The 246,139-nt window shown below is 39.3% G+C and overlaps 5 long non-coding RNA genes across 6 annotated transcripts; 4 read left to right on the top strand and 1 right to left on the bottom strand.

Annotated features, from left to right (window-relative positions):
• Window positions 1-31,836: 31,836 nt before the first annotated feature.
• Window positions 31,837-33,250, top strand: LOC147652190 (uncharacterized). Its single transcript, XR_015289404.1, has 3 exons — window positions 31,837-32,109; window positions 32,914-33,033; window positions 33,164-33,250. It is a non-coding gene; the product is annotated as an uncharacterized LOC147652190 (long non-coding RNA).
• A 20,127-nt stretch (window positions 33,251-53,377) lies between these two features.
• On the top strand, window positions 53,378-200,624 carry LOC147652189 (uncharacterized). Of its 2 annotated transcripts, none has more exons than XR_015289399.1 (2): window positions 53,378-53,517; window positions 198,411-200,624. It is a non-coding gene; the product is annotated as an uncharacterized LOC147652189 (long non-coding RNA). The 2 variants fall into 2 exon arrangements; XR_015289400.1 differs by lacking the exon at window positions 198,411-200,624 and adding an exon at window positions 175,202-175,914 and having other exon boundaries at window positions 53,391-53,517.
• LOC111931940 (uncharacterized) lies at window positions 199,816-213,838 on the bottom strand. Its single transcript, XR_002865838.2, has 4 exons — window positions 213,269-213,838; window positions 211,130-211,338; window positions 203,431-203,545; window positions 199,816-200,023 (listed from the first exon to the last, which is right to left on the bottom strand). It is a non-coding gene; the product is annotated as an uncharacterized LOC111931940 (long non-coding RNA).
• Window positions 213,839-220,193: 6,355 nt separating this feature from the next.
• Window positions 220,194-222,797, top strand: LOC111931941 (uncharacterized). The gene is made up of 4 exons (XR_002865839.2): window positions 220,194-220,351; window positions 220,438-220,490; window positions 221,112-221,158; window positions 222,643-222,797. It is a non-coding gene; the product is annotated as an uncharacterized LOC111931941 (long non-coding RNA).
• A 9,867-nt stretch (window positions 222,798-232,664) lies between these two features.
• Window positions 232,665-238,171, top strand: LOC147652188 (uncharacterized). The gene is made up of 2 exons (XR_015289402.1): window positions 232,665-232,799; window positions 235,756-238,171. It is a non-coding gene; the product is annotated as an uncharacterized LOC147652188 (long non-coding RNA).
• Window positions 238,172-246,139: the final 7,968 nt, after the last annotated feature.

Below are 246,139 nucleotides of genomic sequence, written 5' to 3'. Positions count from 1 at the left end.
TTAAGAATTGAGAAATGAATAACAAGCCGCAATTAGTTGTGCAACAGTGAAGTATTGCAGAGATTTCACTTTGCACTAGAAGGATCAGGTCTTGAAAAACATCCTGGAGAATAAGATCCTTTAAGAAAACAAACATGCATTATTGAGCTGCATGGACTAGGAAATCACAAGAGATTTCTCTCTCTGCCATTCAATTTAAAAGACCTTTGAATCTTGGTTTGCTCTTATCTCAGTGGCAACCAATAAGTGTTTTAGTTATTATCAGAAAGGGTTTCTACTAAGTCCAGAGCTCTTTCTAGAAACATTTCTCTATTTGTGAATCTCTCTCCCTTTCAGACTTCCCTGGCTTTAAAAAAAAAATAATTCAACTTTAAATCTCGTCTGGTAATGGAATATGTTATTAACATGACAAAAGAAAACTTCATTTGTTATAAAATTATGCTTCACTGCAATTACTTAGAAATGCAATATGCCTATAAGTGCATTTAAATTACGGTAAGCAAAACAGCACTTTATGAAGAGTTGGGTACTGTTGGGTTTGGGGTGATTTTTCTTTTTAATGGACTGTACCACCCACTAAAAGATTTCTGGTTTCTTGGATGATTCATTAATGCTTCCTTCATTTTCCAATTTCTATGGGACCATCTGGCCCATCTTTGTAGAAAGGCATTTAGCTGTAAATATATTTTACAGTCTTTCTCAATTTAAAAGTAGTTGCCCAGCTGCTTCACAGAAACTGTCAGCAATTGGTAAACTCCTCAGAATTGCCAGCCTTCATTAGTAATCCAATCAGGATGTAGTTTAAAATACTGCAAATCAGATTATGCTTCATTGGACAGGAATTGGAGTGACATGATGTGCTGGGTTATCTTATTTTGCATCTGTGATTGCCTTTAATCCGGGAGATGCATCCACTTTCTTTTGAGGGGAATGCACTTAGGCTGGAACCGGCTGTCCCTATGCATGGATCCTGGTGTTCCCACAAAAAGACCTGCTCAGGTTTTGTCATTCTCCTGGAGTTGAAGTCACAGTCAGACATCAGCAGCCTGAGTTGTATGCAGCATCTGCTCTCTGAGTTCCTGTGTTACATGATTTAGGTTAACTAGAACTGTGCATTTGTGTTTTCTGATTTCTGTGAATTTTTACTGGTCCTGTTCTCTCTCACTATTATCTTCTGTATTATAAAACCCACATTTCTTTACAGCTGGAAGTGCTTGCTGTTAATAAGGTAAGAATGTGGAGGCAAGGCAGTGAGGTTGGCACTGGGCTACATTAATCAGTTATCTCAGTACATCATTTCTGTCATTGAGAGAGTCTCTGGTACAATATGCAGATGGGAATATTTATCAGAAAGGTCTAATTAATATAAATTTCTATGCATGGAGAATCTTGTGTTGCAGACCAAACTGCACAAAGAATTGAATGGATACAGAATTCTGTATTTATTTATAAGGCACCTGTACTACTCAAACAATGTGTGCATAGAAAATCTGCCACTTTGCACTGTAAAGTACATTCTGGACTATATCTTCTGTAGTATTAGATTCTCTGATGAGACAACTCATTTAGGTCAGTGAGAGAGTCAAGTTTGCCTCATTTAGCCAGCTGGTGTTTCCTAGGACATTTCACTAAGTTACATTCAAAAGTAATTCTGAACTTTGTGCTTTAGATACATATTAGATACTTGATGTGCTTTTAGATACGTATTCTGAGTTACTGATTGCTAAAGTAAAAGAAAGCGGGTCACCCACTCACTACCTGCTGCTCAGCTCTAGAAATTCTCTCTCTTGTTAAAGGCTGAAAAGTCTGTTCATTGTTATCAGTTGGATGCAGAGTTGCATGATAGAGCTTTTATCAATTGTGCTTGATACGCCTCTAATTAGATGAGCCCTCAGGAACAGCCTTGAAAATATGAAGAGGACATGAGCAATTTATGTAAGAGATTCTGTGAGACATTAATATACTACTTCCAGTTGAACAGAAGGTTTCCAAGGTGTGAGATATAAAGGGACATATTAACAGGATAATGTGATGTCAAAGAAGTTTGTCTAGTCATTATTTTCATGAGAAATTTAGACATAGGTAATAGTGTGGAGATAAATTCTGACAGGTCTATCCAGAGTAGATAAAAGAAGATAAATTTCTAGATAATCGTGTCTTTGGGATCTATTTAGTTAACAGTACGGAGGGAGAATATTTAGGTGAGTGGAGTAGAAGAGACATTCTACTGGGGATTGAAATCCTTAAAAGGAAATTTCACTAGTTTTATCGAATCTGTAGTTGAATTGTAATAGTTGAATAGTAATAAAAAATACTAAAACTACATGTCTTAGTGCTATGAAAAGTTTAACGTTTAATGAGTAACTTTGAAAATACTGTAGCGATACCTACTCTCTGGCACACAAGGAAATCATCTTACAGTGCATTGTGTACTACATTTTCACCCTCCAAGCAATACTTTTGGTTAGCCTTGGGGAGGAAATTAGGGAGTGCTAGAGGTGACAAGCATCCATTTTCACATGTTTGGTAGGGGTAATTTTCGTTAATTAAATCTGTTGTTTATGGAGTCATTGGCACTCAGCTAGGAGAAAGTTTCAAGATAACTACTTTTTTCAAAGGCAGTTGCCTGGAATTATTTGAGTGTGTATGCTTACTTTATTAAATTCAGAGAGCTCTGCTGACCCTGATTTTCATGTATCTTTCCATTTTTGTCTACTGTCAATGTGATCTGTGAAGAGTTTGGCTTTTCAACTAAATCCCCCCGTTCAGTTCATTCCAGGCATAGTTTGAAGACCCATCCTAGTGGATAATTGCACATTTCATGGCATTTTTATGAGCCTTTGCTTCATAGCTTGTGGATGTCTGTATTTCCTAAGCTTTATAGCCCATGAAATAAAGGGGTTGTGTTGCAGTACATTCAACAGCTTATACAAAGAACCTGAATGCTAATTTTTAGGAACCAAGAATTGAGACAAGTGACATCATTTTCCTCTTGCAGTGTGGAGCCAGGAATGACTCCACTCTACTTTTAGCAACTGGATGAAGCTAGGCTAGTAAAAAACCTTTGCAAATTCTGTTTGTTCCTAAATACAGTATGGCTCCCAGTGGAATTTCCCCCATCTCCAAGTAGTTAGGAAGGAATTCTGTTTATCTTTTTTTTGTTGACTGTGAGACAGCCAGGCACAGGTTGTTCAAGCAAAATAAACAGCAATGTACAACACCATTTCCACAACTGAAAAACTAATATGTGAACTAGTGATTGTATCAATACACACTCAGCTATCAGAAAAGTAAGCAAAAGGGAAATGAAACATAGTACATGAAGGGAAGAACAGGAAAAGGAGAAAATTGTGATCAAGCTGCCATCTCCAAAAAATTATCCAAAAGAGCAGCTCCTGTCAATCCTCAAGTGTGACAAAACAATTCCCATGTTCGTATGAAGACTTCTATCCTTCTATCCTTGCCATGTTCAAATATTAGGCTTACTTTTGTTTAACTATTCAGTAAAGAGCAGTTATGAAATTTCTTTCCTACTGGATTTGGTGATTGATCCTTTATTCAGATCTTCATAAAATATCCACCAAGATTTACCAGTGGTTTGGCTCTTTTGACTGGTAATACTGATGATTTTATTAATACTAGGGCAAAAGGGATTGAATACGTATATCTAGAAATCCATACTTTTAGCCCCTTATTTTATATGTTGTTAAATGACACTGCTATGGATAAACAGTGGATGCATTAAGTACACAGGATATGTACCATAGCTGTGGCTTAGACTTCCTCTGTGATTTTATTGCCATAAATGATTGCACAGCAAAACAGGGTAATTCACAGAGACTTCGTAACTTCTTCCCTTTTTTCTCTCTTTGTCTATTGCTTGTGCCTCTTCTTGCTTTTTCTCCTTTACACTATCAGTAAGAAAATGAAATAAAAAGATCAATGATGTGATACTTGCGCTTCCACATTTCAGCCACCAATACATTTTATTTATTGGTAAGGTGTTATTTAGCCTTAAGAGTTTTCTATACTATTTAAGTGCAAAATAAGTGAAGGGAAATAAACATGCACATATTTACATATATTTATAGATTTATATCCAATTTATATAACACTTAATTTTCAGCAAGGATTTTATGGTTATATAAAAATCCAAGGACTTTTATTTGAAAAAAATAAAGAAAGGGAAAGCTGATAAAATATGAAAAATATAATTCTCTGAAAGGAATCTGGAGGAAGATATGAGCTCTCTGTCTTGACCATTATTTGTTCAGTTGAGGACCTGAAATACTATTTTCACCTCCTTTGATTATGGGTCATTTACTTAGGGGTTCTAATCTCAGGTGATTCCCAGAGATTAAAAAAAATGTATCAAAGAAAATGAAAGGGACCTGTGCTATATCACTTACAACTGCGAAGGTCTCGGGACCTTTATTTCTGAGAAATAAAAGCAGTTCTCCAGTGACTGAAAGTGTCAGTGCATACAACAGTGACTTTGATCCTGGTGTATCAACAGGAAAAAACAAAGTAGCTTAAGAATTTTGGACATGAGCGTTATAATTTTGGCTGATAAATAAATTAATAATAAATGAAATAATAAACTAGAAACCAGGATCATCATGGTTTTCTCCAACTTAGCCCTTGATTTGCTTTTGAATGGTTTGTTTTGCATTTACAAATAGCATTTATGAGCTATTCCTTTTAAACAAAAATACATTAGAAGTGGATATAGAAAATATACAGGAAAAACATATATTATAAGTAAACTAAACATCTAAAGTTAATTTAGTATTCAAGGTTTGATTTGAACCTGTGACACTATGAAGAAAAAGTCTGCATCTAAACCATACGCAACAGGACATGAATTGATTTTTGTGTTTTCCATTTTACATAGTGGACATTGATTTGCATTCCTAATAAGGCCATTAATAATGGAGTGAAAGGAAGGGTAATAGTCATCCGGTGTATCTGTAACAAGTTGGAATATTAGTCATTAGCTACTATGCCTGTAGTCACTTAGTTCAAATCTGTGTCTAGGTGCCCTTTTGCTTTGTACAAACTGTAGGACAAAGAGAGATTGCTGTAGGAGAGAGATTGCAGAGACAAAAGAGATTGCAGTGAAGTTTTAACTGGTCTAAATAAAAACATTTTCTTCAGATATTATCATGTATTAGTGTCCAAAGATGAAGATCAATAAACTAGAAAGGAAGCATTTTTATTTAGGAGCTGCTTCACTGGGGGAAGAGGAAAAGATTTAAACACGGTGTAAACTCAGTGAAGAAGTGCATTGCAATTTTATTGTCATGAGTAAGCACGTGAGGCAGCAGATGTGAGTTACAAAAGCAGAAAATATCTGGGCAGAACCTCTATCTACTCAATGTACTTTAATCCAAATAGTAATAGTGACACTGCCAGCTGGAGGGCAGGAAGAATTCACCTGAATGATATTTTGAGCTTTGGGATTCTAGGGAGTTTCAGAGAAGTGGATGAGCAGATGGAAACAAATGAAGATGAAAACTTTTATGGTATGAAATTGTATGAAAATGTATGTTGTATGATTACTGTTGCAACATAGCGGGGAACATAATCTAGCTGCAGAAAGCACAACTGCTAATGATGAAATGGTAGTGATCATAAAAATTAACACATTCAGATTCATTAACAAGTAACGCATATGTTCCTGTTTTAATTTTTCAGGACACAAAGATAAGCCTAAGAAACACTAAAATGTAGTAAATGCTGTAAACAGTACTTCAATAAATGCAGAATAATGGAATTCCATACCTACCTGTTTTACACAAATACTAGATAGATGAAATGTTAAGTAAATGAAATCACAAATCTCCCCTAATATTATTATTAATATGTATAGACCCCATAACTCCACTGGTTTATCCAAGAACTTTGTTCTTTACTGTTTTTATCTGTGTTGGATACATGACTGACACTGGCTGGCTTACAATGCCACAAACCCCCATCAGTTTCTTGATGGTTTCTCTCCAGTTTATTTCTTATGGTTCCTTAACTAGTGCTTTCTTTATGGTTATTTAACTGGTGCTATCATTCTATGCTGCACAGGCCACTTCATCTCTTCTGGAAAGCTCTGACAGGGTGCACTGGGAAAACAGTAACTCTTCTTCCATTGTGAACAGTGCTGCCTTGTACTTCCCAACCCCCTCAATCCTTTCCTTTCCAGGTGGTTCAAGTGCTCCCTTTTACGTACTTTCATAATTATTTGAAACCACAGTATTGCTGCCTTCAATCAGTGCTGATGATACTCTGTATCCTGTGAGTCTCACAGCCACATGAGAACACTCAGGTCTGTTTTGCCCATCATCTTCCTCCAGTCATTGAACACTTCCCGTCAGCAAGTATGGAAGATCATATAATAAGGTGCTTTCATAAAATAATAACCACAGGATAAAGCGCAGTCTGCGCTTTATCTGCCTATTGAACTAGTTACCTATCTGTTTAAATGTCAGAAACAATTCCAGACATTAGCTAATATATCTGTAATATACGATGATATGCTGCCACAAAGGCAGCAATTTTCTAGCACTCATAGACTTCCTCAGGACCCTCACAATGAGATGAACAGAAGCAGACAATAAATTCCACTTCTTGCATAGACTCTCCCTGTCACTACAGGAAGTTAATCTTTGCTTAAGGTCTAACAAAGTTAGTACCATTTTGCTGTTGAAGCAAAAATAAAATACATGGGTAGACAGTTGCCATGTTCCCACCCCCTAGTCCTTCACGAAGAGAAAAGAATTTTAGACAGTTTTGTCAGCTAGCTGAGCTTTCTGTTCATTCCTCCTAGGCCTTTTCACAGTTTGGACAACTTCCGAGTAATTCAATGTCAAGGACATTGCTTCTGAAAACGTCACATCTGCCATTTTCAGAGTGCATGGAGCTGTCTCCTGCCAGCTGCAGTACATTAATTTTGAAGGCATCAAAAAAGGCCACCATAATTGATTGTTTAAACAGAAGTACCTCTTTTCCACACTTGCAAATAGAAGTGCAGACCTTCCTTGTCCTGTCACATCTGACAGCTACCATCTCCTTCCCCGAGTGTCTCACCTTCTCACCAGCATTTTAAAATCCCTTTTAATAAGAATTATTTATGAGAGTTGTACCCTAAACACACTTTGCAACAAAATAAAATGCTACATTAGTAACAAAGCTGGTAGGCATTACCCTAAAGTGTTGATTGATCCAGGGCTAACATTTGTGCTAAGCTTCATCTCAGGTCTTAACTCTAAGCTTGACAAGAATGGTCCAAAAATATTGTTGAATATCCTGTGGCAGCTCGATATTTTATTAGTTTCTGGACAGCTACTGGTGAAAGTGCAAAGTAAGGGCAGGAGGGATGATCTGTGTGACTGGGGACTTGTTTTACTCCAGGGAAAGTACAGAGAGCAAAGTTTGGTATCTTCCTGGACCAACCACCCCCGTCTGCTGACCAAGGAAACTGTGGAATGGTTTTCTTCCCTGTTTTCTCATAAATACAATGATCCTTCTTTGTTTTCAGTCATTGAGTGTGACAAGAATGTCACCAGATATGGCAAGAAAGGCAAAGGTCCTTTCCCTGTATCTGCTCCTAATTCCCCTTTTCAGGGAACACATTGTGTCTCCAGTCTTCCTTGGTTTTTCTCTCCTAAGATTTTTGTTTTGATTTCTCATCAGTAATTCCCCTCCATGGATCTCTTGTCAATTAAGCACAGTGAGTAAACCATTTTTGTACAGGATTATTGGTGTAATTTGAGTAATATTTGTCTCTATTATTAGTTTGATGCAATTTACTGAGATGGGATCTGCATATACTCAAACATAACAAAAAACCCCTGACTCTTGCATTTCACTGATAGTTTCATCTTTGTGGATATTGGTAAAAATCACATAATTAGGGTATATCTGTGGATATGGAACTTATGTTATTTGTACCCTAAGAATTTCAATTAAATAATTTTATTTTTGCTTCCATGTTTTAAAAGCTTGCATGTTATACTGGCATATTTGCTTGGGAAAATAACTCACTCTTGAGGTAAGTGTCCAGGCATAAATCAGTTTGACATATTCTGTCTCCATGGTTAGGAATGGCATTGAAAAGAAGGTAACATAATTTTGAAGTTGAACAATATGGGCCCCATCAACTGAGACAGTAATGAGTCAAAATTGCTATTCATTGTGCAAACTTGAATATGAAAGAAGCCATATCTGGGAGAAGAATCTGAGAAAAAAAAAGAGATAAAATCCAACATCAGTTCTTATTTGCTCTTTGAAGTCTGATTTTGCCCACAGAAAAAGCATAAAAGAAATTTTGAATGCATTTTTCTGATGATCAGACTTTTCAGCTGTTGACAATTCCAGGTTTTTGCCTGTTAATACACTGTGTCAAGTGTATATTTAAATATACATAATTGGAGATCAGGAAGATTCCTTCTAATCTTTCTTAACTTCATTGCCAAGCATAGTGTTGAAATGGCATGCATATCATTGTTGAAATCAGTAGGGCAGAAAAAATCAGACTAAGGAGACACCATTCTTCATATCCCAGGATGCTTCATAAAAAAAAGAGTCTTAGAGGAGCAGATTTGCATAAGAATTAACAATTCTGTAGAAAAACCAGCAAGATTTCAGTTTCAAACAACATTTAACAAGAACTTTTTAACCATGTGGTAGAGGAGTAGATATCTGATATCAAATAATTCCGCAGCTTCATATTTATATGAAATAAATTTATTTCATTTTCAGGTCATCATGCTTTCATGGTAAGATCACCTTCTCTCATCCTGAGTCCAGTGCCCTCTGACCATGTTCTTTTAGATATTTTCCATGAGGAGGGTTAAATGTATAATGCAAAATACACTTACTCCTTCCTTTTTCAGTTTTCATACCCTTACACTGAACTCCTTCTCAATATTGGTGTGGCTATCTCAGGAAGAGAGTATTTACATTCCTTTGATTAATTCTGTGACAAACAATTACAGAGCCTGTTGATCCTCTCAGCTGATGTAGCTGTTTATCAATAATAAAGACTGCCCTTATTGTTGAGCACAGTTCAGCTTCCTTTGTTCTGGCTGTCCTCCATCACGGTGATGATCTTACCTAAAACTGATGAGAGCATTGCCCTCACCCATCACCTGAGAATCACCTTCAGCTGTAGGAGTTTGTTGGTTCAGCATGCTCTTTCTCAGAAAATTTCCCAGCATGGTATTATGGGTATTAATTCCTTCATTTTCAAGAAACAGATTTCCATCCAGAGCTGTGGTCTACTATCAGGTCATGAATACCTGTTACAGTGGTTTAGTTGAGTATGAAATAAGTCAGTTCTCACTGTGAGTGGGTGAAGCAGAGAACCAGATCTAGGACTGAAGTTAATACAGTTAGATTGTCTCTGTTCTTGGATCTCTATTAAACAGCATTTAGCACAATGCAGTTGCTAATGACTGAAATATGTGGGTTGTTCTTTAATCAAAAATACCAATGGGATCATCAAGTTTAAAAACAAAAACAGTAAAGCATTTTTCTCTTATAAATATTGACTGGATTAAGAATTTGCAGGAGTGCAAAGCAGTTGGGGAAAACTTTTTACTTCAGAAGTTACAGCTGTTTGCCCAGTGATCCAACAGTTTCCTGCAAACTCATAGCTGGGAAAAGGCAGTGGCAAATGTTAGGTGATCCAGGAGCTGCTGTACACGTTTCAAAGGCCTCATAGGACACATCATCTGCATGAGCTGTGTTCTTGCTCCAGGATCATGTACAGGCCAGGAATTGAGTTTGCCTCTAGCCTCTCCTCCAGGATGAAGGCAGGAGGTTCAGAATCCGTGCTTTTGTCTGGTTTAATGGCTAGGTGTCATGGAATATGCTGGCTGCTGTTACCAAGGAAACTTGTCATAAAGACTTTAGAAACTGTCTGGGAAAGAATTAATGAGCAGTTAACTTGGTTTCAGATCTAGCTGAACAAAATTGTTTGTGTGAAAAATGAGGGTTCATCCACACCAAAAACCTTTGCTGAAAGCTTGATTAGGGTTCTTTTATGTGGCTATCTGACTGATTATTTTGAAATCTGTCTAAAAAAAATAAAATGTTTTATTTCATATTTTTCTAACACATTGAACCTAACAAATGTTCAAATGAAAATATTTTGATTTCAGGAAGACTGTAAAAGAGAGAGTGAGGCTGAAATGCACCCTATCTTGTCTTTTACTGTATTTCACTTACAACAAGAGCAGTTATAGCTGAACAATTTTTGGCTGATATTAGCCTAAAAATATTAGCCTTAAAAATCTGGATTCCTCCACTTCGTTAATTTCTTCTCTATTCTCTCAGTGCTAAGTGTCTCATAACATCTAGGTTAAAACCCCATTGCTGTATTTTATGCACATCACTTTCACTTTATTCCCCAGTGGTTATAGGAGGTAATTTATTACCAGCTTTGTTTGAGTAACCTTTTATGGGTGTGATTATATACGTGTCTTCATTTTTCCTTTCAAGACTGAACAAACCAATTTTCCAAATTTCCTTTCATTCAACTCAAACCTCTCCTCACTGACAAAAAATGCTGTAAGCAAAGACCTGCTAACAAAGAGAATATTCCTCTGCCTCACTGCATTCCTGGAGCAAGCATCTTTGGTAAGAGCTGAGGCAATGTTCCAAATGCCTTACTGTTGAAAAGAAAAGCCAAACATCCAGTCTAACAGGGTGCATTGCAAACAAAATGAAAATGTGAGTAAATTCTTTAACAGAGCAATTTAATGGAGAGCACATTTCAAACATCATGAAGAAAAGTAATCTATAATAGAGGCAAATGTAAATATTTCTGATTCTTGCATCTATGTTCACTGCATTATTTTTATTCACTCATTTTTCGAACAAATTGCTTTCATTCTAATTGTTATCTGCTTAAGGTTCGAATCAGATTTTCATCATTTATGTTTGTACATCAGGGGGTATGGTGGGCACATCCCTCCACAATTACAGCTCAATTATAAATAGTGTGTTTGTTCTTGAACAAGTGAGACTGAAGAAAATATTACTAGAAATTAAATCATGTAACCAGGTGTATTTGCACTTGAGTTACATTCCTAATTTTTTTACAGATTAAAGATGGCCTACTTTTTCCAGTGTTAGTATTAAAAATAATCTTCAGAAGTTGCCATTAAAAATTATTTTGCAAACTTCTTTGCAGGAAGGAGTTTATAGCAAATTAAGCAAACCCCAGGAGAAGTAATTTATTTAATTCCAGCAATATGTGAAACAGTGACAAGTTTGCAAGCCAGAACTTTGTTTTCCCAAGTAGTTTCTGGAGCACACGTCGTGTTGAATGCACAGGTAGAAGACTCTTGCCATGCAGTTTATAGCTGGGGATGCCAGAAGCCATCAGTCTAATCAGGAACTAAGATCCATAAATAGATTATAGATGCAGATCCACAGAGATTCTCCAAATATCTCTCCCTATTCCCAAAACCTAAGGAAATGTGTCAATTACTTCTGAGAGCTAATCCTTAACCATCATAGAACTTCAGGTCTAGAAGCATCTTTTCTTCACTTGGTCCATTTAATAAAGAAAAAAAAATTGTTCATCTCTTGCCAGGGAAACCTCATCAGAAGGAGAAACATTTTGATATGTGCCAACTTTGGTACTCACAAAACAGACCATCCTAGTTCCAGAGAGGCAAAAGGCATTTCCTCTCCTTCTCATGCCCAGTATCACTGTTTTCACCCAAAAGGAGTGTGGTCTGCTCCTCAAGGATGCACAAGTGCATGCAGGTTTCAACCTGGTTCTCAAATACAGGGAACAGAGCCTAGATCTTCAGGGTAGCAGGAATGTGGTGCTTTTCTTGAATTCTCCCCACTCTTTGTTCTACATTATGGCTTACTAGGAGAAAAATGAGCAAGGCTCTCGGAAGTCTTTGAATTACTTTAGAATGTTCTGGTATCTGTTTGAGCTGTACTGGCACTCAAGGACAGTTTTAATAATCTAAACAAAATTATAATTTTTAGTTACTGTATTAAAAGGAGAAGTGGATCATTTTCTGAAAAACAGAAGCAAAAAAGTTTTGGAAAACATCTTTAAACTCAAGAAACCTTTCCTTTTGTTTGGCACAGCTTATGTGACTGGAGTTTGTTACTCATGTTCTTGAATGTCTGCAATGCCCAGGGATTTTTGGTTCACTTGCTTCTTCTTGAACTGACACACATCACCTGCTTGAAGCAGATATCTTAAAGCAGACAAACTCTGTAACATTTAAAACCAATGAGAATTTATTCTCAGGGTGAGGAAGTAGGCAAAAAATGTCACTTCTTTACTCAGTCACAAGAGAACCTCACCCTTTCCAACTGATAAGACAGAGAGCACTTTTTTGTTCTCATTTTAACTAAATTCCTTTTCAATATAATAGCAGGAAAAATGAAAAAGGGTTTGATATGAAAGTGAGAAACATAATTTTCACATGTCAGTGCCACTGTGCATTGTTGGCTATTAAGTATCACTTTAATTTTGATTGGTCAGTGAAGCTGTGAGACTAAAATAAATTAAATTATCTGTCTATATTCTTGTACTGACATCCTTTTACTTTATACTTCTATGCACTGAGCCAGAATGCTAGTTCATGCTGTGTAAATATTTATCTCACTCATTTAGTGGCCTAATCTATAAATTAGAGTAAATCTGTCTTTTCACTGCTTTATTGTAGTCAATTTGTATGTACTGTTCTGTACTGTGGACATAGTCCATTGGTCATTTTTCAAATGAATTTAGATGAAAATAATGAAAAAAAAATACTAAAAGTCTGTGATCAAAATGTGCAATCAGGTATCCTCATAGCCGGCTGCTTGTACTTGACACATCCATCTGACCCATTCAAGGGAAAGAGCAGCAAAGCTTTCTCACCAAATCCAGGTCACTTCTGACAGGATCCTCTGCAGCCTGCCTGCAATTTGGGTTCACTTTAAAGCATGGAAGTCTGGTAGAGTTCTATGATAGCATCCACTGCTGCTTAAATTTTATCCATTAAATGAGGTTTTATCCATTTTGTGAGCTGCTGTTATTTCTTATTCTTGGGTGGTTTTTTTTCACATTGTTCCCCTGCCTATGAAGAAAGGATGAGGTGGTATCATTAGTGATCATACACATGTACTTATGGTTTTGTGGAGAGCCCTCTTTTATCATTTCTTTCAGTAGCCTAATAATATAAGTATCTGTATATTAGAGTGAAATATTCCAGGTGAATACGGAATTGAAATAGAAGGAGCAAGAATTATGTAATGCTCTCCCAAATGAAAGGGTCCATCCTCTATAGACCCCAGAGATGTTCTCTGTGCAGAACCAAAGTCTTTGCCTCTGAACTTGAGATAGAACCTTTCCTCATTTTTGGAAGCTGAACAATGGTTTCTGCCATAGGGCTCTGAGACAAATACATGCATACTGTTAATATGCTGTGGCTAGATTACATCTTTAGTGCAACTTTAACAGTGCATTCTACTTTATTGCTCATAAATTTAAGCCAAACTAATCTGTCTAGAACCTACAGTGCAATAATTACATAATTATTTGCATTCCTCTTTTGCATTCATTGTTGACAGCCCCCCTGTCCTTGCAAGTATCAGATGATGCTAATGACATAACTAGCTAGGTATATAATAGTGTATATCTTGTTAGAGACAACACTTTAGCCTCATAGAATAATATTTTTCATTGTTCTCCTTATAAATTCTTAAGTTGTTATAAAAATATTACCCTGGAATGGTTTATCCATAGTTGTTATGATTATGTATTTATTTATGTGTTTCTTTTGTCCATATCTAATATAGAAACACAAATTATAAGTAAAGAAGGAATTAAAAAAGGTAGCCTTTCAATAGCTCCAAAGTATAAAACTCTTCCCAAAAATCAACAAACCAAACAAAAAAGGTAGTAAAAGTATTTTCACATTTTCTCCCTTTTGTAAGTACAAAGAAAAGCAAATTCAAAAGTTGTATTTAGTGGCTTATATCTGCACCTGCAGTGTGCATTATGGAGAAACTAATGACTTTTACAAGCATTATTTAAGAGCTGAAAGCATTAAAAAGTCTTGAAAAATCAACAGAAATCTGACAATCAGTCACTATGTCTCTTGACATCAGATTGAAAGGATTATTTTCTCCTGACTTAAAAGACAGTTTCAGTATTCACTTTCCATACATAAAGTAAACCACTTTAAAATTTCATCATGACTATCAAGAATGACTGCTAGCAAGAAGACACAAAAAATTCACACACACACAAAAAAAAAATAAAAAAGAAACAAGCCAGATAAGTGTGGAACATAGTAGTGTCAGAGAGATCCAAGTCTCATTCCTTTTAGTAAATATTTATCCTTGAGCAGATTTTTACAACAGGCAAAAAAGAAGCAGGCAAGTTTTCTGGCTATAATAACCTTAAACTTCATACAGAAGCAGAAGGAAAACAAAGGAATCAAGTGACTCTGAAAAAGTCAGTCTTAGAAACCAAGTTACAGTGCATGGCATCAGAAGTAATGGCAGCAAAATCTCATGTCTGTTCTTTTTCTAGGAATTCCATGAAACACTAGCCAAGCACTCAACTGTCCAGTTGGAGTGCCCAGTGCTGTAGAAGAGACTGCACTTGTGTTTTTCTCAGCTTTGTGTTTATCTTGTACCAAGATATGGGTTGTCAAAGCCAGCAAAACTGTAAGGCTCTTCTGGAAGACACTTGCTCCAGAAGAGAGAGGAAGAGAAAGAACAAAGCCAAATTAGGCTTTGGAGGTTTATTCTGTCAGTGGTCTGTGACACTGTATGACTTTAATAAGAGCTTAACTGAATCCTTCTCAGAGAAAGGGAATTCTGTTGAAAGCACAGGATTTTAAGAGGTTATCAAGGGACACAGATTTAGTTGATGAAATGTCATGTCATGAACCTTGCTCATTGTTAACAGCATGAAACAAAGAATATGCTGTAGGACCAACCAAAGAAGTCTTCTTGTTACTGATTTTATTTTGACTGAAGGGCTGCATAGCTATCAATTGCAAAGAGCTGATCCCTTCTAAATTAAACCTGTCATTGGTGGTGTGTGCTGTTCATAGGATACCGTGGACAAAGAACATTGGGAAAAGAAATATGCTCCCAGTAGTCAGGAGGTTATCTGTACACTAATTTTCTTAACAGTAATGATATCCATAGGACTGAGAGTCATTTATTGTCCTAAAATCCAGAGATTATCAGTACTTCTGAAGCAAGAAAGCTCCTTGACCAGACAGGCATGCAGATACAGGAGAGGCATAATAACAGGGTGATAAGAATCTTGAAGACAGTGCAATGAAGAAGTTAGAACAGTTTGTCTTAGTTCTGTCATCCAACAATACTTCGTAACCCAAAGGACATGGTTTAATCAGGGGGTCTGAAATGTAAATGAAGCAAATTCTGACAGCCTTTGATCAAAGGCAGAGAAGGATGGAAAGTTTCTCAGATAAGTCTCTAAGGGAGAAGTCAGAGTTATTCAGATAAACAGAACAAAAGTAAAGTATATTCACATCCCAAATTTTGCTAAATTTAGCTTTGACAAAAGAATCAAGAGGTAGCCTTAAGCCAGTGTAATTAAGTGGTTAAGAACGTAGGGTTAACACATTTTGGTGGCAGAGTGTGTGCCCACTGCAAACCTGTCTGATAAAGGTGCGGGCTGCAGAGATGACACCATCAAAGCGACTTTGAACCCTTTGATGAGTGCCAAGAGACACAGCGGCTAAATGGGTATTCAGTCACTTACTGATTGGTAATTCAGGAGAATCAGGTTAATACTTCCAGCTCTAATAACACTGAATTAGAGATGGCTGACTTAGGATTCATTAAAAAAGCAGTCTGCTGGAGACAGAATTTAGAGCACTTTGGTTACTGTGGAGAGGAAGAAAAGGCCTGTTGGGGTGTAGGGCCCATTGCAATTTTCATTTCAGCAATGGACACCAATTCATTATTATCATGTCAGATCAAACAAGTAAGGACCTTACAGAGGGTATCCCAGAAAATTTTCTGTTTCTTATGTTTGAAAAAAAGAAAGTAAGCACCGAATCTTAATTTATATCACCAAGAAGCCAAGCTGTATTATATATAATTTTTAATCAATAGTTGACATGACAGGGGTCTACCATCTTTCAGGCAGACTGGTAGTTACATATATGATTTTGGTGAGTTTAAATTTCAGTATTTCTCAGTCATTTTCATTAAGATTTGTAGGAATTTAGATATTTGAGACAGGACTTATTTATTTCTGTTGTTTTTGTGAGAATAGTTTATTGTATGGTTGCTATTGATTGCTACTTTTAAATTTAAACACAAGTGCTTAACATTTGAACCCATTGTTCAAGTGTGATATCATTCCTAGGAATGTTCATAAACTAGACATGTCCAAATTCTGTTTGATGGCAGGCTTCCTCATTGGCCTTAGCATGTAGAATCAAGGTCTGTGATTCAAAGAATGAATGTTCTTTTATTACCCTGCATTCCCAGTGGGATTGTTCCACTCCATGAGGGTTTTCAGGTGCCCATAAGAAACTCTGAAAAGGAGTTGCACTCATAAACCACCCCTGGATGGTGGACAAATCCCTCCCTTAGCACAGTGCTCAAGGCATTCACGAGAACATCCTTAACACAGATCTTGGTTTTTTGGGTCTTTTTGTTTGGTTGGTTCATTTTTTTTTTTTTCTTTTACACAGTACTGTTAGTCTTTGAAAATGCAGTAAATCCCAAATTATTTTGATAGAATTTTGGAGAATATATGGTGGCTTATATAGCTAATTAGGAAATTCTTTCCATATAAAAGAGGTATGGAAGATACATTATTAACATTTCTCAAATATTCATTAATGAATCTTCCAGTGTGCATTTAATAATAAATGGGCATTTACTAAGAAAAGTTCCTTTCTTTTTTTTGAAGAAATGCTCTCAAGAGAATGTGTAACAACACTGAAATTCAGTGTTCAATAGTTAACTGAACTAACATCTACTCACATCGTTTTCTTTGTGCTGAAAAAATGCTTTTACATCATTTCTCAGTATCAGAACAGAAGATATTTAAAAAGTGAGAATATCTGTGAAAGAAACCAAGTAGTGTACTATTAACATTAGTAAAGGCTATTGATCTGCAGACAAACTGAAAGACTTGTTCCTGTGTTCTGAATTTTGTGTCCAATCCTGAGGACAGTAGAAAGACCCCCACTGAATTCAGTAATTATTTGATTTTGACTGTATGTCCCCTAAGAGGATTTGAACAATTTGAAGTTGTCAGAGTATAGACATAAAACATATGTACTTGCACAATATAATTTTATTGATTTGAAAATTATTTAAGGTGGACCAATATTTTCAGTTTAGAATACTTCCCACTGAAGACAAAGTCACAGGAACCTCTCACCTAAATGTACATGTAGAGCCTGTCCTGCAAACAGTAAAATTATTCAACTGCACTAAAAATATATAGTTTTGCAGGTTTATAAATTTGTCCAAGGTCAAGTACAACATTTTAGTCATTAAATAAATATAAGTCCTGAACATATTTCTAAATCCTGCATTAAAGGGGAATAAGAAAAAAGGGAATAAATTTTAAGGGAGCAAGTGTGATGTGATTTAAACTATTGGGCTCAGAGTCTTCAGATTACCTTTCTTTTAGTCTGGACAAAATAATTTTTCCATGTCATCTGGATCATAAACTACATGTATTTTCCTTTTAGAATGTTACTCTCCATTAACTTGAGTGTACCCAGTCCCTGATTCTATATTTGTCTTGTGGAAAGCACATCATCAGCATGTGAAAGCTCACACTTGGGAATACTGCATGCCTATTTCATGTGGCTGTCTAAAGTTCCCAACTCCACATCTCTGTTTTTTCCCTTAGTTGATAAATTCAGTAATCCTCTGTAAATTGTTTTGCCAACTACAAATACACTGGAGTTTTTTTTTTAGACATACTACTATGTGCTGTCTCTTTAGAGAGTATCTTCATAATTCCTTCAGGCTTCAACAAAAAAAATCAGTATTTTTAAGAAAGACCTTTTGTAGAACAGAACTTTTAAAAAAAAAATCAAAATAATTAGATTATGAGTTTTAAAATAATTATCCATCTTGATTATAGAAAAAAAAAAGGCATACTCAAGAACTTGTGTAGCAATTTTGGATCCAGGTGTTTTAAGGAGAAGGAGCTCCATGTTGACATGGGCTTTCCTGAACAGAAACGGGCAAAGCAAACTGATGAAAATTGGGGTTTAAGTTGTGGAATCGTTAGTAAGACATATCACAAAAATGTCAGTCCTTAGGATCAGACTGACTGTCCAGGCTGTGTGCAGCTTTACCTTCCAAGGACAAGGGCTCAGAGACCTCTGTTTCAGAGGGATAAAGATGCAGCCAGGCAGGACATTCCTTCCTGTGAAACAGAAAATCTTTTGGAGAAAATGAGAGTCTGTCTTGAAAGAGATAATCCTGTATGAATGCTCAAGGGCAGCTGGGTAACCTGCCTTGCCTGGTTTCCAGAAACATGAGCAAACAATTTGGCATGAGCAGAGACTCCACCTACAGCTTTGTAGCCCTTTGCCTTTGAAGAACCCAGTATATATGTTAGGATCATTTATCACCCCTTCCTACAGGCAGTATATTGCTTGATTGCAGTTTTATCTTAATTTACAATACATTTGCTTTAGATTGTTTAGTACTAAACATTAGAGCTAAAAACAATAAAGAAAAAAAATAAGCTAAGATTAAATAGCAGGATTTATTCCCTGATCTTATGTCACATAGAGTTTAGAGCAATAAACAGAAGTGAGTTAAAAACAATAATAAAAAAATCTCAACCATAAAACGTATTTGCTGCTTTTTACCATTTAAGAACATCTTTTTGATTGGTTCATAAAACTAAAGTGGTCAAGAACTATGCAATATCTAATTAGTGGGAATGAAGGATGCAACTGATTCTTTTTGGCTCTTACTTTCATCGAACTTCATATTCAATTACATGATAAGAATATCAAGCTCCATTCCAAAACATCCTTGGTGGAGGGTAGGTCCTGCAGATACTTTCTAGAGGGCCACAAAATAGAAGCAAGGTTATTATTATTAACTTTAAATTCCTTATATGCTATCATATCTGTAGGAGAAAATTGTCAGGGTGACACCTCAAATAGAGTCGATAATCTCCATTATGATATCAGGAACACAGAAGTTTTAGATCATGAAAAATTTGAGTGTGGAAATTATTTTTTCCCCTCGTAGTCTCAGAGTGTGCTTTAATTTTTAATTGAGTGCAATTTCCAGCTGTCATCCCCAGCATTCCTCCATTCTCAGCTGTTGTCTCATAAATGGCTAGAGAATGCTCTTTCACTATTTAGCACTAATTAATTTTGTTAATTAAATGTCACCCTGCTTTTTCCTTATTAGAGTTTTTGTACCAAAATGGTTCCCAGGACATTGCTGCTAAAATCACTAAAGATTAAAAAGAAAGGATGGAAATTGAATGTGCAAGCACTAGAGAATTCATTAAATGCATTGTAAGACTTGCAAATGCCTCTTGACAAGCGGGATGGGAAGTGTGAGACACTTCCCTCCAAGGGTGAGTTAATAGGCCAGCCATTTCTGTCAAACCTTTGTATATTGGTGAGCAAGAGTATCACAAACTGGTGAATTCAAGAACCAATGTCAACATGTAATCCTGTTCTGATATTTCTCATTATAACAGTTACATTGTCAGGGAATTTCCCTGTATTAATTATATAATGCCAGTAGATAAACATCTTGTTATTGCTCATTTCCTTTTTGAATCTAAAGTAACAAGTGCATGTGGGAAGAAAATGAGAAAGGCAGATTGTCTTCCTCCAATTTATTGGTGGTGAATCCATCCATTAAAAAAATAAAATTAGAAAGGGGAAAGAAGTATGGGATTGCTTTCTGGGGCATGCATGTGTGTATGTGGGAGCTGGCAAGGGGGTCACATAAAGATGAAAGCTGCTTTTTCAACCCCTCTAGGTTATGGCAGAGCATGATGCATCTGTTCTTTTGTAGTGGTGAAGGGTTTTGCTGGGTTTTGCTGGCACGGTACCCAAGCAGAGGCCAGTTGTATTGAGTAACATGTAAAACTGCCAGTGAGGAATGTAGTCCAGGATATCACCGGGTGAAACATGCAATCTTCATTGATTTCCTGACACTGCCATTAATAACAAAGCCACGGTTTCCCATAAGCCCCTGAAGTTTCTAGTCAGCACATTCAGCTAGTTCTAATTGTCATACATCTTTCTCTGAGGGCTTCTTGGGGAGCAGGGAGAGAGAGAAAGGGCTTATGCACCTCTCTATGTTTCAATGGACCAGTTCTGCTCAACCCTTCTCAGCTGCACGGGCACATCAGTGGAAAGTGCTGAGTGCTGAGACCAGGGAGAAACCTCTGCTGGATTTCCTGTCAAGGTTCAGATTATACCAGAATTTAGCTTGGTATTTCTGTCAGCTATAAGGAAAATTGGGTGGGAGCATCCATGAAGGATATTTTGCTCGGTCCCCTTTGGTTATATCTGTGCTTGAAATGCACAAGGATGGCCCAGATTGTCAAAGGGAGCATGGCAAGGAGTGATCATGATAATTTATCACAGATAAATTAAACCAAGTCTACTTGTCTAAATGCCACGTTCAGCCTAATTATTCCCAAACAGCATCTGGAAATCTTTAGAAAGGATTACATATGCAATTGGAGTTTATGAAATTTAGTTCTCTAAAACACTGCTACTCGATGTAGAACCTCTCTTTCTCTATGGACTCTTTCCCCACACACCCCCAACAGATGTTGATATTAGGTAAAAAGACACAATTTGGGGACTATAATAGATTCACAAATGAAATTCTTTTGTCTGTTGGTGCATATTTAGTTCTTTTAACTATTAGCTATCGGGGATCTGCTGTTCTTGAAGCTGTTTTTGTTGCCCACATGCACATTTACATAGGGCTGTCTGAAATGTTCTTCACAGTTTAAAGAAGCATAAGTGCAGGGCAGCCACTGCTAAGTGGTTATGTGCTGCCCATGCTGACACAGCATGGAATGCATTTGCTTTGCAGCTTCTTGTGGACACCTTAGAGAGCTGAAGCCGGTGTCTCTCAATGTCCAAACTCAGCAAGGTCCCTCCCTAGCTTTCCTCTTATGTTCTATAAAATCCTCTCTTGGCAATGATCTCTTCTTTTGGTAAAGTCTTAAGAAATAGATGCAGCTTGTAACCAAAAATACATTGAGCTGATCTATTTTCTAAACATTTCAAAATAATGAATGCATTCCAAGAATTCTGGCCAGATTATCCACAAACAAGCAAACATAGAAAGACAAACTCTTTTTTTCCAAACTAGTTCTTTGCAACTTATACTTCAGTTGGTTCTGGAAATGTGACAACATTATAAGAGTGATCAGAACAATAAAAATAATTGAGAGGAGAAACTTTAAGAAGAGGGAAACATTGCCTGACTTAGATAAAAGAAAAATGAAAAAGAAAGGGCAAAATTATGGAACAGATTTTTTAAAAGCAGTAAGGACTATGTATACTGGCATCCCTAAAAGAAATGAGATAAAAATGTCCAACTAAATCATTATACATCTGGCTAATGTATAAGTTACTGGATCTCAGTCATGCATAATATCAGGAAAAAAAGTGAATTTATTTTTCATATCCTAAACTTATAACTGACTTAGAGTTACAGCATTATTGGAAAATTGCTGAGAAATAAACTAAAGAAGGGGGACTATTGAGATAATCTGCCTGCACTGCCAAATCTGTACAGTCAATAGTGTAATAATAATAATAGTAATAATACCCTTTATCGTAGATTTTGACGTGCTAGGAGTATCGAACAACATTGTATCCAAAAAGCCCACATGCAACACTAATCTGTGAACCCAGCTGTTTGAGGCGAGCTGTTTTCTAGACACAGGAGAAAATTGGGCTGCCTGTGTGGCTGGACAAGAGGAGTATGATAACCTGCCCTTGGTAACAGGCTGTCATCAATTACCTCTCTCCTGCGCGGGTCACCGGGGTCTGGGGAAGTCAAAGGCAGCGCTGCAGCAGCAAGATCTAAACCTCGATCCCGTCATTGATCCACCCCAAATGCCCTCCCCCGGGACTGCCTCGTGCCCAGGTAAACACAGTTATTTGTGTGACTTCTCCCTGTTAGATCTTGCAAGTGGCCTGTCAGGCACAGAGGCAGCATCTCTGGTGCTGTGGCTGCTATTAACTGAGCTTCAGCAAGTTTAACTCAATTGCAATCGTGTCCTGGCTTAAGTGCCAGGGAGCCTTCCGTGACTTACAGCATAATGCCAGTCTGAAGAGGGCTGTGATGGGAGATTGTAGCAGCAGCATATTGACAGAGACAGAGCACAAAAAAAAGAGTGGAAGCAAGCAAGATCGGAGATTAAACTCTAAACACCAGTAGATATTTTTATAGATTACCTGAGACTGGCCAAAGAGAAGAAATATGAAACAGACTATAAAAAAAAAATTCTGAGGTTGTAGGAAAGGAAGTGAGAACTTATTACACACATGGTGGTCATGTCTGAAAATGCAGTCCTTGTGTCTGAGGAGATATGAGGGAAGAAAGGCAAGATGAACTCCATGGGTTGTGACATTTCTCTACATCCAAAATTTGGGAGATTTGAAGGATCTCATAAACTGAGCAGGGTACTGAAAAATCATTTTAACAGCTTCTGTAAATAGCAACATTTTTAAATTAAAACTGGGACTTGGCTATAAAATTCTTATATCTAAATATGAGCTATACTGAGAGGAAAAGGTTAGTGAATCTAAGAAGACAATAAAAGAAAAAGAAAAATGTAGGGTTCAATGGGAAGAGAAAAATCTTTAAATTTTCAGGAGATCAATAACATGGATTAACCAGGAAATTTAGTTATTCAATCTCTGTCCATGTTCTTGTTGGTACCATAAGAGCCTTTTAGCCCTGCAAGCCCGAAGATTTGTGGAGGTACTGCTGCAGAGGAGTCAGATGATGATACACTCAGGCCTGTGTGCAGTACAGGAGCAAAAATATCTGCTGCCAATTACATGTGGGACTGAGGCTCTGAGTGTTCGGCTCCACACATGAACATCTCGGGCGCAGAGAGATTTGCAGCCTTTGAAAACCAGTTTTCTCTTTAAAAACAGGCACAGAGAGATTTTTAGCCACTGAAAACTGGTCTTTAAAAACCTTAGTAATAACAGGAGTTGAAGCAATTCCTTGTGGGAGCTGCCTCATTGACTTCTGTTTCACCCGTGTATATGGAACTATTGCTGTTTTCTGGTGTAGTGGCTTTTGTGTGGCTAACACATCTAAATAGTCATAAGAATCCAAGAATTTATGTTAGCTGATAACACGATTTGCAATCAGAACTTGATTTATTCTCTAAGAAATTAAAAATGGTGAAACAAAAGAGAATTTAAGAAAAAATTATTTGCAATCAGAAATTCCTAAGAAATTAAAGGACTTGCTGAAAAGAAACTCAGAATTTAAAAATAAATTAAAATATGGGATAATTCATTCCCTTCAGGCATTTCACAATTCTGAGTTACAGATACCTTGTCTGAATAGCTTCGGGTGACCTTCAAAGTCATGGGTGCTGGACACAAGATCCTTTCACTGACTTGTGTGCAATGTCTATCCTTGAAAGGCACACTAAACTAATCTTTTTGAAATACTTTAGTGGTTTAGATTATCTTCTATTTAAATCTCCAAGTTTCTTGTGATCCTGGTGAAATTTTTGTATCATTTGTTTTCTCAGAGATAAGGTCCCCTTTTCTCTACTGGTGACAAAATATCCTCTCACCATACTTGTCATTGCACGGCATAACTGTCTGGGAATGAAGTTACAAAACAAAAAAAGCATTGAAACGGTATTTTTCCTCCTTATTATTTTGTGCTATTGTGCTGAAATAGTAATGCATTACTTTTCACCCATACATTTAATGTTTCCTCTATTTTATTTATTTTGGCATATGTCATCTGTTGCTTCTGCAAATATATATATGAATATAAGATCATTGGTAAAATCCGTGTACATTAAGTGAGTCATATGCAGTAATTTTGGCATTGAAGCCTGTATTTAGAAATCTAGAAAAGAAAAAATATTTTTGTTGAGAAACAAGCTGAGACAGTGTTATTCATGGTGAAAGCTATTGGTTTGAAATGTAGGGGTTTTTTTTAATAAAACTTATTTAATGGTGTGTGTGTCTCTAAGAGCCAAGGAGAGTGGTGCAGCACAGCTCTGTAGGGAAAACAGGTAAACTGTGCAATGAGGATAAAAAATAAACTCATGAAAAATGACACAGTTGAGCTGTGCCATGTTTTGTACAACTTGCAATCCGTCATCCTTGGTTTTAACATATTCAGAACAGTTTGCTTAATGCTTTTTCAGGAGGGAAGGAAAACTAAGATGTTGACATAGTTGCTGAAATATTCACATAAAGATATAAAAGTAGAGACTAATACAGTTACAGGCTGCAGGCTGTTTTTATGTTCTCATATTCACTCACAGAATTAAGGCCTTCACTAAGTCTGCATTTCCTGTACTCATGTGGTCTATATTTCTTATCACCCATAAATGAATATCTATCTATGCAAATATAAAATCTATCATTTTGTTCTTCCTCCTCGTGATTGTCAGTAAAATGTTTTTAAATATACTGTTAGATCCTGTTACTTTCAGTGAAATAATCTTATTGTGTAATAAAAATTAATTCTTTATTAATCTGACTGCAATTATTATCTGTTTTAATATCTAGCAACAGAAAACCAAGGAGAAGCTCAGATGGGCTGTGATTTAAATATTTTGAAATCATGCATTTTGAAAGAATGAAACAATGGAACCCTGTGCAGAGTATGCCACATACCTGCCAAAAGGGCCCAAATTGTGCTTTCTTGTGGGAAATATAAAATACCTGTATTAATAACAGCAGGAGGCAAAGATTTAGACTACAAGAATGAACATTTATTTTTTTTTTCAAGAAGAAAACATACAATAGCTATTGATGGGCTGAAACACGTGTGCCTTCCCAAAATACCTCATAAATACACACAAAACTCTTCATCATTATCAGAATAATGATGAATACTGACATGGTCATTGTTATATTTTACAGACAATCAATGAGAGGTTTAGAAACTCTTAGGAACTGAAAGGAAAGCAAAATGCAATTTCTCATTTCCTATTGAGCTACTTTTGCATCAACAAAGATAAAGTTCATAACAGCCATATGGTTTTCCAGTGTTTTGTTTTCTCAGTTCTCTGCCAACTTCATTTGTCAAAGAAATGTCAAATATACAAACCAAAAGTCACAAAATCTTTGACCTAAGGAAACTGTAAGCCAGTTTCAGAAAAAAATTTAGACCATAAGATTGTGGCAGATTTTTGTCCAAGTCCTTTTTTGGCCACTGCGTATGAAAACATTTTAGTTTTTCATTGAGCAGTGCTTCTTGTTAGCTGTACTACAACACTGTCACACAAGTCAGAATAAGGTACAAATTCAAAGCACAAGAACAAAGATAGTTACCAGCAAACAGTATCCTTTCTGGATAACAAAGAAAATAATAGCTGACAGACTCCACAAAAATCTGAGAAAAAAATCCATAAATCAAGGATGTTAATTGTTATTTCCACTACTTGTTAAGATGAAAGATGACACTATGTAGGCATTTTCTCAGCGTGATCTCTCATAAACAGATGTCCAATGCCTTGGGTAAACCTGTACAAACTGAGAAGTATCTACTGACTGCATCATTAGTCTTCTTCTGATTTCAAGCCAGGGATGCTGGAGAACAAATTAGTCAACTGATCCTTGCCAAAGTCAAGTTTTATTAAGGAAAAGCATTTGTTGCAGGGTAGAAAGGAATGCTGCCTTTACGCTGAAATTTATATAACAAAGTCCCAGTGAAAAGATAATTTTTTAATTTCACATTTGAGTAATTAATTGCAAACTTTACATTCTTCTTCCTTTGTCCAATTTATGATGTACATTCATCATTTCTCTAATGGATGCGCTCTTAATTCGTTAAAAAATATGAACATGCTTGAGGATACAACACTTGACATTCAAGTAAAATACCACATTTTCCCAGCATCATTATTCACATGTACTCTATTCAGCACTGCTTCCTTGCCTTTTCTACACCTAATAGAAGAAGTGAAGTGAATCACCAGGTCACCCATATGTGAGTTGTCAGCTCTAATAAGCCTGTAGGTAGCAGCAAGCAACAAAACCACTTCTGATTATGCAAGGCAATATTACCTAGAAAGAGAATGATGCAAATCTTGACGGTTTTCCTCTTTAAATTATGTGTAGAATTAATATGTTTTTCAGTGTGTTTTATTTTAAATGAAACTAATTTTTTGTAATATTTGAAAAGTGACATTTAAATATCAGAAAGAAAAAATTATATTTTTTGAGGGATGATAGAATGAAATCAAGAAAAGAATAATTTACATTTATACTGGGAAAAAAATGTTGGCAGTGAATGATTAGCTCATGGAAAAATACTGCAAAATCCTTAATGGAAAATGGGCATTTGTATCTCTTATCTGTGTATTTCTAATAAAAATATTATCTTGAAAAGTACATTCAAGAAATGGATTAGATAAACTTAGCATTTCTTACCATCTCTGCTATCTATACATTTGTGCTTTCTCTGTGTGAAAACAAACAACAATGAATTGTCAGAAACTAATTATCAAGGAAGTAAGTGGCCTTAAGAGAAAAAATTACAGTAATATTGAAACCAAGTTTAAAATAAGGCTGGTTATTGTTTTATTGTCAGCGCTTAGCTCTTTTTGTTAGATGAGACAATATGTATAATTAGAGACTAAAACAGAAAGCCCTGAGAATTTCTCTCAGAAAAATATTTCCTTACTGCAAATTGGGCAAAGTGAGCAAATCAGTCCCTTTGGTAGAACTGCAGCACCTTTTTACCCCTGCGTCAGAAATTAAACTAAATGGGAGCTGGGGATACCTACGGAGATCTGACCTTAATGGCTTTAATAGCCTATTAGAGCACAGCTTAAAATCAGACCAGAGCCAGGAATGCAGCCCTTTAATGATGGCTGTGCTCGTGATGGACAAAGATTGTAGTGCTGTAAGGCTCCAGGGAGAGGGAGGGAGCACCCTGCACAGGCAGCTCAGAGCCTCATCACTCATCCCTGCTCTCCCTCCCCAGAGCCTGCTCCTTGGGGGCTGCTCTGGCATCACTTTCTGCTCCAAAATTCCTGTTTTCCCACCCACACTGCCTGCTGAACACTTTGCTTTGCACTGGAGATAGCACTGCAGTAAGCAAGCTCAGTGCACACAACAATAATATACCAAATATTATACTGGACTATGAAGTCTATTGATCTTGTCTGTGTTATTGTTTCAGTGGTATTTTGATTTCTCCAAGGAGAAGTTCCTTCCTAAACTTACTGTCATCACAAATATTGATGGTGCGTGTTTAGCTGCAGGTTTGATTAACAATTGCCCTAGCTTTGAGTAGACAGCAGAATAGGTGTCAGCATTTGTCTCAGATTTATGATATGATAATTAAATTTATGTTTATGATAGTTAAAAATAACATTTAAAAATTAATTAGAAAAAAACCTAACGCTTATTAACAGAAAATAAAAAGCACTGGTTGTTTCCATCTCTTTGGCCTATTTCACACTGTGTTGTAACAAATTAATATTAATTGGATAACAAGACCAAAATACTTTCTGGAAGTATTTGGAAAATTCAGTAGGATTTTGAAATTGCTATATTTAAATTCAAGGAGATGCAAGTAAAATATGAGAAATCCACAGAAGCATGTCATCTCGAGAATTTTACAATTTAAAATGCATATTTTTTGTAGTCTTCATCATATCTGTTCATTGATTTGAATGCATCCATCAAATATTATTGGTGATATGATAAATCATAAAGAAAGATATACAGAGCTACCATCAGCATTAGGATGTCTCTGGTTAATATTGTCAAGGTGAGGCACCACTGGAAGCTTTTATCTACCACCAGTCCCTATTTGTTGTTGTTGTTGTTGTTGTTGTTGTTATATGAAAACTAACTCCTTTAAAGTTACATTTTCTTCCAACACCAAGTAATAAGTGTAGACAAGTTGAATCTAAGCTTATCTGAATTTGTGAATACAATTTGTCTACAGAGGCTGTAACTGTATGCATTATGGCTCTATAGGATCTAAAATACAATAACCAGATACACTATGAGTATAACCCAGCATAAAATGTGTTAAAATTTGCCATCAAAGGATCTTGAGAATCTGAATGTTTTGCTAAATACAAAAACCTACAGATTGCCAAATGGAGATTAAGATATACAAATGTTCACGTACAAGGCATTTCTTTAGTATTTTAGTTATTACTATTATTATTATCTGCAAGATTTGGATGATTCCTGCTTCTATCTCAATTATGTTTTTCAAAGTGCTAGAAAAGAATTATTTCAAATTAAGCTGCATATTGCTGAACAAACAGGAGTTGAATAAACAGCACATTTAGATAGAGGTATAAATTTAGTAATTCCAAATTTTATATTATTCTAACTCCAATTCCCAATCAGAACTATGCTTGAGGGTCTCTTCTGAAAATATTACCCTCCCAAGAGTAATGGGAATGTCTGATGCCAAAAAATCTGCACACAGAAATGCAAGGAGAGCTTGAATGTTTAATTTCATATGCAAGTTCTCGCTGCTCATGAAAGTACCTGGTTACCATGGCTCTGGGCAGCACAACAAACCTCTCAGCACAGTACTGTGCTGGAAATGACTCTCACAGTAACTTTATTAAATATTTAACTTCAGAAAAACTTAACAGAGGCCCCACAACCCTCATTTTCCAGGGATTTCCACGTGCTGTGTGTTCACACTGGTGGCTGCTATGTGACCAGGCATTCCACCACAGGACCCAGAGGAGAAATCTCCTGACCTCTCCAGTGGCTGAGCAGTGCCTTGCTGGGGTGTCTTTGTTGGGATGAGCATGCTGAGTCTGACAAATTCAGCTGAGGGACTCCAACCTCAGCCTGGCCATCACCTCTCTGGGGAGGGGTTTAATTGCAATCCTAGGCATTAAATTGTTTGGGAGGAACGAAGATGGCTGAGACTCCTTTCTCTGTCTCTTTCTTCCTCAGTTGTGCGCTCTGGACAAGACTTATTTTTTAAAATACTAATATTAAAAATGTTATTATCAGAAAAGGGATATTGACTATAAGTCAGTGATGCAGATATTTGCTTCAGCTGGACAAAGCTGAGGTTAAATCCTTAGGTTTATGGGCATGTTCCTCTTAAGCAGTTTTATTGTTCACCTTTTTTCATGAGCCACAGGTAAAACATAGCTAATTATACCAGGAGTGTCCGCCATATGTTAAGAGCAGTTTAAAAGTCCCCAGTTTCAAAAAGCAATATAAAAGCTCTAGGTTTTGTGTACTTTCACACTACACTAGGGGAAAGCTGAAAAGAAAAAGTACAGAAAAATAATTTTAAAACCCCAGGAAAACAGAAGACATTAGGTAGAAGAACCTGAAAGTTATGAGGGTGCAAATCTTGTAAACTCGCCCACGTTCCTCCTTATTGCTTACAAAGCTGGGAGGAACATATGACAGCTGCTTAGAGGCAGGGTGGAAAATGATGAGTCGGGGAGAAAAGAAAAGGAAGTAGTAAAAGCCATCTTCTTCTCAAAGTACCTACCAAAATGCGGAGGAGTCTGTCATCTGGCACCCATCAGGATACAAACCCTGGAACAGACACAAATAAATCCCAGAGGAAAGTTATCAATACTTCAAAGACACCAAAGTTCACAGTTAGCTAGCAGCAGGCAGACCTCAAAAGTTTATCATTATAGAAATATGAAATATACTTCCCATGAATGAACAGTCCCAAGATTTAACTCTTTTTCTGCTGCTTCTTAGAATGGTTAATTTGTTCTTAGTTAGCATTTAATTAAAACCTTGTGCTAATAAACTTTAACCCATGTGATATCCACAAAACATTCATTATTTCCTATTTGCCACTCAAACCATGTGGTTTTATTTTTGCTTTCCAGTTGGACAAGTAAAATATTTACCAAAAAATCCTATCACTACACCAAATGCTTATAAATTTTATTTTTCTGTGAATGCTTAACTCTTCATGAGAGGTATACAGGTATTAATATAGGGAACAGCAATTCTTCAGCCATTTATGCAAACAGAATCTTAATAGTCCAGATGTTCATGAATAGTAAATAAAAAGCAGCAAAAACATGAATGAATGGAGCAGCTGCTCAGAATGCTGAAGAATGTTTGCAAACACCATTTTGAAGTATGCAATCAGCCCTGGTTCAGAGGGAAAACTTGGATAACCAACAAAAAGTTTGAATAAGCAACTGAACATATCAACAATATTATCTAGTCTATCCAAACTTTGAAACTATTCAGCTGAAACACAACTTTCCTGTACTTTAATGATAATTTTTTTCTCACAAATAGATCAAAACTAGAGCAAGAAAAATGCTAACGTGTTTGTGTTGATGTGTCTGTGTGAGGGTGCACAGCTCCTCAGCCACACACACATTTTAGCATGGCTGCCTTACTTTGTGATGTTTTAGGTATGCAGGTCCTAAATTTCTAATTAATGAACCATCAGCTGTCAGAAATTAGGCTTAACTGGTGTACAAAAGATCAGGATATTCCACCTGTTCCTCTCTTCTGAAATTCTTCAAAATAAGGGGTTTACAGATTTGGTGAGTGTAAAAGAATAAATTTTGCTCCGTTAATTATAAATTTTATACAAATGAATTTTATATAAATTATAAATTTTGCCCTGATGAAGGCTGGCCATAGAGCCTGTGTTTGTGGCTGCTCCAGGAGCACATCCTGCCTGGAGGAGGCCAGGACCAGCTGTGTGTGCCCACAGGTGCGGCTGGGATTGCGCTCATCTTGAAACCCCAGGGCAGATTCTTCTCCCGTGTCTGTCTGTCCCCAGCAGTGAGATTGGAAGGAGGATCTGGAAACATGAGCTATACTTTCTGTCTTTCCAAATTTGCTATTCTTTTCATTTTTAGTGTGACTTCAAGCTGACAAGCAACTGCTCCAGCCCAAATCATTGGAATTTTTCAACTTTCCCTCTCCAAATCCATTGCTGCTGAATGAAGCATGTGATAAGTTCCATTTTCAAAATCCTAAGAGTTGAGTTTTTGTAGAAAGTGTCGTATAGAAAGAGTCACATTAACACCTGGGACTGTCTGATGTTGAGTACACTTCTTGTTTTCTTGTGTGCCAGGTGCAACTTCGAAGCTTGCAGGAATAAGCAGGAAAACAAAGAGCAGCTAAAGGACAGTGAAAAGTGACAAGGAGACCACTGAGAAAAACAAGGCACAGGCAGTTAGCTGGCCTCAGAGGTGGCAGAAAAAATAAAACCCCTCTTATGGACCCGGAGGGGATTTTGCAGAACCTATTGAAATCCAGGAAGTCAATCTAATATGCTGAATTAAAAACAGAGTATCAGGGATGTGCCATGTAAACCACATCAGGGCAAAGAATTTTTTTCAACACTTTTATCTTAATTTACCTCACTCCATTCTTTTCCTGTTTCTGTGTTGTAATTTGTGCTTTGATAAAATACTGATGTAGAATTTAAAGTCCCCTTGGGTTTTTGCTCTGCTTACTGTAAAAGAAACAGTACAGCAAGATGCACCCAAAATCTCTGAATATGGTCAATGCTGTCTGGCCCATTTATCCATCAAAATAAACTCAGTGTTGGTTCTAAGTTGAGTACCTTCAAACCACAGTAGATAATGAATTTCCTCTCTTCTTTTCCTTTACATCCCATCTGCAGGATTGTGCTCTGCTGCCGTAGGAACAACTGATATTAACAAACCAATGGTTCAGAATGAAGTAGATTTTGGAAAGAAGAGTAAGAAAATTTAGCAGAAAGAATACTGGATGATTGATATTATTTTTCATTAATAATTTTTGAAATGTTCCCTTTTACATCAATTATTTCTTTAAAATATTAAATCTAGCAACATTAATGCAAGAAAACAAAAAAAAAAACTTCTTTGTGTATACACACAAGCTGGTTTCAGCAATCAAGTATCAGAAATTGAAGGTAAGAGATGTTGAGAAGATCAGCCAAACTGTTTTGACTGCACACAGGCAGTACATAGAAATTTTTATCTCCAAACAGCCAAAAACCAGTTTTTTGGTCTTTGTTCAATTCTGTTGCTGACTCAGATTTCCTATTTAATGTGCCTTGTCCAAAGTGCAATGGAGCCAGTGCAGAGGTCCCATTAAGCTTTAATAAGCCCCAGTTTAGGCCCATAGCAGAATGGACATACAGTCACAGAGGCATAGCAAAATTACAGCTTCACTGGGCTACCAATGTCTAACAGACCAAGTAACTACCAGGATAAGTGTATGGATTTGTGTCAGTAATTTTCTAGTTCCATCATTTTAAATTCATATTGCCAGACTAAAATCAACTCCCATTAAACCTACAAGCAAAACTCATACTGATGTAGCCTGGAGTTCATCCTCATGGCTTTTATGTTTTATGGAAATCCCTTGAGCTCAGAATATCAAGGACATTATTCCATGTTGGCATAGAAATATCATCACACTTGCCGTCATTTTTTATTAGTTTTAAGATATATGTTCCTATTCCTGCTTTGACTAAGTATGCTCTAAAATTTCCAGTAATCTGTGGAAAAGAAGCTGACTTGCATGCCAAGTCAGCTTATTTTTTTCATTAGCCTTTGCTACCCTTCTAAATTTTCTCTGTCAAAATATAAATATACAAAATGTTCATTTTGGCTCTATGTCATCAGCATCTCCTAGTGTAAGGTGTTCCAGCTGATGCCTCATTTGTTTATGGTGATCTCACATCATCTATGTCGTTCATCTTCTCTTTCAGATTTGGCTGACCACCTTTGGCTCTCCACCTTTCATCAGGAGAGAGGAATAACAAAAAGAACCTCTTGCAAACTGTTTTGAAACCATTTCCCAGCATTATTGCAATGAAATGAATGGGAAGGTAAGGTGCTATGCTCACAAAAGTAGCAGCATCCTGGAGACAGGTGGAAGTTCCTCTGGCATCTCGAGTTTGGGCTGCTGATAGAATGATTTGAGACCTCCTGCATGGCAAGGTAACTTTGCCTTCACAGGCTTGCAGAGAGGAACAGGATTTGCCTCTGCAGCATCAGGGAGAGAAAGGATGGGACCAGATCCAAACCACAGCACTGATGATCAAGGTACACAGGTTTAATTGCAGAATATTCAGTTAGGTTAGTCTCGGAGTTTCCAGGTGGAGGTGAAATACTGAGCAGAGCTGTCTTTGATGATTCTACCTTAGTTCTCTGTAAGGGCAGGAAGCTTTGCTAATGATGATAAAGGCTTATTTGGATATATTCACACAGATAACACAGAAGAAGTTGGTTATTAAGTAATGTAATACTCATAATAGGGTAACATCTGCAGAATCTGGGTGATGGTATAAAGCTGATGATGCATATTTGGGCTGGGTGGAGTTGTGTGCATAACCCAAAATTTTAATTTTTAGTGAATAAGCTTTATTTATTTATGTACGTTTAAAAACAGTTAACACAGAAAGATAAACCCAGAGCTTCACTTAAAGCAGCTTACACTTTTTCAGCTGTTCCCTTTGATTTCCTGTTTGGTACATCTAATGCTTGGCCACTATAACTTAATTAGAAAATGCTGCGTATTATATCGACGAATGGTCAGAAAACTTGTAATTTTTTATCCTTCTCCCTCATTTGAAATCCCACACAGTGTATTTTTAAATGGAAATGAATTATTGCAGTATGACTAGTCATAAAGCATTTTTTTCCCAGAGAACCATGTCATGAAAGGGCATATGCACTGAGCTAAGTGTCTAAAATGAGATCTTTATAGCCAGCTGAGACACTGAGAACAATGGACTGAGAGTGGTCACTAATGACATTGTTAATGATAGATACCATTACCTTAGAACAGATGTCAAAGTGAAATAGCATTATAGCCTTCAAGATGGACTGCCTTGTCCTTCTCAGTAAATCTATTAAGGTAGCTTGCAAGAACAAAAGAGGAGGGTGTTTATTTTCTCTTCTTTTCCTGAAATGCAAAGTATTCTGTGCATTTGTAACATATTCCTGCAAAAAGCTCAAGTGAAAAACAAACAAACAAACAAACTTCATGGGCAAAACATTCATGTGGGGGAGTATATATAAAATATTAGAGAAAATCATATGTATTTTAAAAATAATTATTTTGATTAGACCAACCTAGAACTAATCTACACTGAAATCAAAGACAAAAATGGTGTCAGCATGAACTAGTGAAAACAGGAACCTTGGGTTGTTGTAGCTGTACCTAAAGACTGCAGAGAAATCTGCATGGTGGTAGGTTTAGGGCTTAATTTTAAGAACTATATTTCTAATCTAATTCTTATATCTGCTTGCCTACAAATCTCTGTGAGTGTGATTGCATGGGTATAGGCAGAAATACAACTATGAAAACCCTTATTTAGCTAGGAATATGCAACAGTGCATGAGTAAAAATATTAGAACAAGTTACCTGTGATTCTCATTTTAATTCATTATGTCTTTTTAGACATGTGAACACATCTAAATTTGATTTCAAAGTTGTAAATTGCATAAGTGAAGCCAATTAAGCATATAAAGTAAAAAAAAAAAAGCATTTTGAAATGTATCTGAGAAAACTGACAGATGAAAAGCCATTTTGTTTTTTTTCTTTTTTGAGTTTTAGATTTTGTATTTTATTTACTTTCCATTCAGTAACAGATCCATAAACACTTGTATCAAATTAAACACATGACTACGATATGAACTGTACTTTTAAAGTACAATAAATATAGATTGTATGAAGTCACTTCAGATGATTTATTTCAAACTTCAGATTGAGTATTGGTTGCAAATACTTTTCATACAAGTAGTATGGAAAGTTTATTTTCTAGAGTGTCTCAGTATCTGTAGGTTTCCTCTACTACAGTATGTACTCCTATATGTGTTTATATCTCTGGTTTAATAATGAAAAAAAGAACATACACAGTATTTTGGCTAGAACTGTAGCTTAAATTATCATATCTGACAGCTAAATTGAGATATCCATCAAGCATACAAATGAATACCCAAAATACTTATGCATTATTCACCAGTTTTATCTCGATGATGTGCAGGGCCCCGGGATTATCATCTGCTATTGTGGCTCCACGAAGTGCTTTGCAAGGTACTAAGTGTGGTACCTACATTAGAAGGATGGCTCAGGCAAAGGTGGATGCTTTTATGCTCTCAGAATTGCTCAGTCAAATTAAATCTGCAGTTTTAATGGGATTTGAAGCATGTCCTGGAACAGGGGTCATTTTGACTTTGTAGGGAGAAGAATAGTAGAGGAGAGAGAATATGGATCATAAAACCTTGGTCCAAAGTTCAGTGAGTGCCACAGGATTGTTTCCATTTCTACTGATTTCAGAGTGCTGTGGATCAAGCTCAATGCATTGGTCTCAGATCAAATTTCAACATACTTAAAAATACATTTCCTCACACAGACAGGAAATTTCGGTCCAAATTTTGCAGGATTCTTGCCATACAAATCAAGGGAACTCGTTATTGCTTCTGGTTATTTCATATCCTGAGTAATAAACAGGGAAAGTGCCTCACTTCACATTTTGCTTCATGTACTGGTTCGTTATCTTTGAAGCAGAATTTTTATCATTTTGCTGCTGCACTGAACCTTGCCAAAAGAATCAGCAGAGGAGAGGTAAATGGAAATCCCTGTCCTTGCACTCCAAAGTGCCTGTTCTGCAATAGCACTGGGGCCAGCTGGGGGAATATGAAAAATTTATACAGACACACCCTTCTTAGTGTGAGCTTTCAAGTCCCCAAATCTGCTTTCAAGACAGGCAGCAGTGCTTGGAACAGAAGGAGGATCGACAGCCTTTGCAGCTTCATGGGGAGAGGAGCTGTTCTGCAAAGTGACAAGGAGCCTGAGCAAGCTGAGGATGAGCCTAATGAGCAAATGGAGGCAGAAGACAGTGATTTCCATGAGGCCCGGTGGGGTCTGTTTATTTGAGTCAGGATCTTTAATGAGCAGCTTGCTGCAGCTATGGTTATTGTCAGCACCTGTATCTGTCGCTGCTTATTTGGGATTTCAGTTCAAACTGCTCCTGGAAATAGGATTTGGCTTTACAGTCAGGGTTTGAAATTACTCTTACATATTACAACCTTGTACCATCTTTTCAGATCCTCAGCAAGAGTTAGGGGTTGTAGTGACAAAGGACTTTTATGAGCTCAAACATGCTTGTGGCCATCAGACACACAGCAAATCATAGAACAGGCCAGCAGCCTCTATTATTTCTTCAAATTAAAAAAAAAATAAAAATTTTAAAAAATCCACACATTTTCATGAAAAGCCTCTGTGCTAGAGAGCAACAAAATTTCAAGCATTTCTGCTTTGGGGCTCTAAATGAGTGAACCAGCTGAATACTTACCTCCTTCTATAAAGAGGAATGTGAACATAACAAAAGCAAGGGTTTTTTCAGTTTTCCTGAATTTGAGAGAGATATTCAGAGATAACAGCCACGCTGGTTACACACATGTGCAAGCAGGAAAAAGAGACTTTTAAAGAAGAGCCTCCACATCAGGAGTTCCTTTGGTAATTCTTTACCTAATGCTTCATTCTCTCAATACTTTTTTCCTGATTTCCACAATGAATTTCTCCTCTCTTCCAAAATCAGCTGTGCCTCAGGCATGCTCTGCTGCTGATTCTGAGAAGGTTGTCTGAGCATGTAAGGGTGGGTGCTCTCTCTGAGCTATTTCATGAAGTAGGGTTTTAAAGAAACCTGAGGATATCACTGATGGAGGGCACTGTGCGTGAGAAAACATAGAATTGAAATATTTTATCTTTCATAACACTCCATGGAAGAAACATTGTTTAATTTCTGTCTCTCTGTAAATTGTTGGTATAAAAGTGGGAGGAGGCCTATTATTAACCCACAAATTCCTAGGAGGGATAAAAAAAAAAAAATAAATCTGATTTTCCTGGCTAAAAAATACAAGTACAGTGGCATTAAGCTGATCCAGGTTCTGGGACAGTGGTTCTGAATCAGTTTTATGTCTCGTATGTTTTATAACTTCACTTTGAGAAAGATGAATTTTTTTTCTTGGTCATTGGAAAATAAAACAAATGGTTGACATTTGATCTGTTTGAGTACCTAACCACATTCTACTAGTCTTGTAAAACAGACTGTCATAATCATGAATGGAACTGTTAATTTCATCTCACTCTGAGGTATGGAAGCTTGCAAACTCCTTTTCTAATGCTGATAAACCCTGCTCCTTCCAGGAAAGGGCTCTTCCACACCACATCCTCTGGAAGAACAACTCTCATTGCTGAGTTGTTTATGGACCAAACTGTCTCCCCCTGATTTATTTCTCAGGAAGACCACTTTATCTAAGCAATTGCACTGTTGAAAATTATATGCCCTTCTGAGCTGCTTTGAACAGGCAGGGATTCAACACATTTGCCTTCTTAGAGGATTGCAAGGCATCACAACCAAGTAACAAATCAAATTCTCTTCTCCAAATATTCATAAATGTGTGCATGCTTTTATCTCTCTCTGCTGAAGGAAGAATAAAGGAAGGTGTTAACCTCAAGTCTCTGAGATTTCTTGAGTTCTTAAAAAATAATTGGAAAGTCCAAGGTCAACAACCTTATTTCCTTTTTCTCTTGTTCTCCTCTTTTTCTTAAATGTAATGAGAAGAAATATTTTAACAAAGAAAAGGCACTCCTTTCCTAATACTGAAGAGAAATAGAGGTCTTCCCCTATGACTCTGACCTGTAACTCCAAGAGCTTGCCTAGGAAGGGAGGCTGTCTGTTGTTCAAGTTAGATCATTCCTTCTGACCAGTCGTTTATTTATATTTCCTCATGACCATGCTATGTCAGTTTAATGTTCCAAATGCATGTGTTCTAAAAGCATCACACTCAATGCCTGTCTCTGACAGATTTATGAGAGACAAAAAGAGGCCCACAAGTACAAACAGGTGTGAGTGAACTTGGATGAAAAGCTGGATTTGTCCTGATTCAGTTTAATCTCCAATACTATATCATCAGTCTTTTAAGTCTGAGAACTTAATGTGCCCAGAAATCTTTCATATATTGGAATGTATCAGTTCCAGCTTTTTATTGTAGGTAAAATATGCTTTTCTTACTCCTATTGAAATAATCCAATGAGCTTATTGTTTCCAAAGATATCTTTTCTTCCTCTTCACATCTGGAAAAACAATCCATATCTTTTATCTGAAACCATGCTGTTGTAAAAATGAGATAAAACAGAAGAAAGAAGAATCCTCTGACCTGTGGTGGTCTTCAGATATTGAACAAAGCCAACTATTTTCTCCAAATGAATAAAAGCCCTTTTTTTCTGGTTTGGGTTTTTCTGCGTTTTTGGGGCTTTTTTCCCCTTCATTTGGCAGTTTAGGTACTCAGACTCGAAAAGCTTTAGATTCAATAGAAGTGTCAGTAAGAAGCTGTCAGAATGTGGGGGATATTGACATTTTCAGTCAAGCTATGGATGAAAACAGAAAAGATAAAACTGACACTGTAAAACAAGGTGTAGAATCCTGTTCACATTGCAGTCAATAACAGAGTTACTAAGATTTCACCCAAGGGATTTTTAAAAGCATGTGGATGACCTGGGAGCCCTTATAATGGGGTTTTATGGTGCAAAGACACACAAACGCTTTTTGAAGTTTCTGACTTTGACCCAAATTGAAGTATTAGCTGGAATGGTATATTGTGCTTTTCTCTTCTTGATGTCTACACTGGAACAAGGAAACAATTCAAACAACCCACAGCACTGTGGTTTGATATCTCTGACATTATTTAGATGAGGGAGGTGGGACAATGAACAAGTGTAAAAGGTTTTGTGCTTCTTTATTAACAGTTCTCAGTTCTTGCTTGTGACATGCTCTTCTAAAACTTTGGGAAATTCAGTCTCTTCACTGAATTACTGCAAATTGTGGTGTGGTGTTTTCAGTCCTTCCTTATGATCCAGGCTTCCCTGCTATACACCATCCTTAAACCCAAGAGAAGCTTGGGTTTGGGTGCAAAGTCTTTACAGCATTTTCTTCCTTCCTGTTACAGTAGTAACAATAAATTACAAATGGTCACTGTTGTTTTCCATATACATTCATAAAACCAATACCATATTCATACAGAATATACAAGAAACAGTTAAAAGGAAAAATATATATATATATTCATAGCAGGCTTCTATAGCTGAAGTTTTTCCTGTCTCTAAAATAGCCACATTTTATGTGTATGGCCAAAATTCATCTATATTGCAGTAAGCAAGGCTGAATTGGTGATTCATCGAGTTCCCTTTGTGAAGCTCCAGTCTGTTAGTATTTTATGCAGTCTGACCAAAGCACAGAGAGATTTAGTCAGTTAATTAACTTGAAGAAATTAAATAACAAACAGCATATATAATGTTCTTGAAAAATAAAGATAACAGGAGTGTGCAATATACACGTCTTACAGATTTAAGCATATGATTTGATTTTATTTTTGGTTTTAGTAATTCCTCAATAATAATGGTAATAGCACTCAGTTTATTTAGGATAAGCAATTTTGGGGAAAGTTTTCTTTGAGCATAATGAGGACATTTCCAATGACATTTTTTTTCATTTATAAAGGAAGAAATTATGTTTGTATTGTATGTCTGTTTTTTTTAAGTTCAGACAGTCCGTCCTATGGATTCAGACTCTGCTTTCCAAAGCTGAGAATAATTCTAAGTGCTCTAAGTATTACTTGTGGCTTTCTTTTGTATTGTGTTGAAAATAATAACCCTCAACACCACTGCCTTTCTTCCCTCATGTAATTTTGAGCTTGGCTACAAGATAGGCCACTGGATGCAAAGGTTCCTTCATATTGTCTTATGTCTTTTCTTTCAAACCTCACATTTTCTGGTTTCGTTGACTTTGCAATCTCTTTTTTTCACTACTGATGAAATTTTTTTCCCAGTTTCTTTCTACTGTGCTTCTGATGCAGTGCAGGGAGTGCTAAACACTGTGTGCTGCTCAGCCCAGTGCAGGGCCTGTACCTATCTTTAACAATTAGCTGCTTTTAATGACCTTCACCATCTTCAGCTAAAACGAATGCCTAACAGGAAGAAAAAGAGATAATCATTATTTAGCCAGACACACTGGGAACAATTAAAGGCAACGTTTTCCCCTTGCATAAATTTGCAAACCCAAATTTCAATGCACTAATAGTGTCCATAGGCTCCAGATCATCTTCGAGTCCCTGGGTAGGAGCAGCTCTCTCAGGGGTATGGGTTTTGTGTAGCAGAAGCCACAGGTGAGCCCAGTGCAGCTGTGACAGAGGTGCTGATCCCATCCTGGGTTGGGTTGGGTTGGGCTGTACCTGGATGTTGGATAGGTCAGGATGTGCACCAGTGTACGAGCATCTCATTTGTGAGATGCTGAACACATTTAAAGGCTCATGAAGGACAACTTTAAATTGTAAGGATGTAATGTAAAGGAGATAGTGCTCCTTTAATCCCACAAGTAAAAATTTTATTTTGCCAAGAGGAAAGCTTAATAAAATCATTTGAAGCTTAAGGGTGACAGTAAGTGAGCCTTAAATGTGCCTACATTGTAAATGACATCTCTTCCTTGCCTCTTAATCATGGAAGGCGGTGTCAGTGCCTGCCCTGCCTGAGTGCTTCACACACCCAGCACTGAGGCACACCACGCTTTCAGAGACTGCTGCACAGACACTAATATTTCCTGCTTGTAAATAATAGCAACAAACTGAAGACCTTAAGCTTTGGCTACAGGATACCTAGGATGTGTGAGGTCATATAATGGATCATAAGCATCAAAATGACCAGGCCATTCATTGTTAATTCATTTGAATAGTGCATATTTGTGCTGGGACAAATTAAGGGAAGCTTTTTTTCTCTTTATCCTGTCTGTTTTGCAAACTAATACTTTTATTGAAGTGTCAGTGGTTTGTATGTGCACTGTCAGCTTGCTACAGGCTCCACAGTGGTGTAAATATTCTCTCGATGTGTTCTGTGCATGTAGGATGTGCAGGAACCATTCAGAAGATCACTAAAATTAAAGGTGAAATTGACCTTCCAGTGTAATTGTGCCAAGGAAGCACAAATTAGATCAGCATGCTTTTCTTTATTTTTTTTCCTTCAGATCCAAGTATTGTTTTCTTAGAAAGAAAAGGAATATTTTAATAGAGTGTCTACAGTGGCTACAAATCTAAAGCAGTGGCAGGACAGAGGGTGCCAGCAGTGGGTGTTGGAGGTTGCTTACCCACTTGACATCCTTTGGACATCCCCATGACTGAAAGAGTGAGATAAACACAGTGCAAATTATGTCTACTGCCACACCTGCTGGAGAGAGGAGCAGGTGTTATTCCCACATTGCTGCGCATTGCAGCACTCGGTGTGTTTTCATGGGAAAAAAAAAACACAGTTTGTAACTGAGCCCTCCCCAGGAAAAGACAGAGGAGCATTTAGCAGAAGGGTTATTCAGGAAGGAAGAGATGCAGTGGTCACCTTACCTAGCCTCCTTCTCAAAGCTTTTGATTTGCCTGCTGCTGCTCAGTCATGGTGATCTGGCCTCTCCTCAGCTACCACCCATTTCACTGACCTGAGAGTTTGGGGAGCAGAATTAAATGCTTTCTTCCTGTGTTTAAACTTCTTGTTTCCTACAAAGTGAGTCTGACTGGGAGCCCTCCTTTCTCTGCTCACATCTCATCCCACTCCTGTGTGAGTGGCAGGCAGAATCTGGCTCTCAGTGAGTTGAATGAACAATTGGATTGGGAGCAGTAGCAATTCCCACCATCCCACTGCAGCTATGAGCTTTTAGTAAATAAATGGGAAACATTTCACATAATTAAATACCATTTTAGGAAACTGGGGAAAAAAATGCCCTAATTTAGAAAAGCATTCAGAATTGCATATAAAACATGCTGCTTAAATGTATTTTATAGTGAATTTGCAGCAGAAGCAAACGTCTGAATGCATTCATGAAAGATCACAATCAGCATACGATCTTTCAATCTGTCAGGTTTTTTGTGGGGCATGCTGTTGCTAACACTGCTTTAATAGCTTTGCCACATCCAAACTTCACCTGCCTACCCCCCTGCCCCTAAAAACTCCCATTTAACTAGGGTTCTCATTTTATAAATCACATTTTGTAATAGAAGTCAGTTTTGTGTGCCCCAAGTGGGTAAGCATTTCCATCCTTATATCAAGAATTAAGCATCTCCTGAGAAGGAAGAGAGGTCAAGTGCTGTAATAAACCAGATTCCATCAAGAATGTGAAAAAATGCTGCTCTGTCCAAAGCTAAATGGAAGTATATCTGGATTGGGATGTGATATGAAAGAGTAATGAATAAGCTGAAGCTATTTCTAGAGTTTATGCCCACTGTGGCTGATTCCTTCTCATTCTTTCTGACACTGTTATTTACTTTGAATTACAGTGAAAGCTCTTAATACATACATGATGTATTCAAAAGGCCAGGCCCACAGCCAGTTCCAAGTACCTTAATTTCACAACACATATCTTTGCCTTTTGACTACATACCTTAAAAACATATTGAACTCTTGGAAATGAAATCTGACTGGGGAGTAAGCACAAACTAAGTACACGCAGGCAGGTACTGAATAAAAAAATAGTTTCACTGGACTTGTGGACCAGAAAGAAAAGTGACTCTGAGAAATCTGTCAGCGTCTCCCTGTAGCTGAGTAGGTTACTTTGCCACATTCATTACACTGGAAAATCTCTTCTTGATTTCAGTGGAAATGCTACTTCTTATTGAAATTTTCTACTTGGTAGCATACCACAATATTATTTTTATTTCATCTATTAAATTACCAAAAAAATAAAATATAAATTCTAGTATTTAGCAGAAACACAAGGCTTTATTTTTTAGCTTGCTGTAGTATTTCTTTTGGGCAATTAATCTAGTAATTTTCCTTTTTTAATGAAAAAAAACCCAAAAAATCCCTGTCCCTTTCCTTTTCCTTGGACATTCTGAATATCCAACTGACAGAGATGAAATACATTTTTAATATTTATTATGAACAGAACACATATTCCTTGAAATAAAACATAGCTTTTATTCTAATGAAATATAATACATTATTTAAAATATATTTTATCCCTTTGTTTTCATTTCTGATGGAATAATGTTGAATATCACCATTAAAGTCTAATCTTAAAAAATTACTTCAAATGCAAACTGCAATGGATATGGCTGAGAAGAACAGAGGCTTTAATCAATAATGTTCAAACTCTTGGTAGTTGGTAAAAGATGACATCTGGAAATCTCTGGGGCATATCAGTCATAAATGATGATGAGAAGTTTCTTCAGTTTCTGAAGAATTACTTGAAAAAATATAATTCCTACTGTTTATTTTTAAGGCTATGTCTGAAGAAATCTTTTTGGACAATCAGTGATTACTTCTAATTTACTTTTCTGTAATACTGGGTTATTTTTGTATTGGATGAAAATTCACCTTTTATTTTACAGTTATACAACCTAATACTATAAGGCATATTATCTATACCTACAAGTTTTGTCTTTACTATGTTATATAGCTACAAAACAAAGACAATTCAGGACATTACTATAATTGCCATCCACCTTATATTTTCAAAAGCACTGAAGATCATTGCTGGGTATTACTGTACAGGGACATTTTGTCCTCTCAAAATCATAGTGATCAGCAGACCAAGAGCTTTTGCAAGTAGCCACCAGCTTTCTGCTCAGTGCAGTGCTCTGCCTGCCTGCGTTATTAAGTGCAAATAATTATTTTGAAATTTCCATTTTTAGAAGAAGACATCCTTCCTCACCTCTTACTCAGCTAAACCACCTCATATATCTGTGCACAAGAGAAAAATGGGCAGCAGTCTGGATAATTCCCTGTGCTGTGTGTTGAGTTCCCTGAATCAGGTCAGCTGGAGCTTCAATGCTTATATTTTGAGGCTGATTATGGATACCAGTTTCTCAAAATGCTTCATCACTGCTGAAATTAACATTTTATAGGAAAAAATATTCTCATTTCTTTTCATATCTTTCAGCCAACATGGTTTCATCACTATTACTGCTTGCTTTTTATGCAAAAAATATTGAATCTTAGTCTCAGTTTTTACTTTTTTTCATCCTGAACACACTAGATGAAACTTCTCAGGAATAATACTCTAGCCTTAAAGATGAATCAGCTTACATTGTTATTAGAAAGAATGCCAGGACAGAAGGAACTTGATTTTCATAATATTTCCATTGAAGAGGATAAGGAGATTTTTCAGCTCTTCTGGGTTTTGACAATTTGAAAAAAGGAAACATGTAGTTGTAAAAGGTATATTTAAGGATTTCTGGACAGATTTAAACCTGAAAAGTAAAATTCCATATCATGACTATTTGGCTGTTCTCTGCAGGCACGTTTTTATTTTCATTACTTGAGGGCTATTGTCTACTTAAGAGTATATATGTGTGTTATTAATTCCAAGTGTGAATAACCATAATAAATCCAAATGAAATGGCTTGAGAAAATTAACAACTCTGAATGTTTTTCTCAAAAAAATAATTTTAAGAAATTAAGTATCGTGATGTCATCAAATTTCCCCTAAACTCAGGACAAATAACTAGCATTGTTTCTCTCTGGAAAAAAAGTTTTATTTTGTGTATTGCCCCACTTCCAAGCAGATCAGGGCTAGTGTATGCCAGCAAATTCACAGACTCCATGTCTGGGGGAACCCTTGCAGGCCATCCTGTCACTAGGCACAGGTGGAAAGCTAAGGTCAGTGCTCCACAGCCTGGCTTGCCCATGGCAGCCTCACCAGAGTGCACAGGGGCATCTTCTTTTCTGTTCTTTAAAATACTTCTGGTGTAAACATACATAAAAATAAGACTTAAGCTTAGTTTTCATAATTAAAAAAGAAACTCACTAAGAAGGAAATGGAAACATTCTTCAGGAGACTTGTGGCATTCAGTCTCCCAGAAAGCTTCAGGAACTGCATCCCTAGAAAGTTTTTTTCCTGTTTACCTTATTTTTGAGCAAAGATAACTCTCTTGCCTTGCCTACAGCCACTCTCATATTTCTTCTAAGACTAATGAGTCAGCCCCATGTGCATAGTATTAATTCACAGGTCTTAAGTCACCTCACAAGAAAGATCAATGTCGTTCCAGAAAGGGACAGTGTCAGAAAGTGACTTATAAAAGATCACAAATGTGAAGTCATTAAGATGGGTTCATGAGTTTTTAAATCCATGTTTTTCATGTGGTGTAAAATGATATGGGACAGAAGGATTTGATATGTGATGGAGACACCTGACACAAGTACAGAGATCTCACTATGGGCTGGCCTTCACAAAACTGCCATTGAGAGGGAAAATATTCATGGTGGGGAGGGCTTTTCATAGTCTTAGCTCCAGGCTATGTGGATTATGTGAATTATCTTCTCTAAAACAGTGAGGAAAACACTGAAACACAAAACATAATGCTCTGTGTAGGTTTTGGAGCTATATGGGTGTTCTCAGTACAGCTTTATGATTTACATAAAGGCTTGGGGAGAAAGGCAGGTGTAGGTCAGAATTAGTCTGTACACCTGTGAAGAGTCAGCGTTGTGAGCTCTCCTCCCCACTCACTGGGCAATCCTTAGGGGTTTGTGGTGAGGGACAGGTCTCAGGTGTGGTGAGGAACAGTCTCCTCAGGGCTGAGTCTCCTTTTGTACCTCCAAAGCTCAAGAACAGGGAGGGAGAAAGAGCCACAGCAGCCGTGAGGACACGTGGGGTGGGGACCAGCAGTGACTCTGTGTGAGCATCCATGGAGTGGGAGAAGCGAGGATAGGGCAGAGAGGAACGTGCCACAGCTCTCAGTGTGTGTGTGCACACCTCAGACACCAGAGAATCTCCCCATGCAATTTGCTGCCACATGATTTAGATGTTTGTCCTTGGACAGGTTCCTGTCGTTATTAACTGGAAGTACAACCGGCTTCTCAGAATTTTCCTCAGGCTTCCTTTAATGTCCAAGTGATGTAATGAAGATGTAAAGTAAGCCTCAAATGCAGGTTTTGTGGCATTTAAAAATTTCTGAAATCCCTTTTTAGTGTTGTAAAACTAATCTCCCCATTGTGAACTCATGCAGGCATGATCTCACCTTTGGCTTAAAAATCATTGCATCTCGCCAAAGACTGCTGCTATTCCTCACCTTTTGAGTATAATTTGATCTTCTCATGCAGCTCTAACAATAAGATTTTTTGATGGGCTGGAGACAATTGCAGAAAATAACAAGTTGGCACATGGGAATGTAAAATGACTGATAATTTTGCAGAAAAAAATACGAGCACATGACCTCTGAGGCTGTAGGCCAGCAAATGTCCTTGCCTAAAGCCTATAAGAAAAACTGAGACTTTCTGAAACATTTTTTTTTTTCCCTTCCTGGTGTTAATCTTCCAAAGTGCATTCTCATTTTTGCCTTTGCTAATAATTTTATCTTCATTAAAGGATATAATTTCCATCAGAGATTTTTCATGTGGCAGACCTGCTTCCAACTATTTGTTGAAGGGATACACAAATGCCTTCTAGACCTCTCCCTTGTTTGACTAATGCTTCCCTGCACAGCTGAGAACCCAGGAGCTCCCCCAAATGCCAGCTCCATTACCATATCCCCAGCCAGTTTAAGCCTAACTCAGCAGCATCATTACATGGCACTGCAGTCTACAATTCAGATACAAGTCCTTAGCCCTTGGCATATCTCTGTTAGTAAGATCATCCCTTTCAAGGTAAAAAATAAAGCACTAAAGAGGCATTGTAAATTTTTTAGGACGTTATTTGTATCACAAAGGAATCGCTGTCACTTAGCAACTGCTGCTGGCAATTGTATTTTATGATCACAGAGTTTTAGCACTGTGGCTGGTACTTGTCTATACACTCCTGCTCCAAAAGTATCTTTGGGCACCTTGGTTTTGGGTATAAAAGCCACATTATTGCAGTGACAGAGATTGCTTAGCTCACCATGTCAGCACTGGATAGAGGGTGTAAGGCCGTGATAAACTGAATAATACATCAGAGTTTGGAAGGAAAGGATATTGTATTAGAGCTATAAGTGCTATTTATAAATATGTGATGGTCTACTGTGGTCATTACAATTCATGCTCCAAGTAAAGGTAAAAGATGCAGTGCAAAACCAGACAAAAAATCCTTCTGCTCTTCCCCAGGAAGCCTCTCTTGTTTATCAACATATATTTCCCAGTGAAGGGCATAAGTTTGTCTTGATTATACTGATCATATTGATTGTATTTAAACCAACTGCTTTGGATATCTCAGTTTTAAGAAATATCACTTTAAAAAGTATTAAGTCAATTCAGAATTTGCCTCCGCAATCTGGAGCCCAGGATGGAATTTATAATGTTCCAGCTTCCAGCCTGCTGGACTATTAGCATTAATTACTTCCTGAGAATACTACAAACCAAGCATGTGAAGATTTCTTTTCTCCTTAGTACAACCCTAACACCATCATTATGGATAGTTGATATAAATTTTGTTGTTCTGTAGTCAGAATTGTAAAACAATTGAATTTGAATAATTGTATTGCAAGCAGCGTTCAGACTTCTAAACACCTTTAATATTCCACACATATACAAATAATTTTCCACTTTCTTTTTTCTGGTATTATAAAGCCTAAAACCAATATGTAAGATAAAAATTGTCGTGTAATTCTTCCACACCGACACTAACTTTACAGAATTGTGAGGATATGCTTAAATTTTCATCTAAAGTTGTTACATAAACCAGAATCAAAACGTTATCACCCAAGCAAAATGTCTTTCCTATTACATTGTACAGATATGGCTGAGAAGATAGGAAGAAAATGTCATTGTTTTGAGCAAAATAAAAGAAATGGCTATTGTAGTGCTAAAGCATTTTATATAGATCAGTTTCTGTTTGGCTTTTCTTCCCTTAAATATCCATGTTTCCATCCATACGGGAGATGAGGTGGAACTTGTGTCTCAAAACTGACATTCCCTTTAGTGAGGAAATCACTTTTTGTTCCATCTAGACTCTCAGTAAGAAATGACTGAAAGCTCAGACATAGAAATGCACCATGTAGGGTCTGGAGTTCAATGATGATGATAACAAAGGTAATTAACAGTACTACTGTAATCATTGCAATGTCAGATTTTTACAAATTCACTTGTGACTTTAATAAACTTGAAGGTATTACAGGCACTTTTATGTAAATATGATGATTTGGTTCTTGTTTTACTAAATGAAAATCTGGTCTGATTAAAGAAATTTCTAAGAATTTCTGCTTCCCTTTAAGAAGAATTCAGGACAAAAACCTGGGGTTTATCCCCAAACTCTATACTTAGCATTTCCATACCAAAACTCTGGAATTTCAGAGTTGCTTTATTGTTTTTCTACTCAGTGTGCTGTAAGCCACTTAATTAGGAGACAATGGAAATGTTAGTAACCATGACTGAGATGTTGATTTGCAAGTATGGCAGGAGTTTTAGTTGTGTGCTGTTGTATATCTGTATATCTGCTCTAGATGGTACTGTTCAGGAAATGAATTAATAGATAATATTTTTTTATTGCTATTATAGTTAGTTTCTGGAAGCTAACTGCAGGTACAGGAGGAGCCATCCTGGGCAGATGGAGCAGTAGCAGGTAACACTGAATGCAGTCACTTCCCTAAACATCAATCTATTATATCTTCAATTCCCTGCAATGTCCAGTGCAGCTGGTATTGAGCACAGCAGGGGACAATCCAAACAGAAATATTTCAGCACCTCATTAGGAAGGGATGGATCCTCAGTGCCTGCTTTCTCCTGATCTGCTCTCTCAGTGTTTATGTCCCAAACCTGGTTTATTTGGTTTCTAGCACTGTTGAGTGCTGAGGGGGCAGAGGCAGCTGGGTGTTTCACAAAAGTAGTCCCTTGCTCTCTTTTAGAAAGTCTTTCAAAATTTCATTAACTCCCCTAAAATTAAAACAAATCTACCGGAGCAGGTATCTGGAGGTGTCTTAGTTCAGCCCTCTGAATTGTGAGATCCCCATTTTTTTGTGTTAAATTTATTGGATAGGTTAAGAGTACAGACTGGTCAGTCTATCTACTATCAATTTATCCTATAAATCTAAATCTCCTCCTAATTGGACTGAAGTGAACTGGTGCAAGTGCTCTGCTGCAGTGAGAATAGATATTTCAATAACCTGCAACATTTTGTTTCCAGCTGAAGCTCCAATTGTCACATATTCCCTGTGGAGTATGTTTGCATTTTCCAAACATTTGTATAGTATCCAAACATATTTTGTATTCTGAGATTTGTCCAATATCATTATTTATTGTTAACAGGTTAGGAACAAAATCTTATATTTCCATATAAAAAAGGAAACAACCTTTTTTGAGAAGTAAAGTATTGTATGGGGAAAAGAGGAGCCTTTGATTTGTTTATTTTAGCATTGTTAGATAACCTTCTGTAAATAAACTAAGTCAAACTTGAGAACACAGATTGAGAACAGGATGCTCTTAATCCAATTGTAAAAAGGCTTTAGCTAATAATACTTTGACATTATTTTAACAGGGGAATCTAGAGTGAATCCCTTCTAGCTTTGGGATTGATTGAAATAGTTTCCCCTGAAGCATAAAGCATGCTTCAAGTCACTTTAGAAGAGTTCTGAATTCTGAACATAAAATACTCTTTATCAAAACAAAAGTCAGTGGCAAATCCGTGGTACTTTTCCAGCTTTAACTTCTGCTACAGTTGTATTAACTTTTTTGCCTTGCAAGGATTTTTTTTTCTACTAAAAATAAGAAAAGGACAATAATATCAAAACATCTGCACTGATTCAGCTGAGTGAGACATAAAACTTCTGAAGTCAGTCACTGATTGTCAATTGCAGTGTTACTTCTATCAAAATAGCAGTTTTTATTAAGTACTTTCTTTGGATACGCACACAAAACAGCAACTTGGTAGGCCCGAGACCACCCTCCCTCCAAAACTCTGAGGAAAACTAGGGCAAATTTTGGTCTTTCATGCCTGCATTAACAAAAGTCCACAGTTCCTACAAAGAAAAGACCAATCTATATCATAATCAAAAGCTTTGATTCCTATTACTTTAGCATTCTATTATTATTTTATTATTATTTTTATTTTTTTACTGCAACAAATAGATGTATGCAAAAGGTACCCACCATTTCAAAACTGTGTTGCTTGCCTACAAAATATCAAGGAAGGGTCTGTCGAAGTGCTAGTTAATAAAACTTCTGAAATTCTAGGTGATTGCTACAAATGCACCAGGCTCTGGTATCTTGTGGGAATTCAGCAATCCCCTTGCCTGGGCATGAGACACACCTGTGCCACAGCTCCAGCCCCAGCCCCTTTGCATCTGTGTCCCTCACTCCTAACTTCTGAAGCACAGATGTTTCAAACATGACCAATTTTATTTTCCCACTGCATGGGATTATTTGGATTTTTTCCATCCCTGTGAGCATACTGAATTGGTGGGATCATTGACCATTAACTAAGGAATGGGGCAGCATCTTGTAACATATTTAAAATTGAGCTTGCACAGAGGAGACAAAAATAGTTAAAAGGAAATCTGGAAAGATAATATAAAATATAAAAAAGGTAAATAAAATGGAATAACCCCAGAAAAAGGGGCAGACTAGTCAGAATCAGGCTGCTCCACTAGACACAGCTGAGTCTTGAGTGAGGCTGCAATATATTACAGGGTCCATAATAAATCCATTAACACAGAGGGCTCAGAGGAGGAATGTATTGGGTTACTCACAGGAAGGGAGAGAACTCCATTTACCCCCTCACCTCAGAGCAAGAACATGATCAGGTGCAAACCATTCCAGTAACTGGGCTCCAGCCCACCAGCAGAATGCCTTTTACATTCCTGCATACAGGACAAGGGGCAATGTTTTCAAAAAAACATTTTCATGCAGCCTTGAGTTAAAAACAAGTCATCTTGGCAATATCAGGGTTGGCCATTTAGAGCTTATTCCAAGCAATATTCATTCAGGACAGGAGAGAGCTAAGTCTATTAGGAGACTGTTAGTGATTTATTTGCTTTTTTTACAGTCATGTAGTGGGGAAAGGCAACTAATCTTGTTTGACTCCATTAAGAAAGTCTCTTCAGGCTTCAGCCAGCCTGGCATCCCCACCTGGCCTTTGCAAGCAGCATGACTGGAAATTTCTTGTAATGTCCCAAGCCTATTTGCATAAGCATGGAAGAAGACTTGCATTAATAATCACTGTATTAAGGGCCTAAAAATCCTGATCACATCATTAGACATATTCCCTGGGCATTTTTTGTACATCATAAATATCTCCTCATCACTTCCTTTATTTCTGTCACATCCATGATAGTTTTAATAACAGTTTTACACTACAGCTGAAGTCAGAGTGAAAAGATTTTTCTTTTAATTGACTCTATTTTCATTTTTTCAAGAAGAGAAGGAAGAGTTTTAAAAGCAGAAAGATATAATAGTATATGACTTACAGAAATATTACCCTTAAACCTTTAGGGTTTAAGATACATAAAGGAAACTGGGAAGATCATAGGCAGGATTTGCATAGGAGAGGTAGGGAAGTGTGGCTACATTTTGTCATCTACTTAAGGAGACCTGGAATGATATTTCTGTACTTCTCACAACCCAGGATTACAGTTGAAAGTGTTTTATATATCCAAAAATTTGCACCACCAAACTAGGAAGCAGAAGTAATTGAGTTGCAGGCCAGGCGTGCCCCCAGCACAAGTGGGAGGTTGGTCTTCTGAGAGCTGTGGGGTTTCTGGGTTTGCTTTTGTTTTCCCAGCCCAGAGAAAGCCAGGTTCAGACTGTGAAAATACACTGGGAGATTTTCCTAGGGGAGGATAGCAGCAGATAGGAGCATATCTCCCTTGTGAAAGAGAACAGTGGGGCTCCCTGGCTGGCTGAGCTGCTCTGAAAGGAAAAGAAGCCACTTGAATGCAAGAGCTGATTTCTGCCACCCTGTGATGACACCAGTGAGGCCCTGTGAGCCCCCTCACCAAGGTCACAAAGGTGGGCCACTCTGCTCCAGTACAGAGCTAGTCCCAGCCAGGCTGAGGGACACTATTGAACTTCCCCCATCATAAAAAGCTGATAAAGACTCTTATCAATAAGATGCCAGTAAGAAATCAACATTCACTAGTAGTTAAGGTGCACTAGATTAAAAACTACATCAGTTTTCTCTTTGTAGTTTTCAGTCAGATCCCAGTTAATTTTTGATTCCAGCAGCTTCTCACTGAAACCCAGACATCCCAACAGTACTTGTGAGCCAGAAGTGCATAAGCAGCCTCACAGGACCTCACTTCCCCTTAAAGTCTGCATGAACAACAGGAAATAAAAAAAAAAAGTCTGGAAACATTCAAGCAATACATTCATGAAATCCTTTAAAAGGAGAGTTCCAGCATAATTCAGCATGATTGTAAATGCTGTAAAATGTGTAAGCCTAAATGGCAAAGGGAATTGTATACTGTAGTTAGTGATAAATGTTCCATGCAATATACAGGGTTTAGCTGCCCCACTTACCCAATGCTCAGTGGAATTAAGTAGTTAAATTTATGTGCATAGTAGTGAAATTGTAATGCTGAGTGTCAACCTCAGACCTGTTTTTCTCCTAAAGCATAATAAAAATACCAGTGGAAAAATTGTCCCAAGCCTTAGTCTGGTTAAAGGACTGCAAGTCAAGCAGAAAATGTAAAACATCTCTGGTTTCCTGACCAACCTGTCACAGCCCAATCTGCTGTGAGAGTGCAGGAGGCACAGCCTGAAAGCACCTTGGGAAAGGGGTCAGGGCTTAGGCTGCTCACTTTTTGACAGAGGTGAAAGTCTCAGCACACAGTGCCTGCCTGCCTGTGCTAACAAGGTGGCTTTTCTGAGCAAGCCATCAAAGGCAGAGGTGGGACACCGTGGATTTTCTGTCTCCTGGGAGGTTCCAAGTTGGCCACTGTTCTTCTTTGTGGTCTGGCAGTTCTCTTGATTTCCCATGAAAGCTCTGAGAGTTCTTGTTTGTCCTTCCTGTGAAAAGGACATTACAGTGCTCACTGTAATGATCAGCTCTTCTTCACCTCTCAGTTTATATTTCTGAAGCCATGAGCCAGCTCATTACAACCACTGGTGGAAAGGAGAGAGTGAAGAAGGCTGTGCCACAGCCCTTCCTGTGGGCAGGGCAGTGGGAATTGGCCTCACCTGTCCAGCCAAAGCCCGGGGATTTGCTGCAGCTGAGTGGGCCTTGGAAGAGAAGAGGGAATGAGCTTCACCTGTGTGTAGTTAACCCTGGGGCCATCCCAGCTGCTCCCAATCTCTGCTGATGAGGCAGGCTGGGGACACTTTCCTTTCTGCCTTCCCTCAGAAGGGTGCTAGCTCAGGGAGAAGGAGTTACACACAAAGCTGGAGCCCTCCTTTGTGGAGCTCCATCCCCCAGGCAGAGGCTGTGAGGGTGAGTCACTGCTTATGGAATTATGTGTCTTTTTCTGTAATGTATATTAGATCAAGAGACTCTGACGCTCCTGAGTCAGGGACTTAAGGAGATGAAAGATTGGAAAATGCAAAGATGACGTGAGTTTTTCTGGCTGGTTTAGGGTTTCTGGAACATGAGGTGTTGAGAAGGTAGAATTGCTGATTATGTAAGATGGGCATGTACATACAGTCTTTGAGAGGGTTGGTCTTCTTAGGATATACCCAATTTCTCTGCCTCTGTGTTTGAAGAGTGAATTTGAAGTGACTGTACCTGAAAAAGTCTAGCTCTCTGTAAAGCCTGACCAAATAAATACAGGCATAATGTATCTTGAAGCATATCTGGGGTGCCAATAACTCACTGTGTGCAGGGCCAGTGGTGCCTTGTGAAACCTGTTTATTTGGCATTGCCCTAAGTTTGCTGCTGTACCTGAGGAACTTGCCTGAGCTCCAAGTTAATGCTGAACAAGTCTAGTTCAACAGGGACAGACCTTGGTTATCTTGGGAACAGAATTGTAAAAATTAGCCCTTTTGTAATGATTGCTGTAAGACTTCATACAAAATGTGTATGGGGCTGGGGAGATACTTGCATTGCTTAACTGAAGCTCTCTGTAGCAGGGTCTCCTGAGTGGGTTTGGGTGGGCCCTGGGGATGCCTGTAGCCTCTGGCAAGGAGCCTGAGAGATGCCAACATCAAAATGGAGAACATGTTTCCCTTTCCCTGCTGACTCCCTCTCTTCGCTTCTCTCAGAAGCAATGTCTTCTTAGATCTGCTATTGCTGCATTCTGCGCTTTGCTTTTACTTCTGCAGCTGGGTCAGAGGGAGCTCCTTGGATCTCCTTTTTGTTGCTGTTGTTTTTGTTTAAAAAAGACCTCTCATAGTATCCTGAAATTATTGACAAATGTTTTTGTTCTCAACTAGGGCAGTCTGTCTTTAGTTTGCATCCTTAGCTCATATATGTGATGCAGAATGTTTGACTTTGTATTCTTCCTCAGCCTGAAACTGAAGTTTGTGTTGAAGTTCTTGAAAAGTATAAACAACTTGTTTTCTGTTTGAAAATAAGCTAAATGAGGACTTAATTCAAAATATGTATCAAGAGGTACTGGTTCAAGTAGGCCCTGAATTTCTGTGGAAGTACATTAAAATCTTTTTATAGTGTCTCAGGAAATAAATAGATTTGAAATGTAAGAATTATTGGTATTTTAATGTGGGGTTTTTTGCCCCCTAGATTTGGAGAAGTTGTTGAAACTTCAAGTCTACTGAAAAGATTCCCTAGTACTTAAAACTGAGGATATTTATTTTTGGATTTTGAAAGCTTGATAGAAACAGAAATACTTTGTTTTGATTTTACATGGTCTTTATCTCCAACCTGAGGAAAAAAAAAAATTAATTGTATGTCTGTGTTAACTCATTCATTGTCAAGTTTACTGCAAGGGTTTGAATTCCTTTAATTTAAATGTGAGGTTTCTGGGGGTTTGTGGCCAAACAGAGAATGGGGGAATTCTGAACAAAATAAAAAAAATGTTTTGGGCTGCTAGAGGCCAAATACTTACACTTTGAGATAGCATGAGAATTTATATGATAGTGAATGTGTAATAATCAACAAGAAAAAAACTAAATAGCTTGAAAAAAGAGGGGGCAGCTTTAACTGTAGCAATATTGGGGGTAGGAACAGAGGAGTCTGTCATGTATAGGAGCAGAGCGATGGATTCTGAAAGGCATCAGAAGTGCAAAGCATCTCCAGGAAGGCAAGTTTTTCTCATTCCTTGTCACTTACCCCTAGTTTTTGTTTCTTGCCAAGTTTCTGCAGGGAGGTTTCAGAGTAGCTGTGCATACTTGAAAAGATTAGAAAAAACTGAGGCAAATTCTGCACTGACATGCACCTCCACTGACATCAAAGCAATGACATACCTGTGTCTCTCCTGTTCCAAGCTTGTTTAAAGAAACCCCAAACAAACAAAATCCCCATAAAATGAAGATGTCTGTGACTTAAAGAATTGCTGCAATTGATGCCAAAGGGAGAAGGCAGTCTCTATCCACAGGAAAAATAAAAGAAAATATTAATTTAAAAGACAGGTGTGGTCTCTTTTGCGTTGACCTATCTGAAGGTGGTTCTGACCTACCAAACCAGGAGCTGGCTGCAGTCTGCCAGCTGCAGCTTTTGTCCTGCACCACCTTCCTACACCCTTTATTCAAAACCTTTGCCTAGGGGAGGTCCTTATGCAGCAAAGCTTCTGGGATCCCTTAGCAAATCCACCAGTCTCATTGCATTAATTTGTTCAAATCAAACCTTTGGGATTATTCTGGTGCACCAGGATTACAGAAATTAACAGAGTTCTAACAGGAAGTACAGCCTCTCCTTCAAAATGAAAATATTTTAGTGAACAAACCTCCTTTGCATTTCACATTTGATAATATTCCTGAATACTAGGAATGTGGGTGGTACTTTTACAGCAGCTATCTCAAGGAAAGTAAATATGTAAGTTAAAGACCATATGCCATTGAGATTTTCTGCCCTATCCCCCCCCAAATTTTGGAGATAGTTACCTAACAAACTGTTCTGGTTTGATCAGAATAATTTTCTAAATCATGATTATGGGGTTTTTTTTCTGTTTTGTCCTTAATAAAATTCTTGTTGACATGAATACCCACATACTGCAGTAGGTAATGGCATTAGATGCAGCAGTGACAAGTTAGCAAACATGTAATATCCCAAAGTAAAGAGATTTGTGTGTTCTCCTTCAGACTGGATGATTGTGTTGCACTCTCTAAAGACACTTTAGACCAGTAAGAATGTCTCCTCAAGGAATCATAGTGTAACTACTTTGGGCAAGTAGTAACAGCAGAAGTTTGGTCCAAGCGTGCGATGGAGGACTCAAGCTGAAGTTGGGATTACTACTAGTGGACTGCAGGGGCACTGTAATCACACATTGCTTGTTTTAGTGATGGCATGTCTGCCTCCACTCCATCTGGACTTGTGAATTCAGAAATGCCTGTTCCATCATATCAAGCAAAAAGCTTAATATTGATTCAAAGGGATCGATGGTAAGAAGCATTGTTTTAACTTACTAGCAGGCAATATCAATTCCTTCCACAGGAAACCACTGTGTTTTAATCTGCAGTCCCAAATACAGGGAAAAGTCCCAAATTCTGTGTGACTTTATTGATTAACAGCACTCTTGGCTAACACAATTTATCAATCCTTTCAATAGCTCATTTAGGTGACAAGCTCCCCAGGTATGTGTATCGTGATACTTCTGAGGGAACATTTGCAGTGATCATGACGACTCCTCCTTCATTCTTCCTTGATGCTGTTGCTTTACTGAGCCATCAAAGGCAGCTGTTATTGCACATTGACACAGTGCTGCACAATGGTTGATAAATCTATATTCAAGTGGTGTTTCAAATCAATATTATAGCAGTTACCATGCCAAATCAATATTTGCCAAGTTGCCAGCTCCCACTGCCTGATGCACTGCAATAATTCCTCTTCTCCCATGGAACATGGGGACCTAATCCAACACTCACTGAAGTCAAGACAGATTCTCATTGACCTCAAGCTTTGGATCAACCCATGCCTGATTTTATTTACTCCTGCTTGTCGTGGGGTTGTACAAGAGCTCACTCACAGCAGAAATCCTGCTCACCTGATTTCTCCATCTGATCACAATGATCACAGTTTGAGCTCTGCTGTTATCAACAGGCAAGGTGTTACCTTGCCGCTGCTGGATTGTTGGGCTGTTCTGGTTCTGTTGTACAGACAGTGCCTGATAAATGCAGATAAAAAGCCTTTGCTCAAAAGTAATCCATAAGTTTGATGATGCAGCAGTTCAGAAACAACACGTTTGAGACAGATCACATAAGACTAATTATCAAAATAGACTTGTGTAATCATCTATGCTTCCATGTTTTAATTGAACAGTGGGATATTTCTTTCGAAAAAGTGTGTTAATTGGGGTCTGCTCATGGGAAGGAGTGACTAATTGAACTGGCATGAGCCTGATAGCAGCTTTTTTCATTAAAATGTTAACTTTTAAAATCAGTGTTACATTGCAAATATTGTCTTTCTTTCACTTGGACTAGTCTATCTGGCACATGCCAGCTCAATTAGCAGCTTGCTTTCATGAGCAGACCCCAATTAACACAGACTTCTCTTAAAGAAGTATTCCACAATTTAAATTAGCACATTTGCATTAGAAGTAATTATACTGGTTTTGGTTGTTAGTTGTTCTTAATTTTTGTGATGATTAAATATGCTTTAATGGAAAATGACATTTGTTGATTAATTACTGAAGTTGTAATGCATGTTTTTAGAAAATATTCAAATATGGGAAAGACTAAGCTAAGACCAAAATATATCAATGGATATCAAAGGTGGAATTTGTCATTGCTTACATGTAATTTCAACATGAATGACACCCTCTCTAGCTATAACAGCACTGAATTTAACTTATCATTTAATGAATTGTTTCTGCATATTTGGCCTGAGCTTGTGTGACCTTTGAGTGCAAGACCATGTGAGGTAACAACCGATTAGGACACTTCAGCTCTAAGACACGTGAGCCCATTGTGTTTTCAGAGTGGGAATACCTCAAAGGCACCAGAGAGGTGTGATGATGGAGGGCTAATGCAGAACTTCATATTCAGAGCAAAAACAGGAAAGCAGTGACCTGGAACTAACAGAAGCCTCTAAGCTCAGTGCTCCTGCTCTTGGAGGAGACTGTTCTTGGGGGCTCCTCAGGGGACTGGGAAAGGGCCTTCAAGCTCTCTGTTCAGGTACTTCTTCAAGATATGCTAAATCTGTAGTACAGGCTCTGTGCTGTCATTGGTTTACTTCATGTCATTTTAAAATTTTGATCTATGTGAGCAATATTGTCCTGTGCATAACAGAGCCTTTTTTATTATTATTCTTTAGAGTTATAAATATTTCAGGTGAAAATGGCTGTGTTACCATAAGTTATATAAACTGTATGAAGGGTTTTTAACAGTTTGCATTTAAACTTGGAAAGGATCATTAATTTTACACCAGTACCTGTATGATGAGATCCATTGAGTATTTGTACATCTACGTAACTTTTCTTTAAGGCAGAACTCGTGGTTAGCTAGAGCATTCCTACCTGAAAGGCATCCAGTCATCCAGGTATATTATCAACCATTTTGCTTAAGAGTGTGTTGTGATGATTGTGTGATTAATTGTGATTATTAATTGTTCTCATTGATAAGAAATCATCATCTTATCCACCTGAACTTTTTGTGACTTGAGTTTCTGGCTTCTAAACCTTGCTAATCTTTATTATTTTTTAAATGCACATCCTCTCACAAGCTATTATTAAATAACAGCAACAAAAAAATCCCAGCCCACAGACCAAAAAGACCAAAACCAATGACAAACTCCAAAAAATCAAAAATACACAAACCATCCAAAATCCCCCAATAATTTTGCTTTTCATTATTGGAATTTTTTTCCCTTTTGAAGAGGTGATGCACTCTCCATGTTTTAAAAATGTAGTCAGTGTTGTCCTGGTGTCCCTCTGCTCAGCTAACAAGGATTCTAAAGCAGACAGAAGATAAACATTGTCCCTCTGGGAGCCCCTTCTGCTGCAGTTTGACATCTTCAGCCACCAAGGTGTTCTTACACCGAGTGCATTTATGCAATGTAATCATAGTCCTGTACAAATCAGGGTTCCCAATATATATGCTATTTAGTTTGGGGTTATTTGTTGTTTTTATTATCTGTGCAATTAAAGTTGGCCAGCATTCGTAAACCGTGGGATTTGCAGAAAAAAAAAGAAAAAATAGTGGGGGGAGATTTGGTGGGAGCAAGCACAATCAGGTTATGCTTAAAAGCAGATTTTAAAGCAGGTTTTCTTTTTCTTAGCTCTCCTCTATGCAATGGATATGAAAAACAAGAGAATGCTTTTTCCAAGGGAGGTGTTTGCTAGGAACAGGCATCTGTGCTGTTTATTACAGCATCTGACAGGAAGCTTTGCTTCAGAAATAATGCAATCCTCTGGAGCCTTGTCCAGCAAATGTATCATCCAAGGTCACTGTGATTCCACCTGCATGGCAAAGCACAGGGACCAGGATCTGCCTGGCACTGAGCCTTTGGAGGAAGGCTGGAGGCTCACAGGAGAGCTGTGGTGCTTGTAAAAAGCAGGATAACATCTCTCTTGGAACAACAGGAAAAAAAACCTAGCACAGGGTAAATGTACGTAACAGCAGTGGAGAAATTAAAAGCCAAATAAAAAATCCCTTCCCAAAGAAGTATCATCCTGCTCCTTAAAATAAAGAGAAATTGTTCTATGCTATTTCAGAGAGAATCATGAAACTGGAACAGGCTATTTAAGGGAATAAATTCCATTTGGAGCAGGTTGTCTGGAGAATCTGTGGATGCCCCATCCTTGTTGGTACTTGAGGACAGGTTGGATGGGGCTTTAAGGAACCTGGTGTAGTGGAAGGTGATGGAGAGTCAAGCAGAGAGAGCTTACAGAGCCACAGGCACATCTGAGTCAAATTATTATCCATGAAATGGTAGTAGGGAAAACATTAATGTTGTGCCAGAAGTGTGTTAAGTCCTTTAGAGCCAACAAATAAACCACAAAGCCCATGCTTAAAGGCTCTGTGGGGTTGAGCCCAGGTGAGCATTTAAAATGAAGTAGCCTCTTGAGAGAGAGGGGAGAAGCAGGAATTATGAGTGGCAGGGAGGCCTATTTTGAAGAGTGCTTTTTCTTTTGAGGAAGTACCCAGACATTTCAGTGACTGTAGGCTCACCTGCTGTTCAGGACAGACTTGCTCCTGTGTTTACTCAGCCAGCAGCTGAGTGTGCTCGGGGGGTAGTGTTAGAGAGCTCATTTTTGTGCCATCATGGGTAAGAACAGAGTACACACAGAAAAAGAGGGAAAATGATAGTTAAAAACAGTGTTCCTGAAGGAAGTGGCTGTGTGTGTTGTCAAGGGGAGGTTCTGGCTCTCAGCAAAGTGATAAAGTGTGCCACTGCAGGGGAAGTGGTGCTGATCACAGAGCTCTGTGCTCCTGGGACACACTGGCAGAAGTTTTGTGTAGTGTTACCCCATTTTCTTAAATTCCCTGCTTGCATTTCCCTTGTGTGCTTTTTGCTGCCTATTAACAGCAGATACAATCTTGCACTTTGAGAAATGGCAAAATTAAAACTTCCACCCTGCCTTCTGTTTTTCTAGGAACAGTTCCTGGGTTTTTCAAGTGTAATTATTTTCCTATTTTTTTAAGATGTAGATTATTCTACTGAAAAATAAGCATACTATCACCCTAAGCAAAACAAAAAAAGATTTAAACTGAGTTGGCAATATGAGAATTTTATATGTGATTGTGTGTATTGGCAAGAAGCTCTATTGTTACAGTGCTGAAGGTGAGTTTCTGACTGCAAAAAGACCAGGCATGATCTACTACTCTGTAGCAGGCTTTAACAAGGACACAGCTTAGATGATTGATGAGATCTTTATTTATTGATGAGATGACCTGTATAATCTGGCATTCTGTGAAAATAATTCCTTTGTTCAATTAGATGATAAACTACAAAATAAATGTGAATTCCATCTTTTAAAGACCATAAACTGAGAAAAAAATAAGAGTGGTTATGACATTAACAAAGACCTGAATTATGTTTTGCTCAGGTATTAAATATTTTAGTCTCTCAGCTTAATTGGTTGATTAAGATTCACTCCATATCAGAGTAATTGAAAAGTTTTACTGAGAAAGAAAAAGTAAAACTAAAAAAGTGGAAGCCTTGTGCTTTTAAAGACTTCCTGTGGTGGGCAAAGAATGTTGAAACATAGCTTTTTCCAACTCTGTAAAAACTGTGCTGCTGTTTGGACCTATCTAAACTACAAGAAAGCTGAAGGTGGGAGAGAGTTCTTCCAAAAAGCCTGTCAAATTTTTTTTATGTTTTTTTTGTGTGTGTCTCTGATCAATAGGTACTGTTAGAATCTTGGGTTATCTTAAGGCACCTGGTGAGCAGCAAAAAGGTGAAATGTAACCACATTGTCCTCAGAGACAAGGCCTAATAACCTCCTGTGATCTGGTTCAAGGGACATTTCCATGTTTGTTTTCCAGTTTAAGCTGTGTCTCTTCAAAGAACATGACTTGTAATCCCCCAAAGTCACAACGGTGTAAGACATCTACCCTGAGTAGGGAGCAATATTTTGTCTTAATGATGTCAACAGCTGCCATCTAACATTTAACCATGTAATAAGGGCAAAAATAGGCTCTTTGACATCCACAGGCAAGAAGTGCTGTGTGTCCATCAGGCAATCCATTAGATAGCCAGGATGCTCACAGCTGGAAGCCTTTGTGAGATGGCATTTGATATCATCATTGTTAGCCTTCACATAATGCAATATTTATTACAGTAAGGGAAGAAGGGAGTATTTTTAGCTGCATCTTGAGTAACTTATCTCCATGGCAACCCTTTACTTGCCTGCCCTGTTGCTGCTATATAGAATGTTGTCACATTAATAATAAATGGAACACATCTAACACATTTGGCTGCCGATTGGCTTCCAGCCACATATTCCTCTTGTTCTAGTTGAAGGGCTTGCAAAGCTTAGGGGTCCATAAGCAAATTTCATTCATTTTGTTTCTTGGAGAAAATTGCCTTGGATTATGTTAAAGCACTCAGGAGGTTTCATCAATGTATGCATTGTGTTTGTTGGGTTGTTTTTTTTTTTGTTTGCTTTTGTTTCTAGTTCCACTTTGAAATGCCAAGGAAATCCATGAATAAATACAATTAGAAAAGCTAGAAACCCAGCAGCTGTGGAGTAATTTTATTTGACTTACATTTGTACGGATAAGAAAATGACATTTTTTAAAATTGCTTATGAGGAACCCCTGTGACGTGTTTTTGAAGAACAATGCCTCTGTTTCATTGAAACTTAAAATCAGCAGGTCTCCAAGTGTGATTCTAGAATTGCTGATCACTTCCCTGTGCATACAAAAAAAGCAGTTGCAAGCACTCAGCCCTCATTTTGTTGTCTAAATATATAAATGGCAAATTTGGTAAATGCTTGTTAGAATGGTGAAGAAATAGGTGAAAGAACATTAGAATTCAGTTTATATTGGCCATGACTTTTTCTAGATATTATAACACTCGTGAAGAATACAGTGCAACTGGCTTTGAAGTTTTATGTTAAGACTCAAATAGTCCCTGCTTGGCCTGAGGAACCATTTGGAGCCTATTTAAAAGGTATTACACAAGTATTCATATCTGGGTGACTTAGCCCTATTTCTTTTCTCCCTTTTCTTCCTTGTCAACTCTTATTTCCAAATCTGCAAAAAAGAGGAGCAAAAAACTTAAAACTATTTTATGGCTTTATTACATGATCTTTCTACAGTCTACCATTAGTCTATTTAACATATCCAGTGAGGCATGTATGTGCACAGAAGTAATTCCCATAGGAATCTTTATGAAACACCTCTTACATTTTGGTTTATATTATGTTACCACTGATACCTGATGGGTCAAGGAGCATGTACTATTGCTGTATCTTCCAAATATCTTCCTTTCCCAATCCAAGACATAAAAAAAAAGCCTGCTCTTGTACCAGCTTGTTTAGCTTTTCAAAACAAATACTCTACTTGAAGTTCATGAAATAATATTTAAAAAAGGAGAGAACTTTGTTTAACAATTCTTAGTCTCTTGTATGCGAATTTCAATTACATGCATGATGTTGTTTCCCCCAGAATTTATAAATAGGAGAAGATAATAGCTCGTGTGAGTTTTTGACTGCCACTCAGGAACTAAGAGTTTCTAAAAGCCTGATTCAAAATACTCAGTAGCACTCCCTGTGAATGCTGTTACTGACCTCTGAGCCTTGAGTTAATCTCTGCCTCATGATGTCAAACTTTGTAAAAGGTTTTTTACTCAGAAGGTGTTTTAGTTTTCTGTGGTTTCCTGAGGTTTTTTTACTGTAAAATGTTGAAACCTGGCAGCATTTCCTGCATTACTTGTTTCTAGACAGCCATAGTTTCCTTAAGGAAAGTAGCTGGTAGCACTTTCTTCTAATGACATTAAACAGCCCTGAAACTCAAAGTCAGTAAATAATCTTGCATTGCTGCTATTTTTGTGTGCAGTCCTGCTTTTGACAAGTAATAGCTAATTGAGGCTGAATTGTATTGAGCTGGAAGTGCTGCTGGCCAAGGTGAGAGAAACACTTTCTGCTGTGCAGGACCTGCTGCTTCTCAATTGTGTGGGGGCCCTCCTTAATATAAAGCCCCACTCCTGGGGTGTCAGACACTCCTGCATGTTTATCTTGAACTGGAGCTCACTTGGCATCTCTTGGAAGGCCAAGAAATGCACAGACATGGGAAAGGATGATCCCCCTGCTGCAGCAGGTCACTTTACAGGCTAAGGTGTGCTTCTGGACTCTAAATGAGAGACTTTGGGCCAGGCACTGTGGTGGGTGTGACAGGCAAAAGTCTTGCAGGATGTTCATCTCTCCCAAGCAGCTGGAATCCAGACTTCTGCATTGCTACATTTAGCATAGCAGAAAGACATGTCATTAATTAAGAAAATTTTCAAAGTGCAATGGAGGTGAAACTTACATATATAATTGCTATCAAGGTGATTACACTTCAATTCATGGCTCATCTCTGCTTGAGACAAATCTACAGTAAGGAAAAAAAAGGTTTCTCTAATTAATCTATAAGGGGTTGATTTCAAGAAAAGAAAAATGTAAGACAACTGCTGTGCTTAAGGTCTGTATTTGTGGTACTTATTGGAAAGCACAGGAATTTTAAGGAGAGCAGCCTGTTGCTGAGGACTCGCCCTGTAAGAGGTTTGCACCTGACTTCAGTGAAGTGGGAAGGCAGTCTGACCTCAGTGAGCAATTTTTGATGCAGGCTGCATTTCTATCTCATGCTACCTCTTTCTCTCAGCTTGCACACTCTTGATATGTGGCTCAAAGCTGATTGCAGTGACTGCCTGTGTTGTGGAGTTCACTGTTTGCCTACACTGAATGTAGGAAAAAATTACATGTCTTATTTTGACTGTTTTAGGGAATATTTTGTATTCAACTCTACCCTTTCTGAGAATTTTAGATGTTGAAAGAGCTTGGAGTGTAGCTGTTCCTTTCAACTGTGATGCTACATACTGTCCTGATTTTACTTGCTGCTTCTTTTCTTTTGTTCTTTCCTCTCCAAAATGTGACAGCTAAAAATGCTGACTGAAAGCACAGGAGCTATGAAACCCAAATTACTTGCTCCTTTGTGTTCAGCAAGTCCTCTGTTTGTGTAATACTGCGGGTTTGGAGAAATTATGTCAGAGATTGCCCCTGTGACGTGTGCATTCAATATGTTCCTAGAGGTGGGAACACAATCCTAGAGCAAACAAACCCCTGATGACCACCCTGGGGTTTCCAGGCTCTGATTCTCCCTTACTGGCTCAGGTCAGAATGAGCAGCATCTTTATTTTAACACGGTATCACTAAATATGGTTTTCCTCTGTCTCAAGGGCACAATTTTTACTCTTTTTAATTTTACTTTCAGAGGTACTTTTGATCAGAAAACTAATGAACTACTTTAGCTCATTAGAAAGGAGGGGACAGCTCTGCCTTAGAAATAGTTATTAATCTGAAAATTTGGGGAGGGTTCCAAGCCTGCTTTTGTGATCTCCCATTTTCCTGCGGCGTCTTCCAGAGCAGAAACACAGTCCCCCTAGAAGCAGACAGTAAAAAACCAAACGAGTACCAGAGACAGATGCGTTCTTTGTGGTGAGATAAGCATCCTTGAGCTTCCCACAATGGGATTTATCTTCCACCTGCTTGCTTACTGTACACCTGTCCCAGATTGGCACCGCTTTTGGCTGCAGTACAGTTGATTCTCAGTTTTGAAGCCAGATTTGTTCTTACAGTTATTTCCCTGGCACGTAATAAAAACTGTTTCCTGTGCTCAGCTAAATAAGGAGCCCAGGTGTGCCATGTTTGTCAGCCTTTCTGTGGTGTAATGCTAATCTTTACTCCACATAAAAAGCTTTAACAGACTGTATAATGACCCCGTGGCTACCTGCCCCTAGTAAGGAACAAAGGATAGTCCAGGCCTCTGGACACAGGTTTCACACTGGATTTAGCTGAAGCTTGTGGCCCAGGTGTCAATGTAATTGGAATAATGATAGGTGAGGGGTACCCAGACAAATGTTTCTGCTCATGGCAGCCTGTCATTAGGTCATAGGTGGGGGTCCAGCCTGACCCATGGGAGATGGGGTTCAGGCTGTGCTCAAAACAATAATAAAAACTAAAATAAAAAAACTTAAAAATAAAAAAAAAGGGAAAAAACTTTTCCCCCACCCACACCCCTGAAAAAAAACCCACCAACCGCCCCACATCCAAGCTTTGCAGCTCCTAATACAGCAAGGGGTACTTTTTTGCCATGTTATATCTGTGTATTTGGACTGAACTGATCATTGCAGTACTTCATCTTGCTCCTTCTGGATATATTTTGACATGTCTGTGTATACCTTTATGTATATTACACTTCATAAAAATATGAGTGATTATGAATTGATTCACAGTCAATTATTTTTTTCAACAAAGAGTTGCAAATCCACATAAATATGGATTTTAAATATTAAATTCTAGCATGTACTCATGCATCTAGACCTTTTAAAACTAGAATGCCTGATACATGCACAATAGCTTTAAACACAAACATGAGAGGTACAGATGTGTCCCCTTGACAGATGAAAAGAGGCGCATCTGCAATGTCTTAACAGAGACAAAGGGTTGTGTCCTTATGAATTCTGCACGAAGCCACTGGTTTAGGGTCTGAGCTGGGAAGAGCACTTAGCTAAGTGATGAACTGTAAGGATGTGGTTACAGCTTTTGTGGGGCTAATCACATTACTAAAATGATACTTTTGCATTTTTCTGTGATAGTCATACACTGACTGGGAGTTTACATCCTCTGTCAGTGAAGGACAGTTACATTGAAGGAGTGAACTGGTGTTTTCCTGCAGTGATTTAGGCAGACAGTGTGACAAAACAAGATTAAGTCAGACTTCAATCTTCATTCATTCCAAGTGTTTGTTTCCTCAGTTTTTGCAAGATTTTTTGTTTGTCTGTAGAATATACAAACAGGTACTGCATGCCTTGAGTAATCTTTAGCTACTCTAAAGAACACAAAAATTAAATAAGTTTGTACTCATCTGAATGAATACTGGCTCATTTGAAAATGTACAATAACCAATTAACCAATGACCAACAAGTGATCTACTTGCTAATTACCTTTTGCTTTGTCTTGAATGTGTGACTAAGAGGAAGACCAAGCACCATCTCAGAGTTTTATTACTTGCTTTCCCAAAGGCTCAGCTCATGAAGCTGATCCTTCATGCTTCAATATGATTTTAAAAATCCAAATGTTTCCTAGTGCTCGCCTTTAAGTCTGATTTTCAATAGCCTTTCAAACAGGTTCTTTTTCTGAACTTATTTCCTCATTTTGATCTTGAATTATGAGCATTTAACGTACTCATTTTGTCTGCTGTATCCTGTATGCTTGCTTGAAATTGTTCTAACTACTCTGATATATTCAGAACAAAGAATTCATTGCAGATGGAAATGTTCCCAGTGTCATTCACATCTTTTCTGCAAGAAATGGAAGTGGAGGAGCACCTCAATAGAATCTCATCTCTATTATCTTAGAAACATTTTGTGATGTGATGAGGTTTCCTGTTGAGCAGTGGGTGTGTGCACTCTTGTCCTGTCTTTTCTAAATCTAACCAGAATTTAGGTTTTCTTGCTCTTGGATCAATAGTTTAATACTTAGACACCACCAAAAGCTTGGTGAGCTCAGTTTTCTTAGTGGGCATGTCTGTTCTTTCAACTCTGACCTTCCCTCTATAGAGCCCCACATTGGTCAGCATCTGGATTCCTGAAGGGTCTGGGGCATGCTGCTTGGGATGATGGTGTTATGACCTCTGAGGTGTCATAACTGAGGTTCTGGTTAATAAATCCCATGGGGTGAATTAAATAAAGTGAGACGGCAGTGAATAACTGGTGTGTACATGAGGCAGATTTATTTTAAAAATTTTAATCACAGTGGACAGGAGGTATGGCCACAGAGTTGCTCTGTTGGGGTGGGAGCCCACGAAACAAAGAGTTTGTCAGGTTATATTCCAGTTATCATGGCAATGCCTAAATCCCTCCTCAGAAGAGAACAGATTTCTAATTCACCATCATAAATCCTATGGAAAAATTTTATTGCCAAAATTAATTATCCAAACTTCCTGATAAGAACTATAAATTCTCTATGTGTGAATGTGTTTGTCTGGTAGAGACATGGAGAAAAGTCAGCCAATTCTGTAAATGACTTTATGTAATCTTAGCTTGACCTGGTGTAGATCAGTGAGGTCTGTATGAGCTCTCCCACCTTTCAAGAGTGAATAAATCTGTTCTGTGGAAATCTTTATTGAACTTTCCGCTGTCAGTGGTTTTACGTGTCTGGCATGACCCCCTGTGACATTGGAGGGCACAAATTGCGTCATTGAGGATGCAGCAGTACAGAAGCAATTAAAAGAACAAACATGGACTAATTGGACAACTTAATTCACATTCTTTAAAGGCTACAAATGAAACAACTGTGATGCACAATCAAAGAACCTCTATGTATAAACATTCATAGGCTATTTCCATGGTTACGTTACTATCACATAGATGCTGGAAAAGTAAATTCCTACCTAAACAGCATTCAGGAGGAGGTGATTCATTCCTGCTTTTGCTTTATTCTTGCTTAGCACACCTTTGTTATGGTTGTTCTTCTATTGAATTCTGCTGTATCTGCTCCTTATATGAACAGGTGTTCTGTGTGGCCTCAGCAGAACATAACAGCCCCGTGTTTGATACTCTTGGCCACGTACATACTCTCAACACCACACTTGTCCTTTGTCATGATCCATTCTCATGCTGCAACCCTCGGGATGTTGAGTGTGGTTACAGATTTCTCCAACACACTTGAGGCTGTGAAAGGGAAATACATCTGTGACTCATTGGTTAAGTACTCTAAGACCTTGGGCTGTTTTTCAGATGACACTGTGTAATTACAATCACATCAGTAAAAGGAGGTCAGATCTATCTTTCTGCCAGGCTTTATCGTGATGAAAAGACTTTGGAACACCATTCATGTGGATTCAACACCCAGTTACTGGTTATTGTTTCTGCATTGTTTCATAGCAAATCACAGCCTGATTGTTTGTATCACCATATATGTTAACACCAGAATTTACATCTCTGTTAACATTTCTTTCATTCTATAAATGTTAAAGAGGAGCAGAAAGTATATTCTCTCATCTCTGAATGCACACATCAAGTGTTTTCTCTGTGTTTCTACCACTCCTAAAGATACAAGAAGCATTTTTGTGGTTGTTAGTATTTACTTGAGTTTTATTGCAACTGACACCTAATGGCTAAGTTTTTCAGAAGTTTTTACTGTTTTTAGAGGATGTAGCTTGGCAAAACTTATAAATGGCTCATCTCCAAACAGACCAAGTTTCCTAAAAAGCTTAACTTTCAAGGCATCTTATTTCTGACATTCCAAATGCAGCCAAAATAGATCAAAAATGCTGGTATTCTCTGTTTCCATGTGAATGTATTGTTAGTGTAGTTACAACACTCCAGTTTTCTTGAAGTATAAACTTGCATAAACTTTCCAGAAAATTCAGTGTAAAGAACTCCAAATGGTAGCAGTATTTTGTTTCTTATGTGGGCTGTCTTATCATATTATTCTGGAAGTAGTTCCATGGGTGGTGGGGTAGGAGGATGTTTGGGAAAGAAAGAGCTGAGAGTTTTCACCCATCTATTTATAGTATTCATTAATTGATTTTATCCTTGTGGTTACCCTCCCATTAAAACCCATTTGAAGCTAGAGTGCTCTTGTCTATTAAGGTACTCACTAAGGCTTTTAAATTGCTTTGATAGTTTAAGAGAAAAATTACACTTATTTCTTAGTATGCCTTACTGTTGTGAAATATAGCACTTTTTGCTCGCTCTGTAATAGTCTTTCTAGAGTTGCTGAGATTCTGAACTAATTCTGAAGAGGACAAGGAGGTTAAAAATCAAAATGAGTTCTTGCTGTCAGTCTCGAGCAGATTTTGGCACCCTAAGGAAACCACCCGTGCTTATTTTGTATCCTGCTCAGTGTACAAGTTCATGATTGCTTTATAAAGAAGACAGGACAAGTGGAGATGAACAAGGAGTATAAATTGTACAAAACCCAGGGATGGATAGTGTTAGACATGCCTGTGTTCTGTGTCCAAGCACATGGAAACACAGAGGTGCCAGGTTATGGTGCTTGTCCTGTTTTCTCAAACTGCTGTGGCCCTGCTGCCAAATTGCAGCTCTGACAGCTCTGCTTGCTGGTGGATATCCCAGCCCAGAGGATGGGCTCTCATCTCCCAGACTCCACTTAACAGCATCCTATCCCAGTGTTGCACACAATTTACCTTCAGTCCTGCTGCTTGGAACAGCTCACAACAAAATCCGTATTCTACTTTGCAGCTGAGTTTGAATTGGGAAAATATCTTCCGTGTCCTGCAATGAAATATCCTTTTATGAAGATGTCAAGGGAGAGAAGTAGTTATGAGCACTTTTCATGATGGCATAAATTCACACATTATTCATGCTTCATTGGCCTTATTCTGCCAGATCAGCATAAAGCCATCTAGAAGAATATGTACCTTTAGCACACCAATAACACTCGACAACGAGGTAATAACACCGGTGACATTTGCGAAGCCCGACACACTTGGGCCTCTCTGCGTTGACATTAATAGAAATGAGACATCTCTTTCTTAGGCAGTAGTGGTTCAATGACCTTTTTCTTGTTTCTCAGACTTCTGTTATTTTTGCATGCTCTTTGTTGCCATTGTAAGGAAACAGGAAAATGCTTCCTTTTCCTGCTCTTCTGATTACCTTAAAATAGTCTTCCCCTTTAAAATGGCTGTCAAAAAGGGCTTCTTCACAGACTTTTCTTGTGGGCACCCTAAACAATTTGGGCCATGGAGAGCTGATTTTTCATTAGTGCTGACTGAAGAAGCACCAGTGGCATCTGAAAGCAGCAGCGTTGTGATAATTATTTATCCCTGCCTTGCAAAATGAAGTACAGGACATTGCAGTGCTCATGAAGTCAGCAGAATTGGCCTTGGACTTCACTACAAACTCTCCCCTTAATCGAGGAGTACTCCAACCCACTGCCAAAGGCTATTTATATTTCATTTCTCACTATAAAGGAAGGTAGAAGATTGACAGCAGTGCACTACAATTTTGTAGTAATTGATCTTTTTCAAAGCACTTTGGCTTTCTCTGAAGAACTGTCATGTGGCTCTGTACCTAGTTATTGCTATAGGTACATTTTACTGTTGTTTTCAGAAAGTGGGCATCAAGATATCGCGGGTTTTAACCACAGAATTGCCTTTATTCTGCATTTATTCTGATACTAGATATAATATTAATGGAAGTACCCTTCTGGCAGGGTAAGGCACGTTATCAGTAAATGTGTAATTGACTTCTGTACGGAGTCTGAGGGAACAAAGGGAGCTTGGAGATCAAGAGCCCTGTGCCTGGCTGCCAGAGCAGTGTGATTGTTCTGGCCGCAGCCTGTGATCCTTGCTTACGCAGAGCAGTGCTCCGAGTTATCACTCAAGGGCTGCTGGTAGTGATTGTGGTTTGATCAGTGTAAGTGGCAAATGGCACTGCAATTGTATCTCCTGCTGTTCATCAGCCTACCTGCATATCTCCTGAAAAAGGAGCAGGGAGAGGTGCTCTAGTACTCGGTATTAAGGATGTGCCTAAGCACGGACCTGAAGGGAATGGGCAAAAAAAAAGGGGAATGGTGAAAATTTAGTACACTGCAACCAGTGCTAGGTACTTGCACTGAGGAAGGACTGGGGAATCAAGATTAAAGTGTTTGAAGTTTTGTGTTTAGTAATTTTTCATTTGTTGAGGGGAAAATGTTTCTTGCTGTGAAGGAAAAATGCTTTGTTTCTTTTTAAACTGTATTTGTAAGTCAGATCATGAGAGCTTTGTATGAATATAGGGAATCCAAAAGGGTGTTTTTGACACTGTAAATATGAAGCGCTCAATTGTTCAGGTATTTTAAAGATTTAAAGTACCCAGACCTCTTAACATTAGATTCATGTTATGATCTCTCATATTACGACTCAAAAGACAGAAGGGAAAAATACAACTTTTACATAATGCTATTCATCATGACAAATGTTCTGTATCAAAGAACATAACATCCTGGCAAAGCTTCAAGATTACCCAGAGGAGAGGCAATGGACAGACTGTTGAGCCAAAGTAATTTCAGAAACAATTCCACACCTTATTTATCCCTCGTGTGGAGCAGAAAGGCTATAAAACCCTCTAACACAGTCACTTTGTGCATTTGTTTAACCTACTGACCTTAACTCTCACCTACCTGACAGCCTCATGTTCCTGAGCATGGATTTCTGTGCAACTCAAAACATCATGGTTTCGAGTCTCTCTATGAGAGATGATTCTTTCCCAGCTCTTGAGCCAAACTCATTCCAGACACCTTCACTGGGCAGCCTCATAGCATCAGAAGCTGCTCTCCCTTCACATTTATGTACCTTTAAATAAATTTGAAACTATACTGCATCTAAACTTCTGGCTCAAAATTGAGTAAATGAAAACAATTTGTTTTCATGAACCTCAAATTTAATCCTCAGTGAGTGGGGGCTTTTTGTTTGGTTGGGGTTTTTTTATTGAAGTTTCAGATATTAAATCAATTTATTCAGTATTATTAGCACTAGTTGATGCAACTTATCTGTCATAATACTGAAAACTAGAAATCTTGTTTATGCAAGTCAGTGTAGCACAGATGGAATCATCTATGTAATTTATCAAAATTACATATATTTACTTGTTGGTAACAGAATTTGGCACCGAGGGCTGCAGAAGAAGACCTCATGCTCTTATATTATTGTCTGTCCACACAACAACCACAGTATCTAAATGAACTAGCACTGTTTTGTTTAAAAGATGACAAAAATGTGTCCTAAATATATTAAATTAGCTCTTTGTTCAAGTACATGGTCAAGAAATACAAATCTGACCAGAAAGGAAAGAATTGTTTTTTTAGAAAAACCAAAAAGCCATAGCCAAGCCCAATAGCATCCCAGCCCTGTTAACCCTTAGTTTGGATGCCTGAGGATGAGAGCTGAGTTTTTGGTGGACATTGTACTTTACTGTGTAGGAATACAACATATTTTAGGTTTCCTTGCAACACAAAGTCCCTGCCAGTTCTTGTGTTAAAAGCAAGTCTTGATGTGCTTTAAAAGGGCATGGAGGGCAAAGGCAGGATTTGTGTTGGCATCCTTTGTCACATGCTGCCCATCAATTTCCCTTTGTTTTTTTCAAGTTGAACATCTTCTGTTCTAACAAAAGCCAGCTTTAGAAAATTAAATTCACAGTCACCTCTGCCATGCTTAATTTTTCAAAATCGCCTTCCTGAGTCTCATATCTCAACCATTTAATTTTAATATAACAATAAGCCTAACATCTTCCAGGGAACCACTGTAAACTTTTAGGTCATTCTTGACATTTAAACTCTGGGAGAAAACAGGCTTTGTATTTGCATTTCAGATTGCATCCTGTCATGGGTATTTTTTAAAGTTCACCTTATTACTAAGACCGTAACTTTTTTTTTTTCCTTGTGAAATATAAAGCCTCTTGAGCTTATTTGCATTTCACTGCAAACTGCAGTTCACTCAGTTCATGGAGTTCAAAAGGGGTCCTGTGAGGCCTCATCCTAGTCCAGCTGGCACTGATATAAGTCATTGATGCAATGATAATGTCTCAAGTGTTGTTTTGGGATGTTGGGCTTGCTCAACCTGAAGCTCTTAAGGTGCAAGACCATGTGACTAAAATCCAGGAAATGGCTCACCTACCCATTCTTATGGGGTATGCAGCTCCTGTAAAAGTTCAGAAAATAATAACACTGATCTATTATTGTTGTGATGAAAATAGTGAGGCTGTCCTTCTTTTGGAATGTTTTAATGGAAGATGAATCTATTAAAGGAAACCACACTGAGAGCAACATCTGACATAGCTGGGATCTTAAGTGGGCAGGGAAGGTCCTGCTTCATCTCTGGGGGTTGCAAAACTGCCTTCCTGCTTTGCATGATGACCCTGAGCCCTTAAAATGTGCCAGGACACACCAAAACTTCTAATGATTTTCCCAAGTCAGGGCAGAAAACTTTTTTAAACCCAGAATACCCAAGATGTGTTCCTTGTGCCTTTAGAACAGAAATGCTTTTTCTTTACTTTTCAGCTGCTGATAGTGTTCTCTGGGAAAAGGATGGATTGTAATTCCAACACACAATCAGCATAGAGAAACTTGGTAAACAGCAAACATTGCTGGTAGCAGTCAAGAGAGGAGACAAGAGGAAAACCTCGTTAAGTCTGATTGTTACAGCACACAGTGATAATGGTCTTGTACAGGAGATAATGATTTACCCAGTGTCTCTGGAACACCATAGGTTGTATAGGTCTGTGGGCTTTCCTTTTAATTGAAAGAACACCTATCATTAATGGCCAGTGAAATAATTGAGTAAATCTTTGTGCTGCAGAGAGGAAAAAAGTTAGGAATATTGATATAATGCAATTTCATCTCATAGTGAACCATAATTACTAATGTTGAATGTGTGACCTTCACAATACAAAGTTTGCAGGGAACTTTAATCTTTCTGTGCTTTTGCAACTACCAGTGATGTAACACTAAATGTAACACATTTAGTGGCTGGAGTTTGACAGAGTTTACAGTCCTGAAATAAGTTCTTAATAAAATTGTGTGATTTGAGTTGGAAAGATGCAAAAGTCATCCTCCAGCTGTACACCTGAGTTCATTTAGTGAAGAAGGAAGTGTGCACTCTAGGTCCCTGTGCTTGATGTTCTCTCCAGCTGCTCTTTCCTGTTGAGAGCAGGGGTTTTGGTGCCTGTGCTGGCAGTGGAGCTCAGTGTCTGCCCAAGGGGAAAGGAGCTGCTGAGGTCCTTGCTGCCCTGCTCTGCCTGCAAGGGTGGGGTTGTTGCAAGGTGCAACAAGGTTGGGCACCTTGTGCTGCCTGTGCTTCCTGCCTGCAGGCTCACTTCAAGCAGAAATAGGAACCAAAATGTGGTCAGCAGGGGTGTCTGGGAGATGAGCTGGCACAGCAGTGCAAGAAAGACCTCCTGTCACTGCTGAGGTTTGATCTGGCTCTTACCTGTAACAGACTGCAGAGAGCATCCTCCCAGTCACTGCACTGGCTGGGCTTGAGGGAAAGGGAATGGGGCTGGCTTCAGCAACTCAAACCCATGGCCATTTATTTTCCTCTTCGACGTCTTGCAGAGCCCTGCAGCTGTCACATTTGCCACTCCTCTCATCCTACTGAAGGCATCCCCCTCAGTCTTTTGAAACAGCAGCAAATTAAAGCTCTTTTTGAAGGCTGCAGACAAGCTAATATATATTTTATATGTTCTGTACATATACATGCACTAGCATATCTTTCAAAGTTGAAAAGAGACCATTTGAATTAAAGAGAAATGAGTATCTTTCCAGATCAAAAGAAAAAATTAAACTTTTGTTTCTGGTTTTAAGGGTGAATTTTTAAAGTAATATGCAAACCTTTAGGGTCTTTAAAGTATTTTCAAAACCGCTGGCAGCTTATCTCTGAAGTTCAGCTCTATGAATTGGATATAAAATTCACTTACTACTGATTACCATTCCATCTGTTTGAAGGTGCTTCAGTTGTAATGAAACAATTGTTAGAATAGCTTATCTACAGCGTGTGATCAACATGTTTTCCCTTTTCAGATTTGCTTGTGGCTCACACAATCATTTAAATCTGCAAGTGCCAGTGCAAGTGTTTCTCAAACTGCTGTGAAGTGCATCGTATGGCTGTGTTCTGAAGGCTTGTTTATTGGCCATACCCCACGTTATGGGGTGATACAAGTCATGGCAGAGAGCAGCCATCTCATGTTGATGAGGGTATGCACATGGAAAATGATGCACATAGTCAGGGCAAAGACACCTGATAGGGATTTTCAGAGAAAATCCCCTTATTAGTAACCATCTCTCCCTGTTGATTGAACAGGTTTTAATTGGCACTTCCACTGGGCAACAGTTTCTTCTGCCGAGTTGCTTGGTAAAATTTGCTATTTTTGTTGAGATTATTAATAATAGCAGTATCTGCAAGAAAATCACAAAATTCTATTCCAGCATCTCCATGCAAAGGAGACTAGAATAACAGTATTGGCTTAAAAGGAACAGGTTCCCTCAGCTTTGGGAAGAGAAAATGCACACAACTAAGGAAGTATTAGGAGAACTCCATTAAAGAGTGAAAATAAAATAAGCACTATTCTTGAATTAAAATGTTGTGGAGGATAATCTCCTTTTCATTTAAGATGCTGGCTTGATGGAAATTCTCCATAGGTAGCTATGGGAAAATGAGCTCAGAATCACTCTTCTTACATCTGTAACATGAAGTTCATTTGTGACCAAAGCACTCTCAGGAAGCTTTGGTTATTGCACTTCCAGTTAGCACACTTCTGCTCACTGAATGGGTGCTGAGGGGCAAATTTATGTTGCAAGTATATTGAGGAACAAAATGAACATGTTGGAATAAAGAAAAATAGAAAGGGGGATGTAAGCATCTCCTAATTGCTAGTGGCAGAATCTGAGCCTGGTACTAAAGCTCAGTCTTTGCTGTTGGACTATTACCTATGGAATATGCAAGCAGGCACAGATGAACTTTCTCATGCTAAAGTAGGAATCCAGAAGAAAGAATCAGATTCCACCCCCCTCCCCTCCTTTACAGCAAAAAAGAAACAGTGGGAAAATCCATAGTAAGAACATAAAAATAAAACCTGTTGCAAGGTGATAGTGTAAGCTTCTGAGGATCCATAAAGAAAAACTCAACATTTATAACCATGTCTGACTGAGGGAATGAAAGAAAAGTCTGGATTCCTTGCAGTCAGCCTGAAATAAAGCTGAGAAATTTAACACCCTGGATGTTATGGAACAAATTTAGGAGTTTTTTTAGGGTAACATCCTAACAGTCCAGTAAATATGGACTGGAAATGTAAAATAAATGTAAATTTTAAAAAAAAAAATAAAAATGGAAATATTCTTTCACTTGTAAGGGGTTTCCCTGCTACTACTTAAAAACAAAGAAACAAGCCATAAAACTTGTATTTTCTCTAAGCTTGCTTAGTGTTTTTTCTTCTTAATTATGTGGCATGATATTAGTACCTGCAATTTTAATTAAAGCTTATAGTTAACATAAAAAAAGATCAATACACTAAAACAAAAGTGGTTTTCTCCATGCTCTTTCAGTACAGTAGCACGTACTATGGAAGAGTTTGATCTGTATCTTGGTGCTCTTTATTTTCTTTTCTATATCATGCGCTAAAAGATGCTAATCAATGGGATTTCAAAGACTATTCCTCCACCTTTTTAAAATCCTGTTTATGTGCTACATACTGCGTTTTTAGGTTGGGTGGGAAGGGTTTCAGTGCCATTGGTATGCAAAGGAAGCCTTCTGATGGGATGTAAGTTGGTGGTTGAGGTGGTGTGGGCACCGGAGGGATGCCAGTGCCGGGATGCTGTCTGAGGATGGCTTGGGTGGTGGGAGTCCAGCAGGAGGAAGCATTGAGCTGCCTTGTTGAGGCTTGGCCGAGGTGGAACTGGTGCTGATGGGCACAGGCTGGCTGGTTTTAGAGCTGGAGCTGATGACTCGTCTGTCTGCACCCTGCCCTTGCCGGTGGTGGGGTAGCAGGACACTTATTTGCAGGTGCCTGGAATGTCCAGGGGCTTGGACCACAGCTGCAAGAACGATTTTGAGTACCTGGTGTTCATAAAAATAAAGATGCAAGAGGATGAAGGAAGCCACAGCTTAACTCTGATGTGGTGCAAAATTTATGTGAAATTCAGTTCTCCCCTACCAAAGCTGACAGACAAATCTGTGTGCTCTCATTAGAATGTTCTTACTGAGCAAGAAAAGCTTCAGATTATACCCATGTTGTTGAAAGTTCCTTACAGATAACACAAGATGTTTCTAATAAAGATCTAGATAAATTTGGGCACAGTCCTGTACCTCCAAAATATAGGTGTTCTGTAGTACTAAACTGACTTTTTTCAGTTCTTTCTGCTTTTATACAATAATGTAAACATATATCAAAATTATAGTGAGAATGCACCTGCCCCTGCTATGCATTTCCCAGCACCTCACAACCACACTGTCTGCTTAGTGTGCCTTTGAAGTGGATGCAGTATCAGTAGGTTGCTTAGTTAATAAATAATTTTGGGATAATGCTAACTTGTAATGAAAAACAAATACTGCTGATGAAAGTAGCAAAACTGAGAACAAATCCTAGCAAAAATGCATTTGGGTGGGAATTGCAGACAGTGGTACTTAACATCCATGTCAAAGTGATCTACACGCTCTCAGTTCCCCCGGCTGACTGAAATTCTGATTAAACCCAGCTAGAAAGAACTGACAAGTTTTAGAAACAGCCTGGCAAGGAATGAGGAGAACAGAAAGAGTCCTTTGAACTCAGCAGAGGCCTGAATGAAGTTAAAATCCTCAATATTATCCCAGCTGGCTAATAACAGCAAAAGGTTAGAGTAATACAGTAATTACTCAAACTTACAACTGCTTTTTCCCATTGGAAAAAAACACCAGCTTTAAGTCATGAATAAAACATGTTGGCCCAAATCTATTACCTTAAGCATCTCCAGTAGAACTAGGGACATAATGTATATTTACTTGCTTGAGGAAAACCTACTCATCACTGAAAAATCCTCACTGCCTAGTTAGGATGCCTAATATATTTCAATGCTTAATGTATTTCCTCTTGCATATGCTTAAATGGGTCAAACCTTGAATATGGTTGAAAATATAAAAGTACAATGAAACACTTCATTTCAGCTTCTTATTCTAATCTATGGCAATGTAGGAAAACAAGCAATGCATGCAGACGCTTTATTATTTTTCTTAATTAAACAAAATAATATAAGGAAGCATCTCTAGGCATTTTTCTGAAAGTTCTAAATTTTTTGTTCTCTTCTGCCAATAAGCTTAAAAGTCAAACTTCCTTTCCAATAAAATGGTAAATTGAATTTAACCTTTACTTTGATTATACTGGTATCTGTTGATATCATTGATGAGTTAAAATTCCTACCTAACGTCTGTTCAGCAGTTTTAGCAAATTAACATGATCGTAGTTTCACTGTCAGCAATTAAAAACATCTGCTTGCTACACATTCATTCTTGATTTTGTAAATGAAATGAACAAGATATTTGCCCTGCATTTGAACAAGCACATTTATACACTCAGATACACACTGAGTATCTATAAAATGGAGATGTCATTAGGCTGAGTCAATGCAAATATTAGAATAAAGATGATGATTCCATCGAACATTACACAAGAATTAACGTGATATATCTGCTCCTAATCTGTTGTTAGTAAACAAAATTTCAAGCATCTGCTTTATGTGAGTCTTCACTTCTGAAGTATTGATAAATGGTTGACTCTGCCACTGTGTCTTACTGAAAAACAGGCAAGTCAAATATTTGGTGGTGATGCCACGTATTCCATGCCACATGGTACCTCTGGCAGTGGTTGTAGAGAGGGTCAGAGATGGGCCCCAAATTCCTGCCTGAAGCAATGCCCACAATGTGTACAGGAGCTGCAGTGTTCCCAACAAATGCAAGTACCTGTATGTACAAAAAGATAACTTTGTATGTGCCCTGTTGGTGCAGTTTCTCATCTGGAACCTAGCACATTCAAGTTAACGCACTTTGTTCGTTATAATTCACCCATACTAATATTAGGATAACACTTTAATGGGCAGTTACAAGTACGTTGTGCAGAATTTTTAGGCAAAGTGTTAATCTTGATGGGATTAAGAAAAAGCATTAAAATTAATGAAATGATTGCATCTCAATCTGCATATGCAAATTAGGATAAATCATATGCCCTACAATAGTATAAGCAAAAAGATTATGATAATAAATTGCGTTATCTGAATTAATGACTGGCTAGCCCCACTTGATAAGGTCATGGTAAGTCCCAGTGCACTTATTACTAAAATTTATCATTCAAGCATGTGTATGCATTTAATTATTACAGCCTATTTAACAAGCCCATAAACTTTGAGAGCAGGGGAAAGTTTTTCTCTCTGTAAAAGAACTTCTTCTTGTTCAGAATATGTCAAATCCCAAGAATGGAAGATATGTAGAATATTCTAATTTGACTTAAGAATTAATAAATAATTTAGTTTAGTCCTTGCTTCTCACTGCTTTATAGGGTTAAAAATTTATGTCTTAGATGGAACACATGAGAGTTAGAGCTAGAATAGCCATGATGAGAGAAGTGACTAAGTTTGCTTTATCCTTCTGTCTGTGTCTGTTGATTTCCCAGCAGCCCAATCTACAGACCAATTTATTCCAGGCAAGAAATTATCTTCTAGCTGTGTACTAGTACAGCACCTAGTCCAGAAAAGCTTAGTAGAACTCTTTGAATAATATTATATTATAGCTAATATCAATATTTAGTAACTTTTATCTAGAGATATCAGAAGGTATAAGAAGACAGTATAAGGTTCTCAGTCTGCTTTCTTGAAAGGGTATCTTAATCTTGAGATGGACGGTAAAAGATTTCTGTTTTCTTTGCCTCAGTGAAATGCAATTTCAAGCTCCCTCTTGTTTGTATGACAATTCCCTACTGTCTGTAGGCATCCTCACAGCTGATAAGCAACCAATTTCTCATACATGGGCACTTAAACAGTATTTGCTGATGGTACATCTGTTAAGGGTAAAATTATGAATATGAGACCAAGTACCTACAAGCCTGTGAAGGGCTTCACTTAGCAGCTGAGACTGGCAGAGCAGATCGGTCGCTAAAAAGCTGCACCCAAAAGAGCTCAAAAACCTCTGGGCTGTGTCAGCTGCCTGAGCTTGTCAAGCAGTTGTGGAGCATGTCCCTTTTAGTAGCTGCAGACTAGATGGAGGCCAGTGCCACCATTTCTCTGAGCCTTTCAGGTTGTGGTGAATATAGAAGAAAGCTTATCCACTGTCTGGGGAGATGTACAAAGAACTGGAAAATATTGGGCAGACTATTTTGGATATACTGGGTGTTCCCATCTCTTCACATTCACAGAGCTGCTGTGAATTAACTCTGGGCTCTGGGGAGCAGTGGCTGTGCTGGCCATGAGCTGAATCAAGGAGAACCTCATTATATCCAGAGGATCAGAAAAATTCTGGCACCTTTAGCAAGGCAAAAATGTTTTGAGGCTTTAGTACATTAATTCTGCAGATGCACAATAGCCACTTAGCAGTGTGATGCCTTGGTTCAGAACTATCAAATTAACTCCAGTAAGAACACTCTCTAATGAATTAATCTTAGTAATACACATTTTACTCCCAGAACAAAACATAGATGATCGAATTAACCAATTTCTACTAAGGCCTCCGATTACTTTATTAGGGCTCTAAAAAATGGTTTCTGCAAAGCAGTGTTTATTCCCAGATTGCTGCAGTTATCAGACAGTGCTAAGACCTGCAATTGAGGCCTCTGCTGTCCCTTATCTCATTAAGTGTGACATAAACACCTTTGATGAAATGAAATGGTAAAGTGCAGCAAATGGAGTAAACACTTTCTCTGCAGAGCAGTGCCCTGCTACTTATGCTTCAGATCTGATTTCCTGGCCTCTATTGACAGATGATAACATGTTTTGTACCCATGCCAGCTGAAGATAGCCATTTAGAGCTTCTAAATAATTAAATATTGATTAATCAGCCTAGAAACATATAAAACTTTTTTTTTTTTCCAAGCTTTTGTCCATTTTTAAAGGTCTTATTATTTCTGCTAGAGAAAGCAGAGGAATCTTCTATACACCTTCTGCAGCCATCAGGGGCTTAAAAAAATTACAGGTTTGTGCTGCTGTGAGAAAAATGGCATGGCTGCCACACTGCCATAGCACAAGCACATAACTCCACTTTGCTGTGCTTGGTCTCCACGGGATCAGTCAAGAGAAAGACCCAAATTTTCTAAGTCACAAAGCCATTTGTAAGGGGCCAGAACTCTGTTTTAAGTGTTAGCCAGATTGTCTGTAAGGAGGGAAACGTGGTGGCTTACCTGACTTGTGTCTCTTGGCACAACTGGGTTGAAAAACCTGCACTTTGTGGGTATGGGGCAAAGGTGTTCAGGAAACAAGTCACCCTGCCTGAAAGATTTTTGGGGTTTGGTTTTTGTTGTTTTTTTTCCCCCTAATGTAGCAAGTGTGTGACACATGCATGTGAAAAATAAAGCATATGGGATATAATAGAAACTCCAATGATCACAATAATGATTGTAAATTATTACTGTCATGTGCTCTCAGCGAGTTATTTGATTCTCCACATTTCTGGGGGGATTTCAGTAATATTGAGCTAGTTTATTTTTCTGCTAACTGGGATTACCTTATACATGGTAAATAATACTCATGTATTGGTTAATGAAGTTTCTTATGTATCGCCAATTACCAAAGTGATATTTACAGTAGGTGAGTGGGTCTTAACAATATTGTTGTTATTATTATTATTATGATCAGTGAATTCAGGTGGGAGTTTTCTTAAGGCATCTGCAAGAATGTGGAAGCACTACTTTATTAAAAGAATGATAAAAAAGCTTTGAAAGATGCTTCCTTACTTCCTCATCACACAGAAGATATTTGGAGCATAGTTCATGTGCTTTCTGCCTTAAGGAATGCTCCAAAGCTGCTTTTCTCTGGGTATTATCTGTTCACTGGTGTTAAATGCAAGCTCTTGTCCCTGGAGCATTGCAGCTTCTCTCAAGGGCTCTGTACGTTTATGGTGGCTGGGTTTTGGTTGCAAGGTGCCTGCTGTAATGCGCGCTAGATGTGGAAGAAAAGAAACCCAAAGCCCTGCGTTTTTGTTTGCAGTGAAACACAGCTTAACTCTGAAGCTCACAAACAGAATGTGGCTGGCTTGTGTGTGGCAGCAGCTCCAAGTGCCATGTGGCGTGGCAGACCTCCTTCCCCCCGCCGGCACAAACAAGCCCCGTTACAGTTCTGCTGGAACGTGGCAAAGCCCTCAGCAAAGCGAAACCCGAGCGTGGCTGCGCTGCTAGCAAAAACCAGGCAGTTTTTGTTGACAGGATTTGTAGCTAACACTTCTGCGAGGCAAAGGGAAAACAAGTTCTCTGTGATACTGCGCACAGAGAGAGTCTTTTGTTAGCCACAAATGCCAGCTGAAAGTGTCTTTCCCTTAAACCACGGGACATCCTGCCCTGGGTTTGAGAGAATGATGGAAAATGCACCGCGTATCAAGCAGCTCTGATGGTGAAATGGTGCAGTGTACCTGTTTGTGCCTGTTTGTGCGGGAGAAACTGTTGCAGGGTAAGCCTAGCTCGAGATTTTGAATTTTCCAGACATCACTGGTAGTCAAGGAGAAGAAGCAAAGGAAGAGGACTGTTATCTGTTAGCACCTCAAGGATATATAGTTATGTTATTTATTGTCCATTGTAATTCAAAATACTGATATTGCCTAAAAAGTTGTCTAAGATGTCTGAGCACAAGCCCAGCAGCAGATTTCCCATATCAGAATAAGGCATGATAAATCAGGCTGCTGGGGGGATTCCAATTAGATGCAAGAGAAAAACTTTTCACATCATTCAGCCATTGGAATAATTTTCCCAGGGAAGTGGTACATTCCACAACATTGAACACTTTCAAGGTGCTGCTGGACAGGTTGCTGAGCCATCTTTCTTGTCTAGATTGTGCTTTTGATAAGAAAAGTTGACCAGATGATCCTTCAGGTCCCTTCCAACCTGGTATTCTGTGAAATTTAATGATGAATGTGTAACTGCTTGAGTTCAGTTCAAGTCTGAGTTCAGCCTTGTTGCTTGCTGGCTGCCTAGTCAAAACTCAAAAGTCACAAGTAACTGCCAAATTCCTTTTTAAAAGTGATCATTAATTCTAGTAATAAGCCACATGAATTACTGTTGTGAAAGGTGAGGAAGCAATTGAATGGCAAAGTTATTTGAATGAGCTAAGATGCTAATGACCAGTAACAGCTGACAAGGACATCAGCAGTGAGATAGAAATAAACTGAGATTTGCTCTTATGTGGGTGAAATAGCAAATATATCAAAGGCTGCTTTTTTTCCCAGTTTTGTCACTCTTGAAGAACAGTATTGACGCATTTTTGTTGGAGGGTCATGTGTTTTAGAGTTATGATTGATTATGTAGGAAGTTAAGAAGGCTTGTGTCCAAAAGCTGGTTGGTTTTTTCCTTAGATTATAATGTGTTATCTGATTTTTATTTTAACAAATCTTCCTCACTTAGACCATCACAGTAACTAGAAAAAACATACCCTAATTCATTAAAAACTACACTCTTTATGGGATGGGTGTCTGAATGGCCTGGAACCTGAACTATAGATATCTGTGTTTTGTCCATCCACTTTGCTCTCCCTTGTGCCTGTAGACCTTATCCATTTATGATTGTAAATCAAGTTCTCTCCATAAATTTGAGCTCTTTCATAGTATCTGCTGCACAAAAGCCTTACCTACCCTGAGCTGTTTTCACTGGGTTAGGCTCTGGGGATTTTTGTCTCTACTGCCAACAGCCCTAGTTTTCATTGACAGTGACTGAATTTCTGATTTACTTTTCCTCCTCATAGTTAATTTTATTTATGTTCCTAATCACTCTCACTTCTCTGCCAACAACTGGAGTTGTTTCATGATATTCAAGTTGAAGTTTCCTTGGAAAGTAAGGCAATGGAGCAATTAGAGGTTTATAACATTGCATGAAGGATTTGATGCTACTTAAACAAAGCTATGATTAAGCAAAATTGTCTCCTCCTCCCTTGAATGATAAACATTTCCCTGTTTTCTCTGGCTGTCATATCTTCTTTCTGCATCCTTTTACTCATCCTTTGAGGGTAGTGGAAAAGAAAGATGCTGAGCAAGCTTGCTCTCATCAAACTCTGCTTCCTGGTACCATAAAGGGAGCTTCTAGGACCTGTGAGAAATAACAATTTTTGTCTACACATCTGAAAACTGGCAGGGGCCCTTGATGAGAGGGGATAATATAGTGTGAGAGAAAGAAAGAATGAGAAAGTGACACTGCTTAAAATACCAAGCTGATTTGAATTTTGATCAGTACAAGGGTAGTTGAACTGTCTTTGTGCTGAGGTGCACTTTAGTTTTTAATGTCTTAAATTTGACTATTTATCATTCCTTGACTTAAACTTTATGAGAGAGAGCTAATGAGGAAGGCTGAGGAGGGGAAAGAAGTATCAAGCTTTATCTAAAGACTGAAATATTTGAAATTACTTTTGTCACACTTTCTTCATTCTGAGTTTAGGGAGAAAGTCTTTTAGCCCTTGAGCACATTACAGTTTACGTTCTTAATTTGCAATCACTGAAACTTGGGGTGGAACAATCAAATTTCTGTGTCAGACGAGAAACGCTTCAAATTCAATAAAATCCTCAATATAAGAAAACTCAATATGTTCATGAGTTATTCACTAAATACTGGAGATGTATTATGGCCAGTAGCAAAGAGACCAATTCTTGAAAAGTATTTTCTGCTCAGCTTTTTCTTCCTTTATTCTAACATGAAAAACAAATAAAACCAACAAACTGGCTTGTATGAGGAAAAGTAGAGTTAGATGAAGGTGCAAAGCCTCTCTTTCCAACACTATTCTGGGATTGTTGACTGGGAAGATGTCCTGAGTACATGTCTAGGCTGGAACTTAAAAGAGCAGGCACTACCACTGATGCTGAGCTCAGTGAAAGGGTTTTCATCAGTAGAATTGCAGGCACAGTGAGTATGGCCACTGTGGGATAAATGCTGAGGTATTAATATTTTTCTTAGTGATCACAGGTACTTGATAGAACAGAAAATGTACTCCTTTAAATAGAACAAAAAAAAAGGAATACCTGCATACTTGTCTGACAGCTCTTTATACCATTCTTTGCCACAGCATGAATTATTTGTGCTAAACTAAGGAATATGCAATTTTATTTGGTTGTAAAAATGAAATATATGGCTTTGATCTGTTACCTGGATATAAATTCCCTTATAATATATTAAAATACTTGGTGTTCTTTCTATTTTAAAGTATTTCAAATACAAAACCCAATAATGGCATTATAACTATTGCAAAAAGAAAATTAATTCAAGATTAATAGAGAAATCCAAAGAGAAACAGAATAACATAGATGTATTTAAAATAATTGTGTATTGATCTTTTTTCAGGCTCTGATTTAAATACACCATCTTGCCACCATAAAGCTCCAGCAGAACTCTGTGTGTGTGTTTGGTTTGGTTATTTATAAGTAATAATTTTACAACAAATTTTGAGAATGAGGTTATTTCAGAAAACAAATTTAAAAAAAAAAAAAAGTTAGCTCAGGTTTTTGTCCTAAAACTGAGATTCTTATAATGTATGAAGAGTGGTGGGGAGGAAACATAAAACACAGCAATATCAATCTGCTGCTGGTTTAAAGTTTTGGGGAGAAGGAAAAACAACTTTCTGTTCTTAGAGGCACTTCCAGCCTACCCAGAATGAGGTTTTGTGAATTTTTTGCTGTGCCTTGCTTGGGCTCAGTAGTTACCTGCTGGAAAGCAAAGCAGTGAGAGATGACCCATGAGGGGTACGAAGAGCCTTTTTCTCCTCTCAGCATTGGTTCACACAGCTTGTGAGGGTGAAAACAATCAGCTGTTGAAAGTTGTGCACATAGTAAAGATGAATGACAAAGAAGAAATTGCAGCATCAAAAAGAAAAGTACCCAGGGAGTTTGGGAGGTCACACAGGATCAGGCACAGTCTGCAGCTTTACTATTGTGGTTTTGGGGCTTGAGTTCTGTTTGGTTTGGAAGGTTTTTGCCAATGGAGCAGAATTTGCAATAGCAAAGACTATCACAGAATACATCATCCTAAATGTTTATTTTTATTTACTTGTAAAGATTATACATTGAGAAGGTTTTTGCTGTTACAAGCATGGTTGAGTCATAGAGCTGTCTTGACTCGATACTGAGGGCCACACTCTTAATTTTGTATCAGTGTGAGAATATTGATTCCTGGAAAAGCTGGAAAATGGTTGGCACCATAGCAGCTGTATATAGCATACAGGATACCTATATGTAATCTTTTAACTTTTGTTCTGAAGCGTATTTTTTCAAATCTAGAATGAAAAATTGGTCTTGGAAAAATATTCCTGTGCCCACTCCATCTGATGCTTTCTGTACTTGGGAAATAGTGAAAAAGGCATTATCTCTGAAAGATTAAGTGGATCTGCTCCCAAAAGTGGCCAGAAAAAGTATCATGGTTTTCAGTGAGAATAGATCTATTAAATAGCACTTTCTTATTGAAAACAACCCCTTTTGACATACCTCTTTTATTTTCCTCTTATGTGATGATGCCATGGCTGCTTCCTTTGAAGCCAAAAGTCCATGGAGTAGGTCTACAGAGATAGTTAACCCACTTTGTTTTTAAAATTTAAATGGTTTTATGTTTAAACATAAGTTAGTGGTTTGGAGGTCCATTTTTTTATATTATACTTGCTTTTAATAACACCTCTTCAAATTCTAATATGTAGGTAAAATTCCTATGTGACTTCAATTTAATATAAAAACTTTAATCATGCAACCAAGAAGCTACTTTTGTGTTTACTTTTTAGAAAATGCAGATACAGAACTATTGTTATGATTTTGTTCTTCAATTCAGGCTAACTTGTAGTTAAGGAATGGTTACACAGTTGGGAATTCTCTTTGTTTGGGTGAAGGGAAGGATTCTGGTAACACTTCTAACCAGTTGCACAGAATCAGCTTAATTTTCTTCAGCTTCATTTTCCATCTGCTTAGTTTTCTCTTCTCTAGACATCCCAGCAGGCTTTTCATATTTACAGTCCAACCAAACAACTGAGTGTATTCAAATCTTTCTACATAGCAGACATAAAATGAAATTATTTTCATCCTTCAGCAGTTCCAGTCTTTCAATAGTGTCATAGCAATAGAAATGGGGCACTTGCACTTTACCATTCAGTAAAGGCCAGCTAAGTGTGCTTGAAGTACTCTAAGGCTGAGTGACCTCCAATGACTTGTGTGTATAGATTATCAAACATCATAGCTGAACTAACAGACCATGAACAGTGTCCGATTCCTTCCAGGCTAAATAGTGCAGATAATCATAATTATTCTGGGTCCCAGGGTCACAAGAGCCGCTCATCGCTTTTCTGGCTTACTGGAGAAAGTACTGAATGATACATCATCCCTGTCAGTGTGTTATAAAGGAATTAAGTGAAGCAAGTTCTAGAAGAGATTTTTTGACAGCATATATCTGATATGTCTCTGTCCTTTCATTCATATCTCCTCCATTTTTTTTTTAATGCAGATTACCAGTCTGTCACTCAGATGCTTTATTTTGTAGTGAGACTGTTTTCATCTCTAGTGGAATTTTCTCCATTTATCTAAATGGACAGTTTTAGAAGCAGTTAATTAATGCATGAGATCTGTTCACCATAGGTGATCAACAGTGCATAATTTTTCAGCTTATGGAATAAACTGGGTGCAACATTTTTTACATCAGACTGTAGTTTCTAAAAGTATTATGAAGCAGCTTGTATCAGGAGAATTCCTTACCTGAAACCTCTTTGCATGCTGTTTCAAACTAGCTTAGAGTAGCAAGGAGGAATGGATATAATTTGTGATAACAAAAATTGGGCCGATATTTTTCTGGTGGATCAGAATTATTTGTAATATACTGGAAAAATCATACCTTTTAAGCTCATATTTATTGTTTCTAAAGTCCTATTTTCATGATAGCAAGACGATTCAAAAGAATGTATGAGTAATATTATGTATGTATGCATGCATATGTAGGTATAATACACATAAGGCTCTATATAAGCATATGAAGAAATTAACATTTTAAGACCTTCCTAATGTTAATACAGAAAGCTTAGAATGGAGCCCTTATTTAAATGTACTACAGCAATGGTTTGGAAAAAGGGGGATGGTTAAAAAACAAAAGAATGAAGAATGAAGTCTGGAGCAGCAGTGAAATGTTACACTTGTGCCAAATGAACGTTGGAAAGCACGGGTGAAATCACAAACTGACTGACCAATTCTTTTCATGCGCATATTTTCTGCCTCCTGAGCTGTGGCATGAGTACAATGGAATCAAGGTATGCAAAACTGACTAACAATCTCCTTGGCAAACCCAAAATAAACATTTAAATCAACATTTAAGTGAATGTACGTGTACTAAATTTGTAGAACTAAGAACATTGACTTTGCTGGAAATAAAAATATGAAAGGAATAATCATGAGTCTAGAGGTGAAAACAGAGCAGAGGACAATAGCCCTGTGTACAGAAATCATTAGGTATTTTACTTGTACATCTGGGTAACACAATCCTTGACAAACTGACTGCAAAAGATTATTGTTCTTCTGAAGGAACACGAGTATTTTAGGTCTACAGTTCTATTTCTAAGAAAATAGCAAGCCACCAATTTGGCTGGTGCAGTGCTCGAATGCTCTGATGGCATGAAGTGTACCCTGTACAAACTGTGAACTCTATTTGAAAATAAAGTTTATAATTAAAACTGGCACTTGTGGGGCTCCAGCTGGTGAATGCTGTTTTGCTGACGTGAGGCTTCTGACACCCACAGTATGGTGGCTCATTGTCAGCCGTTCTGCCAGGCCCTCGCTCTTCCAAAGCCTCAGATGTTGCCATCCCCACAAAATGGTGCCCAGCAGCAGGAGGCTTGCAAAGGCTTTATTTCCCTGTTTGTGCAGAAAAGGCTTTTTCTCACTCTGAGACTGAGCTTTTTGTATTATTAGGCAATGATCTTGACTCTCAGTGTGCAGAATTCAGGCAGTCTCCTGGAGCAGCAGCGCTGGTTGCTCTTCTAGAAGGAGCCACATGTCACTGCAGGGGAAGCAATTAGGCAGCAGCGTAACGATGCTGCACCAGAGCTGTCCATAGGCAACACAATATTAGAGACAGTGGGTCGGGTTCTCTTGTATGATCTGGCTTGCTGGTGGCTCTGCATTGCCATAACCAGATTATTTTGGCCTGATGCGTGTTGGATTTCTGCAAGGAAATGAGGTAAATGGGAGAGAATTTGGTTCTGCATGTATGTTGGACACACTAGTGGACACACAAAGAACTTTTTGCCATGAGAGCCCAAAAACGAGACAAAGCTCCCCAAGCAATATGAATTTCCATTTGTGCTTAGTCTTAAATTAAATAATTTATTTTTTTTTTAATGCTGCTTGTGCTTTTGGCAGTTTCAAGTGACTTTATGTCAAAACTTCAGCTTTACTTAAGCAAGATTTCAGAACAAACTTTCAGGGTCCTATATCAAACACTATTAATAGTGTTAATAAAAATTAATATTAATAATATTAATACTATTAATAATACTATTAATAATATTAATAATAGTATTAAGCTTATTTGTTCAGTGTGTGACAGTGGTACAGCCCCTCCTTATTCCCTATTAAATTAGCAGGAAATAAGGCAGTTTTTTCACCACCTTTCTCATCTCAAGTTGTTATTGATTAGCTATAAACACAAAGGGTGATCTTGCTCATTACAAAATAACTTCACACTAATCCTTTTTAGCTTATATCGACAAGCATTAAGTAAAAATATGAAATGGCAAGCTTTGGATCATTATAATGCTGCTGTTTAAACAGTGTGTCTGCACCCTTAGTGAACTCTTCTGGATGTGGAGGCTTTCACCTTTATAAAGTTGTTCTTGAAACACATAGCGATGAAATTACCCCCTCATAGACACTGTAATATTGTGACAATATAAGTGAAAAAAAATTTGTGGAAAAGACTACTTAATGCATATTCTTTTATTGCCTTCAGTGGTGTCCTGATACAAATGTGGAGAATGAGACAATTACAGTAGCTTGAAGGCTCACAGTGTAAACAAATCTGTGTATGATTAGCTGGCTTCTCAGAGCAATGACAAGAGTTATCTTATAGGCTAATATTTTTAAGCAAATTTAAAAGAAGGAAACACACATCAGAAATCAATTCTGGTGCATTATCTGTTCAAAATATTGTGTTAAGTTGGTGGGGAGGGGGAAGAAAAATTAATTAGAGGGATCCAAATGTTTAGATGGAAAACGTGTCTGCCAGCTGCAAGCAGAACGCATTTCAGATCACAGTCAGACCACTGGGTACCCAGGCTGGTTTGGTGGCCTTTGCCACCCCCCTCAAGGTGCCACTTAACTCTGCCAGCTTGCAAACACATAAGGGCTTAGCAATACATCATGCTCTCGTTGTTTGAGCATTTACACAATGAAAGGAAAGAGCAATGCAAACTTTTCCTTACGTCAGGTTAACAGTCAGATTAAAAATGATTATGCAGATATAAGAGGGAAAGGTAGAGAATTTGAGAGTAGAAGCAAATGTCCTAAATATGTTCCTGTCAAGTGAAGCCCCAAGGGGGGAAAGAAATCACAGTTTCCTGAGTTTTTCCTCCAGCTATACAAAAGACAGTGTTGGTCCATGGTCTCTACTGTAGAGTTGAATTGTGGGACTCAAGCAGAGGATATGCAGTAGAAGTTAATAAAACCCCTCCAGTGAGACAGGGGAGATGCAAAGGCCTGGAGAGAAGATAAGCTTGTCTTTTGGAATGCTTCATGTATTTTTTATTTATTGCTGCCATCATGGCTCCTGATGCTTTAAGGACATTGACAAGGATCCTTAGGGCCTCTGGACAATCCTGCAGCCTGGTACAGTACGGGAAGTTTCTTTCCTTGAGCAAGAACTAGGAGCACATGAGATTCACTGATTAGATACACAGCTAAAGTGCTTGGAGAAATGGAATCAGATCAGTGTGATGTCTTCCTTGCTCGTTGCTTCTGGTAGGCAGCACCTTCTTCATCAAAATAAGTCATAGGTTTGGAAAAAAATTACTTATTTTAAACTCTGTTGAAGTTCAGATGCTTTTTACAGGAGTTCTCTGGAGAAAAGCCTTCTGCCTTTAAGTTTTACCCTGTTCCTCTCTCTTCCTTTTTATCAAACTGTATTACAGACAAAGTACCTTAGGAAAAGTGAAATATTTCCCAGAACAAGGCAAAGCAAACCAGCACACATTTATCCTTAAAAAAAAATAAAAAATCTTTTTCCTCTACTTTTCTGGGATGTTTAATCATAATAATGTTTTTTTATATTTGAAATGGAAATTATTGGCCCTATTAGAGTTCAAACTGTTATATACGATAGAAGTTCCATGTGTCAATATAAAAAAAAAGAAACTTTCTTTCTGGGTTGTTACTTGTTTTCCATAACTCTAAACAAAGGCATAAGCTTCCCTGTTTTTTGCTGATTTTTTGGAAAACTTGCTCTGGTGACTATAATCATTAATTAGACTCCTTTTAAAGGCGCTTATATTGTTTTTAAAAAGTTGCACTTTGTTGACTTCAATTAAGTTTACATAAGCTTGTACACATGGGGACTTTTAAAAGAAAAGTGAATTTGTTAACCTGACAATTTTTCTTCAAATTCCCATTGCACTAATCAAAATGACATTGATTTGCTCAGATTAGCAGCTGATACCTGACACTTCTCTATTTGAGCTACTTGACTCAAATTAGCAATCATCTTCTCATAGCCAGGGATTTGCATGTCACAAGTAAAAGCTCCTTTCCAAACCAGGCAATCTTTCAACTACCAGTCTGGCCAGCTGCAGGAAAGTTTTTTTCCAGAAGCTGATGCAGGATAGACCAACGCCTGCTGGATACTGCACATCAGTCTGGTGTCTCCAATCTGTCTTGCACTTTTTTAATGCAGCTTTTTGCTCCGTATTCCAGGTGTCATTGCATGCTTGAAATCAGTATAGCTGGATTTCATTCTTTCCTGAAATACAGGGCAAGCAGGGAACAGAAATCTTATATATAAAGCTTCTCCTTGCAAAGAGGAAAACTCTGTGAAAGAGTTCCCAACCTAAAGATCCTATGCTACCTCCCTCTGATGGCATGCCAAAAAGCTGATTTCGAAATTATACATAGAAGACTTTTGCTGGTAAATGGCCACTTGCAGTCATGCATGGCAGAGGGTTGTAATAGAGGTTGAACTGGAAGAAATGGAAGTGTAGAGCAGGCTAAACAAGCTTTTCTGTTCTTTTGCTGATCAGGCCAGAAAATCTTCTGTGAAATACATCTTTGAAGTACCTATTCTGTAACTCAGGATGCAGAAATAATTCCCTTTGGTTACTGCTCTGCAAACTGAGAGCACTGGAAAATGTGGGAAGAAGTCATCTTGGGCACAGAGGCAAATTGCTGGCATTGCTTGGTTTGCATAAAGAAAGATGGCTTGGTGGGAGTACAAAGCATAAATAATGCAGGTAAGGAGCTGCCTTCACTTGAGCTAAATGAGAACTCAGAGTGGTAAAGTATTCTTGAAACTTATGAGCTTTCTAGAAGCCCACAACCTTTCAAAACACTTGAACCTTTTGAATAACCTTTCAAAAAACCCTTTCTCTTGCACAAACGAGCAAAGGTGCTACAAGCTGATCCTTGTTTCAGCTAAAAGGGCTTCATCGTGTTGAGTTGCTGGCGTGGCACGGCATTAGAAGCAATCTTCTCTTGGCATTTCATCAGCATCTAATTCCAGCTGTCTGTCTGCTCTCCTTCCGCCTGGCTCTGCATGACAGTGCTTGATGCTGGGGGAGTTTGGCTTCTCAGGATAGAGTAGGGAGCTTCTGCAGCACAAATCCACGGCAGTTGCAGGGGTTTACATGGGGCTAGTTCAAAGTTTGCCATGTGCTGTGTTTATTTAAACACAAATCTTGCAGGAAACACATGACTGGTGCCCCAGAGGTGCATTTTCCATTTTCCAATTGAAGCAGATGAATTTAGAATTGGCTATCAAATCCTTCTAGCAAACTTGCATCATTCTTTGCTAATTTCCTTCTAGTGGCCCCTTGAGAGATGCAGACAGTCTCAATGCTGCATATTAAACTTTAATTACTGATTTCTGCTATGAGGTTGAGCTAGAACTCGGACAGGGCTGCATCATAGATTGTAAGCTCCTTGTGCTGAAAAGCATCCATAAAATAAATGAAAAATGAGTCAGCAACCTCTCACCAATCTCTGTCAGTTCATGCTGCACCTTCAGCTCCACTGTAGGATGCCAGCTGGTCTTCTATTAACAGTAAATTGTAGGCTTTTATTTATTTATGAGTGTCATTAATCTGGTAGGTTGAATGCAGTTGGCTCGCCAAAAAAGAGCATACGGGGCTTAGCATTATCTGGGCAGACACAATGGGTATTTTATGAAAAATATCACAGTGTATAACCCACAACAGTCGTGCTGTTACATGGGGTTTGAAGCATTTTGCTTATTATATGGCACAAAGGACAAGTCCAAAATCAACATTGCCTGACTGACTTCTCCTGAGGAAATATCCAATGATTTCAGGCAAACTGCTTAAAACCCCACATGCCAGACTTGGAATCACTTTCAATTCTATGTAAAATTAACACACAGAACTTCAGAATTATCTACAACCTTGCTGAATTAAATGAGACTAGAGATTTCTCCCGAGATGGCTGTATATCCTCCAGGCTGAAGCAGGTATACATGGACTTGCAGAAGTAGGCAACGTGACAGAGCTTCATAAAGGGCGGGAGGGGAATGGCAACATTTATTGTTGCCACTTTTAGGAATTGCCAGTGTTTTAGGAAATTTGTACTGGAATTCTGTAAGTGTTCTGACAGGGCACAGACAGGAGGTTTGCACTAGTATAGAATTAGGGTGGCACAATATTTTCTTTCTATGATATCTTTTGTTGTTTGTGTTATCCATCTGCTCTGGATATGTCTAACTGTGCTATTCCCTACTTGGCTGTTCTTCTGCCTTTCTCCCAGACCTGCCTGGACTGTCATCATGTTGTGTTTGAATACTGCACAGTATCTTTTGGCAGTCAAAAAGTGCTCTGGGATAATGAAGTCCTGGTTCTCAGCGTGGAGGTTTTTTTCTACATACCCAATTAGCATCATTTTTCTTCTCTTTCTGCTGCCATGTCACTTTTACAGCTTATCTAAATAAATGGGATTTCAGAGGAAAATCCTGTTCTTGGAGGGGGACTCTTGAAAGTCTGGCATTTTGTAATGCTGGGGAATGAAAAGGAAATAACTGCAGATTGTGGGGCTGCTTTGTGCTGGTAAAGGCTCCACTGGGCTGCAGAAACCATTTGAATATTGAAGATGGGTATTATAACCTGTGCTCAGCTGCTGTGGAAAAAGACAAGAGAAGCTACAGCACCAGTGTGGTGCCAATGTTCTCTGTTTTAAGACCTTTTTAAGACTCATTTTATTAGTTACCAGGGCCTGTGTGTTTGCAGGAGTGTTAAAGCAAACATATTGTTCTAGGAGTCAGAGTGGAGAGTCATCTGTTTGCTTAGACATTTTCAAAGTCACCGTGTGAGACTGGCAGAGTTCACTTAGATCACTGTGCAGTGGGTGTGATAAGTGGCAACAAGAAATAAAAATCTCATATCTCCTACAAGCAGATGCAAACAGCTGAAAATACGACCACAGATTTTAGTTATTACATATAAAATATAAAAGAGCCACTTAATTTTCATGGCCCTGTCCATGAGCCATTATTCCTTTTGCCCCCCTGCTTTGAAGTCTCTTTATTTTAACTTTTAATGTTGCCTTCTGTTTCACAGGATATTAGATTGTGTGTGGTTGGGATTTGGTTTTGTGTTTATGTTTTTTTCTGGACAAGGCTTGAGTTCATTTCTAAATTGCAGTTTATTTAGACTACTTAATAAATTGTTTCATGTTTGTAGTATCTACATTTTTGGTGCTGTGGATACTGGTATTACACCCAGAAAAAAGTTTAGAACTTTAATTAAAAGTAGATGTGAGTGCATAGTTTTTAAAAATGACAAAATACTGCTAAAACAAATGTGTATTTTATACATGCAGCTAGTAGGTTTTCAATTTGCTAAATATGCTATATGTTTGCTTTTAATTGTATAACCCCAAATATCACACTTGTCTTCATTAAAATTTATTAGTTCACTCATGTGGAGAAATTCTTCTAAGTGTCTCCAGTAAATATTCACTCTTATGGACTATGAAAATAATTATCTCCTTAAAGCAAATGCTGTCATCCTTCATTATATACTAAGCAGGCAAAGTGAATTTCAATATATTTGCTGGTCTGCCTCTCTTTTTTTTTTTTTTTTCCCCTATTTTTAAGTCCATTCAAGTTTACTCAATTAAAACATACCAGAAAAGCAAGACACCAAAACGTGTGGAGTGTTGTGCAATGGGCTGGTTTTCATTTATGCGCTGGGCTGGAGGAAAGAAGCAATTCAAGCCAGCAAAACTTGTCGAGGTTGGACAGCAGGCTGTAAACAAGTGAATGGTAGCACACTCTGAAGTGGGAGCTTGTGTTGTTGTCCTGTTTGGGGGGCACTGATGAGCCCAAGGGTTCTGGAGCTGCTGCAGTGAGCACGAGGCTGCTCCACGTGGCGATGCTGCCCAGCACCTAGCTGGCCCTGTCTCTCCTCCTTCCTTCCTCTGCCTGAATGCTCACAACATCAAAACAAAAACCCTGACTAAGGTCTGAAGTTCAGGAGCAGATGAAACACGTGCCCAGACTGAGGTTTGTGTCTTACTGCGAAGTATATTCCTGATTATTCAAAAATCAGACCTAATGTGCTGCTTCCTCCAGTTCTGCTGAATTTAATCCTTTTTACTGCAACCAACAGCCATCTGATGAGATTGTTTTGGTATTTTTCTCTGAGTTTAGACCCATATCAAATCTTCACCAGAGATTTTCTTGTTCCATTCAATAGTGAAGGATGTACTCATGCTTAAAAAGCACTGCCAGGAATACAGATTGCTTTTAAAACAATTTTTTCAAACATTTTTAATGGGGTTCTAACTCCTAGAGGTCATGTTATGATTATATTAAAAAGATGAATATGCAACCATATTAAGTATGTTTCATAAATATATCCATATTATATTTGCTTATTCTAAAACAACGGTGTGTATTAAATTCTTTGTATTTTCAAGTTCTGGAGACTTAGGCAATTTTTTATTTGTGTATTCTCATTGTGGTCAAGAGTGGCTTTACTGTTTCTTGGCAGATTTAAGAAGAGATTTCTTTTGAGGGGTTATTTTATGTGTGTCAGACTCTGAAACCCCTGATGGTCTATTTTGACTTTTTTTTTTGTTTTCTGATAAGATAAGTGGGCATAACTTGCAGTGGTTTGTTAAAGATATGGCATTCTATTCAACTGCAGTGGAATTCAACAATTTCTCACATTTTCATAAAATGGATCTTAAATGGATCCTTAAATGGATCTTTATTCCACCCTGGAGGAAATCATGCTATGATTTAAAAACCAGATGTATCTCACTGAACCGCTTTTACTTGTAGTATTTGCATCTTGCAACCTAATTTGGCTGGCTGTTTATCAAAGCTAGGATTTGGTGCTTATTTTACCCATACTTCATTTAGAGTCACAACCAAAAGGGGAAGACTCATTGTAACTTCAGTTTCCCATTATGGATTCAAGAAGAGATTAAAAAGTAGGAAAAATACAGGACACTAGTGAGAGTTTGTATCACTACTCACAGGAGGTGTGAGCCATAAGAGATCTCTTAGGTTCTCTAAACTCATCTGTTTTATGCTGATACCTCCAGTGGAAAAAACATTTGGGGAATTGTGCAAGAAACAATTTGTGACTGAAACAGTTCCGCTGCTTATTTTTTTTTTCTTTTTTTTCACTTAAAATTTATGAGTAATGGGTAACACAATGTAACTATGACATTATGAGCCTGTGTGATGCTAAAACAACAAAAATAATTTTCTGGCTGGATTTAAAGGCAATAAAGTAAAACCAGGATTTTTTTCTAATAGCATTATGTTAGATATTCACTGAATGTTCACATTTATTAGAAAATCTGGCCACATCTATATATCAGGAGATACCACACATAATTATTATAGCTACATTTGCCTATTCAAGGAACACCAAAGGAGGAGAGCACATCTTTTCTTCTGTGGGATCTCTTATTTCTTATGAAAGAAAAGACTTCATGAGGCAGGACAAGCCCAACCAACATTTGCTCAATGAGTCTTGCACTATGCCCTGAAGTTGATGAGACTATTAACATTAATTATTCATGTGCTGACAAAGGCTGCTGCAGGAGACACAGAATGAAGACTAATAAGCTGAAATACAGAAAACTGGATGCATAGGGAGGGCCTGGAGAATGGAATATCTTTCAATATTTTTCCTCATTAGTTTGGCTTCTTTCCCACAGGGACAGCAACACAAGTCTTTGACACCAGAACTTTTCCTTAAGTGTGCCTGCAAATTCCGAGCCGCATTCCCTCCATGAGCAGTACTCTGCCCATGAGCCTTGACCCTTTTGTCAGCTCAAATATACCTGCTGATAGAGGAGGTCTTGGAGTCTGACAGACAGGCCTCATCTGCCTAGGGCTTGGTGTAGCACAGGGAAGAACTCAGTTTTGAATTTTGTGCTTAAAAAAAGCCAACCCAAAACAGGTAGTAAAAACACCAGTGAAAGTCACTGACTTCCCACTGGACTTCTGATTCCCGTCTTCTCACAAAGATGCTCTGACAAGTGGGAACTTAATAAGAGGCCCCCTCTGTAAACAGAAATGTTATTTCATTTGAAGCTCAATAAATGTTGGGGCAGGTAAAGCAATAGACAGGATGCTCAGAGGGAGTGGCTTTTTATGAGTTTTCTCTCCCCAGGGACCATATAAAATTCTGATATTTGTAATTCTAAGTTCTGAGAACTGCGAAACCAAAATACACCTTAATCTGTAAATATGCCTGATGTTTATGGCTCCTGGATATCAAAAGGAGAATCTCCTTTTAATAAAATATTTGTATCAGCTTTTTTATTTTTAGGCATGCAGTTTTGCAAAAATTTTTTTGAGACTCTGCTCCTGATAGTGTTACTAATATTCTAAACTTTTGCATTGTTCCAGTTTACTTGACAGTTCTCCTAACAAAGAACACATCAAGGTTTTTTAAACAACCAACCAAAAAAAGCTTCAAATCTTTTGGAGTTTTTTTCTGGCATAGTGCTGAAAAGGCTCAGAGACCAGAACCCCTCATGCACCAAGCTGATTGGTGTTATGCATTTATAAAGATTGCAAGAAGTGAACTAAAATACTTTCAGTGGTGTCAGAAAATTTGGTCCTTAGGTATGCAGAAAATCCACAATCTTGATGTCCTTGTATGTGTTCAGGTAGTCACATTATTCAGCCAGTCAGCTATGAGGAAAAAAAAAAAAAAAAAGCCCTTTTCCTATTTATTAGAATAGAAAGGAGAAGTTTATTAGAATAGAAGTTTATTAGAATAGAAGTTTATTAGAATAGAAGTTTATTAGAATAGAAGAAAAAGTTGTTATGGTACGGAGTCATCCAAGGGTGATCCATGAATGTACGTCCATTAGTTTTAGACCTGCACACTTGTGTCATGGAACAGTTATTTTGGAATCAGTGTCTCTCGAGTGAATGTGTTTAAAAGGCTGTTCAATGTCACTCCAGAGCAACCTGCGAGTACAATTGGCAGCTGCCAGTGCAGCCCTGGCCGGTGCCCGTGCCCTGGGAGTCCCTTTTCAGCACCATGAACAGCGCCCAGAGCCGCGGCCAGGGCCAAAGCTGTCCCTTCCTTCACGCTCTGTACCCAAAAGGATGGGCACCAAGGGAATTCTGCACTCTTAAACGGGTGGGTGTGCAAGTTCAACAATCACACAGATTCTTGCTGCTTCAGCCGAAAACTTGCTGAAATAATTACTGCATAGGGACAAGGCTTTATTTTTATATTCGGCATATCAGAACCTCGTATCCGTTATTTTTGCTCGTAAGAAATGAGAAGTCTGGCTGACCTTTGTTCCCAAACCGTGCTAGTTAATTATTAAGATGTGTTGAAACATGAACTATTGAGTTGGTCCTACTGAAATACAATTTTCTTATACTGTACAGCTAAGCAATATTGTTAAAGCCAGACATTCAAAATGCTGAGACTTGCTGAAAAATAGTGATTTTAAAGAAACTCCCTTGTGACACACTTTTCTAATTATTCTTTTAGATTTTTTTCTAGTTATTTTTTCAAAGTTCTCTCTACAACTAAATTTTCACTTTTTAGAAAAAGAAACCTGGGGCTTATACAATTGAAGGAACTCTAGGACAGAAACATTATGGCACTCAGAATCTTAATAGCTGGTAGCAGAGTGGTTAGAAGTCGGTGGCTGAGAAAGCCATAAGTGCAGAAGTCTAAGTACAAGATGTTTTACAACATTACTACTCAGTAGGGGAAAAAATTAGTGGAAGTTGCTCATTGCCATAGGTAAGAACAGGTCAGATCTCACTTGTTTGTCTTTAGTTAAGTACAGCAAAATTGTTAATACCCTACTCTTTGTCCACTTGGTCAATGGGAAGCTGTTTCATTAGTTTGGTAGAAAGCTGAAAGTTGAGCAAAAAAGTACAATTTCACTGTCAGAGTTCTCCTAGCACAAGAGAAACCCTTTTTCTTCCCCTGTGGAAGAAAAAAATCCCAGAAGGAAAGAGAAGGCACCCAAAATCTGTTCTGTTGGAGGAGAGGGAGGGAAGGGCAGTGTGGTAAGACTAGTGAGTGCCTGAGCTCCAAGTCACTTCAAAGTGACAACCATTTCCTATTTCATGCCAGAGGTTTGTTACAGTTTTCTGTCTGACTGGCTATTACTGGTTTCAGCAACCTGAATATCATAAAGCATTAAGCTTTATAGCATTAACTTTTAAAAAATCATTTATTTTTATTTGAGCAAAGATTCCAGTTTTTTTCACAGAAGTTGTTTGGTCAGGCAGAAATTTAAAATAAGTAGGTGAAAGTTTGAATTTTAACATGGCAATTTTCTACCTCTTTTTATTGTGGATATCCTCAATTTCCATGTCTCCAACTGGAGGTAGAGGAGAGCAGCCAAAGCTTAGAACTTGTTCTGCTATAAAGATGATGTGCCAAGGATGAAGTTCTTTGAGAACCTTTGTAAACTAGATATTCAAAGAGAGACATAAGGGCAAATTCAGAGAATATTGAAGTAGAGCAGAAAGCTGCTTTGTGACAGAAGGATATTGCTGTAGTGAAAACTGTCTATTGCCATGGAAAGTGTTAGGTTTAGCTACAACTTCCCAGCATAATAAATGAGGGTTCCATCTCTCCAGGGCAATTTTTTTGTACAAAATAACAGGAAATATTCGTCATGCTGAGAATATGACACATTCATATTTGGAGGCTACTATAAACGTTGCAGTTGTTTTTTTTTATTTTTGTAAATTTTTATTGCAAATCCTGTCAGAAATAGCATTTAGCTCTTTTCTTTTTATTGTGCAAAGATGCTTTTGTGACTCTCTCCTAACTAGTTTGAGAAATAAAAGTGGATTTGTTAGACCTGAAAGATTTCAATTAACTAAAGTGAATGCCAGAGCTCGGAGATAAAGTTTCCTGATTTGCTTCTTGCCCATCAGCCTAGGTATGTCCTAACAAAGATTTTTCAGGAAAGAAAGCAAATAAAATATTAGAGGAGAGAGAGTGGGATGGAGTTATGAACACAAAATGAGTGTATGGATTAACATTTTCAGAAGAAAAGAACACAAAGAGAGGGGATAGGAAAACAATTTTGGCTGTTTGGGTTTTTTCCCTCCTTGTTCTTTAACATTCAGAGATAGCAAATCCATTCTCTCTTTACCCAGACAGTGCCATGTCACAGTAAAATTTAGTAGCAAATATTCCTTTATCTATGTGGATGTACATATGCTTTACTTTTGGGGTCATTCTAATCTCCAGTTGCTTCTATTTTGTAAAGAAAACTATGATTTAGAGATTAGAATATAAGTAGTTTTAATCTCACACTTTTAAATTAAATACATTTGTTGCAACCGAAGGAATTTCTGTATTTATTAATATTGTGTGATGGAAACCAAAACCAACTGTGTCATAGGTTTACAAAATGAGGTGATCAGAAACCTCTGGAGATGATTTAGTACAACCTACTGTTCAAGGAAGGTCAGCTGGAGCAGATTGCTCAGGATTGTATCTGGGTGTTGAACATTCTCAAGGACAGAGACTCCACTCCTGGGGTAAATCTGCAACATCATTTGACCACCCTCACAGTCAAGAAATTTTTTTTTCCTTATTGTTTCAATGTCATATCTTGTATTTTTATGTGTCCATTACTTCTCTTTCTGATACTGGATATCTCTGAAAGGATCTGACTTCATCATCTTTACTCTCCTGGGTATTTATAGACATGAGTGAGATCTTCCCTGGGCCGTCTCTTCTCCAGGCTGATCAGTCCAGCAATGTCAGCCACCCCTCATGTGCCAGATGCTCTGATCCTTTCACCTTTGTGTCCTTTTATTTGGCTCCCTGCAGCACATGCTCATGTCTGGCTCACGCTGGGAAGCCCAGAACTGGACACAGCACCCAGATGTGTCTCACCAAGGCAGAGCAGAGGTGAGACACCTCTTGACCTGCAGGCAGTGCTTTTAGGATGGTCTCAACCTTCAATGCCACAAAGATGCACCACTGCCTCTGCTCAGCTCTCTGACCACCACCAGGACCTCCAGCTCTTTTCTGCAAAGCTGCTTTCTAGACAGTTGGTGTCAAGCCTGTAGTGCTGCTTGGGGTTATTTTTTCCCAGATGTGGGGCTTTGCATTTCCCATTGGACTCCATTATCTTCCTGCCTGCTCATTTCTTTAATCTGTTGAGATATCTTTGAATGGTGCCTCAGCCATCCACTGCATCAGTCGCTCCTCAGAGTCACATTTCTGAGCATACACTGAGGGTATTTGCTCTCCCACCATCCACAGCACTAATGCAGATGTTAATTTGACCTCACTGTCAGTCTCTGGGGCCCAACACCTGGGAGCAGCCTCCAGATGTTATGTCAGATCAATTTGTGCTGCTGGCTACCACACTCTGGACTTGTTCTTTTGGTGGTTTCCACGTCACTGTTCCTGCACCCAGTAGTTGAATCTTCACACTCAAGTTAAAGCAGTGTTGGTTCTGAGAAATAGGAATCTTCTGAATATCAATAAAGCTTTTAGCCTACTCCTTCAGGGATACTTGAGGGGAAACATTTAACTTCATTGAATATATGATCCTTGAAATGCCCAGATGAACTTCACTCTGAAAGGTTTAAGCAATGTCTACCGTTTCTCAATGGGGTAAACCCCCAAAGTGAAAGGTATAGTACTATAACCTTTTTGATAATGTGAAAATTACAAGTAGCTTTGTACGTGCAGGAAGGTTCAGCAGAGCTTTTGGAGATTAATCCAAATGCAAATGACCTCAGAATCACAAAACATTTCCTCTCAAGTCATGGCCATAAATGATTACTTCTCTAGGATGTTTTCATTTGGGGAGGTAATATGTTGTATCTCTGTGAGAATGTTTCTACTAAGGAGCATATCAGGAGAAGAACCAGAGAAAATCACCAGCCAGAGAGAAATACAATGAGGCCATGAACAAGGGCCTAATAAATGAGATTGTGCTCATTCAGGGCTACAACTCAATCCACAGAAGCCAATGGGAGCTGTTGCCTTTGATGATCAGGTAGCTTTATCGCAGATCTAATGAGCCTCCCCCTGCAATGCAATTTGCAAACACTGTTCTGCCCTGCTGCCTTTGGTAAAGAGTCTCAGAGCTCTACATGTTAATCAAAACTCCCAGCACGCTGAGGTGCATTATCCAGGAGCTGGGATGCAGAGACTAGGACAAAAAATGGTTTTCTTTACACCAAAAAGGGTCAGCATCACAATTGTCAGAACAGTTACACCACATCAGCCACTGGGCAGGAGGCCACCCTTCCCACACAGTCCAGGCAAGATCTGGTCAGAGTCAGGAAGACCAAAATGTGAAGAAACAAGAGGGCAAGGTAGAGAAGGCTGGGGAATTCCAGCCTGAATTAGTCTTTTTGCTGAAATTCAGACAGTGCAGTAGTAACTGAGCTGACTTATGATCCTTTTGTGTTGCTGTGCTTTAACGTGCCAGACAGTCACAGAGATTACAACAAATATGCATTTGTGATTTCAAACCCACTAGATGAAAAAGGTAAAGTTGCAGGTAGTATTTTTAACTTACATTTTTACTGTCACACTTTTATGTAAGTTTTAGTCTTGCAGTGCTGCTCAGAAAAGGTTGTGCAGCTGTGTTAGATTTCAGTGGGCCACAAAGGGCTGGAATATTGTCAACAGATATGTCAAAAATCCTAATTTCACACTTAAACATCAAACATTTGCTTATTAAAAAACTTATTTCATTAAAAAAAATGAAAAAATAGGGAAAAAATAAAAAAAGAAAACCACAATTTGACTCTTCAGATGTATAAAATATGAATACCCGCAGGCTTCTCAGGGTATCAAGATGTGGTGTTCATAAGTACATAACAGTGTGAGTCACAGATGGAAAGGGGCACTGGAGTGATATTTACATTATCTTTTATCATTACTCTCCCACTTAAAACTTGCACTGGAAAAAGTCTGTACATTCAATTATGTTCACACTGCAGAAAACAGCCAATTTTTAAAATAACTTTTTGATTTAATAAGTTTCACTTTGAAAGAGAGCAGAAAAAATGTTGTGATATTAAGTGAAATTTCTCTGCACGTGTTTTAATAATCTGAGTTTCACTGAGACTTAAATAAACAAGGGATGCTACATTCTTTAGCCTTTTGAATTTGGTACAAGGACTCTTCCTTCTTGGCTCTTTCATTTCCAGTAATTAAACCATCTGGTTGATGAGGGAAATTAATTCAAGACCACATTAATTCCTACTTCTAAATTTCTTTGTGGAAAACACTTCAGGAGAAAATGATGTTTGCTGGATGATCAGATGTAAAATTAAGAGAATGTGTTGTTGATCGTCCTATAGTGCTGCTTACAAAATTAATCATGGCTGGTTAGAGACTCTTGTGATAAATCTGATGTCAACATCGAAATAGCAAAGAAAAGAGTAGAAAGAGCATGAAATTCTCCCAGATTTGTTTAGGTTGGTACATAGAATGAGAACAAGTGTTCAATTTATTGAAAAATTCCGGCCGAGCTTTTACAAGACATGGAGGAAGTAGAACAGTTTGTACAGCTTTCAATTGTATGTCTGTGCTCATCACTATAGAATGCTGGGCTATTATGGAGTGAGACTGACAGTGAAAGTTTGGAATACAAATTTAAGTGCTATTCAAGCTACTTTTGAAGTTGTTGCTGTTTCTAAACAACATTGGAAAGATGGTGGTTTTATTATGTTGCTGAGCAAAATCCCCAAGTCGTCACTCAATACTCATACACTCCAATACTAAAAGAGGCTGAGGCTGGGTAAACAAAAGTTACAGCTGGCTGTGTGCTGTTACAGATCCTGGAACAGCCTCTCCTGGTCATGGAAGAGTCAAAGTTGTTTAATCAACCCCAGGCTAGGAAGGATATGCACAGTTTGAATCTCAAAGTTCTGATAAGCATTGCTGAGGCTCTGGACCCATAACGCATTGTTTAGCCTCTCTGGTCCAGTTGCACATGGGAACTTATCTTTCATTGGAAGCACAGCCAGCCTGTAACAGAAATTTTGGGAATAAAATATTGCAAAACAAAATATGAGAGTAACTATTTTGGGCATAGCATTTTGTCTGAAATGTAGAGCATGAAGTAGTGCAGTAATAGTAATATAGTGAGAGCAGTGTTTTTGCATTTAAGTGGAAATGATCTTCCAAAGGGCACTTAATCTCAGTTTTTCTGGGAAACTAAACAGAATAAAAGCAGTGGCTATTTTCACAACTACAGTGGGTTGCAAAATATCCCTGTGATATAAGTGCAAACAGCAGTATTTCTTCTGTATTCAGATTATCCTTCTCATTTCTTTGAGGTCTCACTCTCCTCACTGAGTTCCTCCATGCTGAAATGTACCTTGCTATTTTCTTTTTTAAAAGACCTCTGTTCCCCCTTGCCAGCATTTTTCTAACTGGGCAGAGGCACCAGTGAAGGAGCCAGTGCATTTCCAGCCTCTCAGGGACAGCACTTTACCGCCTCAGTTTCTGAAGATATGAGGAGTAGGCAGCAATGATGTGCTTATCCTTCCCTGATTCAACAGATCTGGGCTGCTCTTCAAGCTCTGACCTGCCTGTTCATGCTGTAGTGACAGTGCTGCTGTGTGTGTGCACTGTCACCACACAAGTGTCACTGCAGTAGGTGTTAATAAGCAAAGCAGCTGTCTAATGAAACACCCATTTCTGGACAGTAAGTAATGTGTTTAGGGCCTTGGGCTGTGATTTAGAAGACAAAGGAGGGCTATTAGGCTCAGTTTGTGCCTTGCCCACCCGGGTGAGCAGGTAATGGTGTGTGCCAGATAGTGGTGCTCCATTTGCTTTCCCTTCCATTTCTTTTCCTAAAGCATCAGAAATCTGAAAGTACATTCTGTTTTCTCAGAAGAAGAGAGCATTTGAGCAAAGATCAAGATGTTAGTCAGGTATTCCAGTTGTCTAGCATTGTGAGTTAGTTTTGTTCTAAAAAGCTGGAGAAAAAAAGCTTGACTCTCCTCAGCCCTCTTTACCACATGGCCACTCATTCAAATTTCTGCTAGATCAGAGTAACAATTAGTTAAGCACATAATTTTACTCTTCATGTTGCATAGAGCTTAGATGAGGTTTTAATAATCATACCTGCAAAAATGTTCTAGCACAAAGCTGAGTATGAAAATCTGTATTATTGTGTTTAACCAATACTTCTCTGATCATTTCACTCCCATTAAACTGCTTGAAGAGGGGTTAATCCTTGAGAGACAACGCTGCCACAATCCTCACTGGTGGTGACCATCTATCACCACCACAGATACTTAAAATCATATGAACAAAAACAGAGTGGCACCACCATGAGCCAAATCTCCTATTTTCAGAATTTTTTAAAGCCTTCACGATGGATTCACAGAGTCCATTTTGGCAAATTTCTTCAGAGTTGGCCCTTTGCTATGTGTCTAGGATTCAGGATGCAAAAGATTGCTTCAGGGTTACTTCAGGGCTGCAGTATGCAATTTTTAGAGTGAAGGTGTTTGGTTTTTTTGTAAAAAATGGAGTAAAAATGTATATTCTATGGATTTTTTAGATCTCATGGGTATGAAAGGAAGCCAGTCAACTTTTCTAAATTAGCATGCACAGGGCATGAAGAATCAGCAACAGTTTTTAAACCACAGATGAAAACTGCAAATTCAACCAAAAAAACTTTTCATGTAAATTGTTGATTTTCCTGAGCAAGTTGTGTATTACACCCAGTGGTGCTGGGATGAGTTCCGAGTGTGCAGCACAATGCATGCCCTCCTACACCCACAGTACTCCCTCATCCCACTCAACCAATTAACAGTAATTAGATAATTACGGTTCATAAAAGTCTTCCAAAGATGAAGATCTCACTGCTTGGGACTCATTAGCTCTTTTTAACATATTTATTATGCTTTTTATTTCTGACCACAAAGGGGAAAAACTTTAAAATATTTTGTTATTTGCTATATTCTGCTCATGAAGCAAAGCCTGCAAAAGCAGCTTTTCTCCCAGATGTCCAATATTAGCTGTGTTTTGACTGAAAATGACAGATAATGATAGAGAAAGGAAGCTTCCATAAAACACCTTGCATTTGATCACGAAATTTTTACTAGCGTTCCTAAGCAAATGTCATGTTATTTTTATATTGCTGGTAAAAACCTAGCCACTTGTTCTCTGTAATAAAAAATGGTAGGCTTTAATTATGTATGCAGCACGGAACACACAAGACTGAAGAGTTAGAGTAGATTTTTCATCCAAGGCAACCAGAGCTCAAATAATTTGCAGAACTGACCATTTTTGTTGTCATATGAATCTTTGGGGTTTTTGTTTGGTTGTTTGGGTTTGTTGAGTTTTGGTTGTTAGTTTGGTTTTAATTTAAAAATCTCTTTTGGCCAAAAAACTTTCCTTCAGTGGTGTCCCTGAAAGATGCCCAGTTTTTCCTCCTGTCCATTTTACTCAGTGACGCATAGGAGTTTTCACATCATTACGCATTAGGCAACTAAACAAGGAAGTTAATTTCTTTACAGTCCTGATAATGATGAAAGAGAAGATCCTTCAGAAGGCAAACCTGAGCAACACTGTTTTCTTTTTTTGGGATAATAAGTTATGTAGAATTCCATGTGTTACTTGTGGATGAGGGCATTAATTAAAGAGTGGTGTAGCTCTCAGCACACTTTTTGACCTTATGATGTCCTTTAGGGTCAGGAGCCTGTTATGAGTAATGCTGTGGCCACTATTTTCCCAGCCTAATAAAGAGCTGGTTTATATGGAAGCAAACACTTGTTGACTGTTTGAAGCAGCCTTCTTATCCCAAGCCCTTGAATTTCAGAGGTACACTAAGAGGCCGGTTGGGACCTAGGATTTGAGCCTTGCTTTTGATATTTGTACTAAATCTGCTTTCCTGTGTCTACACCTTTATCACAGGCAGTGGGGTAGAACTAAACCACTTGGGGATTAAGTGATTTTTCTGTTGCCTATTCCTGCACTGCAGGCTGAGTCAGTTGTTTGTCTTTTGACACAATGGGATTTACAAACCACTCTAGCAGCTTTCTGTAGAGCAGAGATATAACAAGTGAACACAATTAAAACAATGGTATATTAAGTGGTACAAAAAGTGAAGTTAATAAGTATCTCCCTGCTTTATGCAAGGCTCTTATTTACTAATTTTATGGCAGTATTAGAAGGAGAGTTGCATTATGGCTACACAATCCTTGAGTGACGAGTGGTAGTTGTCACATTTTTTGATGAGAGTACTTTGATAATGGCTGGCTTTGTTTAATGAGAATGCTGTCAATACAGCACAGCCCCAGCTGCCAGGCAGGAGTTGGGGAGGTGTAAGGATCTAATGATAGGCTGGTGCTAAGGGGGAGATTAGATTAACAAAATCAATGCAACAGTTCTGTTTGTAATTTTGATTATTATGCTCTGCGCTGCCTGGCTGATTTTGATTGATTCATTAGACTATTGCATGATCAAACATAAGTCACTTTATAGTATGTGTCAGCAAACCAAATATTGGGGGGGAATTTGGTGGTGTGATTTTTGCATCCATGAGGTATAGACACCTAAGATGTGAATCCTGTGATTTTTTTTATTTTTTTTTCCCCTTTAACCAAAAACAGCTATAAATCCTCTCATTCTTTGTGTGTCCCATTCAATTCAGGATATTCTATGACTCTATGATAATTCCTTACGTCAGGGAAAAAATGTTTATATTTCAGGTTTGATAGCTGGTGCTAAAATAAATCAAACTTTGTTGGGAGGATGAAGAGGACAAAGAATTCTTATGGTTTTGCAGACATGTGCTCAGAAGTGACATTATGCTACAGAAACAGCAAGAGTAATGATGGAGGGAAAACAAAAATAGTACCCAAAAGGATAACCAAGGTGGATTGTCTCGATGCTTTAGTGCATGTTTATTTACCTGCCTGCACACACATCTAGAGAAGACAGGAGCAGACCCACATAATTTTGATAAGTTTTATCAGGATGGGAAAATGTGTTTGCCAAAAGACAAATTATTTTTGGTAGTGGAATTGTTAGGGGTTTACATGTATTTAATTAAGTAGACAGCTCTTTTGTCTAAATTTCAAACTTTGTCAAGCAAAAATATCATGAAGTACAATGCTCTCTGGTCACCTTCCTGTAGAAATGGATGTAGGAAATGTATTGGGGACCTCAGGCCTGTCTTCTTCCCTCCTTTAGAAAACAGAGGGAATGCAGTGGAGGGAGATTCCAGTCTTTTTTCATTTTTCAGTAGTGCAAACAGGAACAGCTTGCACAGCTACAATTGTGCTCATAGTCCTGCAGGGCTTAAAGTGATGGTGGAACCAAACTGGGAATTGTTCCTGAATGTCTTGGCTCATTTTCAGGAAGGTCTTTGCAGAGTCCTGGAGACCACAGACAAACAGCCTGGGTCTTTTAATAAAACACACCTATTTGAGGCACACGGGGTAAATGCAGTCACTGTTGAAATCCTCAGTCAGCACTGGTGATTTCTACTCTTGTAACATCTGGTGTTCATAAGGTGGTGGTGCTCTCCCTCCCTTCTCACACAAGTATGGAAGCACATTAAAAGAGAATCATCTTCCTGGTGTTTCATGCAGGTTGTGTCTTGTATTATGACTTACCTGGCTGTTTTTAGTGAGAACTCAATGTAAATATGTTGACATATTATTCCAACTTTTTCTGTTTCAAAGTGCAGAGCAAAAAATTAATTCTGTGCGAGTCTCTGACTATGAGTCTTAGCTTAATTTTGCAGTTCCATGGTTTAAGAAATCCTGATTTCTCTGAATAGTAACTTGCTCTGTTTTGGGATCTGTCCAGTTGTCGGTTCCTAATCCATTTAAAACGTGCTCTACTGATACAGCACAGTGCAAATCTTTTAATCAGAATGTCATGCTATGCTCAGTCAAGGGACTTAGAAAAGTCTATATTACATCTACCTAGTGAAATTCCTCAAATGAATATAATCTGAAAAAAGAAAATCCATCATGGTTATGTTCAAACACTGATGGCATGTGTTTAAATGAAGATACTTACACTGTAGCTGAACTTCTTGATGAATTGGTTTTATTAATGTAGCTTTCAGGGAGGGGAAAAAAGTGAACAGAAAACACATGGACTTATTTCTTTCCATCTGAGTTTGTGAAGTTGCTGGAATATTTCATTTTCACTTTTATAAAAAAATGCTAATCTCAACAAAGTGTTTTTGGCTTATCAGAAAGAGAGATTTGAATAAGATCAAAACAATATTTTTGGAAGAGATAATATCATAAAAACTCACATTTCTCTGCTTCATTTGGCTTCAAGACTAAATAACTGAAATGGAACTACATTCTAAATTACAACCATGAAACTGTCTAGCTCTTTTCTGTACTAAAGACTATTTATATGACCCTTGTGCTCTGAAAGATAAAACAGTCTCCTTTACATGTGAGATGATAATTAAAAGGAAGGAAGCCAATATCTAGACCTCTTGGCTCTGCATTCGGCAGCCAGCTCAGCATTCCCAGCAGAGGTGTACAGAGCATTACTTCTGACAAATGAAGCAAGGGCAGCTCCTGAAGATTATCTATCTGATGGTAACAACACATCCATGTGCTCTGGACATTAAGGATGGCAGGTAACAGAGAAAACACAGGCAATTCATTAAGAGGTTGTTGCAATCATAAACATAGAGTAAGATGGCACCTTTGTCCCATTTGCTGATTTTTCATGTAGAATATGTACACAATATAGTTGAAACAGGAGGCTTGCCATAGGTTTAATTCTTCCTCTAGGTTTTAGAGCTCAGCACCTCAGGTAACAGCATTTGTTGCCTGAATGGCATCATCTTGAGGACAGTATTTGCTCTGAATTCACGGAATCATAGAGTGATTTGGGTTGGAAGGACATTAAAGATCACCTAATTACAACTTCCCTGCCGTGGACAGGGGTACCTTCTACTACCAGGTTACTCAAAGCCCCATCCAGCCTGGTCTTGAGCACCTCTGGGAATGGGGCATCCACATCTTCCCTGGAAGTTAATGAGCTGTATTGCAGAGGACGTTGTTTTTCTCATGGCTGTACTGTAGAAATTGTTGTATTCTTTAAGCTGTGTTCAGGTGTCTTCATGGCCAGTATTCCTCTAGCTTTTTTTGTAGCAGGTTATAGCCACCATAACATCAGTCAAGGTGAATAGGGAGCAATTGTTCCCTGTCAGTTCATCTGAAGCACATAGCAAGTTCACATCACAGTGTATCCAGAAATCCTAATTCCTTGGCCTCTGCCTTGAGGACTGTCTACATCTCATTCTGCTGCTGTCACCTGCCCTGAGCACGGATTGTCAGGGCGGTTTGAGTGCTCCAATGTGCAGTGAACATGTGCCGTTAACATTTTTCTGGCTATTTGTGAACAGATTCTTAGCATAGGAGTGCTTAACTTGATAAACAGCAGTTTGGATAACTGAGATAGGGAAAAGTGAAAGTACACAACCAGAATTTCTGTGTGGTTTGGCACCAGGACTCCAACATGGGGAGACACCTCAGTGTCTGTTCCCGTTCAAAGAAGGAGAAAGATGTAGCTTTGTCATGTACTAAGTGTGGTTTAAAGGGGAGGGCACAGAGATATGGGGGCTGCTAGTGAAATTCACCCCTCAAAATTAGTCAAGGTACGTGGCTGAGCTCCTGGGACTCTCCAAGGGATTTAGGTTAAGGTTAGAGCTCTCAGAATGGTAAACCTAAGGCACCTGGAGGGAACAGGGCTCAGGATGCTTGGCAAAGCAAAGGATGACCAGCTGTGAGAGTTACCCTGTGCAGTCCTTAGCCACGGAGATCAGTGTGTCCCACATTGCAGCCTGGGGCATGGGTTAGTGGGGCTGGCTCTGGGGCTGGTGGCAAAGGGGCCTGTCCCTGCCAGAACCCTTTAACTCCCAGCAGAAGAGGCTCATTCCCTGCCATGCTGCACATGCAGAGAGCAGACCTGCCAGCACTGAGCCTGGCTCTGGGCAGCAGGGTGGGGAGAAAGAGAGGGATGTAAATAAACACCATGATCACACTGTGCCTACACATTGTCCTTAATGCTGTGGGAAGGTTCCTGACAGTTAAAAAAACATTAAAGACACCATTGATCCCAATGTGTCCCCACAATACCTACTTATTTCAGACCTTTCAGTACAGCCTAAGGACATAAGGGGAATTGAAGGTGTGGGTGGGGACAAGAGGCATACCATCCAAAATGCAATTGATTGTTTCTATTATTATATTTAGGTATGAATCTGTGCTAAAAAGAAGTGTACTGAGGTCAGAGGTGTTAGGTGTCTCACAATTTTCCCAAAGCAAAAAAATAAATACAGTGTCATTGTGCTATCAGAGCAGAATTTTGGGTTCTGGCTATCAAACTGTATTCTTAAAAAGCAATAACTCCTGCTTATTGTAATTCAGTGTCTGTAATTAGCACCAGATAGCTTGTGAAAACAGTAAATTAGATTTAATATGAGCAGTGAAAATGCATGCACTGCAAATGTATTGAAATATTTCCCTACATTGATCAGAATAACAGAGGGCTGTGTACATACAAAAAAAAAAAAAAACAAAGTAAAGGATGACTGTGTTTTAATTATGTCTAAGATGGCTGTAAATGAATTTGAAGAAGTTTTGCTGATGTGAAGGTGATGTATTTTGGGTTTAGAAGCTACTCTCAAGCCTCTCTGTCAACATATGTTTGTGCTCAACTGCTCTCAGTGCAGTCTCAATCAGAACAAAGGCTGACAGCACAGAGAAGCTTCTAACAGCAGCAGCTGTAAGGGACAGTGCTTGGGAAGAAGGTGGGATGTGGAATCACTACAGTAAAAGTTGAGGGTTTTAGCAAAGTTCAGTCAAGATCTTAAAACTCATGGCTTTTGACACAGGGTATTGTGTTAGGTAAAAAATCCTGTAAAATATCTCCAGCCTTCTGTAATTGCCTGTGTACTCTACTTCTCTTAAACTCTAAACCACTTATTTCCATAATGATTGTGCAGAGAACTGCATAACTCTTAGAGTTACAGTGAAGTAGAGAGACTTAAATTACAGAAGAAGAACAGTGGACTTGATTAACAGAAGACAATGGATTCTGTTTCCTTTTCTGTAAAGGTTCAAATCTTCCTTGAAACAAATGTAGAGCCTAGTCACAGAGGACCAATATAATTTATTGGGCATCATATAAAAAATGCTCATACCTTTGGGATTATGTTGTCATGTAGTTAGAGGAAGGGTTGCCTCAAAAAAGCTCTAGTCATGAACACAGTGAGTGGTGAGAAGTCATTGAATTATGCACAGTCAAGAGCAGCAGTGTATGCAGGTATGTAATTCTAGTTTCTGTCTAATTTCTCTTTCACAAGTAGAGAAAAAACATCCCTTGTACAGCACTGAATCACTTGGACATGAGTGTTTCCTATTTATGGAAGATTCACATGAAATGAAAGTGCTCTATGCTGCACTCCTTGGCACAGCCCTCATCTCTTTCACTGGATCTTGAATAAAAGATTTTACAGAAAAGTCTTACACTTGAAAAATATTATAAAATAATTGCTTAAAACCTGAAATTGAGACTATGGAAAAAGGAGGAGTTGGCTTTTAGGATGTGTAGAGATTCCAAAAAGTTACATTTATCCTGAATAGGGCTGCATCTGCAGCTACATCATAGTTTACAACATTATGTGCCCATTCATGAGACTCTGGATCCTCTACTGTGAGTATGGACTGCTGTGCAAAACCAGTCTTGGGGCTATTTTACAAACACCTCTCAGTTGCAAAAATCTTTTAGTGGTGTGGTTGGTTTTTTTTTTTAATTTTGACATCTAAAAATCTCTTTCCTCTTCTTCCTGTGGGGTATGAAAAAAAGAAAAAAATAGACAAGGAATGGAGGAGTTTAGGGTAAATATAAACACGAGGAGAAGCCACTGCATTGTTTTTGTATTCACATCTTGTCAAGTATCCACCAGTTTCCAGAATCACTGATGAGAAATTTGCCTCAATTTGCAGGGATTTCATTCCAAAAAGAAGCTGAGAAGCTTGTTAAGTGAGAAAGATATTGTAAGTCAGCAAATGTATCCCTTCTGTGATGCTGAGCGAGACTTACCCATGAGCCTTGCTATTAAAATTAGTAAAATAATGTTTCCATTTGCAACCCTGTAGAATGAATGCAAATTTATTGAAACAGTCTGGGGGCAGGAGGCTAAACAACCTCATACAAAATGAAGTGAAACCATACCTGAAAATCCAGTTGCATGGCAGAGAGAATTGATTCACAGCTCTAATTTAATCAAATGAGAGAAGTATAGTGAGCACATATACTAAAAATGACATCCAAAGTTAAGCCAGTTAAGAAGGCATCAGAATAATCAATGTAGCCAAATCAGTAAGAGATAAATCAATTCACAACCATGTGAATTAATCTCTACAACTTTGCAAGTGCCGGTGTGTTTAGAACTGTTGAATTAAAGGTTTCATTTGAGGATAACACACCTGCATTTACATAAAGTTATGTGTATTTTCACTTTACAAATGTTGAGGAATTGTCATTCTTAGGCTTCAAATTTGCCTGAAAAAGCACAACAAAACGGATTAAGAGGACGAACATGATTTTGTGGGTTACTGACCACTCTTACCCTCCTCTGGAAAAGGATCAGTGCCGTGTTTTGTTACAGGCAACTAAAAGATTCTACTAAAATTGTGACTGCTTTAACTTATCAAGGCTCAGGTGGGAAGAAATTCAGTTACAGCTCTGTTATGCAGAGCATCCCAGCCTTCCTGTCTGGAAGAGCATGCACAATGTAATTACTCCCGGGTATGAAGTCACTTTGCCTAAATACTGAGCAAATTGCTGAGATTTATCCAGTATTTTATAAACTACAAGCTTGTAATTAACATTTCAAATTGGAATACTGTGCCCTTATAGACAGTAAGTTAACCAGTTGCTTTCTGGAGTCTGTATTTATGCAAAAATGTATGTCAAAAAATATGAACAAGTAACTTCATTCCTGTTGCTGTATCATACTGGCCGTGTTCCTGACCTCCTGCAAGAAAATCCCTAAAAGTCCAGAATCTATCAACGGTAAAATAGTTTCATGTTGATTATGGCTGATGAATGAAGACACCTTAGCTGCTTGCTAAGTGGAAAAACCTTGTAATTTACCAGTGAAAAATAGCTGAAAATCTTATGTACATTGAGAAAAGTTCACATTGTATAAATACAAACAGATTTTTCCTATAAATCGTCAGGAGACATAGGAACAACAACCTGTGAAAATCAGGTTTTGAGGCTGCCTTGATTGCTAACAATGAATAATGAGGCTTACAGCTGTGTCCAAAGAATGATGGACATGAAACTAAACAACCTGCATGAAAAGCAAATAAGTGGCCCTGGAATTTGGTAACCAAATTGTCTATAAATATTTTACACTTGATCTAAAGAAAAGGTCTCAAACTGGACTTTCCAACAACTGAATTTGCTACCTTGTCACTCTGAGCAAGTTTTGGAAGGTGTTTGACCCATGACTTTCAGTCCTTTTAGCCTAATTTCCTACATTGAAAAAAAAAATTTAATTGATTCTCTTGTGATCTCTGTAGGCATTTTTACACAACTTGGAAGGCAGACAAGAAACAGCCACTAATGTAAAAAGGTTGCAATGCTGTGGCTTCCCAGTGCTTTGCATATATCCCTGGCAAAGCCAGTGTATTGGCCATTATTTTAACTATTTGAATCATCTGAGCTCATTTCTATTTTGGATACACTTGAATTCCCTAATGAGGATATTTCCAAAGAGCAAACTGGGTGGTTTAATATCTGTGCTGGAATACAGGTGCAGTGTGTAGCAGATGGGTGCACTCTGTCCTAGCAGTGACAGTCAAGTGATCCAGGACATTGCCACTGTATTACAGGTGTGCTGCATAGTAACTTGTACAAACATGTCAATAGTTTGATTCTTTAAACTTAACCCCTTTTAAATGTGAAAAGTGCTTCATAAGCAGAAGCTACAGCAAAGAGAAACCTGATGTTTAATGAAGATGGAGGGTGGGGTGTAACTGATTGAATTCTCTGTATCTCTGCTGGTGTGCTGGGCAGTCATTCCTATCTTTCTCCTTCATGCAGAATATTTCTATTTCTAGCTTTTCCCAGCTTTATAAGATTGAGCAGCAGCCATTCAAGCTTTCAGAAGTTAGAGCTTGTTTTTCAGCATACTGATGAACTTACTTTGAGGAATGAGGTTATTGGATGTAAGCAAATAAATGTCAGAAAAATCAATTACCTTTTGTTGGTCAACTCTTAGCTACCATTTAGATGTGCTTGATCAACATAGAAGGGGAAACATTGTTAATGTTAATTTGGACAGGTCAGAGCATCTCTCTGTGCATTTCCCAATATCAGTGAAACTAGAAAAGAGCTACATTATGTTCTGCAGCGTCTCCACTTCAGACAAATGAGTAAAGCTCACTATTATGTTTGTAATCAGGTAATGTAAACTAGGAATATTTAGATTGATTTCTTTTAGAGTTGTGAACTCATTATTGCTTTAAGGACAAACGTGCTCTGTAACAAACCATTACAAATAGCACGCTGTTTTCCATAGGCACAGGATCCCTGTTGTGTGAGCAATGGCATGGGCACAGCCAGCTGGGTGGGTTTTGTATTGGCTCACCTTCCAGTCTGGGTCTGGCAGGTGCAACACAATACAAATATGGTTAAGTGGCTTTCAGATCCAACTGAGGCCCAGAAGAAGGCTGCTTGTTTTCCCAACTAAGCCTGGCAGTGCACAGAGCCTGCTCAGGTGGGTCTGGGCTGTGTTCCCAGAACCAGGAGTGAGGGGAGCAGAGTGGGAAGACGGAGAATCGGCCCCTCAGCTGAGCTTGGCTGAGTTCAACAGGGCTCATTGGCTTCAGGTCTGTGCCAGCCTTCCTGGATGAGCACCAGGATGTGCTCTGGTGCCTCTGCAAATAAACTCTCCCAGAGCAGTGAGCAAGGGGAGAGCCTTCTGAGCTGGCTGGAGCCCAGCCCAGTAGTGCACCAATTACCTGCCATCACTCAGTGTCCTATCCCTTGGAAAATACAGCCAACTGTACTTGCAAGTAAACACAGGAGCCACAAGACAGCAGCTCTGGCATCCCTTCTGTAAGGGTATGAAATGTTAATGATATACAGGAGAGAAATCCGTGCCTAAGAGAGGCAGTGCTAAAAATTCCTGGTATTAAGGAGGTTTGTGAAGACAGTGAAGCTTTGCAATGCATCATCTGTGTGTGTTGTGAAGCCTCCATTAGAGAACCCAAAGTCACAACAGAAGTGTTACTGACCCTTTCTTTACTGAGGCAGAAGAGTGACAATACTTTAAGAGCACTGGTTGGAACTAATAATATAAACAAGGCACTGACAACCATCTCTAACTGGCCATTCTTTTACCAAGAGGTTGAAGTAGGTGGTTAAGGGTTTTGAGTAAGTTTTAAGGGTCCCTTAATCCTGCATGATTTTGTAGCCAAGACACAAAAGCTGTTAGCAATGCCTCATTTTGTATACGACACCCATTCTATGGATTGCATATGCCAGCTGTTGTGCTTCAGATGTTAGTGCAGTAGATGCTACCAGCACTCTGTTTTTATCAAATTCTGTCCTTTAGTCAGGCAAGTTGGTGTTTAGTCCACATGAAGTGTAGTTAATCAGCCTACAGAGCCCTTCTGATTGTCACCCTTAGTAAACCCTATTCTGTAACACTGATTCAGGCTCATAGATGGCATGTGAAAATCCAGGTAACTAATGTGGTGGCTTACTTTGGCAAGAGACAAAGTTTGAATCTTGGGAAGTGATTGAGGATGTTTTAAGTGGTCCCTAACAGAAAAAGCAAAATACTGATTGGTCACAAGTTCTCATGACAGCTGACAGGCAAAAGTAGCGTGCCAGGGTAGAAGTGATGTATTTTGAACAGTGATGACATGTTGAGTTAGAACATAAGGCAAATAGAATAACAACAGATTGATTGAGAGGGTGAGTGGAAATGTGAAATTCGTGAGAGAAGATGAGTGTTGTAAAGTGGCCTTGATCACATGCCCGATATGTTTGATTGCCATCTCTGCAGGCCTTGTGCCATTATCTTCAGGTAGAAAAAAATATGCATAAAAATTATTCAGCTCTCACTTGTAGCAGTCATGTAATACTGCATTAGCAACACAAGCAAGTAAAGAAGCAAAGTGTTTGAAAATGTGAAACTTCCCCTAAGTGTAGTGGGGCGGTGGAGGGAAGGATTCCCTCATCAGAGATTGAAAAATAAATTAATCCAACATCAAGGATTTGCTATTTGCTTGTAAGCAATCCCATCTGGGTCAAAGCAAGGCAACACATTAGTCTTTTATGTTGCTATGAAGAAAAGCTTCCCACTGGAGCAGATTTTCTCTCTGTATTTAACAGCCTGCATGAAATGAGTTGTTTGAGCTGGGCTGCAGTTCAAGTGAATAATGATCACCATGATGGGGTAGAAGGCTGGTGACCATTCAGGATTAGGCTGACACTGATAATCTGGTGTGAATATTATCAGAATGCTGGGCTGCAGTTCCCAAGCACCCATCAGTTTTTAGGTAAAGAATTTACTGACCTATACATTTCCAAGCTGGATTTACTTTCCAGAGGCTTACTCTGCTTTATGTGCAAGGTCAGGTCAAAACCTTGGTGAGCCATGAAAGGTTGGCATTGATGACACCTTTAATTTAAATTATCTAAGCATGATCCTTTTGGATACAAAATCTTGTGGACTGCATAGCACATGAGCAATGCCAGCACCTATTTGCACAACGCACATGGGTAAAAATTGAGCAGTGGTAGTTTATCAGAGAGATAAATTTGGAAAGTTACTACACTGTTAAATGAAACGTTTATATTGAAATGTGTCCTGCTGTTTATTTTTCCTGCCTCTCTTGTAATAGTGCTCCTTTAGTATGGTCCTCCAGCGATATTTGTTAGGCTATTTCCCTAATGGTTCCAGTCTCTTTGCTATTTCCTTTTGACAGACCCTGTCATGAGCTGTCATTGCAGAATGCAGTTCTCAGCAGCATGAAATTACCAGCAGGCTTTGAAAGCAGTCAGTGAGGTCAAAAGAGCCTTTTACAAAAGCCAGCTGGGAGGCAAGAGTGGCCTGTGGCTCTGCAGCCCATCTGCCTCCTGTCAGGCACCAAGTGCCTGAGCATCACCTTGCATAATTTTGGGGGTTCCAGGTCCTGCACCCATAGATGAGGTCCTCAGAAAGCAGCCCAAGCCACAAAGGGTGGAACTGAGTTCAAACCATAGAAATAAATAGTCAGCTACCAGGAGAAGTTATCATGTATCTTGTTTACATGCTGGAAGCCGAGGCACAGACAACTGCCCTTCCAATCTAACAAGTCCTAGGATAGAATCCAGAGAGCAGGTTTGGATAGGGAATATCAGTGTCAAGATCTCATGTCTGTGTGTAGCTGTGTCTAGATACACATGTGTACCTCTCTGTCTTTCTGTTTGTTTATCTATTTATCTATCTAATCTATCTATCTATCTAATCTATCTACCCACACACACACACACACACAAGGATGTTGCCCAGTGTCCTTCAGGTTTCACAGCAAGGAGTCAGGTCAGGGTTCCAAGCAGCAGAGAGACTGATGTGGACTTCAGAAAGTGTTTAATGCCTAACAAGTGCTTAGCACAGAACTTTGGATTAATCATGTTGCAGCAAAATCTGCCGTGTGCTGTGGTGTACAGGCTAGATCTCATGAAAAATTAATCTGCAGACATTCCTGGGCTCTGCAGAAAAAATAGCCCAAATCCATGTTTCTCCTGAGAAAATTATCTAGTTTGAGAATTTTTTAAAAAATTGCCCACTGCTGTAACCTATTTCCATGGTGACTGTGAAACAAATGAAGAGTAGCTGTGGAGCAAAGTAAGCATGAGTGTCTAAAATAAAATTTTCTTTGGGAAATACAGGTACTGTGCAGAGCAACTGGGGCAAAGGTACCTGCTATGCTGCCCTACAAATACTGTTTGCCATATGTTTAAGATGCAAATATATGTTATGCTGGGTTCTATGAGCATCAGAATAACTTATTTATCCCATTTTGCATAGTAACTCTAATTATGCTTTGCTGAAAACATCAATTTACTATAAACTGGAGTATATTTCTTATTACTGTTTTGCTGTTTTCATAAGTCCAAGGCATAAATAGAGTGAAATGTTTGTTAGGAGATATTGAATACTGTAAGAATGTGTTGGCTTGCCTTTTGAAAACTCTCAATTAACAAGCGTTCTAATTAAGAAAAAGGGAAAACAAAAAAATGCAGTTAAAATTGAGACTCTCCATAAATTGTCACTTTTGCTTTTCAAATAATATGCACAGTTCTGTAATATAGCAGAACAATGTAAATGAAGCTCTAAAAATACAGCATACAAGAAAGAGACTCTAAAACTCGTATAGAAAATTCCAAACTTGTAATTAAAATAAGAAACTGAGCAAGTAACTATTTGTGGGCCCAGCCATAAAATAGCTCTATGCAATTAAATAAAAAAGAATCTGTGGTATTTTCCCTGCTTCATGGAATTTAAATTTTCATTAATTCAATGTGCTCACCAAGCTTGCTGGTGTCCACTATAACTCTGTATCAAATTCAGCAGAGGGAGACTGGATATAGATTGGCCAAAGCAATAAATGAATCCAGAACATTTTGTAATAAGGAATATTTTTTTAAGAGAGAAGATTTGTAAGCTTTTGTGGGATCTTTGAGCAGTACACACTGATCTAGATCAAACTGGTGGTGCTGGGATTTCACTAGTCGAGGATATGAAGAGGAGGTGCTCTCAATTTTTTTTTTTTAAATTGCTTTGCAAATTGAAAATTACAGAGGCCCAAAAATGTTCTTAGGATCTCTCCATTCAAGACTTCCAGTAAGAGGCAGTTGAAGAAGGCCATCTCCACAAGAGGAGACTTGTATGCTTTTTGAATTAGATACAAACCCTGGAACTCAGTGCACCTCCTTAATGTAGTATTCATCACGTTGTGTTTATTTTAGGATCAATTTCCCTGGGTCTTTTCCTTGTAGGTGCTCCTATTTTAGTAAAAAGCATTGTTAGGGAGGTTCTATGGGTTGAACTCCCCCAGTTAATAAAGGTGCCATAACTAACAACTTCCTGTAACTCAGATGTTTTGTCATTCAGGTATTAACAGGATGGCAAAAATTTAACTTGCTGCAAAGGGGTGATTTCCCCAGAGTATGAAAAATGAGTAATTGCACTACTGAAGAACTTTCCAACTCTCTCTTTCTTCATTAAAGTATAAAACAATTTTTTCCACGTCAAAGAAAAAAGCCTTTGAAGAGGTCTGGGTGTGTCCCAGTGCAGGTCAGAATAGATTATTTTATAAACTGAAATTTTTATAACTCAAGAGAGCTGTTTCTGAGCAGGTTGAGTCTGAATCAGTTTTTTCTCCATAGTTCACTCACTGTGTTCCCTTCTCTCCATGCACAATTTAACTTACACTGAGCTAAGGCAGTCTCTCCCTACATAGCTAATAACATGCCCCTTTTTTCAGTTCATTGATACCTATGGCTGTGGCTGTGCTCAGATTGGTTTTAGTTCTTTTATTTTTATATATACATCTGTATGCCTGCATATGTAAGTTTTGCACCATTTGCTAAGCAGTGATGTAGCTCAGTAGGAGGAACATTAGTAAAATGAATTCACTGTTGTTTTGGGAGCAGGAACCTTGCCTCTACACCTTCAGAAGGCATTTTAGAGTCCACATCTACATGAAAATAAAGCAATTCTACAATCACAGAAGAAGGAAATGAGAGGGAGGAAGACTGCCTAAATCAAGGAAAGGGGGAAAAAAAAGGCAAGAGAATATAATTGTTTTGTAAGCAGTATGGATGCAAAGACCCAGATCAGCTAAGGGTGAGGAGGAAGAGAGTGGTTGGTAGGAGGTTAAGAGAGCTGGGAGCAAGGGAGCAGATTTAAGGAGTCAGCAGGCAGGAAAATGAGACACTTTTGAACTGGAGGTGGAAGCAAAGAAGGGAAGAAAATGAAGGGGAAGTGTTAAAGCTGCAGTTAAAGAAGGCAACAAAACTGTGAGTGAGGATGAAAAGCAGTCGTGCAAGGGAGTTGGAGCAAGGATGAAATACTGCAAGATTTGGACAGAAAGGATTTTAATGGAGAAGCAAGAGAAGGGGATGAAATGGGACTAAGAACAATGCATTGAATTATTCCCCTTGCTCTTCTTTTCATAGGGCTTGGGGAAACACTGTGCCCACCCAGCTCTAGTGGTGCATTGGTTCTGGAGTGGGAGAGACCGGATGGGTGCCTCCCCTAATGACACTGTTTGTCCTTTCTTCAAGTCAGGAGTAATTTGGTCTTTCTCTAGGGCATGTCTGTTCTGGGTGTTTCCGGAAATACATGGTTACAGATTAAAGATGCCATGCCAGAAAAAGAGAGGCTCCTCTCTTCACCCTATCAAGATATTGCAGTAGGCATGTGGGCAAATTCTGTTGATTTATAGCTTGAGAGTCCACAGCCTATTTGTGCTGCAGAGGATTTAAACTTGGCAGGGTTTTTGCATGTGTGGATTATTACGTACCCTGTGAAACCCTCATTGCTTCCACACTAAAAAAAGCAAAGTAGAAGAGGTGGAGGAAAGGCTTATGGATATTAATGAATTTAGGATGGGCTTCAGGGCAGTGGTGAGGAGCTACAGTAAGATCTCAATGTCAGGAGTGAACAGCAAAAGAAAAAGATGAGGATGGAAGACATAGAATGATATTTCAGAAAAATAACAGATACCAGTTAAAAAACGGCACGGCACACAAATTTGAAGCCATGTGTTTTAGGGGTGGGAAATGGAAAGCACCACAAGATGGTAATAAGCAATTACTGGGAATTTAATTCCATTCTGTGTTTCTTCTACATTTTAAAATGATAAAACACACAAGGCAAGTCAGTGGAGGGGAAAGTCAATTACAGTAGCAAATCAATTAGGGTGAAGAGTCAAACCAATCAAAACTGCAAGGTAACTAATGAAGGACAATTAGCAACAATAAATGGATTCAGCATTGCTCAGATTCAAAAAGGAAGGGGAGACACAAGTGACATCAGGTTCTGAAGAATACAAAGGATGCTCTATTCAGAGAGAAAACACTGTGGGCCTGACTCTTCATATTCAGTGGCTTTTAATTGCCAAATTCAGAATGTACCAGGATGAGGGAAAATTATTTTATAAGCTTCTATATTTTTCTAGTGATATTTGCTGTCAGTGTAATAGGGAGGGTCTAGTTCCCTGTGTAATTTGTATCTTACCAATTTGATGGCTAAGTCAAAATCCACTCAGTATTCCCTGTAGGCTTTATTTATACCCCAACCTCCTGGAACCAGCTGTATGAACCTGGAAGAAGTTCCTTTACTTCTGAAGCCTGTGAGACACAGGCTTTATATTTCTTTACATTAACAAGGCTGCCCTGTGACTAAAATTATGCATTGCAAACACCCTCCAGGAAGGAAAGTGTTTGTTCCCCATTGTCAGTCTTAAATCATCTATTTGCTGATTGACTAATCCCTGAATATAAGGAAATAACATCTTAGTTTTAACTTGCCTGTGTTGACTCTTAAATAAACATTTTTATGTTTAAAATTAATTTCTGTGAAGGACCAATGATCTTTTCTTAGCAGCCAAAAAACCCCAATAATGTTTTGGCCAAAAACCCAATAATGTTTGCTGTGAAAGAGCAGAGATTAGTAATCCAGACTGTGCTGCTGGTGGTGTTGGCATCTTTTACAAATTTCTATCCAGTCTTGGGTAATACTTGACAGTCTTCCTTATACCAAAGCACACTTCATTCTAAATTGTCCCTACAGAGAGCAGCACTGCTTGATATATTCAGAATTAGATTGGCTAGATGAGCTTAATTCAAGAAAGTACTGAATTTGTCTGTGGTTCATCTATAATGCACTAAAAGGAAAATTCCCTAGCTAGAGAAGTAAATTATTAACTCATAAGTCTATGTGTTGTAATTTGTGTATAGTAATAACTTATCTTTAAGTAGGATTGAAAATGTATGTGGAGAATGTGAACAGAGTCAGAAATAACTGGTTATTTTCAAACCCAGGGACGAGGTGTGAAGATGGGCTTAGCTTGAGAGGTCAGACTTTTTCCTACCTGAAGGTCACTCTGCCAGTCACAGAGTCACTCAGACTCTTACAAGAGGCCCAGCAGCTGCTAGGAAACAAATTTTGAGGTTATTGGTCAGGACAAGATAAATCCAGGTGCATTTCTCCCGGCAGATCTAGTCAAGAACAAAGAAAAGGTGATGAATGATGTAAAGGAAACGCTTTTTCATGTCTAATTTAGTTTCTAGAGATACCAACAGCTGTATCTTTGCTTACAACATTTTGAATTCTGACATAAATTTGTTTCATTAATTGATCTGTCCATATGACTGGTGTGGAAATACTCAGCAGCTTTTTAAAAGGAGCTGGTTATTCTTGTACTTAATCCAATTTACTTCTAAACTTTTTTGACTGAAGAGTGCCTATTTTGTCCCTTAGCCCCAAAACAAATCAGGTAAAGCTGTAGTCAGTAATTATACTCTGTTTTTAGGTTATAAATCTGTACATAACACACACTGCAAGCATGCCCAAGTAGCTACTGGGCTGCAATAATCTTGATAACTCTGGTCTTTGTCATGCTCATTGTTTTGGCCTCTCAGAAATGCTTTGCTCTTGAGAAGTGGATGCTATTTATTTGGAGTGTTTTCCCTGTCTAAAACAGCCAACAAGCCCCTTTTTTAGTACAGAAGTTGTGATGTGTAGCTGCCGAGGTTCTTTTCCCTCATGGCCCTGCTGAACAGAGTCTGCTGTGGTGGATCAGGGCTATTCTTGATTTTCCTGTCTGCTTAGCTAATTAAAATAACAAATCTTCACAGCTGTCTGCTATGGATTCATCCTTATCGCCATAAACTAATTAAAATAATGCAACCAGTTGCAACTCATTAAATATCAACTATGCTTTTCATATAATTATAAGCCTTCAGAAATCCTCAAAATGAAACAAAAAACTTGGTTCCTCTGCTCCTTCTTCCTTTCCTAATTGTAACGATTTTCTTAAGATGCCTACGTATTAATTTACATTTTCATCTGTGACTTTTTTTTTTCTCTGATGTGTTCCTGGAGTTGTATTTTTGCAGCCTCCCACTCCATATTTTTTCCTGTCACTCTTAAGTTTTCTCAAGAGGGAACTCAGTATACTCAGGGTTTCTATTCAGCCTAGCTGGGTACCCTACAGAACAAATGCTTGCTCAGAGCTTTTAAGTCAACTTAGTGGAGTAGGGAAATTGCAATAGGAAATATAATTTAAGAAAGCATTTAAGTGCCAGCTTAATTTGGTTTCCCACTGGTACCTTTATTCATGTGTTTTAATATGATACTGATTCAATACTGTGGTTTGCATGTAAAATTTCTTCTGAAATGAAAGTGATGAAATTTTCTTATTGTAGAGAGAGAAGATATCTCCAAAATGGAAATAATAAACTTATTTTTATTGGATTTTTTTTTTAATCCAAACTAATATATGTGTCTCTTGAAAGCCATGGGGATTCTAATGTAACTGATTAGGCAGGCATATCTGTGCTTTAATGCTCTGTTTATAAAACAGTAGGATTTCACTACTACTCTCCATTAAAAACCAAAAAAATTAACAATTTCTTGGGGGGGAGGGGGGTCCTACACTGTAACTTAGCATTTTTCTCAGAGAATCTTGTTCCTGCACACTTTTGAAGTAGGTTTAATCATTTATTTACTTCAAGACCTTCACTTTTAATTAGGTCTTTTCTTTCTTTTCTTTCTATTTCCCCAAGAGAAATTCTCCTTACACTGTTCTGGGCTGAACTCTACTTTTGTTTTGGCAGACCTACTTTTAATGGGCTTCCTCACATCTTCGACAGCTGACAGACATTTTTCCAGTACAAACATTTTAATACTGTTCTGTTTTCGTGGTCCTACTTTTTCCCATTCACTATTTCCTAGTTTGAAACACTGTCTGGTCAAAAACGGACAACAAACCCAACCAAAAATCTCATCCCTGTTTGTTCCTCCCTGGTGTCCGTCTTCAGGTCTGAAATTGCTCTAAAAGCCCAAGGAAGAAGACTTGTTACAACTCTGCACAGTAAAAGCAGTAAGAAAAGATCATTTTTCTTACCTCTGCAGCATCCCTTGCTGCATCTGCCAGCAGGTAATGACTGTAGTACAGGGTTATCCCACAATGTTATTCCGTAATGTTTTAAAACTCCTCCTCCAGGAAGGCACCCCAGCTGTCCCTCTCTGAACTGAGCTGTGTGGCTCGTGCTTGCAGCTCCTGCTCTGTGCTCAGGCAAGGTGCTGGGATGGCAGCTGCACTTGCACATGGCCCCTCGTGCAGCTGCCACATGTCCTGCAGCCAAAACACCTGCATGTGTCCTCCCCTAAGGCAGTTTTCCAGGGGGGTTTGGCATGAGGCTTCCTCTCTGCAGGGACAATTCTCTGCATACTCCCTGTTACCTGAACATCTGGCTATTTTGATACCCCTGGTGTACGTAAATAATTCGAATCCAATTCTTTTAGCCAGACCCTGTTCAAAATACAAGACAAAATTAGGTAGTCAGACTTTCCCCATTTTAGTATTAAATGTGGAATGAAAGAGCTGAGTGAGTCATAAAGGATAAGGAATGTCTTATAAAGGAGCAGCTCCCAAACTTTCTTTCTTTGTTCTGTCTCCTTGAAACTCGTCTCTCATTTCCTTTCACTTTTATGCCTTTATCAGACTTGTGCTTCCATTCTTTCTACTAAAATAAGTGCCAGAGAAAGCCTAAACTGTTCAATTTATACCATCCTTATTAAACATTGCAGGTACAAGACAATATATCAAAGGGAATCTCAATGAAGCAAGCATTTTTATTAATGCTTTCAAAGTTTCTTTAAATTATAAGAAACAATCAAAATGCTATAAATGACTTGCTCTATTGCACTATGCTGCTGGGCTGCAACAATGATTTGCCTTTTCAAGTTATTTAATTTGTTTTGAGCTTGCTGCCCATTCTTCAGTGCAGTATCAGTGAGCAGACATCAAAGTTCACCTTGCTCACTCTTGACAAAATTCAAATGAAGAGAAAAGCTATGATTTAAAGTAGCACCTGGGGAAATCAAAGGCTGGCACTGGCAGGAAGTGTGCGCTTGCTCCACAGTTGCTTTTTTGTCATTTGAGATATTGGTAAGCTTCAGTTAAAAGTCTGGTTTACTTATTTTCAGTGGTGAATAAGGCAGAGAAAGCCACTCTTGCAGAGAAATGTGGAGCGTAAGGGTTCAGTCAGACACCAGACTAAATTCATTCCTTCATCACACAAAGTTGCTAAGCTACGCTTTGTTAGATTTGAACTCGAGTTCCTCATCACCTGACAGTTCTATCAAAAGCTTTTTTTCCTTCTGTTGTGAGGTCAGGTGGCAAGATGTCTTTGTGAAGGTTGGACCCCTGATCCAACTCTGATTTTTCACTGTCAGTATAGTATCAATTAAATTCAGTGCCCAAATATTTGTATGTACGTATCTCGTACATCACAATCAGTAGTTACGTAGGGATGAAAGAACGTGCACAAGATCAGATCAGTGATGTCAGTATCTGTTCATCATTATTGTGGGATGTTCCTGTGTTTCACATGTCCCACGTGGCTCCATTTGGGAAGCTGCATTTAGACATCTCCATCATGAATAATTTAAGTAACAACCTAAGAAATCATGTAAGGAGCATCAACTTTGTCTTAGGTGTTCTTTTGTGAGCTTTTGGCAATTACAGCCAATATCAAGCTTGCATTGTGTTTTTTTCAGAGATTTTTAATAATGTGAGCGAGTTTAGTTCTTTACTTCGTTTCAGTTTGCTCATCACAGACATTTCTCTCAATTTATTTTTTATTTATTTTTTTATAGACCTTCACTCTCTATTAAGGTTTCCTAAAGCAGGAAATGTTTCTTTAGATAACAGCTCATGACAAATGATGCCCCAAAGCACAAAGACAATTTGTTTTCTTCACCAATGGAAGTAAATCCAGATGATAGACAGTTGGGAACATGCATTCTTACACTCTTCTTCTGTCTCTTACTTGTACCAAGAAGCTACAGACAGACCAGATCTCTTCAGCCTTTTCATGAAGGCTGTAATTCATGCAGTCACCTTTTTCATCAACAATCCTTCTTGTTTTCTTTCTGTTTTCCCATTGAAAGCACTGAAAAATTACAGATGAAAATTACAATTTTCCAATAAATTTGAAATAACCTTAATCCAGACCAAATATAAATTGATTCAATAATCCTTACACAAAACTTGAAGAAGGAAAAGATATTTTAAATTAAGTGTTTAAATTCCCTAACTCTAGACTTCTCATGACTTTTGGATGTCGCTTTAAAATCAACTGTATTTTTGCTTGATCCACTCTTAAATAGGTATTTTATTTTACTGCAAACACCTCTGCTGTCATTTATCCTCTCAAAGATTTGTGCTGGGGGAAAGTGTATAGGGTTAAGAAAATGCCAATGTCAGTGAGGTGATACTTTATAATTTTTATGTTTAATTCTATAAGAACTTGCTAGTTCATGTAAGTTTGTGTAATAAATGGCCACTTTTAGGTTAGAGAGAGGGACAATTATGTGATTCAAATATTTTAATTCTCTGCACAGTTCAGGGAATAATTTCTTTGGGAAGCTGGGGGACATGAGAGCTGCAGGGCACTCCGAGTTTGAAGGTTCTGTGTGTGACAGTCCCAGGGCTCTTCCTGGGACCGTCACTTGCGTGTCCCATCTGTTACAACAACTGCTGTGATTGGCAGGGCTTCAGACCAACACATAACCCCTCAAACATCTCAAACAGTGCTGTGTAAGGCTTGACAGGAGCAGGACTAACCCCTGCATTGCCTTTTCCCACCCTGGGTTTCAGTATGGAGGTACTTTAAATGTTTTATAACTTATTTCAGTAGAGAGATTGAAAGTATATTATATTTTTTAATAAACAGATATATATCTTACAACAGGCAAGGAGTTTATCTCTAAGCCCTACTGACCTACTCCAAAGTTAGTGCTTCTGAGAACTACATCAGTGGCATTGCACTTCCATGGCCTACAGGTATATGCTAGGAAAAGTTTGGGGGGTTTTCCTCCAGTTTTATTTTTTCATAGTTTTTCTTCAGTCTTCTTCACATTGAAGCACTGTGTGAGCAGGAGGTAAGGAGTTCATCTCTTTCCAGACTGTTTCCCCTGTCAGACTGTGCTGCAGCAGAAGGAACAGGGATGAGCTGGGTTTTAGCAATCCAGCGTTACGTAGGAGCCCAGGGTGCCTAAGGGACAAGATAATCCCTCGGTTCCCATCCTGTCCGTGTGAAGGCAGCCACAGCTGAGGGGCAGTACCAGAGCAGCTCCTCTCCCCAGAGCTGTGGCTGTGTGTGAACATGCTGCTGGCACAAGGGAGGTGACAGAAAGGGGACGGTGAGGGATGTGTTGTGTCACATCCTGGGGTTTTTTGGAAAGAGAGGCTCAAGCGCCGCCTTCTCCCGATTCCGCTGAAAGCTCGTTCTGACAGATGCCAGGCCCAAAGTCTTCTCTGTATGTCCCCAAAGGGTGAATCAATAGGCTGCTGAGACATAATTACTTACCTACTGCTCCTAAATTGGTAACAAATAGAGCAATTGTTCATTTCCACCTGATGCAAAAGAAGAGAACAGAAACCTTGTTGGCTGATCCTGGTAAATTGTATTATCATGCACAATTATGATTCACAGTTGTAGAAACTTTTGATGCAAACCACTTTTTTCTCAGCTCCAAAGCCTGAGTATACAATGCTTTGTACACATGCATGGAATATAGCTGCTTGCTAAGGTTATTTCTATTTCTCTTCTTCATTTATATAAATATATGTATTTACCTGTCATTGCAAATATATTCCTGGTTTTCTTTCATAACTGCAGTGATATATTTGATGTGTAGGAGCATTTTCAGTGCGAAAACCTTACAGAGAGCTCTAATCCTACTCTGCTAAAGCACAGAATTTCACAGGAAGCTGCCAGTGGACATGAAGTGATTTGAGCCAGTCAGATCCTACCCATGCAGATTCTGGCACCACATTTTTCTTAACAATGTGGAGTTATCATAAAACTAAGTAGCAACAGACCTGTGAGAAGCATTAAGTCCTTACATTCACGTACAAGGGTGGAAGAAAGGCAAAAACTTGGCAGCTGTGCCACAGAAACTTGATATTGCCACAGCCTAGAGGTGAAATGATCCCACCTCCCTTTTCTTGCAGGGAGAAAACTAAAAGATATCAGATGCCTCCAATTAATAAAATGGAGTTTTAGTAGTAAAAAAAAAAAATGTATTTAAAGAGGATGTTTAAACAGAGAAAATTCAGATAATTTGCTCTGCAGATGAAATAAATTTTAACAATGAGCATGTCCTTTCCTCATTGTATCATGGCTGGTCATGTCCTTCCCTCTAGCTCTATTTTCTGGCCAAACAGCTTTCTAAGACTGAATCACTCCGTGCAACTTTTACCATGGGCAAAGGTAGACAATATAGTAGCTAAAAACACAGAAGGAACAGATAGTATAACTAATATAACTAAGAGGTAACTAAAAGGTGGGCTTTAATTTGCTTACCACCTTTGATGTCCTTATTGCCATGCAGTTCTCAGGCTAGAAATGGTCCAAATCTGTGGCTCCCTTCAAGGGGCTGATCTTCAGGATCAATAAATTACCATGCTTCAACTGTTTGGGTTTTTTTTTCTATAGGACTTTATAATTGCTCACATCAGTGAAGTTTTGCCTCCTCCTGAGGGTCCTTTCATGTCTTTTGTCTGCAGACTTTATACCAGCTGGTTCCTGGGAAGTTTGAGCCCAGGTGATGCAAGCTGTGGGTCACCTCACACGCAGCTGAGCCCCTGCAGGGAAGGTTACGGTTTCCTGCATGCTAAGAAAGCATCTCCCTCTCGCTTCTCAGGAATGTTCTGGCATCTTTTTGGCTTCCCTCAGTGCAATCCCATTTTGCAAGTCGCTTGGCTCACCCCTGCCTGTGTTTTCCCGCTGTGTTCATGTGTTGCTCTCAGGATAGACAGTCTCTCCTCCCTCTGGAAGGACACTGCCTGACCCAGAGCATCTGAGGTCAGCAGGCAGATTCTCCCTATTGCCTGGCTGCAACTTTTGATATCTGGAGGCAGAACATGCAGCACATGCCTTAAACTCCAAACAAATGAATCAAACAGTTCTGCAGCCTGTCAGAGGTAATAAGATTTTTGAGTGAGCTGTCTGCCACTGGATCTCCAAGTTAGATACACGCTTTGGCTCCTTGATGCTGTGCTGCCAGGCTCCCCGGCAGCCATCCAGTGGGAGGCTGTGTTACACTTACATGGAAAACGACTTCAGCATCAGGGGGTTTCTCCTGGCTGTGGAGATCTTTGAGCAAACCAGTAGGGAGCACAGACCCTGTTGGCAATTCTGATTCACAGGCTGCACGGCAGCAGGAAGAGGAATGCTGGAATCTCCGCTAGCAAAAATAAGATGTAGTAACTTAAAGATATATCAGTGACCTGCACAGAAAAGAATATATTTGACTTGCTAGTGTCAATAGCAGGTGTATTGGAACACAAGGTTTTCTGTCTGAGTCAGAAATCACAGCTAGGGCCACTCTGGCAGAGAAAACCTTAAGCCTTCACTGGCAAAAAATGCTGAGAGTGCTGTCTGTTGTTAGCTGTAATGAGATTCAGACAAAGATATGGGAGCCAAGTAAAGGGGTTTTTAACAGGCAGGCTTGGGGCTGACCCAGAAGCCCCTGCTGGGAAGGTGTCCCATAGATGGCCAAGCACCTGATGATTTTCCAAAGGACCGTTTGAGGAATAGGGCCAAGGTTGTCAAAGCTCAGCACAGGAATTTCTGGGCTTGTAGGTTTAGCTTTGGCAAAATACATTAAGGGGTAATAGATATCACGTTTACCTGGTCTTTGAGCTAGATTGTTGATAGGAGTTTAAAATAGAGAAATAATAAAGAAACCCCACATTAATCTAGAGGCTCATCTTTTTGATAAATTTTCCAAAAACTGGTCTCAAGAAAGGAGGCTTCTGCAAGCTTGTTCCTTGTCTTTTTCAGCAGAAAGCAATAAGAACAGACAGCTATAGGCAATAAGAACAGGAAACAATAGAACTAGATGTTCTACATCCAGTCAGGGAAATATTAGTGATTTTGTTAATAACTAAGCTTCATTTCATTCTAACTTATTTTGATTTTCTGGGGTGGGAAGACAATTTTCCACTGCCTTTGCTTTCTAAAAATGTTTCTCCTGTGGCACTGTTTGATGGCTTTCATTCATGTGTGTTGAAATGTTTTGGAGAGAAGGCTAAGTGTTCAAAAATATGCCTTCCCTGCCTCCAGAGTTTTTTTGTGTTTGGCTTTATCTTTAGTTGTAGAGACTTTTGATAACAGAGCTGGCTGAACACTTTCATATAAAAATGCCATTTTGTTGAGCCCCAAATGTTTCATTCATAGCGTCCATGGTGCGAGCACTTGCCAAGCCTGGAGCAGGTGAAGAGTGCCTGGATTTCTGATGGTTTGTCTCAAGGGATATGGATGCAGGGAGCTGCCAGGGCTTCAGACTTTGGTCAGTTTTCTGCTGCTGGAGCCCCAGAGCCATCATTTCCTGTTGCCCCTCAGCAAAATTGTCATCTTCGCTCTGGTCATGAAAGCTGACAGGAACATCAATATCACTAAGTGGTTGCAGGGCCTGGGGAATTTAGCACATGTTAGTTTTTGGCCTGAATTGGGCTGTAACCTAGAAGAGTAAAACAAAATCAGCCATGAAAGGAAATCCTGCTTTCCAGCCAGTTCTTTTGCAGCCTTCACCTGGTGCTAATGAGGAATAGAAAATCAGAGCCTCCTGTGCTGGAGGTATTTACACCCTCTTCAATTTGATATTCTGTAATGCCAGTTTGAATTTCATCATCATTAGTACATTTAAGACTTAATGCAAATACTTATTATTGTTTGTAACTGATAACCTAAAAAAAAAAAATCCCACAGGAAAATAATGACCATAAGATTCAATTCAATCATGTCAATGTACAGAGATCAATATGGGAAAATTACCTATTTCCTCCACTTTAGCTGAGTAGGGACTTTCAGGCTTTCCACACTTGCAGGTTTTAGCTGTCTGAACTTTAACATCCAGCTCAGCAATCGTTGTACAAACCAGCACAGGTATCACTGTAATATTGGTCTTTTGCAGTTGGTATGGTGAATGTTACAAATGCTGCCTTTTCCAAGCCAAGTAAGATAAGATTCCTTCCCCATGGAAAAATGTATATTCTTGTTTTAGTGCTGAGCAGCTTATGTTCCTTCTGTCCCAAACAGGCACAAGTTTTTTATCTTGCATTTATATTCTTAATTTGCTCATAATTGCTTTCAGGCATCACATCTGAGGCCAGCCTTCATTAATATGTTAATTGTGCAGTCCCTCCCAGTGGATTTTTCCGAAGCTAAGAGTAAACAGAAAGGTTTTTTCCCCTCACCTTCCCCCAAGCCCTCTAAACAGAAAAATATTTTTATGAGATACTTGACTAGGCTCAGATCACCATGATGATGGGGCACATTTATTTCCTGTTTCTGGATCTGCCCAAAATAGCTGATCAGAATCCCTCTGTTGGCACAGATCAGAGGCTCATAAGGTCAGAACAAAACGGCATTTTTTATTGAGGTGCAGTTTGGAACCACTGTATACATTTCCTCCATCCTATTCCACGTGGATATGCTAAATGGGTATAAAAAAAAAAGCTGACATTATCAAAGTACTACAGGGAATTACCCACACACTTGCTGTTAATTAATGAGAGATGTGCAGAGAATTTTCCCACACTGCTTTGAAAAATCTCAGCTAAAACATTTTAATGGTATTTTTGGGGAATGAAACTTAGAAGAAGCCCTGTGAACCAGACTCCTCTACTGTTTATTACCTCTCTCTGCTCTTGAGCTGGATTTATAGAAATGTCATTTATAGAAAAATCTTAGAGTTCATTTTTGAGCTGTCCTGAAGACAGCCCTTGTACCTTTCCAGACAGGAAGCATGACGAACATGAATGAAAATTATTTTTTGTAAATAATTTAAATAATTTGTTGGAATTAGGACTCTTACAAGCAACCTCTCTCTGTTAAGATTGATGATAAACTGTGCAACAGCAACAAGGTGCAAAAATAATTCACTGTCTATTCCTTTATTTGTCTCTTCCTTTTATCCTGCCACAAATGGGGGCAGCCTGTGAAATCCCTGTAGGTTGGCTGGCTGCGAACGGGTGTTAATTGTCAGCTATAATTGACGTGCTAAAGGCTTCCTGAGAAGATTTGTACTTCTGTATCCATTGATAGCCTTCTTTTCTTTTCTATGAAGTCACTTCTGGTTCCCCCTGCTGCCAAATGTTCCCAATTCCACCCAGTCCCTAAGTGCCCTCCTCACCTGCCCAGTGCATCCTGCTGTGGCCAAAGGCTCAGGGAGCTCCAGACATGTCCTGCCTTATTCATTTCCTGGTTCCTGAGGGTAGAAACTAAATCATGACAAGATGATTTAGGCTGGTTTAGGATCCATTCCAGTAAAGGCTGTGGTGCACATACAAGCAGAAACAAAAAGGTGCATATACTTGCAAAAGGAGAAGGCTCACATTTGGCATCTTTTCCTTCTCTTTAAATGCAGCTCCAAATGCTTCCATCCCCAGGCCTTAGACATTCATGTACATGTTGGTCATCCTTGGAACTACATGGATTCAGGATGGTCACAACAGGAATATGAGAAATATGAGCTGGAAAACCACCAAAACGGATGCCTACCTCTGCTCCTTCCCTAAGCTCTTGCAAGCTCACTCAGTCCATCAGATTCCTTATTGCAAGTCATGATTCATTGCACAGCTGAAATTGTGACTCTGGTACCTCACCTTTCCCTCTCTGTAACTTGCTGACTTGTGCTCTCTGTCAGCCCAGCATTTTGGATCCGTGTGCTTTTTTCATCCTGCACGTGATGAGTGTCTGCTCCTTTTCCACAATGGCATGTGCATTCAGTGTGACTGTGCTCCCTCCCTTTGCACTTTAGGCACTGTCAATGAGATGCAAAGCCTTTATTTTTCATCTAAATATTTCTCCTACCTCTGCTTCCCTGGATCTGTCATGCATCTGTATTATCTCCTTTCCAATCCATGTGCCCTTTTGCAGAGTACTGATAAAAATTGATTTTTGTTCTGTGAGTAAATTGTACTCCGATGAAGGGAATTGTTCCTACAGGATGCATGAAGGATTTTTGTGGAAAACACCAGAGGACCATTGAGAGGTGCTTTTCATAGCTCTTAATGCTTTCCTTTAGGTTTCCTGAAGATAAGCCAGATGAGAAGGTGCAGTGGACTCCAATAATAGGGGCCAAGGGGCTTTACATCAATGTGTTACTTCTCTAAGCTGGCATGGCACTCACTTCAGGTGTGCTCAGTCTGCAGCTAAATCCTTGTTTGAGATAGTGTTCAATTCTCAGTCCTCTCCCCATCCCCATGTATCCTCTATAAATCACCTACAGGGATCTTGAGTGAGTCTTTCATCAAAGATTTATGGAATAGATGCATTTCTGTTTCAGACCACCGTTTCCACTTTGATTTTAGTAGAGGGGCAATGAGTGTAACTGTTCAGGTTTTTTTTTTTGATTGCGTATAATGCTGAGTCCATTTCCTGGTAAAGTTAATTTCTCTATGCTTTTCCTGCTTACATTTCCAGACTTACTGAGTCACACAGTAGTAGTACCCATTGTAGCAAACAGGGGCCAGGTTACCCAGGGGATGTCAAACATTGTCTGTGAAGCCTGTCAGGTAGGGCCTTTTCCACCAGGATCCATTTCACTCTCACTTTTCCCATACAAAAGGGTGTACACCATATGTGATTGGCCTCTTTTAACAGTTTGTGTTCGCACAATCAGTGAAAGCATCTCCTGTGACTTCAGAATGGCCCATCTAGGTTGTGTTTAGCAGTTCACCTCCAAAATAGCTGTAAAAGTAGGGAGGTGACAAAGAGGTGTCAGATTTGAGAGCAAGAAGGTCCTGCAGCTATTGCTGCACTGCCCTACTTTGGGGCTAAATCCCTTGGCTGAGGTGGCCCTTGCCTCGAAGTGCCCTGGTCATGGCAATAAGGGCTTCAAAGAAATCTAAATGACTTCATTTCTATTCAGTGCATTAATCTTTCTCAGTTTTAAAGAAAACAATTTAAAACAATCTGGAAGGCATGTAAAAAGTATTTGAAATTGGTGATATTTATAGCTGCTTCATTTTTTTTTTTTAAGTCCCCGTTCTTAACAGGCAGTAACAGCAATTCAGTAGCAATCCAGCTCCTGCCAGTAACCTTCTCCTAGGAAAAAGGATTTCAGTAAGCTTTATCATCAGCATAGCCAACAGAAATATTTGATACTAAGAGCAGTGGAACCAGAAATCCACTTCAGATGTCCTTCAGACAGCTAGATGAGCAATTCAAGGGGATGTGGAATAGGAAGTTCAGAAAATGGAGCTTGACTTTGATACTTACTTGGTGTGATAGAGTAATTTACTCTCCATATAGATCTTACTGTATAAGAAAAAGGAAGAAAGAGGAAGCAGTAATGTGTCACCTTATCTAAATAAGGTACCTGTCATTCCTGAAATTCTGTTTAAAGTATGATGGATGCCCTTATTCAACAAGAGAGATTTTTCCCCACGGTGAAAGACGATCCTTTCAAACAGAAAAGGACTATGATGAGAACGATTTTCCTTCTTATGGATGAGGCTGAAACAATGCAAAAATAGCTGCAGAGCAGGTGCCCTGGGATTCCTCTCTGACCACTTCCAATGTGTATAGTCATAGAAAAGGCAGTGATCTGAAGAGAAAAACAGCTGGGCTAATTGTCTTGCCAGAAACATCTGTAATCTTTGAAGTGGTAGCATACTCTGCTATGTGATGTGTTTATTTACTAAGAAAGTTTTGTTTTCTTTTCAGTTAATTTTGATTGACTGATCTGTCATTCCAGAACTTAAATATGTTTTTGCTATTTAGCCATAGTTCTAATGCCAACACTAATTTAACTGAAGATACCAGCTAGAAATAGATTGTGGTGTTTATTCTTTTTTTCTTTTTTTTTCCCAAAGTAAATGCTTTTTTTTTTTTCCCTTTCCCTGTAGCTTCTATTTGAACACTGTTTTAAAGCAGTTAATCTGAACATTGCATTGACCCATTCCTTAATAAACTAGAGGACAACTCTCCAAAATATGTGGTGAGCCTCTTCAGCAGTGAAGTCATGTACTACATTGTATACATCATAAAGAAAACTCAGTGATCTCTCTCCTGGACTAATATAAATAGGTTTAGTAATGAAAAGGTGTTTTGTGCTGTAGTAGTTTCAATTAAAAGCTACCTCAGCACAACAAACTGTGAATGGAGCCCCTGGATACAAACAGTGGTACCTGTGAAGGCTCTCTGGTACAGTGCATGCATGGGAGCTGAGGGGAGCACAAATGAGCACTGCCTGCCTACATCACAAATTGCCATTATTTTGTGTTGTTTGGAGCCTCAGCTGGGAAGCCAGGGAGTAACCCAGCCACTGTAAAGCTGCAAAATAACTTAAAATCCATAACTCATTAGGTGCACTAAGTCACAGAAGCCTGGAAGGGTGGCCCGTGCATCCAACGAGCCGATCAACCTGTCAGCATTCTTGAAAATATAATCTTTCCAAGAGCTGTGGGGTTCCCTTCTTTGCTGCTTGGGAGCTTTTGTGCTGCACCTATCCTTCTGAGTGGCAATTTTGGGGAATGGAGATTTAGGCAATTTTGGGGAATGGAGATTTAGGGGGTGGCTGTATACATCCATGCACAAAAGAATATTTGATGGTCTTTGTGTATTCATTTGTCCAGAGCAGTTGAGCACCGTACCTACAGTGATGGTGTTACTTACAGGAAATAAAGTGAGCAAGGGCTTAGGCAGCTCTTTCTTACAGCCCACCCACTGGAACCACAGGCTTCACATTAAAATGAGTGAGTTGCATTTAAAGAAAGTTTATTGAAAGACCTTCCTAAACTGCTTTACTGTGCCTCATATACGCTGTTACTCTCAGGATCCAATTATGTTCTAGGGACGCAGCAGGGCTTTGCAGGCCTGCCTAGAAGTCCCAAATCCTGCTCTGACTGAAAATCCTGCAGAAGCAAGATCATTTACACTTCTTTTGATGTGCTGTTTCATTGTTTGCATGGTATTTTCATCAGTGTGCTGCTCACTGAGCATGGGGGAACCTGACAGGTGGGACCTGGAACACTTGCCATCAAATTTAGCCCAAGTCTGACATCTCAGCAGGAGAAGTGGAGAGCTGTGATTCTGAAAAAGGTGTTTTGCTGTCCCTAATCTTGAGTATACAGCACTGAGAGGAGCTGTTTCTGCATAATGTAATTCATACCATCAGGAACTGTACATTTTAAATCACAGATCTGTACTTCTTGAACCCCATTCTCTGAAGTAATTTTCTTTGCTCGTTGACATTTTAAGTGTTCTGTGTTTGGTGCCACTGGATTATGACATTTTGATGTTCAGTTAGAAATCCAAAATAGCAATTAGGGAATTACAAATTGCAGAAATCTTGCCATATAACTATTAATTATATTCCTTATTGTCTTAACTAGTAAAGGATTATACAAAAATGTCTCTTAAATATAACATGCAAAACCTTGTTATAATTAGGGTATTCCTGAGATGTCAGTCCCTACTCGATAGAACAGGCTTATCTCTAGAGCCTGCTGAAGCTGACAGTATTTCCAGGTGAAGAACAGTGCTCAGGAGGAATAGAAGTATGTGTATGTGTGATTATAACCTGGAGACTTAGATTTTGACTTGAGCTCTGGGAGATGTTGAAATTCTTGCCTGATCTAGGGCATGACGTGTCATCCTGGATTGCTGCAAGTCAAGCAAGCCTTATTGGTATTACCTTTAGTGAAGAGATTTATGAGAGTGAAAATATTTTAACTTTGATGGTGTAGGATATTTCAGCAAAAGCTTTCCAAACATGTCACGGAATGGTGCCTTGGGAGTACCGCTTGCTTTGCTGCCTCACTACAGCAGAAGTAGTGCTTTACATCTGTAGGCAAATTAAATCTCCCCTTTTAGTCCTATTTACCACACCAACTTCGTTCCAGTGCTGTCCTGCACCCAGCCTGTCCTGATGCTGATATTTTGTGCAACAACACTGCAGAAGTGTGAAACTCCCAAGTAAGGCTGGAGCAAAGATGAAGTCCCTGGGAGAGCAGCTTCATGACATGCATGTCCAGAAGTTTAGGTCTTGTTTGCACGAGGGAAAGCAAGGGTGCAGTAGAGAAAGCTTAGAAAATTACTGGGAAACACAGCCAGCTTTGGACTTCCAACCAAACTCAGTGGTTGTGCCAGGCCCCACAGACAGCTCTAGTTTAGATTAGGTTAATTCCAGAGTAAAAATGCCTGCAATGCACAGTGCACAGATATTGAGTCACATCAGTTTCATTCTGTGGGTCTCCTAAGAAGCAGTTTGAAGTCCTGCCTGGTCTGTTCTGATCCCACCAGGGGCTGGAACACTGGCTTGGCTCATGTGCTCCACAGTGAAAGGTGCTTTGTTAACTGCAGTCACTGCTACACTGCAATCTGCACCTACTATAGAACAATTAGTAAAAACCTAAGTAAACATACAGAAAATTCTGTCCATTACACACCCAGATCACCTGTGTTTAAGTGCAGCTCTGAACTTCCTCAAGCTTCCCAAGTGTAGCATGATGGACACACAAAGAACTGTACTGAAATAGAAAAAAATTATGTTTGCCTGTAAAATAAGATCTTCTTACCACCTTTTCAGCAAGACTAGCTAGGAAATAGAAAAAGAAACAGCTTGAGAGGTACATTTTCAGTCATCTCTAAATGCCCTTTTCCCTCTCTAATTTACTTCCAGACAGTGCACACATTTTAAATGAATACTTACCTAAAAAATGAAAAGATGTTAAAAAATTAGATGAATACGTCGTGTTCTAAAGAAGAATTGGAGACAGAGGTCATTGAGATTGTTTTAAAAAGGTCTCTATCTCTTAGTGATGATGACAATGCTGGCAGTGAAATAATGGAAGCTGGGAGACAAAAGCTCTGCAATAAAGCTCTTACATGGGCCATGCTTTTCCCAGGGGTCAGTTACCTAGGATCCTGGGAATGTTTTCTGACTGGTATAGAACAGGTATTTAAGTTGTTATAAACTGTTGAAATAGGATGTGGTGAAGCACTGGCAGACTCTGTGTTTAACCAAGTCTGGAGACCTGGGCCAGGTGCAGCACCAGGAGATTTGAGCTGCTCCTGTCCTGTTTGTTGATGCACATTTCCATGTCACATATTAAAAAATGCTTAAGGAGAAAATATTTCAATTTTATATTTCAGCTGACAATCTATGGCAGAAATTACTCCTAAATTACTTTAAGAAAATATTCTTATGTATGATTTTGACGTAATTTACTTGAATCAAGAAGCTCTGGTGATAATTTCAGATGCACAGTTTGGTTAACATTCCTTAAGAATTAGTTGCCTATGGAAATTGAAATTATATTAAACATTTCAAGAGGTTACACTAGGAGTCTTAAAGGAAACACTGAAGGAATGGAAGAAACCATTCAGAAGATCCTGATTTACTTCTAAAGGGTTGCTGTCCTGTAATACTTTTGATCAATGAATAGGTTTTGGCTAAGTTCGAGTCAAATCATTGGGATTCTTTTCACTCTTTTAAACCTGAATGAAATGTTATCCTCATTGTCAATACTAAAAAAACAAGTTTTTAAAAATGAGGATGAAAAGGGAGAGAAGGAGCAGAAAAACCAGAGTTCAAAACAATAAAGAACTATTTGAAAGACAGGAGAAAAGGTCCTCACAAAGAAGGAAAAAGGAACTGTAGATCTTTTAAAATTAGGAAGCTGTTAAAAAATAAAATTAATACTGTACTGTGTAGCAAAACCATTATCACTTACTGAAGAGGATTTACTGGAAATGTGAAAATAAGTTTTAAAATTTTGGAAACCCATTGTTAAAAGTCCCCAGATTATAGGTACGTGAAGAAAGATCAAGAAACCCCCAGTTTTATTAGTAAATACACTATAGAGATAAACCCCAAATCTGAGGAATAAGGAAGAATAATTTTCAGTGTGTTTATTGGCCTTTACTTGAGAATGAACTCTTGTTCAGCGATAGTTATTTTTGTAGAAAGCTGTGACCATAAGAATTGCCATTCAGCAGTGGGTAGCTCCAGATAGATCACAGAAGGATGCACACCCCATACCTACCTCATCCTGATGGCTTTTGCTGCAGTTCAGTGAAAATCCTGGTATAGGAGTGTTATCTCTCTTCTAGAGTGTTACCTATCATTAGCTATGGCAACACTCAAAAATCTACTTAAAGCATAAATCCAAGTATATAAATTTGACTCCAAGTTGACTAAGGCTGTCAACCTGAAGTAAATTTCTCATTTGTGGTCAAAAACAGAGGTCACTAAGGCAATCAAAAGGTCAGCTACTAAAACCAGGAGCAGTATTGAGTGTTCAGGTGTTTTATTTATATAAAAATATAAATATTTCTATTACTCTTTGCATTCCAAGGAAGAAAAAGTCGCCCTCCATTCTGCCTTAAGGAAAATCTGGTTTTATTAGTGCTGTCCTGCAAAAAATGTATTTTTATTTCTCTGGCTGGGTGGTGTAGTGCCTTCTCCATTCATCACAGTGTAGTGTAAATGCAGGGCTATTAGTGAGATTTCAGAGAGCTCAGCTCCCAGACTTTCACACAGCAAAAAGGAGGAGAACAAACCCTAAAAGGAAAATATGTGGGAATGGGGAGTTCTGTCTCCCTTTACAATAACACCACACCATAGCAACTGGTTTGAACTAGACTGTGCAAGGGATGTTGCAGGCTTCCTAAAAGGCCAGTAATACTCTCTTCCTCATGGGAGGAAAAAAAAAACATCCCCCTGACAATACACACATGTATCAAAAGCTGTCAGGCTTTTCAAGTTCCTCCTGCATTGCTCCATTCCCTTGGTATTTTCCAATGTATTTGCTTTTCAGCCGTCTGCTTTGTTTTGGACCTTGGAAGTTCAGAATATTTCTCTGGTTTTTGTTTCTCAAAATTGGAAAAAAAGGTGTCTCCTAACTTTTTACAGGGATGTCTTTGATTAACAAACATGTCAATAAAACAGCTGTGGTAACGTAGCTCTTTCACCCCTTTTTCTCCAACTGGAGATAAATTGTCACTGAGCTGTAAGGCTGGTGTTTGAAGATGTGTGTTTTGACTTTTGTAAGGCATTTAAAGACATTTCAAGATGTCTGTGTTTGCTTCAGTAGCCTTATAGTTGAGTAAAACACCCAAATATTGATTTCAAAATTCTAAACTTGCTATTAAACAACTTTTCCCATCTGACAGTTCTGTTCCTGAGGGTGATACTCTCATTTATAATCATCATGTAGACATTCATCATTGTTTTTAAGTGAAAATTGCCAAGCTTTTAAGTGTTTTTCAACAAATTTTTACCACTATTTTCCATAGGCTGAAGCACTCTGGATGCCCTGAACTTAAGACAAACTAAAAATCATGTTCTCTTGCTAATATTTTACATTCTTAAGAGTCAAATGATGATGTTGTCTGACAATCTTTCAGCTGGCACGTCGTACCTTGCAAAGAGAGGGTTTTATTTCTGATATTAAATGTTCAATCAATGTATCTATTCTCTAATAAAGTTGCGATGGATTTTGGAACTGGTAATTCGGAACCAAAATTCACCTCATTTTCTGGTATGTAAAAGCAAACCTGCATTCTTTCAGGGCTCTTCAAGCTGAAGTTTCTTTAACAGTGTTTTAAAGCACACTCTGGTCATAATCCTCGTTCTCAGCCCTGACTCCGTACGCATATCACAAAAAATAATTATTTTTACAAGAGTCGCTAACTCGTTAGGGACGTGGCTCTTACTCTTTTTGTTATTTTCATGGATGGTGCACATGTTCTACTTGCTCACTATCTGCTGTGTGCTACAGTCTGTTATATTTGCTAAAATGTGTGGCTGCACAGGCAAGGAGGAAGCCACCTGTTAGCCTGGCTCTGGCTGTCGCACTGGGGCGTGCAGCCCTTCTGGAGGCAGCGCTCAGTTGCTTTCAGCAAAGGAAAAGCTCAGCCAGGAGAGGCTTTTCCAGACTAGGAGTTGGAGTAGGAGAGAAAGGAGCACATCTGCAACGAATCTGAAGGTTTGGAAACTGTTAAGAAGAGGGAGCAGAAATATCACAGCAGGCTTCAGAGCTGATGGAAGAAAGCCTTTTTCACGGCGCAGAGCAGGCATACGTCCTTTTCCCTATAAAAAGTTCTATTTCTCCTGTAGGTTTTTGCAAAACTGAGTTGCTGCTTGAGCTACAGAAAGTTTCAAAGACAGGACACTGCTTAGGTCTTCGTCTGCTTCTATTGGTCTTGCCTCAGACTTAGTCTGGTTTAATTATGCAGATTTCTCCTTATTTTTTTTCCCTCCTAACCCAGACTAATGCTACATTCTGTTGTTTATTTTTCAAAACTGTCAGCCTGCTCCAGTTTCATTCTGTCTTTTTTATACATTTTAATAGCTTTCTATAGGTTTAAGCTGTCTGAGGATCTTTTCCAGTTAGGAGTCTGTGATCCCCTTTGCCATCTGGCCTTGGAGGAGCAATTCCACAAATTGTTAAAAACAACATGTTTGCCACAGCATAATCAAATCTATCAAATCTCCTTGTTCTCAGTTTTTCATCTGAAGCAGATAACTTCCAAGAAATATATTATTTTTAGGAGTGCAACATTCTATAAATTTCTGTAACTGATAACTTAGTCTTCATCTGATAACTGAATTGGTGTTCCTCACTTAGCTCTTAAAATAGAGATTGCTCCAAGTCAGTGCCACTAACTTGTAAGATTAAAATAAACTGGTATCTTTTTTTCTCATCTTTCATTTCAGCAGCTTAATTTTCCTATTGCTTATATATATAAATATAAAATTCTTCGTTGAACTTGTTTCAGTGACTTGCTGCATTCATGGATATTTCTTGGAGTTCTCCATTGGTCTTTCTTTCTAATTTGCTGTTTCTTTCCTATTTCTCCTTCCAGCTGCAGCTCAAGATCTCAGTTAATGAGAATCATGGGTTTGAGTCATGATTCTCATTAATGAGTGCATTTTGATGTCTCTGTGGTGTAACTGATAGATTAACCAATAATGAAAATTTCTTGTATTGGGAATGGGTTCATATTTCCTCTAGTTTGCTAAAGCCAGTCTCTCCTATTGATGTCACTGTTGCCAGAGATGAGGTAATCCACTTCTCAGCAGTTCCATTTCTTCCCTAACAACGTACCAGTGAGCACAATGAAGTTACACACTCGTGGCCACGTTTCCATTCACAAGCTAAACCAACTTCTCCCAAAACTCTTTCATGGGCAGAGCAGCAGTCCTTGCCACGTTGTACCTCCACTTTGTACAAAGGTTCTGGGTGACATAATCCCAGCACTGCCAGAGCTCTTTGTGTTGGGCCAGGTTATCTCATTCAAACTGCTCTTCAAAGCTGTTGCTTGGGATAGCCAGGTTTCAGGATTAAGGTCAATAATACCTCGTTACAAGGAGGCTGTAAAAGTGTAGAACCAAAATATTTTGTGATCTGGTCTGTGGGTGGATTATAAAATAGAAAAGTAAAATGAAAGAAAAAAAATTAAAAAAGAAAATGGCTCAAAAAGCTTTCAGAGTATCTGAGGGCTATAGTGCAAAGAGGGTTGAGTGTAATTGCTGGAAGACTATTGTCCTTTCCTCTAGTATTTATCAACATGCTTTTGTATGACCGAAAGAAATTCTTCTGTGGGACCAAAGGAAATCTGTCATGATGCACTTTAACTCTGACCACTTGGAACTTTCTAAAATCTCCTTTAATTTTGATATTTTTTTAAGTTTATGCCATCTGTAGGTCTCCAACTGCTTTCTTTGAAAATCCAACACAGTATGCATTGCTCTTTTATGCTCTTCACTCTTTCTGAGTGCACAGTTCCCTGCTTAGTAAGCAAAGGACTGGCAGGAGATTTAAGAAGTTCCTTATTGCAACCTCATGACTTTGTTTGCACATGGATTATGACAGCACATCCAGCTCAATGATGTTATATGTTGTAAGTGTTGCAGCTTAACCTTCCTGATGAAAATTCAAAAATCTTCACAGAAATCAGGCACAATTAATACAAGAAAACATTTAAGTTAAAAGCAAAATGGTTTTATTGTATTTTATTGCTACAAAATAGTGCTGAAACATTTTCTGCCTATCATTATACAAGCATAAGGCCAAAATCTCCAGGGGGAGAATTCTATTCTAGATTTTTTTTTTTCCTTCAAACTTGAGCCATTTACCGAACGTGTACGTGCCTCTTGGAATTCCTCAGCCAAGTGTGCAGTTGGCAGTTACATTTCTTGGGCTCCAACTACCATTTATGTGATTGCACAGGAGAACAGGAGGCAACAAAATCTGCTGCCCTACTGGGTCCATCTGGGAATTAAAATGTCTTTAGATTTCTAGGCTATGACAGGCATAGGTTGGATGTAGAATAGGTGCTGAAAGGAAGGAGAAGTAAATTGCACTGGTATGTAAGGAAGAGCGGGCACATATGGGAATACAGCAATGATCTTCAATTTAAGGACTATTCATTTAAAGATTTACTCTGTGTGCTGAAGACTTCCAGCTAAACATAAGGATTAAGTTTTAAAGAGAAATAAGCCTTTATTCCCTAAAATTTTAGACACAATGACTTTTGATCAAGTTTATTTTTTATTGTCAGCTACAGAGGGAACTGTTAAACAGTATTCAATTGAATTTTAAAAAATCAGGTCTTCACCTATCCTAATAAAAAAAAAAGTTACTTTTGTTAAAATAATCAACAAATTTGAGTAAAGCACAGATTGGTGCATGGCTCCCATGAGTTAGCCCTCAAATCTTTGTCTCACTCTATTTGGAAATCTTCTACCAGGCTTGAACCATTATGGAGCAAAACCTTTGAACACACAATTATTAATCTACAGCATAGATCTGTGGGCTGAATCAGACAGATTGTCCAGCTGGGCATTAAATATGATCACACTTTTGGTGTCATCACCTGTTGCTGAATCCCTGCTGGCCACAGTCTTGCACCCTGTGGTAAGGGCCAGTGGAACCTCTGGGGTCTTGGAAGAGGTTAATTCTTCTCCTGCAGCTTTTATATTCTCCCTCTCTGCTTCTTCTCTTTGGATTTTGGTGCCTTGCAATATGAATCCTCAACTTGTGAATTTTTTGATGATTTCTTTGTTTTGAGCTTTTTGTAACTGGTATCAAACCAGTGGCATCACCTCTGTGCTCTCACTTCCTTCTTTGCTGCCTTACTGGCCATGAGTGTTCCTTCTTAGACTAAAGGGGAGAATTGAAAACTGCTGTTTACCATTCATTTCCTTCAGCAAACCCTGGCCTTAGAGTCAAGTGTGAGCCAGCACAGTTTGCTGCAACACCAGAACTGGCAGCCACAGAGATGTTCCTTCTCCTCCAGCACTGGAAGTGCAGGCAGTGCTCCTCTGTACAGCACAGCCAAGTGTCTGGAATGACTCTTTTAAATTCTGCCTATGGATTGCTTTATAAACAGCATTTTATTTGGCAAAATACCAAAATATTCTATGGAAATAATTTATGATACTTTAAAAAGTGAGTTTCCAAAGTTGAATTATAAGCATATATTTACCTTATTTTTGGTGGTTCTGGAGTCTACTAAAACAGCTAGTTGAGAAATTATGTGAGGTGGTAACAGTTTGAGCAAAAAGTACAAAGTCTGACACAGCAAACTGGAGAGTTAGCTCCCAGCTTCTTCCCAGCACAGTTTGTTTTTGAAGGCTGCATCTCTTCTGTTGTTTTTCTGGATGATTAGTAGAGCTTTTCCTTATTTCCCCCTTCCTGCCATCTTATGGTTTTAATAATGTCTCCTTAATCCTTTGGGAGTCTTTTGCCTTCTTTTTTTATTTCTCCTTGGTTTTTCCCCCTCATTTCTCACACAAACCTATGCTATGTCTTTCACACTTATATTTCTCTGCTTTCCTGGCTCTCCTTCTGCATCTCACTGAATCCCCTGCACATCACTGGGTTTTTTCTTTATCTCTCAAAAATGTGCAACAGCCTAAGGTTTTGGTTTTCTCTTTCATTTCCCTGATCAGCTCCCTGTGGAGTTTAGGTTTTCCTCATCTCCACCCCTTCCTGTTCTGCTGGGTTTTTTCCATCAGACTCCTCTTATGTTTCTATGTGTCCCATGAGACTGTGTCTCTGTGTTGGGAGATTTCAATCACTTTGGTATTGTTTCCTTTGACCCATGTGGGATGATGGCCTCTACACTGCAGGTTCCCGTCCCTTTTTTTCTCCCTGTCGAGCATCCCTGGGCACCCCCAGCAATATTGCTGATCATTACAGAAGCCATTTCTCCTGAGTAACCTGCTGTCATCTCCTACCTCTCTCTTGCTGGCATGGAGACACCAGGGTAATTTGTGCATGGTTTGTGGCTCCTGCCCGGGTAGTGCACCCCCGAGCAAGCAGTCACAGCAGCTCTGTGGCCAGAACAGCTTCTGAAGCTCAAATTGTCTGGCTGCAGTGACTGAAAATGAGCACCAGAACTTCTCCAATGGCTAGAATTCCACAGGCCACGAAGAAAAGATCCTGAAGGAAAGAAAAATCAGATTTGAACTTTATCTTTCTGGTTGTATATGTTCTCTGTATCAGAAGTTGTCTTTTTTTGCGCAGCTCAAGATAAAACAATAAACTTTGAGTGTCTTGAGCTGGTGCTTATTCCTGCCACATCTGGGAATATCAATGCTCACCGTGACATCATTAAAATATATTGTGAGGTTTTTTTCGATCTCAGCATCTTTCTCAAGTATCACTAGAAGTTAGTGTTCCACAGATATATTTTAATGTAGACTCTTCCTAGGTCTTCGGGAACTGTAAGGATTGTTTTATCCACTGTATCAAATCACTTAATCCATAATTTTAGCAAATGCAGAAATCAGTATGTTCATGTTTTAGTACCTAATACATATCTGTCATTCTGGCTTGAGTTCCTCTGCAGTTTTCGAATGTTTTAGTTAATGCAACTGTTGAGAGCACAACTTCAAATTTATTCATGCAGGATCAAGGTCAAAGCTGAAGTTTGGCGACCCAAGCTTCACATGTTCCCTTTGTAGACCCAGCTGTCTGCTGGGGAGGGATGTGCAGGTATCCCTGTGAGTGTTGCTAATCCCTTACTACTCCCCCATAAATGTAGTTTTACAGAATGGGTGTTTGCTCCTTGTCTTCTCCTCAATTAATGACTCCGTAAACAGGATGCTAACGTAGCTGGGAGGACTAATGATTGTGCAAGTAATTAGTGCTGTGAAAGGAGGAGAGAAGGCAGCTAATGGGCTTTTAGGCAGTTTCTTTTAGTGAAACATTCTTCCTTATTGGCTTTTGTGTAAAGGACAGGCATCTTTCTGGTTCAGGTTAAAACTCTTGAGACTGCTGGGCAGTGGCGTGTATAGTCACACTTTAACAGCTGGTGAAGTGTCAGGTAAAAGTTAAAAACAAAGTGTTGTTTGAAGGTTTGAGGTTTTTGTGTGGGTGGGTGGATTTTTGTTGGTTAAGGTTTTGTTTTTTTAGCATGGGTCATTTCACACCTCATGTTTGCAGTGAAGCTGAAAAATAGTCAAATAATTTCAGATTATCTCAGTTGTCCTGTACAGCCAAAAATGAGTGGTTTGGTGTGGCAAACACCAAGAACCTTTCAAACCTTATCTCTTGTTCAGCTGGCAGAGTGGACCTGTGTCCTAACCCATGGAAAAGCTGAGAACAGCAGTGCATTTTGACCCCCCCAGGGTTAGGAGACTTGGGATAGGGCTCTCATAGATGGAAATGCCATCTCACTGACATTTTCTTAACTGCAATTTTAAAAGCCAGGTAGTGTGACTGAAATACTTTTGGTCCAAATTTATGATCCTTGTTAGTCCTTTTTATGTAGGAGCCATAGTTAATGGCTGTTTGAGAGCAGTCCTGGTGTGGGGCTGCTCTTGGGTCTCTTCTCCGTGTGATGAAGCCCTGCCATGAGCCTTTATGCAAAAACGAACCTAACCTGAACTCAATTTAATGTATCATGTTCACACTTATTCAGAGACACAAATCTGGAGTGCTAGCTAGGAGGGTCTTTCAAATTAGTGCCGATGCAGCGGAGTATAGAATTTTCCCAATTCTGTATTACAGATCATTTTAGCTGTGCAGCAGTCTATTAAAAATATAACTCATCCAGCTTATCTATTCTAAAAGCTTCTCCACTGCAGCCAGTCACCATAGTTGGTTAAATAGGTGCTTGTCACACCAGTTTAATGAATTCAGTGTGAAAGCCATTTCTTCTTTGGCCGTGAGAAGGCTGGCTCGGGTTCTGTTCCGCCGAAGGAATGGAATGGTAGGATCCATGTCATATAATTTTATAACTGTAATACTCATCAGTACATCAGCTAATAGGAAAAGCATAAGAAAGAGGGCAAGAAATAAGACCATGAGCCAAATTGCTAATACTTCTAATTCCTTGTGGAAAGACACCACTTTAATTGAATGATATGACAATAAAAATATCAAATAATTTCTTTAAAGAAGGGTGTAACTCATGTGTTCCAGTCTTCAGTCTCTGTTCTTTGCTTGAATAGAGTAACACAGACTTAATTTTCAAGAGAATTTTGATATTTAATGTCCATTGTATGCTCTCCAAAATGTTGTATCCTCGGTAAGGTAAGAAGGAAGCTTTGTCTTGGCTTTAAAGGAAAACAACTGCAACCAAAACTTGAACCAAAGTGAAACAATTATTCCCTCCCTTCCCCTCCACTTTGAATTGCCACTGTTATTAGGCTGTGCCATGGAAGAGCCACATGTACAGGAGCACTTTCCAGTGCACCTCTAAATCAGTAAGGTACTCCCAGTAACCAAATTAACTACATGCAACTTTCTGTGTAGTCACTGTAGCACTCTTATTCCTAAAATTCACATTTGCTTTTATGCAATCTCATATACAGTTTAATTTCCCATACCAAAAAGAAAAATAATAAATGCCAGGATATTACATAGAGTTCCCAGTGTTAATAATTAAAAGGAAATTGCAGTGAGATAAAAAAAACCTGTTCTACGAACTACATCTCTTTACAAAGAAAAGTCAATCACAAAATGCTTTAAAGTGTACAATACATAATCAAAATAATTAACAGCAAGGCATGAGACAGCTACCTTCAATCTCACAAGTGTGTGTATAAGTAAAATTAAATGACCTTGGTCACCTTTGGAAATCTTGTGTTATTTCAGCAAAATCTTACATTCTAAATTACCTGTATAAAGTGATTATTTAAAGATGATTCAATCAGCTATTCAGGGACCAAAAATTGTGAAGTAGTAGTTAAAACTAATTCTGTGTTTTATCACTTCAAGCACACGCTGGTTGTTTTATGCAAAGAAGGTTGTGCATCTGATTTCTAGAATCAGATATTTGTTGTCAGAGCCCTTTTTTTGGACAGTCTCCAGGATCAGCTGGAGAATATATCTGGTCTAATAGTTTCTAACAAGATATTTCCACTATTCCTCCAAGCCCCCTCCACTAGTACTGTGAAGTAGGATTTTTGCCAATAAATTGGTTCTTGTTATTCTTATCCAGTGAATAAAGACCCTGGGATCAAGAGAGCTCTACCATACCATTGAATCCATTCTTTAGTATTTTTTTCTTTTTTGATCTAAGCAGCTGAACACTGCAAGTCTTATATGTATGTCTAAAAATTGCTTGGGACCATTTATCCTTGTGAGGACATCCATTTTGTTGGAGTTTTTTGCTACCTGGAGTTATTTAGGGACTCTAAAAATGAAGGAATGGCTGTCAACAATTTGGTGGCTCCAAAGCTAAGCATGCTGCTTTATTCCTAAGTGAATGGATTAGAGGAAAGATTGCCAAGTGTCCCCTGCCAGATTTTCCATGTGTAGAAATATGTGACAATAGTTTCCCAAATTTCAGGTGTTTTGCTGTATAAAGCCACAACTTCCAGTGTTGGGTGTCTACGTCCTTAGGAAGCAAACAAAAGGTTAAATAGCTGAAGTTATGAGCAATGATGAGCTACAGACACTACTTAGGCAAGGCAGGAGAGTTCAATGAAAATGGCATATACACAATGAGAAAGCCAATTTATTCTGTGAGAGATTAGTTTTAACAGAAATTTCTCTCAGAAAAAATAGTAGTAATAATAATAAGTGAGTCTGGTCAGGTCAGAGGTCATGTCTGCATTTATCTGGAATCCCAAGAGTAGCTGTGCTGGGAATCCCTCAGGAGCAAGGCTGTATCTGTGTGCCCTGCTCTCTTTCCAGACTCTCTCCCAAGGTGCATTGAAGTTGTGGTACTCAGTCTTAGGACAGATGGAAAGTAAGACCTGCAATAGAAGTGCTATCACAAACACATATAGATTATTATAAATCACAGAAACTGATCATGTGGCTGAAGAATGACCTGGAATCAAGACTCTAAGCAAAACCTGACAATCCTGGATCAGGGCTTTTTGGGGTTTTTTTGAGAATTTTGTCCCTGGTGCTCTAAATATGTGAATACTCCTTTTTGGGTGGGACCATCCAATAATTTACACCATAGTGAGCTTAGACTTTAGGCCTACTGTCTTCATTGCACAAACTGTAAAATGTTCCTGTTAGGTTTCTGGTGTGTTGTGATTGTAATTGTGACTTATTAATGACGACTGTCTTCTTCTCCATCTGGTTCTGACAGTGACTTACTGAATCACTTAGTGCAAATAATTTGCTCTTCACCTCAGCCTAGAGATTATAGAGTAAGGTAAAAAGCACCTAGTAAGTAGCACGTTCACATTGTTGCTTTAGAGGAAAGATCTGTGTTGTTCATTTAATTGTTTAGTTTGTGTGTGTCGCTGATGCATGAAGTACTTCAGAGTAAAGGTCTCTTTTGCACAGTGTGGCAAAGAAGAAATAAAACAAAGTCAGCCAATTCTCCTTCTTAGAAAGTCCCTTCTCCTCTTCTTGGGTTTAACCCTATGAGCCAAATCACCTGCAAAACACGAGTCAGAGAGTGAAACCATCAAAAAAATTGACCCAGTACAGGTGCACAAGCATGCAAGTGTATGAACAAGTAGAGATCATAATCAGTCAAGAGGCAGACAGATCTGACATTTGCTGAGAGCATCCCTGTATTTTATTGAGTTGTCATGCCTTGTTGCATACTTAATGAGGATGAGCCCCTTATATGCTGATTTTGCATTACAAATGTTGTTTTGCTGGGACTGTCAGCTGCAAATAGCTTGTGGCAATACATCTTCCATGCAGCAAATAAACACATACACCATTATAGCATACCCATGTTATTGCCACGACTGTAAACAACTAATAAAAGGAATGTATTTACTGTGCCTTACAGTCATTCACTCCAGTCATATTTTTTCCACTCTCAAGCCTATTGACTTTATGGAGCATTTGCCATCATTTCATCTTACCATCATTGTCTTATTGTGTCATCATTTAAACAAAAGTCACACTGTATACCTGTACATGGAGTCAACCCCACAGGTCAGGATATATCTATGGCCAGCAGGTGTATTGGGCATAATCTCAAAGGCTCTGGAAGTGTTTTGTGAGCTAGGAATAGTCATTGACCTCAAGTTAACTACCACTGAGATCAGCTTAGTTGGTGCTAATAATGCCAGGATTGTGGGCTTGATCCCTGTACGGGCCATTCACTTTAGAGCTGGACTCAATGATCCTTGTGGATCCCTTCCAACTCAGAATATTCTGTGATTCTGTGACTTTTAGGTAAGACACTGATGTCATCAAGTTGCTTCTGGTAGCACCTGGCCATGGGGGGAAATCAGCATTTTATTCTGCAAAACCAAACAGCCTGGCTGGATCTGCAAGGAAATCTGTCTCCCTCATGACAGAGGTTATGGGTTATTGAGCTTGGTTACACCAAAGATGGTTTTGGTATGATTTTAGTGGTATTTTGTGAGCTTTGAGGATAAAAAAAACCACATGATTATAGAAGAGTTTTGTCTCATGAAGGTTACTGAACTGTTAGCACCAGAGAAAATCAAATCATGTTTTTATTTCAAATAATTTCTCAGGAATTCAGCTAAGCTGTATCTATCCCTTTAAAGATGAGTTGCAAGAGCTAAACCCAGACAGGACCTCCTGTATCAAAACCCCAGCCACTGTGACTTTTCTGGCATATCCTCTTTCAAAACCATTATTTGGTGATGGTCCTTTATCACTAATTTCTAACTGAAGATTTTTTGTGGTCTGTTTTAACAACTTGTTCTCCAACTACCATTATATTTCAAGATTCAATAATTCCTCTTGTTCCCTCGGTTTTACCATCTTCATTTTATTCTGAGAGACCAACTGTAGCCTTCTGAGCTTTCTGCTTGGCTAAACAAGGCAAGTTCTTTTCAAATGTTCTCAGCAAGCTCTTTTAATCTGTTCTCATGAAATGGCCTCTTCATTCTCTCTTTGTCATGGAAACTTTTCTGGTTTTCCCCAATTTGCATTTATGTATTCTAGGATGACAGAGAGTACTTGTATCCAGTATGGTAACATGAGTACTCCTTTATGTCCATCAGAAACATCTTGACAGGGTAATTTCAGGAGTGAATTCACATGGGTTTTGAGGGTCACTGTCTTCATGTATAATCTGCTAAGCAGAACTCCCTATCTTTGTTCAATAATTTCTAATTGGTGGACCTACATCTTATAGAAGAAATCTTTGAGTGTTTAAAAGCTGAACTTTGTTTTCACTTCTGCTTCTGGAGTACTGCAAACATGTTCACCCACTGGATGACTCCTTCCTCTGTTTAATCAGTTTTTTCTACAATTTCTCAAATTAAATCTTTGAACCTCTGTCTGTTTTTTATTCTCAGGAACTTTATTTGATGCAGCACATTAGATAGTGTCTGTAATATGTATTCAGGCTGCAATTGATATGCCTTCACTTCTGAATCTTCATTGTCTTAGCAGTCGTCCTGTCCTTCTCCCCCTTCATTACTGTCCAATAAGGACCAACATACCATAAATTCATCTTTTAACTAGCTGCCACTCCCCCCCTTGGGACAGGTTAAATGTGCTGGCAATAATCTCTGCTGGCCTTTTCAGTTTGGTGCTGGAGCTGCAGGTAAATTGCTTTGTTCCTACTGCCTTTCAGGAGTGAAATTGGCCTCCAGTTGGGTGAAACCCGGTGGAGCTAAGTTTGCATTGTGTTTTTTTCTTTACGCATCACTTGCAACACCATTTCATAATGCAGAAGTGTTACCTGCTGCTGAGGAATTTTAACTGCATCTCTTAACTAAGCTAGTGGCAAATTGAAAACTAATAAGTTGTATTCTGCATATCAAATACTGCTCTGGGGACAAGCTAACCTAGACACCTACTAGATTGCAACTTCTTGCTCAGTAAAAAACAATAATAAAGAAAATCATGACAGCTCATTACATGAAAGAATAAATTCATCACCCAGAGCAGAATAAATGCTATGTTATTACACAGTAATTGTGAAGGCATCTTAACACTTTTGTTCATGAAAATATGAAATGTTTTTCAGTGCTGTTATTCTAAAGACAGCAAAAGGATGTGTTTTAGCATTCAATACCTACAAACTGAAGCTATCAGTGTAGTCAGTTGAGCACAGAGCAAAAAACCAGGCAGCTGCTTCTACTGTCAAGCAAAAAAATAATATTTATAGATTTCTGTGAGTCTGTCCTCACTGTGTGTCTTGGAAATGGTGTCTCTTTGCCCTCTATCTCTGTGGTAAAACCAATATTGACAATGGTATTGGATATAGTGATGAGTGCTGTCTGTCCTTCAGGACAGATATGCTTCAGAGCATCTTCCCATTTCTGTGTTGCAGAAATTTTGGGTTTAAGTTCTATTAATACTGCACTTCAACCCTGTCATTGGTGAAATATGACCAACTTATACTCCAGCCCAGGAAAGGAGGACAAACAGGGAGAGTTATAGGGATAAACTTCAGTTTTTGAAATGAATGAGTTATATTTTACTTATAATTATCTTGAAAACAAATCCATTTCCTTGTAATTTAAGTAAAATTTATATAGATTAGGCATATGTGACATTTCTAATTGGGTATACTTTAATGGTTATATCATCACTATTTAAAATGATAATTGGGCTAGTTGTAAAATTTCAAGGTGTATGATTTTAAAATTGAATTGCTCTTTGACTTATGTAAAAGAATAGATTGTTAAGCGAGTCCCTCACAGGAGAGAAGCAGTCTAGGATATTATGATTTGAATTAGTTTTTCAAAGGAATTTAGAGTAGGCAATCTGTTCTCTGATCTTTCTTTGCAGACTAAAAGTATGAGTCAGTTATGCAAAGATATCTTAAATTGAGAATATAGTGATTTAATTAACAGCTGGAATTGTAGAATTCCACATGTGAGGATGGCAATGCATTAATGGCTTCCCATACAGATGCTCTAATGAATCCAAGGTATTTTCCACTGCAAGCTATTTTTCACATTTAGAGCTGCCTGTTGTAGATGCAGTATGGTCTTTTGAGCTCAGAACAAGAATTGGGAACTTCAAGAATATGGCATCACCTGGAATATTTATAGTCAATATAAATTGACTTGTTCCAAAGGCCCCAGTGTTGGTTCATGTTGCTGGGGAGGGCAGCAGCCAAACACAGGACACATTTACGTTCCAGCAGTGGAAAAGCCCACTCACTTTGGAGTGAAGACCTCTGGGTCCAAGTGTAGTGACTTCCCTCTCCACACAAGCCCCAGCAGCAGGTTTGGGTTCATTTCCATTGTCTGAGTCTCTTGAGGACAGAGGCAAAAGCAGAGCAGGGCTTTCCACTGCCAATATAACCCCAGAGAAGCACAGAGGACAGTAGTCAAACTTGTGTGAATGTGCTGAGGCTGGTGGTCCACTTGCTGAAGGTCCTGGTGCAGAAATATTCAGCTCTGTGGAACATAGAAATACAGTCTTCAGTGTGATAGAAAAAATGTTTGTCACAGCTTGGTAACACAGCAGACAGGGACAGTTTGTAAATCATTTCTGCCAGTGCACATGAGAGTTCTGTGGGAGTCAGTCCCCCCGTGTTTTCAGGGGGGTGAAATAGCCCAGGTGTTGGGACTGTGTGCTTTGACTCACCTAAAAGAAAAGGCTGTTAAGTCAGAGCCTCACAGCAGACAAGCAGCTCAGGACATAATGATCCAAACTAGTTTTTCTGAGGCATTTAGAACAGAAAGATCTGTCCTCTGATCTTTCTTTGCACATCAAAAGTATGAGTCACTTGTACTGGGGACATGAGGCTGCCTTCTAAAGAATGACTTTATTGGGCAAATCTCAGTCTGGGAAAGAAACAGCTGGGGAAGCAAAGGAAGTTTATGGAGTGGTGAGCCATTTGGAGAAGCAGGATAGCACTCCCACTTCCAACACAAAAATGGAGCCCCTCAGTGATCCTGGAGCTGTGCTCAGACTAGATGAAGTCTATTCTTCCAGTTAAAAGCATCTGAGTTTAGGAAGCCACAAAAGGATATCAGGAGTGCCAGAAGTTTGCAGGATATCAAGACAGTTCAGGGAAAATAAACCCATTGAGAACTCTTCCATACATAGAAACTATACCTGAAAAAGCCCCTGCACAGGAAATGTTTGGATGCTGGAGGAAAGGTGGTGGTGGTGTGTGCTTTCCTTCTGCCCTTGGTATCCACTTTTGGTTACTGTCAGAATCTCCTGTGTTAATTGGACCTTTGATCTGGAATTGTTTCAGATGTTTGGGAGGTTTTCCACATTTTTGAGAAGGCTTTGCTCAAAATTTCCAAATTTGGCTACTTCTCTGATGATCAGTCGAACCAATTAAAAGATACCAGTGTCTTCAATGAGGAAGCAAAATGCAAACCCTTATTGCAGATTATGTGAAACAAATATCTATTTCTTTCTTCTTTCTCTATTGTCTTCTTATCATTCAGACTTTGAGCTTGGTTTTAATTAATGTGATTTTAATTGCCAACCCAGGAAAAGATTTTCACAGCCTCAGTTAGAAGTCTGCTGGATGTCCCAGCAAAGGTTCAGCAAAAGCTTGAGCTTGGAAAGTGTAGCTCAGGAAATCTAACCCCAAGGTGTGACAGAAGCTTTGAACCCTGATTCCTCTTCCTTGATCATCCAGGTGGCAGTGTCCAAGTCTCTTGGTCTAGCATTGCTTTTGTAAATCTGCTAACATTGGTATGTATGACAGTCTTTAAAAAATTATATGCAAAAATGGATTGCTCAATACTGCCCAATTAGGCATTCCCGTTCAAATTGTCAGTTGCATTTGCCTAGCCTGGATGGACCTCTCAGATTAATTTAATCTGTGTTTACTGTCTTTTCTTTCAGAGTTGTTTCTGACAGTGTAAATATGTTGATTTCTTTGTATGTCTCTCAGGATTCACCAAATAATTAATACCAACATCTGTTTAGTATGCAAATACTAAAACCATGCTGTCCTCAGATTGCCATTTGGGTGAGAGAAAAATTAGGTGACAGTTTGTCTCCAATCACATGCTCAGTTCTGGTTTGTTTGAACAGGTTTTTTCTGCTTGATACCGTAAAAGGGGAGGTGGAAGCGGCCTTGGTGCAGTCAAGTACTTGCTCTGAGGCTCAAAGGTTGGACAGTGTCCTGTAGCTTCTTTTTTAGGGAGGGAAAGTTGTTTTAGATTATTATGAAATAGGTTATGTTGATTTTGTTTTGCATATAATGTACAACAGAGTGACTTTACGTATTGCAGCCATCAGACACTCCCAGTTGCGAATACTTTATGTGCAACACCATCACATATAGGAGTGTGTGTGGTCTGCATAATAAATACCTGTTCAGAGTATACTGAACAATTTTTTTAAAATTTACAATTGCAGTTATGGTCCAGAATTGCTGAAGGTTACACTTCAGCAGTCCCGTGTGGGAGAAGACTGGCACCAGTATTTTAAAACTAGGACATAACTATTCCAGTGCTGTGGCAAGCCTTGACTTTTTAATATCTACCACTGTGACGCCTGAGTGATTTATGTGCACGTTCTGTTGCTACCACCTCATTCCCAAGGATTGGAAGCGCTGCAGCAAATGTAAATAATGAAGTGGAATGATCATCCCGATGCTGAGGAGTTACACATTGTGAAAAACACCGTGTTATCACTTGGGAAGGGTTGTTGTCATACAACCAGTACCATACTGGCTTCATCTTAGATGTGTAGAATCTTTGCCAAAAGATCCAAAATCTCCCACGTACCCATGAAACCTAACTTACACTTGCTTTACCAATGGGTGAGGCTTTGTTTGCTTCCTACTGGTGTGAAAGACACTGATGAAACTGTCTGCAACATTTGCTGAAACTGTAAGTGCAAGATTCTGCACCACTCAGTGGTTTCTTGTGTTTTGTTTTGAGGTCTTAGAATGAGAAACTGCAGCGTGTCAAAGGGACTGTCAAAATGTTGTCAGATTGGCTTCAAAACAAAAACAAAAAATCAGTGTGCCTCCTATTGCAAGAATCATGTAGCCTTGTTCAAGAACACAGTTCAATTTGATTGAAAAATTTGAGCCATTAGCCTTTTCTAATAATGTTATAATGTAGGACTCAGAACATGCTAAAAAACCTCCACCAAAATACAAAACCCCCATCTGTCTTACATAATCAGGGCTTTTTGTTAGAAACAGTTAGCTATGCTTTGAAAAGGTAGTTTCCATTGGAAAATTCATATTCATTGTAGCAGTGACAAATCAATAGTAATGAAAGTCCAAAGGAGCCTGGAAAATTACCTTATTTTTTGCATTTTGGATGCATGGTTCTTCTGAAACATAAAGAAAATATCTGAAGAAAAATTACAAGCCATTTTTAAATGTACTCCTAATAACAGTTACAGTTAAAACTGTGGAGCTGTTCAGAAATATCTGGGAACAATTTACATCTTTAAGCTCTGGAGAAGGGATTTAGAAAAGAAATCAAAAAATCCCGTCTTTCTGAAGGCCTTATTTTTTTTATTTTTCATTTTCAGTTTATATGAGGAATTAATAACTGACTCAACTGTAATGGAGTAGGCTTGAGATTAAAAGGAGCTAGAATTTGTTGAATTGGTAATAAGGCCAGATCATCAAATTGTTGCAGATCAACTCCCAGAGTCGTGCCTGTGCTGGCTGCAGTCGTAGCTGCTCGAGCCGTGCTGTTCCATTAAGGGCAGTAATAGAGTTAGGAGGAATTTGGGGAAGTCTGCTGTCAGTGGTTGACAGAGATTGTTTAATGTCACTTGGGGCTGCAGAAAAACCTCTCTGGCAAGAATCATTCTTAGCTAAGACTTGTGGGAAGAATAAAAGAGGAGAATGAGGATCTGAGAACTAGATTTTCAGTCTTTGAGTTCCTCTGTTCCAGGAAAGCATCATCTTAGATGATGCTAAGGCATGAGGTTAAATAAAACATTGTTTTTAGTACAGTAGGAAAATAACATTTGATATGTGTTAATGGATTAAAGTTAACTGTGTTATCGTTATATGGTTAGTCCCAATGATAAAATAAATTTAACAGCATTTATTTAACCCATGTAACTATATTTGGTCTGCCCATCTAGTGAGCTCACTGGAAGAATGTGGCTAAATTGCTGGTTATAATGCTAAATTTGAATGCATCATTATTTCTGCTAAAAATAATTATAATATTTTATAATTTTCATACCATACTAAGAACTAGATGTCATCTCCTAAGTTGATGAAGATAAAAGTACTTTCCTATTTTATATCCTCACATAAGAAGAGTAGGAAACAATATCCAGAACCTTCTGCAATTGCAAAAAAGTATGTTGCTGGAGGATTTTATTAACAGTTACTATAAACAAAGATTTGGTAAAAGTATTTCTTTGAATAAGGTACTCAGGTGGGAAGAAATCAGGGAAGTACTAAGGCATAGCACAGCATTTTTGCTGTAGTTTGTGAACCTCTGTGGCTGAAACTACTCATCAGGGTTTATCAGACCAAACCTTTCTGCTGCCTTCTAAAAGCAGATCTCTTCAATATCTGCTGGACTACTGCTTCCAGGCTTTCATCCCTTGCTTCCTCACAAATAGGTTTTAGTGTCTTTGTTATTTCCTATTTTATTTTAAAGATATTGCCAGGCACCTTGATTTTTTTCTATTTAATTACTTGAAAACAGTCAAAACAGCTGAAAATACAATTTATTTATAATGAGAAGAAACACACAGAGAAGGCAGCTTGTGTCTGTTGTTTCCCTAAAATACAGGAAAGCTGCTTCATTTCTGGGGAAGCTTCTATTGGAGGGAGAGTCATCGATCGCAGCTGAAGGAATATTGTTCTATCCCATGGATGAGGCATTCACTACTGAAAGTACCAGAAGCTAAGGATGGACAGAGAGCTGTAGATACACTTTTGGTGCAGACTATGAAATCATTAGGGTTGGAAAAGCCCTCCAAGACCATGAAGTCCAACTGTTAACCCAGTCCCACCACCATGCTCACCACTATGTCCTCATACTCTACCTCCATACGTTCTTTGAACACTTCCAATGATGGGGATTCCACCACTTCCCTGGGCAGCCAGGTTTTCCAATGACTGACAACCCTTTTTGGGAAGAAATTTTTCCTAATATCTAATCTAAAACTCCCCCAGTGCACCTTGAGGCCACCGAGCACATCAGTTTGTTCTCCCTGGTGTTTGAAAGTGACTGCTGCAGACATCAGCATTTGATTAAGAGATTGCCCCAAGTAGATCTTTCTTATACACCAAATGATCCACCCATAAAAATAAAAGTTTCCTAATAATCTTTCGGTATTTTAGCATCAGCTAATTTTCTGCTGAGGAGAGCAGAATGTGATTAAGGCAACGGAAAACATTTTATGGTGTGACAGGTGGTCATGAAATTATATTAGCATTTAAATGATGAAAAGGAAACCTTTCCTATCCTGGTCTGAGAATGTCAGAAACTGAAGCATCAGGATTCATCCTCTCCTTCCATGTCCCATGGGTTATATTTTACTTTAAAAACAGCTGTTAATTCTGTCTCACAAATTGTGAAGGATCTAAAAGAGAGTGTCATGACTCGCTGTAGATACTACTAGTAAACATTTTTCCTCCTGTGTGACATACTTTAGAAAAGCCCTCAGCCACTCAGAGAGCCAGCTCTGGGAACTTAATCGGATATTGCTATTCTCTTGTTAACTAAGAATCAACTCTAGGGAGCGCTGAGATCACCGTGGTATTTATTTTAAGTGACTGATGGAATGATTACTGAGCTGCTCTTCCAGAAAATGAAACAAACCCCTGCATTAGAGGTCACCTCTAATTAGAGATCAAAAAATAACTGCAGACAACTTCATCAAAAATATAAATAACTCATCAGTACGAATCCAGTGGCTTTGTCTTATAATTAGTCCCGTACAAAGGCTCCTTGAAGTCAAATGACAGTTGGGTCTCCTGCCTCAAACTTCACAAACGAAGCGATAGTTTCAAGCTGATGCTCCCTTTGAACTGCTCTCCCAGGATAAATTACTGATGGCCTAAATGTTACATTTACATTTATTATTCTCTATTACCAAGAACATGTGAAGCTGCAAAAGATTAAAGCAGCAATTACTGAAGTTAGAACATTGGAAATGAAGTTCAAACACCAGAAATTAATGTTTAAGAAAACAGAAGAGACAATCACCTGAGGCCAGTTTTAACTAAATAAAATCAGTGGCTTCTACATCTAAGAGGACATTTACAGGTGATGGTTTCTGTGAATTTTTGAGTGAACTACTGACAGCTTGGGCAGTTAGGTTTGGATAAATGCAGTCTGAATAAGGCCTTGGTGGTCAACCTCAGAAGGCTGGCCAGGAGTCCTGGCCCTTGGCATTCTCAGACTTCAAGGTAGGTAACAGCATCAGAGGGAATAAACTTGTCCTAGTAGTTGTTCTTTAGGAAAGGCTTCCTAAGTGTTACTGAAGTTGTTGATTTTACTTTTTTTTTTAAATCTTGGTTATATTTCTGATTTTGTTTTTATTTTCTCTGTTTCATAAATTGCTGTTTTGTTCAGTTCTTGGATTTGTTGTCCTTGAAATAGGAAACTCAGTTCACTGAGTTCCTGTCAGTTTAACTGGGTTTTCTCAGTTTTGGGAGGAGAGGATGAAAATGGGAGATGTTCAGAGAAAGAGCAGGGAATTGTTTGGAGCAAGTTGGGGTCTCTCTACACTCTAAGCTGTTCCTGTGTTATCTTGTCTGTAGCTCCACAGAGAAGAAATTCATGCAGGCTCTGTGTATGGAACGCAACACATCAGGGTGGGGAGTGCACCAGCCTGCCCAGCAGGGGGAAATGCACAGTGGTGAAAGTGCAAACCTGCCATCAGCCGTCCCCAAACATTCTGGGGCTCTGGAAAACTTGGCAGAAAAGGCACTTCTGTCTTTGCAGAGAGTGGCTGCACAGGGGGAGCAGAGCGTGCCATGCCTTGGGCTCACGAGCAGAGAATGGGCTCGTGCGGTGCCTGTGTGTGGCTGTTGTCTGCTCCATCCCCACACAGTGGCCACTGATCTGGGTTTTTCAAACACTTCTCTTCACCTTTAAAATGATGAAATTAAGCTCCCATAGTTATTAAGAGCTAAAAACAATGATTTGCTCGCACTCTGCATTGTAGTAGCAGGCGCAGCAGAATATTGATCTGCACTCTGTGTCATATTATATTTACAATAGGGCCAGATCGATGTGCTATTTCTGAACCCACAGCTCTCGTGTGTAGGAAATTGGGGTATTTTGTTGTTAGACTGATGTACATGGACAAATCCCAACAGTGTCATCCAGGGTGCTGCACACGAGCTGGAGGAAGCAATGAAAAGGTCAGCTTTGTACCTCTTCTAGTTTTTAAATGGGCTTGATTTATTTTTTTTATTTTTTTTATGTCTAGTAAACAGAAGCACCAGTTCAACTGGCCCTGTATAAAAGCGGGGTAAGAGACATTCCTTATCACACAAACCTTGCAGTAAGTGCTGACAGACAGGCAAAAGCAGGATCAGAAAGTGATGAAAGCAATGAAATGACCTCTCTCAGGTCGCCAAAAAGGTCAGCTACAGCTTTGAGGATAGACCACCTTCCTTATCCAGAGTATCAACCTGTTTTATTATTTAATCACCCAGTGATGTAAGTGGAAAGTCTTGGGTTTTGCTAAGATATATCAAGAGAATAATTTTGAGACTATCAATGGAGTTAAAGGGATGCTGTGCTAAAACAGTGAGAAGGAAGTTTGCTCTATAATTTTTATTGAATATTTTCTTTTTAAGGGAATAAAGCACAGTCATCCCAGCTTTTGTGCCACTGTCGCAGCTGCTTGAGAAACTCAGTCTCCAAAGGACTGTCAATAAAGGCCAGAAATAAGAATTTAACAAAGAGAATATATTGCTATTGAGGGTCATGGTTGCAACTATCTTGCTGTATAGATGTGGATGCTCCCCAAAAGAGATAACAGAGTGATTGAAGAGGGTATTTCAGTTGTTCTCCACTCCAGTTCTAATAGGTAGGAAAACAGATTGAGGCTAACAGTGATGCACTGAAAAAAACTCTTCTGGGGACTCTTTTAAAAATTGATTTTGAAAGTAAATCCCAATGTGTGTGTAAATATGTCTGTTTCTGGCTTGTCTGTCTTCTATTAGTTTTGTTCATATGAGTTTCAGTCAGTCTGGTTTATTGTTATGTTGAACAAATAATAATAGAATTAAGGTGTCAATTTGGGTTCATAAATTTGCTGTAATTTTTGAGACATATCCTAATTTTCTGAATAGCCAAATCCACCTTTTGGGACTGTCTGGATGTAAGTGTATTTTCTTATTAAAAATCTCCACCTATTCCTACAGTTCTCACTTAAAATTGCAACAGATACTTTGATCCTGAGCGAATTCCTGCTGACCATCCAAACTGCAGGTGACAAACCCAGTCCAAAGGGGCTTGGAGGATAACTGCCAAATGCATGAAAAACTCCAGACGTTTGGGTTGCACAAGTGGGGTTTGAAGGGCCTTCAGTTTTGCTGGGCTCATGAAGTTCTGGTGTGAAAGCTGCGCCTAACCTGTGCCCAGGGCAAATGTGCAGGTTCTGATCTTGGCTGTATGGAGCTGACAACTAAATTTTGTTTCTTGTGGACTATCAAAGTCTGCAGAAAAGTAGGAAGCATTTTTAGGTGCCTCCGTTTTGGTTCAGGATCACAATTCAAGGCTGACATCCTAAGAATAGAAACGCACAACACAGCTCATTTGAAAGGAGCTGAGAGACAGGAATGGTGGTGTTTAAAAGATTATTTAAGTGATTGCACTGTAACTGTGGATGCTGCTGGGAAACAAGCTCTGTGTACCAAGTTTTTCCATGTGGCTAATGAGCCTTTTTCTGAAATAAGAAGGTAAAGTTTCAGAAACAATGTAGCTGTAGGAACTCAGTGTTGCTGAAGAAGAACGCACAAACTAAGCAGGGTTAGAAAGGGAAGTATGAATCATTTCTGAAGAAAACGTGTTGAAATGAAGTTGTGGATGTTTGCATTTTTAAATATTCTCTTTCCTAAATTATCTAAAGTACTCTCTCAGACATTAGCAAAAACTTGTATATACAAAAGTGCTATCATATAAACTATGAAGTGCAGGTGATATAAATTGTAAATTGCCTGGCTCCAGAATTAAACAAATACATGTTTCTGTTCCCATTGATGAGTGTTTATTTTGTTATTTGTTGTATTTGCAGAACATTTGTATCATTATGCATAAGTTATACAAGAAGACAGGCTAAACTCTGTTCAATTTAAGGAATTGATTCAATTAGAGTTAGTAGGACTGCTTCAGCAAATAAATGTAGGCAGTGTCTGACGTGGAAAGTCTTTACAAACAATTCTAAATGATATGATGTGGTACTTCAGCTGGTATAAATCACTATTTCCATTAGCACCATCCTCAACAGATTTATGCTGATTTATGCTTAGAGGTTCTTGCTCTGCATCTGTAGTTAGTTCAGTGAAATTCCTGTATTTCTTTTTCTTTTCTAAGGAATGTATCAGAATTTAGACAAATCTATGGAACTTATAGTATTCTAAGATATTTTATTTCCATGCAAATATAAGGAGATTAAGAATTTCAGTAGTTAGGCCACAGATATATAAATTTATATATGTACATATATCTATATACACGCATTGAAATTTACCATTTCACATTTAGAAAGAGGTCAGACACCTGTTTCTAAAGGACCAGCCATAAATCTTAATTGAAATAATTAGATTTGTAACCACCACCTTTCATAAGTGGAACAGACTTAAATAAAAGAGATTACTGTCCTGAATTACTGAAACTGCAGAATATTCTGAGTATGGAACATCTTGTAGCATCAGAATTACAGCAGTGTGCATGTGGCTGTGTGTGCTTTCTCCTACCTCACAGTGCCTCAGTTTGGGATGTTCTGAAGTACTCAGCATCAAACATAAACCTTTTATTTTCCAGAGCATTGATATTACCTAGAGCTTGGCATAAGCACAGTCCCACCAGTCTGAGGAGCTCTGAGTGTAAAGGTCCTCTGTGCACAGCTTCTCACAGTTCTCTGGAGCAAAAAAAATCCACACACTCTACCAAATCCTTGGTGCCACTAAGTCCTCTTTATAGCCTTTAAAAAGTCTGTCAGATCTAAGACTTCAGTTCTGGTTTGGGTTTTCTATCTGGTGTTGTAATCTACATCTTGTGCCTATTCCTTTCTCTGAAGATCACAAGAGTTGATTGTAAAGTGCTTGGAGGGTACACATGTCAACTTTTCCACTTGTACACATGATACTGAACTGGCCTCTGAATTCAGGTGCTTTGTTGCAGGAAAGGTCAAAAGCCAAATAAAACCAATTTAGATTTGACAGCTTCCAAGAATCGCTTTCTGAAATAGAAAGTAATTTATATTTTTTCCCACTTTGATTAAATCTTTCCCTGATGGCATGTATTTTGCTTTATCTTTTTAAGTGAAAATATTGTTCATGGCAGAAGAGGAACCCTTAATTTTATTTAGGTTAAACATGCCTCTGGAAATGGGCAGATCTGAAGAAGCAGTCTCTGGGGAAAAAAAGGTACTCACCTGTGACAGACAGAAACAGATTTGGCTCTTTAGTACATTATTTCTTTCCCCTCACTGAAGGGCGACTTGTGTAGGAAGAAATGTTTGAAGACACTTCAGCTCTTCCAGAGAGTGAAGATGAGGGTCATATTTCTGATGAAAATTGGAGAGTTGGGGCATCATTCTTGCACAATGCTTTAAAGGCTGGAGAGGTTTTGAGCTAGCGGATATAACTCTGTGTGCTGGGTGTGTTTTTGGAGGGCCTGGAGGGCTGGGCAGGGGCAGGTTGACAAACAGGACAACTCTTTGGCTGGGATTTGTGCTCACATAAAGCAGGAGAGCCCAGAAGCACTGGTCAAAACAGGAACTAGAACAGCAAACTCAAAAAAAGCCCCAGGCGAGGTCTGACCTGGAGCTGAGGAGCCCCCATCACAAATCCCTCAGAAATTGCTTTAGTTTAATTTTATTAATATCAACTTTCCAGCCTTTGAGGCTACAGGTGAAATATGTGTGAAAAGCCTTGATAGTTCTGCAGACAAAATCCCAGTACTGTGTAATTAACACTATAGCATTTACCAGCTAAACAGACCAGTTAAGGACACAGAGAAAAAATAACTTACAAGTCCTTGTCTACATCCTGGGACATGTCTAGAACTACTTGAAGGTTAAAAGGAAAACTCACAAGAAATCTCATTAGGTTGACACTGCTGCTTCTCAGCAAACCCATGGTCCTATTCCTGACACTGCTTTTCCCAAACTGAGTTTTTGCAGAGCAGCAGACAAAACTTTATCAACCTTCAAGGCAGCAGTGGACAAAGGAAAGGGACTGCCTGCCTGTGGTGGCAAACTTAACTGTGAGCAGGAAGCTCTGAAAAGAGAAGAGTGAGGATGTTTCTATTTAGAAAGTGGGGGAGGAGTTTCAGCTCATTTGATAGCTCTCTTATCTGCACCCTAAATACAGACTGTGTCTTTCTCACTAGGAGATCTTACAGCCCTGTGCTGCAGCTTCTTGTTAGGCTGCAAAAAATGGGCTCTCCCATGTAGTGGTGGTCTGATGTGTGCCAGGTCTGCTCTCTCTGAGATGAGCAGCAGTGTCCATCCCTCTTGGGGTGGTGCAGGGGAGGGATCCAGGGTGAGGAGAACACCACTGGCACAGCCATGTGCTTTGCTGCAGGAGGATGGAATCAAACCCCTCACGTGGAAAACTCTGAGGAACTGCTTTTGTGAACTGTGCTGTTCTTTTGAGAAGTATGTCCAAAAAGGCAAATCCCTGCACATATCAGCATCCACATTTGCTGATAAATATTTTGTGAGAGGCAGTAACATGCACTTTCATTCTCAGGGTATTTGCTCTGTTCCTTTAACATAACTGGCAATAATATTCTGCATCAGGTGATGCTGCTCTACTTAGATGGAGCTACTATGTTCAAAATGAATTTGTAGGATCCCTGTTTTCAAGCAAACAGGATATTCCACTGTTGTAATACTAAAACTCAGGTGTGATCTGACTGTACAGAACAAGCAGTATGTCCTTTTGACAGTTTTGTCTTGGACTTGATAAAATACTGCAAAATGTTTGTTCAGGCCCAGGTGACTAATATGAGTTGAGAGATTATAAACCACACACAGGACTAAATTTTTAAAAACTCAACAGAACACAGATCTTTGTATGTTTTATGGATTCAGGGAATGTTTTCTTCCTGCTAGAAAGAGCGAGACTTGACAGCCTCTGCAATAGAAAGACATCAAATAACCTCTCTAATTGCTCTAATTACTTCTGTGATCTTATAAAAAAGTAGACTGAAGGTAAGTACACCATACCCTGCATAGAAAATGTAACTTTTTTTCAGGTTACTGATGAAAAGGTAATCAGAAGTGATCATTTGAGCTGTGATAGGCAAAGTGAAGGAAATGCCTCTTACTAAGGAGTTAATTTATGAGTATACACTGGATATAACTAGGTAAGCATTGAGTTTAGTTTTGGTTTGCTTTGAGTTAACCTGTAGGGGCATCCTACCATTGCCCCTGAAAAAAAGAGGATGGGAAATGGTTCCTGCAAACCAGCCACGAGGGGTTTGACAGTGCACTATTCCTTTCTAGCTTTAGTTAAAGTCAAGCAGAAGCAGACATGCTTTAGGGAGCCTTTTGCCTGGGATTCTTGGCAGGTTAATGAGGAACAGGTTCAAACCTTTGGCTCAGAGAAAAGATGAATTTAGACCTCTGACTTGTCATTGAGTGGACTTTTGCTGAACTGTTGTTACTTTGGGAAAAAGTACCTCTGTCCACAGGCACAGTGAAACAAATGAAGGTTCTCCTGGTTCAGATTCTATTATTTGGTCCCAGTATGACAGAATTTGACATGACGTTATTGCTGTACTACAGATACAGATATCTATAGAGAAAAACATCAGAATAGCACCCACAGAGCCATTTTGGGCATAAAGTCACCAGCATATGTGTACATTATTAATGCTAATGCAGAGGTCTAACAGGAAGTCATATATCAGAAAGCAAATAATAATTCACAATCCAAATTTTCCTGCATTTCATTAGCGGAATATTACTACAAACCAGAAATTTACTGCTAGAGCAAAAATATCTCTCTTGTGACTTCTTCCCTCACTCCCTCGCAGTTTTTATCACAGATACAGTAATTTCTGTTCATTACAGAGAGAAAACCATATGCTTTAAGAGCAGTGATCTTTCTGACCTCTGTGTGGGACTACTTGAAGCAACGTGGTCTAGGAGAGACACTTGGGCGTAGCTCAGCAGCAAGAAATCCTGTGTGCTCAGGAACACCAGCATCAATACATGGTGGTGTGCAGCTTGCATCCTGTTTGTGTGCTGGCTAGGCTGGGGTGGAGGGAGAGAGGAAACAATATTTTGGCACTATTTTATTCTTAAGATTTCTTCTTAATGCCAGAGCAAAAGCAGTCATGGATATAAATATCCCTTTAAGGAATGGGATATTTGCATGTAGAGACACATTCACTAGGAATTTGAATGTCAGATGCCAGTGGATGTGTGTAGTCCTACTGAAGGAGTCTGATATTGAGATATTTCAATCCCACTGGTAATCAGGGACATAAAAGATGTTGGAAGATTTTCTGCTCATACCACACTGAGACATTTTCCGTCTACTTATTGATTAGCTCAGTTTATTTCACTTGTCTCCTGCGCATTGAATGTTTTCCAGAATCTAAAGAGTATCTTTAGAATACCTAAAATTTGTCAAAATAACAATGATATGATGGTACATCTTTTACCTAATGAAGCTTTAAATCACTTTTCCGTAGCCTGAGATACAACCTAAAAACAGTATTCAACAACAAAACCTGATAAAAAATTGCAGCAACTGGTTTTAGTGCTTGATTTTATTTTTTTTTTTTTTTGCAACAGCTGAAAACTAGATTTAGTGGACCAAGGAAGAAGGTTTATTTCAGAGTCATGAAAATTGTTTTTCTGTTGAAGTCAGGTCTCCCATTTCAGCAGGAAGTTGCACCTGCTGCCTCCAAACACAAAACTGTGCCCCGGACTTCTGACAATCTCTTAGTGCTCACTCATTATCAAGATCAAACTCTAGGAAGAAAGTTCATCTCTTGCAGTGCAAGTTCCACATATTCTTTCTCAAATGTACAGTGGGTCTGCTGCTGGTGTTTAGTCTGGAAGATCACTCTAAGGCGGTGCTCCTTGCAAATAATGCAGTTTTGGTACCTTCATCAGTGATGGTGATGCTCAAATAAGAACGGGAAGGCTTAACCTTCCCAAAGCTCCCAAACTGATCAGAGACAACTCAATACTCTTGGCAGCCTCTCTTGGTAGATTGCTGTTTTACAGGACTTCTAATACATCTTTGAATGTAGCCAAGATGTCCTTTATGCCAAACTGAACTTGTGGAGAGGTATCCCCCGCTAGAGAGAACTCACCTCTGGTGACAGGGCTGCAGGACAGCTGTGCTCTCATTGCCTGAGCTGAAAGAGACTGAGGAAGAGCAAAGGAGGATTTCTTTGAACACTAACATTATCTTTCCTTGTGTTGGCCATGCCAGCTTCTACAGCTCGTTAAGAACAGGAAAAGACAGGATTCACCAGATGCCTGCAGAGCCAGTCAGCAGATGGGATACTTTCTCCCTAGCCCACGTGTGTATTAGGGGAATTTTTTCTCGGGTAAAAAATGGTCAAAAGCTGCCAATTATGCATGATTTGAACATGAACAAATACGTTCCTGCAGCAGTGGAAATTGGTTGTGGCACAAATAGTCTTCTAAATGTGCAGAAATCTTTTACTTTAATGTAAAATGTTTAAAATAACAGGAAAGATTGCAGTCGTCAATCCATGTTTCCTTTCAGAAACCAAAGGCAGCCAGAACTTACCCAGAAATGAGTGAAAGGCACGTGAGTCTAAGACTTTTCAGCCCTGAAATGTGTGTCACTGGAAGTCACTTCTTCAAAGGTTTCTCTTTATAAAAGAGAGGACCTCACAACTGCAGAGGTTTCTTGTCCCTTTGGGAGTGGACAAAGTGACCTGAGGTGCTGTGAAATAACCTCCCCCTTGTTCTCATACAACAAAGAGGTTTTTGGAGTCTTTTATACAATCTAACACATTCTAGAGTCTAGGTTTGCTCTAATTCAAACCCTACCTGGTCCTTAAGCTGTAACCCTGGTCACAATTATTATTCTTTTACATCAACTTTCACTGGACTCACGGCAGATCTGATTCTGCACCAATGTAAGCATCTAGCACTAAGAAGCACTAAGCTTCCAGTCATGTCTTATTTAAAACAGACATGTTGTTAGTTCATATAAAAAGTGCATTTGTTTGTGAAGGATGAATAAATTTTGTTTATTTGCATTTACTGTGCTTATAGCAAAAAGATTTTTTCAATTATTTTTAACTGGTTATTTTTAATCTAACTGTTTAGGTTCACTATGAACTAATAACAATTTTATGTAGGAAGTCATTTGAGATTTTCTGGTTAGCTTTTGACAGACAACTCTGATTCAGCTCTAGTTACTAGACTGAGTTAGGGCTAGCATTGGGAGTTCATTGGTATGCAATTTTAGCTGTGATTATTATGGTGTCAATGGTGATGAATCTTCCTGGATAAAATAAGTGTTGTATTACATAATACAAAGACAGGTGGATAACAGATTAGTACATCCACTCCCCTTTCCCTGGAGCCATGGAAGGGGATTCCAAGCTATTAATCAGAAAAGCCTTTGGCGGGGTGTGTGCTTGGAAACTGGGAGATGTATGGCACATTGAAGCATTTCAATACTGAATACAGATGTTTATTTCATATCTTGTAGCTGCACTAAATCCTTTTTCTATACACTTCAACATTGCCAAGCAAATTATTTAGACCTTTTGAGATCCAGGACTGGTAGGTGCAGTACTGGTTGCTTGCCTTTGGCTCTGATTTTTCATACAGAAAGTCGAATCAGCAGTGGCACAGTCTGAGAGAGGTGAAAGCACCACTGCACATTCAGCTAACACAAAATAACCATGAAGTGTGCCTTGATGTGTGTTAGATGTAATGTATGAAGGTTGGGGATGAATGGTTTAAAGATTTTTTATTATTTTATTTTTTTAATCAAGGCTTAAAAATGGATTAAACTGTTTGAGAGCAAATTAGTGCTGAAGGAGAGCATGGGTCAATAATTAGAGCAGAGGCCTGGGATTCAGGAGGACTCACTGCTTGCTCTTTGTTCCTCTTTGATTTGAATAAATTATGGGGGCTGGACATGGGATTTCTGAAAAGCACCCAGGAAAGTTAGACTCCAGCTTGGATTTTGTCTTCTCTCTTCTATCCTTGTGCGGCGTTGCCTTTTGTATGTAGAGGAATTTATTACTTCCCTGCCTCAAAACAATACAGGTTTTTCAAATCCTGTATTTCTGTGGTGCATGCAAGCCTTTGAGATCTTCAACTTTGAATGATAATATCATTATAAAACAGTGTACCAAGATCTTAAAAAAATAATTAGGACTGAAATATTCCATCACCTCTCTTTAACTTAATTTCTTCGAGTAAGATTCTCCATTTGCTACCAATTTTTTTTGACTGTCTTTTTCAGGGAAATTGTCATCATGTTTTACCATTTTAAGTATTTAAACATTTATGTTACATAGAATATGTGCTCTTATTTGTGCATTTTATGTGTTATGGTGTTTACTCAGGGCATGTCTGTGGGGTTGTCGTTAGGTTTATCCCATTTCAATTATTCAGGACATGAGGGAGGAAAAAAGTCTGAGATCACCTAAGGACTCAAATTTGGGGTGCCAGAGACTCAAGTTTGGCATCTTCTTGGTTATCCTGCTGCTAATTAAAGGAATTAAAGACTTGTAGAGAGTGAGTAACTCTCCCCAAGTATCTGCAGCACACGGCAGTGACTCCCAATGATTAGGGATTCATCTGGGGTAGCAGACAGCTCGCTTTATAACTACCTGCCTATGCCTCTTGCTTTTTAAACAGCCCTCCCACAGATCCATCTTTTAGCAGCTCTTGGCAAGTGCCACAATAGCTACTGCTCCTCTTATCTTACTCAAGGCTTTGTTATTCCTATCATACCCAGATTGCGTTTGCCATGTCATCCAAACCCATGGAACCACCCCAGTCTGCCACCCCATGTGAAAGGCACTGTGCAGCAACTGAAAACAGCTGCTCCACAAATTAAACACTTTTTTTTTGTCCAGGAAGTTGAAAAATAAGCATTAGAAGGTGTCTGGAAAATTTGAGTAATTTCTATCCCTAATGAAAGCAGAAATAGAAGTAATGCTTCCCGCTATTTTATCTTCTTTGTTTCCATTCCCCATCAGGACTGGCAAACAGAAGCAAGCAATGATTAAAAATTATCAGATCAAAAGTTATTTCAGCTATTAGTCACTAAAAAATAATTCAGTTTAGTTTTGAGAAAATGTCACCACCAGCTTCTACTTAATTTGGTTCCTCGATCTCCTCCTCCCGGCTGAGCTCAGTACTGTTCTCTGGGAACTGGAGGAGCATCTCAGCACTGTGTCCTCTGCAGCATTGCCACAGCAGTCAAACATTATCAGGCAATTATTCTGGAATATTTGCTTTGACGTAAGTTCAGTACAATAAAGTAGTACAAGGTTAAAGACATCATAGGTGTAATGGACTTGTCAAACCCTATAAGGAATTTGTATAATTCTGTGCCTCACCCATCTCATGAGCATGTAAAAAGCTGCCAGTTCCACAGCAGGGATTGAGTGGGCTGGAGTCTGCTCTTATTAGAATTCTTATTGTACCTTTAGCTGGTTTTTGTTTGGTTTTTTTCTATTTTGGCTGGCTTTGACCACTCAGTGAAGGCTCAGTTGAAATGATGTTATGTGTTTTGGCTCGGGCACCAAATTCTGATTCTGTTACATCCTAAGTTTTGGGATGAAATGTCAAAACCTTCCACTTTTAATTTAACAGGAATCCTGGGGTGTTTTATCATAATAAAGCATAATAAAGCAAAGAACAATGTTTTCCAGATCCTGTGGCTGCAGCAGAGCTGGAGGAAGCCACTCACTCACATGGCTGATCCTTGCAGCTGTGTCTCAAGCCAAAGTCCTGAGTCACAAAGTCAATGGCAAAACTTTCTCCACAGAATCTAGACAGAGGAAGAATAGCAGTCAAAACTGAGGCTGTTGGAAGTGGTTGAAATTGCCCCATGAGCAAAGGGACATGCAAGTGCACTGGGACAGGGGGAAGCTCAGTGGTATGTGGTTTTTAATGAGGCTTGAAATGAAGCTACATAACCAGCTACAAACCTGACTGGTTCCCAAACCAGCTAGGTATTGAAGTGAAGCAGATACAGAGCAGCTGTAGGCATTTTCAGTGATCTAACTTTCAAAAAGCTGGAATTCAATTGCTGTGGCTAGAAACATAGCAATGATCCACTACTGCTGGAAAAATTTCACTGTGTCATCTTTCTGCTTGACATGATGACTAGAGGGGGTTTTGAAGGTGAATGTGTGGGGTTCCCCTCCCCTACTGTCAGTGATTCCATGTTGTATCTGTAGCTGAATGCCTTTGCTCTTGTAACTTCCGTTTGAGGGAGAAAGAGGTGCTTTTTCTGTTACAGGTTTCATTTTTTAAAATAAAACTATTAACATGCCCTAGATGTCCACTCACATGGCTGACATCCAGAGATGCTTAAAAGACTTACACAGTCTTCAAAACTGAAGATGCCCATGATGTAGACATAAAGTCTACATTTCTCCATTTTGCTCTATAAAGCAGCCCATTTAAATTAGAACAGGTCCTTAATGCAGTGGCACTATAGATGCTGGCAGCTGAAACAAGAGGCTGCCCTTGGAATAAGGTTAAGATCTATTTTGCTGGCATTGTGTAATTCCTTCAGGCAGGCACAGACTGGAATGAGGGAAGTGCAGTGGTAGGGCCAGGCCAGGACCACACTGGGCAAAAGGAGCCCAGGTCTCAGGGGTGTCAGTCAAAGCCCTTTCCCAGTTGCTTCGTTTTGGGGAGTGGAATCAGACATAAAAGAGCAAATTGTGTCCTATGTTTCTGAGTTGTCAATAGTTGCAGCTGTTGCTACCTCAGCAAGCTGAGAAGCACTTCTTTCCAAAAGTATTTTTTCCTGATTTTTAGGTTATTTGGTGATTTCTACAAACAGAGCAATGCTTTTCTCTGTCTGAGTTTCTCAAGATGCCAGCTGTGTTTGGAGCTGTTTCTTGTAATGCTGGAGGGGGAAAAAAGTAAATCAATGTAACTACTGAATTTTGATGTAGGATTCAGTTTATGACTTATTGCAGTAGTAACCACTGCTAAAGGGCATTCTTTCATTTGGACACCTGTTTTTATTCAGAACTACGAGATCTGGAATTAGAGTCCAGTCATCCTTGGTAATGTTTTCTGAATCATTCTGGAAGACATCCTCAGTCTCAGAATGTCACCAAGCTGTGTCCTGCCCTATTGCAGCTGCTGCTGGAAGCACCTCCCTGCTGGATCTGCCTGTGTGGTGACTGCCTAACAGGAGGAGTCTGAGTGCCTTGGGTTAGTGAAAACTCCTGTCTCGAGGATCAATCCACCCAGATTGCTGAGACAGTGTGGAAAGGGGAGGGGAGCAGTAACAATCCCAGCAGGCTGTAAGCTCTGCTGGGGGGATGATGAGTGGTTAAAGGCAGTCATCTCTCCGCTGGATCACAGAGCACTCCTGGTGCTATTCAGCTGAAACCAAGCCATGGGACCAGTCTGAAGCACCCTGTGAGACTTCTTCATGTGCATCAGCCTAGAAGTTTTCCCCTGAATGTTAAGGCTTTAGCAGCTCCTCTTACAGCCAAAAGGAATTTTGACTTTTATAATTAGAATTGCCTTGGATGCTTTGTACCAATGAATAGTTGCATGTGCATATCCAGAAGACTGTTGCAATTGCTTTGTAAATGCAAATGTCTGCCTGATATATCTTGTACATTTTCAAAAGTGGAGAGACAAAAATACAGCCCAGAGGATTCTGTCCTCTTTCTCGCTTATGGATGTACATTTTTCTTTGGGTATGTTAAAGAAAGTCTCTAACCCTTCCAGCTGGCTTTGGCTCATTGCTTTCTTGCTGCCTGTCTTACTGTAAATGTTCTTCTGCTCACTTCTTCCTGGCACACACAGTTTCTCTTGGGCTGAGTTTTAATTCTTAATCATATGTCTTGTACCTTAATTATAGTAGGGGAAATTGTGTCTCCAGATCGACACGCAGAAGGAACCTTCCATACACCAGTGATCTTTTCTTACATGTTTGGCTCAGCTGTCCCCACAGCATCCCAAGATCTCTGCTCCGTGCTGATGCACGTCCGTGTCTGCATTGGGATGGCAGTGACAAAACTGGCAGGTAGCGAGCAAAGAGGAGACAGAAAGCTTGTCAAGAGAAGAGAGCAAAGCCTGCCTGTTTTATTCTCTTGAAGAGTTTCCATTTTGACAAAATAAGGATAGGTTCTAGTTAATTACCATATATGGCTGTGCATTTGTGAATACATATAAATACACATGCACACATAAATGCATTCATACTGTCATATATATATTCATATATATATGAATATGTGTGTATCTGTGTGTGAATACGTGAGAGCCCTTCCATAGAGGTTACATTGTGTTTCTTCCCATCCACACCTTTCTAAACTCTCATATTCCCCCTGAAAAACTGCAGATAACAGCTAAGGAGACCTGTAGTTAGACACAGCTTCTTTAGAGAAATAGCTGCATTATACAACATAGTATAATATAAAGATCTATAAAATAATGGTCTTTGAGCTTTGTGTTGAAAGCTGATGCAAAAAGGCTCTGGTTGACATCTAGAAATTTTGAATCAACCCATTTTTTGGGGGGGAGAGGTGGGGGGAGATGAATCTCTGCCTGCTTTCCTTCTAGGCTGTGTATTTGTTTCTTTTTTAATTCCATCTATGCTTATGTGTTTTAAGCAGCTCTGCCTGTCAATGCTTTAAATCAATACCATTACAGTTGTGTTTGAAGGTAAACTATTTCAAGAGGCTGATCTACCCTGCAATTATATCATGTGCTAAGTGAGTGAGACTTTCAGAAGCATTGAAGGCTTCTGAGTTTGTGTTTTTATTTTCCATTTCGCCAGATGACAGCCACTGATAATGGCCTTAACATGATGGGAAATTAATTGAGAGAGCATTTCTACACCACCATAATTTTATCATCCATCCTATTGCTGCTATTAGCAGGAATCCATAGCCCCATGGGTGCTTTGAGAGAATCTCTTTCAGCAGAACCCGAGGGGTAGAGGTTACAGGGTTTCGCTCGTTCCATCAGCTGGGTGTCAAATCACCGTCAGAAAGAAATTACTGCCGTATTCTTTTTTTATTATTATTATTATTATTATTATTATTTTATTTTAGCCTCCAGCCCTGTGCTGTGGGGCAGGAGACGGTTTGGAGTGAGCCTCTGGGGAGAGCAGAGTGCTGGTGGCCCCTGGAGGCCTCTCTCAGCGAGGTACTTAGCGGAACCACCGTGCATTACCGCGGCTGAGCGCAAACTCGCTTCTGACCTGGCATCCGCTGCAAAGCACTGCCAGGGACCCCACCTCCTGCTCCTCGTGGTGGGGCACGATGGATGGCAGGATAGCCATCTTCCACTGGGTTTGTATGAAACTGTGCTCACTCAATTTCCCCCTGCTGCCTACTACAAAGCAGGTTTTCTTCAATCCCCAGCAGCCAACCGGCCTTCCTGTGCTCATAACACTGACCATGAGAAATAATTCAGTTTTCTTCAAAGCCGGCTGTTTCTTCTTACACATTCTTAAGCAACTTTAATAAGTCTTTAGCTGATTTATTTCACAGCTCAGAAGAATAGGTTTGGAAGTGGTTGATGTGGGCTCTAGATCTTTTCTACTTATCTTGTGACTTTCACAGGTATTTTGCTTATTTTCTGAATACAGTGTCCCTTTTCCCATTCTCTTCTTCCACAATAGGCAGTAAATTGGGATAAAATAGTTTTGCTCTCTTTTCCTCTGCCACCTGTAGCAACACCTCTGTGAACCAGATTATAGCTGTGACTGTGGCACGCTCCTCAGCAGCCTTGCATACTGGAACTTAAATTTATGCTCACTGAAATGTTATATTAAAATAATGTGTGCTTAGGCAAAAGATAAACTGCTGTGAAAATTCCCTATGTTGCCCTTGAAACTTACTGCTTCTAAGTACATCCTGAAGAACTTCAAACTTGTGATTCTCTTTCCTTTTTCTATCACTTCTAGCCCTGTTCTACTTTGCCATTAAGTGGGAAAAGGTGAGTCAATTGCAAAAAATAAGATTTTTATTCTCTGAAATGACCTGTTTATTTTTTAATTATTTTTATTTTTCCCCTTAAAAACTCATTTCTGACCCTTGAACCCTAATTGGCATTTTTGATACATCAGATGGGATTATTGCTGATCTCTGGCTGCACAGGTCTCATGATAATTAAGTAATAATCACACTTAATTTTTCCTGTGCAGCCAGTTGATGTGCCTGAGTGCACGGAGGATGCAAATTACTTGTGGGAAAGGGAGATTCTACTGGGTCTTGCCTTCAAAGTGGAATCACAGCTTAAATACAACCCTAAAATGACAGTTCCTCCTCTCTCATTCCTTCCGTGTGACATTTTCTCTCTAGAAAATTGTTCCCTGTGTTCAGATTCCTCTGTGGGATTCCTTTTGATTGCTGCTCTAGCAGCAGAAGTCAGTGTGAGGGGAATTCAGGAGCCCAGGATGAGCAGAGCTTGCTTTGCTCCTTCTCTGTGTAGGAGAGCTCAGGGTGCTCTGTTTCCAAGCACCTGGGTTAAAATGATGTCCTTCCAAGTCCCTCCCCAAGGAGCCCCACCTCGAGGATGTGCTGTGACTACGTGCACTGCAGCGTAGTCCTGTGCCAGAGGGTGCCCAAAATTCCAACTACAATTACAGGGCTGGCACAAATGTCACTGAAGAACTGGGGGCCTAACACTACCTAAAAACATAATCCTCTGGATCACATTTTGCAGTAATACTTCTGTCAAAGGAAAAATACTCTTGCAATACGTTGGAGTGCATCTTCTACAAGCAAAAAACCATCAAAGAGAACCAGGGATGAATCATCCTTACTGTTATTTTCTCTATAATGTTACCAGATCTTCTGGGACTTTGATGATTTTTTTAAAAAGGAGACTTTAGGAAACTTTTTGTTATGTCACCTCTGCCATAGGCTAAATGTGGCACACAAGAAGAGCAACACATTTTCTTGACTAAAGCACAAAAAAACTCCCAAGCAAACACCATCTTGCCTTTTGTAAGCAGTGGAAATGAATGCTTGCAGGAGCAGAGGAAAGAGAGAACATGCTTCCCTGTGGCTTGTTTACAGGAATGCAGTGTAGCCATTATAAAGGTTTGGTTCAGGGAGCTCCTGGCCCATTGTACCTGCCAAAGGAGCTGCAATTACTCAAACTTCTGCTTTTCAGCTGTGCAAGGACTTCAGAGCTGTTACTGAGTTCAGGCCTTTTCACCACCTGAGTAAAGTTACCTGGTAAAACTTTTGTGGGACTCACAGGGGACTGAAACCTTCCAGGACGTGAACCTTGGCAAGGTGTCAGCGTGGGTGGTGCTCTCCTCATTACTTCAGTAGTACCTTTCCACCAAGGTATCTTTGAAAGGAAGGAAAACTTGTGTTTTGTTTTACCCACTAAAAAAAAATTGCCAAAATTCTCATGTTCTTTCTTTGCACCATATTTATTAGATTTTTAATTTGTTACTTTGGAAATTGTTTGCTGCTCTGTCAACTGTTTGTTGCAAGATTTCCCTTAGGGGGAAACAGAGATTCATATCCATGATCACATATCACAGTATGAATAAGGCTTGCCACACTCCAGTTGACAACTAGGAAATATTAGTCAATAATGCTGGAATATAATTGGCTTTATCTTCTTGTGTTGTCACTAAATACAGCTTCGTTCTTAGGGAGCCTGACCTGAGAAACAAGGACGTATTTCAAATTCCAACAGGATTAACTCATTGCATTAATGAGCTTCAATAGAGTTCAAATGTTGCTATTAACTTAATTTTTTTTTTCCCTTCTCCTAGAATAACCAGTGGTTTCAGTTGTGATGGCTATTTTTGTTGCTGTTTGTCTTAAGACATTTAAATGTGTACAATTTTGATTGGTTTACAAATAATATCCCTCAAGTTTAATGCCAAACAACATCTGAACCACAAGAGATAGATACCGTAGCTCTTAAAATAATAAAACCATATAAAATAGGAAAAAAAAATGCCCTTTTAGTCCTCCTTTCATAGCAGAAGCTATTATTGCCTTTGTTGTTGCTGCATTAAACATATGTTTGAATATGATCTTCTAACTTTCATTGCTGTTGGGTTAGGAACACAAAGAGCATGCCCCCGTCCTGATTAGCTACTCTTGTACAGCAGCACCACAAAAAAGCAGCAGTGGTAATTTCTCAGCTCATTAGGTGCATATTCATCTTAATAGGGCATCAAAGTTAAAAACTGTAATGCCTTCCTCTCATTTAATACTCCAGAGAACATTCACAGTAACCACATGAAAGCAGAAAGGATTTGAACACTGGAGCTGCAAAAGTAGGTGTTTTTGTTCCCTCCAGGCAGAGAGAGAACTACTTTGTAGCTTTATCCATATCCCTTCCCAACTTGCCTTGCTGTGCTAGCCACTGGTCACTGGGGCTGTGTGAATAACAACTTTGACTTCTGCTAGTTTTTCCGGCAGGTCAAATCTTAAATCCGCATTCTGCAAACGTTTGGCATCAGCTGAAGAGCACAGTGTGCTGAAATAACTTCCAGAGGTTTTACTTTTTATGATTATGTGGTTCCTGATACAGAGACCCTTCATCATAATGAAAAACTTGCTGTGCCTTGAAAAATTCAGGCAAACAACCTCCCCCCATCCTTAAAAATGTTATCTTTGCCTGAAATAGCTGTGCCAGCTTAAGCTCCAAGCCTTAAAAAGGCACCGTTTCCTGTGGTTTAGGAAATAACAGCGCTCAGTTCACACTGTTTACTGAAACAACAGCATTTCCAGAAAATACTTCTAAAAGTATTTCAGTGCAGGTGCCCAGCATGAGTTTTTGGGGTGTGTTTCCAGATGCAGGGCTGAGCCATGTGTGGATGCCACACCTCCTGGCTCCAGTGTGTGTGTGTGTGTGTGGTGGGGGATGCTCTCTTGGCTCCCCACCTGGGCTGCACCAGCATGTGCAACTACATTTGCTCCTGGTTGTAAGAGCGTTCTGCAACCTGCTGGTTGGAGAGGCTCAGAAGGGACTGTCATTTGTATTCCATGATCCATCATGTAGGATGCAGTGTATTGAAGCGTGATAGCATGGAGCCCCTGTCCCCCAAACCCCAAATTCTCAGTAAATTTTGTTAGCCTCTCCCAGCCACAAAATGATGGGCTAGGTAAAAATAGCTGCTGGTAGCACGAGTGTTCATTCAGGGTGGGAAACAAGTTTTTCTTCCAGATTGGAGAAGTTCTCATTTTCTTTCAGTTCTAACACCCACATAAAGGAAGAAGCAGCCTTTCTCCTTCCTCCAGTACCTCTAAAAGGAAACATTCCATATAGGCTATATCCTATCTGTGTATTTTGTTTAAATATATAATAACATATAATTCCTACAATGTGTTTATGATAATTTATTAATATAACAAAATTTAAAACTAGAGAAATTGGTTATATAATTCAGAATATTTTTTTAAATTATTTTTGTCTTAGTAGAATAGAGGACTAAAGGAAATGAACAGGCTTTGGAGAAGATGTTTTGAGGTAGATGAAAAACTAGCAGTGATAAGGAATACTGGGAAGCTCCTTAAGAAATAGAATGAAAGAAAACAGGGTGGATGCATCTCTTTAAAAGGCATGAATTAACTGGACAAAGCTGAAGAAGCAAGCTGAAAGCATTAGTTCCTCATCTGATTAAACTGATCAAGGCTCTCTGATTTCAGGGAAGTTGTGTGGGTTTATGTCAGCTGGGAGGATTTATCCATAAAGGGAGCCAGAGATGAGTGATAATCTTAAAGGGTATCCCTTTAAGACAATATGAATGAGAAGGTGAAGCAGGCTCTGAAATGCCTGTGGATGGGAAATACCAGTTTGGGGGTGGTGAGAAGTGAAAAAAGGGCTGATGAAAGGGAAGGAGGCTCTCCTTGAGAGTGGGTGTGGGGGTATCTCTGCTCCTTTACAGAGTTTGGACCTGAGTGGACTAAATCCTGTTTTTGTAGTCTTTCTGTCTTCATTTTCTCAACAGTATTTGGCTATAGAGGCCTTTGAATAATAAATATTTTGAGAACCAGGCTCTTGGCTCTACGTCACTGAAAGACAAAGGAGGACTGCTGTGTTCAGGTAGCGGAGCTCCATTCTGTGAACAACAGCAACAAAACACATAAAATCATGTAGCACAAGCCCAGTGTTTTTCTTTCCTTTTGGCAGCTCAGTTTACTGTCTAGTTTAATTTTTTTCTATATTGTTCGTGCATTAAATATTTTATTAGGAAAATTGCAAAATAACCTTTTGATTGTTGCATCAATGAGCATTACAGAAATCCAGCGATCTGGCAGCTACGTTCTGCCTTTGTTCATCATGGACATTACTTGTGCAATAATTCCCTTGTTATATTAGCAAATACTGCAACATTCAAAGGTTCTGAGCTGGCTCTCAGACAAAAGAGATTGGTCTGTGTCAAATCAGTTGGCATTTGAGCAGGATTTGGATTGATCACTGCGATCAGGATGCTTTAACTTTCATGAAGTAATTTTTCAAGATGTGCTGAAATAAATTCTGCTGGATTCATCCCTGGTGGAGGATTCCTGGAGACACTTCATCTAGACAAGTTATGGAAGAGATAAACAGACCTACATATCGGTTTGTTTTGGCCTCAAAATGATAAAAAATTTGAATATAGTGGCAATAGAGGTTGTTCTGATCAGGTCATTAGTGCTGTAGTGATTTTAACACTAATAAAGAATTAATCTGTGTACTTGATGAAGTTTGAAGTCTGATTAAAAGACTTTGGCTTCAAGTTCATGGACCTCCAGTTTGTAGTAGCTTGGTTTCTGGCAGCAGATGTGTGTGGGTTTGAGACATGGGGAAGGCCACAGCATCGTGGTGGTACCAGCTATGGGAGATTTGCAGGCTTGGGAGTTACAGGTCTTCCTTTTATGATTCTCTTGAGGAATACAGAAACTTGAAAAAAAAAAAAAAAAAAAAATCATTTCCTATCTAAAACTCAAGCACAGGTTCCTCTATGAAACATAATAAGGGAGATGAAATGTTCCAGTCTTCCTTTATAATAAATAGGGGATATTCCGTAATTCACGCTGCAAAATACATATTCTCCTGAAAATAGAGTCTATAAACAAGCAGCCACCTGCTCTGTGTGACCTTGTAGAGGCTCTGTTCTTTCCCATCTGCTACTCTGTCTGGGTAGTTGTTACAGCCTTTCCCTTCCTTTCTCTGTGCATTTATTTTTTTTTAATTGAGCTGTAATTTAGCAGGAGCAACATTTAAATGTTCTCCAGAAATTTCTTTGGACATACACAGCACACTGATGTCCCTGGGCCATAACTTATAAACTCTCTGCAAGGTTGCTGTAGTGCTTCTTCCTGAATGGCTGAACAAGAGGTTAAATGGAGAAAGGCCCATCAGAAGAGATGAAAATAAATCTTCAGACATATTGTAATGAATCTGTGAACCTCACATTTTTTTTAATGCAAGGAGACCAGAGTTTGGGTGAAGTGGTAGGTAGGATAATGGCTGATGTCTGTCTGCATCATTACTGGTGTAAATGTACTCCCTTCCTTCAAAGGGAAATTCTTACTATTTTCACAAATTAGCGCATTTTTGTCTTTCATTAATGTTTCTCAAGTATTCTGAAGACAATGTGATGACAAGCCACTGACAAAAAAAAATCAGAATTGCACAAATTAAAACAGGCTGACTGGTAGTGGAGAGAAGGAAAAGCAGAAAACCATTTGTACATTTCAGCTGGGAAAGTGGTAAAATCCTGACAGGAAAAATGCCCGTGCTGGTAGCTCAGGCAAACCCGCTAGCTGAGCTCCCAGCACCAGAGGCTTGGCAGGCCAGGCTGCAGTGCTAAGTACATGTCATTCCTGCTGGAAGGTGTCACTTCTGTGGCTAGTGTTGGTTTTTGTGGAGGCTGTTTTTGGCCAGTGTTTGAGCTCGATGGCAGAAATCATCCAAGCGAGAACGCAACGCCCGACAGTGACTGCTGCTTCCAGGGGAGCCCTGCGCTCATGAGGCCTTTATATTTTAGAGAAACAAAGCTAAAGGGCACAGATAATGCTGTCAGGATGGCAGTAGGAAAACAGGGAACAGGACAGAGCCCTCAGAAAAAGGCCTGTTATTCGTCAATAGGCATTTGTGGTTTGAGACTGAAGGCAGTAAATCTGTAAGGTGGGGAGCTTCCATCCATGCAAGTGGGACAAAAGACTTCTAGCTCTGGGGGTTTTGGGCATGTGTGGTCTTCTGGGTTTTTTTTTTTTTGTTTTTCATTGTGTTTGTTGGGGTTTTCTTCCTGAGTTTGGGGGTTTTTTTTGTTGTTGTGGGGTTTTTTTATTCTCAAGAAGGCCAAAGTTGTAAGAAAATGTAGCTCCACATTTTAATTGCTAGGTACAGAGTTTAAATGTGACTTCTGCTTCCACTTGGCTGTCTGACTAAGCAGTTCTGAATCCCTAAGGGCAACTGGTCCTTGCTCCAAGGACTTTTCTCTGAAACAATATAAATCAATTATTTCTACATTTTTGGAAATTACTGTACGCATTATCAGATGCCCAAAGGACTTTACTCCAGGTTCATATTTGATTCACATAGAACTGTAAAGGTTCCATACATGTCTGCAGAATTTTCTTTTCTGGCTTTTTTGTTGCTACAGTACAAATCATAAGGGTCTTCAGTTTGCTTTTTTTGTCATGAGAAAAAAAGAGGGTTTTGAGACTGTATTTAATCTGAGTCAGCACTAATTGTGTTGTCTGAATCAATACAGTCTGGAGAGCGTTGTGAGAAAGGCAAGGACGCCCTGTTTAATGAAACAGGAGCTGCTCCCCTGGCTTTGTAAGTCTGGCTAAGATGCCATTATGGAGAGGCAAATATTTAGGCTCAGAGTGTGAATACTCACAAGCTGGTACCTGCAGAAGAGAGTGTGCTCAGCTTCTCTTCTGAGAGAATTTATTCCTCCGGTGTTACCTCCTCCACAAAGCAAAGTTCATCAGATAGAGAGCAGCATGGAACTGGGAAAAGATGAGTGAGCAGTCTGCAGCTTGGTAAGCCCAAGATGATGTCCTCCCTGCCTTCCTTTTCACTTTAGGCCTGGCTTGTTAAAACCTTTGTGAATTAAGACAATGAGGAACCTGCTTCTGTGGCTAATGAAAATAAAGAAACTGTGAAAGAGGAGGTCTGGTGGCCAGCTGGAAAATACTTGTCACCCACAATTTTTGTGGAAGGGGAAGAAGTGACACAGAAGGAGAAGGACTGGGGGTTGGAACTAGATGATATTTCAGGCTCCTTCTAACCCAGGCCTTTCTATGATTCTATAAATTGTGTATCAGCAAGAAATCTTCCTTCTTTATAGTAAGAAATGTTTGTGCTCCATGGGCTGTAAGAATATATCCCAGCTGACTTCTAAAGCACTTCTCCAGCTGAATATTTTCCTGTAATTATCTTCCTTATATAATAACTGTAGGCTCCTTAATTCAATTTGCAATTAAAAAAATGATTTTTTTTTTTAAAACACTTCAGCTAGTTTTTTTAAGGCCTTGTTCTTCCTTTGGCTTTAATTTCATCATACTTCTTTTATAATTAAAATCCAGTTTATTTCCCCCAAGTTGTTAGAAACAAAAGATCACTTCTTTTATTCACTGAACTAAATTGTATTTCAAAAACAGAACACCCTGACTTTTTTGTCTACTAGGATTTATTGTACTATTTTGTATAATCATTGTAACTAGGAATTGTGTACCACTATTTAAACAGTTTCCAGTCAGAAAAACTGAAAATCTTATGGTTCTGACCCAATAGGAGTGGATCCTACTTTGAGCCACTCTCTTTACTTAGACATAGAAAGTCCTTCACACTGCCTTCTTGTTTTTCCAGTTACACACAAGCAATTTGTTGAGCAGCTTGGTTAAAGACATTACAGGGACTATACCAACCTCTTACCTGGTGTGGGATGCCCAGCCATCCCTCTCCATGCAGACATGCACAGTACATGTGTGTTTTGGTTTTGTTCAAAACAAAAAAAATCACAATTTTCTCACTTTCTTTCTCCCCATGAAACTTCAAATGCAAACTGTGTGTGTATTACGGATTTGTGAGCTCACTGTTCTCCAGGGTTTCCACAGCTGAGAAGGGGGTCTAGGCACCCTATTACTACTAAAAAAAGACACTTATTCATGCAGGTCAAACTGATTTGAAGTGTCCAGTTCTCATTTCCAAGGTATTATTTCTGAAGAGATAGTTTGGGGTTTTTTTGTGTACTGTGTTATTTTCACATGGATTCTCTATTGTTTAGAAAACTTTGGGGTGTGTTGCTGCAAACCTACTCAGCTCTGGGAACAGGAGCTGGGAAGTCAACAGAGAATCCTCATCTCCTTTCCCCAGCAAGGATTGTTGCTTACATACAGAAGCCTGTGTGTAATTAGATGGTGAAACCTTTCCAAAAACCTTATTGCAAGTGGGGTTCTGTCACAGGACCTCAGCAGGTACTAACTTTTTTTTGATTTTTTAATTTTTTTTTTAATTTTAGGTAATTACTAATAATTAGTATCTTTATATATAATCCTTCACAATTTCCATACACTGTTGTAGAAGCTGAGTGTTGGAGGCTAGTGAATAATCCATGTTATTGAAGATACTGCAATTAGTTCTTTCTAACACTGCAAACTCAGCAGCTGGAGGCTCACATGGAGCCTGGTTCCAGTTTGAAAGTGAACACTGCACCATTAGCCTGCTAATTGTCACTCTTGAGACAGGTTCCCCAAAACATTCAACGTGCAGGTGACATCCTCCTTCTGAGGATCTAATACTGTATCTTTGTAAATTACATCTTTAGAATGCTGGACAGTTTTGAGATTCTCACTTCTGCCAAGGAATGGACTTTAGAAAAGTTGCTTGGATGCAAAAAAGTCAAAATTTCTGAAGTCTAAATAACCAAGGAGAAGGCCTACAAAAGTTGTCCTTGCTTCAACTCTCCATATCTCAACATAACCCTAAGAATAAAAAGAGTTTCTCATTCATTTAATTTGTATAGATTTAGAGGGTGAAATGTATCAATAAGCCATGTTTCAAAGTCATGGTCTTGCTGTCTTGATTTTGGCTAAAAGCAAGAAGCGACCTAATTAAATTTGGAACTTTTTTAATAAAGTGGGTGTATATGAGAGTGGTGACCACAATTCCTTTGGTTCTTGAAGAACATTCACTTGAATGAAATGATAAAGAAAAACATGAGACATCTCACAGATGAGCAACATGGGAAAAACAAAAAAAAAAAAAAAAAGAACCAACAAAATAAATAAACCCAACCTGGAAGAACACTAGGGAAAAAAATGTAAAGTTTTAAAAAGCCAAATATGTATCACCTAGAGAGTGACAATTTTGGTTAAAATTCAAGAAAGCACTTAAACATTTACTTAAGTGTTTCTCTGAATAAGAATGCTTTCCTGAGTAGAAAAGGAAAGGAGCTGGCAGCAGTCCATGTACCTACCATCCTGTCCCTGATGTGGGGAGAGCATCACTTGGGGAGATATAAATATTAAAAAGATACATTTCATCAGAGTAGAATATGATTTTTGCTATTTCAAGTGAAATATTTCTTGGGACTTGCTAAGCTAACAAAATATAATAGTAGTAAACATTTTCTTGGGAATGGTTCCTACCTAGCAGGGAAATCAATTCATTGACCCCAGAGATTTTCTTGTGTTGTTTGCTCCATTGGCACACTTAAAAAATAAAATTGGGAAAGCCAAGTGGCGTTTGCAGTCTTAACTTCCCATTAATGATCTTTGGAGGCTGTTGGGTGAAAACCCTCCCTCTTCCCTTCCACTTTCCTATTACCCTTAATATATTATTATCCAATTTAGCTTCCCTGCCAAGGGAATCTTTTGCTCTCTGATCTCTGCTGTAAGAGGAATGAAAAAGCACAAGTAAGCTGACTAAGTCTAAAGGAGCAAACTACACCAGGTTCATGCATAATGTAGCCATCATAGCTTCTGTTCTTTTAATATTAGTGAGTTCATATGATATTCAGTTCTCACACTCAGAAGAGATAGAGACTTATCTATTCCTTACTTATGAATATTATTTCTACCTTAATGAATTCTCTTTGCATCAACAGATAAAAATCCAGGAGACAGAGAATTCCTCCTCTCTTGAGCCCTTTTGATTATAAAACATTTTTTGTAATTTCCCATAAATTATGAGTGTTTAGTTTTCTTAGAAAATATATTTTAACATAGCTCTCATATACCATATTATAACACTATAATACTTCGGCTTCCGGATGCAAATGTAAACTAAGTAGCATTCTAGATTAGCAATTGAAAAAGACAACTGGAAATAAATTTAATTACAAAGCCAATCCACTTCAGTGGCATAAAAAATTGATCTTATGTAACTTTAAAATGTATGTCTACTGCCCTAAGTCCCAAGGCAGTAGAGTATTGGTAAGTATGAAGTGGGCTTATTTCAACCATGAGGGAACAGCTCATGCAAACTTCCTAGAGCACTTACTGATATAAATAATATGAAATGTTTGCTGAGATGCCATTGTAAGTGTTTCCTTCAGATAAATGCATTATAAACAATTAATAGTGGAGAATCTGCAGGAAGATTCACTCTGCTGCTTTAAAAGGGAAGACGCTACAAAGGAAGGGTAGTGAGCAGCCTTTTACATATATTTATATATATGTTTGTGTGTGTGTGTATATAAATATATATCTATCAACTAACCAAAAACACCCAACTGAGAGCAACAAGGGGAAAAACGCTTCTGTTCCTCACTCCTGTTAAAGTCCATGCTCAGAAGAACACAGCTACTCTTCGTTTGCCATTGCCAAGCTGCATGCTACCAGACTGGGATTTTGTTTTAATCAGCATCATTTAAAAGGAAACAAATCACCATGTACGAGCTAATTCAGTTTGATGAGAAACCCAGGATGACAGAAGGGGAAGGAAGTGTTACAGAAGAATTTACTTCTGAGTGACAATTAAGTTTAGTGCTCAGATTAGCAAAAAGCAGCCTAGTCATCATCTGCTACGCTGCAGAGTGAGAAGGCTGAAAACATTAAACAGCAATTTGCTTTTATGGAAAAATCAGCTGGAAGTGGCTGCAGCTTTGTTTTTAAATATCCAAACGGAATTGTAAAGATAATAAGGCGGTGTGCAAAGACTGGAAAAAATATGGAGGTTCCTTGTTCAGGCACTGGTGGGTTGGTGTGAGGGAGGAAGAACCTACAAAACAAAATTTTAAAAAGATGATATTTAATGCATAACTCTTGGCCAGTAACTCTTTGTTCAGAAAAGTGTGAATTAGTGCTTTTTATTCCATCCAGCTTTGCTAGAAATCCCTAATTTGATGTATTGAAATTGACACAGAAATTATGAGGAAGCTTAGGATGGGGCGAAATCCTCCCACATGCTACAATATGCTTCAGGCTCAGCAGCGACTCTCTTGGGAGCCAGAAAAAAAAGTCTTCAGAGCGCCTGTGTGTGTGAGAGGATTTGTTCCAAAGGGGGGATTCTTTGCTTTTGTAGGGAGCTGGCATTGGGAAGCGGAGCAGCCAGCTTCCCCACCGTGCCAGATAGCGCTTCGCAGCCTGCGGAGACACGAGTGGGAGCTGTGCAGCGCAGCTGCACCGCCAGGAAAGAGCCAGAGATGCCTCTTTCCATGTCCTGGGCATTGTCACTCTGAAAACTCCCTGGGAGATCGATCACAGGCACGTGGTCCTTGAAGGCTTCTGAGAACGGGTCAGACAAATGTGCCGCAGATGGCCCTTTGGAGATGGGATGGGATTAGATGACCTCTCAAATTTCTTTTTCACCCTATTTTCTGCAGCTCTGCAATCTATCTTTTGAGGAATCACTGGTGCCAATTTCAGATCCTAAATAGCCTAGGATGAATGAATCTTCTTGATGAAATGTTATTCCTCAATCCTGCTCCATATCTTCCAGCTTGGCAGGCAAAGCACAGGGACCAGAGAGAGCAGCTGGTGAAGACAGCTCTGGTGTGGGTGCAACCGCTTTAGGGGAGGTGATACAGGGCAAAAGAATGGATTTGGTCTGAACCACTACAAAGTGAGGGGATTAACTGTTCCCTGCTCACTAGCTGCAGTGCACTTTCTGAGCACACAGAGAGGATTGGGAGATGGATGAAAGGTGGACACAATTTGGGAGGCTCCTTTCTCACATCCTCTCAGCACAACAGCTATCTTGATCAGAGGAAAATGATCAGTCACCTGTGATATCTCACAATCCCATTATAATGGCAGTAATACAGCAATTCTATGAACTTTCTCTCTCATCTCTCTTGGCAGACCACAAAATATTCTCAAAGGAAAGGCTTGCTGGCAGCGAGGGTTTAGGCCTGGGATAGCATAAAGGCTCATGCACATTTGGACCACATTGCTCATGCACTGTCTCTCCCCAGCTGGTAGGGAAACCCAGGGGCCCAGCAGGGCCCAGGTGCAGGGATAAGAGCTGGATAAGCAGGCCAGATGTACTTGGGGGGAGTGTTGGTTCATGGTATGTGAAAAGAGAGAGAATTGAGCTCTGCAACCACATTCCCAAGGAAAGGTGATGTATGGTCATGTAGGCTGAAAGTCCAGCAAGGAGTGGAGGCACTGCTAGTCAGAAGCAGCAGAAAAAAATATCCAAGAAGTTGACTTGATGTATCCAAGAAGTATGACTGTGATGTAGCCAAACTCAGTCTGAGAAATGGGGCATCTGTAAGAGGAGTGAAAGCTGCCCAGAGATTTGCCAGTTACGTGTCTGTGACAAGCTGCTTGTTGTGAATTCAGATGCCTTTGTAGCCAGCATCTGGCTCTCACTGAGCATGTATTTTCAAGCATTAAAAAAACAGAAATAATTTCCTGTTGTGTCAATAATGCTTTCTGAATATTACTCAGTTCTAAATTGGGTGAGGTAGGGTTCTTATCAGGTATCCTGAGCCATCAGCCAAGGCACTCAGTTCGGGTTCATCTCACTGAGTAATGTCATTAGTGCTTTCTTTTCCTTTTGGCTCCCCAGCATGTCCCAAAAGATAGGATGTGCTATTTGCACACCCACCTTATGCATCTGAATCAGATATAAAAATCATGTGTCTTATTTCTCACTGCAGCAAACAGCAAGAGAGTACCCATTCCAGCAGAATTCAGAAAAGGGGCCTGGATGTGACAGGCTCCCCAGGGTCACTGTCCCATCCCCTGCTGAAATCACAGGTCAGCAGGTGGAGTGAATTGATGAATAGGGTTTAGGGATAACTGTGGCTCTCTGGTTGGCAAACAAAAACTGCTGCTTAGGATGGAAGATGGTTTAGAGAAGCAGCAATTTGAGAACTCGCCTAGAGAAGAGCAGGAACAGCTCAAGTTAATGGGCATAAATAAAAGCCTTTAAAGTACAGTGTGCATGCCTTTGTTTGGGGCAAAGTACTCTTAGGTTAATGTAGTTTGAAGGCTGCCTTACTCCCAGATGAGAAGCCTGTACATGGTGGTTTAACAGGCTTCGATATATGCTCATTAACTTTACACTCTTAGCTGGCTCTTCATAAATTTCTGATGTATTGACTCTTTTGGGAGTTCTCTTGGGTTTATTTTAGCTCTTTGTTGTAGTTTTACCAGAAAACAAAAGTCTCAGTGATTTCTAAGGGAAAAAAATAACCCTCAACCCCATTCAAAATACAAAAACCCAACAAACCCCAAAAACCCCAACCACCTGAAAATAGAAAACTATTTTAAAAGGCAGAAAAGGTAGCAATGGTAACAGAGACAGTTGTTCACTGGGGACCTGTCACAGGAAATGCTGAAGGCACCAAAACAGCGAGGCAGGGTCAGTTCTTAGAATATGATTTGTATGGAAATATGTTGTGTAGCTTAAAGGTCCAGTTTTGACAATCTTTATTATTACTTTATGGGCTCCGAAATAAAATGTTGAACTAAGTATTGCGCTAGTAATACTTATGAAATGGTATTACAGAATGTGATAAAAGTTTATAGGAAAGTCATTACTGTAACCATAAAGCACCGTCTCATCCCAAATAGCAGCAGTGGGGGAGCAATGTGCCTGCATCGGGTGAGCCAAGTGAGCCCAGGGGCTGATGCCAGCTCTTGGCTCGGGGGAAATAAAGCCCGGCTTTATCGGGACCCATCAGGCAGCCTCTCCTCCTTGCCGTGTCCCTGAGGCTGCCACAACTGGAGCTGCAGAGAGATGGGGATGCAGCGCCTGCCCTGAAGCCGGTGTCGGTAATTATTAACTGCTAATGGCGAGAAAAACCATTATGGTACACAATAGGCTTTCCTTTCACACCACTAATTGTGTGATGAACTTACTTTGGCAGTAAATTGTCACATCTGCTGGGGAGAGAGGTTGCACTTAGGGAAATACAATGGATACAGTTGCCATTCCTTTATCTCTGCATGATTGAAGCATTAAAAAAAATAAAAAAAAAAAAAAAAATAAAAACCAACAAAAAGACTTGGCAGATAGAACATATTATTTGTTAGACAAGGCTTTTGGGGGAGGTAGTAATTTTATTAGGGAATTGAAACAGTAGGAAACAGGTGAGCTCGCACAAGACCTCCACAATTTGTTCTTCCTGCTCTGAATGCACTTTTGGGAGAAGCAGCACCAAAGGCCCCGCTGGAGGCACATTTTTGGTGTCCGTGCTTGCTGGAGGTTCCCTCTGCCCATGAGCTTCCTTTTGCTCCTACTTCAGTGGCTTGATCCCCCCTTTCCCTGTTCCCTCAGAGACAAGGCAGCTGTGTGGATCTGGAAATAAATGGTCTGGCAGAGCTGAGAGTGGTGTAGGTAGGGGATGTCACCTCCTCCTGCTGGCCACCGTGGGTGGGCTGGCTCACTGTCACCAGGGTCATGGAGCTGATCCTGAGCAAATGCTACTTGGGCAGCTAAATCAACAAACAGTCTCGGTGCTGGGGATAAAAAACGGGTAGCAGGGAATAGAGAAATTAATAGTGGTTTGGGGTTTTTTTCCCCCAGGGAGAGAGGAAATTTTGGGACACTGAAGGACATTAGAGACTGGGGGGAAAAAATGTGTCCCCAAGGCAGTATTGCTGTGGACTCTGTGACTCTTAGTTCCTATTTCTAGCCTCTAGTTAGTAATTATTAAACAACTGCTGGCTTTTTATCTGCTCTACCCTGAAATGTTCTAGAATTTAACACTTCTAGTCCTTTCATTAGTGAAACAATATTAGGAAAGAGAGCAATTCTCATTGAGTGCATCATTGCAATATGATTTCTATTGGTTTTCAGTCTTAAGTCTGTCACTAGTCCTCAGGTCTTTTAAATACTAGTTTTCATTATTTTCTATTTCTGCACACTAGTTCTAAATGTCAGTGTCCTAGCTGGTGTTCTGTGGTTTTTTTCTGGAGCTCCAGAAAATGTTCTGGTTTTCTTCACCTCTAGAAGCTGTTCTGTACCTATTCATTATTTACATTGCAAGATGGATGACACTTCAATGGACCAAAATCTGTTAGAAGGCAGCAGAAAAATTGTGTTCCATGAGCACTTTAATGCACTAGAACAAAAAGGGAAGGCAAGAAGGAGAAAAATTTGCAGACATATATTCAATTATTATTTCATTTTTCTACAGTAATGTCTACACAGTAACTGGATATTTTTATCTTTATTTAGCTAAGTACAAAGAAGATAATGTTATAATAGCACTTGTTGCATTTTTGGAGATTCAGTTCTGATCTGTATTGCCATTTTCAAACAAGGCCTTATAATTCTTAAGCCACCAGAATTTCAGTTAGTTGAAATGGAAATTTTGATCAAGAGATGGGCTACAGTATTTTCAAAACATTGTTCCTAATAGTCCTGAAGAGTATTTCTAAACCTACCAGTGGTGCAGCAGTATTTTCAGGAGTGCCTACAGTTAAATGCATGTCTCTGTTCCTCAGAGGAATTTGCTTTTCCTGGTGCTTAGTGTGATGGCTCTGTACAATACGTGCAGGCAGATTGTCAAAAAATCACAGCCATCTTTAGGGTGCCTTAGCAAAAATCTCAAATTGCTTGAGAGGAATGACAAATCTTTTATTTAAATGTCCTCTAGCAAGAGTCCTACTTTCAGGCATATGTCTGTGTCGTGTCTGTCCCTCCTCTCAATGCCAGCTGCCTTTTTCTATGTCAGGTCCGTAAGGCTGGGCTCACGTTGCCCAAAGTCATATTTACACAATGCTCCTGTCAGTTTGATTGAGACAAATGCAGAAAGTGACAGATGGGTTAATGGTCCTACCACGGTGTCATCACATCACTTCAGGAAGTGGCATCAACATGCAATCATGGTGTGATGTGCTATTACACTTCATTTGTCTTTGGAACGATTCTGGAGTCAACAGCAAATCAGAGAGTGTCCCTTGCTTCACAATCAGCCATAAAACTACACATCCTGCTCCTCTGAGCTGCTGATGTTGTGCCATGCCTTAGTTCCTGCAATTGATTCCTGAGCCTTAACACTGTCTTTTGACATGGACAAAGGTCAGAGCTTCATTTTTTCAGGAATTTTTGTTTTCATTTCAGTTCAGAAGAAAAAACCCAAAACCCTTAACAACAACAGAAATCCATCCTAAGTTCCAAACCAATTTTGTGCAAGAACCAGAAGAACCATTGCGATTACCATGGCAGGTGTGAAGTGGAATTAATGTTTTTGTCATTTTTTTGTGCTTCCAGTATTGATAGGTGTAGTGACCATTTCAAGTAAGTCCTGTGAAGAGCAGCTGGGGGTGTTTAGAGAGAAAGAGACTCAGGGGGGAACTTATTGCTCTCTGAAAGTATGTTGTAGCCAGGTGGGGGTCAGCCTCTTCTCCCAGGGAACCAGTGACAGGAAGAGAGGAAAGCCTTAAGTTGTGCCAGGGGAGCTTCAGGCTGAACATCAGGAAAAATTCCCTCTTGGAAAGGGTTTTTGAGCCTTGGAATGGGCTGCTCAAGTTGGTGCTGGACACATCCTCCCTGGAGGAGTTCAGTAAACAACTGGATGCAGCACTCAGCGGTCTGGTCTGGTTGACAAGGTGGTGTTGGGTCACGGGTTGGACTCAATGACCCAAATCATTGTGTGATTCTGCTCTCCCCTCTCTGCTGTTTGCAGCAGTTCCCCCTCACCCTGCCAGGCTCTGCAGTGTGCCCCATGTCCACTTTGGAGCTGCACTGAGAAAGTTCAGATTCCTTGTGCTGCCTGCAGTAGGAGAGTTTCTACTCACTGCCAGCTCCCAGCTTGTGTCCAGTACCCTCAGTGCTGACACAGAAAGTTTTGTAGCTCAGTTTTTCATCTATGCCTGTGCTTGCACCACTTCCCTCTCACCAAAGCACTCCACAATAGGATGCTCTGGTGTTACATAACTTCTGTGAATAGAGAGGTATTTCTGCAAAAATCCATTGTGAAATGAATTGTGTTGCATTGTATAGGACACATAATATGACATTCTCTGGAGGAAACAATTGTTTGCTCAATAATGTCTATCACATCCAGCTCCTCAGTTTATAGTACATTCCTGTAAGGGCACAAGGATGTTTCTTGGTAAAATAATTGTGGTTTAGCTTAGAATATCCTCTTTCTAACCTCTTATCCTCTTGTTTTCTAACAAGAAACATACATAAACTGTGGGAAAGCAGTCTCATCATTGTCACAAGAGAAGTAGACCTTTTCCACTTAATTTATTTTGAGAAAATACATTTCCTGCTTATTTTCAAGATTGTTATTTTAAGATATGTCCACATAAATTAGATTTCTCCCTGTCTGAATCACAGATACAACTTAGGATTGGGAGACCATAAATTACATGAGTTATTTTTGTGGAAGAATATCCGTGACACTCCATTCTTTAAAAGTTGGGTTTTTTTTAAATTCTTTGCTTCAGGTATTCTGTGGATTGACTTGCAATCAAAAATTTTCTTTTGTTTTATGGGACCAGATTTAACCTTATTTTTTATTTCTAACAGCAAAATGGCAAGATTTAAATGGCATCCAGTAATAGTTTTGTGGTGCCCCCACAAGTTTGGTTATCTGGTCTCATTTAAAAAGAAAAAAATCCTCAGAATATTAGAAGGTGTTCAATAAAAGGCTGCTTAGTTGTGTCCTCTTTGTTAATAGCCTTGAACTTTTCCTTAGCATTAGCTTTGATCACTGACTCTGTGTAATCACCTCCTATTTATGGGCCAGGTCAGCCAATAAATAAAAGTAAATTGGAGCTGGACTGTGGCCTTCTATCAAAAGGCACAGTTGTGTTTAGACCTGCAAGGTTAAGGTGCACTACATGTCATCAAGAGAAGCTGTCAGCAGGAGAAGGGTGGTTACTATCCAGGTGCACCTCAGAACTTCCCAGGCTTAACACTCCTTTAAAGAGGATTCTTGGGATCTTACCCAAGGGAGACAAGAGCAGCTGTGCTGGAGGCTCTTAGAAAAGGACTTGTAAAACTTTGTTCACTCTTAGCAATGTGTAAAGTGTTAAATACTTCTGCAGAACAAATGTCGTGCTTGTTTTCTCAGCCTGAGTAAGAGAAGTGTATAAACATGAGACAAGAAAATGTCTGTGAGTGTCTTTGCATATTGGTTTTTTTTTTTTTCAGAAACTGTAAAGTCTCTATTAAGCAACACCTATTTCCAAGTTAAAACCAGTCCTTAGAGTAACTTTGACACATGTATGCAACATCTTCTGTGTGGGACTGAGTAAGGGCTGGATTTTTTCCTTTTGCCCTTCTTTTAATTCAGTTTTGTTATCCAAAATGGGTCCTAATTAAATCTGGTTGTGAGTAGTCTTACATGCCCTTGCTTCTGCTTCTATAGGATGGATTCAGGTAAGCTTTATTCAGCTTGTGACTCTTCTTGTGTCAGAAGTGGAAAGAAGGTCAAATCAGATATAAAAATATTTCCACCCCCAGTAAAGTAAAGGCAGTCTAGCAGGATCTGCTTGGAGCTTTCCTTTGGCAGGGTCAGAGAGACACCTCAAGAGTCTGACAGATGATCTCTGATTAACTGAGAAAAAAAAAATAAAAATCAATATTTATGTTAAGTAAACAGTGGTTGGCAAGTAGATGGGAAAATATCCATAGTTTAAAGTAATTGACTCATATATAACACACAAGTGGGGAAAAAAAACAAAGTGCAAAAACTTTTTCAAGATCTCAAAGTACGAGCATGGAGTTGCTCGCTGCAGGTCATACTCAGATACTCTTTCTGCTTATTTTTCTCATGTTTCCTGATGAACCACCATAATGCTGTTTTAAATTTGTCAAATTCAAACCATGTGAGGCAAAGGAGCCCTTACTCTGCACAGAGCTGAGCTTCACATTAATACAGTGCCTGTCATACAACAAAACCTCTTTGAAATATTTTACATGAGATCAGCTCAAGTACCTTCAACAAAAAAAATATACCTTTTCAATGCTCCTCTCTCCTTAGGAATTTTCACAAAGGCTAGTCTAGTCCACATACTTATATATATTTTATGTGTATTTTACATGCACTTTTTTTATCTGTATACTCTTATCCAGAACTGCCCTTCAGTTATGACCCCTGATATATGAAGATTTGTTCTGTTAAAGTATTAGTTGTATGTTTTACCATTAGGAAGATTATTCATTGCTACTTGTTAACTGTAAGAAGAGATAAAGTAGGTTTTTATACATTTGTCTTAAACATCCCTAGCAAGGGGTCAGGAGCTCCAAGGAAGAATGAAGGTTAAAAGGAGCAAAATTCTTACTGCAGATGTTTTGGTTAATGTATATAAGAGCAAATGCTGGAGAAAGCTAAAGAATAGCATTGCTGGAAGACTCAGCTCCCTTCTGATTATTATGGACACATGCCCTAAACAGAAGTATAACAAACTATTTAAAATCAAACAATTCAGAATCAGAGATGGAAAACAGTTTGTTGCTGAAACTTCACTGGATGTGACTTTTGGCTAAGAGCACTCAAAGTGTGCACACCACCAGATCTGAAAATAAATGATAGACAGAAAATTGGCAGGATGCTCCCTGAGGTCTAACTGGTGTAATGTCATGTAGTTTGTAACTGCATGGACATTTGTCACTGCAATCCTGCATGAAGGACACACACTGTGCAAACCCTTGTTAATGTGTAACATTGCTTTTCAGTTCTGATGGTGAGAGCTGAGTCTGGTGTTTTCCCTTCTCTTCCCTGAATTCGTTGTGGGAAGCTATCTGATACTTTATGAACTGCACAGTAGGGTTTGCTGTGAGATATTCAAGTACCTGATTATAGCACATGCCTGTACTTGACAGCTTTCATTGACAAATTTGTTAAAACTCTTTTCTCTTTGTGCCCCCTCCAGGGTATTATGAACTGCATGTGCCATGGGAGGTCACCTGGGAAGGCCTGTGTGCTCGAGAGGAGCACCTCATTTGCCATCTTATTCATACCTCTCAAGATTTTTAAGATGAATTATTTATCAAAGAAGCACCTGTCAGAAGTTTGGACAGCACATGTCTTCTTTAATTATTCCTGACTTTTTTCCTCCACTGAAGCACATGGTGAGTTTCTTGAGGAGAGAGTAAAGGTGCTTTGTCTTCAGGATATCACAGAAGAGACTGAAGAAAAATCTCTCTCTATTTGCTTGTGTGCCAGCAGTGACTAAAGACTACAATGTCCTGATATCTGTGCCACAGATCCCTGCTCAGATATTCAGCTCCCTACACGTGGGAGACTCCAGCCAGCACCAGCAGGAGCTGAAATGTGCTGGACTGACAGTTCTGGATGCTGAAGGTCTTTTTGTCACGTAATCTGCATTTTAATATACTAGACAAGACACCATCCAGTATCATCACGGTCTTGGTAACGAGGGGGGACGTGTTGAGAGGACACGAGAATTAATTACTCCAGCACTGAGATCAGGCACGTGTGAGGGGAGAGTTCCAGTGGGAAGGCTTCACGTGCACCTCCATCTGTGGACTGAACTGGCAGCTTCAGCCTAAGTTTTTCCTGTTCTTTTAATTTTCCAGAGAAGACTTCAGTGATGCTCCAGGTGCCTCTCAGCAGGGGAGTCAGCCAGCCCACATTTAGTGCATGCAGAAAGACCAGAACACAATAAATTATTTTTCAATCAAATTTATATTGTTTATAAATATTGCTATGAACATTTGCATAGGAACTATCTTGTTTGAAGAGACATTTCTTAGGACCTTAACATGTGTAAAACTCAAATAAACACACCTCTGAAGAAGCCCTGGCATCCAAAGGCTCCCACAAACATCCTAAAACACTTTTGTGAGACCAACACCATGAAACATGCTGTTCTAACAGACAAGGATTGCAACTCCTGCGTAGGGAAAGCTATTTCAGAAGTTCTTGTTTCCCAAAGCACCTGCTAATGCCTGCCACTGAGCAAGGCTGGTGATGTGGCCAAGTTGGATTCCTGCTCTGGTCCAGCAGGAGCTGCCGTGACTCATTAGGCAGAGCACACTGATGAGAAGGTTTTCCCATTAACTCATGAGCAAATGTTCATTTCAGACAATGCTTTGTGAAAGACAATTGGTAAAATACCAAAAATTCCTGCATATGGGCTTTAATTTACCAGAGTAAACCAAGCATTTTTCACTTAGATCTAAAATGTGACTAGGTTTTCATGTAAGCTCATTGCTTTTCAGGAAATTGGAGCTATATAAATGCTTGATGCAAAAAGAAAAGCAGGCTGAGAGATACATTTGGAAAGGAATGAGAATAAGGAAAGGAAAACAGAGTGAATTAAGAAAATGAAGAGTGAATTATTTCCCCCTTCTCCATTTCTGAAGTGAGCAATGAGGGTTTTGCCTCCCAAGTCCCCTTTTGGAGCTGGGTTGCCCACACAGTGTCCTCCTGCCCCAGCAGCTCTGTGCCATGGTCAGGGCTCGAAGTTAGCCTCAGGTGGGCTGGCTGGACCCACCAAGGCAGCCAGACTTGGTTTCTTGCCTGTGAAAGAAAAAGACATTGAGTTAGAGCAAGCTGGAGCTCCTTCTTCACCACCTGAATTCAGGTAAGAAACTTTGTTCTTTGTGCAATGAATTGGCTAAAACAAGTTACAGTGATATTCCACTTTAGGTGATTTGTGTGTCTCCCCACCTGGTGTTTTAGCTGAGGTCCTGCTCTCGTGTTTCTTTGGAGTGTTGCACAATAAACCAAAGGGAAAAGGGGCTAGTGGGCATCTGTGTGCTGCCTATATGCTGGGCTTTTGGAGAAGATGCTGCTTGAGGTGTGAGGGGTGAGCTCTGGAGGTGCAGGAGTGACTCTGAGCCCTGTCAGAGGGGTTTGCTCCAGGCTGCTCCTCAGGGCTCTTTGTGATGTGCTCTCCTGAGCATGCTGTGTGTTGTGGTCTCAGGCAGCAGGCTGGGGTTTTGTCCTCCATGTGGTGCCTGTCTGGAGGGGGTTAGAGGGGCTCCTTGAGCCACAGGTGAGGATGTCTCATTTTCTGGGTGCTATGAAAAGAAGTCTCTCTCCATACTCTCACTTTATCGTGTTTGCTGGAGTTTGGTTCACTTTGCTTCTTCAAGTGGTCATAAAAAGAAAAATAAAATTAGTTTCAGGAACAGAATTTTGGTCCTAACAAACTTCTGTCCTGGTGAATCTACCCCACCATTACCATACGAGAGATAATCTTTAGCTGCTGAGTAGGCTAGAAATCAGTTTAACTTGCAGTTGAGGGATGAGGTACTGATAAGAAGATTGTCCCAGCCATTGAAGCTTCCACCTTTTCAAGGATCTCTTTATTTGTGCTGCAGGGCAGTGGTGCTGGCTGCCCAGGGGTGAGGGGTCTCCCAGCCATCCCCTCTTTGGGATGTGGATAGCATCCCAGGTTATCCACTCCTGCTGGTGACTGGGAGCTCAGTGCTGGGCTGTGCCTCCCTTTCCTCCTCTTGCCTTGGCACCGAGGCTGCAGCAAACCCCAAAGGGTTTTTTCTGTTTTCTTTGGCAAAACTTACACTTTCATTTCTAACTATGAACTGCTGTAAAGCTTAGGATTTTTTTTCCCTTTTTGAGGTTTACTCTATATTTCTTCTCTCTTAACGAGTAGATTTTTTTCTTTGAATTCTTCCTCCTGTTGTTTCTCTGCTTGCAGCTAAGTCCCTTTTAATCTGTGGCTCTGTTTCCATATAGGTTGCCTCTGTGTCAAACCATACATGTTTTTCTCTCAACCTTCTTCAGTATTTTTCTTTGTCACCTCTGTGATAGCCTTATTTACTGCCTCCTGTTTCAGGGCACAGTCATTACTTCTTTTTTGGGATATGTTAGAGAAAATTTGGAAACTTATCAATAGAGGATTGTTTGAATGTGGTTTCAAAAGTCTCCCTCTTGATCTGAGTGACTGAAAAAGGAAAGCTTCAGTTCTTTAAAGACTTTTTTTTTTTTTTTCCCCAAGGTACTAGTGGAAAAACTGTGGGGTCCTCTGCTTCTAGTGAAACTACATGTAATGTGAGATGGGGGGAAGAATCGACTTGAGTCATCCATTTTAATAGCAAATATCTGACCTTTCTTTTTCCCAAGGGTTTTGTGCCATTTCTGCACATCTCTGTTCTGCTTTTTTATGATCTTGTGGTGTTTCATGTGCTGTTTTTTTTCCTTCGTATTTTATTTCCATACATAGAGTGTCTAAATTTGTAATAAATTCCACTGCAAAAGAACTCTGTTATCTGTATCAATAGAGCTCTGCAACAAACCTTTCCTTCCAAACCATATTTACTGTACATACTCTATTTTTAAACAGCAAAATACTTACTTTGAGTGGAAAAAACAAACTAATTTTCTTAATTAACTTTTTTATGGAGGGTTTAATGCATGTTCATTATAGAAATTGCAGCTCTCTTCCGAAAAATTGACTGTAAAAAAAGTTCTTTGCGGGGTTCCATATTTATTGTGCCTTAGTGATTTTCATATAAAATACATGCAGGTTGGGACTGAAGAGATGCTTTTGTTTTTCTACCTGGCAGCTTTGTGCATTCAACTGGGGCTCTGGCTCAGGCTGGGTTTTTTGCCTCCCCATGCATCAGCACCAGCAGGACAAATTACAGCTTCTGTTTACACCTGCCTGTTCAGTGTGCTTGTGCAGGTGTGACAAAATACAGCCTAGCAAACGTTGGTGTACGAGGGGACTCAAATCTGGCTTGCCTGCTGTTGTGCTGGCCCTGTAAAACTAACAGGACTTGGGAAGGGGGAAAATAATTTTTCTTTTTGGCATGGCCACAGGTACGTTTACATTTGAGGAACACATCTTCTAGACAGACAAACAAATAGTTGACATCTTCACACAGTCATATCCTGGAAAACAACTGTGCTGTTAGCCAGGAAAATAAATCCTTTTGCATTGCTGGTTGTGTTCTTAGCAGCTTCTATAGATACCTGCATCTGGGAGGCTGTGGGACAGAGTTTTTCCTTAATTCCCCAACAAAAGTTCTTTCAGTTGTTTAACTTAAAGCTGTTTATGGCCCAGGGTTGTTGGACAGCTCCTGTTTGGTGAGTATTGTGTGGATAGGCATGATCAGCACCCAGGTTCCTGCAGTGCTGCAGGGGAATGAAATCTCTTACCTAAAAATTCTGGTGGGTTCCAGTGTGAGATGTGGGTCATTGAGGCAAACAACTCTGAGGCACCCAGGGCAGAAGATTCACTCCCTGGAGGACAATTCATCCTCTAGAGTGTTTGAAGATTTTGGTGAGTGGCCTTTTGGGACACAGTTGGCTACTTTGTGAATTAAAGTTGATCCTCAAGTGGAGATGGGTCACAATCAGTTTGTCCCAGGGTATAAATTCACAGGTATTTTTACTTACTTTTGTTAGACCAAGTAAAGCTTTGGTTTCTGAGCTAGCACCGAGACCTTCAGTCACCTCACCCTAAAGCTGTTGCTTGCAGACATCTCTTCCTAAACCAGTGCATTCAGAGGCTGGAGCAGGCTCTGTAATGCTCAAGTGACTGGAGATTTTTCTTTTGTGACATTTTGAAATCTGCTATTTGCAAAGTAAAATGGACAGAGGAGAAATCCACTTGTCGCTGTTCATTTATTAAGAAATCTTGATGGTTATGAGACCAGTTACATCTTCCTCCCCCATCCACTCCCTTGGAAATATCCAGCAGGATGAGGGACAAATGAACTCCTTGAGTTCTTTCTAAATATGATTTGCAGGATTTTTTTTCTGATTACAGTGTATAAACAAATTAATGGAAGAGGTGATCATTCTGTTGACCAGTTCCCATGTGATTGCTGTATTTGAGATTATTGTAGAACCCCAATGTGTGGCCACAACTATTTTGCTTTATCCCTATGACTTATTTCTCCCACATGCTTTTCACTTCATTTTCTTTTTATAATATTGACACATGTTCATCCTACCTGAGGTTGCAACTTTATTAAACACCCTTATAGTCCATCTTGTCACAACATCACTTTCAGTGAAGAGGCTCTGCATATTGTTTTAATCAAATAGGTTGCATTTTATTCTTTTGAACTGTAAAATTGCAAGCAGAAAGACCAGCATAAGAACCCTGAGAATTAATTAGTTGCAAATGGGCTTCTTGGCACATAAGGAAAGGCTTTCATTTTGCTGTTAATATAAGGGAAATATGATTAGAATTCATCAGGGAAAAAAAAACCCTAAACTTGTATAGGTCATTTGAACTGTATTGGGCAAGAATAGCAGTTCCACACTTCTGTGGAAGATGCTTACCTAGAATTAAAAATATGTGCCCCTTAACACATGGTACATGTGAATTATTTTCTGCAGTGTCTTTTGAAGCAAATTGTCATGTAGACCAGGGCAAATGGGTTTGCTCCTTGGTTTTGTACCCAAGCAGCAGTACTGGGTGGGTGGTATGCACTGCAAGGTTGAAGTATCTCTCTATGTCCAGGTCCTCTAGCTCTCTCAGTTGCCAGAAATAATGGCACAAAGTAAAAACAAAAAAGGAGAGACAGAAACCAGAGGATGAGTTCTCCACATGGGGACCACCCCTGCATCCAGCAGTCTGTGAGCTGGGGCTCCATGCCAGGGCTGTTTGTTTAAGAGCAGTGACACACGTCCTTTCAGCATGCACCAGGTTTGGAAACCCCTGGACTTCATGGGCAGCACATTCCACAGAGCCCAGCAGATTCATTATCCTTGTTGTCCCTTTCTTTCCTTGAAACAGGGGGAAGGGAAAGACAAGCTCTTTGCCTTTGTCCTCACCCTCCAAGTTTTGCTAGGGCCCTGAGAGCTGTTTGTGTTTGTCAGGGCAAGACCTCTATCATGACTTAATGCTGCAATGAGACAATATTATCAGAAGCCTTCTGGGGCTATTAACTGAGACTGTGTGTTCTGCCATCCAGGGAGGAGATTAATTCCCAGGCAGTGGTCTTGTTTTCTTCTTTCATGGTGTGAAAATACTGTTTTGGTGGGTTAATTATCTGTGTGTAGCAAGGAACAAAGGTCAGGGATGTGTACTGATATTCTGAATGAAAGAGAATTTTCTAAGTAATTGCTGAGAAAAGTCAGGAGTTAAGAAAACAAGCTGGACTTCAGGTTCATGAAGACCATAATCGCTCCTCTTCTGCCTTCTGAGATGCTGCTTGTGTAAAGGTCATTAAAATAAAAAGCTTGTGTTAATAAACAAAGCCTCCTTGATGCCAGGAGACATGAAAATACCATGAAGAACATCATCTCTCCATTCCTGCTGTTCGAGCTGTAGTTGTTTGTTGTGGCTATGAGCGAGCAGATCTCAGGAAATTAATGAGCTGCTGCCTTGTTAAGCATGGTAGAATTTAATGGAAATGTGTTCTTAATTTGTGGGACCCCGTTTTTTACTTCTTCTCTTATACTTGCTGGGGAAGTATTTGTTAACTTGCTAGTCATGCATCATAGAGGGAAAAGGAGATGTCTGACGAGGGATGCAGGTTTGATGTCTCCATGTCTATAACAGGAATTGTTTTCCATACCGGTATCCTGTTCCAATGTGTTTGTTACAAATATGCAACATTTTAATTTGGGTCACTTTTCACATTGTTGCACACGAGCCTGCATGTCAGAGTACATGGATTGGGGTCTTCAGAGAATAGGCCTATTCATTACCAATTAAAATCAGAAATTGCAGAGCTTTTGCTCCCGTTTAAGGTGGCGTCTCTGAGAAGTGACTTTGAAAACACTGTCTTAAACAGCTCAATCTTTTGATGAAAACTTGAAGACTGAAAGCACTATGTTAATTAGTGGAGCAGCAAATCAATAAACGTATCACGACTGCTTCATCCACTGTCCAAATAAATGAGTTCAGTATTTTACATCTGCATTTCCCTTCTTTACCCTTCACCCCACCGAGATAAAGAATTTAAAATCTTTGCTGCACTTGCAGCTGTATGAAGGACAAATTAGAAACTGCTACTTTCTGTGAATATAACAGACTGATGTATTAGAGAATTTCTTTCCAAAAATTACTTTCATTGGAAGAGCCAGATAAAGTAATCTATTTTAGATCCATCTTTGCAAATAGGTTCTGTTGAAAAGGCTGACTGCTAAGACTGTTTGGCTCTCTGAATGAATCTTGCTTTTGAAAAGTGTTTAAAGATTTAAGCTTAGCCCTAGACATCAATTTCCAAAAGCTTTTGGACTTCAAACAATGAGCTTAACTAGCCTCTAGAATAACATGAAAGGTAGCAAAATGTCTAGAACATCTACTGAAAAAGCCTCTAATATCTCTAAGTGCCCAATTTATCTCTGGATTTAATGTTAAAACTGATGGAATTTTTAAATGGGGAAAAAGTTCTTCTGAAATATAATCATAAGCTGCTCTAAAACACTGTTCTGAACCGACTGGGACAGATATAGTTTCTTACATACCTATTTTGCAGTAAGATATGCTGCTTGAGGGGATGATTTACTGTTTCTGTCAAAAGGAGCTGCAGTTCCTGTTGCAAAATTGTTAGAGGCTGAGTCTAAGGGGATTAGCAGATTTTAAGTTTAAGCTTTTTAGTGTGTCATTTGGTTAATTTATGGTACCTCTTCTAGTGGCTGTGGAAATGCTCTGGTTTCTAATATGGTACCACAGATAGTTTTATTGAGAATTTTAATTGCCTTACTTTTAGCATTTTTAACTCTCTTCTAACCCTCTTCTTCCCTCATTCCTTTCCAGAAGTGTGGACTCCTGTTTGACTCCAATTTATCTACTTTATCCTTACTCTACTCTGCATTGTAACACACCCAGGGGTTAGATGTGGGGATGGAAATAAGCTGGTGTGTCAGAGTGATGGTTAATGTCTTCAATAAATGTTTCCAGTTCCATAAGGATAAGGAGGCCATAGAGGGCTTGCCAAGATGTGGCCGCAGCAAAACAGTCATCACATTTTTATGGCATTTTAATTTGCATTAAAAGGGAAGGACACAAGTTTGTCATCATTTATCACCCCAACTCTTCAGTCAAATTTGTTCTGCTGTGAGGATTGTTTAATCTAAGATGGGATTTAAGTGCTTTGTCAGCTTCCGGGTACACCTTTTGGGTTTGTTATTTCATAACCTGGCGTGAGACCCTGGGGGATATCAGAATCCTGACCCACCTTCCCTGTAATTTCTCCAAATAATCTCTTTGGGTGCTTTGCACTTCCCATGGGGCCTTCTGGGGTTTTGGGGTTTTTTTTCCCAATCGTTTTTTTGATGGTGTCTTTTCTGTTGTCAGCTCTGTATTGTTCACTGTAAAGAAAACAGGGCTGCTGCCTTTTATCACCCTCTTGTGCCCCCCAGTCCTCTGGATTATTGTTCATTTCTGGAGAGGTGGTATTTTGAGGTGTTAATTAATATTTTGCATGCTTGTCCTATGTTTCTCAGGCCCATCCTACCTTGTCTCTTTCTAGGATTATAAATGATGGTGTTTTGAGTCCCAGTTTTAACTTGGGAAGCTCGAGTTACAAGACCAAGCTGGCATCAAATTACCCATGTGTCTCCTTATCACAGAAGGTTCTTGGTGAAATTAATTTCCTTCTCATAGTCTCCAATTAAAATACAGTTTATCATGATGTACTTTATTGTGACTCACATGAAAAGACTTTAATGGATTATTTTTCAGCAGGTGGAAATGCTATTTGTAAGGCTTTGGGTGATTTCATGTGGCACTGCTTATACATATGGGAGGAGAAAGAAAATTCTTGATCAGTTGATGGATTATTTCTAAATTGGCTTTGTCCTTAATGTTTCAGTTGCTAATAATGATTTATAATGCTTGACCATTTTCTCCTCCTTTAGGAGCAGATCTAAAAAATTGCTGTATTTGCATGTTCTGTTCCAAAAAATATTGGGTTTGGGATTTTTTCAGCACTGTTATTGTCTCATTCTGTTCTGCACCTAGACGCAATGTCATGTTATGAAGGATAACCTTGAGAGCTGCAGTGTCACTGGTGACCATGGATGTATTTGTACAACCCAAGGAAAGCTCAGTGTAATTATTAGCTATCAGGGAATTTTACTCTGGTGCTAATAACTATTTCAGAAGTAATAACGTTTCAAAGGATATTAGGGGCTGTTTTCTATTGGGATTTTTCATCTGCTAAAGCAACGATCATGTGTGCCCTTCATAAGCACCTGAATGCATGTTTGAATCCATTCTTTCCAGAAGCATAGCTAAATATCTCCTTATTTTTGAGGATATTCTCAAGTGTTACAGGCGTCAAATATGTTTAATATTTGTTTTAATATTAGGAGAATCACTTTAAGTTTTGAAGTGTTTCAATGCTAGTTTGACAGATGTGCTTGATAATCCCAAATCAATTTCGGTCAGATTAGAATAATTTGACAGGTTTAGCTGTTGATGGCGGGGGTGGGACCATTTTGCTTCAGTTGTTCTGCCCAGCTATTCTAATTAATCTCCACTTAATTTAAAGAAATTACTTACTGTATCCGATAATGAGTTAATTTGTAATTCAATTAGCAGCGCCATTTGCAAGGCTTTAATGCGAGCAGAAACACCTGCTGAACCGCTCAGCCTGAGTGACACCTGGGAGGGGGCGATGGATCTCCCTGCCCTGGCCTGCCAGGGAGGGCAAGGCCTCCAACACACTAAATTTGTACTCCTTGAAGGTAGCTGTCAAGCAGTGTGGCCAGGAAGGGCTTTTTTCCTGCAATGCTCAGGGTCCTGCTGCAATTTGACAGAGCTGTAAGGTTTAGGACACGCCACTCCTTGTGGGTTGTTTTGACCCAGCTGTTGGCAAGGGAAGCTCTCTCATTCTCCTGCAGTGCTAAACTCTCCTATTATTTCTCCCCATTTTCCACACCCCAGGTGCTGTGGAGATTTCTGGTAGCCATTTAGCAAAGACAATAGGTCAATGTTTAATTATTTTAAATTTTTTAATTTTTTTTTTTGATGTCCCTAGTGCTGCTGAAAATGGAAGGATGCACCACAGAGTTTGTATTTTTAACAATGCTCTGAAGGTTTGGGGAGTCTGAGAAAAAATTGAATAGGTGAATTTATTGGCTGAATAGACATTTTGAGCTGTAATCTTGGCTGGACTGCCTTGCTAATATTTTTTATTTTAAACAGAAAGAAGAGGTTTGGTTTTGAGGGGTTTACAATGAGAATACTGGCAAACAGCTCCATTTTAAAACAACAAAACCCCCCCAAAAATTGCCCACTCCCAAACAACTCAACCAGCTGAAAACCCCACCAAATAATCTGCAGATCAGTCACTTTCTATAACTATTTTGCATCTGATTGCTCTAATTAGTTGAAAAATGGAAACATGTACCTTAGCTTTGGGAAGCTGTAATTCAGCAAGGAAGGTGGCTATAAAATTATCTGCTCAAAATGCTTACACAAAGCACCCAGCCCTTGTTAAAGAGAAATTTTGGGGGTGGTTATGATAATAAAATGCAGATAATGACATGAGCAGAGTAGAAAAAGCAGGTCTGCAGAAAAGTGGCACAACAGGAAGGGTGACAGAGGGTGGCATAACACTTAGTTCACTGGGAAAGGAAAGGACAGAGGAGGAAAAAGAGATCAAGTGTCTGTATTTCCTACTAGACTGTGACTCAGGGTGGGATTTAATCCAAATGACCAGATTTAATGCTTCTAATCACTTTTTTATTCTGCGGTTCTTTTTTTCCCCTCCATGACTAGCACCATTTAAGAAAAGACTTAACAGGCCAATGTTCATCTTAATTATGCTCTTTCAGGTTTGTGCACACTCACAATGCCAAGTATTCAAGGCAAGCCAAATTTTTCCTGCCTTTGGCAGAGGGAATTAGACGCCTGCTCCTAACACTTATATCCTATGTGCTGTATGTCACAGGCCCATTGAAGTAAGAGTGGAAATGTTCAAATGAGGTTATAGCTTCTGAATATTTTAGATGTTTAGAATCACAAATAGAGGAAGGTAAAGCAGAGTTCGGCTGCCAGTTCAAGACTACTAATTCGTGGATCCCTTATATTTGAGGGTTGCTGGTTCTTGGCATGGTGGGTGCACAACTGTAGTGAGTCCTAAACACGCACACCTGTGGTATCTGCATTCAGAATCACACCAGGTGCCTCTTACAAAATTATTTTTGAATGAGCATCAATGCAAAGTGACAGCCACTGCTGTATTTGTTTGGTTTTAGAGTGTCCTAGGGACTTGGAGGTTTTTGTTGTAACGTTGTTTCTGGGAACTGAAGCTGCTGTAAGACCAGTCACTGGCTCCTGTTATTTCTTTGTCTACATGGCTGGAACACCCTTCCCCTGTGGTGTGCTTTGAGAGCTCTTTATTTGTGGCATTTATGAATAGTAAACATAAAAATGATAAAATTTTACCACTAAAATTTACATGAATTAATTAAATAACTGGGCAATGTAATTAAAATCACACAGTCCTTTTTTTTTTTTTTCACTGACTTTTATGACTTACTGTTATTTCCATATTCCTGAAATAAGGGTTCCTAAATTGGAATGCAATATTTAGAAATACATTTCTCTTGGTGTGCAACTCAAGATGACATTAGCCCCACTAATTTAACGTCAGCCAAGAGCTCCTCTTGAGCAACTTAACTCTGATCCTTAAACACTCTCTAACTCATTTTGGGTTCTCTTTCCATATGGTTGTGTTAAACATATTCTTAGATTATTGCTAGTTTATCAGGTCACTGTACTGTCACCAATTTACCTACTTATTTTTTCATCTTACTGCTGAAATAATTTCTGTGCCCTCAGCTCTTTCACAAAGTGTTTCCAGCTGTATGTGCCTCGTTACTGACCTGCATCAAACCTGATCCCTTCAGGATTTCACTCACTCAAATCTGCTCTGCTGATGTTGCCTATATCTGGTAGAACTGTACAACTGTTAAGTCTTTAAATTTAGAAAGGAATTGTGTAGTTCATTAATGTGTCCATTATAAAGATCTTTAATTATGTTGTGAACATCTGAGCTGAGATAATCCCATGGTAAAAGTCTAGCTTGTATCATTATTTTTGCCCTTATCAGTCAGGTCTTTGGCCTTCTGCACTTGAAAAGCAGAGGGAGATTTTTTTCCAACACAAATCCACTTGCTATCAAATACTTTGATAATCCCATACTAACTTTGAAGTTATTTTGACTTGTGTTTATGTCAGACAATTACTTCCACAGGATCGTGGGATAATTCAGGTTCAAAGGGACCCCTACTCCAGCCTCCTTCAAGCAGTGTTAGATGTGAGACAAGGCTGCTCAGGGCATTAACCAGGCAGACCTTGAAACTTCCAAGTGTGGAAACTGCACAGCCTGTCTGGGTCCCCCTTTCCCTGTCTTCATGGTAAAAAGACTTCTCTTATCCCTTTTACCTTCACACAATTTTTATTAATATCTGCAGAGTTTGAAGTTAAAAGAATTTTTTCATAGTCTTTATTAAGCTGGCCTAGGTTATTACTTTAAAAATTTTAGTAAGTGATGGGACAACATATAGTTATTAAATCAATGCAAATCTGAATAGGAAGGGTTTTGTACAAACTTTCTGCTTTGACACAGAAGATAGTTTTGTTGGAAAAATGTTTTCCATTCTAAACTAAAGAACTGTGTTGTTTTCCAGACAAATCAAATCTTTTAATATATAGTTCTGTAACAAGATAATGTTCTGTACCTTCAGAGCAGACATCTGAGTGGCTGAAGGTTGCTGCTGCTGATGGCAGTTGTCACTGTGCAGTGAGTGGATGCTCCAAGTCGAGTTATCACAAAAAGCATGCTGGGTTAGACAGAATCAGTTTGTGCTTCAGTTGGCAGAAAAGCTGCGCTGTCCCTGGGGAGCCTGATCCAAGGCAGAAGGAAAGCTTCTCCAGAGCTGAGCTGTTTCTGTAGAGGAGATGACATCTGCTTGCATTGTTTTATACCTGTTCTGAGAGTCTCTGTCGAATAGTCGTCTGCGTTAGCATCCGAGGCTGCCAAGCCAACGCACCTCACAAGCACTGCAATTTCCCTGTAATCCCTCCCCTGTGAATTGAAGCACACTCAGAGTGAATTACTGGGAAGAAGGATGGGAACTGTGTTGTTCTAGGGGAAGCACTTTAGGAGCAGATACCGAGAGTGGGGAATGATTCCTGCACTGATCATAACACAGTGTTCTAAAGTGCTGTCCCTTTGTCTCCCAGGGCAGACTTAAGGGAGTGCTTTGGTTTATTAAATGTCATTTATCCCTCAGCTCTTTTAGTTCTTTCAATCTCCTCTTCCTTCTAGTGCTGAGGAAAACACAAGTCCACACTGGACAGTACTTGGTAGGTTGTTTACTCAGCAGAAGCCCAGCAACGTCACTAAGAGACGGGGAGCCAAATTCCAAATAGCAGAGCTGTTCATAATGATGGACTTCAAACTATTCAAGCTTCAAATTGCAATTACTATTTATAGCAACTTTAAAATACCAGTGTTCACATTTAAAACACCAGCCCAGCTGTAGGGTAGACATGAGGTATTTTGGTGTGGGCCTTTGTTAGAATATATGAAGTTGTAAGGATGACTGAAAAGGATCCCTAGGTTTGCTAGCTTGAACACTTCAAACACTTTACACTTTAGTGTAAAGCCCAAAGTCTTTGTTTTAAAACATGTGATTCCCAGTGCTGCTGCTGCACTAGGTCGGGTGAAGTGTCCATCCAACTTGTGTCTTATTTCAAACTGTGGGCATTGGAGGAAAGAGCATTAAAAAAGGTGTGAAGCAGAGGATGATATTTTTCCTAGTACACCTCCAATTTAAAGACTCCCTGGGGCAGTATGCAGTAGCAAGTGTTCTGGAAGGTGTGAGGATGGCACAGTGATGTGCCTAGGCTCATTTTGATCACTAGTTAGATAAATACGGTGTTACAATTGAACTAGTGCCTGTCGCCTCTTCTACCCTAATAATTTCTTTCAAAGTTTATCTGATCAATTGCATTCAATCTAGGAAATTCATCTTGATAGTCAAATTGAAAAAATATCAAGAATGAGAACGTTCAGCTACGTGGAACACGTAATCTAAACCCAGTTCTTTGCCAATAGTACACGTTAATTATTATTTAAGATTTAAATACGGTCTTGGTTTGAATTAACTGCAAGAAAATGCAGCTTCTCTTTGGAAGACCCATCCAGTTGTTCTTTTTTTATTGTTTCCATCACTATAGGGCAGAGTTAAAGCTGTTTGGATGGCCTCAACTGTAATTATGCTATTGCAAGCAATTTATGAAATGTTTACATGCATATAATACATTGTATATTAACTTCATTAACCCTAATGCGCTTTGGATCAGGTCCAACATTGATGTGTTGCTGAATTTGTAAAATGCTTTGGGATACTTCAGATAAAAGGCGCTGTGATAAAGTGGGAGTTAGTAATTACCATAAGCATGAGGAAGTGGTTATATTTGACTCTAGCCATTGACCCATAACTCATGGAAAGAAATTGAAAACTAAATGGGAGAGACTGCAGAGTAGCATCCCATCAGAAAATCTGTGCAATTTCCTAGTGTCTAATCTAAGCAGCCAGTTCTGAAGGCAGAGGGTGAGAGGTTTTCATCTGGTTACAGCTGAACAAAGTGCCAAGTGTGTTTTTCCCCAGCCTGCTCTCTGTGCTGATCTGTGGGCTCGCCTGCAGCGCGGCCTCCGGAGCGTCAGCACGGCCAGCTGCACTGTTCCAAAGACAATTCCCTGCCACAGGGTCCTCCTTCCCCTCAGCTGTAGTGACCACCCCTTCCCCTGTTGCCTACAACACCCATCTTTGTGATCAGTCACCCTGTGGTGATCTGGTGTTGGTGTTCACCTCCATGGAGTTGCTGGGCTGAGTGCTGGCAAGGCCGCAGACTGACACGGTCAGGTACCGGCAGGACAGGAATCGGCCAGGCTCCACATCTCATGAAATCTGGGCATCATCTGCCTGGCTACCAGCAGTGGAACTTGGTTAGCAGGAGACAAGGAGAGCACATCTGAACTTACAGCACCGTGTGTCTCACTGAGGCCGGGTTATGTAGAGGTTTTTCCAAGCGTGTGATTGCTACAACTGAGGGGAGGCCTTGTCCCAGTTTCCTCATGAGGGAAAGCAAAGGGGCAGGCACTGAGCTCTTCTCTGCAGTGACCAGTGACAGGACCCAAGGGAACAGCCTGGAGTTGCATCAGGAAGGTTTAGGCTGGATATTAGGAGTTCTTCACCCAGAGAGTGGCTGGGCACTGGAACAGGCTTCCTTAGAAAGTGCTCAGGGTCCCAACCCTGCCAGAGCTCACAGAGCATTTGAACAACATTCTTGGGCAAGGGGTGCATTTTTGGAGCTGTTCTGTACAGAACAAGGAGCTGGGCTTTGATCCTAGTTGAGTCCCTTCCAGCCCAGGATATTCTGTGATGTCAGCGTAAGGAGGCTAAGCACATTCCTTCTGAGATAAGGGAAGAAGAGAAAACTTGCCTGTCTAGTGTAGCAGCAACTACTAAGTACATCTTGTCCTTGTTTCTTGGGATTTATATTTGGGGGTTTAAGTCATCTATTTTTGGTTTTTAAACAGAAGATGGTCCAGCTCCTGTATGTTTATATAGAAAATTCTACTGGAGGTGATCCCCAGTGCTAATTGTTAATCAATGAATGTCGCAAGAGCATAGGCAAGAGCTCTCTGGACAGTAGGAGAAATATGGAAACACTTAAAGAGACTTACAGGAAATAGGTAAATAATTTTAAAATAATGATTTACTCTTCTATTGACAATGTATAATGGTTAAAGGAGCTTGGGGAAGAGCAGGGTGGTGCACTTTTGAGTGTAAAGTGAAACATACTACTGAAATCAGTCTGTCTCTGAAAATTCTGAAAATAAGGTACTGGGGTGAGGTTTTGTTTTCACTCCTCTTGAAAGAATCATGCTGTCTGTGGCTCAGGAACATGAATTCACCTCTCCTGCCCCTCTTCTGCCAGGTGTTAGTGGCTGTCCTGTAGGTTGTAGTTAAGCTGTAGTGCTGTGCAGGGGCCTGAAAGCACCACAGACAGAACTGAACTTCCTCCCCATTTTCTGCTATTTGATGACTTTCCCATCAGAATATCAGAAATATTATTTATTGCATTTCCTATGTTAACGTGGTAAATATTTGTCATGGTGAGTAATCCACATGTCTGCCATATAAAAGGTCACAACAAATGTGTGATTTGACAACAGAGTTATAAACCATCTCTTTCTTCTGGTGCCAGTTTTTGTGTACAAAACCTACTTCTCACTGCTGCAGAGAACACAGTGGAAGTCCCAAAAAATGCAAATGTCTTGAGTTAGAAGATGGATGTCAGAACCAGCCCCATCATTTACAGGGCAGCTTTGTTTCTAGACAGAAAATGTCCTTGATGTATTTAAAAACAAAATAAAAAATCTCCTCGCAGCAAGGAGTTCAAACCCTCCTCTCCCAATGAGAAAGAAGTTAACTGCACTGTGTGGCACTAGATATAATCTGCTTACAAAGAGGGCATATTTTAGCCAGTAAAGCAATTTATTTAGAAAAACAGACATATCAATCTAAGGTAATTACAATTGCAACAGGAAAATTAAAGTAAGTACCTCAGAGGCACTTGTTGTGTAAGGAATTTTCAAATAGAAGCATACTGGGTGGAAAAATACAATATGTATTGTTTCTGTCCACAGTGTAGATTAGTTGCTGCATTAATATGCACTAATGTACATTTATGCACTCCTGCTAATCATATCCAGAGCACTTCTGAAGTAAATAGACTCACTGTGTTCCAGCTAGTCCTGTTGTACAAAGCACAGCACTAATCAAGCAAGTTATCTGTGCAATTAGGGAATAGAAATCACTGGGGACATCATGTATTATGATTTGTCTGCTCTATTTTTAAGGTCCTGAAATGCAGACAGATAATAAATTGTGTTAGTGGTAAATTTTTATTATTCTATCTTGAAATTAGTGTGAGACAGGCACCCAAATGGCACATATTGTCAGAAATTGCTGCCTTCTTTCATCCCTTCCCCCTCCCACTCCCCATGCATGACATGTTGTTGAAGCACCTAACTCTCCTTCCTTGCCAGAAAGGCAAGAATGGGGCTACTGTTAGGTCTTGAGCTATCCTAGAGGCAGATGCTTTTCTCTGCCTTGCAGCACAGGGAAGGGAGGGACAGAAGGAGAAATCAGAGGCAGTCAGGGAAGCAAGTGCTCTACTCTGTGCAAAACACTCAGAAATGCCCCTTCTGGCAGAGTGTATCTCCGAGTCTGGGGAAGGGAGGGTGGCCTTGGGCTGGGCATCAGGAACCAAGAATTTGTTCTTTTAGTCTGACTAATTACCACCAGGAGATCTCTGGCAGCCTGAGTCTTGTCATTCCTTTTGGAGCTCCAAAACTGGTGTGGAATAAAGATTTTGGGAGTGGAGGCCATCGGTGCAAACTGAGCACATCTTTGGGTGGCCCAGGAGAGTGACAGCAGCCAAACTAACTGATTTTTAAGTAGGAGTTGTCTTTGCACATGGGGAACAATCATCTCTTTCACAAGTTTTCCTAAACTATTTTGGGTAGAGTATAGGCTTGAATGCCCAAAATTACTTATTGGGGCTTCTGCATTGCCATTTATAGCCCCAGAAAACTGTTTAAGAACCACATCTAAGGTATGTCACTTATCATTTGGGAGGATGCAGCACCACACTGGTTCTGGAAATCAGTAACCAGTCATGATCCATGCATGTAGGAACAGAGGAGATGTGGTCAGGACCAGGAAGAAAACTCACATAGTTAATATTTTTTCAAGCAAAATTTACTTAATGGAGAAATTTAATCAAATATCCTTAGTCCATCAGACAAGTCTGTGCAAAACTGCGATGGAAAGGTAACAAGGTAAACAAGATAGGAAGTGCCTTACCAAAGTCTTAGAGGAAGATAAATGTACCAGCAAAGAAGGATCTGGCCCACAATATTTGTAAATTCAGGTTTTCTTTATTATAACATATCACTTGTTTCCCATAAAATAATGTAAAATTGTATCAAGTGAAAGGTGACCATTAATAATTTTTAATCCAAATGTTGGTCTGAGAATGCAGAATGTATAGCATGAACTACTCCATCCCTCTGGGGAGACGGGGAAATTTCTAAATATGAATAGTTTTGAAGACTGGATACATCCCACTTGTTTTTACAGGTTGAAAAATCACCTGAATATATTTGAAGGCACTTTATTTTCTCTGGATTAGTTGCTTATCTCCAAGTGATATAAGCCAAGTACATGTGAGGTCTTTCTGGGGGGTACAGGACTGGTGTCAGTGTGCCATAAATAGAGCTCTCAAATAGCCAGGCCTAGGAGCTCTGAACAAAGCTCCTAGGGTGCAGAGGCGGATGTGGACAGCAGGAATTTATCCCCAGTTAGCTGAGAAAGAAAACCCTCCTTGCAGATGTGTATTGAGCAGTGAATCCCAGGGGTGCAGGTAATCTATCGACTGCAGATGGATTGCTGCAGGAGGGAGAAACTCTCAGTCAAAATATGGTTCTATTGCAGCACCATCTACAGCAGCTGGAGTCAACCAAATTTATTAACTGCCAAAGAAGCTGGCATGTCTGATCATCTCCTTCCACTCTTTCCTCAAATTCCTCAATATATGGGTCTATTCAGATCTATTTTTTTTTCAGAGTGTTTGAATAAAGTGGGTTTGTTTTTTACAGACTTTCAGTAGTGGATAAATCAATAGTTGTAGTCCTGGGGGACAAGGGAGTGACACTGCCAGCCAGCCATGGGGTTTAAGCCACAGCCTGTGGAAATCATCTGTTGAGAAAGGTAAAACACATTCAGGCTGCAGAGAAAGGGAGAATTGAGCAAAGTTAGTGGAAACCAAAAAGGAGTAAGGGCTGAAGATGTTGGGCAGACCAAACAAGACAAACCATGCTGTCTGTTCAGTTCTTCTTTCTCTCCATATTCCTCTTCTCTGCTGATCTTTGGAATTTTATGAGAGGTTTGCATTCATTTTCTTACAAGGTTATTTTCAAAATGAAAATCCTGGGGTTTGTTAAAGTGAAATTAAATAAATTAATTACTGTGTTTTGCAATATTGCAGTAGTTTTGCTATTGGGGTGCTATAATTTATAACTGGTAGCTTTTCTTGCCATCTCTTCATTGTTTGATGTTAAATAACTGGAAAATTCCAACTGCAAATATTAATCTGAATTACAGATGTTTTGAAAAGAGAAAAGACTTCCACTTTCCACCTACAGACTTATAGGAGGAATATCTTGTTTTGGAGGGGGGGGGAAATTTAACAAAAAACAAAACAAAACCAAAGCAACAAAATAAAGCAAAATCAGACGTACCAAAGCCAACTGAACCCCCAAAAATTAAACCCACACCCTCCAGAGGGTTTCAGAAAGGTGTACCTCGAGGCCCTGGATCAGTGAAGGGCTGCAGCACCTGCTGGGTTTCCAGGAGTGGTGCCTCTTTCAGCATCAATAACCGAGCACTTAGAGCACTGATCAAGCAACTCACTCCTTGGAGACAAGATTAGCTTCAGCTGATCATATCTGTAGCAGCTTCTCTCTCCTTCAGACCTTTCTCCAGTTCCTGGAACAGAAAACAAAAAGAATATGTTTTTACATCCCTGTGGAAATGGATTTGGGCTTCTCTGGTAATGTTACCCTGCTGTTTATATAGGACCTGCTTGCAGATAAAATAATCAGTGCTGTCTTTGTGTATGCTGCTCTAGTCATCAGCGTCAGAAGGTCATGCTCCTTTATCTTAATTAAAAAAAGGGGGAGAGGAGTTTTTAATAATTAAAAAAAAAAAATCTACTTTTTGAAATATCTACCATTCAGTGGTGCTTTGTTATACAATTCAATATACCCCTATAAAACTCAGTGCCAAAGCAAAAAACAGGATGACAAAATCCTTTCAGTCCAGAAGCACAGCTGGGCTGCAGCTCTGGTGCCTCACAGAGAATCAGAGCTCTCTGGAATACACACTTGAATTGCCATGTAGTCCCAAGCACGTGCCTTGGATGTGGGCCTCAACCTCCATTTTATGGAATGAGTTTGGTAATTTTGGGTGAAACATGGTGCATCTGAGTGCTTGTCTGAACAGCATCTGCTCTGTCAAGGGCATGGTGTAAAACCTGGCTGGATTTAGGTGACTCCAGTGTTTCAGTACTCTGCCACAACAACATCAGGTCACATTCAGGTCCTCTGGGTGCTATTTTTGTTAATAGAAGTACTTCTCTTTAATCTTCTTCCCACATCCTCTTCCTCCAGTTACCAGGTGAAAAGCCAAGACTTGTAAGGCTAATGAAGCATCCTTTTCCATGCTGGGCCCTCACTGGTGTCTGTAGGTTGAGGTTTTAATGGGCAGGGTGACAGAGGACAGGGGCAGGGTTCAGTGCCCAAGTTTGCACCAGGATCACTATCAGTGTATTGCTAGTTAAAAAAAAAAAAAAAAAAAAAAAAATCTAAAAAAGTGGATTTTTTTTGAGTAGCTGACAGCAACCTATTTTTGCCAAAAAAAATCAGTTCAGGCAATGAAGTCAGATGAAGAAAATGAAAGTTTGCAGGTGCCATGGCTAAGTAAGTGCATTCCTTTTCACCTGAATCCAAGCAATGCGGATCTGCATGTTCAAAAACATGAAATATAATTGTGCCTAATGCTCACACAACACCTTGGATGCAGAAGGACAACAATTTCTAGGTTTTGAGACACTTGAAGGTGTGATTTTTGTCCCTGTAGTTGCTGAAGTTGTCTGCCTTATTTCTTGGATCCTCCCTGTACAACATTTCTGAGCAGACATCAGTGGATTTGCAAGGCAGTGCAAAATGACATTGGAGATACCAGTCCCTAACAAAGACATGTGAATGTATGATAGATATCAAAAGGTCAAATTCTGCACTGACATTTACCAAGATGTCTCTATAGGTCTTGATATTTTTTTTCTATTATCCCCATGCTTACATTTTATATTCATGTTGTCTAAATTCCACAGTTATCACCTCCAAGCACACCTCTTATTTTAACCATCTCTTCATACCTGTTCTGCTCTATGTGTGCCCATGTCTTAAAGTCATTCCTATGTACCTCACTGTACATTTATATGAGGTTATTTTACTGGTTTTACTTAAAGGCAAACCATAGAAACAGAAGTAGGTAGTCTCATAAGTCTCAAGTTCTGGCCCTTTGTGGATACCATGAAGTTAAAAGAAGTTTTGCCCCATTTTCTAATGGTAGCTAGATAAAACCAAGATATTAACTGCAAAATAACCAGAAGACCAAGCTTATCCTTAAATGAAGAATTTCTGAAGGCCAAGGGATAGTTGGTCTGAATCTTGAACTTTGCTCTTTGGATTTGTGTATGCATCAGTAACTTACATTTCTCATCACTGCCTGCACATCATGGGATATGACAGCTTTGATGGTCTCCAAGTCCGCTGTGGTCTCATACTGACAGTAATTTAAAAGGTGGTGCTTGAAGAACTTAAAGATGACAAAGTTGAGGTCTAATTTGTTTGGAAACTCTAAAGTTCTTTGTGTCCCCTCAGTTCAACATCCTCGTTCATGCTCTAAAATACACTGTTTCAGGTACTTGATAATTTATATCTATGTGCACTTCTCTTTCTCTCTGAATTTGACTATCTGCCATGGGTTGTAAAAGGATCTTGCAAAATAGAAGGGATTTCTAAAACACTGTGCTGTTTAAGGTTGTGGAGGGGCACTCACCTTGTCAAAGCTTCCTCTGTGATGGGCAATTGCTTAACAGGGTCTTTTGTACAGGCAGTGTGTTGGAAGCATTACTGTCACCTCGTGTATCTTCCCTTCAGTTAAATCAGAAGGACATATCTGGCCATTAAAATGTAACATCTAAAAAAATGGTGCAAACTGCTTGTGAAGTTCCATGTGAAACAACTTCAGTTAAAGGTATTTCTGAGCTTTTTTTCTTCTATTGTACACCCTAAGCCCTTACCCTCAATCAGAACATGATTGTAAATTAAATGTATTCATAGACGCTGCGAGACAAGACAATGCAAGACGACAATGAAGTCAGAATAATCTTGTGGTAATTGCACTGCTCATAGCAAGAAACTCAAATTTTCTTTTTTTTCTTTTCTACCCTTTTGTTAGTTGCCTCATCAGCAAAAATCTGGGTCACACAGAGTGGGTGTTCGTGGGGTTTTTAAAAACATTCCAGAGTTAACAGAGCCATAGAAACTTGAAGCATTCTTCTTGTAGCAATATTGCTAATCATAAAATGATGTGTGATTAAGTGCAAATTAAGTAGTAAAGCAAAATAACTGAGTGAATAAAAAGATCGTTAAACTGAACATAAGGTGATATTAGGAGCATAAAACTGCTGAGAAACAAGTTTCTATCAGAGTAACAAATAGGTTCTCTAATCTGAGATCTGTATCTCTCAGCTTGTACTTAAAAAGCGCTTTCTCTCTTTTAAGGGAAGCGGGTCTTTAAGTACTCAGAATGCAGGAGCAAGTTTCCCTTCTTGTCAGTCTGCATGAGGCAAACACGATTGGGAAAGAGATTACAAAGAAATAAAAGGATATTTGAAGTGTCAGTGATGACAAAGTATGATCCAATTCTGCTGCTGGTCTTTTTAAGTAGAGTGGTAAAACTGCATTTTTATGTAAAGTGACTTTCCCCTTTTGGTTCATCTCCCTTTTTAAAGTGCATATGGAGAATAACTTGTTCTACTGCTGTTGCCTCCTTTCACGGGTGAGTTTTGATCAGAACTAAGCTTTTGATGTCAGGTAAGGTTTATTCTATTTCATTGGAAATAGTTACGTGATCTCTGTCAAAGAGCACGCGCTTTGCTTCTCCTCCATCTGCAACCTTCCTTTCAGAATTAGCCCTGGGCGCTTACCAGTCACATCTCTGAACTGCTGCATCCCAACACGCTTTTGTTTCACCTGTGAATTGTGCAAGTGCAAACCTTCGTGTACATAGAGCAGTTCTGTAGTTTTGTCTCCTACTTCAGTGGATTCTTTGTGCCATTCCCACGTTGCTCATTTTTTGTTGCTTTTTTGTACAGTGCAGCTTGCTTTGCCTCCCATGTGCTGCAGCTCGTGTGTGTTGCTGCTGGATGAGGGAGTGAACTTTTCTCTGATTTTAGTTTTCCATGACTCCCCATCATTCTTAAATAAGACTTTATTTGGCATGACATTGCATTTATTGTAAAAGGGAGAATAGGACAGGTAACACTTATTTAAATTAGAAATAACGAAATATAATATAGAAAGAAAAAAAAATGCATGTTTGTTTAGGTACTTCAGTGAAACCAGCAGTAGACTTTCCCACTGATAACATATCAAATGTAAAAGTTGTGGGCCTGTATTTTAGAATGAAAAAATGTATTTTAGATTTTAGGTCACTAAAAAATATTTTTGCCTAGGATTAGGTTTGCAACCAAAAGGCACTGTAGTCTTGGTGAGGGAAACAGAATTATAAAGCTCAAGTAGATGTGCATAACTGCAAACCAGATGCTACACACTTCTGATCTAACCACTCAGCCAGCATCCACACTGGAAATTAAAATAGTTTTCAGGAGATGAATGAGGTTCATCCAGTCTCTCTGAATAAATACAGTTGTATTTGCTTGTCTCCCTCATTGTCCTCATCCTATGAACTTATATATATGAGGGACAGATTTTTTCTGTGTGTAGAGAAGCAAGGCTTATTGCTGGCTTCTCTAACTTGGAAGCTTCTATCTGTAACAATTTCACCAACAATGAGGATGTTTATTGAGTGGAAACCCACTAGAGGTTGGGCATTTCAATTAGAGAACATCACTCCTTGCCAGTGCCTACCATAGCAGATGTCTCATTTTCTAATACAGTACTGAATTCTTCCTGACATTTAAATTTTCATCATGGCAATGCTGTTCTGCAGATATGGAGGCAAAGTAAATTAATCTGCTGTGCTTTAAGGGGAGGAGAAAGGGTTTGAATCCTTGTGCATGAGTGTATGAAGAATACGGCATGACAAACAGCAAAACTCTTGATGGCTTTGTTATGGCTGTTGTTTGTTTTTTAAGTAGTAGAAAAGCATTCTGAAGACATATGGAAATGCAAAACAGTCTAAGAAATGAGAACTATCTGATGGGCTATGTGATGAAAAGCAGGTGTAATGTGTGGGAGGGCAATGCAATAGCCTCCAGGACTTTATTTGTGAGAATGTCCTTTGTCTCTGTCTTCCTCCAGCAAACGTGTGGCAGAACTGCCTTTTCAAAAGTGGATCAAAGAATGCTACCAATACATTCTTCTCATCTCCCATTTATCCTTCCATGTCTGTCATACAAACCATTTATTTTTAGGCTCCAAGGAAAGCAGAGAAATTAAATTTTCTGCCAACTTCATTTCAATGCCATCTTCCTTTGTTTCTGATTAATTGGTGCACAGTGTGATGTTCTTAAATAAGCTGTTATCTAACACAGTGGAAGTGATGGAGAGGCAAGGGGATCCCTGACAGTGACATTACAGCTGCTACCTTATAGGAGTGCTGTGGCTTTTCATATGTGATTTGTGGTCTTCAGCTTCTCTTCAGCAAATCACTGATGGTCCCAAGAACAAATAAGTTCAGTGGATTTAGGCACAGAAACATAATGTCACTTCGTACTAAAATGTACCCAAGACATCAGAAAGAAAAGCTTGCCCAGTACTACTTAGGTGATCTGTGCACCTTTGAGGTTATTTCTCATGTCATAGGTGTGCTGAGATGCACAATCCTGCAAATTTCTTAAGACCTGGGTTGTCTTTTCCTGAAGCTATTCAAGAACCCTCCTAAATTTTCCATATCAGATAATTTTTTAATGGTTAGAAAAGTGTCAGCTTCTGTTTACTTGAAGGTGAAGAGGAACAGCCATTAGTTGGACATTTTCACTCAAAAAGGGAACAGTCTCTTTTTTAAAATCATAGTTAAAGCAGCCTTGCTCTTATTAGATCCTTTTTGCAAGAGCTCAGGTACTCTGTCTCTAGGAGGAACAAAGAGGGCAAGTGAGGGTTGAGAAGAGGAAAGGTAATGATGAGAGAACTGGGCTAGAAATTAGGGCCCATGGAAATGTGGGAGGTTAGTCTCATCCAGGTCTGCCTTGGGATCCATCTCTGTTCTCGCTGAAATCGGTGGCATGGCTCCCACTTCCTGCAAAGGCATGAGGAGGAATGCTGAACCCACAGTGCTGTCTGTTCTCTTAGAGTACATGTTTTGGAGATGAGGAGAAGTGGAAAATCATCAAAGGCTCTGACAGCAATTGTATAATTGCCTGTTTGTCCACTGCTGTGTGATAGTTGCAAATGAGAGCATGGGGCCTCAGCTCGCTGCAGGTCGATCACTGCCCTTCTGCACACCTCTTGGTACAGATGTGGAACAGACTTTCCAAGACAGATGTGCTAAAAGAAATAGAATAACTGGAATCATCTATATCCACGGATTTTATGAATGATATATTGGAAAGAGCATTAAATACCAGCAGGAGTCCAAGTACGAAGCCTGCATTGTTTCTGATCCAAGCTCACAGATGGATAATTCACTATGCAAGAGATTTTCATGACCAACATTTCAAGCAATCCTGTTTGCCTTGGACCAGCTTTCTTTAAAAAGAGAAAAAAACCCCAACTTTTTGTATCTGGAAGTTTTGATTTCTTTTGGGTAGAGTGTAAAGAGAGGGAGCAAAGAGAAAATCTGCCTGAGGAATTTCCCCCACACTCCTTAAGTGACTGAGAGAACACAGGAGTCTTTGTTAAATCCAGTTAAACTGGAAAGTGGGAACTGAAGGTTGGATGGCAATGAGACTTTCGTAAGATGTGTGCTATGCTATGAAATTCAGTGCCACAAGATTTTATTCTAGCTAGAAATTTAATAAAAACCATGAAAGTGGTTGAAGTATTAATAATATTTTAAATACTTTTTCAAAAAAGAAAGCATTAAAAGACGTTTGAGTATTTGTGGTATAAGCTCTTAGACCACAGTGAAAGAACTTATTATATCATCCTTACTTCTCTCTTCTATTGCTTCCATCAGTGGCTCTTGTCCAGTTCTGGCTGTTCTGAATCACCAACCTTCATACCAAAATACTCTGGATTTCCCCACTTTGCACAAACTGAGCCTGCTCATTATGAACAGCAGTCCCAAATGCATTGCTCCAGGAGACAGTGTTAAGCACTACTCTCTGTTTGCCAAGCCACAAGCTGTGAGTTAATGCTCCTGGGTGCCCACCCTCCTATTTTTGTCTGATTTCTGGTGATGATGATTTTGGTGCAATTCACTGTACTGAGTTACAGTAACTATCTAGAATCCTTCCTGGCTAGAAGGATTCTACCTTAGCACGATTGCTGATGCCCCCCTCCTTTTATTGGGCAAAATTCCCCCTTGTAATTGGGCAAGTGAGCCCTCCTAAAGGATGGTGCTTTGCCTTGGTGTTTAAATGCCTGCAAAGCTGATGGGGACTTCTCATCTACATGTTCAATATCTGCATGTGTGCACAAGTGCATACTGCTTTTTAGATCTCAAAATGCAAGCCCACTCTGGGGAATGTTTGCCTTTCTCCCAGAGGGAAGCTTTTAAATATCTGTATTTAGGTAAACATAAAAACCTCTGCTAATTAGTTCACAGAAATAAGTCTTACATGTTCATTTCCTCACCCATGTCCACTTAACATTGTGGATAATGAAGACAGGTGATGAGAGCAGCAATAAAATTTCTACCTAATCAACACCAAGCTGAGGTGTATGCTGGCAAGAGTGAGGCAAAACAATGGTGAAACCACACACAAGAAAGCTTAAGCATCTTTCCCCCAAAATTGTAAATGTTGTTTCAACAGAAAAGCAAATATTTTGCCCTCTATTTTGTCCCACAGTCATCACTGCTAAAGTTTAGAGGTTGCTTGCCCCTTTCAACTGCAGCCTCCACATGTGAAAATGCAACATTGCTATGGTAACAAGTTGTTTCTCCCATCCATAAAAATAAAGGGCCAGCTTTTCTTCCCCAGTGATAACATCTTATGTTTAACTGCCTTGAGCAGTGCTGACAGGGGCAATCCTTGTTACAATAGCTGGCTCTTCTTGGTCAAACAAATTAAAAAACTACCTGCAGAAACCGACTGTGATGGACCCAATCATAAATAAACTCTCACTGATATTTAGTGCTCTAAACAAATGGAATCCCTCTGGCCCTCCTTCCCTGCTAGGTGCAGAGTACTCATGTTGGTTTCTTATTTGGAGTAATGCATGATGTTGAATTCCAAGCATTTTGTTTGTTTTTTTAAAATAAGGTTTTAATCCAGAGTGTTTAGGTTAGACACAGTCTGATAACAAGTACCAGGGACTGCCATCACAGTACCACCTCACAGGAGCAGAGGTAAAATACAGTAATTACAAAACTGTACACAGCCCTCTGGCTTAAAGAGATCATTGCATTGTGTCCTCTGCTAGTATTACTGAATATACAAATTCTGAATATAATAGAATACTGAATATACTAATCTGGGGAGAAGGATGGTAAGAACTGTGCTGAAGTGACTTGCCAGAATAGCCCAAGAAACTCATTCCACAGCAGTGAGATGGGCAAGAAATACAAATCGGCATCCTACTGTTCAGTTTCCCTTATTCTGAAATGCTCTCTAGTTATTCCCTCTCTTATTCAGGTGAAGTTGGGTACAGCAGGCTTAAAACTTGGTCCTCCGCAGCAGAGATGCTGTTTGGGAGATGAATGGTTTAGAAATGTTGCTGAAGTGACAGTACTTTGGAACTTGAGTGTACATCAATACCTGTTGGAATCTGTATGTATTTCTCTTAAAAAATAAACCTTGTACCAACATCTAGAGCCTGAGACAGACTCCATAAAACAAAATAATTACACTTAATGCTAAATATTCCCTGCAGGGCCTGCCACTGTGGGGAAATGTAAAGAATCTATACTCTTTAAGTGTACCAGAGTGTTCCAGTAATGTTTCAAAATGCATGCAAAACGTTGCCAGTGTGTCCATATTTCACAGCAAAAGCTAATCCTTCCCAAGGTCTGAGGGCGTGAAGCCGTGTTTACTCACTGGCTAATAGCAGGCTTCAGCCACTGACAAGTCAGCCCACTGATACACAGCATGCAGTACTAGCTGTTACTGCAAATGGACAAAAAAATACAGGTTTAAATAACTTGCATGGCTTTTTGTGCTCTTGGCGTGCAAGCATCATCTTGTGCAAAGGTTATTCGGGGCCATTCCGGCCCTTTCTGTGCTTTGCTTAATTGGAGTCCAAAAGCATTTGATGGATAAAAAGATGCTTCTGCAAGCACATTTGAATTGAGGTCTTTGAGATTTCAGAGAATTTTCTCCTGCCTTTACCAGTTGATAAGACAAGGCACCTGGGGAGCACTTTTCATTCCTGTAGCCACAGCTCGTGGGCTCGCTCAGTGGTAGGAGGGTAGGTCAGACAGTGTCTCCTGTGTTCAGCACAGCTCCCTTTGAAGCAATGATGTGATGCCATTCCAGGGTGATGGCAGTCCTTAGGAAGCCTATATTCCCATCCCTTTTAAGAGACCAAAGGAAATAATTGGTTTGTAATGGTTGCCAGCAGCGCAAACACTGTGAGAGGGCTGTTATGTGTTTCTCTGGAAGTGAGCACTCCATGGGACCTCCTTTGCCGGTTCTGAACACACCTGGGGCAGCTTCCACTACTCCTCCAAGGCACCCCTCTGTGTGTGCTCTGCTCAGGCTAAAAGAGACAATACCACTGCTAAAAAATCTTTGGCTGTGGCAGTGCAGGCGTGTGATGTGGGTCCACACTTTAGCGTGTCTGATCTGTGCATCTCTTCTGCACTGACTGAGGGGTCGGCAGTTGGTTCTAAATTGTTAATGCTGTTGGAAGATTTTTATTTTTCAATGATTGATCAAGTGTAAAAGTCCACCAAACACCATCTTTTCTCAATGTGAATGTTTTAAATATCCGTCACTTTCTTCCTCCTTGCTTTCTTACCTTGCTCAGTAAAAGCTTTTTCTCCAGTAGTCAACACTGAAGAAATGTGTCTAAGTTTAATTTTTGCCTTTAAATGCAACAAATAATTAAAGAAAACTACCCTGCTGCATGTATTACTTCCTGGGCCTTTACCATCATTATCAGTGTGGAGTATAATTGCCTTCTTTTTTTTCTGAGGAGGGAACAAGGCATGGAGAAGTTTGATCAAATACTGCAAGATTTAGGTGCTTGTTCTTGGTGTCCTCAATTCCATTATCCTGTAAAATTAGTCCTCCTCTACCCTTTCTTTGTTTGCTTTTTTCTTCATTGCTATTTTTGGTTTTGGTTTGTTTTGGTTTTTTTCCTTTTTATGGTAGTGGCAATATCTGTAAAATGACCCAGCAGTACAAACTGCTTGAAAAAAAACTCTCAATCTTTATAGATCAGTCTTGAGAATTTGTGATTAATTTTATCACCCTTTAAATTAAAATGTTCTTCACTTCTGCTTGTTTCCTGTTCCTGTTGAAGTTTTAGTGTGAAGCACCAACAGACCTCAATGGGTGAATTCAGGTGGAGTACAGTGGGTAGAGGGGTGAGTTTATCTTGGAACATTTCTCACTGTGGAGGAAAAGAGAAAGGAAAAGGGAGAATGACCTTTCCAATCCTGTCTTGGGCTTTACTTCTTCGAGACAGAATGGATAAAAGAGAAAAAGACATCTAGGTTTGCCAGAGAGCATTATTAAAATGATAACAGGCAAAACTCGATAGACAAATTATCTTCCTGTAACTAGTCAGCTGTAGGTGTAAACTTAGATTAAATCACACATCTCTTAGGGCAGCAACACAGTTTGTGACAGCACAAAGTAATTTTGCTATTTAGAGCATTTAATTGAAAATAGAGGGGATTTGATACTATAAGCATAGCTCTGGGGGCTCCCCTTGTGCTTCTGGGTGGCTTTTTGCCTGGGGGTCCTGTTCCTCTGCTGTAGAAACACAGGACTGTGCAGATTCCCCCTCCCTGCCTGGGACTGCTGCATTAAAACACGAAGGGAAAAAAAGATAATGAGCCTTTTTTCAATTTATATCTGAGGGGTGTGGAAGGTGTAGCAGAAGATAAATGCAAAATCAGGCTTCCTATCCATATAAAACAAGCAATAATTTATGCACTTTTAACTGGGTGCACCTCATTACACAGCAGTAAATGTTGGTGCCAATATCTTACAGCTGGCTTGCATTTGAAAGCCCTGCACATTTAATTGTAGGGTACCATTTAGAAGGGAAACTCTCCTCAAAGACCACACAGATATTACTGGAAAGGATATTGTGGTGTGGGAGAGATCCAGTGGTAGGCATCCAATGGTTTGCTTCTACCTGAACTTAATGGATGGTAATGCATCTTTTATGTCATGTATAATGATAAATTTACTACACTAATAGGTCTATATGCCATAAGAATAGACCACTGCTCCAGTAAGTTCCTCTCCTCTATGAAAAATTGCTGGTGTATCAAGAAGAGGTTGACAGATAAATTGCTGGATGCTACCATCTTTGGTACAGTGATGAACTATGACTCCAGCAAAAACTATTAAATCAAAGTCTGTTAATGAAAGAAGGAGGGGAAAACAAGAAATTAGGTAAGGAAGAGAATCACTTCAATTCTCTGATGTAAACATAGAATAGGACTGCTATGAAGAAGGGCTCTGCTGGACTGCTAAGCTACAAAACAATACTTAAAACTATTCAAATACTGGCTTCTAATAATACCTTTCCAAGGCAGTTGCTAATCCTTTATTTTTCTTATTACCCCAGCATTCAAAAAACATGTGCAACTATCTATTCAAAATATATTGAACTATCAGTCAAAAGATATTCAAATAGTTTGGCTTTTTTTACAAATTCAGAATTACTTGGAAGAAATCTGTCACATACCTAAGATCTCTAAGTCTCTCCTTTCTCTCTCCCATTTCCCTTTCTCCCTCTTACTCTCAGTCTTCCTTCTACTTTCATTCCCTATATGCAGGATGATGTCAGCTTAGTGGCAACAGGGAAATAGGTTCTAGAAGAAGCTACAATCACCTCTTTAGAGCTTAAATGCAGATGGTCTCCCTTAGCAGTGCAGCTAGAGGAGGGGAGGGTGCTGGCAAACAGGTGTGTTTGTTTTTTGAAGGCAATTCTCCATTGAATAGGTGAAGGACCTCTGTAAGAGACACCAGGAGATCTTCTGCAGTGGGAGGATCTTAAGGGCATCATTGGATCACCCATTATTTTGGCTTAACTTTAGCTGAAAAATTTAAAATAAATGAAAGGTCATGTTTCTTACTGGAGATCTCTTCAGCAGTGAGAAAAGCACAGAAAATTAAGATTTCCATTTTCAGAAGATTGTCACAAATTTGGGCCAAGTGGAACTGTCAGCTGATCCTGCTGGAGGTCGTGGCTCAGGCCTTTTCACAATGGGACTGGATGATGAATGGATGACATTTGTCCAGAATCAAAAATAAACACAATTATCATCATCATTACAGTCTTATTGTTTGCTGCACCAAAGAATGAATGTCACAACTGCAGGGGTTTTGTAAGGGCTATTATTAGATCTTGACCCTGAAAACATGTGCCAGAATTCTGCCAGAAAGAAAAAAAAAAAAAGGACATTCTATTTGAAAGAAATTAATTCTCCTTAAGCAAAATAAAAGCATGAATTTAACACTCAGCTATCATTTTTGGAAAGGCACAGTAAAATTTCTTCTCTGTGAATAACGAGAGAAAATGGACAATTGCGAGCCAATTTCTGCTCTAGGGCCTTAAAATCATCTCTGCCAGTGTCATAGAAAAAATCCAATTAACTCCAGTAAGCACTGGGTCAGGCCCATATTTTGTAGGATATCTTACTAGTAGAGTCTATCCCAACAGCTCCAAACTCATGGGGCAAAACAATTATCAGTGTCAGGCTGCAGTCTACAAGGGCTGCATATGTTTGCATCAAAACTCAATATGATCCCCCCTTTACTACTGCTGAAATACATGTCAGCCTTCATTGTGCTGCTTTCTTGCACTTTTGATTAAAGAATTCTATAAAGTGAAGCTGTTTGAAAATACAGATATGGTACTTGAAGGAATTTCAGATTTTTAATTATTAGTTTATCACACCTTGTAAGTAACAGAGGGAAAAGCTGTGTTCAGGGCTGTGTGCATCTTGGTTTTCCTTTCAAAGCAACTTCAAACAACGCTCTTGCACTGCATTAGCAGTGCTGGTTTCTTCTCTGCTGGGGCCCAGGAAATGAAACCTTAAGCAGGCTCAAGGGCTGCTAAACCAGTAACCCAAACATCTTCCTTGACTGGAAATCTCTGTAAGCAGAATGACCAGATTTATTATTTTTCCATTGCTATTGACATGGCAGTAAGTAGTATGGCTATGGAACAGCAGCTCCAATGCAAACTGATTTTTGGAGGCAGACCCAGCTCATAGTGATGATGAGTAAAAGCTTTTTGAGTTAGAGGGCACAGTGTAGGACTCAGACTCCTGAGTAAGCTCTAACCTAGGTACCCTGAGTACCAAAAGAAATGACTTAGTGGCCATAGTGTGAAGCCACCTCTCATTTTCTCTTTGGGTTTGAAGTCTGTCTTATGAGCCTAATTTCCAGTGACTCTGGCAGTGGAATTAACATGTAAGTAAGAAAGCAAATGTAAAAATGTAAAAAAAAGGGTTTATGAGACAGAGGTTAATCATGAACAGATTATCATGAACAGTGGAGACCTGCTGGAGGCTGTTTCAGCACAGGACATTTCCTGGAGTGCACTTGTGGTCTTGGTAGCCTGTTCTTTCAGTGCTCAGGCTCCACCACACATTTACTTTCTGCTTTTCTGTCCCTTGCCCCAACCTTTTGATGACCAAAATGGCTCGCTCTACCCTTTGCAATCTGGTAAAAATTCACCTGTAGCTGGGTTCTCACCCTGATATGGTATTAATCATCTGGAATAATGCAAAATTCATCTCTTGGTTTTAAGCTGTGTTTGTGTATCAGGGGCACAGTTCCCAGTTGTAACTAAGTTTTTATGCTTATTGTGGCTATCCACTCCTACAGAGCTCTGGAACAGTAGTCAAGGCATTTATTATTAAATGCATAGCCATTTTCCAAATATTTTCTGGCAAATCCCACTAAAATACTCTTGAGAATAAAAAGCTTAATTAATTATGCCGAATGTTCGGGCATTGGATCCAAAATACCACAATAGAGAATTTAAGGGAGGAAAAATATTTGAAAAGAAATCTTGTTATGTTCCTGTTTATGCCAAAAGTCATATAATTGTTCAGCTTTATTTGTGAATATAAAAATGGAAGTTTTATCCCCATGATCATTTTAGCAAGGGAAATACAGATAATATTTGTCAACCGTAAACAACTAATTCTAATGGGAAGTAAAGACTCTAAATTGATGAAGACATGAGCATGAGATAGGAGTTTATCAAGGAATTGCAGAGAATTCTGCCTGGGACTGCTAAGAAAAATAATTAATTTTGCAGTATCATTGCCAGTTAAAAAAACCCTGATGATTTAAAGAAAAAAAAAGAAGGGAAAATAATTCCCACATCAAAATGTCTTACCAGTATTTCCTTAAATGTCCTGCTTTGAAGAAAATACTGTCCTCCTTTTCCCCTTTGGCTTGTACTCAGTTTCAGGACGTTTTCTTGTGGCAGCCTCTCTTCATTCTGTATCTGTGGCCTGATGCTAATGGAGCTGATGGTCTCCAATATTCAGAATGTCCTGGCAAGAGCTTTTGAGTACCAACATTTATTTCTTCTGCCATTCTTCCCTCTGAAAAGGCTGCTTTTCGTGTTAGCAAAGAAATGTAATTGAAGTACAGGAGTTCCCATTTTATGCTGCCTTCTAATTTATCCAGAAGAACAATCTGCTTGAGAAATTTAATAGTCCTTTAGTAGGTGTTTGGATTCTATTTAAGATTTAAATATTACACCAGAATGGAAGCTTACATATCCTTTGGTTTGGGTCTGGTATGAATAACACCAAGCCACCAGTGTTCCCCATTAATTTTCTTTGGGAAGAACTTGGGCTGGATGCAGCTACTAGACCTGGGTGCTACATCTGCCTTTGTGATCCAGGCACCCACACTCAGAGAGGTGGAGTATAAAAACCAGCGAGCCTTGCTATTAATAATAGAGTGACATCGCATTTGTGGCCCTGGCTGAGGAACAAAGATGTCATGGAAGAGTGGAATTGTGAGGCATAATTGTTGTGTGAGTTAAAGTTCAAACCCGTTCTTGAAAACAAACAGCTTCTACATTTAGCATGCTTTATCTACTCTTTTTCAAGCTCCCTCATTGCCACTTTTCACCCATTAGGCTGTGACATCCATCACCCCCTGAGCCCAAAGAGGTGAGGGATCTGATCACTTCAGCTGGAGGTGAGTAGAGACAGCCTGACACCATCAGCCAGTGCCCACCCAGGCAGAGTGCTCTGATCTACCTCCACTTTGAAATATTCAATTAAAATAGGTGTAAAGGATTGACAGGACCCACTGAAAGTGGCTCAATATTTCAAAGAGAAGAACTTGTCATGCTGGGCTGCAGGGTGTGAGAATCTACATAGGAGGGCAAAGAGAAAAAGATTTTTAGTTATAAAATATTCAGGAATATCGTGGCTCAGCTGGGGAAAGAGGATAGGAATTTGCTGCTGGAAGATAAAGCTCACAAGAAGAGTATTTCAAATTTAAACATATCTGTATTATTCATCCTAGCTTGAAAGAGATCAGGCAGTCCCTGTGCTTGGAGAAGTTGATTTTTGTTTTTTTAAATCCTGGGTTTAAGTCATGGCCACTGTGGCCATCTTGATACCACTGGTTAGGTTGTTGTCAGATGGGTGAAAAGCCCCCTGAGTTTAAAAATGTGAATTTGCAACCCTAAGTACAGAAAACACAACCAGCCTTTGCACTCTGGGCTAATTGTTGGCTTTTCAGCTATCTTTTTACATGGTTGCTGGAGATTTTCTCTACTCAGGTTGATTTTGAAATCTGGTTTGCTCTGGAAAAAGAAGGAATATTTTCTCTTTCTTTCTCAGCAGACTCACTGCAGGCTGATAGCTGGTGTTATGCTTCTGACTCCTTGCACTAAGAACAAAACTGGGTTGGTAGTGAGCTTCTAGTTACTCTTGATACAAAATTATGTTTAATTCTCCCCGAGCCCACTAAAAACACATTTAAAGTTTTGCAGATTTTGAGTAAGTGATGACAATTTCCTGAAACGACAAGAATCATGAATTCACAGTCAACTTGGTGTCCAGAGGAGCAGCCACGAGCTGCACTTGCTCTTGTGAAAGACAAGTGACAGCACCACGGGGATTCCCTTCAAATCTCAGCTTTCCTGGTGGTGCTTGAGCATCCTGAAGCATTTAGCTGTTTGTGACTTGCAGCAGTAGCTGCTCTTTCCTTACACACTGCAAGGGGTGTGTAACAAGTGGCTATGAGAGAGCAACGAGGAGTAAGCAGAGAATCTGTGAGAAAGGGGATCCAGAAATACAGCCCAGAAATGTCAGCAGGAGAACAGTGAGGATATGCTGTAGGTCCAGCATGCTTCTTCCTCGCTGGCACAGCACATAAGTGAACAGGCCCAGGCAGCTTCTTGGAGAGGAATCTCAGCAGATGCAGCAGCTCTTGCTCACATCCCAACAAATCCATGGGCAAGGCTTGTTTCCCCCATAACTCTGCTGTCTAGTCTTACTCTGCTACATTTACAAGATGTATAAATTCCCTTTTCTCCACCCATCTGTGTTCCAGGCCCCATCTCAAGTGCCAGCCCAGGGATGTGAATTGTTCTTTCCTGATTATTTGCTCACAGCCAGCATGTACACATCCTGCCGTATAAATGATTTGTGGGAATTTTTTGAAAATGTCATACACACATAAATCCTGGGATGATTCCTACTCGTGCTGGTTTGTGGGGCTTGTCTTCATGAATTTATAGTTTACAGGAAACCAAATGTGCACCCTACTAGAAATTACTGGAAGAAAATGCTGGTCTTATTTAACTGGAATGGGGAAGGCAGTTTTTCTAGCACTTGTGCAGATACTCCTAAAAAAGCAGTAGGAAAATTATTGGTACTGCATTTCTCTCTCCCTCCCTCTGCATGTGGAGCACACAGCTTGCAGCCTCTGGAAGTCGGTGATTTCTGACTTCTCTTGTAAGAACTGCTGGTCACCTACAGCTTGATTGTCTACCTGTGGGTTTGCATTTTAGGGGCTCCAGTCTTCTAGACTGGGGAATTCAGGTACCTTCCGCTGCCCAGTGGTAGGAACTGCCAGGAAATCCCACACCTGTGGGTGTTCCCGTCACTTTTTTGAGCCCTTTTGCCAAAACCACAGCAGCTGGAGGCTGCTGCCTCCTCTGGGAGGGTTATTCCCTGGCTGGTGCTCCATAAACACCTCCACCTTCTGACAGCATCCCTCAAGGCTGTGCAATCCAAGCTGCGCTGTGCAAACAAGGGGAGAGGTCTGCTGGACACCTGCACTTAAGAGGAATATTAGGGATGTGCTAATCCAAGCTTTCTCCTCAGGCACCTTTTTGGCTGTGCCCCGTATCAGGCTTGGCTGAGCTCGACTGAGTTGTGGTTGCAACAGTGCAGTGCTCTCCGTCTTTTTATCCTTTTAGCATGAGGGCCAAAGGTAGCGCTCTTTCAGGCTAAGGATGTTTAAGGTTAGGGTTGGGTTAGGGCTCACTTGGTAAAATGAGGCTAAGGGCATCACTTGGTAAAATGCTACAGCCCCTTCAATTCTGAGAACAGTTCAAGGAAAGGTTCAGGTGAGAGCTGAGGGTACTGTTTGGAGGGGAGAAGGTCAGACAAGTTCACAGATATTGTCTCTATCAGTTTTTGCCCATGTTTATATTCAGATCACAAACCCAAAAGTAACTGCATCTTTCCTTTAAATGAATACTTTTTCACTCAAAAAAATGCAAACTGTCTTACAGTTGAAATACTTGCTTAAAGAATGAGTTTCTGCTATTTTTACTCATGTTTTGGTACCCCAATAGTCTTTAGGATGTCACTGCTATTGTTCTGAGTGGGTTTGAGGGGTTTGGTGATTATCACAGATTTGTGCCTGGCCTTCCTTCCTCATTCATAGAGTGAACATAAAGCAGATCTTAAGCTCTTGTTTTCCGTGGTATTTCAGAACAGCTTTATTCTTGACTATCCAGTGGAATTTGCAAATGAGGGAGCCTTACCCAGCTTTAAAATCTAAACCTTTTGTATTTTGCAATATTAAGTGGAGGGCTTTGTTTCATTTTGCTGTTTAAAGAGGAAATGAGGTCTGGCATTCCATTAAGTGACAGAGGAATTCATCCCAAACACGTTTCTTTGTGTTGCAGGATGGAAACCAAGCAGCATGAATTAAGCTCTGTGCACACTCTCTCTCTCTTGCACACCTGCTGAAATGTGTGTGGTGCCAGTGTGGTCTCCTGCAGCTCAGCAGTAGGGCTGTGGCTACTGCAGGGTCTGGAAAGAGTCTAGACCTTTGTCAGTGTGTGGAAAAACAGATCCTGGTATTCTGGAAACCTTGGTAAAAACTGACATACAGGGAGAAACAATTGTGTCATGGCAACTTCTTTGTCCAATAATTAATAGTGGGAGTTCACACTCCTCAGCTTGTCCCTGTCTTCTGGCAGGGACAGGAGATGACAGCTGGTCATATTCTGAAGTTCAAGATGGAATTTATTAGAGACTGCTGTTATTAGCTCTGGTATTTCTGTTGACAAACAGGTATGGGAGTCTCTTTTGCTACCTCAGTCCACCACAGCAGAGCATTAAGTGTAATTAAGTCTTGAAGATAATTGTTAATTACAGCTGCACGGTGTCTCAGACAGCGCTGGTTACGCCTGTGGTGCGGAGCTGCTCCGTGCTCTGAGCACTCAGCCCTGTTGCTTGGGATGGATACAGCTGCTGTGGCTGGCTCAGCTCCACCAGAGCAGGCAGGACAAGGTGATGCACACCCACCAGTGTTCTGAGGTTTACACAGGTCAGAGGCTGCTCCCGAACCTGCCAGCTTCAGTGGCGTCTGGCTTAGGCCATATACCTACAAGAACATAGTTCTGCAACACAAAGTTCCATGATGGTAAATTCCCAAGGAAGAAACAGGCTCTTTACATTACATTCACAGCTGTGTTTCAGTCCTATCAGCAAAGTAGAATGGTCTCAGAAATATTCCAGTCAATCTCATCTTAAAATATCTCTCCCTAATTAAACAATATCCAGCTCCTTGTGTGGAAACAGAATGAAGCAATTCATCTGTGTCATGGTTTTGAGGCCACGATGGACAGTGTTTTTAACTGTGTGGATTGAACAAAGACCTATGAAATAAATTATTTCAATTCTTCAAGCTTAATCCTTGCCAGCCTCTCAAAATACAAAATTGAATACAGTATTAAATATTGAACCCTTGTTTAAACTGCTGTATTTGCCATCATGCTGCTTTATTTCGATGGCTTGTGCTGCGATCTTTTGCAACTCTGTCAGAAATTTTTAGTATTGTCTGATATGTGATCTAACTTGACCAAGCAGATGCATATTCAACAATATAAATTCCACCAGGACAATCAGTATATTGGCTTCAAATAAGGTTTGATAATTGTTTTGCAATCAAATCTAAAGATGAAGCTGGTAACATGGAGTAGTTTTCTGAAGTTACATGCAACTCAACCAGAATATATTCATTATTGTAACAGTCCGTGTTGTAATATTAATTATTTATCTCATTTTACAATTGTTGGAAAGGATCATAAATCAGAAAAATGTGAGGAAAAGTAGTAGAATTCCACATATTTCCCCTTTCCCAACTTTTCTTCAAGGTCTTTCCCCTTCCTTTTTAATTCTGCAAGCAGCACCTTAAAGGGAGCTTAGATTGCTACTAAACCTCAGTGTTCCCCAAGCTTATTGAAGCCAAATTTAACATAGTTTTTAAAACACGTTCCACAGTGTGCACTTACATCAGGACAATGGTGTTAAATTAAGCAAGACATAATATTTGAAAAGGTTTATTAGGTATGTCTGACTTCTCCAGGAAATGACAGGTGCAAAGGTGCTGTCTGGGGAAGTTCTACCTACATTTGAATGGGATGTGAGCAGTGAAGGTCATAACAGAGAGGGGAAGAAGCACTAAACCTAAAGTTACTCCCTAATTCCATGATCCTTCAAACCTTGAGCTCTCCAGCAGCATTCAATTGAGCAGTTCTGTTAAATATAGTGTTCTGCTTCAGCTTGGCATTTTGGCTGTGACTGTTTGAGTTCTCATCCAGCCTCCTCCACTCTGTCTGTCTTGGTAGTTTTCCTGCTTCCTTTTCCCTGCTCTTGGCGCTCTGTTCCCTGGCTCCCTTGCCAGCCTTCCCCCCTACCCACCCTGCCACAGAGCCTGAGAAGGAGCTTGCTCCCCACTGTGGGTCTGTGGAGTGGGGCAGCAGGACCCTTCTCCCTCTGAGGCACCAGGCACAGCACAGGCTGCGTCAGGAGCTTTCTCTTCGGATGGCTAAAGAGCAGCTCCTCCATAGTTCATAGGTTTGGGAAAGAGAGCAGAAAATGATAAGGGCTGCTGCTTTTTTCAATTTTTTTCAGTCCTTCACCTCACAATGCACCTGCATCCTATTTCTTTAAATCTGCAGCAGAAAGATAGGCAGGAGGCTGGAGGGGAAAGAAAAAAAAAAAAAGTTTTAAAACCATAACATCAGGTCTCTAAGAAGAAGGAAACTTTTATCTGCTTCAGCTGAGGCAGCCTGTGAGTTGAGTTCTGCCAAATTCTTTGTCCATCTCCCTTTCCAGCAATGCCCTTGTCTGCCTTGAGCACAGTCCTCACCTTCTCTGTTCTTTGACTATCCCCACATGTCAGAGATATTCATGTTCTCATTTAAAATGCTAGTGTTGCTGGCTCTGACTTCTCATATTTTCTTTTCTTCAGACTCCTGTGGTCCTTGTTTTTCTAGACAGAGCTCAAGAATCTAAGGGTTATGTGAAAAGCTGTTTTTGTTTAAAGGAAGTATTTTTCCAGACTTTTGTTTGAATATGAAGGAAGGTTTCCAAAATAACTTAAATGTTCTCTAGAGGCTCAAAAGGCAGGAAGGGTACAATTCTCTGCTTATTGATATCTTGGGGTTTGACCAGCCTTGTGGTTTTGGGCAGTGTGACACATGCTGGTTTAGAGCTGGAGGTCAGTAAAGCTGGCTGAAGGGGCTGTTTTCTGCATCTACAAAAGGCAAAATCAAGATCTCACATCCAAACATGCTGGAGTTAGATGTGGATTCACTTTCCTGTGCAGAGTCACCCCTCACCCCAGTATCTATGTGATCTAAAGTACCACATGGATGACCCTTGAAAATACGCATCTAGTAAATGCCTCGTATTTACTTTTTCATGTGAAAGCCCAGAAGAGGCCAAAAAAATAATGCTCCCAGTAGCAAAATAATACTCCTAGTAGCAACATTCCCTTCCCACGTCAGTGCCTTAACTCTGTAGCAACAAGGACTGGAAGTAACTACCCCAACACAATAATTTTCTTTCTCTGGTAAGAAACAAAAGCTCTGACACACAGAACAGCTTTGCTGCTATTTAAGAGAGAAGGAGGAATATGGTGTGATGACACTTGTGCTGGGGAAACTGAAAAGAATGAAGACAGTATTATTTTTATTGCCCTGACAGTTCTACGTCAGTGGACTCTATGAGTACGTATTAAGCAGTGTTGTCAAGAACTCCAGCAGTTTCTGTCCAAAGAGAGCTCACTGCTAGTGCTGCTGATAGATTTTAACATGGCCTCAGGGGTCACGGAACATCACCCTGAAGATTTTCATGTCTCTGCCCTATTTGTGATGGGTAGGAAATGGAAATCTCTAGCCAAAGTGTATTCTGTGCACCTGAACTCAGGAAAAAACCCAAAATAGAAAGATCCAGCTTTACTCTCCCACCACAGAACAGAGGGACCAGAGTCACCAGTGCTGTGTCTGAGCAGTACCACTAACCCATGGACTCAGTCCAGCTAAAATGCAGCATGATCCCATGTCATTCACAGGGAGAGGGGACACAGAGTGCTTTAACTTCATGTCCTCCAGCACTTTTCTGCAGACTGCTAAAAACACATTGCTCTAGACCTTCCCAGAACCCTTCTCACCACCCAGATCTTCACCCTAGCAGTGAAGCTCAGTGGCAGTTCAGTCAGTACCGTGGAAGAGTTGAAGGGGGCAGTGAGCTTTATTCTGTATTCGAGGGTTTATGTTCTTCGACCTGCAATTTTGCACTTTCCACCAATAAATCAGCCAGTCTATTTAGTGAATGGTATTGAAACAGTTACCTGATATTTTTTGCCTCAAAACAGAAGCCATGTACTTCTTTTTTGTAACAGATTTGTGTAGACCCTAGAAAACAGAGCACAGATCTCTAGTTGCATTAATTCAGTGACTGACGTGATTATTTTTTTTAAGTTAGGAGTACTCATGTGGTGGTTTGATGTACTAAGTCAGTCCAATGTTTATTAATATCTTTCATTTCATATTTGCCTCCTTATCTTTTTAATAAAATGAGCATATTACTGAACAAATGAGGTACACTTTCACTGATATCAGCAAAAATGGATGCGATGACTGAATCATGGTCACAATTAAAAGAGAACAGATAAATCTGGAGACTCAACTGAGCAAATCACCAGATTAATATGGCAGATAACTTGTCAAGGGTTATGCAAAATGTATTTGCTTTGTGGTGCTTTGGCACGAGGGGAAGTTGAAGGAGTCTATTTTGTTTCGATCCGTGGCTCGAGCCTGTCCTAGGCAGCATGGTGGTGACCTTCTGACTCTTGGTGTCAGACTCATGGTGGAGACTCTTCTGGCTTTAGGCCACTGCCAAGTGACACTGCCCAAAACAGATGGCAATTCATCCTGGTTCATTTAATTTGCCCTCAGCAGCTCTCTGTGAATGCGTTCTCGTTAAATCTCACTGTTGCTGCAAGTTTCTAATTTATTGTTGGTTTTTGTTACTTGTCCCTTACGCTCAGTAAGACAGAACCTGTCAGCCACATAAATGCTGTTTAAATCCTGCACATTAGCAGTTTCTAAATGACATTCCTTGCTGACTGTGGACTGTACAGAAATGATGGTGGCAGACCCAGAAAGGGGCGCTTTTGGGAAATGAGAATAGATAAGGAGTAAATATTAGTAAAAGTTCCCTAAAATGTGTGTGTTCACAGTCATTACTGGAACATGAAGGCACTTTTTCATCAAGATAAAAATAAAACGCCTTTGAATTTTCTCTGCTTCTTTTTTTTTTTTCTTCAGTGTATTAATGTTCTGTGGTTGCCAGTGGCACCACAGCCAGTCTCTGCTGGAAGCTGTCTGTCAGGTTTTTGGGTGACTTGACCAGGCAGGAGAGAAAAGGCAGGTTGCATTGATGCTGTCCAGAAAAGTAGTGCTTTTCCTTCCTTCTGCCCTGCAGTTTCCCACAGTTATTTCTCAATAAAATGGTTTTGGGATCCTTAGTGTCCTGAGCAGCCTGGTGGGAAGGAGGGGACAACTCCCCTCACACCCATCACTGGTGGACTCCACAGTGGAAAATCCTATAGCCAAATAGGCATGGATGCTGTCTTTCTTCTCAGTTTGTTTGGGTTTTTTTTTTTCCTGGAATTGCCTCTGTTGTAGCCAGGTGTTCTTCCAGAAAAGCAGATTAGGGGGAGGCAGTGGGTCCGTGCCAGGAAGAAGGGTGTTAATGCTGCCACTTAGGTTAATGGACATTAGTTCTGCTGACTGTGGGTCTAATGATCTAATCTGCACAGTCACTGCCTTTTCCTTACAGTTGCTATTCCTTGATCTAAATTAGGAAATTAATAGTTGTAAGATCATAAATTGCTCTGGTGACTTTTAACCTAGAATCAGAAGTTGCTTTTGCACATCTCCAAATAGATTGCTTTTCTAACTAAACAATTAAAATTTTCCCAGCTCAGCTGGAAGCTGAGCCTGTGTCCCTCATGTGTAGTCGAAATTGTATGTAATTAGCTCTTTCATTTCTATTAGAATATGAAACAGCAGCCTAAGGTTCAACAAAGACGAGACAAATCCTGTAACCTCTACAGGAGCAGCATTAGTTCCGTGTTTGTGTGCTATCAGACTGTGGTCACAGTAGCAATTTATTCAGAAGTAGTTTTGGTGCTCTCTGCAAGGACTCCAACTTCTGCTTTTTCTCCAAAATAAATCCCTGTTACAGAGAGTCAAACCTTGCTGATGATGTAGGGAAAGAGTAGGTGTCAAAGAGCAGAAACCATTCTGAAAGCAGGCAGGAGCTGAGCATGCACCCATCTGTAACATGTGGGTTTCTATCACTGGAAGAATCTTTTTCTCTTAAGAACAAGCTCTCCCTTCCACTCCCACCTCCTTTGCCTCATCTTCTCACCAGAAGCAGTGCTGTGAAGTGCCACACCAGGGAGGGCAGAGGGTCACCAGCCCATTTCTCAATTGTGGAGGCTGAGCCCAGGGAAGGGGCAGATGTGTCCACAAGACCATGTAAAACTTCTTCAAAATGTTTTCCTATTTAACATCTTTCATCAGGAATTGCTGATTGGCAGTGCCCTGGTAGAAGAGTCGATCCAGCTTTTGTAGGTGTTGTGTTTGTCTTAGGTTACATTAATACTTGTCCCTCTCCTTAACTGAAGGGGAATGAGGAATGGTATCTGTGTTGGCTCCTGTATTCAGCTTCTTACTGCAATGAAGTGTTTAAAATGTCCTCTTATCCCCTGGTAATCTAAATATTTAGACAGCTTTTTGTATGATTATATTTGTGCATGCCTCCTGTGATGAGGTTTTAAAGAAAAAACAGAAAAAAATCCCCAAGAAACTGGGGAAAACTGAAAAAGGTCCATGGGGGTTTGTCCATCCTAGCCATACATTTGTGTTGTGTGTGACATTCTGTCGCAGTTACTGTGCAGCTAGAACATTTCAAAATTTTCTCTTCCTGCAACAAATATCCTACTAATAGCCATTTTTCATTACTTAGACTGCAGTACTCTAGGTGTGCTATCTCTGTTCCAGAGACAGGAGCTGAGTCTCAGAGTCAGATAAAACCTAGAAAGAACAGAGGCACAGAAACGCAAGAGTGGGGGCAAGGGGGATGCAGAATCAAATGATCACAGCAAATGCTGGGACAAATCTCATCATTTTAGATGCTTGCTTGGTTTTCTCTGTTAAACACATTTATTTTCCCTTTTCCATCATATGAAATCAAATCAGATAAATATACTGACAATTCATGTGGATTTATTAAACAGGCCTTAAAATAATGAAAGCGAAGATACCTCTTCCTATCTCTCATAGGAAAAAGAATCCCGTGAAAATTTTAGTTTGAAAAATATGAGAGGAGTTGTTTTGTTGGGGATTTTTTTGCCATTCACTATTGTAGGACCAGGATCCAAGTCAGCCCTTCATTTGAGAGTAAATACCATCCTTGTTTTACTCCAAACATGGATATTGTATGTGTCTTGTATATTATTAAAAGCTCCATCACAATAACTCATGTTATGCTATTTCAAGATACTGGAGCTTTGTTTTGACCCTGTTCTTCAGGGGACTGACTGCCAGAATCATTTGCCTGAGGTCAGGAGATAGTGACACCAAGCCAGTCTAAATGACAGATGAATCAAACCACATACCTTTCTCAGATATAGTTTATTCATTCCTTGAATTTGGTATAGATTTTGTTTTCCAGATCTCTCTGCACACAGATGAATTTTGTTTCCAGCCGTCATCTGCTGGGAAAATAGAGATGCCGTATTTAGCACAATCTCACTCAAAGCTCAGTGAAGCGTGCAGAGACATTCCTGTTGATAACTGGAATTTAGGTTGGACCCATACAGTTTTGAACAAAATTCACATTATATTGATTAATCAAACTCTCAAAAGCAAGAGCATCGTCACACCTTTCCAAATGGCACAGCTGTTTGCAGAGGTGGCCTTCCAGCATAGGGGAAAAGCAGGATCTGTCCAGCAATCCCCTGCAAATGAATCACAAATCCCAGAAATTGCCTCCAGTGAGCATCCTCTAAGCAAGGAGAAGGTAGCTAAAGAACAGCTGGTTTCCAGCTGACTCAGAGAAAACAGCTGCCACCAAAACAGCCACCAAGCACTCAGCACAGCCTCAGCCAGGATTTTGAAGCGCTTTCTAGGTATAAAGCCAGAACTTAACTACACAGCATTTGTAATTTGCAGACATAGGTTTACGTGGAAGGAATGGAGCCAGCAGGAAAGGAAAAAGAAAAGAATAAAACCAACAAAATAGAACAAAACAAAGAAAAAAAAAAAACCAAATCCAACAACAACAAAAAAAATCAAATTCTGCTTGCACAGTAGATGCAAAGAAGTGAGTTTATGTTCCAAGATGGGGAAGAAGCAGAATGCCACTTCTCGCTTTTGGGTGAGCATATATACAACAGCTGTTGTATCTGCATAACTTTGTGAAAGATGTGGCTACTTTTCAGAAAGCAATTTACACCAGATGTCTTCAAGGAATGAGCAATTCAGAGGTGTAATAGGAGCCAAACTTTGTGAGCAGAGGAATGATCATTTGGTGGTCCATCTAAAGCTAGGAGACATACTTTGTTTTGTCACCCAGAATTTTTTGCTGGTTTGGTCTTCATTAATTTGGCAATGAAATAGACTACGTTGCCCTGGGATAACACCAGGGACGTTCTTAGATATTTGCCATCTCTGTATTCTGGGGTGAGATTTGGGGTAGTTATATCATTAAGGATGCACTTAAACAGAAGACAAGTGATCTGGCAGTATGGGTGGGAATGCCTTTATTATCTCTCATTATTCTCTGCACAACAGTAAGATGATCCATGACTGACATAAAGATAAGCCAGTCAGTTTCTGGTTTTATCCTGGGGTGTCTACTGTATATGAAATGGGTGATTTTCTTTTCATCTAGATAAATAGAAATAACCTTGCTTTAACATTTGACATGTCAGATTTGGGAATTTTATTTTTATAGTTGTTACTTTTGGTGTGCTTTATCTCCCCAGAAAAGGAGATGCTTTGAGAATCACAAAAAAACTGAAGAGAAAGCAAAATGATCCTAAGTATAACAGAATTTCCAGCAATTAAAAAAAAATTAGAGTTTTAAAGAAATATTAATTAATTGGGAGAGGAAATTAAAAATAAAACAAACCCTGTACATTATACTTATGAAGACATGAGTTTGTAGTGTGTGCCCCATCAGAACAGCTACCTCAGTTCTGCTATTGTATCCCATCCCTGCAAAAAGAGTGCATGAAGTGAATGTGGCTCTGAAAGGACACTGGGGCTTAGCTTGTCTACAAGTAATGATTTTTCTCCAGCTGTTGGGGATTAGTGAATTAGATGCTATTCCCTGTGTCTGTGGCTCTTAATAGCTGATTGCCACATATATACATTTTTGCTACTTCCAATGGTTTTGTTTGGAGACCTGTTCAAATTTTAGAATTTGGGATGTTAATTTTATAATTAAGTCTCAAGAGAACAGTTAACGTGGGCATATCATCATGTAAATCAAACTGCAGGCAGAGTAGCAGTTCTCTGAAAACCCCAGCTATCCTGGGATGCTGCCTCTTCACATGATTTGGACTTCCTTCCTGAAACCTCATTCTGAAGCCATGAGCTTTTCTTCTAGTGCTTTCCAGGCTATTACATATCTTGAATCACCTGGAAGGAACTTACTGGTGTCAGAGGGTAACTGGTCAGGAAAAAAAAAAAGATACAAGAAACAAGATATGTAAAAGTAAAATCTAGAAGACAAGTTATGCATTAAGTGGGAGAAAGGGAGGCCTGTATGGTAGCTTCCTAATTTTCTCCAGGGTTAGGCATCTTGGTTTTGTCTTTGAGGTTCCTTCTTTGTGTCCCCACATGGTGTGAGTGCCTTACTATCTGTTGCATCTTTCTTTATAGAGACCAAAGGCATCATCCTCATTTTAGCACCACTGTAAAAATCCTAATCCATAATCACACAGAAGTGTGTGGCAGAGCAATAATGTCTCTCCAGATTTTAGGACAGCATCCTAACTTTGGACTACACTTTCAACACATTGAGTATCCATGCCGAATGCAAGGTGCATGCAGCAGCCGATGGCAGCGGGCACAGATTCATCAGCACCAAATTTGTGCCTAACAATGTCTAATTTATCTCTAAAGACCCTTGACAAGGGTCAAAGTTTCACGTGGGTTTTACTTGTAGTTGGTATCATTAGTTGAATCTCCTCTTGAGGTCCTTTGGTGTCTATTAAAAAGGAGCTCAGTTCAGAGCATGTCTAGGGTCTCTGTCCTTTTCCTATTTGTCTGCTTCAATGAAACTCGTAGGAATTTAATTACTTTGGAGAAATCTGTGCTTCTCTAGTTTGGCTGAAAGCAGCCAATTAAATAAATAATGTATGAGGGAGAGAAGAGTTGCATGTTCATAATCAATGTAATCCCATAAGCCCTGTTTCCACTGGAAAGGAGGCTGGGACCTGACCTCCTCACCGTGCTGTGAAGCTTTTCACATCTAACAGCGAGCATGTAGCAGGAGCTATCTGCACGAAAAATGAGCAATAACTGAAAATGATTAATGCCTCTATGAAGAAAGCACACATAAGAACTTAATACTTGGGTTTGTTTGAAGCTCACTATGAAGTTTTTTTCTCCTTAAGTTTTCACAGTGCTGTTGTAGGAAATTATTTAGCCCAAATGGGCACATGCACTCAAAACAAAGGTTGCAGCTGCAGCA

The sequence above is a fragment of the Cyanistes caeruleus genome, chromosome 7, assembly GCF_971803275.1.
Source record: "Cyanistes caeruleus chromosome 7, bCyaCae1.hap1.1, whole genome shotgun sequence".
NCBI classification, from domain to species: domain Eukaryota; kingdom Metazoa; phylum Chordata; class Aves; order Passeriformes; family Paridae; genus Cyanistes; species Cyanistes caeruleus.
The sequence above is the reverse complement of the archived record's forward strand: the minus strand, read 5'-3'. Positions and strand labels throughout refer to the sequence as shown.